Source organism: Rhipicephalus microplus, chromosome X (genome assembly GCF_043290135.1).
Source record: "Rhipicephalus microplus isolate Deutch F79 chromosome X, USDA_Rmic, whole genome shotgun sequence".
NCBI lineage: Eukaryota > Metazoa > Arthropoda > Arachnida > Ixodida > Ixodidae > Rhipicephalus > Rhipicephalus microplus.
In genome coordinates, this window is record NC_134710.1 from 184,937,577 (window position 1) to 185,225,934 (window position 288,358).

General features: G+C 44.7%; 5 protein-coding genes across 6 annotated transcripts; 2 read left to right on the forward strand and 3 right to left on the reverse strand.

Annotated features, from left to right (window-relative positions):
* Positions 1-36,521: 36,521 nt before the first annotated feature.
* Positions 36,522-80,428, reverse strand: LOC119175561 (uncharacterized). Its single transcript, XM_037426467.2, has 4 exons — positions 80,189-80,428; positions 47,314-47,481; positions 37,594-37,683; positions 36,522-36,694 (listed from the first exon to the last, which is right to left on the reverse strand). The coding sequence occupies exons 1-4, from the start codon at positions 80,360-80,362 to the stop codon at positions 36,608-36,610; spliced, it is 519 nt and encodes a 172-aa protein (XP_037282364.2). The 5' UTR covers positions 80,363-80,428; the 3' UTR covers positions 36,522-36,607.
* A 12,193-nt stretch (positions 80,429-92,621) lies between these two features.
* On the forward strand, positions 92,622-96,611 carry LOC119177246 (cellular tumor antigen p53-like). Its single transcript, XM_037428677.2, has 2 exons — positions 92,622-93,439; positions 93,502-96,611. Exons 1-2 carry the CDS (start codon positions 92,717-92,719, stop codon positions 93,772-93,774), a joined length of 996 nt encoding a protein of 331 aa, XP_037284574.2. The 5' UTR covers positions 92,622-92,716; the 3' UTR covers positions 93,775-96,611.
* A 7,665-nt stretch (positions 96,612-104,276) lies between these two features.
* Positions 104,277-113,450, reverse strand: AIMP1 (aaRS-interacting multifunctional protein 1). Its single transcript, XM_037428681.2, has 2 exons — positions 112,509-113,450; positions 104,277-111,754 (listed from the first exon to the last, which is right to left on the reverse strand). The coding sequence occupies exons 1-2, from the start codon at positions 113,316-113,318 to the stop codon at positions 111,632-111,634; spliced, it is 933 nt and encodes a 310-aa protein (XP_037284578.1). The 5' UTR covers positions 113,319-113,450; the 3' UTR covers positions 104,277-111,631.
* Positions 113,451-113,506: 56 nt separating this feature from the next.
* On the forward strand, positions 113,507-193,221 carry LysRS (Lysyl-tRNA synthetase). Of its 2 annotated transcripts, XM_037428678.2 has the most exons (14): positions 113,507-113,711; positions 124,065-124,198; positions 131,470-131,605; positions 132,719-132,978; positions 137,921-138,003; positions 139,719-139,822; positions 154,844-154,969; positions 157,060-157,179; positions 163,888-164,050; positions 172,512-172,685; positions 173,005-173,153; positions 174,845-174,994; positions 183,242-183,385; positions 192,654-193,221. In XM_037428678.2, the coding sequence occupies exons 1-14, from the start codon at positions 113,580-113,582 to the stop codon at positions 192,744-192,746; spliced, it is 1,968 nt and encodes a 655-aa protein (XP_037284575.2). In that variant the 5' UTR covers positions 113,507-113,579; the 3' UTR covers positions 192,747-193,221. The 2 variants fall into 2 exon arrangements, with proteins under 2 accessions (XP_037284575.2, XP_037284576.2); XM_037428679.2 differs by lacking the exon at positions 124,065-124,198 and having other exon boundaries at positions 113,538-113,711.
* Positions 193,222-232,450: 39,229 nt separating this feature from the next.
* Positions 232,451-259,987, reverse strand: LOC142775887 (uncharacterized). Its single transcript, XM_075878334.1, has 5 exons — positions 259,680-259,987; positions 248,170-248,244; positions 246,781-246,939; positions 246,002-246,298; positions 232,451-238,923 (listed from the first exon to the last, which is right to left on the reverse strand). Exons 1-5 carry the CDS (start codon positions 259,692-259,694, stop codon positions 234,973-234,975), a joined length of 4,497 nt encoding a protein of 1,498 aa, XP_075734449.1. The 5' UTR covers positions 259,695-259,987; the 3' UTR covers positions 232,451-234,972.
* Between the last annotated feature and the right edge of the window lie 28,371 nt (positions 259,988-288,358).

The following is a 288,358-nucleotide window of genomic DNA, read 5'->3' on the forward strand; positions in this document are numbered from 1 at the left end:
TGTCGTCCACTACAGTAAAAAGCACCGCAATCACTTCGGCGCTTCCTTCTGGATCCCACCCCATACGTTGAAATTGAAGGCAATGAAAAATATGATGCTTTTGCACGTGAAGCGTGAACTTGTGTTCCAAATATTGAAGCTCCTAAAGCTTATCAGAACAACAAGGATGTACTACGCAATCACTTCTGGGTGATCCACAAGTTTCCACATCAGTCGTGCTAAATCCTTGAACTTTCTAGAGAACAAGCGACTCTTCTTTACCAAATAAGGACTGACTCCACATACACGCCAGCTTGGCCATTTATGACTGGGCGAGGCGCGCCTCTTCGTTTCGTATGCGTTTTCTGGTGACATCGGTGACTTCGAACATTTCCTCTGGCTGTGACCGCGGTCTGCAAGCGAAATAGCAGCGATAGTACGCCGCTTGCTAGAAGGTTGTTGCAGGCACGAGATATTTGAAGATGTCATTTTTCTTGCAGGGCCCACGGCAACGAGGAGGAGCGTGCAATGGATCCCCATGGCTGACTTTCTAGTGATACACAGGGTTGTGTAACCTTTGCTGACAGACCCCTGTAATTCAGGAGATGCCCAGGAGGAACAAGTGCCCGCCATTTAAACCAGCTTAACCCCACCTGTTGCAACACCACTACCGCCAGCATTACCCTGAATTTTATGTTCACCATGTACGCCAAGACCAAGCCGAGCCCGTCGGACAGCGTCCATCGGCATAATGTGACGGATGGAACATTTTTTTTTTTTCGATCCGCTGCTTGCCCCTGTCTTTATGTTCACGACTTGTCTCACTGGAAGTCATGCCACCGCAGTCGCGGGGTGGCTATGTGCCATAGTTGGAGAAGCGACCCCTAAATGTGGTGCATTTACATGCATCACATGAAGCAATTTTCCTACGTAAAAGCTCCAGTTTCGTAGCGGCGATTTTTGACGACCATCTCACTTGCAGAGGCATGCGGATTTTATTAAATAGGTTACCTGCCACGGTGATGCTGATTAAGGTGTTCGACTGCTGACACGAAGGTAGTAGGATCAATTGCCGGTCACATCAGCCGCATTTCGGTGGAGGTTAAGTACTACAAGTCTGCGTGGTTAGATTCAGCTGCACGTTAAATATAAAGCCCAAGTGGCTGAAATTTACATTAAAATTTATCGTGGGAGAAAAATAAATTTATTTATTTATTTATTTATTTATTTATTTATTTATTTATTTATTTATTTATTTATTTATTGTACCCTCAGGGCCCGAGGGTATTACAGAGGAGAGTGTAGATATACATAACGGAAGCCATGTAAAACAGCAAGGAAAAAACTCACAGCAGATAAGTAAGTGAAATAAAGTAGGCATAAATGACAATTTGATAAGGAAAAACGTATACTAACAATAATAACCTTATATATACACACATACGTACTACATATATACCAACAAACACACACACACACACATATATATATATATATATATATATATATATATATATATATATATATATATATATATATATATATATATATATATATATATATATATATATATATATATATATATAGGGGAAAGAAGTGTATACCTAAGGGCTCGTTTTTCCGTGTTTAAACACAATATTATTAATGAGATCTAACAGACAGTAATGCCAAGGAATGTACAGGGGAAGTTATTAGAACCAATGGAATGTAAATAAGAACAAAGAAAAGTGGATGAAAAAATAACAAGCCGTGAGCAGAAATCGAACCTACGACCTTCGAATAACGCGTTCGATGCTCTAACTACTGAGCTACCACAGCGGCCTTCCCTCCATCCACTTTTTTGGGGTTTATATGTGAATTTAGAAGTAGGAGTGACAGTCAGCACCATCTATAAGCCAAACGACGAGTGTGAAAACACTCTTATACGCATGTTTGGCGTCACGTAGCACGTGAACTTATTATGAGCGGGCAGCTGATTAATTGTCCCTCTTATACAACCTAAACACACCAAGTCTGCCAGTACGAGACCCTCGTTCAATGAAATAAGGGAAAGAAGTGTATACCTAAGGGCTCGTTTTTCCGTGTTTTAACACAACATTAATGAGATCTAACAGACAGTAATGCCAAGGAATGTACAGGGGAAGTTATTAGAACCGATGGAACCTTGGCATTACTAACTGTTAGATCTCATTAATATTTTGTTAAAACACGGAAAAACGAGCCCTTAGGTATACACTTCTTTCCCTTATTTCATTGAACGAGGGTCTCGTACTGGCAGACTTGGTGTGTTTAGGTTGTATAAGAGGGACAATTAATCAGCTGCCCGCTCATAATAAGTTCACGTGCTACGTGACGCCAAACATGCGCATAAGAGTGTTTTCACACTCGTCGTTTGGCTTATAGATGGCGCTGACTGTCACTCCTGCTTCTAAATTCACATATAAACCCAAAAAAGTGGATGGAGGGAAGGCCGCTGTGGTAGCTCAGTGGTTAGAGCATCGAACGCGTTATTCGAAGGTCGTAGGTTCGATTCCTGCTCACGGCTCCTTATTTTTTCATCCACTTTTCTTTCTTCCTATTTACATTCCATTGGTTATAATAACTTCCCCTGTACATTCCTTGGCATTACTGTCTGTTCGATCTCATATATATATATATATATATATATATATATATATATATATATATATATATATATATATATATATATATATATACAAACATTTAGAGAAAATTATTAGTTTTACGAAACATATTTTTACAGTTATATAAGCGATATCATGGGGAAGGTCATTCCAACTGACACAAGTTCTGGGTATGAATGAGTCATGAAAACATTTGGTGTGACATGATGGAACTCCAACTTTATTGCGGTGATCAACTCGAGCTGATATGCATGATGGCCTTGTTAATAATTTCTGTTTCAGATAGCTGTTGTAATAAATTTTCTGAAAAAGACATAATGAAGCTACTGACCTGCGATGAGAAAGAGGAGGGAGGGACAAACTTAATTTCATGGCGGTTACGCTGCTTGTTCGGTGATAGTTGGAGAGTATAAAACGGCAGGCACGGTTCTGCACAGCTTCTAAATCGGAAATGAGTGATTCAATGACAGGGCTCCAGACAGGTGCAGAATACTCTAATTTTGAGCAAAACAGTGTTTTATAAAGTAATAGTTTTATTGAAATGAATGAATGAGGGAAGTTCCTGCGAATATACTCAAGCATGCGGTCGGCGTTATTTATGATATAATGAATATGAGTTTTTCAAGACAGGTTAGAAGAAATGTGAACGCCTAGGTACTTATAAGAGAGGACAGTTTCAAGAAATACATTGTTAATGTGGTAAGTAGAAGCTGGGCTAGAATTTCGAGAAATGTGCATGTGCTTACACTTATTAATGTTTAGTTTCATGTTCCAAGTGTCGCACCAGTCCATGACCTTGTTAATGTCGGATTGAAGGCAAGAGACATCGTTATTGTCGTTAATTTCGCGATAAATAACACAATCATCTGCAAAAAGATTAATTGAAGAAGAAATAGTAGTCGGTAAGTCATTTATATAGATCAGAAACAGAAGGGGCCCGAGAACGGACCCCTGAGGTACACCAGAACGGACAGGTAAAGGATGTGAGTCAAAGTTGTTTGCTGTTACGAATTGTGAGCGGTTTGAAAGAAAACAGATCAACCATGGAAGTACATTAGGGTCAATGTTAAGATTACGTAGTTTAAGAAATAAAAGTTCATGCGAGACTTTGTCAAAGGCTTTCGAAAAATCCAAATATATACAGTCTGCCTGAGATCCGTGATCGAGGATGCAATGAAGTTAATGCGTGAAACATATGAGTTGGGTTTCGCATAAAAAATACTTACGGAATCCGACGGATGCTGGGCTATAGTGAAAAAAGAATTAGATTCTAAGAAAGAGACGAGATGAGAGTATATGACGTTCTTCATGATTTTACAAGGTATACTAGTGAGAGAATTGGGACGAAAGTTGTCAGGGCAATGTGTATTTCCAGACTTGTACAGAGGAATCACCTTCCCAACTTTCCAATCATTAGGAATACAACCTGTTTCAAGGGATTGTTCAAACAGTTTATTAAGAATTATGGAACAATACAAGTTTGTATTAATCAAGAATTTGGAATTAATGTTGTCAATGCCACAAGAAGAAGAAATTTAAAGATTTCCTATAATCTTCTGAATGCCGGATACGACAAATATAACTGGGTCCATAGGAGGAACTTCAAAAACAGGGTAGTTAAAATCGCAAGAAACATCATTAGAAAAAGCCACCGCAAAAACATTGTTGACATTGTTGACAAAATGACTTGACTTAAGTCTCATTTTTGGCGTCTGTTATATCGTAATGCTGGGACGTAAAACCCCAAATATATTATTATAGAAGTGGCAGCGCGTGCGCGACATAAAATATGTGGATGTATCAATAAATTCGTGAATCTGTTTCTTATCTTGGGAATATATTCGTGCGATATTTGACGGATGTCTGCACACGTGGCTAATCAAAAATATCGAGCATTGACTCTTTTTTTTTCTTTTAAATTAGGCATGTTGCAAAAGCAAAGTATAGCGCGGCCGCGGAGGCTTCAGGTTTCATGCCACGGTCCGGCTGCTAAGGAAAAATACAAGTCCCAACAGGCTAGAAAAGTAGACTTTAGTGCAGTAATTACAAGTCAGGGATGTGATTTTAAAGCGAAATTGAGCACCCTGCTTCACACCTGAATATCTCTTATCACCGAATTCTGTATATTAAACTCCGAAGGTTCTTTCGACGCTTTTCTTGACGACAACAGACAAGAATTAGGACCAGGCCCGCTGTGCACTCAAGAGTGTTGGATCATTGGAAGGGACTATATCGGGGATAAACCAGCTCCATACGGGCAGAAATGACTAGCAGAGACCGTGGCCTGTTGAGCCAACTCTTCCAGTCTTCTCGGTGGTAATTTTCTCAGACATAGGACAGTAATTGAGTCTATATATCCTTTCACTGTTTACAGACACGGGCTCTTGATGACATCCTGTTCTGTCCACCTATGTCTACTAATGAAATTGCTGGACAAGAAAAGCTTTAGAAAAATAGCCCGCTGATTTGCTACAATTTTGATTCCTTATTTGGCAAAATATATTCAAATAAATGTGCTTTTTAGCTACATAAAAAATGGAAGAGATTTCTTTGAACTGTACGCACGTTCCTTTTATATGAAAAACTAGAGAAAGACTGTCCTTATCCTTGAAAAAAAAAGTCGAGAACATGCTGTCAGTTTCGTCGTTAGGAACTGGTAATGGTGGTGACCGGAAGTTTTTTTGGGTACAACTCTTGCGATCTTGAAACCGTCTCTAGAACTTTTTTAAAGGACAGAAAGACACCGGAAGGTGGGGCTGTGACACGAGAGAACAAAGGCTCACGTCGCAGCCTCGGCAGTTCATTTTTGGGGAGTCACGGCTTTTTATCCCAGCCCGGAAAGGACTATAGCGGCGCCCAGGGAGCTGCTTGTGAAAACGTTTATAAAGCATAGCAAAGCAGCACCATGACTGCCGCAGAAGCGTCATTGTTCAAAGGGAGTCACCCGAAAGAACTATAATTATGAGTATAGATTTCGCCGTATCGTTCCTCGTCGCTAAAGGCACACGCAGTGATCGTGTCAATGAAGGCACGAGCCGCATGCAAGCTTTGTAACGGCACATCCGCCGTCCACATGGCGTGAACAGCGGTCGGACACTTCGGCTACTTTCGGTATAGAATTAAATCATCACCGTGATTCTTATGCAAGAGAAAATTCAGCAACCATTGCATATGTGGATTTATCTTTTCAAACGAGTCCGCCACAGCGGGTCCGTGTCTACGGTGCTATAGGCAGCTGACCCGAAGTTTGCGGAGCCCATCTGGGCCGCAGCGGTCGCATTTCGGTGAAAGCGGTAGATGCCCGGGTAGTGTGCTATGTGGACGCACGCTAAAGAACACCAGGTGGTCGAAATTTCCGGAGCCTTTCACTACGCAGTATTTCTTAATCCCATCGTTGTTTTGGGACGTCAAACGCCAAACATTATTTTATTTTTAAATGACATAACAATAAAGTAAAGTGATGTAATTCTCTGCGAAAATTAAATGTGTTGCTATTATCATTTTTTACCCTACTACTCTATTTTCTTTATTTGTTGTGCCAATGGGTGGTGCTTTCGCTCTTATCGTTTCGCCTTCCAATCTCTTCTGCTGCTGCCTTACACGCGCTGCCACGCAAGTGTAGGCAGCACGTGCGCCTACAAGGTACGTGGTTTTTCCGGTTTGCTGTGGCGTTCAAAAGTGTTGTTTCTGTATCCTCGAACGTGTCAAAAATGTTGTAAAAACTTAGGAAAAGGGCATATAGCATGCTGAGTGATTCAACCATGTTGAGACCTTGCGTAGGAACAGCGAGAGAAAAATTTGCCGCTGTGCCCAGTGAACAACAGGTAAGCACAGTTCTTGGGTCGTCATGAAGCAGCAAGTGCTATTCTCAAGAGAACACTTGCAGGATGGAACGAAAAAGAAAGACCACCCACGCTTCCTTTCTAGTGAATATAACTTTACTGTGATAGGAATTACATGAACACTCTCGGCAGATTTTTCCCGTTCCGTTACGAGTATGTATGTATGTATATATATATATATATATATATATATATATATATATATATATATATATATATATATATATATATACATTCCAGAAGAAAATAGTCTGAACCACGCAACCGTGATTTCGGACCAGTGACCTCGCGCTCCACAGCCGGCTGCCTCAGACAACTCTACCACGCACCATGCTTGCGCCGGAATTATAACGGCGAGCTATTTATATACAGCAGGAGTCAGCAACCCTTCGAGGGGGAGGGCAAAGTTGCATGACGCCGGTATAGCAGGGGGGAGGGGGGGGGTCTTTTGTAAGCAAAGCATAAAAATACGGCGGATCGACACGGAGTTGCAAAACTGGATTATAAGTATTATTTATTTTAAGCATGCATGGCGCGAAGCTGATGTGACACAGAGCTTGCACGCGAAAATATCATTTGAGGCCAAGACTGGTATCTCTATCTTCAGATAGGTAGTTACCCTGTAAATGTGGTAGAGGATCTTGGCGCAATGCTTGGGGCCGCATTGCTCTCCGAGCCCTGATATACACCCTTTAGCGCTGACGGTATGCTCATCTAGAAGGAGTTTGGGCGTGTTCTCAATTAGGCAACGCTCCTACATTTTCTTTCAACTTGAAAACTGTCCTCCGAGCCACCCTGTGCCCCAACCGCCTACGATTAGACTATTCGCACAACATTCGAGCAATGCGAAGAAGGCACTACTTCCGGCCGCCATGGCTAGGGCCATGAACACATGTGTATGACTCTGCAAGATATTAAAGTTGAGCCGTTTGTTGCGCTCACCATCCGTTATCACGTTTGATTGTGCCCTGTTTGTGTGCAGCCATCGCAAAAATGGCAGGGTGACGAGCCTGAAAGCTCACAACCGGTTAAATTTTATTTCTTGACTAACGTTATTCGCGGTCATGTAGCCGTATACTGCAGCTTGCGGTGAAGCGTTGTGGTGAGTGATTCAGCCGTCGTCGCCAGGCTGATTTTAACAAGGCTGTGAGGTGACTACTTGAGAGTGGTTCACCTGCGAATGGAAACTCAGTTGAGCTTGGATTCTGACAGATTTGAGTAATTGAGATGCGAACGAAACATGACAATAAGAAAATCGCAATAACACAGTAAATGCAGTCAGTTTCAATGTTCTGACAGAGACGTCTTCGAAAAGCACAACACAGCGGAGTACTCAACGTTGGGCTATGCATATTAATACAAGCGTGGTACACTACGAGCTTGAATGAGAGGCACACGCTTTTGTTTTTCTCGCTAAAGTGACCTGGTTCAGTACACTTGCGTCAAAGCACAGGTGCTTGCACAGGTGCACATGCTCCTGATACTTTTCATTCGATTGATCAAAGCTTTGGGTGAGTCAACCACGTCAAAATTTCAGTCTCGTGTGCACTTTACCACAATCTAATCTGCCCCATGCAATGGTGATCTCACGTGCAAGTTCGTAAGCGCTGTTAAGCCCGCTGCTTCAACTAGATTCATAAAACATCGCACTAGAATCAAATTCATAGATGAACTCGACTTTGGCGCTTACAGATAGAATATAACTTCAGATTATCTTACCATTGCGTCCACAGCGACGCAGTCGCCATCACTTTTCAGCGAAGGTTCGTGGACCAACCCACTAGTCAGGTATCCAACAATTTCTTGGCTTTAAGTCGTTTGTACGTCACAAAACTTGTCGTATATGCACCAAACAGTCCTTTATGTCTCATAGTTGCACCTTCAAAACAATTCTGGTGTCAAATGCGGTCTCCTCGCGCGTCGGAATGAGTGGATCAACGCACACTGCTGAGAGCCACTTTGTCCGTGTATCACTGTTTAGCATTGCCGTCTAATTTCTTGGCATACACGCTCAAGTGAGCCTAGCACGCATCGCCCATGGCTGCAGTAGCTTCAAAAATGGTGAATATCGTATCTTCGAAATCCAAATAAAGTAAAACAAGAGCAACGTGCCCGCAGTAACTTGTGTGCACCTCTTGGAACCACCAGACTTGACTTCCGGTATGCTGGCGGCCGCCACTATGGTGGCCTTCAAAATGGTAACCACGCGGTTGCCAGCACAGCTGGCGCACTTTTCGCTGCCACGCCCAGCAGGTTGACGTCACGTGAAGAAAAAAATAAGAACGCCGGGCACAAGTAGTGTGCCTCTATGGGCGCGAGCGGACATCGAGGCACAAGTAGAGATACTGTATATGCCACCTTTAAGTAGCCCAGTTCTACATACCTTTTCCTTTCACCGATCGCGCCGCTATTTGGTGGGCGCTGTCACGTGTTGTAAGTTGACGTCAAATGTTTCTTTTCACGTGCCGAAGCCAGCTTTACGTGCACAATGGCACAGCTTATGCGCGTTGTCTGCGCGCACCGACTTCAGTCTCATCGTGACCGCCATTAGGGGCTCAACTTGTAGCTATACGATTTGCGTTACCATGTTACCGAACAGAATCTGCACATCGCGGGTCTTTACAGAACGTAAACCTTTGCGCAACGTAAACTATCCGCCAAGTAGGCTATACGTTCGGGGCGCTATTTCGCAAATCCACCTTCGTTCATAGAAATTCGCGATATCCGCATTGCAAAGACTCCAGACACTGTCTCAAAATAAGCCGAAGTGCAAGCGCCAATAGCGATTACATCGTTTAAACCAGATTACCGGCAAAGCTACAATGGCCAGAACATCGACGCCGCAAACGTGTAATCCCCTGACAGACTGAATAAGTGGCGCCATCTAGCCGGATCAAAAGGAACCAGGCAATCACATAATTATCACAAAATCATTGTGCATCATACGGCAGGTGTAAAAACCGAGCTGTGGCGTTATTACGAATGAGTTACTTTATTTAAAATTTTCAGGTCATTCAATTAATTGTTCAGTTTAACGTCTCGAAACCACCATATTATATGAGAGACGCCGTAGTGGAGGACTTCGGAAATTTCGGCCACCTGGGGTTCCTCAACATGCACCTAAATTTAAGCACACGGTCCTCTAGCACTTTCGCTGTCTACAGCAATATACCGCCTGACTGAAACAGTGCAATCTTGCTTAGCGCACGCGAATTCTTCTGCGGCACGCCGCCCGCGCCGGAACATCGCGCTGTAATTTTCTCCTGAGCGCGTGATGAGTAGCTTCACTGCATAGCCGTTGAACATAATGGCATACATATGCGCAACTCTGCTCCCGTAGGGAGCAAGTACACTAACTCTAGGCACAACCTCCGTCAGGCACCACCACGTGGCAGGAAACACCGAGGGGTCTCTCTGCTGCAGTTTAAAAGAAAAAAAATATCGTCTAAGCAGTCTTTTCAGATGGTCAAACGGTCACAGGCGGTTGCAGGCGGTTGCAGACGTCGCAGCCGAAGCCTAAGTACCTGCAACACCACTTCATCGGCTACCGTTGTCGCTATAGCCTCCATGACTCCTTGTATAGGGCTCAGAAGGCTGCCGGATCTTCGGTGCACAGTTGCTGTTTTCACTTCGCCACTTAGGCCGGTTCTAGTGTCTGCACTGCTGCATGGGCTTGGCCAAAACGAATTCTCTCTCAGATCAATTGTTGGCACCATTCTTGGAACGTTGTCTGCTGTTCGGGCGGTCGTACATTCTCTGCCCTTACCATGTGTAAGTTTCAATCAATCAATCAATCAAATCAAATTTTATTTTCGCTTCAGACAATACAGCGCATTGTCACTGCGAAAATAGGGGACCAGAGAAAAAAGCTGCGCTTGCGCAGCTTGAATAAGCTCTGGTCACCCGTACAGCAGTAGTGACAGGGCAAAACATCTAACAAGTCTATATAGCCACAGTATATACAATGCGATTACCAAAAGTGGTTATGCAGACTACGGTGTTCTAATGAAAAAAAAACATCAATGTATGTTTTAAATTACAATCGCTTTAGTAAAACCAGCTACTGTAAATATACAAACATGAGTATTTCTAATACATTTGCATAAACAGATCTAGTAAGGTTTTGTTAGTAAAGTTAAGAACGTCAACATTTCTTTGTTCTAGTTTATTTAGTGTGGTTGCGAGTACATAATCAAGTTTTTCTTTCCCATAATGGGTACGCGAGAAAGGAACGTGGTATGGTGGGTGATACCTGAAAGGATAGAAAATTGTACTTGCTCGAAGATTTGCAATTTCTTCGAATAGCTGTGTTCTTCCTAATGTGGCATTTTTGTATGTTCTCAGTAGTTTATGCTTGTATATGTTATGAATCTTCATAATTTTATGTTTGTGGAATAAAGGTTCTGTGTGTTCTAGAAACGAGACGTTTTCTATTGAACGAAGGGCTTTTTTCTGGACCAAGAATACTTGCTGTAAATTTGATAATGTTGTGTTTCCCCATATTAGCGTGCAATAATATATGTAAGAGTTGAAGAGCGCGAAATATAACATTCTTTTAATGCTAACAGGAAAAGTGTGACGGTTTCAGCTTAATACACCAGCTGCTCTGCTTAATTTTGGCAATAAAGTTCTCACATGTTCATTCCAGGACATATTTTCTGAAAAAAATTACACCAAGAATCTTAATATGTTTCTCGATTTTGATTTGAAATGGCCCAAGAGTTATATAATCGTCGATGCTTCTTAAAATTCCCGGGGCACAGAACAACACACATTTAGTTTTCGATTCGTTTAAAGTAAGCCTATTGAACTTGCACCAGATCTGTAAGTTATGACAGAATGTATCACCCTTTCGTGTTATGGTCTCCAAGTCTCTTCCCTCAAGAAGTACCGAGCAATCGTCGGCATATATAATATATTTACAATCCCCATAGATTCTTACAATATCATTAATATAAAAAAGAAAGAGAATCGGTCCTAGTATGCTACCCTGAGGAACACCATATTCAATAGGCCTAAGGTGTGATTTACATTTATTCAGTTCAACGTATTGGTAGCACGTTTTCAAATAAGATTTAATAAGTTGTAACACTGTCTCACGTAACCCATAATGTTCTAACTTTTCAAATAAAATTGAGTGGTTTACCCGATCGAAAGGTTTACTAAAATCTAGAAATATACCCAGTGTCATGACCTTATTTTCAAAGTTGTGTAATATTTCCTCTTTTTGAACAAGAAGTGCTGTCTCAGTGCAACGTCCCTTTCTGAAGCCAAATTGGTGATCTGTTAAGTTGTATTTCCCACACTCATGAGCCTGTCATGTAAAGTTAGTTTACATTCTTCCTTTGCCTGTCAACGTGCCTGATGGCTTTTCTTGGGCGGGAGGCGACGAGCGCGTGCGCGCGGACATAGCGGGGCAGAATTACCTCTTTGCCCATCCTCTCTCTTCTCTTCTACATTCTCTTCTCTCCTACTCCCCATGCCTGTGCAGCGCTGTTGAGGTGACCTCCACTGAAAGCAACAGTTGCGGCGCTGCACTTATTTCTATATTTCAGGGTTGAAGCACCTTAGGGCCTAATTTTGTCGTCGTTCGACACAAAACCGAAACCAAAACTGAACACCTGTACACCAAGAAACGCAATTATCTGTGCAAAAAAACGTCTTCATGTTTCCATAAATGAAATATAAGACAGCTCAATACATTATCACCTGCGTCATTCATCCGTGCATCTGTCCCTTCGTTCGTTCATTCGTCCACCTCAGTCCATTCGTCCGTGTGCCCTTCATACTAGTCGGTGACTTCAACGTAGACATCACGGACTATAGGACTCAGCTTCGCCCACTCGTCATCATCAATTTTGTGGGGATTCGTGGACTTTCTTTTTCCTCTTTCAAAGCCACTTCGTTGTAACTGCTGCATGTGGGCTCGGCGACACAGCTGTGAAGGTATGAACGACGTCATTGATGGCGCTCCCAATGGTGTACGCTTGGACATGACGTAGATAATGACGTAACTAATGGGGAAGTCGGAGACCATTATCGTTTCTCGTGGCGGATGGTTTTACGTTTCGTCTAGCCATATACAGCTTTTCCTGTAAAATAAACATCTAACAGCGTCGGCTAATGCATATTCAACACAATTGTAACACGCAGCTCAAACACGTAGACGTAGCAATTGGGACAGTTCGCGCTTCTCTTGTGTGTACCTGTGCATTATTTTTGAGCGTCGTTCTAGGCACTTCAGCGGTAGTGCTGTAAGTTTCGAGCTGCTTGTCATTCTTCATGTGGCATTCCGAATTTTTTTATCGCATTCGTCGCTTCTAATTAGCGAAACTGTGACTTTTTTTTGGTTTGGCGCAGCGCTTTTTTTCAGCGTTCTTCTAATAAACTAATTTTACTAGTTTACAGTTTCTCGCAAGCTAATGATGCTATAGCAGATTCGCAGACAGAAATTGTGCTTTGATAGTGGTTAGCACGTCGCTCTTCACTGTCACAGTGGAAACAAACCTGCACTTCATGTCTGTCAAATGCACTTACATGCTTACTCCACGAGCTGGTTAGGCTGGACAGTTTTCTGCTGAGCTGCAGTTGTTCTCACTTTGAGTATTTGAATGTTCATGGACAGGGCAGAAAAATACACTACGTTGCAGTCACCGTTTGCATTTTGAATCACACGTTCGAGCTAGCTGGGTGACGACCGATGTGCACTTCGCTTTTCAAGTGGTGCAATAGAAGAGCAGGATATTTAGGGGTGATAGGGGCTAGCCTTATCTGGTGATGTACTAGCATTCCACACTATTATAACACCTGCTACACAGCTATGAAAAAACCGCCTGCGCCATCTGGCTGATCGTCCACGCGTCTGTCCGTCCTTCATACTAGTCGCCGACTTCAACACATACATTATGAACCTTAGGATTCGCTTCGCCCACTCGTCATCTTTCACTTCCTGAAGATACATGAATATTTTTTAATCGTTCTGTATTCTCACCTTTGGAGTTCGGTTTTGTGAGCTATTTCTTTGTGTACGCTGTATTCATTTTACAGGTGCAGCATACCATGGAGCTCTAAAATAGGATATCTGGTGAACCCGACATGTGAGTGAATCTACATACCATGCCTACCACATCTGTTTCAATAAATTCACACAAAAGGCCTACGCCAATTCGACCGAGACAGGACTGTTATGGCCGGCTGTTTCGGCCATTAGAGTGGAAGAGTGGTCCCTAATCGATGAAGGTAAGGGAAACGAATGGTTAAGACACTCTGCGCTGTCGTGGTTCGATATTTTTCTGCAGCTGGTTGTCTCGTGCGAAATTCACGTGGGATATTGAAATCTGAATTCAAAGAATGCCATCGATGTTGGATATTGGCCCACCATCTCATTTCAATTGGTTTTCCCTGCTGTGTTCCTCAACATTATTTTAGTTATTTTGAATTCCTGTATTCTATTTTGAGCTACTTTCTTAGGAAGACGCCACTGCTGTTGCATCTCTCGACTACCTCGCCCAAAAAAGCCCTAAGGGAAGGAAACGCTGTGGAAGGGGCGGTCACAATGTTTTTTGGAAGACTGTTCCATTCGTGAATAGTTTTAGGAAAAAAAGTATTTGCATACGTTGATGTCCGGCACATATATTCACACACTTTCAAAGGATCGTCCCGTCGTGATGAGATGTATGTTGGTGGTCTGATGTATTTGTTTTTATCGATCCCAGTTTTGTCATTTATTAGGTTGTACAAAAGACATAGCCTGATGTATTTACGCCTTGAGGAGAGTAACGGCCAACCAAGTGAACTAAGAATTTCGCTAGACCTTCTGGTGAAGTCGTAATCACCCGTCACAAACGTGCTCACACATCACCAAAGCCATTTCCAGGGCAGAATCAGAGATTTTCTGTCGTTTTTTTTTTTGGCTTGGTAGTTTGGGCTATCAAGCACCAAAGCAGAATTTAGAGGAAGTGACGAAATTTCCACTGAACTGAAGAGTATACCAGCTGACATGGCTGTAGCTTAAAAGCTAGGTCATTGCTTGATCAGTGCTATCAATCAAACATCCTTGCTTCCGCCATCGGCTGTCTGCTAGGCACGCTCCCTTCAGCCACTGCAATAGCGACTATTAGGGGATCCATTTAGTACAGTGCACTATTGACACCGCGCAGGCACTTTCAGCGCGGTCAGCAGTATTGTTTTCCCAGGGAAAGCTGTTATGAGATCACTACTCGGGTCAAGCGCACTTTTCCACCGCCGCCGGGGTCCGTAGCCACATCACGCGAAATTATAAAAAAAATGGCAGCTTATCCACGGAGTGAATGATGGGGAGTGGGGCGAAGCATTCGTCCGTCCATTCGTTCTTGCTTCCGTTCGTTCCTGCGTACGTCTGTGTAACCGTCCATGCGTCCATCCACCTGTCCGTGCGTGCGTCTGTTCGTGCGTCCGTCCCTGCGTTCGTCCAGTCCATGCATCCGCGCCTGCGTCCGTTCATGCGTCCATCCATGCATCTGTCTGTGTGTCCGTTTGTCCATCTATTCAGCACTCCAAGTACCACCATCTCGCATCTTTTCATCATATATTCTCCATATAGAAGCACCGCCATCCAGCGGACATTTCAAGGACTAAACGGGAGGTGGCACATGCACACTTTCTTACGGCTTGCGCTTCGGGTTTACTTCCCACGTTTAACCACCTCGAGTTCATGGTATATACTAGTTCACTGTATTCATGGCTATGCGGCCCAACGCTCGCTAAACCTTTCTAAAACCAAGGAGGTTACACCCAGCGAGTATAACGTAGCAACCCTTTCTTGTCAGATCGTGCTCAATGTACATGCCAATAGCTGCTAATGGGGATCGCAGCGTGCGCGTTACCTAAAGGCCGAATGCTCCTGTCTCTCATTCCCCCTTAGCAGCCATTAACATGTGCATTGAGCACTATCTTTTATTGTTCAACAACGCACAGAAAAAATCTCTCACCGGAACCACCTTGGAGGTTAAAATCGTAAGGACCGCTATTTCGGGTATGTGCCACTGGTGGTTACGTACTACGATCGAGGGACGCACAAGCCACGCCATAAGGAGCTTCGCCCATAAAAACGTCGCACCGATGACACAGTGGGGCTCAAATCCGGGTCCACTGGGTGCGAGCCCGGTATACTACCAATGAGCCACCCCAGTTTTTTTTTTTTTTCATTACTTCACTGAGCTACCCCGGTGCTTGAGACTTGTTGGTAAACTCGCCTTACGCCACAGTGCTGGAATACTTTAGGTGAGCCAACGCCGGGACAATCCACTGCACGATAATGTTCTGCTTTGCTAGGAGCCTGAGAGATGACGCTAGAAACTTTGCCCCGGTAAAAAGGGGCTATTTCCCGGCTTCTCCTCCCCCCGTCTCGGTGTAGGAAAGCCCCGTGATGTAGGAAATTAGCGGTGCTCCTTTATCGTCGCCACAGCACCCTCGCCGCATCGTCAACCTCCTTCCTTATCACCCTCTCTTTGGTCCCTGGATATTCCTCAGTCCGGTGAGCCATCTATCGGCACGCCGCAAACGAGAACACAATTGGTCCCTCCCCGTCAAGCGTTCGCTTCGCGTCATTCACTCATCTAAAGTATTCTTGCACTGTGCCTTAGGTAGGCTGATGTCGGGAAAGCAATCACGTTAACACGACTGATAAAGCGTTTTAAAACAGCGAAAGAACAACCAGTCGTCGCCCAATGCTCCAACCCATTGCAGAAGCTTGTTCTAGTTCCCCCTTAAACTGAGGTGCCTACCCACTTCAGCCATAATTTCTCATCGTCGTCAGCCACTGCACGAACAATTGGCGCAAAATTCCTTGCAAATGTCAAGCGGATACAACGCTGCTCAGAAGAATGGCGAAAAATAGCATAGCAGTACCAGCCTACTATCCAAAAATATTATTATAAGTGCCCTAGCCGGTATCAACCGACTTTGCTTGCAGTAGATACACAATGAGTGTGTTGAAAGGCTCTGAAAAGCCGCTCTTCTATAGCATTCGCTGTGACTGTGCTGCGCCTTCCGCGCAGGCCTGGCGTTTTTCTTCCCATATTTTTTTTTATTAATTTCTGTAAATTTATACTGTGAAATCCCATTCAAGCGTCCTCCCTCCTATACGACGAAACGAAATCGGGCAAGATTTAGAAAAAGGGGTGGGGTGGCTTGCTCAGTTGAGGATAAAATTCAATATGACGGTAGATGAGGCACTAAGAATAAAGAATGCGTGCCCGTAATTCTAATTAATGCATTACTGAATGGGAATTCATTGAGTGTTTGTAAGACGGGACAATGCAAAAATGTTTTTTCCCATAAACATGACAAGAAGAACTTCGCATGTTACGAGAAGAAGGAAAAGTAACTCTTGAATTGTTCTGACGTTTAAATTTGTTGCAGCCCCGAGGAACCTCACTGTAAAAACCGCGTGCGTGTCTATAGGCTCTCTGAACTTGGTTTCTCAGGAGCCCCTGCTGCAGGATTCTGTATAAAAGAAAAGGCTTTTAAAAAACAACGGTAAGGGTGGGGATGGAGTGATTGCTCGTCATTGACGCGTATTTCAGGTCTCTCGAAATGGGGAAGCAGGTGCTTCCTGGGGATCTCACGGTAATTATTATTTCAATATTCATATACTATTTTGTAATGGTCGACAAATGAATATATTTCCTTGTTTTTTTATGTTTTTATCACAAAGAGTGAACCACTCGTGTTTTCTGGAATCACATTGATCACGTGCCAACTTTATTTCGTTCACGAGTTCAAGCCTCTGGGTGCCATTTCAATAAGCTATATCAGCGTTGCCTTTTAATATTTTCCTGGACGAATAATAATTCATCATCAGTCATATACTTGAGGGGTCCCTATACATTTAGCTTCATTATTATTATGGGCTCCTTCCAGGATAAGTATTCCGTGCCGTTAAGAGTAGCAGTCAATCAAATTATTTTTTAACGAACGCTACACTCCTCTTTTTTTTTTCTTTTTTGGTTCCGATGACAACGGCCCTCAGTAGCTGATCAAAGCTGTCGCTCACACTATGAGGTTATCACATCGGATCATGTCATCCTAGCGCTGATATTGTATAGTTCTGCTAACAAAATAAACACAAAATGGGATGAGGGCGGAAACTACATCCATGAAATCGCTATCAGTGGCTGTTCTTTTTTTCTATCTTCGAGATACATTCATGCTATCCTTTTCTATGAAGCGTCTGTTCTGCCATAGTTAGAGTGTCAGAAGGGGCCACACATGCAGAAGGCCACATTTTTTGGTGGCGTGTTGCAGGCGCCTCTGCGGATATTTCACATCTCCTCTCCTAGATGACAGCACCGACAAGGACTCTGGAAAGCGCACACAAACTTGCTTTTCCTTCAAACCGATGGCGCCACACGCTCGCTAAGAACGGGATCGTGCAGTTTTGTATTTTTAAACTATAACAATGTAGTATTATCAGAAGGGCCCGTAATATTCTGTGTTGGTTGATATGTGGGGTTTAACGTCCCAAAAGCACCATATGATTCTGAAAGACGCCGTAATGGAGGGCTCCGGAAATTTCGACCACCTGGGTTTTTTTAACGTGCATCCAAATCTGAGCACACGGGCCTACAACATTTCCGCCTCCATCGTGTTATCTGTACCTTTCCTTCCTCCGTGGTGTTATGTCAGCAATCGTGCTGTGTACTGTAGTTCTTTGTTAGAAAGACTCAGGGGTTTCAGATGGTACTGTTGTGTATGCTGTAGCGACATGTGAATATCAAATATACGCTCATTTGCATACGCGCATCAAACGTTAAATAATACATGTGTTGCACGTGATGTCACTCCCAGATGGCAAAGTGAGCGACCACCATGTTTGTCAACATTGAGTAATGCGGTGCCCGTGCAGTTTACCGCAGGTTGGGAGCTTGTCGGCGTCATTCGTGCGATATGGCGAAAGGAAACGTGCACGCGCATTTACAGTCGTACTTCGAAGAGCTTGTGGGACCGACTCGTGTACGTTACCGAGCGAAAATTGAAATGTGCGATGGCACCTCGACCCGTAGGAACTACGCATCGGTAAGTATGCTACACCGAACGTCGATCTGCTGCCTTGAGTGACGCACGGCGACATCGTGAACTAGTGGTGCTTTCGACAAGTCACCTCATGCTGCAACAAATGAAGGCCTACAAGTCTCTGGATGGCCACGTGAAACTACTTCACCAGCGGATGGGGGAAGAACAGAGCAGCAAAGCAGCTCTGTGCATCACAGTGTGTCGTCGTTCTAATTGAGGATAGTTACGACGCTCCTTCCCGGTTGAAGTAAAACCTGGGCTTCGACGGGACCTTGTAGTGAGGGATGCAAGCCCGTGTTGCATTGTGGTGGGAGAAATTTTGGTGTTGTCTGGGAGGCGCTAATGCCCCTTTCGCACACTCCTGTCTACGCCCTTATTCAGACGTCACCGCAGTTGTGTCCGCTTTAGAAGTGTTGCAATGCTTGGTTTATTTTCCTCTCGTGAGCTACAGTTTCGTGGGATCTACTGCTGATGGTTCATCACGTTCTGGTTCTGCGTCTACGGCAGGCAGTTCGAGCGATGTTCCCGATTCCGTGGACGGCGTGCGCGCTGCGACTGCATCCAGCGTCTTCGTCTCTCGCTTTTTAGAGCGGCGAAAACACGCTGATTCTGCGGCAGTAGTCGGGTCATAACGGCCGTAGCCCAGCAACTAGTAGACACGGTGCTCAGTCGTGGTTCGCATCGTCCATGAAATTCGCGGGTGAACAGAGGACACGTTCACATATGTTGCACTGTTAAACTCATGCACAAACACGAGGCGCGGCTATTCAAGTGGAAAAGGTCGGCTGTAAATCGCTGTGAATATAGGTGGCATTCCGCAGAAAGCGACGCGATCACGGAAGTAAATGTGGCAAACTTGGACATAACTCGAAAATACCCTTACCTTAGAAAAAGTGATGACTGCAGCCACGGATAAAGGTTTAACGTCCCAAACCACTATATGATTATGAGAGACGCCGTAATGGAGGGCTCCGGAAAGCTGATTATCTGGGGTTCTTTAACATACGCCCACATCTAAGCACACGGGTCTCAAGCATTTTCACCTACACAGATAATGCGGCCGGGGATTCGATTCCGCAACCTGCGGGTCAGCAGCCGAGTGCTTTAGCCACTAGACTACCGGGGCGCCGTATTATTCTGCATCCGAAAACGGCACAAATAGTCATGGCGAAGCCGGTAGCACGACCGAAGACAAGATTTCGCCGCTCGAAAGCTCCCGACTACGCTTCTAGGCAGCTGTTTATGTTGACAAACTCAGCGATTCTCGGTCCTCTCATTCTCGGATGTGACGGATGTGCAACCCATGTATACATGGTAAATATAGAAGACAATACCGGTAATGTACGCATAACTTTACTAGGAAAGACCCTGACCAGAATAAAGGCTTTAAAAATCATATTTTCAAGGCCACGCTCTTCTATGCATTCCTTTTATTTAAAGAAACAGTGCGATTGTCGCTACGTAGTACAAACTAAGTTAATTTCCTGTGAATTATGGGGTGAAATTCATTTTTGTGCTTGTGATAACAAGCAGCTGAAACTTGTTTCAAATCTGCGTGATCATATTTTGCCGCATGACGGTGATTAAGCAGTGTGTTTCTTGTGTGTTTAAAATCAGTGACGAAAGCCACGAAGTTTGCCAGGGACACTTCTTGGTTTTAAAAATTGTAACTGTTTAGCATTGTGTACATGTCTATATTCCCGTAGATACTGAGCAGATATTCTGTAGTCAAAATACGGAGGCAGTATTTCTTCCTCAGGGGACACACGCAACATATTGCGTTTTATTTAAGTAGTTGTTTTCGGGATGAAGGAATTAATTTCTTTATTTTGTTTTTTTTTATTGTTCACATTGCGGGCATAACCCAACAAGAAGGACATCACTTCGGTCCAACTATTTGGCGGATAAGTCTATCAGTGAGCAAAATAATGAAAAGAATGAAACGTACTTCGATCTACGCACGAAGGGTAGGCAGTAAAAAGCAATCTAAAGCTTTTTTATGCTGCTCCTTATGCACGCTGCATGATGATGGGCATGATGTTCACATTTAGGTTCAGTTAGCAAAGACTTAAACCGCCTGGAGCAAACAGACAAATATCTGGACTGCGCGTAGCGCCCGGACCTTTTCATCATAGGCTACAACTGAGTTAGTTCAGGAAGTTCGTGAATTGAATAACTCGAAAACTGTCTCGACCCATCCGCCCTTCTGTCACCTGTCACTGTTCTTTAAAAATGTATGAGTGCCGAGCACATAACAATACGTGATGTAAAATGCCAAACACCGCCAATCCTGTTCATTTTGGCAACAAAAGAGGACGAACAAGTCAATTTTACGGGTAAAAGGGAGCAGGGCATATGCATGGTGTCGTACGCTGTATCATTCCGTGTACATCTGCTGCACAAAAGTTTTCAAGAAAAGCTGTGGAAAGTTCCTGAATTCACCCCTTCCACCCCACCTTCCGTCATCACCATGCAACGCCACCCTTTTCTATACATCTCTGCCCTCACGACGTCTGCTAACTCCGTAGATATTGGCACAAAGGCACCTAATGCCCAAGTAGGTGACAAATGTCCCTATTCGAGTGTGTAACGAAGACTAACAAACACGACGAAGCCTGCTTGGCACGTGTGTTGCTGGCTGTAATCGAATCTTGATGTTTCACCTATTCGTGCAGCACGTGCGTTTAGTCCTAGCCAACAATTCCCGGGAAACAGTGCAGGTATAAGCCCGTGTTTCGTATACCAGTGATGACAAAGAGGTTAGTTTTTTTTTTCTTTTTTTCACAATGCCATGATTGCGCTTCGAAAGACTAGGTAGAAAAGAGCTTTCAGATTAGCTTCGAAGCCCATTGTAGTAGTTAACGCGCTCTTAAACCAACTCAAAGAAAACTCGGCATAGGGGTAACGGGAATAGAGCACGCGATCTTTTCACTGAACCACTGCAGCGTATGGTTCGGTATACAGTCGGGGCTCGGTGTAGCTGAACACTTTTTCGCAATCACAAAAAAAAAAAAAATCAGCGCCTATAGGAGGGAGCATGAGAATAGAAGGGCACAGTACAAGCGCTCTTACTGTTTCCTATTCCGAAGCTCCGTCGTATTCGCGCTGATTTTCTTTTTTCTTTTTTTACAAAACGCATTGAATCGACCTCGCCCACCTCTCTTCCTTACGTTTCACCCTATGCCGTTATATAGTATTTTAAAAAAGTTGTGTTTGATCCCTTTGGTATAGGAATTGGTATAAGACACGAAAGGAAACCGCAGTATTGGCACAATACTGCATGTGGAATATAGCACAGAGGTCGCCGGCTTACGCAGGCTTCCGTCGTGCTATGCACGATTTATTTTTTAAGAGCCCGCTCGTGCTTAGTTAAAAAAACAAACAAACGAAAGTACGTTAGATAGAATCAGCAAGGAGGAAACCGGGTTGGGAAATTGCTTGCAAATTATTCAAGGTTAGATCCGCCGGCTACCTACAACATCCTAATCCTAGAACGTGTCTTCACAGAAGTATCTCAATGTTTCTTACACATTGATATATAATCCCTATTGATGTTTAGTGGCTACCCTTAGGTGTTGATGCACTCATGTTGATACATGGTAGTGCACCTTCACCAAGACAACTGGTATAAACTTTCCGGAGACACTGCATGCTCCGGAGCATCGCGTAAATCGCACTTGAACCGCGGGTGCTTGCGAACCGTGCAAGCGAAACCGAATGGGTTTTCACTCAATAGGGGACCAGTAAAAGAGCAAGGGATTGTGGTATGCACCGTCTGCTACCGGCTTCCAGTTCGAGAAGAGTAGACGACGGAAAACCGCTTCGCCGCCTCACATTATTCGGGATTTGCGCGTTCGGTCACCCGTTTATCTTCGTCCTGATAAACCATGGTCTGTTGTTCAGCCGTTTGCTGCTGCAATTAGAGCTTGCAAGGCAAACGCGGGTATCAATTGTCATGTAATGAAGACAAAAACGAGGTGGGCCATGACTGTGAAGAGAGCCACAGCGACAGGTAGCCTTTGAATACGGAACTTTGAAGCCAGAGTGTGCGAAAACCATTTTATCACAGGTACGTGTGTATTCCACATTAAAAAAAAAGCTTACGTATGAATTTTCTGCGAATATTATATTGAGAAACAAATTGTCGCGCAGGCACGCCTAGCAAAGATATTATGGGAACGAGTGGGCAAAATCTACCTGCCAAAGGAGATTAGCGCCGGCCATTGCACCTACATATATAGAAAAAAACTCGAAAGCTTCACTCAAGAACAAGTTTACACGAAGCGCTGGAAGAGTTCATTTGCGTTTATTTTGGTCAAACTGTACGCCAGGACGGCAGCCAAAGGAAGAAGTGCGTTAAACAAGCGCAGGATTTCGATTATTCAGCGCCGTCTATGTCTGACTGTATTGTTTATGTGCCGCCGTACCGTGCAGCTTGACCAAGATCAACGTTCAACTAAGCATCTGACTTCGACTAAGACATGCATTTTGTAGCGCGCTGAAGGCTATAAAAAAAGTATCTCAACGCGCTCAATACGCAAGTGTTGCGCTACATGCCGATCGACTGACGATGTTCACCGAAGCATGCATCGACCCCGAAATGAACTCTTAGCACACTGTTACAGTCATCTCCATCTCCTGAGATCTTTAAAATGGTGACTTTTTAACCGTATCATACAAGGAAAACTGTTTTGTGTATTGACTGATCTGCTAGCCAAACTGACAACACCCCTGAGCACCATAAAAGCATTGCAGATAGTGCGACAAAAAAGTTTCCGGACCGTTCATGGCTTTCGCAGCTTGTCATTGTCAGTAACGGTTGAAAAAAAAATAAAGAAAGCACTGACATTGCACGGTGAGGTGCTTTTTTCAACGGAGCAGTACAAAAATGCGCGCGTGCCGCTGTTGACTCGTGTGGTGCGTCCAACCGGAAGCGTCGTATCCCACAGTTCCCTGCGATTGCCCATTTTACCGGTCATCTATTGTTTTTCAACTCGTGGTCTGCTGCGGCGAAGGAGCATGATTTATGGCGACTGAAAATAGCGCTAAAAAACGAGGACACAAGAAGAGGACACACAGCACAGGCGCTAATTGTGTCCTCGTTTTTTAGCGCTATTTTCACTCGTCACAATGCACCAACAAGCCCAAATTTCGACAGTGATGATTTATGGGTCGGCGATTGTCCTGCTGTCACAAACTAGCGCTCCTTGGGGCGCAAGCCTCCGATTTCTGGCGGCTGCGCTGGGGCAGACCTGTTCTGTACCACCGTGACATCAGCCTCCTTGACTGAGTGAGCGTGCACGGGAGGCTGTGAAGCCACTGCCGCTATCGTCTTCCGTGAAAAGATAACACGTTCGCGGCGAGTTTTACATGTGTACAACAGCCTATTCAACCCTTTGTGTCCAGATTGGCACTTGTTTAACGATTGTATTGCGCTTCGAATTCTTTAGTGATTTATTAAAGACGATAGTCTTTCTTGGTGGCCTTCGACGCAAAAATTTTGGTCTGTCTGTGTGTAACTTTGTCTGTTTGTCTAGCCTTAACGGTACCCTAAACGGCACCAAAATGACCAAACGATTCTCCGAACGGCCGACCGCATCCGCAGCGCCCACCAATATTGCCGAAGGTTCAGCGTTCATACTTGTGCGATTGTCCCTTAAAAAGCAATTATTGCGCATATATCTGTGGCACCATAACAACACGCAATATTATGTATGTGTATTTTTTACTAGAAAAGGCATACATAAGTAATTTTAAGGAGTGTAGCCTTTATAACGCTGCGCTGGCCCTGCAACGCTTGCACGAAACGGCAAGTGTTTCCAACGCTTTGCTAAGACGACATGCTAGTAGCACCTACCCGTCGCCTTGCCTTCTACACCTTATCACCTCAGAGACATAAGGGCGCGTACGATAGCGTCTACCATGAGGCCATTCTTGACGCACTTGAAGACATCGGCGTAGGTGGCCGACTACACGCATGGATAGGGAGCTATCTCAGAGGACGTACCATTTTTATGTCGACATCCGACGGTGACACGGCGAGGCACCTCGTAAGCCGTGGAGTTCCGCAAGGCGCCGTCCTGAGCTCCATGCTTTTTAACATAGCACTCATTGGCCTTGAAGCTGAGCTTCCCGAGGTTGTCAGAATCAGTGCGTATGCAGACGACATATGCATATGAGCATCTGGAGCAATGCGACCACAACTGCGAGCAAGGCTACAACAAGGCACATCAATAACATCTAAGTACTTACGTCGTCAGGGCCTGGAACTTTCAATAGCAAAATGTGCTGCATTGGAATTTACGAAGAAATCAATGTCGCGGTACCCAATCTTCGCTCACGGAGCAGTGATTCCCGTGGTCAAGCACCACCGCTATTTAGGGGTCATCATTGATCGCAACCTGTCCTGGTCAAAGCATGCGACTGTGCTGCGAAACAAACTAATCAGTTTTGTGTATGTTGTTCGTGTTATAGCAGGACTGAGATGGGGCCCTTCGGAGAAAAGTATTCTGCAGTTATTTATACAAGGCATTGTTTGTGGGCTATATAAGGTACAGCTCACCTGTGCTTTCCAGCATGCGGGCAACGTGCCTTCGTACTTTAGAGAGCCTTCAGGCACGAGCACTGAGAATATGCCTTGGCCTGCCACCGTGCACGTCCACCTCTGGCACTATAGAGGAGTCACGCACCTACCCTATACAGGTTTACACGTCCTGCGAGCCTCTTCGAGTGCACCTTCGTCTGCTGACCCGACATGCACAGCACTCGTTGTCTTCGCTACAAGTGGACCAACCAGGCTGTACCTATTCGCGATGCCTCGATACGCATAGGCACGTGATCCCTTCAGGCTTTGCACCTGCCGTAATCCCTGCAGTGCCTCCATGGACATTGACTAAACCGCTGGTGTGCCTTCACATACGTGGAATTTCGTATAAGTCACGTGTTCCTTATATTGCCCTCAAGCAACTCACCTTGGCACATTTAGATGACCGATACAGTGTCTCTGTGCACATTTACACCGATGGATCCGTAACTTCATCCGCCTCAGCTGCAGCCTTCGTGATCCCTCAACTCAGTATTTCCCGACAGTACAAATTAGATCATAGGTCATCTTAGACAGCTGCAGAACTTGTTGCTATACAAGAAGCCATAAAATTTGTAAACGACCAAGCACCGCGTAAATGGACGATTCTGTCTGATTCAAAATCAGCGCTTCAAGCTATCCATTCTTGCTCAAGAAGAGGCCAATTTTACGAGTTAACGTTAGGAATCGTCCAAGCATTTGACCTAACACACAGGAGCGGTCACTTGATTACACTCCAATGGATACCTGGACACTGCGGCCTAGTTGGCAATGAAACAGCCGATAGCGAAGCAAGAGCGGCAATATACAACGCTCCTATGTACGTCAAAGTACCGTACTCGCGAGGTGACGTCAACACATTGTTGAGATCACTCATGCGCGAATGCGCTGCCACTTACTGGTCGCTACCAGATCACCGGAACAAGCGCCTGCGGGAAACAGACCCTGGTATGACTTTTCGTCTTCCAGATAAAATCAGCCGAAGACATGCTAATATACTGCACCGAATTCGCCTGGGCGTCGCCTTCACTCGCCACTACACCAACCTAATCGGCCGTGCGGACAGCCCGAATTGTGAACGCTGCCAAGTGCGCGAAACGATAGCTCACATATTTTGTGACTGTGCATTATACGTGGCGCAAAGAAAAATGCTAACTGCAACGTTGGCAAGCATTGGACGAACACCATTAAGTGAAAGCCACATATTGTCAGCAATGAACGACCAAACAGTGTCAAAAACTGCTACAAAAGCTGTTCTATACTTTAAAAAAAAGCACTGGACTAGAAACTAGACTGTAGGGTACTATGCTAAGTGGCTACTGTACATACGCACCACCTCTTCTTGTCCCCATCATCACCCTTCATCCCTCTTTCCTTCCCCTTTCCCTTATCCCCTGTGTGGAGTAGCAGGCTAGAGCGAACTAGCTCAGGCCGACCTCTCTGCCTTCTAATTAATTCTCACTCACTCACACTCAACTCAGAGACGGGCACGCACGACGAGCGCCTCGTTTTCCAGGATAACTGCCAGATGGCGCTCGTGTCTCACGTGTGACGTGACTTAATGCAATCGTGCGCCTCCGCTGCACGCTCGAGGCACTCTAACGCAGCGCCTTCAGAATACCAATCACCAATTTTCTTGCGTAGAACATAAAATAAACATTTTGTTCACTCCCTTCAGACGCAATGCTATCGTCTTTCGACAACATATTTGCGGTGTAAGATGCAGATACGGGGCCAATTTTCGTAAGCAATTTTTATTTCATCTGGTTGTATAAAAATATTGTGCGCTATTGATCAAATACGCGACCGATTTATAGGAGTAAATTTTGGTGACCCAACAAAGAAGTGAAATAAGTAAGGTAAATCTTCATGATTAAGTTTTATTTTATTTACGCACACACACAGTCCAGAAGATGCACAGTGTGTTCCTACTATTGGCTAAGCTTCTGCAGTTTTCTCCTGTAAGTGAATGTGTTTGTTATGCTGTGCATGTTCGTGGACCGGTGTACTTGGTAGTCGTCCTCAACTATTTTGGCTTGAAATGAAGCTCACACACAAGAAAAAACACTTAGCAAAGCGCTTTATCACAAGCTCTCTGCTGCACATGCACCTTATTGAGAAGCCAGAAAACGGAAGAACATTGATGTATGCAAAGGAACCTGAATTCAGTTAAAGAGCAGCAGCGCATATTTCAAAAACAATAAATTAAGTGAACGTACTGAAGAGACTGGTGCATAAGTATCATATCGCCAAGAAATGACCGTAGCAGCGGTAACAAATACTACGTAGTATACGTAACAAACGCACGACACCACGCACTAGCCCTCCTTCCCTCATCTAAAGAAAGGAACCAGAGGTATTACAATAAGCTCGAGGTGCTATATGCAAATAGCGAAATATTTACCAACCCTGGATGAACAACGCCTGTTCTGAGAATAAATTGCTACGCGGCAATTATTGCTTTATTTTGATGTTTGCAGAACCTAAAACGCGGCTGATCGAGTGGAGCGCGAAGCTGCGTCTATACTTCATTTCGTCGTCATTTTCAGCCAAGCAGACCACGTCTCGGCAAATGCGCTTGTCAAAAGCGCAAAGTCTATGCAGTTCCTGGAACTATCACGGGACGATACGTTATCGCAGAGGAGCCCGCCAGCGCTACTCAGCTAAAAGGGTTCAAGGTCAAAGCTTTCCTAACAGTTCAAGCGTACACGACACCATTTCACAGAAAGCATTGAACGTGCTAAATGTGGTGCCTTTAAAACAACTCAAAATCAAGGTGTATAGACACACATACCTTCGAATAACGAAGAGAACGCTAATGAAAACTCTGGAACTTTCGGCACATTGTCAATATCGGTGGCAGCGGGGTCCGCGGCACTGCCCCATTGCGAGAGCTTGCAGGTGTACGCTACGCGAACGTTCAGTGGAAAAGCACTTCACACTTCCCCACATCACTTAAAATACGCAGAAAAACACGTTCATCTTCATGCATTCGCCAAAAGAAACGCCAGAACTCCACGAACAGGCTCCGTCAGGCTTAGCCATCCTGGTATCTCGAACAGCGGACGCGTGCATGCACACTCGGCAGGAGACGAGTGTCAAAACTGAGTGACGTCAGAGCCCAATCCCGGAGTAGTGAGCAGGCCTGAATTATTTTTCTCGGTGGCATTGGCTGGGGCCAGGCGCCGTTCGTACGCAGCGGGGGCGGGCGGTGTGAAGAAACAAGCATCAAAAAACGCCGCGAGGGTGCCTCCTTCGCCCCACCCCGTCGAAAGACCCACCGCTACGCTGACCAACTTCCTCGAATCTAACATGAGCCAACTCTAGAAATATCGAGAAGGAAGGAGTGAGTCACTCCCTGGTTGCGTCACGGGTCGCGGGGAGTTCGAAAAAGGTTTCGCCCATTCCCCAGCTTTGGCTGTGCGGCACGCCCGGAATCTTGGAGAATCCAGGTAAGCAGGAGATGGAGTGTGTTTTCCACCAGCGGGTGACCCTTGTCCTCAGTGACAAACGGAGGGTTTAAGTGTGATTTTCCGCCAGTGGGCGAAGACGTAACTTCCAGTAGCAGCGCGTTAGTGGCCGATATGTTTCAGCGAAGAAGCTTTGTTATTGAAGTGCGCTCAGATGACGACGTGAGAGTTTCCTGGAAGAGAAACTTCGGACGCAGCGGGACGACAGCCGGCGCTGGACTTTGAGTCAGTATTTTCTTGAAAAGAAGCATTAAGCTTCGCTCCAAGAACTTTAGACTGAATACGTTTGACGAACATTTTATAAGTGTCTTGGTTAGTTAATGAATGAAACTGCAATGCAACGCGTTTTGTTGTTCGAGCCCGTTGTTTTGAGTGTATTCGAGTATCTTGTGGTTGGTGTCGTATTGTACTAGATAACTGCCAAGTGAGTACATTTGTGTTTTGTTTGTTCTGCCTTATCTGCTAATATATTTTTGGTTTTGTTATCAATTCAGCTCTGCCTCGCTTTTTGAACCACAGCCGGCGTTTGCTGCACACCAAAAGGACCAACACTGAATTCTCCGCTCTTTCGTGGTGGAGTTTGGGGGGGCCGATACGTCAGCCCTTGGAATCAGCCAGGTGATTGCATCCCTATTAATGGGACTAGTGACACCCGTGGATATGTGCTTGGCATGTTGGTGAGCAGCGTCCGGCTGATAGGTCTCTTCGGTGAAGATACGATCATTTCAATCCTGCATCGGTGTCTGTATGGTGGCCAGTTTTTCGCGAGGCGCTCAGCTTCTCAAAACCGAGAGACAAAGTTCTCAACTTGAGTTTTCAATGCGTCAAGGCATCCCGCTTCTCCCTGGCATGTCCACTGCTGCACCGAACTGACTTGCGCAACATTCACCTGTCGACGCCGTTTTATTTCAGCGGTGCTTAATGTAACAGCTCTCGCAATCAATATCAACGCGCTCATATCAGTATATATACTGATATGAGCGCGTTGATACACCACTATTTGATATGGACACTACGCTATACTTCACACGCTAGCACAACGCGAAAGACGAAGTACTTAACTCACACCAATACAGCGCGAAAGACGAAGCACTTATAAATGCGTCGTCACCAATAGGCGCGTAGAGCGCATCACAGTTACAGACTGCGTTTGCGGCGTGCGAAATCAGCCCCAGAATCCTTGTCGGAGCTGAATGCGGAAGTAGCGCTCCACTTAGTTTCCAGTAGGGCCAGCGCCACCTAGGAGACGTTAATAGGCCGCTCTGATTAGGGGCTTTAGCTTTGGTGCCAGCGTCCATTCGAATGCTGGCCTCGAGGCGCCAAAGGGTGGAGATTACCGCAGCATTTTCTGCCGGTGTTCATAATGCAGAATTTCTATTATGCGCTCATAGGCGGCGGAATTGCCTCGACCGACAAAGAGCGCGGGTACAGAGCGAAGGACTGTGAGATATATATAAGGCGCGTCCAACGAGCGCTTCGGGAACGCACCGATGGCTTAATCAGCTAAGCCCGCACTTCCAATGAGTGCAGATCAAGGAGTCGTGGGTTCGAATCATGGGTCTCTAGAGCTATGAAACTTTTGCTTCTGATTAATTTCTTTATCATCACCATCATCATCATCAGCCTGACTACGTCCACTGAAGGACAAAGGCCTCTCCCATGTTCCGCCAAACAACTCGGTCCTGTGCTTGCTGCTGCCACTTTATACCCGCAAACTTCTTAACCTCATCTGCCCACCTAACTTTCTGTCTGCCTCTAACCCGCTTGCCTTCTCTGGGAATCCAGACAGTTACCCTTAATGACCAGCAGTTATCGTTACCTACGCGCTACATGCCCGGCCCATGTCCATTTCCTCTTCTTGATTTCAACTATGATATCCTCAATCCTGGTTTGTTCCCGGCTCCACTCTGCTCTATTCTTGTCTCTTAAGGTTACACTTATCATTTTCCTTTCCAATGCTCGCTGCGTCATCCTTAATTTAATCTGAACCCTCTTTGTAAGCCTCTAGGTTTCTGCTCCGTATGTAAGTACCGGCAAGATGCAGCTGTTATATACCTTCTTTTGAGGGATAGTGGCAATCTACCTGTCACGATTAGAGAGTGCTTGCCAAATGTGCTCCATCCCATTCTTATTCTTCTGGTTACTTTAAACTCGTAGTTCGGCTCCGCGGTTATTACCTGTCCTAAGTAGACGTAGTCGTTTACAACTTCAAGTGCACTATTGCCTCTTCCGAGGTTGTTATACATTACTTTCGTTTTCTGCAGATTAATTTTAAGACCTACCTTTATGCTCTTTATATGTTTGTGTAAATTTCATCAACGTAATATCCGTGACGGAAATACGCCAGTGAAGTCTTGGTGTACCCAAGCATGAAACACTTTTTTGCTAAAATTGTTGAAAAAGAACTTTTGTGTGACGACAATAAAGCACACTCCAACAATCGGGCAACCCAAGCAGGTTTTCAAGAACTCGGACGCCTGTGACGACACTGACAACTATAGACGCAGCGCAGCATGGGAGCTTCCCCCGCCCAACGTTCCCATCCACTTCTCAGTTCGTTAGTTACTGCGTTCAGAAGCTTGTGGACGAGATGAAAAAATAAAACAAAATTATTTAGGACAATTATTATTTGTGACCCTGGTCACGCAAATCAGAACATATATTTGAAGCACGCCTATCATTAATAAATCTGACAAGGCCTTTATTTCTTTTGTGATATCTTGTGCAAATTCTGCGAAATATTCTGCAAGCGAAAGTTCCACAACAGTAAGCACGTGAACTTTAATTCTGTTTCCTGATTAAGTTACATCAAAGTGGGCTCCCACACTATGTTTTTTTTTATCTGCCACGTACCGCTGGGTGTGTCCCGAACTTGTATATTTGATGGCCAAGATCAGGAATGAGTAAAAGGGCCCGCCTGTGTGCCGCCATCCAGCAGCAGTACTGATTTTATTCCCAGTAACGTAGTGTCTGTACCCGCTTACTCAACCTCCTTGCATGAGAGATAAGATGCACTTCATTAAAGGTACAACTACGCTGAAGACCGCAATAAAAATAAAATCAGCTTTTTTTTTTCATACAGCAGTCTAGATTTTTGTTTTCTGGGCAAATGCTCTTCGTTTTCCCAGCGACTTCTTATATATCAGACTTTAGTGGTAGCCAAAATTATTCCAGCCTTCACTAATGCGCTTGTCAGAGTTAGCCCAGTCATTACTATGTCCTCTGTAGTGACCCTCGCAACCTGATGAATTCCACAGCACGCGAACATGAATAGGGGGGGAGGGGGGGCTGCATAGCCTGTTGGCTAAGTAGTGCCAATTCAAGCTTAAATACGTTACATGGCTTTCTATATTTGCGGCGTCTGATATCTCGTACCACTCCACTTCAATATACACGCAGGGTAGTATACGCCACCTATCATTAAATTTCTTGATTTTATTCTTGATTTTGGACAGGTATTGTTGTACGATTTTTAAAGTGAAAGCTTAAATGCCTCATCAAGCGCAGAAATCGACCGTTGGTGGTGTCAACACGAGTGATGCGAAAAATCATAATCATGGGATGACGTGACCTCGATGGACACCCACTGACAAAAAAAAGATGGCTTTAGCCATTGAGTCGCCTCAAGCGAATGCATGAGTGGAACCGTATGAGTTTTATGGCTGTAGTTTTTTCATAATAGAAACTTATATTGCTATCGATTCGAAAAGCAGATGTAGTAAATGTATGTACTACTTCTCATCTCGGTGCTGCTACATATAATATTGTTACACGACATCGGCAACGAGAGAGCATCAGGTAGACGACGAAGATGATGAATGCGATTGCCCTCGTGTTGTCGTTGCTGTTGTACCTCATTCTTAGCTGCAGCTGCTTCTGGCTCTCTCTGTATATTTTGTAAATATTTTTATTTCATTCATTCTCTCACCCCCCCGACATTTGGTGAAGGTGGAGGACACGTGGCCCGCCATTGTAACACTTGGTGGTATTGGCATCAGGCATCCTATGGGTACACCCATCGCCCAAAGAGGGATCATGGACGCTTTCAACCTTACAGGGAATCACCTACTAGTGAAGACGTTTCTTCTATGCCGCCATATTGTCGTCGTTCTCCATCTCCGTATGCTCCCCAGTCCCGTTCACCGCTCTCCCGTCGCCCATCGTCTCGCTCGCCCCAATTGCGCCGACCAACGTCGCCGACTGACCACCTGCCGCGGGAAAACTAGATGATGCAGCTCCCGGAGGCAATGCTGCATCGACCACTTGCCCGCCAAATCCTCTGAACAAGCTGCCAACTCGACGCAACCTTATTAACGTTGAAGTACACGACACGCCCGTTGTTGCACTTGTGGACACAGGGGCTCACATGTCAGTGATGACTTCAGAACTTCGTTACCGCATTAGGAAAATTTTAACGCCACCCACAGTACCACTCATCCAGGTCGCCGACTGTGGCACATTTCCCGTGCTTGGAATGTGCTTGCGTGTATAAGTGTTGTCAATCGCTCCACTACAGTGCTATTCGCTGTGCTCGAGAAATGTTCCCATGAACTTATCTTCGGCATGGACTTTTTATCCGCCCACTCTGCCCTTATTGATTGTGGAACCAGCATGCTTCAACTTAATTTATCGTGTTACCATGACGACCCAACACCAGCTCAGCCACGTCTGTGTTCTGTAGATCGCGTTCGCCTAGCACATCAAGCCGTTACCTACGTGAACCTGAGATCTGTCCCTCCTGTTCCCGACGGTGCCTACATGTTGACACCTATTGCTGACGTTCTGCTGGCCAAAAATGTTGCCGTGCCTCACACACTTTGACAGTCACGGGAAAGGCAGCATCTCTTCCGATCTTAAACTAAACTTCAACTAGTGAACTCAAGTTATCCCAGATGGTATGACTTGGACAAAAGTTTCTTCTATAGATGCTGCCGTTTCGGCGTTCGTTGCCAAATATTCTTCGTCCTCTGCTCCATTCTCCTCCTCGAAGAGCGCAGCGTATGCCACCATCGACGAGATGATCGCCGCTGGCTTTCTTCCAGCACAGACAGCTGATATGCGGCACCTACTGAAATCATGCTGTGACATCTTTGATTTTGATGACCGCCCTTTGGGTCAAGCATCCTTAGTAACTCATAGGATTAACACTGGAGGCACCAGCCCCATCCGACGACGTCCTTATCGCGTGTCAAATGCTGAGCGACGAGCTATCAGCACGAAGTTCAGGAAATGCTCACAAAAGACGTCATCGAACCTTCCTGCAGTCCATGGGCATCGCCGGTCATGCTAGTCAAGAAGAAGGATGGCAGTAGGCGATTCTGCGTAGACTACCGTCACCTAAACAAAGTAACAAGTAAGGACGTGTATCCACTGCCGCTGATTGACGATGCTCTCGACTGCCTACATGGGTCTGCCTACTTTTCATCTATCGACTTACGATCAGGATACTGGTAGATTTCTGTCAATCATCAAGACCGTGAGAAAACCATATTCATTACACTAGATGGAGTTTTCCAGTTCAAGGTTATGCCATTCAGATTGTGTAATGCCCCAGCTACATTTGAAAGGATGATGGACTCTCTCCTGCGTAGATACAAATGGTCCACATGCTTGTGCTATCTCAATGACGTAGTCGTATTTTCACCTACATTTGAAAGCCACCTTAGCCGCCTATCGGCTGTTCTTAAGGTTTTCCAGACAGCAGGACTTCAGCTCAACTGTTCCAAATGTCGCTTAGCCGTCGGGAAATCACTGTGCTGGGCCACCTTGTCAGTGCTCGAGGCGTGCAACCTGATCCTGACAAAATTCGAGTTGTCAAAGATTTTCCCCTACCAAGTTCTGCAAAAGATGCACGCAGTTTTACCAGCCTCTGTTCTTACTTTAGGCGTTTTGTGAAGAATTTCGCTGACATTGACCGACCACTTACGGAACTACTGAAGAAGAACATGCCCTTTTATTGGGGTACTGACCTGGTACTGACCTGGGTACTGACCTGGAAGTAAGTAGTGTTGTAAACTTCCCCACCCATCTTGGCCCATTTCGACCCGTCAGCCCACACTGCAGTTCGTACCGATGCCAGCGGACATGGAATTGGTGCTGTTCTCGCCAAGTGGCAACGAGGACAGGATCGCGTCATCGCTTATGCCAGTCGCCGCCTTTCTCCTTCGAAGAGCAAGTTTTTCATCACAGAGCGCGAGTGCCTCGCACTAGTCTGCGCAGTCAGAAAATTTCGACCACACTTGTTTGGCCGCACCTTTTCGGTAATTACGGATCACCATGCCTTGTGCTAGATGTCGTCCCTTAAAGATCCAACTGCACGACTTGGCCGTTAGGCCTTAAAACTCCAAGAATACAGCTTTGACGTGGCATACAAATCTGACCTATTGCACCAGGATGCCGACTGTCTATCCCATCAATCAGTGGACCCACCCGACCTTTCAGCACATGATTCTGACCGTTGTGTCTTCGCCATGTCTGCTTTCACCGACATACGCAAGGAACAGCTCAGCGATGTCCACTTGCGGTCTATCATGCAGAGTCTACGTTTGCCCCACATAGACCCGTCGCTACACTTGTTCGTTCTACGCGATAGCATTCTTTACCGACGCAACACCAGCGCCGAGGGACCAGAGCTACTACCCGTAGTTCCTGCTACACTCAGTACCGCTGTTCTTGAACAGCTTCACGACGCTCCAACCGCTGGACATCTCGGGGTCACGCGCACGTATGATCGCATGTGGCGTAGATTCTACTGGCCATGTCTTTACCATTCTGTGCGCCGATACGTTGCTGCGAGTGAGTCCTGCCAGCGCTCCAAACATTCCCCCTTGCCACCAGCTGGTCCGCTCCAACCAATAGACATACCCACCGTCCCTTTCTACCGCGTCGGTCTTGATCTCGATGGACCATTTCCTACTTCCCTCACTGGAAACAAGTGGATAGCCATAGCCACTGACTACGCCACAAGATACACTATCACACGAGCGCTGCCGACAAGCTGTGCCACTGACGTCGCGGACTTCTTGCTTCATTGCGTAATTCTTCACCATGGCGCTCTTCAACAGCTGCTGACCGATTGTGGTCGCTCATTTCTTTTAAAGTAGTAAGCGACATCATTCGCTCGTGTTCGACGCGTCACAAGCTCACTACGGCCTACCACCCGCAAACAAATGGTCTTACCGAGTGCCTAAATCGAACCTTGACAACAATGCTCTCCATGTACGTTTCCAAAGATCACCTTGATTGGGAGAGTACCTTGCCTTATGTGACATTCGCATACAATTCGTCACGCCATGACACCGCTGGCTTATCCCCCTTCTATTTATTGTTCGGCCGCCATCCAGCGTTACTCTTCGAGACTCTTCTCCCATCAACTACGCAAACGGTTACAGAATACACCCGGGAGTCCACTGCTCGAGCTCAAGTGACCCACCAAATCGCACGCGAACGTCTTTTTGGCTCGCAGCTCTCTCAGAAGGCCCGCTACGATAGCCATCACAGAGAAGTTTCCTACTCTCCAGGTTCAATGGTCTCCTCTGGACCCCATACCGTCACGTTGGCCTCTCTTCGAAGCTCCTATCTCGCTACTCGAGGCCTTACAAGGTTTTACGCCGGCTTACTGAGGTCACATATGAGATCGCTCCGGTGGACAGTCAGTCGTCGTCGTCCGCACCCGCCACTGACGTCGTCCACGTGTCCCGTCTGAAACCATACATCTTCGCATATGATGCTACTTTCCTTTAGGCGCCGAGACGGTGCTATCGGCGGCGGGGGGTTATATGTTACACGACATCGGCAACGAGAGAGAACCAGGTAGACGACGAAGACGATGAATGCGATCGCGCTGGTGTTGTTGTTGCTGTTGTACCTCCCACTTGGCTGCAGCTGCCTCTGACTCTCCCTGTATATTTTGTAAATATATTTATTTCATTTATTCTCTCACCTTCTTGACAATATTATCCCTTTATTTTCACGAATACCAATAAAACAGTAGGTATTAAAGAACGGCGATGGCTTCCACTTTATATCAGGAAATCAGTTGTTTCCTTGCGTAATGTAGGTGTTGTAGGCGACAACAAAGAAATTCATTGAGTGAAGTCCTCCTGTGACCATTCCGACCACCTAAAAAGCAAACGATAAACGAGAAATCATGCAACACGTCAAGAAACGTTCAGTAACAGTGTCTACTTCGAACGTACGAATAACGTATAGCCATAATATTATAAATACTTATCCTAGTAGCACAGGGTGCAATGTCGTGACAGCCGGTGGAAACCAAGAGACACTGCACGCACGTTTTTTATGAGATGGTCAAAACATCGCAGTGCATTCTTGCATGAGCGTTTGTGTGCCTACGTGCATTGAAATTAAGCTGGCTTTCACGGAGCCAACCAAGGATCCGAATACGAGGAACCGCCATATGAAAAACTTTAAAAGAGAATACAAGGTATTCACATGGGGCTTCCTGAACCTTTCTGTATATTCATATTTCTTTCGGGACGTTTTAATAAAATTCAGTTTTGGCTTGCCATGGTGGCCTATATTGTTATGGTGCTCGACTACTGAATCGAAGGTCACGGGATCTAACCCGGCCGCGGTGGTGGTTACATTCTGATGGAGGCGAAGTGCTGTAGAGGCCCATGAACTTGAATATAGGTGCGCGTTAAAGAAACCCACGCGGTCTAAACTTCCGCAGCCCTCCACAGTGTCGTCCCTCATCCCGATATTGTGGTTTTGGAATGTGAAACTCCCACCATTATTATATTAAAATCTTGTGTCGCCGCTGTGTCCTGTGCTAAACAGCTTCGATGATCATCCACCTTCACAGAGTGCCCTTGATGAAAACCGAGGCCACCCCTTACTGTTTGGCTGGTCAACCACCTGCCGAGGCTGTAAGGGTGGCGACATTTTGCACGTGCATCTATGCCTACATATACAACACTAATGTTATTGCACAGTGCCCATCGAATGTACCTCTTCCATTTATCGGGAGAAGCTTATGATGAAGGCATGGAACTTACTGCGTGAACAGGCAGCTGAGGTGAATCCCGAACCAGCATCATTGAGGCTCCCGCGTACATCACTGCTGCCGTCATCTGATAGAACACGGTCTGCGCAACAGAGAACCACGACTGTGGCATAAATTCTCTCAGGCGAAGGAACATTTTCTCGTCCCCGCAGTTATCCAGCTGACTAAATTCATCAAGGTTAGTTCCTTTACTCGTGAAACCTGAAATGCATTGCAGATAAATAAAGATAGCTGCCTCAACTTATGCATCCGGCACATTTCCATGCCCATTCGATTCGTCTCTTGTGACCAAGACAACCACCAAGTGAATTCTGATATAGACTGCTTACGTGGCTCTGTTGCACAGTGGCGGTGAGATGTAGAACTGTAACTAGCGCGACTGAAAGGCCAATTCAAACTTCACAAAGCTATGCACGTTAGGCATCTCTCCCACAGCCATCATGTGCTCCGTCGCGTCACCGTCACGGCCCCGCTTTTCGTAACATGAAATGATTTCCTAGTCGTGATATCCTTAAAAAGAAAAAAAAACATTGACAGTGACGCAGAGCGGTGCTCTACGCTTTCGTCGCCGGCACGGTGACGGAGGCCCGCCCTACAGAATGGACCGGTCATGCAGGTGCCTTCAGTGAGTGTGATGCCTGCACGTTTCACAACCACATATTCGTTGTCGAGTTTCGGGCGGTCGTCACTCTTTCCGTTTCTAAGCAATAACAACTTCATAAAACCGCTCAATATCTCGAAATCAGAAATGTGGTTGTCATGACAGCCGATGTGATGAATATTCTACAATTCGGCGTGCTACCGTATATAAACGTTGTGGTCTTGTTTTATCTGTACTAAACTGTTTAGTCTTCGTTTAGGCAAACATTACAGAACAAAGAAGTCATTTATCTTATTTAATGGATAAGGCTGATTTCGTTTCTTTGGCTTTAGGTAACCATGGCACAAGTCACCCAACACTGCATAAAACGTGTTTCTGTCGACATTAGCGGAGCCGTCGCCTCTTTGACTTGAATGTAAACAGGGCGAGAACAAAGTTTCCGTCGAAGTGCGAGGCCACGAAAACCAAGTTTCAAGTTGGGAGATGATTTAGACTCCAACCAAAAGTTTTGAAGAAACCCGACGTTTCGAAACCGACTTGGTTCCTCCGTCAGGGGTGACTGCGGAGCTACGTAGCAGCGGCGTCTTCAAAGCACTCGTGGGGCGAATATGACCCCACCTCCCTCTCTCTCATTTTGCCGTGGAGCGCAGTCCATGTGTATACACTGAGGGAAGGGTTCCGAGAGAGCGGTTGATGTTATGGGCTGTCCTCTGTATGTGCCACGACTCGAGTAATAACCTTCTCCTCCAGTTCAGCTCGCTTTCAAGGATGGCTGTCGCTTCGAAATTTATTCGGTGATCCAACGTCTCAGCATGTTCGGCGACTGCGCTGCGCTCTTTGTAGAGCTTCCGCACATCGTTGGCGTGTTGCTTCAGTCATTCCGGTAGGTTTTTCATCTCGCCGATATACGAAGAGGGGCAGTCGGCGCACGGTTAATTGTAAACGACACCGGGGGTCCTGTCCATTTTTGGCCGGTCTTTCGGGCGGGGGAGGAGGCGGCCCAGCGTACACGAAAGCAGGTGCGCGATGCGAACCCCTTCCTTGACGTATGGGACCGGTAGGCGTTTCGGGGGGCTGCCAATTAGTGTTGATTGGGGTTTTCGTATCCCCTGTTGCTCTACGCGGCGGGTGGCGGCTCGAATGAAGTTTTTTGGGTATCCGTTTTTTCTGAGGTACACAATTACGCAGGCATATTTTTCCTTTCACTCCGTGTCATTGGATCCATCGAGCATGCTGTACGTTTTTTGGACGTGACGGTGACGTGACGAAGTGCTTGACGGCTGTATGAACGATGCCCTAAATCACGGCGTTGCAGGAACATCACAACACTGGTGCGAGTGTAGCGTATTGAGAGAAGATACGAGAAAGGTAGAGTGGTTAACAAGAATGCAGGACCAGATATGCTTTACCATTCACAGTGACTGGTAAACAGGGGGGGGGGGGTGGAAAAAAGAGAGAAAAAATACAAGAAAAAACGATAACAAACACACGCACCCATGTTTCTTCTTGATTTCAACTATATCATCATCATCATCATTATCATCATCATCATCATACTGACTACGTCAGCTGCAGGACAAAGGCCTCTCCATTGTTTCGCCCGTCAATTCGGTCCTGTGCTTTCTGCTGCCATTTCACACCCGCAACAACATATTATACATATATATGATATCAAATTTATATGATATCTTTAACCATGATTTGTTCCCTAGCCCACTCTGCTATCTTCGGGTCTCTTAAGGTTACACCTATCATTTTTCTTTCCATCGCTCACTTCGTCGTCCTCAATTTAAGCTGAACCCTCTTTGTAAGCATCCAGGTTTGTGCTCCGTAGGTAAGTATATACTGGCAAGATGCAGCGGTTATATACTTTTCTTTTGAGGGTTAGTGGTACATTATCATTCATGATTTGAGAATGATTGCCGAATTTTCTCCATTCCATTCTTCTCCATCTGTATTATTTTGCTTGCATGGTTCGGCTCCGCGGTTGCTATACGTGTCCTAAGTAAACATATTCTTTTACGACTTTCAGAGTCTCACCCTTTATAACGCAAGTCGCTCTTCTTTGCTAGTACTGTTGCTCGTTACTTTATTTTTATGCATATTGGTTTTCAGACCTATTCTAACGCTGTCCATTTCTTAATAACGAGCTTTAATTCGTGTCCTAAGTTACTCATCAAATCATTGTCATCAGCTGATCATAGGTTATCAAGATACACTTCATTAACTTTTTGTCCCTAACTCTTCCCAATCTAGGCCCTGAAAACAACCTGTAAATACGCGGTGAATAACATTAAACACATCGTGTTTCCCTACCTTACACCCTTATTTATCGCATTCTATTAGGATCTACAGCCACTATAGTCCTCCAACAAGCACCAAGCCTTCTTCAACTTGGAAGTTGGCGTACCAAGGACATTTTTTTACAGTTTCTATCTATCGCGTTACGACTTTACGCTGACGCGCCCATATTTTTTACTACGTATATATCAAAATGAGCATGTCAATCATTACTGTAACACGAACGCCATTTGCAGGTCATCCCACAAATAAAGTACGCCCTGAAACGTTTTCCTTCGGTCACATGAGGTCCACCTAACACGGCCCATGGAATGCGGGTATGCGCCATAGGTGTTTCACAGTCTCTATCGACTCAGGAACGGCGAGAATAGACTTGAACCGACTGATATCTACGAAAATTATTAGAATAGCTCAAAGCACTGGTATCAATTGACCGAATATTTAAATCGCACAGTGAAGTCACTACACCACTGCCAATCGCATCAGCACGCAGCGACGCTCGCCAGAACTACTGCGAGCGAAAATGACGGTGAAGTGCGCTGGCTTACGACTGGATAAGTGTAATGTTAGAAGATATCGTGACCTAGAATGGAAACTGATGTTATTATGGGGTTTTCGTTTCTTTTTTTCTGCGTCTCTCGTAATCATATGGCGGTTTTAGGACACTAAACACCAGCAATAACTTTCTCTCTTTTCTACGCTCTTTTTTTTTTAAAGCCGAATTAAACCGTCACACCGTAAATAGCTCATTACAGTGACAAAACCCCTCCGAGGTACTGTCTGCCATTTATCCTCTGGCTTTCTTGTTTGCATGGTTCGTATGTGCATACAAAAAGCCTCCATCACTTGCTTTCTCTGGCTTGAGCGCGTTTCGAGCTGTCTCGTTTTGCTCGTGCGGTTAGCTGTTGATTATTTTTGAAGCTGTGGAAGTGATCCCCGTCGTTGAACTGATGTCGATGCATCCTTGATTGATTGATATGTGGGGTTTAACGTCCCGAAACCACCATATGATTATGAGAGACGCCGTAGTGGAGGACTCCGGAAATTTCGACCACCTGGGGTTCTTTAACGTGCACCCAAATCTGAGCACACGGGCCTACAACATTTCCGCCTCCATCGGAAATGCAGCCGCCGAAGCCGGGATTCGATCCCATGACCTGTCGCTGCATTCTTGTTATCTTTGAGTGACTGTGTTGGTCAACCGAAAAAAAAAGTTCGCGCAGTCCAGGGATGCTTGACTGGTCGGGGCAAGTGCTCTTGTCGTTCCGCAAGTTCCCTTCTCGTAATGAGAAAAAGGTGCGTCTTGGAGTGTTTTGTAAGGAACGGTGGCCAGAGACTCGATTGGAAGCACCAGCTCTCGCTCAAGTTCTGACAAGTCAGGGAATCTCATTTTGAAGTCTCTCTGTGTAAATAAAATGGTATGGACCGGCGGGATGTTGTTTGTTACTATAACAACATCAGGTTACCGTAGTTTCTAAGCTTCCCTTGCGATGGAACTCTGAGCTCATTCCATTGGCGGCATCTTGCAATGTCTGGGCAAAGAAAAAGTGTTCATGCTACCTAGCGAAGGACAAGCTGAAAGTAAGCAACATGTTTTTCGTAATTGGAACTTTCTAGGCTAAATATAAATTCAGACTGCACACCCCAGTCGCAGCCACTGTTGCTGCGTTAACCTGTTCATTCTTCAGTCTACTGTCCTTCTAGCCCACCTCGTCGTTGACTAGCTAGTGTATCATCTTGAAACACAACGACATCAACACTGCAAGTCGGTATGAAGCACAGGGCTGTATGCAGCGGCTCGAAACAGTCGGCGTGGTGGCAGCCTAGAAGCTCCTTGTACTCCTGAAGCTTTACCTAGGTGTCCTTCAAGACATGGTGCTTGCCGATGATGAAGTGGACCGTCACGCCGGTCTGCCACAGGGCCCGGCATATCTAGGTCGCATGGCTGACCAAGAAGTATCGAATGGTAACCTTCTTTAGAGGTGTGCTGCAACTTGCACGTGAGTGTCTTAAACAGCGAGACGTAATTATCTGGGTCAATCCAGTCCTCGCACAAGGTCAACTCCTGATATCTCTTGTTCTCTGCGAGTGCCACTTTCCAGTGAGACTGCACGGAGGAGTCGTTCGTCAATGCAACAAGACTGGGTTCCACTGGGCGATCGTACTTGCACCCGTAGAAAGAGAAGCATTCGATGATGTGGAAGCTTGAGAGGGTCTTGTTCAGAACCAGCATATCAGTGACGAGCATAGGTCGGCAAGCTAAGGCTCACCAGACTCACATTGAGCCATGAATCTGAGTATAGATCCAGCTTAGGTATATTTTAGTGGTCCGCTTGAGGAAAAATTTGCTCAGTCTGATTCCCAGTGAGTCTGGGACAGGAAAATATTCATGGTTCTGAATCCGAGTGAGTCCACTTGAAGTTTTGGCGAGTGTGAGTACGAGTGAGTCGGCTTAGCGAAAATATTCGTAATTCTGAGTCCGAATGAGTACAGCTAAGCAAATTTTGGTGAGTCGGAGTTCGAGTGAGTCCTAAGCGAAAAACAGATTTCTTGGGTGAGTGAGCTCAGTTTATTTTTCCAACAATCAGTGGGCATGACATACGGGCTCACGGCAAACAACTTCCGTTTTCTTGCTTATAGCTCTTGCTCCCTTCTTTATACAAAGTAGTTGAACTAGTTCAGCAAGTTGCGGACTATTCATGCTGAACTTTAGAAGCTCAGGAAGGACAAAGTGAAAGAATGAAGGTAACAAACAGGCGCTAAGTTGCAGAAATTGTTTATTTTTTAAAACTGTGGACAAAATATCTAGCTGGTAAGTTACCAAGACAGAAACAGTGTGAAAATACTTGACAGAAAGTTTAAAAATATTTGTCACTGCAGATTAAAACAAATGGCTCACTAATACACATATCTGCGCGCTTTTTTAGTCCTGCATGTAAAGCCCCGGCTGCTTTTTGTGCTTATCTTTATCCGAAACAAAAACAAGGGGTCACAAAATACAGGTGTCCAATGACATTTTTTTAGTGTGGCTAGCTATGGGCGAATAATTTTATTTATTTAGAAACTTCAAGTGCTATTTATGGCGAGTATAAACATAGGGACCAGATTTTTTCTACGTGACCTTTACAACGACTTGAAGACAACACGTACGCTGCACTTGTTTGGCATGTTATGAAATTCGATGTTTTCTCGAAGAGCATTCCAAGTACGTACATTAAGTGTATTAGTCAACCACTTGTCCTAATCGACGACAGAGAATTTACTTTAACACCGTGCGATGAATTGTTATCTTGTTTATGTTTCTGTAACTTCCCGATTCTTCGTTCAGATAAACAATATCAATAGCGAGAGCTTACATTAGCTGTCTCGTGAAAAAAAGAAAAAAATGGTTGCGAGTCACTTGCTGTTCTTGTCTTCTTTGCATGCAGCAACTTCAATGTAGATGAAGTAGTTGCAAGCATTATTTTCTTTACCGGAATATTTACCCAAGTTCAAACAATATGCTCTCATTTGCACGAGAAGTTCATTTCAGATCGATAAGACCTTGACAAGCTGCGTGCCGCTGACAACAGTTAGACTGCTATACCTGTGCATTGTGCGACGACCCCATTTATTTACGCCAATTCGATGGGGCAGAGCAGCCGTTAAGTTCGCCGGCACTTCTGCCCAAACAACGAGTGTGCGCTTTCTTTACAGCAGGTCGTAATAGGGTGACTAAAAAAGCCCTTGATACTGAGGCAAATGAGTGAAGTTGCTCTCGTCAATGTCAGTTGTGCTGCTGTATGTCGCGCTGCACACGTCGCTTATACAGAATATTAAGACAAAGCATATGCACACACAACAGCGCCAACAACAAGTCGGAATAGTCGGGATAGCTTGTGCGTATACAGCTCAGTAAAGCAGATCATAAAAGTAATTTCTCTTACACTTCTACGTGTATACGTGGGCTGAAATTCACAGCCCATCACGCTGTCCATACAGAAAGGAAAAAAGTCCATGTTGAGGACGCCGCGAATCGCCAATCGAAATGAGCTGGTCTGATATCTCATGTGACAGAGTCTGAACTTTCGTACCCACCGTTTTGCGTGCTGATCTATAGATTTTAAAAGTATCGTTCAGCGAACGCTCTTGCAAGACAGCCTCTGCCTTCACATTTCATTTTTCATGCGAAGCTTGTATAACCCTCTCGTTGGGAGTGGCTTCGGCGACATAATATCAAGAGGAGTTGCTCAAAAAAAGAGCAAAAATTCAGTGCTTTACCACAGAACTGTATTATACGTGGCAAGACTCACCAGATTCTCGGCAGAAACGAGAGTTTCGTGATATTCGTCACAGGAATGGAAGATGAGCTGGTACGTCTTCCTCACGCTCAGACGAAGCAGTGACGTTGCCATTGTTTGGTCGTGGCCGATATGAAATATGTGGTGCGGCACGAACCGGCCATATTTCGGTTAATGCTCAAGTGCACCTGCTCTTTCCCATGCTCTTTCACACAGTGTAGGAACCTTAACTGATTGATCAGGTATCTACATTGTTCTGTCTCACCCAAAGAAGGAGCGTAGAAAGTAAGCAGACCACTCATTTATATACATAAATTCTCTGCACAGTCCTCCTTTTCTCTCTTTATCTTCCTTTCTTCGGTGATACTCATGTCTCGAGTCATCATGTTCAACCATTTTGATGAAATAGTACGTCCGGTACACGTTGGAGGACTCAAACGCATTCGTCGATCACTCATTTGCGACATAGCAATCTATACATACTGTATCCAGCATGTATAGATTCTAGAACATCCTGGAAAAAACCTATAGAGTATCAACTGCCACCATAATGCTCCATAATGAAAGCGACAGAATACCAATCAAGAAGGGTTTAAGACAAGGGGATACGATCTCCCCAATGCTATTTACCGCCTGTTTACAGGGAGTTTTCAGGGGCCTAGAATTGGAAAAGTTAGGAAGACGAGTACCTTAGTAACCTGCGCTTTGCAGATGACATTGCATTGCTGAGTAACTCAGGGGATTAATTGCACCTCATTATTACTGAGTTAGACAAGGAGAGCAGAAAAGTACGTCTGAAAGTTAATCTGCAGAAAACTAAAGGAATTACATCAACCTTGGAAGAGAACAGCGCGTCGAGATAGATAATAGTTTATTTGAAGCTGCAAAAAGCTACGTCTACTTAGGACTGGTAATAACCGCGGAGCCGAACTACGAGATTGAAGTAACTAGAAGGATGAGAATGAGGTGGAGCACATTTGGCAAGCACTCTCAAATCGTGACAGGTATATTGTCACTATCCCTCAAGAGGAAGGTATATAACAGCTGCATCTTGCGGTACTTAGCTATGGAGCAGAAACCTGGAGACTTACAAAGAGAGTTCAGCTTAAATTGAGGACGACGCAGCGAGAGATGAAAAGGAAAAAGATAGGAGTAACTTTGAGAGACAAGAAAAGAGCAGAGTAGATCAGGGAACCAATCGGGGTTAGGGATATCATAGGTGAAATCAAGAAGAAATAGATATGGGCGAGGCATGTAGCACGGAGGCAGGATAACTGCTGGTCATTATGGATAACTGACTGGATTCTAAGAAAAGTCCAGCGGGTTAGGGGGAGACAGAAGGTTAGGTGGGCAGATGATATTAAGAAGTTTGCGGGTATAAATTGGCAGCAGCAAGCACAGGACCGGATTAACTGCCGGAACATGGGAGAGGCCTTTGTCCTGCAGGGGACATAGGCTAATTATGATGATAATGATGATGATAATGATGACGGCGATGACGATGATGTTGATGATGATGAGTAGGAGGAGGAGGAGGAGGAGGTTACACAGGCTCAAACGTGCAGGGTGCATTGCATGCATGATCCAGAATATTAATGAAGCAACTTAGCTACAGCTGCAACACATGTGTACTTACACACTCAATGCGCTTATTAACTGTACAATGGAGCCGTAGCTCGTGGTGGCAAAACAGCGCAAATTACATAGACAGAAAAATTCGTGAAAGCACTGGTCAGCGCTCGTGTTATGTCTACTTCTTTCTCAGTCTCCGTTATTTTGCGCTGTTTTGCCTTCACCAGTTACGAAACGTTACCAACTTGCCCAGTTTTCATTCAAGTACAATTAGGTGTACAGGACTGAGGTTTTACAACATGTGCCACAGCATGTAAAGCAAATAAAGCAAGAAAACTTTATTGTATATGGAACAGGTTGGGATATAGCCAGGCGCGTATATTCAGAAATTTTTTTCAGGGGAGGGGTGCACCTTTTTTGATTTCGGGGAGGCCACCCCCTTGAAATGGTAACTTTTTTATCTCTATGCCATGGCAAAAAAAATTTTAGGCGGGGGGGGGGGGGGCGGACTCAGGCCCGGTGTGTCACACCCTCGCTACGCCCCTGAATGTCGCCTAAGGCCGCAGGATCGAATTACGGTCGGGTACGCCACATTTCTGTTGGAAGCGAAAATGCTCGAGGCGCGTGTACTTGGACTTAGATGCACGTTAGTTAAAACACCCTCGGAGGTCCAATTTTATGGAGCCTTCCACCACCGCGTCCCGCATAATGAATCGTGGTTTTGGGACGTTGAACACCTACAATTATTAAGGTTGGAATATTGGTTCGAGGAAGTTAGCAACTGCATGTTAATTCAACCAAAGGCTCTTTCCTTGATACTTTTACGTTGCCACCTATATGAGAGTATCACGATACGCCCCATATCTCAGAAAGCAGGCATAACAAAATTTGCTTGTTCCATTTTTGAGCAAGCAGCCACGATTTTGGAAGAAAGCCTGCATGGGCACAGACTACTTACATAGAAGACTTGGCTCATGATTTCCAAGGTGCGCCTCGAGAAGAAGCTGCAGAACATGATGTGGAGGCCGTTGAAAGAGAAAGCATAGCTGATGCTGAACAAGAATATGTTCAGGTGGGTACTTTCCTTCATGGTACACATGAGGCCGAAAAGCACCACACCCCCCACCTGCAAGGTCAACGGGATCGCAGTAAGGATACTCGGGAACGTTCGACTCTTCAGGAAAATAAAAAAGAAAGAAAATTTATATAATTGGCGATGAATAATGCCAATTCTTGAGCACACACGCACACACACACACACACCAGTGCGTAGTCAAAGGTGCAGGATTTTTGTGCTCTAATAACTCCGCAGTCTGAAATAACCACCTTCACTGAAAACAACCCAACATGACGTTCAAAATCTATTTGTTTCGAGCCCGACGAGCCAATGAAGTTTCAAAAGTTCTTGAAGGTGGCTTTTCTAAGGTATCTTACAATCATACAGTTTGTGAAACAGACTTTCTGTTACGGAATACCATTTTTTCGACCCATCGTCATGCGGATTAGTGCGCGCCGTTCTCACTATGCTGACCAGAGTACTGGCTTGAGCACGAACATACTTGTTTTTAGAACCCCGAAGAGTAGTGGAAGGGTATGTTATTCTTAAAATGTTGCTGTTAAAGTAGGTTAAATGTTCTGTACAGTGACACGGCGATTACAGCTTTTATTGCAAGGCCACCATGGAAGTTTTGACTGCAAAAAGCTCAGCTGAGAACCGAGGCAAAATACTTTACCCACGGAAGAAGCTTCACATGTGCGAGCGACCGACGTGGTCACCTTTAATAGGTTGTCTGTCTTAATTATTGGAGAAGTCTTCCGTAATTAAAAAGGGCACCGTCAGTACCTTTAGGGCGTAGTTTTTAAATGTGAAGCATTTCTTCAGGATGACTGCCTGTTGGGCATGGTATAATTTCATGATGAAACAAACGCCAAAAGGAACACCCATTAGAAAGGACACAGGCCGAGCGCTTACTAGCAACTGAAAATTTTTATTTGGAAACAAACACTTATATATACATAACAATCATGTAGTTCATCTCAAAGTACCCCTGTTACTATTAACAACGTGATATACCGAATAAACCACTCCCAACACTTCCATAATCGATGGCACACAACCGAAAAAAACACGTTAAGCTATCCAAAAACTAAGAAAAGAAAACGTAAAAAGAAAATGCACCGGGTTATGTTGCGACGAGAGCACTGGGTATGGACGAAAAGAGAAATAATGGAAGCGTTTCGAATCAATAAAGGAGGTGACAAGTGCGTCAGTCAAGCGCCTGTTCTATATACTCAAAGATGCGAATTCGCTTTTTTTGGACGTAACATAACCCAGTGCGTTTTCTTTTTACGTTTGCTTAGTTTTGGGGGGGGGGGGGGCTTAGCACGTGTTTTTTTTTTTTTTTTTGGTTGTGTGCCATCGATTATGAGAGTGGTTTTTTCGGTATATCATGTTGTGGATGATAACATGGGTGGTTTGAGATTACCTACATGTGTGTTATGCATATACAATTGTGTGTTTCGAATTAAAAATATGCACTTGCTAGTTAGCGCTTGTCCTGTCTGAGTGTTTGCACTCCTTCGCGCTCGCTTGTTTCATTAACCGTGAAGCATTCCTTAGCGAACTTTGCTTTGGCGACTTTAGGTATATATATATATATATAATATATATATATATATATATATATATATATATATATATATATATATATATATATATATATATATATATATATATATATATATATATATATATATATATATATATATATATATATATATATATATATATATATATATATATATATATATATAGAAATTGGCTTGAGCGGACAAACGTGCGAAAACTTTTATTGCTCCTACGTTTCGGCCGGGGTCCGGCCTTCGTCAGGGAATACATTGCAAATGTCAACGTGCTGCTTATATACATTGGGGGCCCCCAACACGTGTCTATTTAATATCAAATGTCACATATATGACAGTGGCACACAAATCAACATGCGGAAGAGCACGATGTGATAATGACAAGACTATATCACGAAATGATAACATACGGTGAAGTCTGCGCAGCAAAAAAAGGCGTTTTTCATAGTCACGGAAAGGATCAACATAACAAGGGTGATAATGTACCACGAATGCATTTAACAATATTGCGTTAAAACAACTTGATGAACTAACAAGAAACATAGGTAAACAACCAGCAACAATGCGCTAAAAGAATTAACAAAAAAACAGATGTAAAGCAACGAGAACAGCAATATGTGGCGATGGTGATTTGAAAAAAACTTTGGTAAAAGTGAGATACATGGCATTCATGAGAACGAAATATAACAGAATTGTATGTAACAGGCTGAAAACTGATGAAAGCTGCAGACATGTGATAGGGAATTTAGCCTTGTCCGTGACATAGTGATCCCGTTGCTGAACGTGCGCCCAGGAACGTGAGCTTTCCTGCGCTTTCGTTAATGCCGAATGACAGTGCTTTAAATTTGTAGATGAGAAATGATTCGCGTGCTTCCCGTTCATGGTGAGACTTAAAACCAGATTCTAATATGGTTGCTGTTAGGTTATCGAGTGAATGTCCTGTCGCATTCAGGTGCTTAGATAGGGGTAGGTTAGATAGGGGTGGTACAGTGGTGACATATGCTGTGCCGAACAGTTATCTTCGTCTCATTCACTGGAGCAAACCAAAAAGAACAAAAGAAAAAGAAAAAGGAAAAGGAAAAAAGAAACAGGGGGTAGGAAGAGAAAGGAAGAGGGGGATAGGGCGGCTTCCACGACGCGTCTTTGAAGGTCATGGAGGGACATTGTGGGTGAGCTTGGGGAGCCTGTAGCAAGACGAGGGACTCCGGCAGAGAGAGTGGCTGATTCGGCCTCTTCTGTGGTCAGTTAGAAAAAGGAGAGACACGTGTTTCGCTTTCGCTGAAAATCTACTGACACATTCCATATGTGGGTGGAGGGGCGGCGGGATCCGATTTTGGGGTGAAGATTGTGAAAGCACAAAAGGCCGTTTGGAAAGTAAAGCCGACATCTAGGGCTGGAAGGCACACGTTGTCAATATGACTGCGTGCGTGTCTACAGCCCTTTTGTACCACTCCCCGAAGCGCCTGTGGTTAAAATCGGCTAGTGCTGGTTGGGCTCTCCCACTTACAGATAATAAGGCAAACATAACTTAAACAGAATGGCAAAGAAAATATAAAGAAAGGTGAACAGTAAAAATGAAACAAATATAGACATAATGGAATAGGTGATATGGTGTGAGAGATGTGTGTACAAATCTGGAAACTCAGAGAAATGCAGACAGACAAGAAGTAACACAAAAATGCACTAATTATGATAATAATATTAATAAAGTGATAAAGAAATTAAAATCACACAACAAAGGTACATATACGAATAGTACATGAAAATTTTTTTCGGTTGGTCCATTCCCCCGATAACTATTGGGCACCTCTGTTGAGCATAGCATGGTATAATAGTAATAATATTATTTTTAAAAGTAACAGTTGCAGTTAAAAAAGGTTTTTTTGTAATTTAAAGTTATTAAAAACATTTAAGAAGATTAAAAAATTAAAAATGAAATTTACACCAGGCTCGATTCCTGTCCCATCTCTCCGCTGCACAACCTCAGGAACGATAGGTTGCCGATGCTTTCATTGATACCGTGTGTTAGTGACGATAGTTATAGCGCGAGAACAAAACGACGACACAGAGACAAGAAGGACACGAAAGACACGTCTCTGTGTCTCTGTGTCTCTCTGTGTCATGTCTCTTGTCTCTGTGTCGTCGTTTTGTTCTCGCGCTATAACTATCGTCATGCCATACCAACTATCCCAAGCTGCCACACTTCTAAGTTACGTGTGTTAGTGTTTGGAATTTGTGGATGAAGTATGACTCCCTTTGTGTCCATTCACAAGTCCCGCGGAAGCCTGACGGTAGGAGGGTGACTCATGTTTTCTCAAATGAGTGCCCTGGCAAGTTGAGATGCTTGAAAAAAGGCAGATTTGGCAGACTGCGTGCGTGGGCTCCGTGGCTATTGAACTGTAATCTGAATGTCGTACCAGTCTGACCGATATATTGCTGGCCACTGACATCACGATGCAGCATATATTTTACGTTCTAGCTGGCACAATACAGCGTGTCTTTAATTTTGAATGTGAAGTCTGAGAACGAAGCCTCGGCAACAGAGGTTGTAGTCGTGTGTTTGCAGACTTGGCAGCGTTGTTTCCCGCATGGATTACAACCCCATTCACTGCTTTCAGACTCGGTCGTCTTAGCTCTAACTAGGATGTCTTTTATGTTCTTTCCGCGGCGGCTCTGTGAAAATTGAGGATACACGCGCACTATGCTGTATAATGTTAAAATGTTTTGAAAGGATATTGTTGAGGTGTGGTAGTGTGGACGAGTATGTGATGACAAGGTTAGTTTGGTTTTTTGAATTGCGTGGTTTTGAGCCCGACAAAATTTCATTCCTCTCTAAACTACGTGCCCGGCTTATAGCATCATCGATGATTTTCTCTGGGTACTCTTTTGCCACAAGGGCCGTTTTAAGATCCTTGGCATGGCCTTCGATATCTAACATGTCCGAACAAACTCGGCGGTATCGGTGTGCTTGCGAGTATGGGATGGCTGTCTTGCAGTGATGTGGATGGCTACTCTTAAAATGTAGGTATTGATGACGATCCGTTGGGTTTTTTTATAGGTCCGTGCCAATTCGTTTCTCATTATTTTGAACAGTGACATCGAGAAAGTTTATAGTTGACTTAGAGTAGGTGTGTGTGAACGAGATTGATCAGTGAGTTGAATTAAAATCTATGAATGACAGCAGACTTTCCTCTCCGTGGTGCCAAATAATGAATATATCGACCAAAAATCTTTTGTAAACGACAGGCTTCAGTGTTCTGCTTGCAAGAAATGATTCTTCAACAGATGGCATAAAAATATTCGCGTAATTAGGAGCCATCTTTGTACCCATAGCTGCACTGTTTTTTCTGGAGAAAGTGCTTATTATCGAACTCAAAATTATTGCGGCTGAGTACAAACTTCCGTAAAGTCGACAGCGGGTCCTCATGTAAGCGCACCGGCACGCTGGTCTTCTTGAAAGCTGCGACTGTTGCGTCATTCCCGTCTGACTGTGGGATGTTCGTGTAAAGTGACACTACATTCATTGTAACAAGGGTGCTATCGTTGCGAACCTCGAGTCCGCTGATTTCACGGAGAAAGTGGTTAGTGTCCTTAATGCATGACGGGATAGTTGGAACAATATCCTCAATGATGAAATCTAGCGCACTTGACATTCTTTCTGTTACTGTGCCGTTGCTTGAAACAATAGGACGACCGGAATGGTTGGCTTTGTGTATTTTAGGGAGCAAGTAAAACCGGCCTGGAGCAGGCTGAATCGGTTGCATTGCCTTGGGCATATCAGCCGCGATTTTTCCATTCTTACGCAGTAAATTTAGTTAACGGATTATTTCTGATTCGAATAATTTAGCGGGGTCATCTTCGAGTTCTGGATAGAAGTTCTTGTCCTCCAGTTGCTGATAGCCTTCTCTCAGGTAATCAGTTCTATCTAATATTACTATCGTGCACCCTAATCCGCAGGCTTGATTACCAAATCCACTCGACGGCTTATATAGGAGCTCCAGTGACTTACGCTCTTCCGGGAAGAGATTGTTTCTATAGCGCCTTGTTTTTGAACAAGCCGCTATGATGTCTTTTTGTACTGCCGATATACACATGTGTAGGTGTCTGTCCCGCTGTTCAGGTGGTGTACAAGTTTTTCTGAAGAACCAGGCAATACTGTTCGGATCGGTTCATTGTCATGGAAGTACTCCTGCAGCATGTAGGCGCATATTTCTAGCAAATTTATCTAACTCCTGATACAATTGGAATTCACTGAATTTTCCACTCGCCGGACAGAATGTGGGGCCCTTTGAAAGCAGTCTGATTTCGGTCGCAGATAGCTGTGCTGAAGAAAGATTAATTACACTCGGAGGCGCCAATTCCACATCCCGGTCGATATTTATCGGTGTCGCCGGTATAGCTTCATGTGTAGTAATTGTCTCAATTACCCCATCCCGCTCTAGTTTGCGACGCCTCCGCTCTTTTGTCACAGCTGTTTTTTTTTTTAGTTTCATACTTCTCGAGATCAGTAATGTCCTTCTTGCTGAGATCAGATTGACGTCTAAGTGACAGTTCATTCTCCTTAAGTTCACGAGATTTTCGTTCGCTGTGCTGAATAATAGTCTACATGAGCTGCAGCGATGCTTCATGAAGTGTTTTCTCCCACTGTGCTTATTCTTCTCGATTTAATGTTGTCATTGCGGGATTAAGCTTGAGAGACAAGCCTTTCGGTACCAAATCACCGGTTAAGTATGACGTTACAGTCGAGTAGTGGAGGTCGTATTTTACACGTTTCTCGATTATCTCCCTGATCTGTTGAAAAGAGCGTGGTCGCGGTTTGAGGGAATGGACCATACCTGAACTCTTTGGCAGTCGGTTAGTGTTCGACCATGCGGGTCGTCGTGCGGCTTCGCTATAACTGCGGAGGTTGTAGGCCATCGTCTGTGAAGTTGGGCCAGTGACAGGCCTTGGAGCAGGTGGCACGGAATTTTGTGGCGAGGAAGAGTTCACGGACACCGTGTTTGCAGCAGGCGCTGGAGAGCCGGCACCAACGAGGGCAGCGTTCCTGGCTGGCTGCAAGTTCAGCGGGTGCCAGCAGCTTGTCCTGGTGGTGAGTAGCTCTCTGAAGTGTAGCGCCAGCATCGCTATACGCCCTCGACTTGGATGAAGGCCGAGCCATCTACGACTTTTAGCTCTCCTGGCTTTTTCGGTAATGATATCGCTACCAAAATTAGTATGCAATAACATGACTGTTTAACGAGCATAACTGATTAGTCATATAATGAAAATCATGACATGTATGCCATGAATATCATGAATTACATCCATTGTCTTGCTGCTCTTGCGGTGGTTTTGTTCACATGACATAGTGCGAAACTGGTATGGTATGACATGACTGCATGGCGAACATAAGTGACAGACCCTAACGTGGAAATCATGACACGCATGTCATGTAAATCATGACTTCACGCCACGCTCATGTGAGCTCGCCGTCGTTTCGCTAGCTTCACATATACCGAATTTGGTATTTCGAGACGTGAACGAACGACTTAGGTATATGACTGGGGCAAACATTATCATGAGATGCATGTCATGTAAGAAAATTTCAACATACCACGCTCATGATGCACTCACGGCCGTTTTGCTAGCTTCTCGTATACCAAATTTGGTATTACGTGAGGTGAATGGACGACAAATGTAAGTGACTCGTCAAAACATAATAATCATGACATGCGTGTCATGTAAACATGAGTACATGCTACGCTCATAGCGTGCTCGCGGCCGTTTTGGTAGCTCTACATATACCAAATTTGGTATCACGTGATGTGAATACACGACGAAAGCAAATAACAAGTCCGAACATGATAATCATGACATGCATGTCATGTAACAACATGACAACATACACCGCTCATGATGCACTTCTGGTCGTTTCGCTAGCTCCACAAATACCAAATTTATTATCACGTGACATGAATAGACTACGAAAGTAAACTACACGTCTAAACATGATAATCATGATATGCGTGTCATGTGAAACAGGACTACATATACTAACCTTATAGCGCGCTCGCGACCATTTCGCTAGCTCCACATATACCAAATTTGGTATCACGTGACGTCAACAGACGACGAAGGTAAATGACACGTCTAAACATGACAATGATGGCATGTGTGCAATGTAAACCTTGACTACACGCTACGCTCAGCGTGCTCGCGGCCTTTTTGCTAGCTTCACATATACCAAATTTAATATCACGTGACATGACTGGACGACAAACACAAATACCAGGCGCATACATGATAAGCTTGTCATACAAGAATGTACGGCATAATTTACGTCCACCTTGTAACCTTGTGCTGATTTGAAAGTGAAATATCAACCTTCCTCATTTGTGTTTTGCATATCATTGATTCTCACTGTACGTGGAATCTGCCTGTTTTTGTTTTTTTGTTTTTCCAGAAGAGAACGAGGGAACACGAACGGGATTTAAGCAGAGGATATGGCCCTGCCAATCAGTCTGGTTGCTTATACAACAAGATGTAGGAGCACTTCAAGAAGCTTTAGATATGGCCCTGCCAATCAGTCTGGTTGCTTATACAACAAGATGTAGGAGCACTTCAAGAAGCATTAGCGTGCGCTTTGTAACGGCCGGCCACCAAATTCGCGACGCGAAGCGATTAACGCTACAGTAATTGCGCCGTCCTGTCACGCCGGCACCAATGCGTCACCGGCACCAATGCGTTCAATTCGTGACTCCAAAGCCAACGAAGGTGAGCACAATAATACGCGTACATATTTTTATTGCACTGTAACTCCAATTTTTTACAACACGTAAACCTCTTCGATTTCCACACGTGGGCGCCTATAGAAGGTGTTTTTGTAAAAAGCAGATTTTTCCTAAAGATTTGTTATAGGCAGGCTGCTGTCGTCTGTGCACATTAATTCTGAGTTCAAGCAAAAATATCTAGCCGCGACTCAGGTATCGCCACGTGTTCGTGACATTGAAGAATGATTGATATGTGGGGTCTAACGTCTCAAAACCAACACATGATTATGAGAGACGCCGTAGTAGAGGGCTCCGGAAATTTCGACCACCTGGGGTTCTTTAACGTGCACCCAAGTCTGAGCACACGCGCCTACAAAATTTCCGCCTCCATCGGAAATGCAGCCGCCGCAGCCAGGATTCGATTCCGCGACCTGCGGGTCAGCAGCCGAGTACCTTAGCCACTAGACCACCATGGCAGAGCCGTGAAGAAAAGGGTTGTTTTCGATTACAAGAAACCTAGTGCACTCGTCACTGATAGGTATCGTCCAAAAATTATTATTGCAGATTCGTGACAGCTTCGTCTTGAAGTAGTCTGTATATGAAGACACTTAGTTTGTCGTTTGCTCAAGTTCTCTAGACTCAAGTGACCTGTTTTTAGCTTCTTGCAAAGCAGCGCTCTCCCTTCTTGTGATATTCCTCGCTAGAGACTCACGACGTGTCGGCTTTGAAGACAAGTATTTTGGACCGTTTGAAAAAATAGAAGGTACAACATTGGGCTTCAGCTTGTGTTTCTCCCGTTCTACTCCTATTACACTTCCTGTTCATTCATCTTGATGTGGCAGCGTCGTCATAAAATCCTCTGCTTGGAAGTTATTTTGCGCACAGATTTGTGCAGCTCACACATCTGCGAGTGCAAAAGAAAAAAAACGGCTGTTATAAACTCGCTACACATGAAACACACTACGCGTAGATATAACCCGCGAATAGCTGTTCTTCATAATTATTCACCTGTGGTATAAGAACGAAGTCATTCATAAAAATAAAACGGCACAGTGATACTCGTCGTATAGCAATCAAACATTTTTTTTTTGCGCGACACTATAAATATTGCTAGCTATGAACCGAACAAGTGCTGCACCTCCAAATCTTTATTAAAAATAAAAAAAGCAACAAAAGTAAAAATAAAACAACATTCTAAGTAAGGTTTCAACATCTCAACAAACACAATTTCTTAACTAGACATCAGCATGGATTTAGAAAAGGTTTTTCAACCTGCACTCAACTAGTTGAAACCGTACATGACTTTGCGAAAAGTATTAACCACGGAAAACAATTAGATGCAATTTTTATGGATTTCGCCAAAGCCTTCGATAAGGTTTCCCACAAAAAATTACTTTTTAAATTAGAGAAAATACTTAAAAACAAAAAGTTAATGGGCTGGCTCTCTTTCTACCTAACTAAACGACAACAATTTGTTTCTTTTCGCGGTTGCAACTCAAAATGTGTAATGGTTGGTTCTGGCGTTCCCCAGGGCTCAGTTCTAGGGCCTCTACTGTTTCTTTTGTTCATTAATGATATTGTAGAACAAATTCCTGTTAAAGTGAAACTTTACGCAGATGACTGTGTTTTGTACTCTGAGGTTCATAGCACATCCGACCAACTTCTGTTAAATCAGGCATTTCAAAAAGTAGCCTCCTGGTGCGAGGAATGGCAGATGGTCATTAACTTTGATAAAACTGTTTTTATGCGAATTACACACAAGAAAAAACCTTTGCATTTCAGATACAATGCTAACAACACCTTTTTGACTGAAGTCACTAATTATAAGTACTTGGGGCTTTTCATATCAAATGATCTCTGCTGGAACAAACACATTACACATGTAACGGCCAATGCAACTTACAAACTGTTTTTTCTATGTCGTGCTCTCAAACTATCCACTCCTTCTGTCCGCCTTTTAGCGTACAAATCAATTGTTTTACCAATATTAGATTACGCCGCTATTATATGGGATCCTTTTACTAAGACTAACATTAACAAATTAGAAAAAGTGCAAAAAAGAGCAGTTCGTTTTGTCTACAATAATTTTTCGAGGACTTCCGTTACTGACCTATTAAGCAGAGCTCAACTTTCACCTTTATCATTAAGATACCGTAACTTAAGGCTTAAGTTTCTGTACCAACTAATTAACGGCCAATATCAAGTAGACATAGCCGATATTTTTTTCTTTTTCTTCTGGCTACTCTACCAGGCAGAGACATGACCTCACCATAACCCCCTTTCCCACACACAATAATTGCTTTAAGTATTCATTTTTTCCTCGCACCATAGTCGAGTGGAACAAACTAACTAATGCAATTGTTTCAGCACCCTCATTGGCATTGTTTTCCTCGAAATTAGAAAGTGCACTAACCAGTTGAATTGTTGAATCGTATTACATACCACTGTACATGCTTGTATAATTGTAGTCTTCTATTTTTTATTGTATGATATTGCCAGTTGAAGTTTGTATTTGCCCTATAGACATTGTATAACCTGTATATATTATATGACATTGTACTTGCCATTTGTTCATGACTAACTTCATGTACCACCCTGCTAAAATCACCAAAGGTGATTGCAGTATCTGTAAATAAATAATAAATAAAATCTCCAATGAAAGAAAGTTACATTTTTTCCCTACCTTTGTTTTCTTTCTTGCATCGCACCATGACAATGCCATTTTTATTGTCGCAGTAACTTGCTACGTAACACGCTCGGCATCACAGGATAGTTGCACACATCAGCATGCAGAAAACAAAACACAGAGACCAAGCCAGGCGTAGTTTATAGCAGTAAAAGCGAAATAGCATATACTGTGGGAAGGATATCCTTCTCGGCACAGTTCATTTACAAATTCACCCCACTTATCAGTGAATATTCTCGAGAAATGCATGCTTCTTCATCGTTGTGTTGAAGAATTCTCATTATATGCGAAAAGAGTATTTCCTTTCATTAATTACGGCTGTTGCAGCTAAGATCGATGATTCACACTGGCACTCGATAAAGCAATGTTAGAATTCTTTACCTTCGAATGCACTGTTGGCGTGAAATCCTTCCGTGTGATAGCTTGAAGCCACGCCTCTTTCTGAGCGTCTTTACTTGGGAATGAATACAGGCACACTTTTGGTTCATTGTCATAGTTTCCGGCACTCAGGAACACAACACCAGCTCATGTCGCACGAATTTGTAGTCGTTAAAATTGGCGCCAAACATAACATCGGACAATAACACGAGTACGCCAAAAAAAGAACGCTCCCATGGACACGAAGAACACCTAATTGAGCGCAAACACACGCCTAGACGAACACAAATTGCACCGCAGCTTGGCGCACACGCACCGACTTGCCTGCGCAAGCGCGCCAAGAAACAGACGAGGAGCCAGACTACAGTGTCATCAGACGTTCTTTCAGTTGTTCTGCTGGTTCCTCTGCGTAACGTAGCACGTCGGGAAAGGAGGATGTGAAGAAGCATGAAGATTATTTAGAGTGTGTTGGATGACGCCACGGAGGAAGGAAAGGTAGGAGAGGCCCTGACGCCACTCGTTGTGAAGCCGCGATGAAGCCGGAAGTCAGCCATAGTGACTGGGCAAATTCTCCTCTCTTGTTTACATCCGAATGTAAAGCAGAAGGCACGACTCTCTCTCCGGCTCGGAAAGCACGTGAGCTGCGCAGCGCACGTGTCGTGACGATCCGAAACTAATCGAACGGGGCTCAACACTCTGGGCCAGCGCGACACCTTCGGCGAAATCATTTCCTCCCAGTATTAACAGTGGGTAACAGCTCACCGACAACGGAGCAAGTACAAAAGAATGCGCGCTAGATGCACTGACAACGGCAAGTGCTTTCACGTCATTAATTCAGCAACTGTACAGACAAGACGATCGGTCATGCGCCTTCTACGGTTGCATTCCGCCACGCGGCCGACGCAGCGCCCGGCCACTGTGTCCGTGTCAGCATTCTGTGACCGTGTTGACTTTGAGCACGGTGCAAGTGACGCTTGAGCGCGGTTGCTGTTACGTTGAGATTACATGGAATACTGGGGGAGAGTATGCGAAGAGGAACAGAAAAGGTGTTTTAATACGCACATGCAAGTTGTTCCTGTACACACACAACACGAAACTACGTATGTGCACATGGTCCTCATTGCGTCTTGCTGGGCACAACAGCGTCGTCCGTTATCACAAGCAGGAGCACTGCCCAACCGTCACTGACCTGCAAGGCGTTCGCCATCGTTCCGCTTCGTCATGGTACCGAACGCAATTTCGCTGAACACTAATTGCTTCATCCGCGGATGATGTGTGTGCGTGTGCGTGTGCGTGTGTGTGTGTGTGTGGGTGTGTGTGTGTGTGTGTGTGTGTGTGTGTGTGTGTGTGTGTGTGTGTGTGTGTGTGTGTGTGTGTGTGTGTGTGTGTGTGTGTGTGTGTGGTGTGTGTGTGTGTGTGTGTGTGTGTGAAACTTGCTCAGTATGTAAGCTGTACTCGACGCTGTCGTGTGTTCTCACAGACACGTACGCGTTATAAACCGTGAAGTTTGCGTACTACGTCCAAGAATAGAGCTGACGCCGGGTGCCTTGCCGACGTTGTCGACCGATGCTCCGTGCTACTTATCAAAGAAAGCGTTGCATACAAGATATCTGAGAAGACGGAAAACTTTCAGGCTGATTCTGCCATCTCGACGAAAATGGCAGCGTGCAGTGTTGATGGCGAAGCCAATGGTTCAGCGCCGTCAATAGGCATTCCTGTGGATCCTGAACCTGATGTGGCCAACACTACAAAGACAGCTTTACTGAAACACTTGCTCAAGCTTTGTATGCCCTCAATTTATTCGAGTACTCATCACATTCTAAACCACGAAAGAGTTGTTCACTACGAGCATAATATTCAGAAAAACGACAATCTTGTGTATACGAGACAGCAGTGATTGTCTCACGAGACTTCTTCTGGATCAAACGATCAAACGATCATGCGGATCAAACTATCATCTCACACCAACGAAATGTTTTATCAACTGCTGGTCATTTTAAAGCCTCGCAAAAGCAGTCATCTCGGGCCAGGGGCGTAGTTATGGGGTGGATCGTGCCCATCCATCCCCCCCCCCCCCCAGATTTTTTTTGCCATGACCGGGTGCCTTCCCTCAAATCAAAGCGGTGCTCCCCCCCCCCTCCCGAAATAAATTTCTGGCTATGCGCTTGGCTTTCGCAATGCAAAGCTTCGTCAAGTAATTAGCTCTCTTCTTGAACCATGTCATGTATCTACCCGAAAAGCAAGAGTTAACGATGATTTGAACAATGCTGTCGAAGCAGAAAACATGGGCTTAGTGGACCGCATACTCCAGAGGATTCCATATGATAATAAAGAATACGTGGTAAGTAAAAATGATGACCAGTTAGTACCGCGAAATTGCCTAAAACGAAATGACCACGCACAGTATCCTTCTTTTTCTCGCCAGAAATGAATGGACACAAAATTGAGTTTTATTTGTTACAGTGTTGGACCCTTCAGCCCTTCCAGCGGCCTATTTGATACAGTGATGAAACCAGAGGGAATATTTGCTGCCTTTTTCGGCAAGGTAGAGCTGCGCAGCAAAAAACGATATCCATGTGATGCTGCTCTCCAATAAACTCCCACTGTACCCTTGGCTGCAGCCAGCGCGCAGACCTATTGACGGCAGCAGTAGCAAAGTTGTATGCGCTAACAATACTTATAGGTAACTTTTTTGCTGAGGGTGTAAACTGTATCGAGCGGCAAACTGAAAAAAAAAAAAGATGCATCCAAAAATCAGTGGGCGTTTAAAAACGTGCCACCATGACCAATTCATCAAGAAATTAGAACTCTTTGGAATGGTGACAAGTTTGACCAGTGCTTTTACTGACCACGGTATGTACACGCAAGTGCAAATAAACAGCATATTCCTACAGCCCGGCTGTTATGCCTAGTGACGTTTCATTTGACTGTAGAATGCAAAGTCCTATCCAAGGCACGGCCGCATTTCAGCTGGCGCGAAATGCAAAACACCCACGTGATATTAAATTTGGGAACATTTTAAAGGACCTAAGGTAGCCTTAAATATCCCCAAGTGTTCTACTAGGCAATGTCTGACAGTAAAATGTTTGGTTATGGTACTTAAGTCGCATAATTAGTAAGGAAACTATCGACGAGAACAGTGCTGAACGCGTAAAAAGTCAAAGCTGTCGCGGAGTGCAGGCTACGACTAATAACAATAGTATTGAAAAACACCTTCGGGGTTCATATTTCTTCCGTTGATTTATCGATCTCCCCTCCCCCTTTCTTTTTACTTCATCCACTGAGTTGTATAATAAAAAATGCCCCCGACTCCCCGGAGAGAATCATGAATGCATTTCTTGCACCGAGAGAAGGTTCCGTTGCCGGCAGACATTGCCTTCATCGATTTCTGACATCGCCTTGAGAGGCGCCCAGCCAGCGAATGGTCGAGAGCGAAGAGCGAGTGGACAAGAGAGGGGAGCGCCAGCGTTCTCGGCTCAGCGTTGACGTTTCACAGCGGGGTCGCGAGCACACATTTCCAGATGTTCTTGAGAGACGCCCAGCCAGCGAACAGTCGAGAGTGGTGGTGGTAGTGGTTAGAACTAGATGAGAAAAGGCACCTAATTTCTGCAACCCGGTCGGGAGCACGGCGCAGTGCCTGGAGAGTGAGGCGCAAGCCGACAGGAGAGTGGGCGCAGGGACGAGAGAGAGCGAACGGCGAGAGAAGGAGCGGCGAAGCACTGCACCTACCCTCTCGTACACTCTCTCCAACCACATGCTCTGGTTGCTATGGGTGACAATAAGCGCGTGCGCGCGCAGCTGTTGCTATAGGAGAGGGAGTGAGAGTGGAGAGATTACACCCGCCGGCGCGCGGACACCACCGCGGACAACGATGGATGTCTGACATAACCCAACTAAGAAATGACTCGCATTTAAAACTACATGGAATTTTGTTTCCCGAGCTTTGACGGCTTCGCAGTAATGTGCTAGTTCCCGCTTTTTAATTCAAACCATGCGTAGTAGCTTTATTACATTTGATTTTGTTTATGCGATGTGCGACCGTTTGTCGCTATGTTAGTAATTGAAAACATATTATTAAAAATGGCGACTATCAAATCTCCCAAGTATCCGAAGCGCATTCTGACCGCTGTGCTATACGACAGCCGATGCTGTGGTGGCGCCATCTCGCGGCTTTCGATACCAAATGCAGCAGTCTCGGCTCCTCCCTCAAAACACTACCCCATATTCTAGTACACTATAGCAGTGGCGACAGGCAAGCCCCAGCTTTCTATGTGTGACTGTCCGATGGTAAAGGTCTTCGACGACCACCAAAGGCAAAATGAGATCGCGTTCATTTCGTGAGAGAAGGTTGGGCAGTGTTATGCATTTCTATTTGTATTTGTACCTGTACTACGTTTTTTCGGAAAAGTAAAATCGACCCTGTGTTTGCCGGTATGGACACCATGAGACAGCACTACAACAAAGGCAAATGGAAGAAAAGGGGTGAGAGGCCACTTCTGCCTTCGGCAGTGACATTACAGCACAACAGCGCGTCGCAATAGTGTTGTGCTTGCGCTTGCATCGTGAAGAGTAGTGTGGGGTCACGTCAGCATCAGGGAGCTTCGGTGGAAACATGCTCCAAAGAGACTGTAGAGGGTATAAGTGCGTACATTCATTGAAATGTTTCTTTGTTTTCTTTAGCCAAAATACAACATTTTTCAACTTTAACACGAAAATATTTTATGCCATGATGCACCACGGCTTGGCTGACGTATTTCCGTCACGGATATTACACTCACAGACTGCTCAGCAAAAAAAAAACAAGAATAAATGGTGCAGTCATGGCCGCCGAACCACCAACCTCTCGCTGCGTAGCGGAGGTTGCTAATCACTACGCCATGGAGCTTTTTTTTTTATTACCTGTTTTTCACGTCGTGCAAACCTCAATATAGGTCGCTATGAACAATTATATACACAACTGAAGCGAAGAAAAGACAGTCGTGGAACTATTAGTGGTTACAGTGCTAAATTCTTTTAAGGTCACCAAGGGTTCACACATAGAAAGCCATTCCGGAACAAAGTCTTGTTCTTTCCGTATATCAACGTATTGAGCAATGTTTTCGCAGAAAAGTACGCGAGCAGGACACCTGTCAGGGTCGCAGTAGTAACCGGCCATTCTAGACCACCAAAAACAATGGAGGCCAAACAGCATTATAAGATCGAAAACCGTTAAGAAACGGTTAAGGTCGAAACTATTAAAAATCTGATACCCAGTGAATATAAGGGAAGTTCTTTTTTGATTGTTCCCTGAAAAACATCCCAGAAGTAGACCCCTTCTCAACAATGCGAAAAAACGTTATCTATTGTCTCCGGCTTTCGGAGACAATAGATAACGATAAGAGTAGATAAGAATAGATCGGCAGATCATATAGTTCGAACCCCATGGCATATGAAATCCTTTATCTTCTTCAAAAAGCCTTAACCGGTAACTTTCCCGAATGTAACTTACAGAAAAAAAAAACTTTTTGACTTGGCTGAATTTGCATTTTCTTAACACGCTTAACAACATCATTGCCCTCTCCCCCGTTATTCATTGCCCTATACATAGGAACCAGAAAAATTATGTTGCAACTGTCTTTATGCAGTTTATTTCACCCTATCAAAACAAGGTATTCATTAGAAAACCGAACTGACAAGAAGCGGACACTGACCGCAGCTTCTTTAAAGAAATCTCGCGTGGTTCCGGGCATGGTTGCGGTGCTATAACCACAAAGTTAGGCGAAACACGACAAAGGCGTAACTGGCATACCGTTCCCAAAGGGATGTCGAACATCTGGAAAGAAAATAAAACAATTAACTAGTTGTGACACGAGCGGATGCGACAGGCTTTGTCTAACCCCCCTGTTTTACTCTTCGGAACAGATTCGTCCTACTACATGTTGCCCAAGTGTACCCCCATACAAACACAGCAAATATCCTATGCAGCTTTTGAACGTGCATTCGTGGGCAACACACAAAAACTTGCATCACATACGATAATATGCTCATTAAAAATATGTTACATACAGTGGCTCTGGCAAAAATTGAGAGACAGTTGCCGTTCCACAGCGCTCTCCTTTCGCGCGTTTCCTTTATTAGGTCAGTCCAGTAGTCATTAGTGCTGGAAAGGCATGCTTAGGTATTTTACAGGAGTTTTAAACCAGCGAACGTTAGCATAAATATTTGAAGTTGATGTCCAATACTCATGTCGCAGCCCTAGACACTTTCCCCAATGCACCCGACTTTCTGTAATTTCACCAAAATGTTTAACAACGGCAACTGTCTCTTCTACACTTTCTTTGGTGGTACAACACACAACTACATCACCAGCGTCTGCCAAAACTTTTACCTTGGCGGTAACCGTGGATGGTCTCGTTTTCTATTATGGCCAAGCACAAACTCTTATGTACAACGCAAACAAGAGTGGACTTGCCGGACAGCACGTTGCCGGACAGCACGTACAGAACGTTCCAGCCTATAATGGGATACACCGGGATCTTGTAAATAATTAGTCGCTTAGTACAGTTCTTATATGCCAAAACTAATCCCGGCTGCGGCGGCTGCATTTCCGATGGAGGCGGAAATGTTGTAGGCCCGTGTGCTCAGACTTGGGTGCACGTTAAAGAACCCCAGATGGTCGAAACTTCCGGAGCCCTCCACTACGACGCTTCTCATAATCATATGGTGGTTTTGGGACGTTCAACCCCACATATCAATCAATCAATTATATGCCAAAACTATGCCCTCTATAATCACTGGTTCAACATTGACATGTTCAAGTATGGAGAATAGCACATCATGCGGGATGCAGTTCAAAGCCTTCTCTAAATCGAGCTGGAGGATCGCAACATGGGAATGAAAAGCATCGCAACTCTCAAGGACACAGTGCATTGTGTGTGTGTTCATCAATATTTAGCGCCCCTTGATGACAGGTGGATTGCAGTCCGTAATCACCGAAATAGTTGGGGAGCACCACTAAGCCATGGCGCGTACATTGTCACGACTGCTAACTGCAAGCCGTACACAAATGATATTGGGAACGAGAGCGACCACTGTAGAGACTGGCACTGCTATCGCTGTGCTGTAGTAAGCGACATCACGTGACTCGCCTATGCCGTCGTCAGTGCAGCACGCTTGCTTTTGACCCTGACTCAGTTTATTTTCACACTTACAGGTTCGTTTATACGTTCGTTGCCGCAGTACCGGGCGCATTCAAGTGGACCTTATTATGAATGAACCCCTCCACAACGTCGTGGCACTGAGGATACACTTCACTGATAAAACCGAAATTGGCGAAACAACTCAGCGTTCATCCTCAGGTGTGCAGCTCACTCAGCGCTCACTTTTTTTTTGGGGGGGGGGGGGGGGGGGGCGTCCGTGAATCCGCAAACATTTTGCGTCTGGAAAGAACGATTCTCGAAGTACGGAATCACAGCAGCCACTCGCTCGGCCCTTGTATGGGTAAAGGAACGCGTGATGCGGTATCTATTTGTCACCCTGATGTGAGTTTATGTGCACACGCTAAAATAAGAAGCAGCGGGATGCATGTTCGATAAAGCTGAGATTAGTAAAAAACGCAGCATTGATTATCGCGTGTGCGGCAAGAAATTTCGCGAAAATATTATGTGTACTGCGTTGGGGTTGATAACTGGTGAGCACGACCTGGGACTTTCCGGGAATGTACACATAGGAATTTTCGATGCTTACTCTCGCCAGGGCCTTTTCCAGCTGTCAGCTGCTCAAGGCGGCGAGAATGATTTCCTCCTGATGCTGTCATTTTGCGTTGCATATTCGTACGTTTCTTCTGTCAACAGCCGTGATGTGCCGAGCTGCTGGTAAACAAATTGATTTATGCCAGAGACCAGCAGAGTCTCTGAAAACTATATAGGTAATTGTAATTAATAGTTGGACAAACGATGCGAGCATGTATTATTGCAACGTTCGCGCATAATATCACATCAATCAATACACCCTGCACAGAGAAGCTCACGTAGTGAAGGCGAGGATTATGGAGACAAAATATAGGTGGGTAAAGTTGCACTTATTCAAATTTGTGCCTTATAAATAATCGTGCAATACAAATTCTGGTGAAACTAGCAGGCCGCACAATCCACAGTTGTTTTGAAGAGTAATGTTATTGCGGCAAAAGAGCTCTAGGCGTATTCATATGAAAGGTGAAGCGAACTCAAAGGGCCAGTCAACAAGCTCCGGCTTTTTTTTTTTTACACCCTCCAAACAAGCTCGCGCATCTTTCGCACACCTGACAAACCTCCTTCCGCGCGCAGTAACGTCAATTCGGCGATTGGCGACGCGTGCCCATAAAGGATCGTTCCCCTTCGGCCACTTGATATTGCTATGAAAACTAGGGCGAGGTTCTTGTTGCCGTGAATCCTGCGCGGCAGTCCATACTTATCAGAACGTTACCTGTCGGCAGCGCACCGCGCAAAAGAAGAAACAGGTGCGCGCAATTGCACTTGCCTCAGTAAACCTAAATATTCACACAATGTGAGAATGCTTCGCTTTACCGATTACTTTATTTATTTATTTATTTATTATTTTATTTATTTACAGATACTGTGGGCCTTTTTCGGGACCATGCAGGAGTTGAATAAGAGAATACAATCAGACCATATAAAGTTATACACTGAACAACTTGTCATAACTGATATAATATAGAAGTAATAACTACAGACCTGTAAATTTATATCAATGTTTGGTACATATAGAATAATGGTAAACAACAGATCGGCATAAAGATATATTTTCAATATACACAAGTCACTTAAACTGCACACAAATCAAGGTATCTCATACTTTCGATATGTTTCATAAATGAAGCCGTCGAGGCAGCATTCACTGCTTCTGCAGATAACGCATTCGGGTGAAAAATATCGCGAGGAAAGGGGGCGAACTTGTGGAATGTGGCTAAGTGGCTACCGAAAAGTTTTCTCATGAGTCATACCCGATGATTTTCATAACAACTCACATTTACCAGAGCGCCTCTTCACGTTGTGCGTCCATGGCGCCATGTGCACGCGCTCCGTCGAAAGTGCATGGCGCAGCAATAACCGTACGTTGGCTCACTAAAAATCTTTGTTGTAAAACACTCTAAATTGTTTCGCAGCTCATACAAACACTACCGACGCTTGCGAAGTGAGAACAGCCACGGCAGAACAGCCTGAATCACAGGAGTTGTGGAACACTTCGCGCAGCCAGTAGTACCACGTGATGTCGTTTTACACGTCAGAGAAGGATTCTGGCAGATGGCGCCATGGTATCTCCCCTCCCCCGATAGCGTTTGGCGGTCCTCAAAGCTCTAGAACTTCAGCGCCTTTTCGTCACGAGTAGTGAGATAGCATGAAAGGGTCACGCTGGGCATGCTCTAAAAAGGTCGTCGACCCTCCCGTTTCGGTAGACGCGGGCCTCCACGCAACATGGTCTCTCCTGCGCGTGCTTATCAGACTGATTCAAGGAGAACACGCAGGTCACTTCGCTCGCTGCCGCGGCCGCGTTCACGAAAGGAGCACGCTGCTCGAACACGAAGAAGTAGGAATTGTGACAGTTGTTCGTGCTTGTCCTGTGTACACTCGTGCCATGGCCTCTGAGATGGCGGGCATGCGGCATGTTTCACACCGGCTGTGCCAATGAAGGAGGTTAAAGTAATATTTGCTGGAGTGGAGGAGGCAGCCCTCTCGTGAAGCCACGCACCGCCATCTTGCCATAGGCAGAAAGCGCGCCCTCCGCAACTCAAGTGGCTGCGATCGCACAGATGTTCCAAATATTCGCCGTGTTGTAGCGTCTGGACCTTGTAATGGATACATCGTGTCTTCCTCAAGGCTACATAGGTCAAGTGAGAAGGTGTTCTGGAATAATGGTTCAGTTGTGAGTATCATATTTCGAGCTTGATGAAAACTGTATGCCGGAACACATGCATGTTCATATCTCTCAACCGGTCTTCACATATCACAGGGTCAATACTTTTTTTTCCTAACAGGTTTCTTAAGGACCCAAATGCTCGAAGCACTTCAGGACGTGCTGTTGAACACTTGTGTCATTTGGTGACGGGATGACTGGTAGCGAAAATACAGCGATCACATATGTATAGGCACATGTCTAATTGTTACAACCGGACTGGACTGTGACCCGCAAGTTGTCCGGCTGCGCTAGACGCATTTCTAAAACACTTGCAATGTCCACTGATGCACATCCTTGTGCTTCTTGATACCACTAGAGTGGTAAGCGACTGGGAAAAATAACACACCATTAACTATTCGTTGAAATTAAATAGGTGTCTCCGACAGTTCGTTTTTGATTAGTGCCAGGGGCGTAGACAGAATACATCACAGTGCACGACACGGACGAAGTGAGTGCGCCTGAGCTATTATGGATCTTCACCAACTAGCCCGGTCATAAACCTCTCTATGCCATGGCGAAAAAAATCTCGGGGGGACGGAGGGAGGGGGGAAGGGGCACAGTTCCGGTCTACCCATTCCTGGCTACATCCCTGCTTCTTAGTTGTGTTAATTAGAAGCTTACCTCGCTACCACGAGGGTAGTTAACATGGTTTGGGCAACGCACAGGGGCCAGTCTTTTTTTTTACATTCGTACCTTTTATTTTGTAATTCGAAGTGCACCGAGCAAAAACTGGTGTCTTAACTGTGCAATGTTTGTGGTGCAACTAAGAGCGAAGAAAGCGACCATAATTGAGGAATACTCGTGCTGTTATATGTATTCAACTTGAAGATATGAGAGTTCCATCGGCTACACGGCAGCTCTTAAAAAATGGTTCGTGTTTCCTAAGTGGAGCTAAAAGAGCTCTAGAAGAAAATTCTACCGCAGAGAAATTGTAGTGAACCAAAAGAGCTAAGCTTTGACCTCAAGCTATAATAAAAGGGATCAAGAATCAAAAGCCCATTTTTGACAGTTGGGTGGGGAGGAGGGGGAGGGGGGATTACTGCAGCTCAGCTTTCCCTCATACACACTTTTTTTTTTTACGATGAGGATATCCTTTTGTACATGTGAAGCTTGGGACACCCACGTTCATATTCCATGCAAAGAAAGTGGTCGAAATCTACTTATGCATAAAATACCGTTAAATGAAGAATAAAATAAACAAGAAAATGAATGCCGAGAAAGTGAGCTCTGGTCTGGCGAGTATGCTTCTTTTTAAAAACCAGCGCTACATACCCTTCGTCGGTGCGGATGCTTGCAAGGAAAACGCTTAAAGAAACAGAATAAGGTCGACTGTATTCTTCTTTGCCTTTTGACTTGGCAATTTCTTATTCTTGACAATTTACCTTTTAATGTCCTCCATAACCGTTAAAAGCCGCGGCGGAAAGAGGCGGTGGGCGTGCTTTGGCTACCATATCTTGCCTATGACAAGAAGGCCGCCAAGGCTTCACTGCACCCCATTGGTATGTATAGGCGGCCTTCACTCCGGCAAGATTTATTTAAACTTCATTGGTGCCAATCGCACGGAGGGAGCGGGTTTTTAGAGGTGGGCGTGGTCCACTCTTTTTTCCTCACTACGGGGCTCCCACAGAGGATCGAAAGAGATTGTGGTTATAAGAGGGAAAAGAAGAGAAAAGTGAGCCCCATAACTGTCTGCATCAGCGTGCGACACCTCAACAGTAGCTCACAAGGGATGGGGGTAAGGAGGGATTAAGATGATAGTATTGAAGCTAGAAAGAAAGAGACAGAGAGAGAGAGATGCGCAAAGACAGCGAGTGACGACATGAGAGAGATAGGAAAGATGAAACACGGTCGCAGAAATCCGAGGAGCGGGTACCACTTGCGAGAGTTCTTGTCGGCGACAGGAAATGGCGTAAGGCTAATCCTGTCGGCCAGAGCTGCGCTGACGTCGTCGTATAGGGGACCAGCGGCAGAAGGTGGCGTAGGACCAACCCAGTCGGTTAGAGCTGTGCTGTCGTCGGAGATCGCGAGGGCACAACAGGTCGGCACGGAATCCAGCGAGCGAGTCCAGAGCATCGAAAATACTGCCACGCTGTTGGCGCAACATGCGTCGGGCGAGAAAAAAAATTATTCTGCACTTTTAAATAACTTCGCGCCGATTGGGGGAAATGTCGGGCCAGGGTGTACGAGAGATAAAGTGAATGCAGGGGCGTATATATTCTCAAACGAGCTTTTTTTTCTGTAGATTTGCGCTGTCCGTATCAGATCACATAATTGCGATGTCTCTGTAAGAGATCGGCATGTTCTGGAAATATACCGGTGTCACACGGGTATTTTTAATTACGATCAAGGTAACCAGGACTGGTTTTCTCGATCACCGACCACTTTATGGCTGTTTCTACACGGTCCAAGCTCTGGTTCGAGCTTGGGTCATATAAAGTGTACCACGTCACGTTAGCACCCAAAGTCTTGCAGAATACACGTAACACAATTCACAAGTTGTTTATTAAACTCGTTTTCTTTTTACGTTGTATTTGTTTACAAGAGCCTCCTTTATGAAACGTTATGCGCTTGTACTACTGCTGGGGATGTCAGGCATCATCGACACTTGGCGACGCAGGCAGTCACGTCTTCTGCCGTCTGCTGTTTGCGCCAGGCACCGCAAATTTTTGTCTGAGCCAGCCAAGTGGGTGCCCTAGAAAAGCGCACTATATTGCGTCTCTTCTAATAACATCAGATCACTGTTGAGCTAAATTATAGAGAGGGGGGGCGTACGTAGTGCACATACTGTAGCACTCAATTTAGTAATGAACATTTACGTGTCACTGAAAAAATCAGCGTACGATACTCCTATATATAGGCCCTTATCAGCAACTTCATTCGTGATAGAAACACACTAGCATCGAAAACTTTGCGTGGCTCTACAAAAGTAGTTTCATAAATTCATCATTCAGTGGAGTAATTTTTTTATCTTGCCTGTTGCTATGTGAAACTCTTAATCGTAACTTTTTTTCTTATGGCACCCCTTCAGTCAACCGGTTAAAGTGAAGTGGTAAACTCGTTATACACGCCAGACTTTCTCTTGAGGTGCCTCAAGTTCCCCAGCCGCTCCTGCCAGCGGTCAACTTATGTGCTCTTCATACGCTCCGACGTAGTTGAAAAGCTTCCAACACTAGTAAACAATTGGCTTCCATGAGCTCCAACATCTCAGATGGTGCCGCAATTGGACTTAGCGCTGAAGACAATGGTCGTCTGCTTATCATCTGCTTCTCGCATAATACATGATGTCCATACGATTTTGAAAATATGCGAAATTTTATATTGTTTCTAAGAAAGTTGCTTAAAATTTATCTGTTATAGACAGCTGACTTTTCAAGTGTGTTTATATTGAATCATGCTCAATTTTCTGGTTTATTGTGCTTTCAACAAGCTCGGGCATGGAGTGCATAAGCCAGTGAAATCGCGATCTGTGAGCTACATCTCGATCGCGCTAATAGCGATACTCTCTATTTCGATCTGACCTAATTGTGATTAAAAGTGACCATGTAGGAGTAACTAATGTAGATCGTGTTTAATCCGGATTAGCACTGATCGCGAATAAAAATGCCCGTGTGACACCGGTATTACTATACCTTGAAGTTTGCAGGCTGTGTAATATAGGAGGGGGAGGGGGCAAGGCGCAGAGAAGACAGCCCGATCTACAAGTGAAGTCCGAGGAGTGCCGCATTCTACGCTCACGAGTTACACTCGATTCAAAGTTGTTTTCTTTCGTTCACTCGAACTAGGGTTGATTTTCATTGTAATGCTGTTTCAAGGATTCTTGCAGGCTGTTACGTTTGGCCCGGCAATTCGTCTGGGCAGACGCCATTGTGCGTAAAGCCGGTCCGCTAGGATGCTTTCGACCCCATCGGCCCCCAGTCGGCTAGACGCTGTCCTGGAGAGGTTCCAGCTAGTGGTCGGGTCACAACGATAGCTTCGCGAGACAACCCTTTTGTTGAACGGATTTGAACAGCGTGGGACGGCGCCACTGTGGAAGTCAACTTCTCGACCCGGCTGTCGTCGCCGATGCGAAATCGCCCCAAAAGCACCGTCAGTCCGGAAGCGTGGGAAGACGTAGAAGAAGCCGTTCTCACGGATCGAGCGTTTGGGCGGCCATGCTCGAAAGAGTTCTGGAAGCCTGTAGCTGAAAGCAGCCATGGACCACTGCTGATATTCGTGTCAGCAGCCATCTCCCCGTAGGAGCTCAACTTTCCCTCTCCGGATTCTACCTCCTCGCCCTGCGGTGCTTTCAAGGCGTGGGCCGGGTACGTCATTGTGTGGTACACTCGTGCTACCGTTCGACCTTTTCGCCCAGCCGAGTGGTGCAATATCCGCACCCTTTCTGGTGGGTGGACCACTGGGACATGACGTCACCTGGTTTGGGGCAAGAGTGGTCCCCGCCTTCTTCGGACCTCCATGTAAGGGGACGACGGGCTATGATAGCCGAAGGCATTTTGTAAATAAGCGCTGATTTATGACCTAAACCTCTGTACATAGCATAATCTTCTGTATCTCTTTACAGTTCCCATCTTTTATCTTTCATGTAAATAACCATTTCGTTCAGTCTCTTACGAACGCGCCTCCTCCCTGGCGAAGATCGGCTATGCGGACCATAGAGTTTCCCACAATACTTACTAGAGGGAACTCTGGCGCTAGTGTCTATGGGAGCTGCAACGCACGGCGCTTCAGCGAGCATGAGAATGATGGGTAGTACACACATTTGTCCAATTTTCGTACTTCTGGCCTGCTTCTGGCTCCGTGTGTCTTCGTGTGGCTTGGAGCTGTTTTTTCACGACAACATAAATTAGCAAATGTTCACCGTTTGTGCTTCACAACCTTATTCTTTTAAGCTCACTATTTCGAATCAAGTCCCTAAGTTCAAAAGGGTTTGTTCTTTCTTTCAAAACAAAACCGAAACACAGCAATAAACAAAGCCGCAAGTACGAAGACTAGGCAAATGTGTGTACTACCCATCATTCCCATGGTCGCTGAACGATCGCAGCGCCAGAGTGCCCTCTAGTTCATTTTGAGAAACTCATTGATGCGAACGACGGCGGGAGCCAGCTACCTTGAAGAAGCCCGCCGTACCTGCCATCGACCTCGAGCCCTTAACAACTGGTGGACGCGGTAGAATGCCATCATCAACCTCCTACCCTTTACAAGGCGCGCTGATGTAATCACAGCTGGCGCAAGAGCCGCGATCGCATAGCGCACAACGCTTCGCACTCGCCCGCGAGGCTTCCCCAGTTTCACTTTCCAACTGCCGCCGGTCGCGTCGCACAACCATGTAGGAGACAGAGAGGAGGCCGCAGGCGGTCGCCGTGCGTCTAGCATACGTCGCCGGTTCTGCGACGACCACATTAGAGGCGCGTTTGGTCACTTATGGTCGCCCATTCGCACTGCGAGCTTTATGGTGTTCAGTGGATACGTTGGGCAATCTAAAAACGAACATCGAAATCTTTTACTTGTTCAAGAAGAGCGCAACACGTATTCAGAGTTTGGTGTACCTGGGATAAAACATTGCGCGTTACAGCAGTGACAATTGGCAGTTTTTCTTTCTTCAGTAGTCGACCTCAACGAATACTTAGTTTTCTTCACAAAAGCGCGGTTCTGCTGCATGTGCGACCTTTTGATTTAGATGCAGTTTAGAGTGCAGTACATGAATACGATAGTGATATTGCCATTGTGCTACCAAAACATAAGCAAAATACAGATGACAAAAAAGCAGATGATTACAACTCAGGCACTTTCACTGTGAAAGACGTGGGCAGTATATGTAGCTCGCCTTATCGAAGCTTTCTGCAATATTCCTGCAAAATTACCTATTACCTAACTTCAGTGACATGACCAGCGCACCCAGTTCTCTAAAGCATATCTGTGCTTTGGTTGATCACCTCAAAAACATCCGTACGTAATTAAAATAGTTAAACGATGAGTCACGATAGGACGACAATATGATTCAAAGACAATAATTAACCAAGTTTTTGCCCATACACGTCTCCAAAAAAGAGCAATATATTTCTCAAATAGAAGATTGTAGCACCGAGACCTAACGTACCGTAATAAAACAAAAGTAATACTCTCACAGAGGAATCGGTACCTTCTTACAGTGATCTACATTAGGAAAATTCTGCAGTTACCAGAACTCTCTTCGTAAATTGAACCAAAATAATTGTAGCAACAGAAAAAAATGCATGCCTTACGAGCAGCCAGATGATTGTGGCGCAGAAATTCTCGCTCGTACGCGAAAAAAAGAACTTGCGCATGCTAGAATCCAGTTTGCTCTGCTTTGTACTGCGGTCTCCGCCACCGCCGGATAAATGGATGGATGTATCCAGCTGTGCCCTTCAGGTCGGGCGGCGGCTCACACCAACTAGCCATAAAGTTAAGTACTATGACTATGTGTCGAAGGATTGAATTTCACTCGCGCCATGATTGTAGCCATCAATCAGTTCACCTCCTCCTGCTTGTTTCTACTCGTTTAAAGTCTATTTTGCCTTCACTGTCCCTAAGCCCTAAGGCTTTGAAAAATTCTGCGCCATTATCTTTGACATTATATAGGGTGGAGTCCTTTGCAGAACATTATAAAATGTGTAGCCGTTTCCTTCTCCTCTGCACACGCACTACATACCGTGTCTGTGCTTTCGTATTTGGCTCGGTACGTCTTCGTCCGCAATACTCCCGTTCTGGCCTCGAATAGCAGAGAACGAAAAATCGTAGATCTTTTATTTTGCAATTTCCTGCTTGAAAGTTCGGTAGGTTTCCGGTGATGATTTCGTAAATATTCCAATCCTCCACATGTCCCTCTCTGTTTCCTTCACCATCTTCTTAACTGATGTTTTCTTTTGTCTTGGTATTCTGCTGTTGTCTAAATATTTGCTTGACAAATTTCAAGTTCACTTCTTCCATTTAGTATCGACATTCTTCATGTACAAGTAACTGAAAACCTTCCTTGCCCAACGCTCCTCCTCCATTTCTCTCAATCGCTTCTCAAATTTTATCTTGCTGCTAGCTTCCCTGCCCTCAAATGATGTCCATCCCATATCAGCTTGTACTCCCTGATTTGGTGTATTCCCGTGAGCTCCTAAAGCAAGCCTACCTATTCCACGTTGCCTAATTTCTAATCTTGCTTGAACTTCTGATCTCATGCACAAGACTGCATTGCCGAACGCCAGACCAGGAACCATGACCCCTTTCCATATTCCTCTCACAACATCATACCTATAGTAATTCCACAGTGCCCTGTTTTTCATTACCGCTGCATTCCTGTTACCTTTAGTCGTCAGGTATGTTTCGTGTTCCCTTAGGTACTCGGCCCCATTGCTTATCCATACGCTCAGATATTCGTATTTATCTGTTATCTCTAGCGTGACCTCCTGTATTCTAAGCTCACTACCTTCATTGTCATTAAAAATCATGACTGCTGATTTTTTCTTACTGAATCTGAAATCTAACCTATCTCCTTCATTACCGCATATGTCCACCAATCTCTGCAAATCTTCCTTGTTGTCGGCCATTAGCACTATATCATCTGCGTAAATCAATGCTGGTAGTACCTGATCAATAAGTTTTCCTTGTTTGACTAAAGAGATGTTGAAGCCCAGTCCACTTCCCTCTAATTTGGCCTCTAATCCTTGTAGGTACATCATGAATAATAAGAGGGAAAGGGAACATCCCTGCCTAAGCCCCCGTTTTTCCTCTGCAGTCTTAGATACCTGTTTTTCCCACTTTATAACTACTTTGTTACCTTTATAGATATCCTTTAAAAGATTAGTGACTACATCTTCCACGCCTACTGTGGCCAGTATTCCCCATAATTCCTCTTAAACCACGCTATTGTACGCTCCCTTGATATCCAAAAAAATGCTAGCCACAGGGGCCTGTGTTCTTTTTCTGCTATTTCGATGCACTGCGTCAGTGAGAACAGATTGTCTTCCAACCTCCTGTTTCCTAAACCCATTCTGCAGTTCCCCCAGCACCCTCTCATCCTCTATCCATGCCTGCAATCTTTCCTTTATAATCTGCATCACCAGCCTGTAGACCACTGATGTCACTGTTATAGGACGGTAGTTGTTTATATCGGCTTTGAACCCCTTTCCTTTATAGATCATGCTCATCCAGCTTAGTTTCCACCCATTGGGAGCCTCACTATCAAATACTGCTTTGCTCGCTGCCTCTCTTAATGTTTGCTTAAAGTTTGGTCCTACTTTCTTTATTAGCATGATTGGGATACCATCAGGGCCTGTTGATGTGCTATTAGGAACTCTTTCTCTGCCCTTTCCCACTCTCATTGTCCCAGTAGAGCCACTGAACTAATTGGTCCATCCTCATCTGGTACGGTGCATGCAGTGCTTTCTTGGTGTATAAATTTTTCTGTCATCATTGTTTTTATATATTCCATTGCCTCATCTCCTTCTAGTCTGACCCCTTCAACAGTAGTTATAAACCTCTATTTCATGCTTGTCTTATTACTTGGAGAATCGAGATGGGTCCGAAATTTCGCAGCTGCCTTTTTATCTTTTTTGTGTACTTTTGCCAGCCACTGAGCCCCCTTTATTCTAATGTTTTCATTGATCAGAAGGGATGCTTCCCTTCTACAGCTCAGAAAGATTTCCCATTTTCTTTTAACATCATCTGTCGGTTCACCCCGCTGCTTAGCATGTCTGTGTTCCCTATAGAGGCTTCTTGACGTCTTACTATGGCTCTCTTAACTTCCTCATCCCACCAGCTCTTGGGTTTGTGTCTGCTTTTCCCGGTTGATTTAACTCGTTCCTTAGCAAGCTCCAACTCAAACAATCTAGTTAGATTTGTGTACGTCCACTCTGTTTTAGTATCTTCAATGATTATTTTCTCAATCTCTTTAGTTGCTCTTTCTATTTGCCTTTCTGAATAAATATTACCGTGTGGTTTCTCGTAATGCCACCTTTCCAATTTCATTTCTCTTCCAAAACTCAGCTTGATACGTTTGTGATCAGTACCTAAGCTTCCTGACCCATATTCATTTATGTTCATCACCCTTAGTCTATCATATATCCTATGTGACATTATTGCGTATTATGTCGTCGACTGCAGCCTTCCCACCTCCCATGTTGTCTGCCCTTCGCATTTCTCCCTGCTGTTGCAAATGATTAAATCATGTCTTTCACACATATCCATTAGCATTCTGCCTGTTGGGTCAGTATATCCATCCATATCTTCTATTTGTGCATTCATATCTCCTAATGTAATTACCTCACACTCTTCTCCTAGTTCGTGAATGTCATTTCCTATGCAATGCGCCATTTGTTGATTTTCCTCTCTGGTTTTAGCCCCTGTTCACAAGTATACAAAACCCAGGAGCGTCATTTGCCCTGCCACTTTCCCTTTTAGCCATAAATGTTCCTTACAATCCTGCTTGACCCTTTGCCAGTTTGTACTTTTATGAATGAATGCCCCCATACCAGCCCCCTTTCTGCTGCATTCTGTTCTACTACAATATGCCCACTCGTAGTCCGGATTCTTAGGAGGTTGTTCCATGTCCCTAAGATGTGTTTCTACAAACCCATATACCATCGGCCTCTCCTCCCTTAGCTGCTCTTCTATCTTTTCCCACTTCAGCCTATTCCCGCCACCCTGTATGTTAATATACCCCACGTCTGAATTGGCTCGGCCCTCGGGGCTACGTCGATTTCTGCCTCGTACTATACGTGTCTTAGATATTGGTGCCACTTTTGAATCATATCTATCTATACCACCTGTCAAAGAGTCCCCCTGGTTGTTTTCCTCGTTACTAGCTATCCTGCACCACAAAGGGCCCGCGTGTCCCCCCAAAAAGCTACTGCGCGTCCTGCAAGTCACCAACCTCCCTCATGACCTGGCCTGCCATCGAAGTGAATTCTGTCTCGTTGAAAATTACCCCACCTATGCACCTCTCTGTTTATTCCCACAACCTCAAAGCCTTTCTCTCGAGCCACCCGCCATATCTCTTGGTTTGCGTTCACAACCACTCTTTGCCGGTCGCCGTCACGCACCGGCACCTCCGGTATCGTGCATATCACTACCTGTACCCGAGGGGGAATGGCGCGCATGTCATCGTCCCCTTTCGCTAGCGTGGTCGCTTGTCCTGCCATATCATAATTTAAGACATCATTTAAACCGCCTGCAATTATAACGAGGTTTCGTCCATCAGCTGTAGTTTTAAGTTTTGCGCTCGCTTGCCTCATGACTGCTTCCAGCTTGCGTCCTGGGAACGCCCCAACTTCAACCCTCTTGTCCCCTCTTACCCTCTCTTTGATTGATTCTGCGCATCGATTTAAATTCGAGTCCCCTACGATTATCACGTGCTACGACTTTTCAGCTGGAGTGTCCTGCACTTGGGGGTTACTTGCACCTGTGGTGCTGGGTGCTTTGTCCCCTCCCAGTACCACCACTACTTCGCTGAAGCTGGGTCTTGCGACCATTGAACCGGCTGAACATGTTTTTTCCTAACTTGCTTGCTCTTTCTTCTCCGCCGTTCTGGTTGCCGGTGCCCGACCATTCTCTCCGTCGGCCACTCCTTTGTTCACTTTCGCTAGTGCCTCCTCGGAGGACTTGAGCCTCTCTCTCATAGCCCTCGTTTTCTCTTGCTCTGTCGTCAACGCAGTCTCCAGCTCGGTGATTCTGATCAGCAGTTCACTCTGGGCAACCCTCATTTTCTCCATTTTTTTTTCTCGACCTCACATTGCCTACACTTGGCGTCAGCCTCCTCTCCATTTGCGCCTGCACTTGGGTTCATTTTCAAACCCACCCCGCATCCTGAACATTTTACAGCCTTTTTAATCATGTCTTTGTGACACCGATTGCCCTTATGAATTGTTCCACTCGATAATTGCGAAACACGGCGTACGACGAACCCTGCCCTATACGAAAAAAAAATTCTAAGCTCTGCTACAAAAATTTGCGTGTTCAGTGTACGAGCACCTTCCCCCACGGGTGGCAAGAGAAAACACACACACACATACACACACAACACAGAGAGAGAGAGAGAGAGACTAGTAAATATCTGGTGACTGACCCCCGGAAAAGCCGTACAATGTAATAAGTACTACGAAGGTTTAAACTGCTGCCTTATTAATTATAAGCGCAAGCATGAAACTTGCAAAACCATTTATGCTTACTGCAACATATATGTAGGCGATAAAACGTTGCACGTTACTTCGTGTGTAGTTGTTCAATGCATTGATATTGCAGTCATTCTGTGCTTTGCATTTAAGGCAAAAGTGCTATTTTTTTCTTTTCAGTTCTCCCTTTTTTTCAGCGGAAGAATGTTCCTTCATGGAATCAAGTTATTCTATTTATTCAGCTCTTCTATTTAATACGGCAAGGCTCCACGAGTGGGATTGACAAACTACAAACGTTACCCGAGATATTTTTAAACAATTGGTACTTACCACTTCCAGAAAGTTGAAGAGACCCGTTGTGGTCCCGAGATATTCCGCGAATGTGACTTCAAATATTCCCATGGACAAAGCTTGAGGTTTCCTGAAACCAGGACTTGAGAAGTTGGGAGATGTTGCCAACATGAGTACAGTGACACACGCCGCAAGCAGTGTCGCTGTGCTCATGTTTCAAGAATAACGACTGCACTCAAGAATAACATTTATGGTTGACTAGTTAATATTATTTCGCATGTAGCGTGGTGCGTTTACTTATATCTCAGCACACTGCCTCCCGACCCACTTTTCGCCCCCCCCCCCAATCTACACTTGCACACACACGCACGCACACACACACATCGTCATAGGCCATGTAAAACTTTATAAGAAATAGCCTATATGGGACGAGACGGTAAACACGAGGTATACATGCGCACCCACACCCGTGGCTTATAATTGTAGTATACTGCTGAAAAAGCGAAGATTATTCATTTAATTTCCAGCAGCAGATACCGCTTTCTGACATAGTAAGAAGGCACAAAATAAAAACACTCATGCTACCTATTTTTCGTGCACGTGAAAAACAGCTGGTCGAAATGAGCGTGGTACCTTCTACGACGGCGTCTAGCTCATGTCATGGTAGCTATGCTGAGTTAAAGAGCTTAAGTAGGTCAATGAGCGAAATGCAATCGTTCTAAGTCTAACGTGTTTGGTACCTGGTTTAATAGTAATGTGTCCCATATTTATTTTTTACGGGGTCACTTACTTTAACATATGACAATAGTTGCACTCCCTAAAGCAATAATAGACGCTTACTCCGCCTGCCAGAATGAACAATTGTGTTGCTCTCAGGCTTGAAACTATATGCAGGATATTGGCTCCCTTGAAAAGCGTTTCCCGTTGTCTCCTTGTTCACATTAAGTTTTGCTGCCCCCACTCGAGCAAGTGAGTGCGAGGACTCCATAGTTCACAGAAAGTCAAACAATTCGGTACTTTTGTAAAAGACATTGCTAACACTTTCTATGCATTTTAACAAACGCAGGGCAGTTCACATCAAGGCCTATTCGCCACCAGCGTGACAAGGCCGTTGCCATTTGCACTGCACGCGAAAATCGCTTTGCGCACACCATGCAATTCAACTGTGAGCTTTAGTGATTCTAGACGAACAGATGTATTCCGTGAATTTAGACTCAAGGGCCTAACCAATAACAGAGAACTATAGCATGTGCATAGTCCGTAATCCCAGCATAAATTGTAGAGCATTAAAGCTATGTATGGCGTCGCGTTTTGAAGTGATAGGCAGTCCGCGTTCACTGTTGCGACGTACCTGCTATGGTCGACCAAATGTCTCCATCTATGGACGAAGTTTCGTCATGAAGAGGGATGGTTGGTTCTTGTTCGTGTTCACCTATTGTCTGTGGCGCATATCCACTGTGGGGGATTGACTAGGAATAGGGTGGTTTTAACAATTTTGTGCACATTTAGAATAATGGAGATATAACAGAAAGATTACCGATGACCTAGGACACCGTGGTGCTTGATCTAATGCCTATAATTATCTAAATGAAAAAAAAAACAAATTTATTCCTAAAATACAGCAATACTCTTATTTTTATATGCATATATTCTTGTAGACACGTTAGTACAATAATACAGATTAATTATTCAACCTATTACTTTAATTATTATAGTCCCGGACGGCCGCGCAAACGGTCACATTAGAATACCCAGAAACGGAAGCTCCAAAAGACAAAATGACTGACACAGATAAGTTTATACCAATACCACGTAAAGGTATTTCTAAAAGGGATTTCCATGTTGTGTTAAACCGCCTGTAGGTTAAAAAGAAATTGTCTATTGTTTCAAGTTTACCACAGAACGCGCATAGTGGCGAAGGTTGTTTGTTGGGTTAATTTGTCTCTTACATGGATCATACCCGCTATAGGTGAAATTAACAAGGACTCAAATGTCTCTGAAAGAGAGGTAGTTTTAATTATATTACAATAATTCCACTATTGTGGGAAACTCCTATATCAGGTTAATTTCAGGGGATTGGTGGTGGCTTCGGTATACCTCCCTCGTCATCTTCTTTTATTGCGAACAGAAGCAGCAAGTGCATTCTGTAAGAATTAAGCTGAGAGGCAGGTGTTTCGCCTATATCGCCAGCTGGTTATGGACGATATGTGTCAGCGTCGTGAAGCTTTTAGTTTGGTGGCATGCCTTCCTTAATGCTTCTCTATAGCTCAGTAATGCACATATGGGGAAGACAATAATAGTCAAGATACATCTGATTATCACATATTGTTCTTGGTAACGAGAGTGAAATTTACTTGTGGCCTCCAAAATGTGCAATCAGCAGCCTTAAGTAATAAAATGCTATTAGAAGTTCGCGCTACATTGGTCGGCTGGGCCAACCGATATACGACGGGACGCGCATGCGCCCCGGAGAAGGCGTCTCGTCGCTAGATAGGGCGTCTGCCTTCGGCCACACGACCCGTGGTCTGCGCACTTTTGCTCCCACCTGCACCTTCATTTGATTGATTTGTGGGGTTTAACGTCCCAAAACCAGCATATGATTATGAGAGACGCCGTAGTAGAGGGCTCCAGAAATTTCGACCACCCTAGGGTTCTATAACGTGCACCCAAATGAGCACACGAGCCTACAACATTTCCGCCTCCATCGTAAGTGCAGCCACCGCAGCAAGGATTCGATCCCGCGACCTGCGGGTCAGCAGCCGAGTATACCTTAGCCACTAGACCACTGCGGCGGGGCCCCGCCTGCACCTTGGATAGCGTCGCGTTTACGGGGCATCGAAATGAAAGTGTGCGATTCAAGTAGCAGGACATCAAGCAGGATTTGAGCAAGCTGGTTCTTACAAATACCAAGGGCTAGCGCAAAAGGAGCTTGTTGCCTTATTCTTTAACGTGGTGGTATAGCGCTCGTACGGCGTTAGTATAATGAATGTGAATGAACAATATTTAGTAGATTTATGGCTTCCTGGTGTTTCGAAGAGGCAATTAGTGTTATTTGATATAGTAATATGAAAAGCTGGGCGAGTTGGTTTGAGGAAATCATATTAGGCACGCAAAAGACGAAGTGTAGTTCTGTGTAAATCGCTTTCTGATAAAAAAAAACCTGCAATTAATATTGAGCTGTTCAACGCTCATCCTACAACGCTTATTTTTTGTCGCTGCGCTGTTTTTTTCTCCCGTGAGCAGGAAATAATCTCGTAGTAGAAGCGCAGGCGACTGCATAGAGCCAGGGCCGATTCAGCCCTCAAGGAACAGCACTTTCCCTATACTTACCCGATGTTTTCGAAACGGGTGCTCTCAGTGTCAACTCACTCGCTCGTTTACTCTGTATGCAACACCAACGAATCACACTGCAGGGCTACCATTGGTGGCTACTTTGCGATAAATTGGCTACTTTAAGAACCATCTGGCTACGAAAATGTGAGACTGGCGTCATGGCTAATTGATGGCTACATTTAACTCTTGTTTAAGCACATTTAGTAGCCAATTTTTTTTATTATTTGCAGCTGAAATAACAATAAAACCTAAAAATAATACCATTTTCAACATTGCCTGTCACGTAAGGTAATGTAAGTACCAGTCTTTGCCCCAGCAACAGGCTAATGCGCATGAAAGCACCCACACGCAGAACAAATATCAGCACCAAAATGAAGCTGCATGGTCTGTCATTGTGGTAAATCTAGCATTCTATTGCAGCCTGAGGCTTCAAGGAAAAACTGCTTCAACGCTTAACGTTCCCCTTGACTTGTTGGGAAAATACTCTAAAATTTCCCTGTCTAGGGGAAGAACTTTATTCTGCATAAATATGTACAGAAGCACGGAAGTTATACCAACTAACCCGAATAGTTGCTGCGCCAACGGATGCAAAATACGATTTATGGTAGAAAATGCAAGGTTATTCAACTCCGGAAAAACTAACATTCTGCCTATTTACCGCATGAATGGCGTTGCATAATATATAACCCGTGACTCCTACAAATATCTCTATAAGTTCATATACCAGTTGTTTCAAGAAATTTGTACAACATTATTGAAAAATTACAGAAAGGGGGTGTCAGCATGCTACTTTCGGCGTTACCTTTACTATGGCAGAGAGCATATTAAGATGTGCAGGAACAAGCAACTTTTTAAGTTGTAAAAATAAGCAGTCGAGTCAAATGGGTCCATAGCAACTTTGATATTTCTGAAAGCTGGCCACTGGTAATCACCGCGGAGAGATGAAATCTGGCCAATTTACCTGGTGATACCGAAACCATATAACGCACCAAACAGCGCATCTATCATTCACTTCGAAAACGCCTCATCCCTTTGGCTATATCGCTCTGAGGTTATTCTGTTTTGTATAAACCGAAGCTTAGTACAAAGTGTCTTGGAAGTCTGTTAACCGTTCCTTTTACTCACTATATTCTGTTGCTTTTTTTTACTTGTTTGTCTGTCATCCACTCTCCTCAGTATTGTTCTGGGCCTTGCGGTATAAAACAATATATTTCTGCAACTCACTTGGGGCTTAAAGAGCCAAATTATTATGGTCTTATTTTTAAGTTCAAACATACGCAAATCACGTTTATTCTCTCAAAATTGTGTAATTGTAATGCAAGTTTACTTCTATTTGGCTGAAAAATTGGCGATAAAGTTAGAGGGATGGCTGTTCTGGCTACTTCTACGCCTTTTCAAGTCTACCTAATGACAACGTTAAATGTATGAATAGAAAACTTTTAATAAGACTGGCAGAGCGCTTCTAACTGCGTAGTGGGTCACTCCCTCGCCGTGACCGAAAGGCCAAACATCTCAGCAGCTTCCAAACATTGAGCTGTAATACAGGAATGTGGCTGCAACACGGGACAAAGATACAGACAAGGGAACATGTACAAAGGCACACTACCAACTGACTGATTCTCGAAATAACATTCAACATATCTAACAATACGCACTTGCGCAGAGAGTCAAGATCGAAAGCTTTGTATCTTTTGGAAAACAAATTCGCTGTTGTGTAATACGATCACTGGTGCTTTTCTTAACACTACATATATGTTGACAATATGTGTGTGTCTAATTCTCAAATAAAATTCAGTTACAAGTGAGAGTTTGTCTGTGTCAGCTCTCTCTTCATCCGTTCGTGTTTTTTCCCACGCTGTTGAAATTTTTGTGATGATGATTGAACTACCAACTCTCCCAAACACTCACGTTGATCGATGGTTGATTGATGATTTATTTGTGGCGTTTAACGTCCCAAAACCACCATATGATTATGAGAGACGCCGTAGTGGAGGGCTCCGGAAATTTTCACCACCTGGGGTTCTTTAACGTGCACCCAAACTTGAGAACACGGGCCTACATTTCCGCCTCCATCGGAAATGCAGCTGCCGCAGCCAGGATTCGATCCCACGACCTGCGGGTCAGCAGCTGTGTACCTTAGCCACTAGACCACCGCGGCGGGGCATCAAACTTTGTGGTAACGGTACAAACTCGCCGTGCTCGTCACACAGAGTGCCGATAAATTGTTAAGGAAGGAAAAAGCAGATTTTCGGAGATTTTGGGTATCCCAGCAACAATCTTGTGTTTAGCCCAGCAACAAGTTTTATTGTGCAAACATCTCAGCTTTGCACTTTCTTTTTTAAGGAAGAACATAATTCTTAAAGTTCTTCATTGACGGCTATCTTCCAAGTTTGGTCATACGGCTGCTTTAATTGTCATTGAAGCCCCCCTTTGACGTCAATGCGTCATGCACCCCCCATGATTCAGTCGTGACGCACTTATCGCGTGCGTGATGGTTATCCCGTTCTCGCATGTAGCGTATACCTGCGCTTGCATGTGCATTCTGGGTTTTCTTATATCAATTCATTTTTAGTTTTCAAATAAGAAACTGGTCATGAGTATAGCGACCACATGCGTGTGTTCCCTCTTTCTTCGTGATACGTTTTCTTGCGCTACAGTTGGAAATGCTCCACAAACGCCAACTCGCCCAATATTCTATTTTGCTGGTTTAAGAAACTGTCTTAAATTATCTGTGGCAGCATTGTAATGATATTACTAAAATACATTACTTACGTGCGTACGTGTGATGAGAAAGGGTGCACGGGGGATCCTACCCTGCTCTGAGCCCCACACCTTTTTTTTTCTGAAAGACGGAGATGTGGCGGCGAGACTCGACAAATCAAAATTTATAGCCCCGACGTCAAAAAGAGAATAGCTGCGAGCTGCGCGCACGAGGCACTCGTTAAACTCGAAGAACTTTTGTTGGAGCTGGTTGGAATATCTTATTGGAATAAGCAACCCTGCAAAGTTTGAAAAGTGACGGGAGTTCACTTCGCAGGTGATATTCTTGTCTCTGGTCTTCTTGTAAGCTTTGCAGCACTGCTCATTCCACTTATTAAATTACTTAGACGTTCTCAGCTGATTCCGCTGTTGCTTTCTTTTTTATTTTTTACTTTGGTCACCTAGACATTACCCGCAGTGAGTCAAACGTGTTGCTTCATAAATGACTCGCCTTCAAGCTCAACTTCGATTCTCTTTCATTCATGTTAAATCACAGTTCATTCACCTTGCGCCCTAGTTAAGTAAATTTTTTCACGGAGGTACCACCTGCTTGATTTTTTGGAGGGGGGGGGGGCGGTGCACCTTTTTGAAATGGTCATTTTTTGCTCTGTATGCCATGGCAAAAAAATTTGGGGGGGGGGGGGGGGCGCACGGGTACGGTTAGCGCTTCCTCTTTTTTTTTTTTTTTTTTTGTCAGTGCCTGGGCCTAGGAGCGGAGTACAATGGGAACTGGCCGTCGGCGTTAAAGCGGCTTTCAGCCGCCATGCGCCGCCACCAAAGTAGAGTCACCGCCGAGCTAAGGTGGCTAGAATGGGGAGGTGTGATGAGCGGGGCGGTTTTCGCTTGTCGGAGAGGGTCACTCGGCGCGCCGATGCCGCCAGGGGCGCTGATGGCAGCGGCGCGGGTAGGGAGCGGCGCACTTCCCTGTGTTTGCTGAAGGTGCGCTGGTATTTTCTTGTACTTGTACTACGAAATTCTTGTACTGCCAAGTCGTGCTTGTCTTCAAAAATACATCAATGTATGTGACTGTATATGGTGTGCAATAGAGATTGTTCCTAATGTTATTTTGTTCACAGGGATTCACTGCTGCTTATGGGTTTAATACTAAACTCCTCAGCTGTCTGAAGGCCAAAGTTAAAAACCTGGACGAGAAGAGGCATGGAGGCATAGTAGTGGACGAGATGAAGCTCTCTGCGCATCTGGACAATAATTCGTCCACTTATATGGAAGGTTTCGTAGACCTTGGCAAGTTCACCAATGCCGCTGAAAGACAGAAAAAGGCTGACCATGGGCTGGTCATAATGTTCCAGCCATTTGTGGGGAAATGGACCCAGATCATTAGAAATAACTTCTAGTACTGCCGAAGCACATTTGTCAAAACATCTTGTAATGTTCTGTTTCTCTTCAGGTGTATTTTTGTCCAGCGGGAACGTGAAAGCCAGGCTACTGACAAAAATTTTAATAGAGGCAACAATTCTATGCGAGCAAGTCGGCCTCTACTTGGATTACATTTGCTGTGACGGTGCACCCTGGAAGAGATCCATGTGGAACATCCTTGGAATACGCGCCAATGACATTCAGTGCAGAGTCGTTCATCCGCGCGACAAACACAGATTTTTGTACTTTATTTCGGATTTCCCTCACCTGATAAAATGTGTGAGAAACACAATGATGAAGCACGGCTTCAACACCCACAACCGATGGGTAGGCTTGCTCTGATAATTCTGTGGAATTTGCGTACGTGATACGTACTGCTCACTGCTAATGTTAATGCTTAACAGTTCCTGATGCAACGTGCAAATTTTACAGGCTCACTGGGAGCATCTGTCAGCCATGTGGAAGCTTGACAACAGTGCCATAACCTTGAAAGCGACACCAAAGCTGACTCGATCGCATATCTTCCAAAATGGATTCGAGAAAATGCGAGTGGAATGGACATTTCATGTTTTCAGTCCGCAAGTTACTCGATGTATGGATTTCTACAAAGATCAAATCGAGGCTCGATACGCAAATGTTGGGCCAACAAGACTCGTCATTGGTCTCATGGCGAAAATGATCGAGGTTATGACGTCCAGGTTCCCAGGAGAAGCTTTACGGCAAAAATGAAATATTCCCCTGTCAATAATTTGGCCAGGCATCAATTTTTCTACGCTTCATCCACCCTGTTTCAGACTTCATAGCCGAAAGGAAGCTGTGCTAGACCAGACACTCAAGTTCCTTGATTTGTTTGAAGCTCATGCAAAAGGGCTTGGCAATTTCTAAGCAAAAGTACCGCGGCAAAAAGTACCGCGGCCACCCTAGCCGAGCCGTCGCTCACTGAAACCCACGCAGGGTCTGCGCAGCTATTATATGGTCAAGTTTTCGGCTTCTTCGCGCTGTTTGAAGTATAAGCACAACTTTTGCAAACGTAAACAGTGAAGCACTTGTCGCACTTGGCAACAAGTCTTTCTCAAAGTCAAGTGTTTTTCGTGGCTATTGCTCTCGAGGACGCGCTCATCCGTCATCTGCTGCGCAGATATATGAAAGCCCGGTCAAGTGACGCTCGTAAAATTGTTCTTGTACCATTATGTTCGCTAGTCTGATAGTGTGTTTTCAACTGTCCATCAGTCATTTATTTAAAAGACGCGTTTTGTGAGTAGCTAATACGTAAAGCATTGATTGATTGATTTGTGGTGTTTAACGTCCCAAAACCACCATATGATTATGAGAGACGCCGTAGTAAAGGGCTCCGGAAATTTTGACCACCTGGGGTTCTAACGTGCACCCAAATCTGACCACACGGGCCTCGACATTTCCGCCTCCATCGGAAATGCAGCCGCCGCAGCCGGGATTCGATCCCGTGACCTGCGGGTCAGCAGCCGAGTACCTTAGCCACTAGACCACCGCGGCGGGGCAATACGTAAAGCATGAGCGCTTAAAGAGGCGTGCGCTCACGTCTATTGGCGTAGTGGACTACATGCAAGCATAAATTGCATGCGCTAAATAGCATAAAATGTCGCTAGACTGCTCCAATTAAGGCACGTGATCTCGTATTCTCTGCGCAAATCTTTGGCATGTACATTTGTTGCCACTCAGAGGAAGCAAGAAGTGGTGCGTCAGAAAACCAGGCACTTTGCTGAGTGATTGCATCGTATCGTTGCCTGAAACAGCTTTATTGTGATGGTACGGAAAACAAAGAAAAACAGCTTCTTTTTCCGCGCGCTTCTTGTAAGACTGCCCGATGTATGTGAATAGATGCTGTTCAGCTTGTCGCACTGTTGACCTTGAGCTAATGTTACACACGTGAAAAATGCGGCCTGCCGTCAGCGCTATCACTTAGAAACGAGATATTTTGCGAACATGCACGGAGATATCAATGCGAAAAATATAGGGGTCACTAAGGCGAAAGCTTTAGATGCCTAAGACGTGGCCGTTTGGCATTGCCGCCATCATCTGTGGGAAGATAACGGAGGAGCGACACCACGTAAGGTTTAAAAAAAAACTTTTGGAGGGAACGGAGAGAAACGGTACGCGTACATCGAATGAAGAAGGAAAAGAAAACATAGTTTTTTGCGTTCAATTCGTTTTAGGTAAATGCATGAGTTACCTGTGAGCTTTTGTTTTCAAGAGCGGTTTTAGAGCACTGTGAGTCACGGCTTACATTCATTGCCCCAGTTGGACGGCGCAAAAGGAAAACATTTATTCGGGAGGCAAACACCACGTGTTATTCAAGCGCATGCAACTCTCACAATTTCGCGTACTTTCGCGAATAACTTTTATGCCAAATATTTACCAGTGTCGTGCTTGTTGGTAACGTTGAATGCGTAGTTCTTATTCTTCGTTCAGTCGTTAGCTTCGGCTGCAAATGTGAAGGGCTTTCTGCAAATACTGACGGTGCTTCATCGTCCTTGAGTCGCCGTTTTTTCCCCTTTATATGAACTCCTCTGGTCACAAATGGCAGCTACATACTCGTGTATAGTTCGAAGTTGTATTAGGCGACCAAATGTCCCACCTGATCGCAGCAAGCAACCTCTCCCGCATACCAGCGGCAGCTGGTATTTTATGAAACGAAAGCCTGTCAATTTTTTTCGCTTGATTAGCACAGCGGTACGTAACATTAGGACATACCAGGGCACTCGGAGCTTGTGGTTGCGAATGGCTGAAATAGAAAATAAATCACGAATATTATCAAATTCAAGTGCATTTTTCGCACCGGCATCGCGGTCCGATAGATGGAATTCGGTATATGTACCCATTCAAGCCTTCGATAAGCACGAATGCACTTCACTTCTGATGTGAACGCGAATTCATGAGCTTAGCAATACGTGCGGACGTTGAGGGCCAGCTTCCCGTAGTCTGCTCGCACAGCGCCGCCACACGGCAATGGCAAGCGACAGCGGAGCGCGCGCTCGACGGGCGCAGGAGAGCGTTCGCCCTGGCACTGAAAAAAAATATATATATATATATATATAGGAGGCGCTGGCCCGGTTTGCCACCTCCTGGCAATGCCACTGCCCTCATTCTAAATACTGCCTAATAAATCGCAGTACATTCTTACACACCTAAAAGCACGTTATTCTTATTGAATGACTAATAAATGTACAGTGGAAGCTAAGTGCCTTCAAGCCGCCCATTCCATCAGGAACACTTCTCAACGCTATTGATTCGTCTCCTGTGGTACTCCACTGATATATCGAAAGGTAACGATACTAAATTATAATTGATTGAATTCAGGGGTGTAACTGCCAAAATCACAATATCATCATGGGTCACTCCGAAGTGGGGAGCTAACGTTCTTTAACGTTCATCTAAGCACATGGGTGTTTAAGGGGCGAAGCTCCTGAAGTCATGGGTTTGTCCATGCATATCTGCGACCGGTCTCAGCTCCGGGACTTATTGTGTACCGGAGGAACTGATTGGAGGACCTTTCGCAGTGAGAGAAAGCGGGGGGAGAGGTAGTAAACTAAGACAGCGTGCAGCGTGAATTAGGCGTCTTTTATTTTCACATGTCAAAGAATGGTCAAACTGAAGTTCTATCTTGTCAATAAACTGTGAGGTCTGCAGTCACATTCAACCCGTTTCTAGCTATTGGCTTTTCATACTATCAAGCCTGGAAAAAGCAAGCTCGCATGCTTATGTGACATGTCCTCAAACCTGCAACAAAAACTTGAAAACTAACTCATGAAGGATAAACATAATTCGTCTCCTCCGCATTGCAAGCGTGTTATGTAACGAAGCATTAAAAAAAATCCGAAGGGGCCGCTTTCTGGTTTGTAGAGTGCCTTCAAAAAAGCAAGTTTTGTGTGGTGTGTGTGTGTGTGTGGGGGGGGGGGTTGAATTCCCCAAAAACGACCTCAAAAACGTGCCTCAGAAAAACATTTGACAACTTGAGGTAAGCGACGTTTGATGCGCATCGAGTATCATTAAATTCGACTCCAAATACTATTAGATACGGTTCATTTCTAATGACACCATGATTATAGAAATGCACATAAAAGTAGCTGTCATGGACGGTTCCCTGTGGTATGAAGAAGCAAACAGCTAGCGCATGCACAAGATGCACGTGCCCTGACGTAGTAGTTAGTGAAAGAGGACGACGATGTTGACAGAGAGACTCTCGTGCCGTTTCGCCTGTGTGGCGTTTGTAGCCTGAGTGGCTTGTGCGTTTCTTAAGAGTTAATTAACTTATTATTCTTCTACAACGCCTCGTGTGCATCAAGGACGCCGCGAAGACAACTCGTGACCCCATTTTCTGTTTCCTTGTTTAAGGACTCCCTCAGAAGATGTGCGCACCATCTGTAGTGAGAAGACCAGTTTAATGTTTAAGCTTCGGGCACATGTTTATCAAGGCTCTGTATAAAGGCAAAAAGAAAGGAGTTCTTAAGAGGAACAGTGCGCGAGAAACACGCGCCTTCAAATTTTGCCGCGCGAATACAGCGCAGCGGCCGCCGCTTTGATAGGGCTTCACGCGAGTCTGATTGGTGGTATGTTCACTCCTTTCCCCAGAGTTAATCAATCATATGAGTTCCGGAACTCCCCATAGGCTCCATTTATCAAAATCTACAAGCGTCATTGGCTCACCTTGTCGAGAGCAAACTGATTGTCGCGCCTCCTGTTAATAAAAATACCCACTATTTAACGCACTATTTGTGTTCTATATTGTTGTTCTCAGGTAGCGCAAACGTCAGCTAACTTCCGAAAATTTGGGCCAACTGCGTGTCCGCATTTAGAACGCACTTTATCTTGTATAACTAAAGAACTTATTAACTTTTCCTTTCCTTTCTTTTTTTTTTATAATGCCACGTAACTTACGTCACTGGTTTATGAAAATATACGTCACGGTTTGTGCGTGGTGGGGAAGGTCTGTCGGCATTTCCGGTTTGGTGCGATTGGTGGTCCGCTGCGCGGGCATGCCCGAACACGTTCGAGTGCCGGCCGGCGTTTGTCGGCTGCATCGGGGTTTCGGCTGTTTCGCGTCGCTGATGCAACGGCGCGATGACTCACGTCGAGGCGTGGGGAGCCGAATACGGTGCACTAGATGAATATATTTTTGAGCTTCCAGGCCCAGGTGACGTTTGGCAGGAACAACAGAACGCTATCTTGTGGTCCACGAATTCGCGCGAAGAGTCGCCCCATGGAGATATCGCAATGCAACTGTTCAATAACAACCTCCTGCCGGGGACCACGGCTCCAAATACATCGAGCGTTAACCAGTGTGTGAATGAGTGGCCCGGTGACTTCGGATTCAGCGCCGTAATCGCGAGTACACCGAAAGCCGGAAAAAACGTAAACTGGACGTATTCCGAGAAGCTTCGCAAGCTTTACGCTGTCGTTAACGCAGCATGCCCCATTAAGTTTGTCACCGACCGAGCGCCGCCTGAAGGTTCGTTCGTCTGTGCTGTCGCTGTTTTTCGAGAATCCGAGTCCAGGCGAGAAAATGTATTGCGGTGCCCAGCGCACCGCACGCCTGAAGACGCGCTCGACGCCGGCGCGCGCGTGGACCAGTGGTTCCACTGTGACCACCCGCAAGCTCAAAACTGCTGCGACGATGCCAACGGTGGGCGTTACTGCGTACGCCTGCCGTTAGGGACGGAACCTTTCAGCCTGACCTTTGGCTGCCGAAACAGCTGTCCCGGAGGACTTCGACGAAGGGCTACCGAAATGGTATTCCTGCTGCAATCACCCGAGGGCCTGGACTTGGCACGCAGCGTTGTTCAGGTGAGGCACACATATGCGCGCAGCGTCTGCATGTGTCGTTAATTTTAATGCTTGTGGAGCAGGTGAAGGTTTGCGCCTGTCCAGGGCGCGACCGAAGACACGATGAGCAGCAGGGCGAAGAACGAGAGCGCGCAGAGCAGGCAGCCCGCGCCGCTTTGCCGTCAACGAGCATGCATCGAGACACCGACGGGTCAAGCTCGGACAGCGGAGGAGAAGGCCGCGGCGGTGCCCTCTTACTACGCGTCAAAGGTCGAGAAATGTACAAATTTTTGTATAAGCTTCACAAGTCTCTCGAGATCTCGCATGCAACGAATACATCAGAATCAGATGATTAACCAGACGAGTTAATTGCGTCATGTGCGCTAGAAACATAGCGAGTCAAACAAGTATGAGTCACTTTATGCACTCGTAACTACCGAGTGACGAACATATCCTCAACTAAATTCCGTATCTGATGTAATCGGTGCACTCATGAGTGATAGTTGGATGAAGAGGTCAGCTGGCCATGTGCCAAGATTGCGTATTTCAATTTGAATGCGTGCAGTGCATGTATGCTTGACCAGGTGAATCAGTGGAGCTTAAATGCGCGTTTTTTTACGCTCACATTTTACACTAGGGTCAATCCATGCCAAACGTCCCAACCATTTTGGCGACCATCTCAAATGTAATTGAAAAAGAAATTGTGCCGATTTATTGCATTGTAAACAGTGAAACGGTAGAATATTTCCGAGAGAAAACAATTTTTTTGGTCACGTGGCTGTCTTCTGAACTTCCTGGAATATCGTTTTGGTGTTGTTTGTGGAAAAAATTATTTTAAAGATACCGCTTTTTCTTTCTGTGCCAAATTTGGTCTACATGTTAAATGACGGTTCTTGTGTAAGTTTTGTGAATCTCAGTAGTTGCGGAATTTTTGTGGCACAATCGCCTCCAAAAATGTACCCAAAATGTGTCATACTTGCATTTTTACTATTACAATACTGCACTTGGTATGAATATGTGAGTAGAAAATACTTTCTTCACAGAAGGTATATTTTGAGGAAAAAATATTTTTCGACATCTCAAGCTGCTAAACTTTATGGCAAAAATTCACAAAATTGGTCATATTTTTCTGGTGATACAATTAAAAGTCAATTTATACTTAAACTGAAAGCAAATAAACAGCTTTTTTCGTATAGCAATTCTCATCATTACATTTTTTTGTTTTAAGGAAGAAAATAATTTTTGAACTTCCCCATTGATGGCAATAGGAAATTTCAAGGTGGCACATTTCGTACGACCAAATGAGAAGATGGGTACCAATGGGAAAGTTCAAAAATTATTTTCTTCCTTAAAACAAAAAAATGAGATTTGCCATATAAAAACTGGTTATTTCCTTTTGATTTAGCTATAAAGGTGATTTTTAATTATACCACCACATGGCGAAAATTGCATCTCAATGTAGACAAAAATGATGAATTTGTGAATTTTTCTTGTAAAGTTTAACAGCTTAAGAGGTCTAAAAATAGTTTTCTCCCAAACTATACCTTCTGTGAAATAAGTATTCACTACTCACATATTAACACAAAGAGCAGTATTGTAATAGAAGAAATACAAAGATAAGACATTATGGCTAAATTTTTGGATGCATATGTGCCAGAAAAATTCCACTAATTATACTGAGCTTCACACAACTTACAAAGCACCTTTACTTAACATGTAGACCGAATTCGGTACAGAAAAAAGTAGCAGTACCTTTGAAATGAATTTTTCCATAAAAAATAACCAAACGATATTCCAGAAAGTTCAGAAGGCAGCCACGTGACCAAAAATTTTTTTCTCTCCAAAATATTCTAGCAGTTCACTGTTTTCAGTGCAGTAAATCAGCCCAACTTTTTTTTTTTAGAAGGTCGCCAAAATGGCTGGGACGTTTGGCATAGAAGGACCCGCAAGCATTTTTACAGCAGTGAAATACAGCCTTTGACTGAGTCGTGAACTGTGCAGTTGTGTGTATGCACTGTCACAGGCACCACTCAGTTGTGGGCTGCACAGCAAGGCCTCAAGCTTGTTGCTTTTATAAAACACATCTTCTGCAAGCTGCACGAGTTATTGTAATATATGACTTTATTTTTAATCAGGCTGCCACGATTTTGTGCCATCCTGCGAGGTGACCACTTTGAGCATTTACTTGTCGCTCATATGTTCAATTTTCGCATCAAGTTCACTTTTTCTCCTAAGAACATTTCTCAACCAATGGTGCCTTTAAGTGTAAGTGCAGGTGTGAATTTAGTCACCTAATGTTGACCTAATAGAGTATAACTTTTAAAGTGGTCTTTGCCAAATGACATTTCATTAATGAAGTCACGTTCATGCTATGTCTTGATCGGCTGTTATAGCTGCGGGAACACACCTACGTCTGTAGGGGGGTGTTACAATTCATAGTATGTTCACGTGTCTATAAGAATGAATGGAAGTGAGTGATGTGTGCCTGTATGTGTGAGCTGTTAGTACCTTGGTTTTTATAGTTAAATCAATTGCTATGAATATAAAATTTACTATTTGTATTTAAAGTTGAATGTTTTAGCATGAACACATATTTGAATTGAGAGCAGTGTGTTGCTTAGAAAAAAAAGTTGCGTTTGGATGCAATGTGTTTTTATGCACTAGAATTTTCACCAATGCCTTTTTTTCTGACAAATTTTGCATGCCTGTTCTGGCTAGGACTGTAGTGCCTTATTTAGAATTGTGTACATGCTGCAATTTTATATTTAATAGCTTGATGCAACCTTATGCATGAACAATGTGGTATTATAATTTTATATAAGCTTTTCCATTGCCATTTTACGATATCAGTATCTGTGATACAGTGTTGATAAGCTCATGACATCGTTATCTCAGTGCAATATTGCACGTCATTGATTTAAATGTTGTCTTGTGAGCGTTCTTATTTTTTCTGTACTTTGTTATTCATCTCTTCTCAACTTCCTTGCACAACTTGGTACTTAGTTCCCATTTTGTGATGTTTGATAAGTTATTGTGACTAGCCTCACCCCTATTTACTTTTTTGCTCACTTGCTATATTGTAGTGCTTGGCAAGATGTTTTGTCACATTCCTATGTATCCATGGCATTTGGTTTGATCCTGTGAAAGTAATAGCAATAATAAAAAGGAATGACCAAGTCGAAACCCTGACAAAGACCTTTTGCACTTTTTTTAGCTTAACCATGATGCTGCAAAGCCCCTTATCTGATATGTGGGTGAGCATGTAAACATTAATTTATTGGTAAGTAGTGAAATATTAAAATTTAATACACTATATTGCATGGAACACGTGATACTATTTTTTGTTTTCTTGTTATTTGCTTAAGTAGGCATTTTTATTACACTTTTTCGAAGAATCGAAGCTGGGCAAAAAAGATCCCATGAGCATAGTCGGCAAAACTCGTGGAGCTCACTCAGACTCATTCATGAAATATAATTTGAGCCTTGGACTCACTCGGACTCGCAAAAATTTTCCTGAGCCGGACTCACTCAGACTCTAACTCACCAAAACGTTGCTCGCCCTGACTCACTCAGACTTAGACTCATGGTTTGATCTGAGTCTGAGTGAGTCCCAGTAAGTAGACTCATGAGTCTGGCAGCCTAGAATTAGCTTCTTTGACCGGGGTATAAACGCCCTTTAACACCAATATCTCTCTTAATCGTCGCTATTCTTGGTGCCGTTTCACAAAATATCTTTAGAAACGAGTTCCGAGTGCTTCCAGTCCAGTACAGTCATTTTTCTTGTAAGAGATGACAGCATAAGATATAATCATCAAGAAATTTTCTGGAAAAGCTGGTGAGGGAGGTCAAGGCACCACCCTACGTAACGCACTCCTCTAATTAATAGATATTGGAACATTGTATGAAGGACACTGCTTTGGAATACCTGTGAGTAGAGGTGAGTACAACGTAAGGCTGATAGTAATGCTGAAGATAACTAGATAGGACCTTAGATCGGCAAAATAAAGTGGAACTCACTCAGACCAACTCAAGATATATATTTTGCGCTTTGGGCTCACTCGAACCGACAAAAATTTTCCTGAGCCGAACTCACTCGGACTCACACTCATAAGAACTTTCTTCAACCGGACTCGCTCAGACTCATGGCTCGATCTGAGTCTGAGTGAGTCGACTCATGAGTGAGTTCACCGACCTATGCCCGTCAGTACTAAAGAACATTTGCTTCAAGTGTCATATAGAACACCAAATATTCTGTCTAAAAAGTATATTAAGAGTACGAAAATAGAGGAATCCTAAAGGCATATTTACAATAATACTTTCAGAAGCAATGAGTAGCACCTCAGTTTGAGCAATCAAATCAATGGCAGTAATATAGCAGAAAGCAGCTAAACATTCTAAAGGTAATCATGCACCGAGTGGCAGCCAAGTATACCAGAATCCATGGGCAAGCACGGCACAGTGGTTTTTTTGTTATCTCTGCTTCAATTGACGCACTTGTGCTCACGTGCCACTGTTAGCCAAGAAAAACAGCCTTTCTTTTTGTTGCAGTATAATTGTTTTCTTTGAATCTCTCGTTCATTTCTAGCCTATTTCATTTGCAAAAATAAGCCCAGTGGTTTTATATGTTGAAACAAGAATGATTATGAGGCACACCGTAGTGGAGGACTGTGAACTATGACAGCGTAAAATTTTTTTCAATGTGAGATACCGACTGTGACGCCAAAGCTGCTATGACATCATGCTGCTAAAGTTGACACTCCTTCAATTTCCAGCCACAAGAGCAAAATGCAACAATACTTGTTTACTTAGACTGATGCGCACATCAACCCCAGGTGTTCAAAATTAATTTGGCCCTCCACTATAGCATGTCTTATAGTTGTATCATTTTGGCAAGCAAAGCCCTTGCATTTTCTGAATTTGATTTTTTTTAGTTGACGAAGGCTTGAAGTAGACAGAACAAAGCCACCAACATGGGTGTTAGCTTGATACTGTTTTTTTAGCAATCATAGTTCACGTGTGCACATGGCCAGAAACGAATATGCATAAAAATCGGTGATCAAGTCTGGTATGTATTGAATCACAGTAACGGAGATCGTCAAGTAAAACCGAGCATTTGTACTTTATCAGAACATATTCTTGCAATTCCACATTCTTCATATCAAGACAGGGGTTAGCAAACAGTGCCCATATGTCCTGCAACATATATCACTCATTTTCCTATGTGTCCAGCAATGCAATGTACTATAAGGTTCATATGTTCATATAAAAAAAAAACACTTTTTCTTTTTTTGCTAAAACTGATCGAAGTGGTTGGGTTTTGAGAAACACCATATAAGGTCTGCGAATAGATTTGCACCAGTTTGAATACTTTCTCGCACACCTCAGTCATATTTAGCTTTGGATTCTGCCTCCATGGCCAATTATTACATGCATGACATGCAATAAAGTAGCAGACTGCGGTAGCTACTATTTTTCTGATCTTGGAACTTCCACTTGCATGCTACATTTGTGTGCATGAGGCCACTACATAATGCAGCTTTTAAAGCATGAGCACCTGGGATGCTAAAGCAACCATTCTTCATGGCTCCCTTATTGTGCAAACTTTTCCCGTAGACTCCTTCTTACGAACTTGTTTCTCATTACAGCAGGTCAGAAGAGTTAAGCTCATCCTGATCGGTCGCCGTTCGTGTGCTTCTTCGGGCTACTGTTTCAAATTATGCGCTACCAACTAGCCCATCAGTCTATCCTTTTGAACTAAATTTTGTTCTAGACATGCAGTATCCTGCTGGAATAAACATTGAGCCTTTAAATTACCACATTTCGGTTGCATGATTATTGCATTTATATTGTGTGCCACCTCAAATACAAAGTTAAGAGGCATCCAGCATCCCTAGAGTCTACACCCGCTTTACGGTTGTGGCTTTCATAATCATTTCTCTCTAAATGGGTAATCGATAATAATAATTAATAGGGTATAACGTCCCAAAACCATGATATGATTGTGAACCACGCCATAGTGCAGGACTCCAAAAATTTTGGCCACCTAGGGTTGTTTAACATGCATCTATATCTAAGTACAGGGGCCTCAAACATTTTTGCCTTCATTGAAAATGCAGTCGCCGCATGAGGTTTGATCCTGTGGCCTGCGGCTCCAGTGGAGCACCGTAACCACTAGACCACCGTGGCGAGTATAGTAGACAATCATTTTGTCAAGGAGAGATACTGGTCTATTTGCTTTATAAGCTAGCAAAAAATATGCTAGCCAATCATAATTCCTTGCTTTTCATACGAGGTACTGTACCCCCAATTTTCTGCCCTCATACTCACCTGTATGTATTATACAACAATTACATGCTTCACTTGCCCAATTACTTTGACTCTAGGTGCCCTTCACTCTTATCACCCGAGTGAAACTTCGACATGAACCCATATCACGAAAAAGTTTCAACTTGCTTATCCCAGTGCTGAGCTATGTACAGCTGAACCACATAAAACCCTTATGAGTTACAGCCAAAAACTCCATCCAGGATGTCAAAAATGCATGGGCTCTGTATCGAAGGAATTGACAACCACTTTCTATACCAGTTTTCTTTGTGCCACAAAAAGCTTACCGATTAGAGTCTAATCATGGAGAGGTAACATGCAAAATGCCGTGAAACGTTTATCAGAAGTTTTCTATATGCAGTGCCAACGAAGTCATACACACAACAAATGCTTCAAACAATCGTAGGTCAGTGCAATAGCGGTTTGTCTGTGTGCTGCATATGCGTGCACCTTACGTGCATGTGCAGTGGTTCAACATTTTCTACTACTAGTTCATACAAAAGGGAGCACTGCTTTTCAGCATCAACTCCTTTTAGTTTATAAGTAGAGAAGACCAGACTATAGGCAAGTGCCTATTTTGTGTTTTGCACTCCTATCACCCCCCCCCCCCCCTTTAATATATGAGCATGAATCAGAAGTTACGGAGTTCTATTTAATTTTATAGTGCCCATAAATGCTTAGAAATGCCTATTTTCAATATGCATCTATATGAACACTATTTAACCTAAATTTTTGCATTGAGGTGCAGTTTGAAACAGTTATTCATGTTACCGGGTACCGCCAGCTATTCAAAACTCTATGGATTCAGCCTACCGTAAAATGCTGAGCAATTGCCCTCATTATGGTGAAGGATAATCGGACTAGATTTGGGAGAGGGGCGCTTGCTCGGTGCCGGACCAAAATTCAAAATGGCTGCAGGAGAGCCGCTGAAGATTTTACAGAATGACCATCCATGTTTCTAATGATGTGCTTTACTTAGAAAGCATTTCATTATCTTTAGATACGCATTAAGTTTACTCATTTTTGCGGTACTTTTACACTACACAAGTGATGCTCGCCGTGAAAAAAAAACGTGGCTGCTGGGGAGGACGGATAGTGGGGGAGGGGTGCTTGCTCGACATTTTGCGGTACTCCTCTAGTTCAACCAAGTGCAGCAGTGAAGTGGAACACACTGGACAGCATACGCGGCCGTACTGACATGGCGTGAGCCACAGTTGGTGAATGTGAACTGCAGTTAGTCATCATGGAACAGGATCGGGAAGAGAAAGGGTAAGAAGGAAAATGTGGTCTGCACAAGGCTTTTGTTTTGTTTATAATTTACGTTTTAAAGTATTCACACCAATAGAAGGCATTCCTCCCTTCTGGTCTTAGCAGTTGGGCTATCTGCTCCTAGCCTGCCCTTGACAGTCATGCCAAAAATAAAGGAGCTCAGAAGCATCTAGAACCAAAAGTGGACACTTAACTTGCCATGCTATACAATAAACGCAGAGACAGTGCTCTGCGAACCATGTGGGCCAAAGGACACCTCCACGGCTATGTTCCAACTGTTGGTGCCTTTGTCATTAAAAACGATAACATTTCTTGCTTTCTTGTTGTAGATACAAGTTGCACACGTCCTTGTTTAAAGTTATTTGCATATATGTAAAATTGATGGTGCCAATATTTATGATGTTTGAGGCCAAAAATGTTGTTCGGCCTACCCATTTTCAGCACCTTAAATGCACTTTTTTAATGCCCAAATATCCCATAGTAGTAAGAAGCATACTTTAAAACAGAGATGCCTTATAATATATGGACAGTAAATTTAAGCATAATTGTTGTGGAATATAAACAGCAGACTTCATACAACAATTTGAACAACTCATTCACTACTAAAGTTTGTTTGCCAGGTGACACATCCAGCTACCGTTTCATTCATCAAACGCAATTTAAAAACATAGATTGTTTTCAAATCATGAAAAGAATGTTCAGTTCTAAAACTAATTCTCAGTTTTTGTACTTCCACCAGTGTTTTCTGACACATTCTGGCTGGTTGAAGGACCTTTGAAGTTTCCATCACTTCAGCCAGAATTTTGAGGTATTAAATTCACTGCATAAAGAAATTGTATTTCATGTTTTTTGTAATTAAAAAGCGATTTGAGCAACATCTGAAGTCTCCATATGCTGACTTGACACTTTTGTTAAATTGCTGTCAATATAGCTATTGACTGAAATTGCCCACACAGGCCATACCATGGAAGTTTAGCGACTGCAACGTTCTGTTGCCGAGCAGAAGGGTGGTAAATTTTATTCGCATCTGTTGTAGCAGCATACTCACAGGGTCAGGCTGCAAAAACGATAGTGCTGAATTAATCCACAACCTATCACCGAGTTGCCTCACATCACTATTGAGATTTGGTATGCTAAAGCTCGATATATGTATTAACCGTATCAGGTTACCAGGCATAGTGATTTTTGTTGAGAGGCAAGATGACTTAAGGGTTTCATTGAAATGTTATGAAAGGCTCAAAAATGATGCATGTAAAATGAAAGAAGCTTAGTTGAGTTAAATGTGAAGGTGCTTATGAGTTAGATGGCTAGGGCTCTATGTCAAGGGCTCAACCAACTTGTGCCACCAGCTGGACATGCATTAGAAGTGCTAGTACAGTAAAACTTTATATGAATGAACTTCAAGAGACCCCAGAAAAAAGTTTGTTGAAGTGGAAGTTAAAATGGAAGAAACTTGAACCCTTTTGATAGCAGTACAGATGATTCGAATGTGAATATCTGCTTATTTAGCATGTTATGAAGAATGTAGTAATATTCTGCTGCAGTTGCACACTTAAAACTGCGGTGGTCATGAATTGTTGCTGTGTCCAAGCTCTCATGAACACTCTGCCCGGCAGCTAAGCACTTCACTATTTCGGTGTACATCAATGCATGTACATCTTCAGCTGAAGTTCGGGGTGCATCCTCTACAATGGTTCCTTCTTCCTCCCCTTCTTATTTCCGAGGGAGGACGAAAGCTACAATCTCTTCTCAAGGCTGAATGGCACATGTCTCAATGCTAGAGTGACAAGGTAGCATAGTCTTCATAACAGAAAGTGCAGTTTGTACCCATTCCTTAAGATAATATCTGATCATTATAATGCGAGAGCCATTGGATATCACAAAATGGGTTTGTAGAACAAAAATGTGTGTCTCACCGAGTTCGTTAAACTGAAACACTTTAGCATTGCATCTTAATGGCACTTTAGCAGGAGATTTAAAAGTTTGTACAACAGAGTAGTTCATTTAGCCAATGTACATTCAAACTTTATCAACATAACAATGGCACCAACAAAAAAATTCCAGCTGTGCTAATACCAAAGTTTGCGTGTATGAAAACAACTGCGCAAGGGCTAATAACCTACTAAATGTTGAGAGCCCCACTAATATCAACAAGGTTGTAAGAATAAAGTTAGGCGAGCTGGTTACAATTTAGGCTAAAGCGCATTCCAACAAGAAAAGGTCATGACTAATCTGCAATGGTGGCTGTAGAAAAACAAGATAACAGTAGATGAATTCACAAAGCCTTTACCTTGTTCTCTTCTTAGAAAGTATTAGCAGAGTATTGCTTAGTTTGCATAACGAGCTTGATGCCTGTGTCGATCTTGCATTTTTTATCAAGTGCGACTACCACGGCCAGCGTTGAGCTTGCCCCTGCTGGCATGAGGATTATGTAGCAATTGCATGTATAAAAATCCTATAAGTGCCGCAGTCAAAGCAATGAAGATTAATTTGTAAACGATTAGTAACAGCTCTCTGTGCCCCACCAGACGAAAAAACACCAGCGAGACTGGTAGCATCTCTTGAGTTTCCTTGTGCACATGAACATGCTTTGAGATGTCCATATTTCAAGAGGTGGCCCATCAATAAACCATTTACTTACAGTACCTTTGTTCCACAATACTTTGGTTGGTGCAGAGGGGATCTCTAGCCCTTTGCACACTCTGTACCTATGTCCCATGCTCATTTTTGCACTTATTTACCCAAGTTACTTTCTAGGATTAAGCATGCACAGTAGCTCACACCAGTCTCTCACTTTACCAGAGGCAGCTAATTATAGCACCGCAAACCTTTGTCAACCCTGGCCAGGATACTACATTTATATTCTTTTATATTGCATTGCATCAGTTTTGTCAAGTGCTAACCAGTCTGACTGCACCATCCTTTGGAGCAGTTACGTCGGCAAGATAAGCAAGACTAGCAATATTAGTACATAAAAATTGGGTACCCAAGTTGCGAGTTTCTTGGATATGCACACACTTTTAAAAAAAGCACATGCTTGTCCAAGAGTGGCTTGCCTTTGGCACAAGTTCACTGGTGTAAACCAGAAGGTACAGTACAGACAAAGCTTTGCATACCCCCTTTTAAAACTCGAATTTTAGTATTCCCAAGATTCTGCCTCTGGCTACTTTTCAAAAACATTGTCTTGAACTTAGTCTGTATAACAGCAATAAGATTAACAAAATATGCACTAGCAGGTAATCACACCAGAATATGATCACAAAAGTTTGTTTGGCAAGGTTTATTGCAAGGGTCAAGAAACTGCTCCAACTAACTGAAAAGCAATCATGTTTTGTATAACCTATGACTGATTGATATGTGGGGTTTAACGTCCCAAAACCACCATACAATTATGAGAGACGCCGTAGTGGAGGGCTCCAGAAATTTCGACCACCTGGGGTTCTTTAAGTGCACCCAAATCTGAGCACACGGGTCTACATTTCAGTCTCCATTGGAAATGGTAGAACCTATGACAATGGTACATTTATGTAATTCCAAGTACACAGTATTTTTGCATTTAAAAGGGTACTGACAAAAAAGTTTTGGCCTCATGTTTTTTAGTGCAATACAGCTAATAGTGTTACAGTTTAGTGTTACAGTTTAGTGTTACAGTTTAGTGTTACAGTTTAGTGTTACAGCTAATAGGCCCCCAGCAACAGCTGGGGGCCTATTAGCTGTAACACGACACATGTTTGCTGCAGTGCATGACAGATCATTAGTTACAGGCTCTTCATTACTGACCAGTCTCAGTTTTGGTTTGAGAGAGCTCCAAGAAAGAGAAGCAAGTGGGTGCAACTATTACCGCGTAGCATGTGAAACACCCGACCACGTCAGCATACAGTAACTGTGACGCACTTTCGCACGGTCCGCATCAAGAAGTCTTCTCAAACAGGAAACGGGACAGCAGGGTCGCCAGACACAAAACATTTAACGCATGCACCACGAACTCAAGAGGAGCCGCCGAGTAGTAGTATGCTGGAGCGAATGCAGCTCAGAAGAAAATGTATCTATGACATCATCATAACTTGTATTGACTGCTGCGTGGTAATGTTAGGCAAGTACGGGGAGACACTACGGAGTCACTTTTGAGGATGTAGATTATGCATGCAAACTTCATGTAAAATACCATACAAAACATATTTCCTGTTGATATTGTGACGGAGATGAGATTGAGGTTTATTGAAACAGCTGATCGTCCGCCAGACGACATGGCGGATGAGTACCACGCACCAGCTCTACGTTTTCTCGTCGTCTTTATCTTCGGCGACCACCACCCTCGTTCATGTCTATGTTGCACCGTAACATCACCATCCCGCGGCGGAAGCGCCATCGCGGCGCTTTCTAAGGCAATGAAGAGCTAGCAGGGCAATATAATTTCAGTCTAGAGACGTGTTTAATGTCTGTCTGGGGTGACGTGGTCGAATAAGCCGAGTGCACAGGTGCGATCTTATAATTGACGTCGCTAAGTCAGTGGAGTACACTCTGTAGGGGCCGTTGTAATGGGAGAGAAGCTTCTCGGATGAGCAGACTTGGCGGCAGGGTGACTAAAGGAGTACCAGAGATCTTGGTGTGAAGTTGACGCTTCGATGTCGACTATCGTAACTATCTTTTTGCTGTGCTTGGGACAATGATAGTCGGTCGTGGGTGATTTGTTAAGCAGTATGTGCTCGAACAATGACGTCGCTGGCGTATGAAGTAGACAAGGGTCTGGTCGAAGGAAGGAGGGTCCCAAATGGTAAGACTAGATGCCGATCAAATAGCAAATAGAATGGTGAATAACCCGTTGTATCATGTCACGAAGAAGTATAAGCAACAGTGACAAATGGCAGTGCACTGTCCCAGTCACGGCGATCGGACGAAACGTACACTGACAGCATCTAAGTAAGTGTTCCATTGAGATGCTCGGTCAATCCATTCGTCTGGAGATGATAGTCTGTGGTAAACTTGTGCTGAGTGGAGCAGGTACGGAGAATGTCGTCCACAATACATGAAAGGAAGTACCTTCCTCGATCGGTAAGCAGCTGTTGAGGGGTGCCATGATGTAGAATGACGTCGTACAAGAGAAAGTCAGCGACGTCAATGGCACAACTCGTTGGCAGTGCTCGAATGATGGCAAAGCGTTTGCTATAATCCGCGGCGACAACAACCCATTTATTACCCGAGGTGGACGCAGGAAAAGGGCCTAGCAGGTCAAGTCCTACACAGAAGAATGGCTCCACGGGTATGTTGATGGGGTGTAAGAGGCTAGAAGGCAGTACCAAGGGGCGCTTTCGTCGTTGGCAGTGGTCACATGACGCGACGTAATGAACCACAGTACGGTACATGCCAGGCAGAAACAACGACGTCGCACTTGATCATATGTACGAGAGACACCAAGATGACCGACAGTGGGTGCATCATGAAGTTGTTCCAGGACACTGTTGCGTAAATGGTGGGGTGGCACAAAAAGTAGTTCCAGGCCATCAGCATTGAAGCTGCGACGATACAGGATGTTGTCATGCAGCTCGAACAGACGGGTCGGGTGAGGGGGATGTTAGACGGTCGATAATAGCCACTAACGATGGGTCCTGTCGCTCTTCACTGACGATGTCAAGCAAAGCGGAGATGGGCAGCATGCAGGGGTCCGAGTCAAGGTCTTCTAGGTTGTGCTCTTCAACTGGATGACGTGACAAACAGTCTGCGTCTTTGTGAAGTCGCCCCGACTTGTAATGTACCTGAAACGAATATTCCTGAAGATGTAGTGCCCAGCGACCAAGACGTCCAGACGGGTTCTTTAGTGATGAGAGCCAGCAGAGAGCGTGATCGTCTGTGACTACGGAAAACGTTCGGCCATATAGGTAGGGCCTGAATTTGGTCACAGCCCACACTAGCGCTAGGCATTCACGCTCAGTGATGGAGAATTTCTGCTCGGCGGGCGAAAGGAGACGACTGGCATAAGCAATTACTTGATCCTTGCCGTGCTGTCGTTGACCGAGAACCGCCCCAATTTCGTGGCCACTGGCATGGGTCCGAAGCTCTGTATGCGAAGCAAGGTCGAAATGGGCCAGTATTGGCGGCGTAGTCAGCAGATGGATAAGGGTAGAAAAGCTGTTAGCTTACTCGCCACGCCAAGTGAAAGGAGTGTCCTTTTTTACGAGATCAGTAAGAGGTCGGGTAATGTGAGCGAAGTTGCGGACGAAGCGACGAAAATAGGAACATAATCCTATAAAACTGCGGACGTCCTTGGTTGAGCACGGTACAGGGAATTCTCGCACTGCCCGCACCTTATCGAGGTCCGGTTGAACGCCGGCAGCACTTACAAGGTGACCGAAAATAGTTATTTTGCGCCGTCCAAAACAGCACTTTGCCGAATTCAGTTGAAGAGTGGCTCAGCGAAAAACATCCAGAACGGCAGACAGACATGTGAGATGGCTGTCAAACGTAGGGGAACAGATGATGACATTGTCTAGGTAATATAAACAGATGGACCACTTATATCCACGGAGGAGGGAGTCCATTATACGTTCGAAAGTTTCCGGGGCATCGCAAAGTCCAAACGGCATGACCTTGAATTGGTAGAGACCATCAGGCGTCACAAAGGCAGTTTTTTAGCGGTCCATGGGGTCAACTAAAATTTGCTAATAACCGTACCGAAGGTCGATCGATGAAAAGTATTGTGCACTATGAAGGCAGTCGAAAGCGTCATCATCGATCCGTGGCAAAGAGTAGACGTCTTTAGGAGTTACTTTGTTTAAGTGGCGATAGTCAACACAAAAGCGCCAGCTTCCATACTTTTTTTTTTCACGAGCACGACGGGGGAGGCCCACAGGCTGGATGACGGCTCTATAACGTCCTTAAGATCATTTTGTTGATTCGTGCTGAATTACTTGGCATTCCTAATGAGATACTCGATATGGACGCTGGCGTATAGGAGTGGCATCACCAGTGTTGATCCGGTGAGTAACCACAGATGTTTGACTCGGAGGGTGCTCGTCAAAGTAAAAAATGTCGCGACAGGACACAAGTAGATGATGGAGATCTGTAGCTTGCGCCGGGGTTAAATCGGGAGCGATCATTTTCGCGATGGCGTCAAGAGGCAGGGTAGAACTAGCATCACGACATGGTGACGAAACATCCGCGTCCAAAGCGGCAATCATGCAATTGTCTAACGAAGAGATGGTGGCCAATGACATGTCTTGAAGAATCACTTGAGTCGATAGACTGGCGTCGAGAAGTGGAATGACCACTGTATTATCGACTACAGAAACAATGGTATGAGCAAGGGCCATCAGTACGTCAACAATAGGAGACACGAGGTAGTCACTGTTGGGCATATCACGTGAACAAGACAAAACGACGTAGGTAGCAGCTTGTGGTGGTAAGTGGGCGTGATGGTCAGAGCGCAAGCGGGGAGGCAGGTTGGCCGGAAAATCGGCAAGCTGCGACAACTCAAGCTGAAGAGCGCCTGTCGCACAATCAGTGCGGAGTGACTGGACAGAAAATCCAAGCCAAGGATTAGGTCGTGGGTACACTGGTCAATGACGGCGAATTGAACGGGGGTAGAATGACCGGCTATACAAATACGGGCAGTGCACATTCTGTGAACGACGGCAGTTTCTCCATCGGCAACTTGGAGTGTGCGGGAAGCGGCAGGTGTGAGGACTTTATGCAGGCAGTGGCGAAGATTTGCGCTCATTACTGAAATGTGTGCTCCTATGTGAATAAGCGCCGAAATAGGTACACCATCAAACTTCATCTTGTCACAAGAGGATTTTGGCAGGAAGTCGACAATGCAGCGTCACCTCTGGGCGCTGCACTGTTTAGTTTTCCTGGTAGGAAGGAGCAGGGTTAAACGCGGAGGACGGCCGGTGAGTCTGCGGTGAGCGAGACTGGCGACGACCTGGAGGCGAGCGTGACTCATGACCACGGGGCAACGAGGAGCGGCTGTTGAACCTTGTGCATACATTGGGGGAAGAGAGCTAGGTCGGCGGCGCATAGCGGGTGTCACGCTGTCGGCGGTATGGGGCAGACGACGTCTGAGGTGGCGAGGAACAGCGGGCATTGCAGTAACGGACTACATGGCCGATGCAATGGCAGTGGAAACAAATCAGCCGGTTGCCGGCAGTCTTCCAAGCTGCAGGGTCGTGAGAGCAGGCAGCAGGAAAGCGCTGCTCGGGACAGGACGAGGCTGGACACCATGAGGTTGGCTGTGGACTCGTCATAGTGCACACAGAGTGGATGCTGATACTGGGGAGTTCCTGACGAACGATGGCCTGAACCATAAGAGCAGTAACTGGTGTCGTATCAGCAGTACCGGTGTAAGCTGGAGCAGGAGCCATGGCTTCAATCTCACACCTTACGATTCTAGTCACCTGGTCGGCCGAAACGGGTGCTGATGATTGCGTTCTCGCGCGATCTTCGCACGAGAAACGTGCCGGCTCTTAGCTTGCTCAAAGCACGCCTGCACTCCTTTATAATGGCGTCCACGGTTGAATGATTCTTACATATTAGGAGACTGAAGGCGTCTTCAGCAACCCCTTTAAGAATATGCCCACCTTTGTCGGCCTCCGGCATCTCGGCATTGACTCTCCGACACAAAGAAATTACATCTTCGATGTACGATTCTGTGGACGTTTGTGCCCGAGACGCAAGCATTTTGTTTGCAGACATCTTTCGTCCAATCGGCTTCTCGAACAAGTCCAACATTTTTTGCCTGCACGTTTCCCAGCTCCCAAGTTCTGCTTCATGGTGTCATACCGCACCATGGCAGTTCCCTTAAGGTAGAACAACAAGTTCTCCAGCATAAGAGTCAGACCCGATCGGTATCGAGTACTCACACGTTCGTACTCCGCCAGCCAATTCTCAACGTCCACTTCATCTGGATCGCCAGAACTGCTAATCCTGCCAGGATCCCGTGGGGATTCAAGCACGAAGGTTGTAGTCGCCAGAGCAGATGCAGTCGCCGCATCATCTCCAGCCACACGAACACCGGGGGCAGATGCAGACGCCGTATCTTCCGTCATAGTTGCAGAGTGTCCCTTCAAACGACGTCCGCTGCAAAGTTCCGTTGGAAGGCGGTTACCCAGCACCTCCACCAAGTGTGACGGAGGTGAGATCGATGTTTATTGAAACAGCTGATCGTCAGCCAGATGATATGGCGGATGAGTACCACGCGGCAGCTCTACGTTTTCTCGTCTTCATCTTCGGCGACCACCACCCTGGTTTATGTCTATGTTACACCGTAACAATAATTTGCAGATGACATCTGCATTTTCATGGCATTCGATCCCACATTTTGGCCAATAAATTTTGTCAGCATCTATTTAAATGTTTTTAGCATATCTTGCACTTTAACATTTCTTTATTGCCATAGCAAATATGCAAGATGCTTTTGAACTATAATCTGTTCCAGAAGTTCCATGCAGCAGAGCCAAGGCTACACGACCCTCGAACGCAGGTTGTTGGGAAGAGAGATGTATTGCCCCGTATACTTAGCCCATTGTTTGTCCTCGCAAATTTTGCAACCGGTAACGTCGGAGGATTTTTACTTGAAGGCTTCTCTGCATGTTGTAGCTGTGATTTGTTTGACAATTTTGTCGTATTTTTTGTAGAAAATTTTTGCGACTCCACGATACTGAAGAAAAAGTCCTTGCATGTACGTGTTATAACATGCAAATGACAGAAATAACGCTGTTGTGGCTTATATGTATTATGCTTTTACTTATAAAGTACGAAGGAATGGTACGACACTGTCTAAACTTTTATGAGTAGTCCGCACAGCCCGAGCGTCCGCAGCACTGAGGAGGAACCAGTCTTTGGTGGTGATTAGTCCGTGGTGGCAGATTTGGTCACTCCTGCCAAAATGGCGACGCCTGGTTCATCTATGCGATATCGTTCCCAGATCAACTTTTACGACAAGGGAGTGAAGCAGTTGGCTCTAAATGTGTTCGGAACACTGCGTAAGGAGGGCGGGAGAAATGCAAGCATGAATTCTCTCATTAAGAGAACGGCTGCGGTCACCAACGTCAGCGAGCGTGCACTGTACAAGTGGGTAGCGGAGCACGATAAGCACAGCGAGGCACCAGGAAATAGAGCCATCATTTCGTATCGAACGCGAGCGGCACTTCGCATGCCCATAGGCATGCGTATTCGAAATCTGATGAAGCTTGGTGCTTTTATATTCAATTGGGCTAGTGCGGCGCTTTCCACCGAAACATGAGCCACTGAACCCTATCCCTCAAATGTCTATGTGCAAGTATCTCAAAGATGCGCGCTTTTACAGTGCCGTGGAGAATATTTAACCGCTTTCACAATTACAGCTCATCTCACTGCGCAGTTACACAGTGTCCCGAGACGCTCTTGCCGCTTTCACTGCAGCGCACGTCGCTAGCAGGCGACAGGGCGTGGAAGGATACACTTGAATGTGCTTGCCCTCCTGATTGGTTGAGAAGACATGTAGCTTCCACAGTGCTGCACGGAACTTCTGAAACAGTGTATAGTTGATTCGTTTTCTAGCTTTTAGTAGAGGGGAGTTGCGACTTTTTTCACTCATTTTCATTATGTTTATAGACTGTGTTGTGGCTTGTAAATGTAAATGTAAAATTACTTAATCTGGACATTGCATAGCGTCTCTGCAGTCACATGACCCTGATGGCCCGTAACAATCCATGGCTGGTCTCTGTACGTAGCCCTTTTTTCACTGTCAGTCTTGAGGTCGGGAGCCACCTGCAAAACAAAATGAATTTTCACAGGTTTAACTTAGGCAAGGCTTATTAATAGAAGAGTTAATGGCAGGTGAATAATACTAAAATGGTGCCTTGGATTGCAACATGCACCACTGTCTTCTCAAATGCACGCCGTTAGGCTGATTGCCTGAAAACAGCTGAAAGCATATTATTCACCAGTTCCTGTTCATAAGTCCATCACATTATGCATGTAAATGGCATTAAATCTGGCCTAGAACACATCATCTTTACAAATAATACAGATATACTAACGCTTTAGCAGAAGCAACATGCTCGTCTCTCGTCTGTACAACTGATGCTTTCATTCAGTGTATGCAAGATTCATGACACAAATAAGTTCATGAAAACTAACAGATAATGATGTTATTAGGTAATGTAAATGTGATGAAAAAAAAAAGTGAATGAAAAGATAGCTTGCCGCCGGCAGGAACCAGACCTGCAACCTTCGATTAACGCGTCCGATGCTCTACCAACTGAGCTACGGCGGCGGTCATCCGACTGTCCACTTTATAGGGTATATATGTGCATTTAAACGTGGGAGTGTAAGTGCGCGCCACCAGTAGCCATCACGGCGACTCTGGAACACCCCCCCCCCCCCCTTTTTTTTTTTTTTGCCTTTTGGCGTCAAGTGACCTTATTACGAGCAGGGCAGCTGACCAATAATCCCTCGCATGGCATCGAGTCGGCAAGAACAAGTTGAAGCATCGAACGCAAGCCTGGGCTGGATGCAATACCTGCTCAAAGATTTTCTTCTTGGGGTTAAGCTGCGCATCTGGCTGGCCTGGATAACCGTCGCAGACAACGCGATCCCCTGGCTGAGCACCTGGTGGAGGAGCCAAAATTTCAACTTTCTCCGGAGTGCTCGCGCACATGACCATGGCTTCCGACGTGACACCGCGCATCTTGGCAGGCTTCAGATTGCAGAGAAGCACAGCCATGCGGTTCTGCATCTTGTCGAGCGGCACAAACTTCACCAATCCCGAGACGACCGTGCGAGGCTTTTCCTCTCCTACGTCTACCTGTTCAACGTAGAGAGAGTCTGCATCGGGGTGCTTGACAGCGCTCACAATCCGTCCCACGCGCAAGTCAAGCCGGCTCACATCTACGGGCTTCGAGTCATCGTTGTCTTCGACCTTTTTCTTGGCATCCGCCTTCTTCGCCGGGGGTGCTTTTGAGTCCACAGCGGGTCCAGCGCGTTTCTTGGGCTGATCGCCGGCACCAGCGTCACCAAGTTTCTGCGGAGCGGCTTGTGGCTTAGCGCTCTTTGCTTGAGCTGCCGGCTGCTCAGGTTTCGCTCGTTGTGCGGAAACTCCCACTGGCGCGATCCCGCAGCCAGCTTCGGCAGCCTCGAGGCGTTTTTTCCAAGTTTCGACGTCTCGCCTGAGCTGTTCGTTTTCGCTTCGTAAGCGGGCGCATTCGGCTTGAACATATCGCTCTGTTCTGGCAGCACGCAAAGATTGCAGCTGAGCAGTAAGCGCCGCAAGCAACTCGTCCGCTTGCTTGGCCCTACACATTACCCGCGCTAGAGCGTTATCAACCACCATCTTGAAGACCTGCAGGCACGAGCAATGAACAAGCGACAGTCCGCCACGAAGTAAGCTCGTACAGACTCAACTCGCAGCAAAAAGCACCGGCACTACACCACGCCAGACCACGCTCAGCCGCGCCTTTTTTAGACTGCTAGCGTGGAAGCGGAAGGAACCGGCACACACACGATCTGATTAGGCCAGTAGTAGTAGTGCTCGTGTAATAGAGTTGAATCTTTACAACTTTGCTCGGTATTTTAATCAAAATATTTAAAACTGATGTTTTTGGTTATTGATAATTTTAAAACACAAGGAAAACAAAATAATCACCGCAGCATTGGACAAATCGTTATCGTAAGCAGCACACTCGATCCCAAAAATGGCAGACGCCGGCGAAAAGTTGAGCAAAAAGTGAGTAACTTTTGAAAGCTTTTCAAGTTTTTCGGGCAGTTATTAGGCGGCTTTTTGTCGCCACAATAAATGAATTGACTATGCCCGCCATTTTCTAACTGTGTTGTTCAGCTTGCCTTGAATACCGGTGGTGGTAGTTAGAGCAATCTTTCCACGTGCACGATGTGATCGCCACGCTCCCTTTTTCTTGCAAATAGACAAAGTGCTGATGATGGCGCTACCCTTGAGAGAGGATTGCATTACTGTAGCGACTACACCAACCCTGCTAAGCTGTAATCGTGGCAGTCCACTATTATCGAGGTTTTGTTGAATGAAGCGGCCGATGTCATTTCATTTTTTATTGCGTGTTACCTCCGACAAGCGATCGGAAGCTCTGCTGACAAAGCAGCATGCCGAAACGCGCGGCTGGGAAAATGTATGTGTGATATTGCTCGTGGTTCACCGCTTGTTTGCTGGTATTAGGCGATATTGTGTCGTTGGAAAGGCCAAGCTATCGTTTTGCGCGCCTGGGGTGTTTTGCTTTACCGTATGATGGGCTGGTCCACACAGCCTGTTCACTGAGGCAGAGGTAGCAGCTGTTTACTTTGATACTTCATTATCTTGTTTGCTTTGATTACTTGAACGAATTGGTGCAAACTAATATATATATATGAAAAAAGTGTATACTTAAGGGCTCGTTTTTTCGTGTTTTTGACACAATAATAATGAGATCTAATAGATAATAATGCCAAGCAAAGCGTAGGGGAAGTTATTTGACCGCATTGTATTGTAAATGTGAAAAAAAGAAAAGTGGGTGAAAAGATAACAAATTATCTTTTCACCCACTTTCTTCACAGTTAATATTGTGTCAAAAACGCGAACAAATAAGCCCTTAAGTATACACTTCTTTTCCTTATATATATATATATATATATATATATATATATAATGTTACACACATGTGATGTGTACCTAACAATGTGATCAGAAAAAGAAAGTGCCGTGGTCCTTCAATAGCTGAAGACATGCCACACGTTATAATCGTGGGTCTGGATCCCACTGGTGGCATGTTCTTTAGTGCAGCCGGGGCTATGCAGGGAAGGAAGCAAGGCAGCACGCTTTCTCGGTTCATCTTGGTCGCGCTAAAAATTGTTAAATTATGAATGTACGCCATCAATCCTAGCATCTCATTCATTAAGTTATTTTTCAGTTTCCCTTCGGTATTTCGATGTGTCGGTTGAATAAAAGAAGTATATCACCCTGCTCATTTGATGTTCTGTGTTAATGTATGCGGACTGAAAAGTCTAGCATGCCTTTAGGGTCTGATGTCATTCAACTGATGATTTCTAAAGTTAAAATTAGCAAGTTTGTGTTTTATCTCGTTTGTCGTGGTCACGCGAGTTTAACCACAAATTATGGCAGCTTCATTGTAGAGGGCAATACCACCAGCATTGTAAATGTGATTGTGTAGTTCATCATTGAACTGTCATGTCACACTTTGTGTTTGGTCAGATACCGATGATCAAATTCTTGTGTTTGAGGTGTTCCGTGCTTTCTGAAATGCAGAAGGTTTCGTTATGGGTGCCAATATCTAAGCAGCTAATGTGTTGCAGCTCTATCCTGTTTTTATGATTTGTTATCTGCACAGAGGTATCAGTAAAGTATACTGAAGTCAAGAAGTGCATTTCACTAGCCTGTGAAGAATAGCCTTGAGAGGCCCATATTATAATTTTCAGCAGCCAAAAAAGATGGATTCAACTACCACACAGCTATGACTAAACAAAACATTACAGAGGAAAATCATATAAATTAAAATCTTCAAATATATAACCATAGTCTTGAAGGCGAGTAGAAAAAGAGTGTAGCGGCCAGAGCATGGCACTGTGTATATGTCCGTGCATGTTGGTGCAATAGAGTACCAATATTATATGGACGAAAACAACCAAACAAGTGGAGAGTCATTGTAAAATCGTGAAGAAATATGGAACTTTTGAGACCAAGCATTAGTTCCTGTTTTCTGAAGGTGAAGCACTTGCTCTGGGCATCATGGCAATCAACTGCCATTGCTCCTCCCAGTTGAGAAAGCAAGCATAATCGAGGGTTAAACTAAGTTGATAAGATTAGGACATCAGCACTAGTGTGTCTAGTGAGCAGATGCTTTCATTGTCTAATACCCATGCCACACAGGCAGAGAAAATGGCATTTACCCACGAATGCCTTCAGATTTATTGCCATTCACGCAGTGCCACACGGGCAACCGAAATGGCATTCGTCCGAATGCCATTCGCCACCAAATGCCTTCGCGAGAACTCGGTTGACTGAGAAATGCCTACTCTCGACGACACAGCTCGCGAAGTGCGATTTCCCCTAAAGTAAATAAAACAAACCATATTCAGATAAAAATAAAACTTCCCGTCTTTGCACTAAACTTTTAAAAAAGTGCTTTGACCGTTATACGAAGATCAGGTTGAAATGGTTTAAAATTAATTCAAGTTCAATGTACTGAAGCTCACGCATACTAACTCGTCTTTGCTCCAGAATTATTCACTCTTATGCGCGATGCTTTGCACGTAAACACACAAGTGCTGCCGTGAAAAAATGAACTCTGCGAACATCTTCTGAGAGATGCGACAGGCACCATTTTCTAATTACGCTGTGGATCTGACTAGTGTTGGCTTAGGTTGCTACGATCGGCTGCAACGTCGTAAAACAAAGCAAGAAACTACAACTTAGGGCAGCGTAATATGCTTATTTTTATTTTTAATGATTATATGATGTGTATGAAGCTTGTAAACACTTGTTTATTTTTTTATTGCTATTCCCCCAATGCTCACTTGGAAGGTGCTGCGATCGACATCATCAAGTCAAAAGTCATTCGCTTTGGACGTGTAGCAGCGCCGGCGAAACAAATGTCATTCGGGAACTGAAGGCCTTCGCCACCAAATGCCATTTTCTATGCCCGTGTGGCACGGGTATAATAATAATTTTGGGGGTTCTTCACAAAACCATCGTATAATCATGAAAGACGTCGTAGTGGAGAAGTTTGGAAATTTCAACCACTGGGGGTTTTCTGACGTGCACCTAAATTTAAGCACACGGGCCTCAAGCATTTTTGCCTGCATTTCTTTCATTGTCTGAAAGAACGGTTGCATCCAAAGCAGTGTCACTGCTTCCAGAACATGATAAGCAACTATTCTTTAAAGGCACACTCACCAGGTTTCACAATTTTGAGCTGAGAAGCGCAATGCAGACGTTCATGATCACGTCTGCCAAAATTGGCAATGCTATGGGCCGCGGAAATGGGTCAAATTTCAAGATGAACGCTGGTCCCCCTTCCTTTTGCAGGCACGCGTCCAGAGAATGAGGGCATGACGTGTGCGTATGAATGGCCCTACCTACATGGCAATGCAGTGACGTTGGTCCTCTAAATATACGACTATGCTCTGATGTTGCCAGCAGTGGCACGTGACATGGCAAAAATTATTTAGCACGACATGCATAGTTTATGTATTTGCTGCTTGAAGAGATTAATGAATCTCTAGATAAATAATGAGACGCAGTAAGACAATGTGAGTGTCCTTTTTTTTTCCCCGCAACTTGCACTTGCAACGAGATGCGGGGCTAATGTGCCGGCGTGTCACATGTGTTCGTGTTTTGGGGGTCAGCGCATCGAGCAGACCACAGCCCTGAAACGCTTCTACGCGTTTGCGCACTCATTGTGCTCATCTATTTCAGCGCCTCCTCTCTCTATTCAACCGCGTCTAAGCCAGCGTTTCCAGTAACATGCAGTAGACCTCAAAACAGCACTTATCAAAAAAAAAAAAAAAAACGCCACTCAAGTGCGCGAGGGTTGGGCTTGTTCGGGCACGTTATGAACACGCGACCTCTTCTTGGTTGGATGCCAGAGAGGGTAGGGAAGAGATTTGGCTTGCGAAGGCTACGCAGAGGAGCAGCAAGGGTTTTGAGCTCGCCTCCTCTCATCCTCGTTTTGTGCCGATTCAAAAACTTTTAGGAGCAAAATGTTCCTCATTGGACACCCAACCACTTTTACGGTCTAACTAAAATTTTCTATGGGGCCTGGTGAGTGGCCCTCTAATGACGACATAAAACAGCTATATGTGCAATACTGTCTAGTAATAGTATTCAACAGTACATAAATTTCCTGCATGATGTTTGCTGTACAAGAAGCTTACTTTTTCATATCTGATTGATGGAAAAAAAATTTACCTGAAGTTGGTGCTTGTGCTATATGCATTCAAAAAATATTCACCATTTGCCGTTAGCTTTCATTACTTGAATTCACTTTGCAGTTGAAAATTTGATATCTAAATGTTATAAAACTAGTTTTCATAATTTACTCAATGCTGTGCATTATTAAATAATGTTGGCCTCTTTGTAAGACCACTCTTCAAATTATGGTTGTGAGTGTTCACTCAGTGTGAGATTCGAGCTGCCTGGAAGAGCTATTTGATGTATATTTATAAGCAGTAAGAGCGTAGGGCTGATGGTGTCTAAATTATGAATCAAATAATTATTTTTATAAAGTAAAATGAAAGCATCAAACCTTCAATAAAATCCGAAGTAGAAGTTGAACCTTGCCGACAGTTTTAAGTGGTGGAGGTGAGGAGCCGACACAAATCCTATCACAATACTGTTCACCAATACCTGTTATTTATGTGTGTTAAAAGAAGTTATAGGTAAAAAAATTAAAGTTGTTTTAAATAATCTGTGTATATTGTCCTTATTGATAAAATGGAACACGCGAGCCTGCGCTGTGCGACAGCTGCATGCAGTACCATCAATCAACAGCTAAAAAAACCAAGTCCACTTTTGGTTTAATTTGCTAGCAAATAAAATAACAAGTCATGGCCGTTGGACAAGCAATTGCTAGATTACGCTTGTGCTCCGGTCTTGCAATGAGTGATACAGCCAAAAGCAGACGTGCTTTCCTTAGCTGTGGGTTTACGGCACTGTAGGCAACCGTGGCAGAGTGTAGGCAAGGTGCTCACATATTCACTTTCATGAAAATGAACAGTGTATACATATATGCTTGCTCAATGCTTTACACCTGAGCAATGTTTTACAAGTGCACTGCAAAGTCGTGTGTAATGTGAAAAGTCGATTGCATTAAAAACTTTCACAATAACTATTTTAAAGCATGTGTTTACCCTTCGTTCTGAGTGCATTGTCCTATATACAGTTTGCATATCAGTGAAAGTGGCATAGCCACTTACATGAATGTCCCTAGTATGTTCCTGTATACTGGTGCTCAATATAACGAGTGTGTAACGAATAATGTGACTGAAATGCTGCTTAGCAGTCTTGACAAAAGCGATTCCTTCTTCAATGCTTATGTGTAGTAAGCTTTTATTTTTAAGTAGTCATTATTTATCAACATTTATACTATTGTTGATTTTGTATAAGGTTCTTTTTTTCCCTCTTTTTTTAAGTTGATAAAAGTATTCCAAAAGAAAAGTGCCCTAGTTGTCTGTTTTATAGATAGCTTGCACATGACGTCATGGTCTCATTCATAACATAGTGGTTCAACATGAAGGGCTCGATAACGTAGAAGCAACATAATCATATCGCACTTGACCTGCTTCAATATGGCAACAGTGGGGCCAGAGTTTTATTGGCCTGTGTCCGTCAATAACAAAAGAACATACTAGTGATATAATGAGAACATCAACATGTGCCGTGCAGTGCATCAAAGTGTTATTCAGTGACGTCAGTGCAAGCCATCTGGAGCTATTTTTGCACCTTCAGTGGATATTCCTGCTCTGCATTTTGATATATTGTTATAATACTTTTACCCTGTTTTTGTTAAAGGCACATTGTATATTAATGTGCTTATATATTTTCTGCCTTTAGGCAGACATGCAGTCATTTATATAATAATCTACAATGCAGCACTGGTCTTACTTTAATTCATTGTACTTAGCTTTTATTTTGGTACATTTTGCCCTTTATGATAATTTTGTAGACAAAAAGGGTAAACTTTATGGCAGTCTACGCTCATGCTCATCTCTTGTATTTGCTGCCTGAAATTTTTGTGCTGAAAAGTTTAACAATAATCTGATCATGTTGTGATCAACTCCTATCTTTCTTTTCATGTCCTGCTTTTTGGTTCGCACGTTTTTCATGAGAGGTGTGCTAGTTGCTCATGCACAGTTGTCAAAGTTATTCTTCATGCCTAATGAAACTTAGTTTCACATTGAGCGTCCTTCATGTCGGTGCTTTGCCCCGTTTGTCGTTGTGGTGATCCATTGGGTCCGCTTTTAATCCTAGAAATCTGACATCATTTCAGGCTTCTATTAGGTTTCACAAGACTTACACTTAAAAAAATTATGTAGGCTTTCTTGCACTGGTTATGCACATTTGAGAACGATTTTTGTTCACTGGTGATTGTGGCTCAATAGTTCTGGCATTGTGCTGGAGGTTATATCTGCACCAGTTATATTGCAACAACGGCAGAGTGCAAGAGCGATCACATACCATGCATTCTCACTTGTCTGTGTTTGTTTCCATTTCTTGTCTGAAAGATTTGGTTGTTACTGTGGGGTATTGAAGACCAACTAGCTCAAACACTTACGTTGTCAAACTCCTCAATGACACCAGCATGGTCACCCAGAGGCCTCCTGTACTGTGAATCTCATAATTAAATTGTGCTTTCATAACTCAAAACCCCAAAATTCAGTTCCTTCGCTGATATGGTGTAACAAAACTCACTGATACACCTAGTAAAATGTTGTGTTTATATCCTTACAGAAACCTTGCTGTGATGAGTGCTGATGTGCTGAACTGCATGAAATCAGTGTATGAAACCTGGTCCACCTTGCAGATTTGGACAGAATTAAATATCGTTTGACAGAACTTGCTGTATCATTGGTTCTGAAATGTTGAAAGCAAAGAAGAAGAAAGCACTGAAATTACGTATGTAATTACAGATAAAAATAAAAAGGCCAAAAGAGGTATACCCTGTGGAAAAGCAGCCAGAGAAAGCAGCATAGCTGTCAATTTAATTAAAGGTGCAAGGTAATATATACTGCAGAAACTAGCGACACTCTGCACTCATTCCCTCAACACTCGCATGGAGATAAAAAAGCCAGCATTACATAAATCCTCGAGAAAGGAGATGTTAAAGATTTGAGGAGTGCAGAACCATCAGCTTACTTTCTATGTGATCTTAGATATTTGTGAACGTAATTTCAACCAGGATTAGAGGAGCATTACACTTCAATTAACTTAGAGAGCAAGCCAGCTTTAAAAAGGGGTACTTCACAGTGGATCACCGCCATGTTATCAATCAGGAAATAGAAAAGTCTGCTGAGTACAGCAAACCTTCTTATATTGCTTTTATAGGCTATGGAAAAGTATTCGACTCAGTGTAGATATGCTGTTATGTAACAAAGGAGTATTTGAAGCTTATAATAAACTAGCCTGCATCTACAAACACTCCACAGCTACCTTGCATCTTTAAAAAAAAGCAGTACAATCATGATCAAGGAAGTCATCATAAAAGGACATGAAATTTCTACAATGCTGTTGACTGCATGCCAGAAAGAGTGGCAAAAAAGAGGAATAAAGGTTAATAGAGAGTAGCTCTGCAGCTTAGGTTTGCAGATTACATTGTACTCTTCAGCAAGTATAGCCAGGAACTATAAGAAATAATTAGTGGTATAAGCAGATAGGGAATTGAACTAGAGCTAATAATGGATATGCACACTAGAAAAGTAATTAATAATAGCCTGGCAGCAGGCAAAAAAAAACTCAACAGGGAGCCAACCCATGGTGTCTTTGGAGGATTATGTATACCTCAGTCAACTATCAGGGGATCCTAACCACATAAAAGAAGATCCAACAAAGGATAAAGGTGTGTTAGACCACATATGACAAATAATACCAAAGCCTGGCCAACCTACTGTCACTTTTCCTAAACTGAAACTTTACAATCGTCACTTAGTTGAATTTCTGACAGATGGTGATGAGACATAGAGGACGTAAAAAAAAACTAAAGGAAAAGGTAGAAGGGTACTGTCAAAACTTCACTGCTGAGATAGCCTGTGGTATTGATGCTCGTGAACATGCACTTATCACCTACCCAATCAGAACAGCACATACAGCTTGGAAGGGAATTCTTATGAATCTTGAAATTTGCGTGCCCAATCCAGCTGCACTCCCTACCTCGTGACATATACATCATACTAAGTAGCTCAAACTCATGCGATTTCACCACTGCAGCAGAGCTCTGGCATGCTCAACTAAATTATGACGTCATAATCACCATTGAACATTTGCTGCGCTCGAGCCAGCAGCCTACTATTTAGCGACTACACGCAAGTCTGTGTCTTTAGAGAATGTGTGGAAGCCCGAAGAAAATCTTTGCCATGATGATGATGGCAGCAATGTGATCACCCTGTACATGTCGCATGCAAAAAAAAAGAGAAAACACAAACTGACCATCCAAGCAGCGCAAAAGTGTATCACAGTTGGGTGTGCCTTTCGCACATTTCTTGGCATTAGTTGCACATGGTGGCCTGTCGTTCTCAGCTCTGCCAAACGGAAACTGGGACTGGTCACTAATAAACGAACTGTAAATATCTGTCTGCAGCAAGTGATGTGCTGCCATAGACTGATAGGCCTTCAGAAACATGTTTCCGCAAAAGAGCACCATACCAAAGTTTTTCTTTCATTACCAGCCTAAGGACCACTCAGGATGCTGGTCGATGTAGCATTAAAAGATTGGGACAGTAAAAAGGGTCAAACAACAAACAGGTTCAGCTGATATTCTCCTCAATATTAAATAGAAAAAGTGGACCTGGGCCGGCTATATAGGGCATAGAAGAGACAATCAGTGGCAAGTTAAAAGCAACAGAATGGATGCTAAGAGAAGGGGAAAAAAAGCCAAGGACTGCTGCAAGTTAGATGAAGCGGTAAAGTTAAGGGAAAAGGCAAGTTGAAAAGGGCAGGTTTTTTTTTTTTTTTTTTCAAAAATACATATCTTTAGTTTTTATTTAGTTTCACAGGTCTAGTTTTTTAACTTTCACATTCAAAAACTGAAGATTTTAATTAAAATCGAAGTAGGTTAAAATTGCTTGTAAAGAGCACAAGGTGGCTACCAAAAACTAAAAATAGCTCATTGTCTAGAGTCCCCTGGAAAGTGTCACACAAGGTGGCTACCAAAAACTAAAAATAGCTCAATGTCTAGAGTCCCCTGGAAAGTGTCACCTGGCTGCTTCTTGAGATTAGACATAATGTTTTTGGTACTTCTGATAGCCCAATTGCCATAAAATTTCCCTCACAAATTCCTTAACACGTGAAGAGTACAAGTATCTCCATTAAAACTTTATATGGCCTGTACAATTACGAAGCAAAAGCAAGCAATTAGTATGAGCTGATTCTGTCACATTACAATTTTTTTTGTCCATTAAAATGTTTTACACAGTCTCTTAATAGTTATTTGCATTTTTTAGTTAATGAAGAGCAATATGGGTTATTGATGACTAAGAAGCATAAAAGTTTAATGGCATAAAAATTTTGTCCAAAACAAACTAACACATTGTCATGGCACAAAAGGAAATGTGTGCAACTGACTACAAAACTAATGACATAATTAAAATCAGCATAAAAGCCAATATATAAAGCAAAAAAAAACCATTGCTCTATTCTACAAAGTCACAAAGGAAGCAATGGAGGAAAATAACTTTTTGTCCTGTGGAACGCGACTGGGTCGCAGACCCGGCTCAGTTCCTTGTACTGAGTCACAAAGCTTCTTTTTTGAATCCCATCTCCTCTTAAATTCTCAAGGATAAAGTGGGATGAGCTCGCACAAGACAAGGCGAATTGGAGATGATGGGGAGAGACCTCTGTCCTGCAGTGGACATAAAATAGGCTGAGAATGGTGATGAGGACTGTTTTTGAAGCTCAACTTATAAATTCGGCCTTGCACTACCATGTGCCAACCTCCTGGTTAGCTCAGATTAATTCGGCCTTCCACTACCATGTGCCAACCTCTTGGTTAGCTCAGATGGTAGGGTAATGAACTCGAAATGATGTTGGCCATAAATAAGCTTCTTCCCAATAATTTCTTTAACTAAGCTCTCCACATGGACCGCTAATGAGGAGCCCTTATCAGCCTCTGCAGCTTCATGCTACTTTCTGGTTGATGAGAGTTTTTTCTTAAAAACTAGCCCTGTGCAGCTACAGTGATGACATACCACGCACTGCAACCACAAATTGAGACTGCATGCTCAGACCTTGGGCAAGCAACCTTGTATGCTGTTATGTGTTCACCAAGGTGCGTCAACAGTTCTAGTGTAGGGGCATAGTTGTAGCCAGCCTTTTATTCTGTTCTGGCATGCCCCCCCCCCCCAGGTGACGATGATGGCCTTGAGAGCACTTTGCCAGACACTAGGACGACACAGTTCCTTGGTGCTGCCAATGGTTCCTTCTGCTAGCACATGTCACATATGTAAACCCAGGACATTGGCGGCCTCTGCCCGTGCGAGGTTGGTGACTGGCTCGCAGCTTCAGCTGCAAATGTTAATTATAGTGGGTAGAAAAAAAATATCACAATCCTTTGTTCTACAGGGAAAAAAAAGTTGAATGAGTTCTATTCTTTGCATGGATCTGCTTCTGTAGTTGTCTTTTCTTTTCTCTTAAAGGGGCCCTGCAACACTTTTTGAGCATGGTCAGAAAACGCTGCTGATAGGTAGTAGGGGCTCCCAACAACATACAAGTCAAATATTATAGCGCAGCATGCAGCCTAGAATTCACGATAAATGATCAAAGTCGGCTAAAAATTGCTTTCTCTTCTCTACAAATAATGAAAGACGCTAAAAAATCACTCCTAGAAAGCCCATTTATCAGCCATTGACTGATTTGAACATGGCATGCTCGGTCAGTACAGAGATCTCCATTGGAAGCCTTGACTTGTCCACACACGCGCACGCATTCACACTGAAAAAGCCGCGCATTAGAAGAAAAGAAAAAAAAAAGTGCTTAAGGTCACGAGCCGCGCGTGACGTTTTTCTTTGCCCCTGCCATCCCTCCCTGCTAAAGTTCCAGCGCTTTTGTCGGGACGAGAGAAGAGAGAATGCAATTGCAGAATGCTACAAATCTTTGTAACTCCACTCGCACTGGACCGATTCTTAAAGTTTTTGCGGTGCTGAATTTGTGAGGCAATAAGCTCTTCCAGTGAATTTATTCCATAGTTACTTGAAAAAGTGTTTCAGCGCCCTTTTAATTATGTTGTAGATTTGGTTCAGTGTCAGTGTGTGCAATATTCTGGTATTATATGAAGTGCTGTAGTTGTGTATAATAATACCTAATAGAATGGCTGCTCGTGTTTAACAGAGGTTCAGAATATTTTCAAGGGTAACAAAGCATTTCTGTATGTTCTTGTGCAGTGAATTAAGTTACCTATGTTTTCTCCATCTTAAATTTTGTGATTCAGGTACTGTTACAGACTGCATCGCATTTATTTGTAAGCGATATTTTATAGCAATGGCTCACTTTGTGCTATTGTGATTGTGGAGTTCACCGTGAATAGACAGTAATAGTAAAAGCAGTATTGCGCCAGCATGTTATCATGCATTACTTCTTCGATCAGGTATATGTGTACCACACACATTTTTATTTCTTCCTGTGATATTTTTGGTAACATTGTAGTTTGGCTCTTAACTGTTTTTATGATCATCAGGTGTAACAGAATTTATAAACACTGTCTGTGACACTTAGCACAAATGTGTAATTTATTTCTTGTTATCTTACTCAGCATTTTAAATGCAAAGCATTATTTTGTGTACTGCAAGCACTTTTGGAATCTGTCTGCGTGTCTATCTATCTATTTAGCCGCCTAAGTCTGAATGCTCTTATGATCATCCTCTTAACTGGGTGGACACAAAAATTAGTATGGAAGGATAAGATGTTCTTGACAAATACGACTCGATGGTCATGACATGAATAATGTCACAATCTCATTCCATACGTTGTCAAACAATTTCCAAAAAAACAGTGGCACATACCCGGGGGCGGGTATGTGCCACTGGTATGTGGGTATGTGCCACAGGGGATAGACATTTTGTATCTACCCAGGAACGACGAGAATACACGTGGGTAACTTTAACACTGGAGTGTTGAGAAAAAGCTGCCATGCAGCATTAACCAGACGTATGCAAACAATAAATGTCAGTGTCCCAGCAGGAATCAACCCCTAGCATTCTACATGGCAATAAAGTATTCTACCACACAGCCACGCCAGGCCTCACATATGCTTTTCAAATAGACCCTAATGTTCATGTAATGTGAATTGTGGTTGTACTGGCTGTCCAGCTTTATAAACATTACATATGTACTGTATGATAGTCGTCATGTCAGGTGAACATAAATGGTAGTTAGCCGCTGAAGTTGATTTGTGTAGCAGTGTTGAGGGCTACCATCCTCTAGCACACCAGCACTTCATATCAGCTTACTACTTCTAGTGTTGCTAATATCCATGTTGCTGTTGGCATCGTTATGCAACTGTAAACAACTGCTAATATGAAACTGTTTAAGGTATGTGTGCACATGGATTTGTACATTTATATTGGGCCACCTCATAACAATCGACTCAATAAAAAATAAAACACATTCACCTTCCTTCTGCATACTTCGCATAACATCGATTCTCAAGGTACGCGGGATATTCCAAATTTTTGTCTAATTACTTCAGTGCAGATATTGCAATGCATGAGTTGCAAGGCTTCACAAAGCACGTCAACCTAGAATGAAGTTTGAAACAAACTTCAATTTTGACATAAGTGCTCTGCACTGTTGTTCTAGTGGTCTGTATTTGTGCTATTGGATAAACCTCCTGATGGATTGATGCTCAAAAAATTGAGTTTGTGCAAATAGTAAATTTTAGGTTTGAAAGGCATGATCGAGTAACCAATCTTGAATATCGCTTAGAAGTGTGGCGGCTTGGGCTAGTTGGTATGGCATGACGATAGTTATAACATGAGAAGAAAATGACGACACAGAGACAAGAAGGAGACGAAGGACACGAGCGCTGACTTCCAACTGAGTTTATTGCGCAGAGCGCGAAAATATATAGAGGAGACAGTAACTATGTGACAAAAACCATATGGCACAAAGAGCAAAACATCAGGAAGAGAAAAAACAAAAGAGAAAAAGCACAGAAAAAGGCAAAGAAAAGTCTAAGGAAACGAAACAGAAACGTAAGGGTAATATAACTACTTGCGCGCACCAAAACCTTTGAGCAACCTTAGTTCCTTCTCGGACAGAGACACGGAGGGCTTGCTAATGCATGACACCTCTTCGCGTGCCATCTTCGCGGCCTCGACGATGACTTGGGTGCGCTGATCCTTTTGCTTGTACAGCGTCGCTGTATCCTCAAAAAGGGGCACACAGTTGCACTCAGTGCAGTGCTGAGCAACAAAACCATCTTTCCCGTTTCTAACATTGTTAGCGTGTTCTCTCAGTCGATCGTTCAGACACCTTCCGGTCGTTCTGACATAACAAGCACCACATGAATGGGGGGTCCTATAGACAATTTTCCGGGAGCATGCCGCATACCTGTTTCTATGCTGCACTCTACATTCCATCGATGACCGCGTTTTCAGGGGGTTTGTAGATTTGGTGAGGCTGATTAATTTGAACAGTGCAGAGAGCAGGACACGAAATCCAACACGTTTTCCGATTTTCTTGAGCCTGTGTGATATCTGGCGTTTGTATGGAATCACGGCTATTTTTTCACGCTCTGTGTCAGTGTTGCTCGGATTCTGTCGCTGCCTCTGCTCTGCCTTACTAGTCCGCAGGATAGTCTCAGCAACGGAAGCAATAAACGCCTCCCGAAAACCTGAAGCATTAAGCCGGGAAACTTGAGCTTTGAAGCTCAGAGAGATGTTGTGGACGCACAACCTATTTAAGGCATTCTCAAGACAGGTTCGTGCTATGCCTCGCTTAACTAACTTGCTGTAAGCGGAAGGAAAAGAAGTAAAGGTTTCTGTGCACGGTGTTCATAACACCAACAGATGTGCTGTGAGCTAAAAAACAGTCTTAAATCCAACAAGCGTAAGTTGTCATTCTCGGGCATTTCATGTGTCAAAACAAGAGGCTTTAAACAATCTTCAAACACACCTATCGTTTGAGCCGCAATCAAGTGGAACATAGAAAAGTTACAAGTTAGAAGAACCAAGGCATCATCCACGTATCTGAATACTTTGACGACATGCGAGCCCTCTAACTTCTTCTGCAGTTTATTGCCCATTTTTGCCTATAGAAGATCACTGAGTAGAGGTGCTATGCATGAGCCGATTGAAACACCTTTTTTCTGCAGATAAATGCATTCTATTGAACGAAAGTAGAGGTAAGGTACAGCTAAACCAGGTCAAGACAATCTCACGTACTGATGCCAGTTTTTAATTGGAAGTTCAATTCTCCGAAGACTTCTATGTTATCCTTTATACATTTTAATACCTCATCGTGAGGCAGTGAGTAGTATAGGTCCTTTATGTCAATTGAAAAACCAAATACATTAGATTGATTTGACTGAAAAATTCTATCGGTGCCTGCGCGTTTTTGATCAGAAATGGGTCATTAATCTTTAGACACTTTAGATGTGTCTGAATAAACAAGCCGAGTTACTTTTGCCATGTTCCACTTTCTGTCACAATGACACGGAAGGGCATGTCGACTTTATGTGTTTTGGTAGAAAAAAACATGCTGAGCCCATTTTTGTCACTTTTGCTAATATGCTGCGCTAACTGTTTCAACTCTAGTTTACGACACATTTCCTTGGCTTGTGTTTTTACTCTATCTAGCGAATGTTGGTACAACATTTGAAAACAGAGCTAATAGCTGTGACCGCTTTTTCTAGTCACAAGCAATTAGGAAGAACTGCGAAACCACCCTCCTTATCTGACGGCACGACACTAAGTTCATTGTCTCTCAAAAACTTGGTCGTCTTCTGCAACGGAAGGCTGGTGCTGGTAGGCTTACCCCGTAGGAGCACGTCGACGCCTTCTGAGATGCATTTGTCCGAATCCTCTGGTGAGGCATGGCCAGCAAGAGGATTCGGACAGATGCATCTCGGAAGGCATCGACCTGCTCCTACAGGGTAAGCCTACCAGCACCAGCATTCAGTTGAGGAAGACAGAAGATGTTTGAACAGAAAATGTTTGAAGATGTTTGACATATGAAATGCCCGAGAATGACAAGTAATGCTTTTTGGATTTAGGACTGTTTTTTAGCTCACAGCACATCTGTTGGCGTTATGAACACCGTGCACAGAAACCTTTACTTCTTTTCCTTCCGCTCACAGCAAGTTAGTTAAGTGAGGCATAGCACGAAGATGTCTTGAGAATGCCTTAAATAGGTCGTGCGTCCACAACATTTCTCCGAGCTTCAAAGCTCAAGTTTGCCGGCTTAAGGCTTCGGGTTTCCCGGAGGCGTTTATCGCTTCGGTTGCTGATACTATCCTACGGACTAGTAAGGCAGAGTAGAGGCAGCGACAGAATCTGAGCAACACCGATACAGAGCGTGAAAGGATAGCCGTGATTCCATACAAACACTAGATATCACACAGGCTCTAAAAAATCGGAAAACATTTTGGAGTTCATGTCCTGTTCTCTGCACCGTTCAAATTAATCAGCCTCACCAAATCTACAAACCCCCTGAAAACGCAGTCATCGACGGAATGCAGAGTGCAGCATAGAAACAGGTATGTGGCATGCTCCCAGGAAGTTGTCTATAGGACCCTTCATTCATGTGGTGCTTGTTATGTCGGAACGACCGGAAGGTGTCTGAACGATCGACTGAGAGAACACGCTAACAATGTTAGAAACGGAAAAGATGGTTTTCTTGCTCAGCACTGCACTGAGTGCAACTGTGTGCCCCCTTTTTGAGGACACAACGACGCTGTACAAGCACAAGGATGAGCGCACCCGAGTCATCGTCGAGGCCGCGAAGATGGCACGTGAACAGGTGTCATACATTAGCAAGCCCTCCGTGTCTCTGTCCGGGAAGGAACTAAGGTTGCTCGAAGGTTTTGGTGCGTGCAAGTAGTTCACTTACCTTTACGTTTCTGTTTCGTTTCCTTAGAGACTTTTCTTTGCCCTTTTCTGTGCTTTTGTGTTTTTTTGTTTTTTGTGTTTTTTTTCTTTTTACTCATGTTTTGTTCTTTGTGCTATATAGTTTTTGTCACATGGTTACTGTCTCCTTTATATATTTTCGCGTTCTTCGAATAAACTCAGTTGGAAGTTAGCGCTAGTGTCCTTCGTCTCCTTCTTGTCTCTGTGTCGTCGTTCATCTTGAATATCATACTTGAATAGTGTATATCACTTAAAAAGGGCATATTCTCTATGACTCGATCATCCTGCACAATATATATATATATATATATATATATATATATATATATATATATATATATATATATATATATATATATAGAGAAACAAAGCATGGAGAAATATCAGTCTTTTTGGTTCAAAGTGGAAACAACTTTCAATATAGCAGAATTCCAGTTTATGTAGAATGCAAGTGATGACCTGTAAAATTGACTACACTTAGAGCACATAAGCTATAATGCAAGCTTTTAAGCTTATAAAATGTTGAATCCATGTGAGTGTATGATGTTTGTTTAACCTTGGCAGTTGCGCTTTGCAACAGTGCTGATGTCCCCTGAATAGATGTTCTCATGGCTTAGCATGCCTTTATTGCAGTGAAGTTGCTTTTACAGGTGGTGTGACTAATATTCAATAGCCTCACAGTGTTCTCATTTGTTTGTTTTGAATTCTTCAAATTTTCCTGTTATTTAAATTTATTCGAAGCGAGTTTGATTACTGTAGTATATGTTCAGCTATTGAAGTGCTCGAGTATTCGCACAAGCCCATATAACTGCAAAATAAGTAATTAACTACAAGAGTTTGGAATGTTTTTACAGAAATTCATGTAATCTTATGTATTTTTCTGTGTGCATAAAACTTTCTAAGCCACAGGCGGGAATTTTAAATTGTAGTATATGCTATGAAGTAATTTGTTCAAAAGTTTTTGGTGCAGTTTTGTTGATGAGGCATATATTCATTTTTATATATTTTGTGAGCAGTATCCACCTCTGTGAGTAATCTAGCACAATAAGTAGATTTGTGCTACATGCCACTGGTGATTTTAATTAAAACAGTAATGGTGATAATGAAAGACATTGTTTCACTTGTCCATAAAAAGCTATGCATATGATCAGAATTTGATGTGTTTTTTTTACCTTTCTCTTTCTTTCTTTCTTTCTTTTCTCTTTTTTGGGGCTGAAAAGGAAAGTCGGGTTTACCAAATTTTGGGACAACTACAAAGAAGTTTTATGTTACACCTAAAGGCAACTACTGTGTAATGCAATGTGCTGTACCTTCATGAAATGAGGTGAAAACTCACTGCACTATCATATAGCCACCAATAGTAACTAGGATTGGCAAACAAAATGTCTTTATTTTTCACTAGCTTATTAGGACAGAGTGCATACTCAATTTTGTGTTGATGTCTGCTTCTAAAAGGGTCACAAGCTAAAGTATGTGCACTGATGTGGTAATCTCTGTGAAGGGCAGATTAATATTCACTGGTGTTAGACTGTGCCATTTGCGAAGCCAAGCGACATTGTTATTACACTACTGCGTCTCACATTCATTTATTCACATTTTATTTGGTTGTAACTTGTTTTATGCACAGCTCCTTGCAATAGGTGTTGAATGCATTTTTATTGATACTTGGTTGCTCGTTTTATGTGCAGTGAGCTGAAGCGAAGGCTAAAGGCAGAGCAGAAAGCCAAGGAGAAAGCAGAAAAGGCTGAGGCTGTGAAGGCTTCTGCTTCAACGGCCAACAATGTTGAATGTGATGCTAAAGATGAGGAGACCATGGATCCTAATGTGAGTGCTTTAAAGCTGTGTCACAAAGGCAACACCCATTAGTCATACCCCCTGCCAAACAATGCAAACTAGGAGTCATACTGTAAAATACATTATTAAGTTGAATGAGAATAGTTTACATCATCAAGTTGAATTAGAACAGCTTCTAACTTTTTCGGAGTTAGAGACAGACATAAACTAATATTTGGCGAAGTTACATGTTTTAATAGAGCAATCATAATTATGGCTGATCACATCTGTTAATGCACAGAACTCTTTTAATAGGCAGCAAAAAAGCTGTAGGGGGTGCAGGGGATAACATTTCTACTGCTTTGCTATTTTCATTTTTTTCTTCTTTCTCTCAACCCAAAAATCCCTATAGTAATTATCGTGCTTCATAGATAGCTTTGGACTTTAGCATCAGCATTTAGGAGCTGCTATGGCAGGCACATTATTATGGCAACACCATTTTTCTCAAGAAAGAAAATTAATGCTAAGGCATGGTATGCTTGCATCATCCCTGCCGTATGGCAAAATATATATATATATATATATTATTCACCGAGTTCCTAGAAATAAAACTTGTTCCAGGGCAAGTTGGTTGATACCCGAGGAAGCCATTGTAGTGCTAAAGCAGTATAGGCAAAATGTAGAGAACACTGCATCATAGACACCTGTGGTGTCTTGTCCTGTCTCGGTTTGACTGGTTGATCTGTGGGGTTTAGCGTCCCAAAACCAACATATGATTATGAGAGACGCCATAGTGGAGGGCTTCGGAAATTGCGACCACTTAGGGTTCTTCAACGTGCACCCAAATATGAGCACACGGGCCTACAGCATTTTTGCCTCTATCGAAAATGCAGCCGCTGCAGCCGGGATTCGATCCCGCCACCTGCAGGTCAGTAGCCAAGTACCACCGTGGCGGGCTGTCTTATTTGACCATGTTTTTGTGCCAACTGTGCCTCACAGTGTTCCTAGGAGCTCTAAAACACATGTAGAAGACTGTAAATTTCCCTTAAAATGACTGTCAAGTCTCTCAAAATGCACATCAGAATTATGCATTACTTGTCTTGCTTTTATACTGTTGCTTGTTTTGTGGGAAATTGAGTGTATGTGCTTAAACTCCCTGTGCAGGAGTTCTTCCGAATACGGTCAGCAATGGTGGCGCAGTTGCGTGAGGCTGGTGAAGACCCATACCCGCACAAGTTTACTGTGTCCATCTCCCTGGTCGAGTTTGTGGAGCGGTACAGTGGCCTGCAGGCTGGTCAGGTGTTGACAGAGGAGCGGCTCTCAGTGGCAGGCCGAGTGCATGCAAAGCGCCAGTCAGGCAACAAACTCATATTTTACGATCTGCGTGGTGAAGGCACCAAAATCCAAGTCATGGCCAATGCTTCGTAAGCTCCACCTATTCTCTTTCTTTGCCAGCCTTAACTGGTTGCTACTCTTGTCTTGTGCTGTGTTCTAGTGTGCACATTGACATGTGTCAGCCTACCTTAATACACATATTTAGGGACATGTCTTTGTGCACATACTATATTTAACTAAAATACGTGGTACGTAGCTTAACTTAGATTGTTAAAAAAATCTTTTTGGCATATGAAAAAGTGTGCTTAGTAGTTTAATATGCAGCATTTGTGCGGAAAGTAGTAAAACTAGATGTTTTATAAAAATTTATTTACAGTTCAGGCATATTGACTTGATATTTTTCAGAATGTGCTCATTCTGCTTCAACATAGCATTTCCAACGACTATCAGTCGATGAAAGCTCCCTGCAAAGGAGAAACTGTAATGCTCTTCAGCTCTCTCACTGCAATTTCTTGAATGGCCTGGGTTGAGCCATGGTATCGTCCTTTGTTGACCCCTTTTCAATTGGTGAAAGAGGAAAAAGTTTAAACTAGTGACTTCAGGGCTGTATGTAGGGCGGTTGGGAAAAATGTGTGATGCCATGTTTCATACCTGCCAAGTCTCCTGGAATAAGAAATGTTTGAAATCCGCAAGTCTCCTAGAATATTAAGGAGACTTGCGGATTTCAAACATTTCTTATGTTTGCATGGTTGGCTGGATAATATCCTGTAAATCGAAATTTCTGTGTGTGATCTGGTGCATTAACAAAAATCCAACCCAATCTGATTCAGGTTTTTTATGAAACAATTGGACTATCACATACTAATTTAAACAAATTGGGACGCGTTTATGTAAACATACTGTAGAGTCAATGATACAAATTCACTAAATTACCGAGCCGAATTCCACTGTGTACAGTGGGCAGATATTCGGATGTTCCGGACAATTTGGGGCATTGGCACATCACAATGAGTGATACAAACTTCACTACCAAACCATCGAGTATTGGCCAAGAGCAACATGATCTAAGCTTCGGAAAGATGCGCACGGCCAATGAAACCTTGGTTATATATGGCGCTGATAAACTGACAAAACCAAAGTGCACACGCGTGTCCAACACTCACCCAGTCAAAGTGACGCCTCTTTCCACAAACGCGAACGACAAAACCAACTGCAACAGATAAAAAAAAATTGCACGAAGTGTTTTGGTGTTCATGTCAACCTTTGCGTATGACTACTGTGGAGCGGACCTAAGCACTTTTCAGTTGGCCTCAAGCAAAGCTTTGATGGGCACTTTCGTGGCAGCCAGCTGTGCCGTCCCTTATTAGTCCATTCGCGTCTGTCGCAGAAGGCGAGTTCCTTTGACAGAAAGAAATGTTTTCTGCATATACACTCAAACCTCGTTATAACGAAGTTGAAGGGAGCCACAATTATTTTGTTATATCCATTATTTCGTTATATTGATTATGACAGTTTGTGGCAATGTACGCTAAGATGTGCACACACCTATAAGCATGCAAAGAAGGAAACCGCCTCGCGGCCCGATGTACCGCTGCGCGACCACACGTGCGACGGAAGGTAAACACAGTCGAACTTCAATAATTCGAACACGCTTAATTCGAACTTCCGGTTAATTCGAACTCACGCTGAGGTCCCGTCCCAGCTATGTGTATTCCAATGGGCGAAAACGCCTTGTAATTCGAACGCGCAAGCACTTGTGACGGTTAATTCGAACATACCGCGCTCCGAAAACGCTCTCAGCACCATGCCCAATCCCGCGGCGGCACTTCTCTATGCTGCGTGCGGAGAAGGAAAAAAAAAAAAAAGGAAAGAAAAGTCTGTGGCAGATTGTTTGCTCTCTCTCAAATGCCGATCTGCGACGCGCCTGTGCCAGGCTTTTCCCTTTTTCGTCTCTATATGTAGAGACCCTTCCCTTTCATGTCCGCGCGCGGAGAGAGAGGAAAAAAAAAGAAAGCTGTCGCGGAGAGCCCTCCTTTCTCGGTGCAGAGGCTAGCCGCAGAGACGCAGTCGTTGCCGTCGTCTTTAAAGGGACACCAAAGTCAAATGACAATGTACGTCAGAGTGAAAGCTCAATGTACAACAACATCTAAAACTACAACATTATTAACAACAGTGCCCTACTTATCGAGAAATTAAGGTAAATGCACAAGAACACAAGCGCTGCAGTACATTTTCAAAATTATCTCGATTACATCAGACGCAGTTCTACAATTAATAACTAGTAATCGATCTGAGTGCTCTAAATAAAGAACCTTCCGAGCAGCAAGAGACGCAATAGAATGCTGCTTGTTCCTTTCTGTTTGATTCATGGTAATTCATGAAAAAAGAACCGCTGGACCGTACTATGGGGAAAGGCGCGAATGGTTCAAAATTCAATTTTCCCGTGGTTACATAGGACAGGTTTGCCATCTAGCGGGGTGCAATTCAAACAAAAGCGTGTGCAAGCTCGAAGTCAATGGCGGGAAATTGATCAAAGGCCATTGTTGCTGCTGTGGCTCCCGCTGCTTTCGGTCTGCTGCTACTGGCGCAGTAAAGCTGGGCAATGTTGTGCACAGCAACAGTGACGTGAGACGGTCAGGTCGGTCCTCTTCTTAATGCGGGTAGTTTGAAGTTCGCTAACCCGATGGGGAGCACTAAAACATGATTTTATTTCAAAATAGGCCCTTCCTTGGCACGAAAGTAACACTACGAGGTTTCTGGACCTCCATTTCAACAATCCACATCGACTTAATAGTTGGCTTTAGTGTTCCTTTAAGGTGCGTAATATCTTGGCATGGGAAATCGCTTTGCACTGCGGCGCTGCTTCTCGGTCATGTGGCCCGCTGAGTGCTTCCTCAATCCTCTCGGCTGGCTGTGTGAGAAGGATGGCTCTATCGGCCGCACGTGATGTGGCTGCAAAGTTGGCGCGGTAGTTTTGAAAGAGCGATGCCGAACGAGCGTCAAACTCCGCAGAAAATGATATACTTAACACACTACGTTTTTTTTTATAGACTAATTTAGGTATATCCATTTACCAGTCAATTTCACTTCGTTACAACAAAGTTTAAAATGCATGGTTTTCAATGGAGCTTTCAAGGGAAATTTCACTTACTTCGTTATTCTATTATTTTGCTATATCCCATTACATTATAACGAGGTGTGAGTGCAGCATGGTTTTGAAACCAATTTTGCTTGTTTTCTTTTTATTATACAATGTTTTGGGTGATAAAGATATTTTTGCTCCCACTTGAAATTCGCATGCATCAACAAGATTCTACTGTTGTAGGGACTCCCCGCCTACATTGTTTGTAAGACAACAGCGCTAATGTTTACCTTTACAAAACTGTTTAGGACCCCCCCCCCCCCCCCCCCCCTGGTTCAGTAATATCTCGGATTCAGAATCCTTGAACTTGGCAGGTATGATGTTCGGTCAGGAAGTCCATGACAGTAAAGGTGTTGTGGCTGATCTTATTGTCATGAATGTTTGCCATTGAAGGACGTCCTGACCGTTACTTATTTTGAGCTTGCTCTCTTTCATCCTGAAACAATTTGTTCAAGTTGGAAACACTTGATTGACTCATGGCATGTCTGCCATAGGCAATCTTGATCATGTCATGGCTTTTACTGGAAGTTTTACTTAGTATGATGCAAAACTTCAGTGCCCAGTCATAAACAAACATTGTTGAGATGACTAGGCACCATGAAAAGGGTTCACATTAGAAGTATTTGCACTCCAGGACATGACTGGTAACTCGAGTGTTGGTAGCTAAGACCCTCTCAACCAGCAAAGTAACATACCCCTGCTTCATCATGTTTTTGCAGGAAAATTCAATCCTACTGCTTTCCAGACAAACCCTGGAATACCTTAAATGACAGCGATGGCCGATTGCTGCAATGAAGTGTATCGATGTCACATCATTTGTAAGGGAAGAAATTAATAAGACAGTGACTCCTAACACTTCATTGACAGAAATAAGTGCTGACCAAGGTAGAATCCAACTACAGTCAAGCCCCTTTATAAGAGACACTGATGTAAGAGACAAATGAGTATAAGAGTTATGAAGCGTGGAAACTTGGGCAAGTTGGCAGGACATAACTGAATGTAGGAACAGCGCAACCTAGAAGTAGTTACTTCATAACTACGGAAGCGAAAAAGCTTCCATAGTTACTAAGTAACTACATCTAGGTTGCGTTGTTCCTACATTCGGGTATAAGAGACACCAGTGTGCTTACAGTAAAATACGGGTTGATAAGAAAATGCATACAGGGTGCCCTGCCTATAAAATACATCTCATATAAAAGACAGAAATTGCTGCCCAATGCATTTCTCTTATATAGAGGTCCAACTGTAGTAATGTCTGTACGACCTGTCAAGATACTGAAAAAGACATGGCCATTGTGCTTAAAAAAATCTGATTCTTTGCCATGTTGTTTTTATATAGAATAGGCACCTTGGGGTGCCTATTCTATATATACATTTCATTGTTCTGTGCTCTTTTGCCATGGTACAATTGTTATATAATTAGGAGTGCAGATTCTAGCCTAGGGAAAATTTGTTGAAGAGAAATATTTTTTGGGACCCACAGCACTTTAAGGATCTTGTTGCAGGGAGGGTAGGAAATTTAAAAGACGATGAATACATGTGGACTTGCTATATATTTTCTTCCAAGAAGTTGAGAACACCTGGGCACACTACTGCTGATCTATTCGTTCGTTTGCACTGTTCTCATAGATTAGATAATAAGTTGGTAACATTACATCAAGAGGAAAAACTACTGGTTGCTTCATTGCCTGTCAACGGCGTTCATCCCATGTGCTGAATTCATCCTGCATTGTCATTCATCTTGCATGTATAGTATTCTGTCTTTGCTGTGTGAACTGTGCTCTGTTAAGGCTACAACTGGTCAGAGATCTACATTGTTTTATGCACATACATTTGCCAGCGTGTATGTTACAAGATAAGTTATTCTTTTATTTATGCCTCCTTTGTAGGTATTACAGTTCAGAAGAAGCATTTGCTAAAGTTAATGCCAAACTCAGGAGAGGTGACATCTTAGGTTGTATTGGCCACCCAGGTAAGAAGCCACTTTCTAGACAAGTGACTTGCATGTAGCTCACTGTAGTGAACCAACAAGGGATAGCTTAAATCATTCCATTTGCACCACACATGAAAACACTTATATTTCAGTAGGCAAAGTCAGCATAATCATTAATATAAATACCTGCATTTATTTTGGCTTTCTGTGTGCCTAATGGCTGCTTGATGAGAACTTTGTTGATTCAGCATGAAACTGTAGATTCGGTAGCCAGCTGTCAGGTTCAACATTTTTCTTTTTCAAGTACTGTTCTATTACTTGGACATTTCTTGCAGCACGTCCTGTGTTGATAAATATAATCTACCACTGCTGTTTTTAATATACATATGTATAAAAGATTGAATTTGGATACATATAGTAAACTGCTAACTTTACTGACTTCATTACTTTGAAGCTTGAGGGGGGGGGCTGAATTTACTTTTTGTGCAATATTGATTCTTATCTTTTTAAGTTTCTATGCAGGCCCAGACATTCAAAAGCATGATGCAAAGTGAATTATTTCTGTATCACCCCTAGTTTGGGAGCTACAGCATGTGTTCCAACTCATGATACCCTGGAATTGCTAAACAAAAACCAGATTGCATTGGTTCCCTAAACAAGTGTTTATTCTTGCATGTAAATACTATTCAACATGTTTTTATATGTTATGTTGACTAGCAGGTATGTTGTACTTAGTTGTACACTTGTAATCCCAAAATCTCTCACAACTGCGACAAGGGTAACAGCCTTTGCTTGAAGAATATTTGTTATATTTCTTTGAAAGATCTTGCTCCACCTCATTTTTATAAAGAAGGCTGTTATTTGTGTGTTTCTAATGTTTATTTGGAAATGAAAGTTCGCATGCTCAATTAACATATATAGTATATCTGTGAAATGAATTAGTATTAAAGACATTGATGCACTGCCTTAAAAATTACTTCATAATATTTAGTTTTACTACATTTATCCTAGTTCAGTGCACATCTCCCATGGTTACCCAATATAAATCTCATAGCTTTGCTCAACATATTAGTTGCTCATCATTGCTGATGTGAATGGCACTTTGAACACATTCTATGATAAAAAGTACTTGCCAAAAAATGAAATACTTTTTTTTTACTTTAGTAGAGTTCGGAAAATCTAATAAAACATGCTTACTGAGGTGAAAAATACTGTTTCAGTCCTGTCGTCTGATTTTTAGAAAATCTTTGTGGCCAATCACATTAACTGAAGTCACACTAACTAGGCAAAGTATGTCAACCAATGCATTTGGTCAATTACTCTCAAGGTGTTGCAATAGTACGTTCACCGTTGCCACTTTGTTTATCTTGGTGTAGGGCAGGTTTGGATACATATCTATTTAGCTAATATTGCCAGAATGCATTAGGTAAAAAAGATGTGTAACGCAAGTTGAGTTTAATTGGAGCGTATTTTTCCTAATGCTGCTATACAGTTCAGCGGGGTATGTGTGTGGCTTGTCATAGCTGTAAGTCTCCTGAACTTAATACTATAACGTTTTCAAATTCCGAAGACTAGTAGTGACATGCAGAGCACACCGGCAATAGACGTTTGGTCAAGTTGCCTGCCTCTCTTCAACATGAATTTATTTTAAGCATTTTGGTGCACTGTTTTGAAGGCTATGTTTGTGTGAGCTTAGGTGGGTGTGCCAAATTCTGAGCTAGTATAGGATATGCTTGTTTTGTTTTCCTTTTTAGGAAAGACAAAGAAAGGTGAACTGAGCATCGTGCCAGTAGAAATGGTACTTCTTGCCCCTTGCTTACACATGCTGCCCCATCTGCATTTTGGACTCAAGGACAAGGTATGCTAGCTTGGCATTTCACGTTTTTTAGCTGTCTACTATTGAGCCTCAGCTTTACTTATGCAAGTACAGTAGAATCTCATTAATTCTAACACGCCTGATTCGAACTTCTGGTTAATTCGAACTCACGATGAAGTCCTGTCAAGAGTATGTGTATTCCAATGTGCGAAAACGCCCTGTAATTCAAACTCGCAAGCACTTGCGACGGTCAATTCGAACATACCGCGCTCCGAAAATGCTCTCAGCCCCCCACCTAATCTCGCGGCGGCACCAGGAAAACTTCAAGGCTGCGAGCGAAGAAAATGTAAAGGAAAGAAAACGCTGAGGTGGAATGTTTTTGCTCTCTCTGAAATGCCGATCTGCGACGCGTCCGTGTCAGGCTTCTCTCTTTTCTGTCCCTGCCACGTTAAGACCCTCCTCCTTCCAACGCCGCGCGCGCGAAGAGAGAGAGGAAAAAAAAAAAGCTGTCGCTGGGTTGAATGAATGTGTGGTTGAAGGAAAGGAAAAAGGCACTATCTTCTGCAGCCCTTGCCCTTTGCGGGAGCACGGCTCTGCGCCTTCAGGGTGGTTGTGGTGGTAGTGATTAGAAGAGGAGAAAGGCACTTAATTTCTGCAGCCTAGTCGGGAGCGGGGGGAGTTTCTCATGCGCTGGTGCCACGCTTCCCCCTTTCCCATCCCTGCCATGTAACCCTTCTCCTTTCAACGACGCGCACAAGGAGAGCAAAAAAGAAAGAAAAAGTTGCCGGGGAGTGTTGGTTTTCTCTCACATGCGATCTGCTTCTCTCTGCGTGTAGACGTTCCTCCTTTCCAGTTACGTGCTGGCCATGTTGCGGCTGCGTAGTGGCAACTCCGTTACGCAGTCGTTGTGGTCGTCGTGTTTAGAAAGTGTCGGCACTGGGCATTTCCACATTTCCATGCGCAACTTCTCTTGCCAGGAGAATGCTGAAGCCGAAGTAGAAATGCTTTGCAAGGTGCGTGCGAAATTGATTGACTCGCTGCAAGGCAAACGTGTGGAGATGCGCATCACCGATTACTTCAATTAATAACGGATGTCCTCTGATTTGTGAATAAATGTAAGTCTTCTGAAACTTCCCCCACGTGTGTTTGCTCAATGCACATGTGCCACTGCATGGAGAGCCCTCCGTTTATTCAGCTTTCATTAATTAGAACTTCTTTTAATTTAAACAAATTTTCGGGCCCATTCGAATTATCGAGATTTGGCTGTAGTTTGTAGCTTTTTTGTTAAAGGGGTGCTGCAACATTTTTTTTAGCATGTTGAGAAAACGCTGCCAGTCTGTAGTAGCGGCTCTCTAGAACACGCAAGCCAGACCTTGTAGTGTGACACACAGCCTACAATTCACAATTAATGCTCAAGGTCATATAAAAATCGCTCCTTCTTCTGTCTACAAACAATGCCATATGCCCAAATTTTTGCTTCATATACCCACATTCATGGTGGTTGGCTGATTCGAGCATCCCGAGGTGCATAGTTCCAGTGACCATGAGATGGCAAGACACGCCTGCACGCGCTTGCGATCACACTGAAAGTGAGTCACTGATTCGAAGAAAATTAAGAAAAGAGAGGGCTCAAGGTCAAGACGTGCACCAACAAAGAAATGCATTTTGTCTTGCCCCCTTGTCGTCATCCTCCCTACATAGCTTTCATTGTGCTCACTGGCATGAAGGAAGAGAGAAAGCACTTGAAGCATGCGACAAATACCTGGAACTCCGTTCGTATACGTAACGAATCGTATTCTAAAAATTTTTGGGACATGTGATTTACGAAGCGTTATGCGCTAATCGTGAGACGATTCATCGCAACTGTACACTCCGTGCACTGCGACTGGCATGCCCCCTCACGGCTATCAGAGCAGACAGTCATTAAGAGCCTGAGCAGAACCAAACGCTCTCCCAATGCCCACTAGCCCGTTGTTTATCGAAATCATGAACTGCTGCTTGGTCAATTGTACCAACAAGTACACGTCGTGTCCTGCGGGAATGACGTTTTACAATTTCTCGACTCGTCCCTACTTTATTTGGCAGTGAAATAAGTGATCACGGCAGTGCACGTAAAAAGTGTTTGGTTCCCACTCCCTCTGCCGTTTTTAGTTCTGCCGCTGCATGCTTGAATTGGTCTGAGACGCAACCTCTGCACGTGCAATAATCTTGTGTGGCGTTCCTGCTGCCATAGAGCTGACAAAAAAAGAAATGTATGCCAGGCATTTCAATTCGCCTCAATACTGATGGAATGTTTTAATGAACTTTTAATAATTATCTACTCACCGTCTACCCTTCGTTGTTTTGGGGAATGCAATGTGAGGTCCATTAGTGCTTTGCTGGGTTGGCAGGACCATTAGTTGAGGGGGGAAATGAGTTACATAGCATATTACCGCAAACACAACTGGCCGCTTGACAGTGCTATGCGCGCTTGGGAGGATCAAGCTAAGACATTGGTTGGTCGGTTGACCCTTATTAAGCTGGCCCAAATCACCATGGAGGATTGACCATGAAACGGGCGGGGCCTTGTTACATCAATGGATTCGTTTATAATCTCAAGATGTTTAGCAATAGATAATTTTCAAAATGACTGATTAGCTTAATTCACAAAAAAAAAGAGACTAATGTTCTTGAAACATAAGCTTGATTTAGATAAACTTAGCATTCAATTTGTTGCGTTTTGCGTAGTAAATCGCATACGGCATCAAAACGTCCCTGTGGCTAAAACCCAGTGCTGTAGCCCCAAATAAATGTACCCCCAGAAGTGATAATTCAATCACATTCTTCGAATTGGTACGTCCGAAAGTCTTTTACTTTAATTGGTGAAAAATCCGCATGTTAGGAAGAAGTAATGCAGGGCGTGAGTAGCAGAACTACAAGTAAAAAGGGATGCTTTCCGAATGCTGTAGTAATGGATATACATTTCAGTGTTGGTTTCAGAAAACAACATAAACACAAGAGGTTGTAGTGAATGAGATAAACGTGAAGGTGGTCGAAGTGACCATTCCGTCATCTTAACCACTCTACAAGGTGAAACGAAAAACAAAACAGGGCTGCGGCATCCTCTCTGGCTGAAATATTAGTGCATTCTCTTTCTCGCCCGCTCCTCAATCTCTTAGCATGAGCTGGGCGAACGGTTAAGTAAAAACTACTATATACAGTTGAAGGACCTCTGAAACACTTTTTTAGTAACCATTGAATGGAGTCACTAAAAGAGCTTATCGCCTCACGAATTCAACACCGCAAATATTTTAAGAATCCGTCTAGTATGGGCGGAGTTACAAAGATTTGTCGCGCGCTGCAAACGCATTCTCTCTTTTCTCGTCCCGACGAAAGCGCTGGAAGCTAAGCAGAGAGGGATGGCAGGGGCAAACAAAATAAGTCACACATGCCTCGTGGCCTTGAGCACTTTTTTTTTTTTCTTCGAATACGCGGCGATCTCTGTAACGACCGAGCGTGCCATGTTCAAATTAGCCAGTGGCTGATAGATGGCCTTCTACGAGTGATTTTTGATCGTCTTCTGTCATTTGTCAATAGAAGAGGCAGTAATATTTAGCTGACTTTAATAATTTATCGTGAATTCCAGGCCATGTGCTATGCTATATTTGGCTCGCGTGTTCTTGGGAGCCTTCAGTACCGATCAGCAATGTTTTCTAACCATACTCAAAAAGTGTTGCAGGGCCCCTTCAAACGTGGATATAATGAAATTGACAAATGTATGAAAGAGGATTTCGATATATGTAGGTTCGGTACGAAAAATAAGTGCTCAAGTTAAACAAAAGGGGAACTGAAGGCAGAGCTAACCTAAAACGCTTATTTGGCTGTAAAAAAACTGCGTTGTTATTCCGATAGTCATTATATAGGCACTCTCGGCAAGTTTTCGCCATCACCATCATGTTCTGTAACAAGTCAAAATTCATAACATGCCCTCACGCATCGTAACTTTTAAGAGTGGATAAAAAGCGTGCGAGGGCTGCTGAAGCAGAGATCTAATAAGCCGGCCCATCTCTATTGCCTGTAGGCTGTATGCGATGACATGTCTTTGCATGTTAGAACTACTGTCAAATGCCCAAACAGAAAGGAAACCACCTGTCTTGAACGGGCTTGAAAAAATGCGGGCAGTGAGGGAAAGGGGTCGCTCAGGTAGGAAAGGTGAACTTTGATTTTAAGGGCATAGTTGCAATTGTTGACACGTGCTATCTGGGCAAACATCAGTGCGCTTTCAATGTGAAGACACTGTGTGAGAAGAGCACTTCTCCCTGGAGCGGTTGTATTTAGCGTTTTGCAGGAGTTCCACGATATCATATCCAGAAGAGTCTGCTGCCCGCCTTACTTCATATAACATTACAATTTGTTGCTATCACATTCATTTCATTGTATTCAACACGCCGTCGTGATGTTGCCAGAGCTAGTCTGCTAATCGCGAAGGGTACAATACCGCGAACTTGCAGCGCAAGACTGAAACGCATGACAAGCCGACCTCCGAAGATCTATCGTTGTCACTGTGGTCTCGGAGAGTTTCCGCCAGCACTTAATCTGACACCCCTCTGTAGTGCCGACACAGTTGTCTGCATCTTTAAGAAAGTCAGTTTCGGCACAAGGCCGAAGCAATGAATGCGATAGCGACCCATCGAACTGTTATACAAAGTAAGGCTAAGGTATTTAGGAACCATATGAACAGGGTCGAAAGTGTGTTGCACTGCAGCAGCTAGTTCTTCCTGTGTCTGGGCACATACGCGAGCCCACCTTGCTTGAGCGCAACTAGCACTCTGATGGAGCTGTTCCGCAGGTGTTTATATGACACGGGATGGCATCACAAAGGCCAACCTACATACAGCGTTTTCGTCAGCGTTTGTCCAGCATTTTCTTTTCTGCATCAGGACTCCGTAGATGTCGACGATACCGGTGATAGTAGTGAAAAGTACTTTTCCAGTGCACTTCACTAAAACTTCCACCTTGAAGTCCATTGACAGTAAGCCAGTGGTAAATGTTATGTGTGTATATGTATATATAGCTGACCGTTAGTGATTTTGATAGCATGGGTGGCATGGCCTACTTGGTTAACGCCGCGCACTGAATACAGCGAGTTGCTGGTTCGAATATCTGGTGGGTGCCTTGGAATTTTTTCTCCTGATTTATCTTTCTTTGTGCCTTATATAGTCATGAGGTCATGACATCGGCGAAGGGAGCAGACTGTAGTTCGAAGATCAAACTGTTTATTTGGTTGAACTTGTGGCCGATCAACGAAAATTTCGATTTTAGCAATACACACTGGCACTGAGAGTGGCGAACTGGGCGTCGTCTGTCGAAATACTGACAAGCGGCGAAGCAAATCGACGTTTATACATGTGCCGTCAAATATTCTAGTGTTATCGCTGGCGGACACGTAAGTTCCAGATTAATCTGTAATGTTCGCGTTACGCATATAATCTTAGCAAAATGATCTACTAAATTTCCAAAGCTTCTCGAACACTGCAGGCAATTGTTTGTGCTGAATATTACTTAAAGTGTAATGGCGCGATAACAAAACGTAAGGAAGTAATGTGGCAATATATACATACATCTACAGCATGAGACACTGTTATACCCGTGCCACACGGGCAGAAAAAATGGCATTTACCCCCGAATGCCTTCAGATTTATTGCCATTCGCGCGGTGCCACACGGGCGAACAAAATGGCATTCATCCGAATGCCATTCGAATGCCATTCGAATGCCATTCGCCACCAACTGCCTTCGCCAGAACTCAGTTGGCTGAGAACTGTTTACTCTCGACGACACAGCTCGCGAAGTGCGATTTACTTGAAAGTATATAAAACAAATCATATTGAGCTAAAAATGAAATTTCCCGTTTTTTATTTGCACTAAAGTCTTAAAAAGATGCTTTGAACGTTATACGAAGAAAATAAAGTATTGATAATGAAACGTTTGTCAATTTTAGCGAAACTTTGGCAAACAAGCATGCAACACTGGTATTTTCATCACCATCGAGTTCACTTTCTCCGTGACTTTCTCTGCTTTTTTCATCAGTTCCCACATTGACGATTTAACGTTTTCCCACACACAAGTGCTGCCGTGAAAAAACGAACTCTGCGAACATCTTCTTCTGAGATATGCGACAGGTGCGATGCGACAGGCGCCATTTTCTATTTACGCTGTGGATCTGACTAGTGTTGGCTTAGGTTGCTACGGTTGGCTGCAGCGTTGTAAAACAAAGCAAGAAACTAAAACTTAGGACAGCGTAATACGCTTATTTCTACATTTGATGATTATCTGATGTGTATGAAGCTTGTAAATGCTTCTTAATTTTTTTATTGCTATTCACTCAATGCTCACTTGGAAGGTGCTGTGATCGACATCATCAAGTCAAATGTCATTCGCTTTGGACGTGTAGTAGTGCCGGCGAAACAAATGTCATTTTCTATGCCCGTGTGGCACGGGTATTAAAGGGAACAGTCGAATGCCCACCATCAATATTCCTGGCCCTCTAAGAGCAAGTAAATGACGAGAAACGATCTTCATGCAAGAGGAGCCAGGACTTCCAACCACCAGTAGCCTTAAGCATATCCAAGTTACTCTGCTTCCATAACATAACGAAATCTAAACATGCTGCTCATGCAGGTGTTACCTTTAACAGTGGACCCATCTGTTCATATCCGGGACACGACGGCAAAAATCAGCCGGAAGTGTTCATATAATTGCCATCACAATTAAAAACAAACACTAGGCTGAACGTTATTAGGGGGCCACACCGCGCAGTGAAACTATGCACGCGCGCACGCTGTCAAAATGAGGAGCGAACGACACAGACACCACAGAAAACTATTCGGTAAAGCGCCCTCCATATTGCCACCTAGAGTTGTGAGCCGGCAAGCCCTAGCGAGCCGAAAAGGGCAAAGATAACGAAGAAAAAGTGTGGTTAGCGCCTCGTTTTGTTGATACACGCTCGTGTCTTTCTGCCCCGCTGTTCCTGTCCCTTCTCTACGGCTCTTGGTACGTGACAAACTGGTGGAAGTGCTGGGTGATCTATGCACCGTACCCCTCCACATAGCAGGAACACAAGCGTCGTACCGGTGGTCACTCCTGTGCACCGCGCCAGCAGAAGGATCCGAGGGCAATCCCCTGAGTTTGGACTGCTCGCAAACAACATGGCAGCTCCGACCAGCCATGCCGACACCAACCCAACCGGTACGAACGCCACAACGCCGCTCCATTGCACCTTACTCACACCGCGAACGCCAAATCCTTTTCATGGCACTGCACTTGAGGATGTGGAAGATTGGCTTGTTCATTACGAGTTCATACAACTACCAAACGAAGAGGTTGCGATGTACGTCGAGGAAATGACGCGCCTCTTCCACCGAGCTGACCCCGGCATGCCAGAAGAAAAGAAGGTACGGTACCTCATGCGCGGGGTGAAAGAGCAACTTTTCGGTGGGCTTGTACGCAGTCCACCCAAGACTGTGTCAGAATTTCTCACGGAAGCTGTCACCATTGAAAGCACCTTTAGGCACCGGGCCCCGTCATACGAGCGGCACATCAATGCTTCAACTACGGACTACTTTGGAGCTTTCGGTGGCCAAATGGATTTTTTCCGAGAGCTCATACGTTCAGTCATCCGCGAAGAACTCCAGAAGCTGTCATTGCCCTCGCAGCCCCCTACCTCTTCGTTGTCCAGCGTTGTCCGAGATGAAGTCCAGCATGCCTTAAGAGAACCATCTTGCATGCGGGATTATCAACCACCCGGTGACTTCCCCGCATGTGGTATGCTCAAGCTTTGCGGCAACCTGTAACACCTGCAATTCCGCATCCCACCGTGACCCCAGCCATGCTGCAGACGGTCCAAGCGGCGCCATATACAGCGCACCTCGCCTGATCTCGCGGAAATCAGACGTCTGGCGTGCGCCTGATCGACGTCTTCTCTGCTTCCACTGTGGTGAAGCTGGGCACCTGTACCGACAGTGTCCTTACCGACAACTTGGACTACGCGGATTTTCGACGAACTCACCACCACCCAGGTTCGGTCAGTGGCCCCCTGATATTGAAGAGTATGTGGCTCAACAGCGCGGAACTTCGTCATCCTTGCACCAGTCACGCTCCCCGTCGCCGCGGCGATTTTCTCCTAATCGCCGCACCTGTTCGAGCATGGCGCAGGGTCGGTCCCCCAGTCCGCGCCGGGAAAACTAACCACAGCGACCTTCAGGGGCGAGGCCGCTCATACTGGACAAGCTCAAGGCCTCCTACCGACGCTTCCGCAAACTGACGATTCCCCGACGACGACAACACCAGCTGGTTCCGAAAAGGTTTCATTAGATATTCCAGTGCTGCTCGACGGTCGCAAAGTCAGTGCTTTAGTTGACACGGGTGCGGATTTTTCTATAATAAGTGAAAAACAGGCTGCTCTCCTAAAGAAAGTGACGATGCCTTGGAACCTCAAGCCAATTCGTACTGCTGGCGGGCACATCGTCATGCCACTCGGCGTTTGCGCAGCACGAATACAGATTCGTAGTTCAACCTTTGTTATCAGCTTGAGCGTTTTCCTTCAGTGTTCTCGAGACCTGATCATTGGCATGGACTTCCTGAGGGAGCACGGTGCTATCATCGACATTCGACAACGCCTCGTCACGTTCTCAACAAAAAGCGCCACACCAGAGCATAATCCCGGACACGATCGAGTATGTCTGCGGGTAATTGACGATGCTGTGACGATACCACCGCGCTCAAGTGTTATGGTTCAAGTGGCTGGTAACAAATCAGCACACGGTGAAATGGTGGCGGAGAGCAATCGATCCCTACTCTTTTCCCAAAGTGTCTGCGTAGCACGAAGCCTAGTAGACCTACAGGATGGCCATTGCGAGGTACTTGTTACGAACTTCAGCTACGAGCGCCGACACCTTTTCCCTGGTACTGTCATCGCCTATGCCTACCCAGTAACTAATGTGACTGAGTGTTTTGCTTCCGAGGCAACCAATAATACCGAAGCACCTCTCCGGGGCGTCTACATAAATCCAACGCTTTCTGACGAAAACAAACGAAGGCTTAACGACCTGTTGATAGAATTCCACGCCTCTTTTGCACGTTCATCGAGAATCCGCCAAACATCGATTACCAAACACCGTATTATCACCTACGGCGACGCGCACCCTATACGGCAACAGCCTTACCGCGTTTCACCAACCGAACGAAGCACGATTCAAAAGCAAGTGAAGGAAATGCTTCAAGACGGTGTAATACAGCCATCAAGTAGCCCTTGGTCATCGCCAGTGGTCCTTGTAAAGAAGAAGGATGGTACACTTCGCTTTTGTGTCGATTATAGGAAGCTGAATAACGTCACAAAGAAAGACGTGTACCCATTGCCTCGAGTGGACGATTCTCTTGACAGGCTGAGGCGAGCAAAGTACTTTTCCTCAATCGACCTCAAAAGTGGTTATTGGCAAATTGGAGTCGATGAACGTGACCGCGAAAAAACGGCTTTTGTAACTCCTGACGGCCTGTATGAGTTCCGAGTGCTCCCATTCGGCCTCTGTTCCGCTCCGGCCACATTCAAACGAATGATGGATACCGTTCTCGCTGACCTTAAGTGGAAAAGTTGCCTCGTCTATCTAGATGATGTCGTTGTCTTTTCAAAAACGTTTGACGAGCACCTTCGTCGCATTCGGAGTGTTTTTGAAGCCATCCGATCCGCTGACCTTACCCTCAAGCCAGAGAAGTGCCATTTCGGCTACAATGAACTGAAGTTCCTGGGTCACATTGTGAGCGCTGCAGGCGTTCGGCCCGATCCCGAGAAGACTGCCGCTGTGGCCTCTTTTCCAGCTCCGACAGACAAAAAAAGTCTTCGGCGATTTCTGGGGCTCTGCGCATACTATCGCCGCTTTATTGAAAACTTCTCTAAGGTTGCGGAGCCTCTCATTAGACTTACGCGTGACGACACCCCATTTCAATGGACTGACGAATAAGCGACTGCCTTTGCGGAACTGCAACATCAATTGTCTTCCCCTCCTGTACTCGGTCATTTCGATGAGGACGCTGACACAGAGGTGCGCACTGACGCAAGCAACATTGGTCTCGGAGCTATCCTGCTGCAAACACAAGATGAGATTGAACGTGTGATTGCCTACGCGAGCCGCACTCTATCACGTGCCGAAACCAACTATTCAACGTCAGAGAAGGAATGTCTCGCGGTAATGGTAATATGGGCGATTACAAAGTTCAGGCCTTATCTATATGGGCGCCCATTCAAAGTTGTGAGTGATCAGCACGCTTTATGTTGCTTGGCTAACCTCCGAGACCCCTCTGGGCGATTAGCACGATGGAGTCTGCGACCTCAGGAGTTCGATATCACCATTGTATACAAGTCGGGTAGAAAGCATGAAGACGCCGACACGCTATCATGAGCACCTCTGGAGTCCGACCATACAGCTGTAGAAGACGACAGCACCTTCCTGGGGACTCTCAGTGGGGCGGACCTCCTCAGTAAGCAACGAGCGGACCCCGAGTTAAGACCCATCATCGATCATTTAGAAGGCAGCACCGCGTCTGTTCCTCGTCCCCTTTCCCGTACGTTGCCGTCATTTTGCTTACGACACGACATATTATACAAGAAAAACACTGGTGTTGGCAGCAGATCTTATCTTCTAGTCGTCCCTCAAGACCTTCGTGATGACATCCTATTAGCCTGCCACGATGAGCCGACATCCGGCCACCTGGGATACTCACGGACACTCGACCGGGTTCGAAAGCTATATTTCTGGCCAAAACTCGCAGCTTGTGTCAAACGCTACGTGAAAGGATGCCGCGAATGTCAGCGTCGCAAGTCACCACCTGTGAAGCCTACAGGCCTCTTACAACCCATCGATCCACCGCGTACGCCGTTTGACCAAGTTGGGATGGACCTTCTTGGACCGTTTCCTTTGTCTCACTCCGGAAACAAGTGGATCATCGTCACAACTGATTACTTGACGCGTTACGCTGAAACGAAGCCATTGCCACGCGGTACAGCATCTGAAGTCGCCCAGTTTTTCATGCACCACATTGTGCTTCGTCACGGTGCCCCGTCATTCATCATCACTGACCGAGGGACAGCGTTTACGGCAAAACTATTGGACGACATCTTCAAGCTCAGTTACACGAACCACCGCAAGACAACTGCATACCACCCCCAGAGTAACGGCTTAACAGAAAGGCTGAACAAAACGCTGGCGGAGATGATTTCTATGTACGTGGATGTGCAGCATAAAACGTGGGACGAAATCCTGCCATACGTAACGTTTGCGTACAACACCGCAACCCAGGAAACGACAAGGTTCGCACCCTTCCGCCTCGTTTACGGTAGAGACGTGCAAACCATGCTAGACGCTATGATTCCTTGTGACATCGACCAGCACGAGCTACTAGCTCCCGATGTCGACGATTACATTCAGCGTGCAGAGGAAGCACGTCAATTAGCTCGCGTGCACATAAGATCGCAGCAATGTGAAGACGCCCGAAGGTACAATATCCACCACCGACAAGTCTCCTACCAACCTGGCGACCAAGTGTGGGTTTGGACTCCTGTTAGACGGCGAGGTCTGAGCGAAAAACTCCTGAGCAAGTACTTCGGACCCTACAAAGTATTACGGCGGTTGAACGAGGTCAACTACGAAGTTATTCCAGACGGAGGCTCGGCAACGACACAGCGCAACTCGCCACGAACAGAGATTGTGCATGTCGTCCGCCTAAAACCTTATATTACGCGGTGATACTCGTCTTATGCCCGGGCAGCAAACATTTTCGTTTTTTTTTTTTTTTTTTTTACATTGCCCGTTGGGTCTCGAACGAACTGTGAACTCTGTTAATGGTTTTTTTTCTCTTATGACCAACCTCAGACAATTTTTTTTTGCACCTGCATATGCCCTGTGCACTATAGCTACCGTTTCTTTTTTTTTTTTTTTTTTCCCTTATCGACCCTGCTGTCCCCTTGTGTATGAGCATCGGGTCGATGCTCTAATGGGAGGAGAAATAATGCCACCTAGAGTTGTGAGCCGGCAAGCCCTAGCGAGCCGAAAAGGGCAAGGATAATGAAGAAGTGTGGTTAGCGCCTCAATTTGATGATACACGCTCGTGTCTTTCTGCCCCGCTGTTCCTGTCCCTTCTCTACGGCTGTTGGTACGTGACAATATGCAGCGCGGCCCCACATACAATAGGCTCTCATCGCGTATTCGGTTGGCCGCTCTGGTCCTCTGGCTCAAAGTCGCCAGCCAGATGCAGAGGCGGCTCACAATCGGAGCGGGAGAGGCAGCGTACCAACCGAATGCATCGGTGATCTCAGAGCAGCGCGCTTGTAGCGCTGCCGTGCAGCCAGCGCGAGGAACTGCCAGGTAAACAGTGCATTTGCACCGTGGCAACAAATGGTGCCAATCAGCTTAGTGATTATCTCTGATATGTCTGACCTCTCATATTTTTTCTCTCTCACACGCACATGTCTAGTGTAGCGAAAGATCTCTGAGCTCAGCACACTAATCTGCCGATCGCCCTCGTCTGAGCTGCTATCCTCAAGGCAAATCGCGACGCTGCCTGCGAGCTGCTGTAGCGACAGCATTGATTTTTCCTCCGCCTTCGCGCTAGCCGCCTCGTTATTGACATGGTGCATATATGGCTTCGTAGATGCGAACTCGCCCCACACACACTCCTAAACACCACCAACAACGCATGTGCACGAAGAATTACGAGCCCGGCGATGCCCCCTTCCAAAATGCATGCTCGCACTCCTCACCTGCATGGTTCGCCTTCCGGCAGCTACGTCATTGGCCAGCTTGTGTGGCGTGATCCGTCCTCCCGGTCAGATCGTGCCACGCTCTCACTTCGAAGTCGGAGTGGTCGGGAGCGCTCTGAGTCAGAGGCTGATGCTCTGAAAAAATTAACCGAAGGTAGTCCGAGCTCTAATTTTACCAACCGAAGGCATAGCCCTTTTTCAGAGCACTCTAGAGCGCTCAAGCTCACCTAACCGAATACGCCATTAGTAAATGAAAATCTGTCAAACCAACAGAACTGCTGCTTATATAGAACAACTGCCTCCAGCACGATTGGTTTCATACTTGGGCTCTCCACTCTTTTTCATCTGCCAGTAAACGAAACTCCTGTCATGAAACACATTTCCCTGGTCCCTTCAGGTTTCGTTTAACAAGAGTCTACTGCATGTGACGCTAACTAAAAGCATGGCACTGCTAACCCAAAAGTAGTTTCTTTTTTGTTTGTTTCTGGTTTGAATGGAGAAGGAGGGCATATCTGCACATGCGCCCGCAGCACCAAGGACGGTGGAAACGCCGGCTCGAGGGGTGCAGGCCTGCCTCGTCCACACGTGCGCGCAATAACGAGCGCTCGCTCTTGCGTGGGAGTCGCAGGGGCCACGAGCGCGCCAGCCACTTTGCGCTTCGTCAGCGGTGGGGCAACTGCGGAAGATGCATGCTCTTACCAAAGTGACCAAATCCCGGGCATAGTTCCTAGATTGTCCGGGGCGTAAATTCGTTATATCGAGGATCTCTCCCGCTGTTATTTTGTTACAGAGACGTTTCAAATACATCTGCTTTTTTGGAGTAGCAGCGGAGAATAGAAAAATTTCGTTATATAGAGGTTCGTAATAAGTAGGTTTAACTGTAATCATGATGAGCAATTATGATTCCATGACAATTTTGTAAGACTCTATGGCTGAAAATTGCCGTCGCAGGAAGCCACAACAAACGAGCATATCGCTTGGTCTAGGACCGTCACTAGAGCGGGATTGAGGGGGTTATGACACCTCCCAAAATTTTGTAATGCTTGAACTTTTTGGGTGATATTAAAGTATTTACATGCCTTCACATTGACCATTGATTGCCAAAGTTAGCTGTTCTACACAAAAACACCCCCCCTCCCCCAAGAAAAATTCCTGGGTAAGGTCCTGGCCCGGCCACTCACCATGATGTCCACAGCGTGTGGCCAGGAAGCCATCGATATTTCTAAATGCTCTGAGCACAAGTACAGGGGTAGTTGGCACGCATCAATAATATTTTAAGTGTGAAAGAATGACAGCTCACTGTGACTGTTATGAAATGAGCATTTTGCATTACGTACACCTCACACATTCATTTAGCCGCCAGTACGGACAACAGGCAATCAAGGCGCTCACTAACGTGCAAAACGTCGCCACTTTTCTTCAGGTTTTACCCTTTATTCATGATGGCATCGCAAAATACTGTCCCTCTACAATATTTTTAAACCCTGTTCAAAGCACTAACGTGCTGGCCACAAGCACTTGTGCCAAGATAGCTATCAAAGCAGTGAAGCACGGCTGTCTGCCAAGACTCACAGCGTTGTGTGCCTGCTGCACCCCAAGTGACACTGTGCACAGCTTTCAAGACGCTTTCCTAAAGGTCCCAAACAGAGTGTATAACTCCGAACAGTGTTACAGGGCCCTCTCAAGGGCACATTTTATTCATCCAAGTCACAGTTTTATTCACTTGCTTTCCATGCTGCTTTCTTGGTCAGAAAAGGGGTAAGAAGTAGAGTTGTGAATGAATCAAACTGTATTGATTGTAACTTTTAAAATGATTAACTTATTGAATAATGAAAATAATTTATATGTGCACCAAAGCTAGAAAAGTCAACAATTGTAATTTGTGTGCGCAGAAATTAAAGCTGGCAGAAATTTGAAGTTGCCTGTGACACTCGGCAGAGCATTGATATATGTCAAGTTTCAGTCTTCAGGAAACGTACAGTATCTTACTGCAGCAACTGTGATATTCAAACTAGATCTGGTTATGAAATATAGTTGATGTGCAAACGATTAACATTGTAAAGTTGTAATGACCTGCATATTCTTACATCATTATGTTGGGAACCTCATAGGAATGCATCTGTTTTTTAAGTTTCAAGTGTGGGGCTGAGCTATTTTCTGCAGTATGTTCTGTAATATGAATTGTCTCAGCACGTAGTAGTAGTAGTAGTAGTAGTAGTAGTAGTAGTAGTAGTAGTAGTAGTAATGGCTGTTCTTTTCTTGCTATAAATGCAGGAAACTCGTTTTCGGCAACGGTACCTGGACCTCATTCTTAATGAGAGCACACGGCAAAAATTCATTACACGCTCCAAAGTGGTGAACTACATACGCAAGTTTTTTGACAGCATGGGATTCCTTGAGGTGGGTTGAATGTCATTCTTTTTACATACTGTGATTATTCTGAACATTTATTGGATTCTTGTTATGTGTGCTTAGAATGAGACTTGTTCCTGTGTGTGCATATAATGTGCTATACTGGGTGTTTGAAGAATCGTGTGTTCAATCCGGTCAAGCGTTCGCATTTCAGTGGAGGCAAAATGGTAGGGGCCCATGTACTGTGCATTGTCAATGTACGTTAAAGAGCACCAGATGGTCTTTCATGATCATATTGTAGTTTTGGGACATGAAACATCAGAATATCGATACAAGTTTGAAGAGAGCACGCAAAATATTCGTAGCACCCTGAATTCATATGAACCAAAAACAAGTTAAATCTGATCATGAATATGAACAAGAACTTTATTGGGGTCAAGTACTTCTTGCTGAAAATTGGTCTCAGACCAATCTTTTTGCGTCGGTTTCGTTTCATGGTTTTCTGGTCACTTAAAAGCGAGGAAAATTCTAGTGAGTTTTGCCACATTCACTCCCTTCGGGGCTAAGTGTGAACGTGTCTTTCGAGACCAAGTGTGAACGGGCTTTCCTCCTACAGACAAGCCACGTTGTGCCACTCCGAACGTCAATCACACGTTGAAATCATTCACGGTGGCTGGGGAAACCGTTTGTATGACACCGAATCACGGCGTATAACATATAATGTAGTTCATCTGAATGAATCATAAAATTTGTATCATCGCGAAATTTGCATCAACCGTGATCGTATCATCGAGACTCTACTGTATTGTTGTATCAAGAAATGTGTCCAAAAACTTCAGCAATTAAGCGGAATGAGATATTTGTTTGATGTCTTGAGAATTATTTTTGTAGTCGCAGGCATCTTATTATTGTTAAAGACATCATCCGAAATGGTAATTAAGATAGGTAAATTATTTTTTTTAATTACTGAAGTTGATAAGTTACCCCATATAGGAGATATGAAGTCCTTCATGCGAAGCTTAAGTTGCAGCTCCGAGATTTCGGAAAAGTGGCCTAATAGTTGAAATTTATAGAAATCAATAGTTTCAATTTTTCAATCAATAAATTTTTGACATTGTGGCCTCATTTGCTGAGAGGAGATAGCAATTTTTATCTGACTTTTAGAATTTATTGTAGATTCCAGGTCACGTGCTGCGCTATAATATTTAGCTCACGTGTTCTCGGTAGCCTCGACTACCGATCGGCAGCGTTTGCTGACTGTGCTCAAAAAGTGTTGCAGGGCCCCTTTAAATTTGAAGTAGGCCTTTGCGGCAGAGCAAGTTTCTTTTGAGTAGATGGTTTCACGGCTCAGCATCGCTATACTGCAGTGAAACCATCTTCACAGTAGGTTACGTGCAGTTTAGTATACACTTATTCGTTCATGTCAAGTACTTCAAAATATTCGATAATTTAAATTAGAATTGAAGCGTATTCGGATACTCTACTATTCGTTCGAATATTTGAAGCATTCGAATATTCGCACAAGCCTAGTATCTCATTATCAGTGAAACATTGTGTATGTGCATTGTGTATGTGCACATGGAGGCAGTCCCAGTTTTCAAACTTCGCTGTTTATTGCTTTTATGAAAGTGTGATGTCATCTGAGCACAGGATGACTAGCCCGGACATTTGATCTTTTTAAAGAAATTATGCTGTGATAAGCTTATTGATGATCCTGTATCTTGATTATGCATTCTGGAATTGATGGAATTAAAGAGAATTTTAGATTGACACTTCTCATGGAAGAGCGAACTGCGCGTATCAGTCATGCATTGAATGCTAGAACAAAGGATGCTTGTATGCAAGCACCTATGTTCTATATTCTTCATCCTGTTCAAAGTGCATCAGCTCTTCTCTTGAGTAACAAGCAAGGGTTGATATTCTAGTGGAATGTTCAGAAAGGTTGCTGTTCAAGTTGATGTTTCAAAACTGCAGCATGAATTAACATAGCATATGAACAGCAAACATTATTGTGACGTATAAAAAAGTGTGTGACAGGCTTTCTTTTATGTTTCACACTAATTCATGTTGCACTTTCATGTGTAATATTGTAAAGCGGCAGTACCTGGCTCTCGTAAATTAGATGTTTTTCTGTGCAGGTTGAGACACCTATGATGAACATGATTGCAGGTGGTGCAACTGCCAAGCCTTTTATTACGCACCACAATGAGCTGAATATGGACCTATACATGCGTGTGGCTCCAGAACTCTATCTGAAGGTTTGTTGATGCAGGCATGGGAGTGCTTCCTAAAGAAAATAGCATGATAGTGTCATGATGTGATGATGTCTGCATTTTTTTCTCAAGTTTAATACTTCACTTTTTATTTTCAAGAATTATTAATGTTTTCATTGTTGGCTGACACTGATGGGCAGTTTACCAATATAGAACACTACCAACAAATGACTGTCAAAAATTTTTTATGTCGCTTTGTATCTGATATTTCGCATACTTGCTAAGTTTCTGTTTCCAAAGGCACGGAGAGAATTTTGAAAGAACAGTATTTGCTTAATTTTCCAAGAGCCACGGGCAAGAAAACTGTATCTAATTTTCTCACACCCTACCTCCTGTATATCAATGTTAATTTATACATGACTAGTTTTTCTAATAAAAACTGAATAGTACTTCTGTTATGCATGAAGGTATTCTGTCAAAAAGAAAATCAAAAGGGTGCTTTTTCGAATATTTTTTAAATAATGTTTGCTATTCCATTTAATTTGCACTGGAATTTCACTATTCGAACTTTTTGAAAACAAATGCAGTTGACTCATATGTAGTAGAACCTCAAGCGAACCTCAAGGGACCATAAAATGTGTTCCATTTAACAGGACTTCCGTTTACTGTGAGATCATACAGTCAACGTCCAATTGGCAGTGGCCTGTTCAGATTTTTTATGTGCTTCACCCCACCACACACTCGGATTGTGGCAAAACTTTGTTTCAGAGTTCGCTCTGGTCGTCAATGTATTGACTCAAGAAAATTCTGGTTCCAACGGGTAGATGCACTGTGCCATTACAACGGCCCCTTCATAGTTTTTAATATGCGTCACTTCATTATATTGTCGTGATGCGGCAAAGCTATCTTTAGGTTTCCACTGCAGCCATGAACGATCGACTCGCGAAAGTGCTGGTGTGAACCTAGGCGGCAGAAGTAGAGGCTTTTATTATTGCTCTTTCATGCCAAAAAGTTCGAAAAAACTGGTTAAAGGTTTTCAGCATCCTACATTTCAAATGTCTTTGTACATTGACATCTACAAGGCAGATTATGAATTCCAAGTTTGAAGGGAGCACGCTCTTGCCAGCCAAATCAGTTGGGCCTTCACAGACATTGAAGAAGAGTTGAGCTGGAAGAAGTAGCGTCTTTTCCTTTCACATGTAAAGTGTTGCGACATCACATTGAATGCACTAAATTATGTAAATACTAAATACAGTTTGGCCTCTGCATTGCCTCATTCTGATGAAACCAACTACAGGGAACACCATCCTTCCAGCACTTCACCAACCTAACCGAAAGAAACACTTCCAGGTTCCTATCTCATAAGAGTGTGTCTAGGCATCCTCTTCAACCTTTTTTCTGTGATTTCACTTTGGAGTATTCTAAAAGTATTAAATATTTGACGACTATTCGAAAATATTGAATCTGATTTGCACTCACACTTTAATATTTAAATTCACTTCTCGACCAAAGTATTGCTATTCGTGCAGCTCTAGAATTCAACATTGTATTGTGCTTCTATTATGCTTTCAGGAAAGCAAGGTATTAAATACTGTTTGGCTTAAAATTTATGTTCCTTATTTTTTATTAACTCACCTGCCTATTTTTCCTACCTCGTAATTATTATGGCTTATAATTGAGAAGTCCTTAAAAGGACTTGTCAATTAAAGTCCTTAAACATTTTTTAAGCATGGTCACAAAATGTTGCTAATTGGTAGTCGAAGCTCCTGAGAACACGCAAGCCAAATACACTCAAATCTCGATAACAAATTCGGATATAACGAATTATTGGTTATAAGTGACCAATAGCTTTGCCATAGATACAGTGTTACAATTAATCATTTATAACGAGTTTTTGGATATAACAAAGCACTTTTGTGGCTTTGTTATAATGAGGTTTAAGCCATAGACTGTTTAAGCCTTAGTATTCGGCTTTTGCCTACCGGTTCGTGCGTACCAACTGCGTACCGCACTAACATTTTGCACCAGAAAATTTTACTGTGTGGCTAAACTTGCATATGCCACAATGTGCCGCAAATGGTTTTCTGTCGTGTTGATAAATGCGGAGATCAGCCGATCAGTTATTCTGAAATTCATGCAATTCATAATCATAGGAAAGAATGAAGGCGATGTGGCAACCACCAATAAATGTGCCGGTATGACCAACAAAAAGCCTTATCACAGTAAGCATCCCCGGCTATCTGCTCAAGCATGCGTGTGGCGTAGCGCCACTTTAACCGTACTGCACGCTTTGAGTAGGCGACTACCTGAACAAACTAGGTCACCCATTGCTGCCGCTTCGCTATGGAGGACCATGTTTAAGCGCGCACCACTTTACAGAAGCGCAAGCAGCTTGCGGTTGCGAAGTGATAGCGTTGTGGGCCACGAGGACTGAGAAACTTTGTTGTATTATGGGAACACGCACACTGTTCAGAAAACGTAGCGCTGTTGTAGCCATACTGCGCACTTTGATTGAGTGACAGCCCAAACACGCCTTTGTCTACTCTAGGACAGCTAGAGCATCGCAAATAGTGCATCGCTTGCGAAAAGCTCGTTGTCGCCGCGTTAACCCAGCAGGCTACTCGCCGCATCTGTTTATGGCCTGAAGCGGAGTGCGCTTACCCTACAGCAAGTAGATTGCCAGTCATGGTGTGCGCAGAGTAGGTGTAGCGCTGCACGCATCTAGCCATGCTGTAAACGATTAGACTCTCTGCGACCATATCGCATTTTAAAAAAACTGCGTCAGTTTTCGCTTAGAAGCAGACCACAAGCAACTGTATCACGGACAGCCAAATATGTCCGTTTTGTCGCTGTACCACGCTGTGTGTCTCAGCCCCACCAGTAGATTCGAAATGCTCCTTGGCTTTGCCTCCGCATGCTATCGAACGGTGATGTGAGTGGCAGAATCTTTTCTGCACTTCGGCAGAAAGGAAAGACCGGCTTTCCAGTAAACACTTTAGGCAATATTTCCTGTGGCACTGAATTTAATCCTTTGTTGGTGGTGATGGGACATGTCAGGAGATGCAAATTGGTTGGTGGTGGTTAATGCATAGTATGTTTAAAGGGCCACTCACCAGGTTTGGCAATTTTGAGCTGACAAGCGCAATGCGTAGACGAGGCGTTCATGATCACGTCTGCCGAAATTTGCAACGCTACGCGCCGCGGAAATGGGTCAAATTTCAAGTTGAACGCTGCTCCCCCTCCCCTCTGCCGGCGCACGCCTAGAGAATGAGGGCATGACGTGGGCGTATCGATGGCCCTACATACACGGAAATGCGATGACGTTGGTCCTCTACGTAGACGACTCTGCTCTGACGTTGTCAACAGTATACCACATGACATGGCCAAAATTATTTAACACAACATGCGTAGTTTATGTATTTGTTACTTTAAAAGAGTAATAAAACTTGAAATGAATAATGAAACACAATAAAAAATTGTGCGCGTTTTTCTTTCATTTTTTCCCGTGAAATGCTACGAGATGCGCGGCTAAAGTGCCAGCCTTTCGCATGCATTGGTCTTCTAGCGGTCAGCGCATCGAGCAGACGACAGCCGTAGAAGCTAATGGAACGCTCTTACGCGATCGCGCACTCATTGTGCTCATCTATTTTACTGCGTCTAAGCCAGCGTTTCCAAACCATCCCGCAGAAACAGGCAGAAGACCACAAAATAACGCCGGTCAACAAAGCAACGCCACTCGCATGCTCGGGGGTTGGGCTTGTTTGGGCAGATCATGCGCACCTGACCTCTTGGTCGGATGCCTGAGAGAGTGGTAAAGAGATTTGGCTTGTGAAGGCTACGCGGAGGAGCGGCAAGGGTTTCGAGCTCGCCTCCTCTCATCCTCGTATCGCGCCGCTTCAAAAAACCTGTTTTCTCTGCTCGTGATGAACCGTTTGAAACATTTTTGTGGCAAAATGTTCCATATCGGACACCCAGCAACTTCCACTGTCTAACTAAAATTCGGTATGGGGCCTGGTGAGTGGCTCTTTAATCCGTAGTTATGCCGCTGTCCCTGGCAGATACGTATTAATGGGTTTTCACTGTTTTATAGCAGAGCATGTGGCCTGCAACATACAATAAATTCTTAAAGTCAGCTAAGTATCTCTTTCTCTTCTCTCAAAAAATGATGTTACAGACTCAAAAATCAGTGTATCGCAGGCCAACTAACAGCCATTGGCTGATTTGAGCATGGCGGGCTCGGTAGTTACAGAGGCCACTGCGGGAGGCCGTGACTTGTTCACATGTGCACGCGTGATCACACTGAGCACATTTGAAGAAAAAAAGAAAAATGTGCTCAAGGTCATGAAGTGCGCATGACGAATTTTCTCCCCCGTGCCATCCCTCCCTGCTTAGCTTCCAGCGCTTTCGTCAACGCGAGTGAAGCGAGAATATAATTGCAACATGCAACAAATCTTTATAACTCCTCTCATACTCAACCTATTCTAAACGTTCTTGTGTCAGTGAAATCATGAGGCAATAAGCTCCTTTAGTGAATCGAATGCATGGCTACTTGGAAAAGTGTTGTCAGGCCCCTTTAAAAATGAACTGCAGTAGTAAAATTATCTTGTTGCTTTTCCAAGTGCCAGTGCTATGTAAAATTTGCTTAAATAATTTTTCTCTACGTGTTTCATGAAAGTAACATATCTACTTGAAATATACTGTGATAATTGAGACTGCAGGATAATTTTACATTCGCTCATCAGGCAGCCCAACATGCATTGTCGCAAAGTACCGACTGCATCAGTGCTGCCAGTTATATGTTGGGTTCCACAAATCTAGTTTGTCAACACAGCTAGCTAGGCAAGTTTGTGAAGCATTACAAACATGGTGCTGTACACTTATCAGATGTGGATGAAGAATCAGACATTAAAACACAGATACTATGCACATGTCCCATTCAGTTTTTTATCCGCATCTGTTCTGCGGCACAATCACACACTTTCGGTAATTGCTGGTGCTTTGCCCATGGATGCAATCTCTATGTCTGAGGCTGCATTGTTTAAGATGTCTGCAAGCACAGTGTAACTTCGATTATACGTGCCCCGGTTTCGCAATGACCCGCTTTTTACGACGGATTGGTTTGGTCCCAGCAAAATCCCCATAGAGATATTGTATTAAAAACCTTGTTTATACGATGCAGTTTTACGCTGACCTCGCATCTTATGATCCAAAGTTCTATGCAAAGTAAAAAAACCACTTTTACTCGCATCGAACGTTGACGAGATACTCACAAGTGCAAAATATGAACTTGCGTGCCCCAGGGTTGATGCTCAGAAAACTAGATGCCTTTTTAGAATAGAAAATTTATTCTCCTGGCAGTTCATGTACTTCTGCATACCCCACGATCACGTGTGTACACAGGGTCATTACCTAGAGGGAGTGCCCTGCGTAGCTTCAGCTGGCCAAAAAGCTCATTTCTGTGATTCTGATATTTTCATGTTTTCGGTCTGTTGAAACTTTTCCTGGTCGACATACAGCTGATTTCCTAACTTGGTTTGTGGCACTCGCAGTCACAAGCTTAAGCATGCTAAAGGGTGCGGTTCAGCTATTTTCACAGTGCAACATAACATTCACTTGACGTCAACGTTCATTATAACAGCGGGACATCAATAGTTGCAGAAGAGAAAGGGTTTGAAGCCCGAAGCCACTAGGAAATTTCATAGATTTTCTTGTGGCTTCATGCTACATAACCAGTTGCAGAAGAGAGAGAGAAAGAAGACAACCACCGGTTTGCAGCACGAAGTCACTAGGAAATTCGTATGGATTTCCTTGTGGCTTTGTGCTACAAATGGGCGATTGTGTTTTTTTTTTTTTTTTTTTCATTTCTTAACCCTTCCCCCACCTTCCAGTTTTCCGCAGAACTTATTTGCATCACTAGTTGCACTTCACGGGGCAACAAATTACAATGCGCACAGCTTAGTCGATCACGAAGGCATTTTTACGCAATCCATGCTACGCAACCTCGTAAGCGTGCGACCTGTCGCCATTATGTGATAGCAATGACACTGTGTCTAACTCTTCTGACGGGCCCCGCCGCGGTGGTCTAGTGGCTAAGGTACTCGGCTGCTGACCCGCAGGGCGCGGGTTCGAATCCCGGCTGCGGCGGCTGCATTTCCGATGGAGGCGGAAATGTTGTAGGCCCGTGTGCTCAGATTTGGGTGCACGGTAAAGAACCCCAGGTGGTCTAAATTTCCGGAGCCCTCCACTACGGCGTCTCTCATAATCATATAGTGGTTTTGGGACGTTAAACCCCACATATCAATCAATCAATCAACTCTTCTGACGGGAGGCTGTTGGCAACGCGGTGTTCGTCTCATTTTCACGTGCAAGGTACTTTCAGACTCAATTTATCGGTGGAAATGTGTGCATTGGATTTGATTTTGTAAAGTTTAGAATATACATTCGCTCACACCTGGCTCAACTAAGCAATGCTGCTATTGGCAAGAATAATTTAATCTACCTTCCTTGGAGAAGCACGAGGTCGTGTTGTGGGCTTATTCAGGCAGTCTGTACCCATTTTTTGTGCAAGGCTGAGTGTCACTGCCTATATTCTTAGTTTTTCAATTATACGACAGTGTTGTGTGGTCCTCTGAACGTCGTATAATCTATGTTCCACTGTATGTAGTTTGTAACGTTTTGGTTTGATAACAAGGGTTTGGTCCCTTGTATGTTCTAGTTGCCTAAGTATAAATCTTGATGTTTTGCCAATTTCAGATGCTCGTTGTTGGTGGTCTTGATCGTGTGTATGAGATAGGCCGGCAATTCCGTAATGAGGGCATTGACCTAACACACAACCCTGAGTTCACCACGTGCGAGTTCTACATGGCATATGCAGATTACAATGATGTCATGACCATTACAGAGTCCTTAGTATCAGGTGAGTGTTTTTTGTCCCCTCTTACTTGTGTGAGTACCAATTCTCATCATTGTGTGAAGGATCAGAATGGCTGTTTCTGTCCTGATCATTTACTGATTTGGAATAAAAATCCAACTCTCATAGAGTTAAGCTGTCATGGCTTGATACGCCTACCACTTCCAAATGCATCCCGCAACTCAGGATGTGGCCAATGCCACACTGTACTGCAAGTTGTTTTGCCATATAGCACTAAGCATCTTCAATTATCTACTAAGCAGTACGTGTGGTAAAACAGAATACGTACTACATGCTTCTCATTGGCAACAACCCAAACTCGTCACTTCCAGAAGAGAAAGTACATATTGCCATCACTGTGTTGGCCCTATGAGATATGCATTTGGGTGCACGTTAAAGAACCCCAGGTGGTCGAAATTTTCGGAGTTCTCCACTACGGCATCTCTCATAATCATATGGTGGTTTTGGGACGTTAAACCCCACATATAAATCAATCTATGAGATATGCACTGCACCTGTGTGCAGTTGTGAGTGAGCGGGAACGTTAGAAATCTTCACACACACAACATGCACATGCAAGTGACCACGTGCAGTTAGAGCATAGCATTGAAGGCCTTGCACTGCACACAAATCACTGTATTATCTGTGCATGCAGCAGCCGGTACCAATTTACAGTGAAGCTGCTCCAGCTTTTCACTGAGAAGCAAGCTTTGTACAACGTATAAGCACACCAGGAAAAGCTGGACTAGGCATCCACTCTAATGCTGTGTCGCCAGTAATAGTTTCAAAATGCTGCTTTGCATTTTTATTATGTACTCTCAAACAATCATGTGAGAGAGTCAGAACTTTGTGCACGTTCTGACTCTCTTGACTCTTCTGACACAAAGAGAAAGCGTTCGATTAGCCATCTTGTGCAATGTTTACTGTAGTATGTCATAGTTATTTTTTTGTTGGTCGCAGCAATGTGCATCAGCAGGTGCTAGGCTTGTGTGAATACAGGCATTTCTGTATATTCAAAATGGTAAATACGAATAGAATAGAGTAGACTCTCAGTAGATGGAATTATTGCCTAAATGGAACAAGTGCTTCTGGCAAGATTGGTTTCATTCTTGCATTCTGCACCCCTGTTCATTTCTCAGTAAACAGAACTCCAGTTAAACGGAATATACTACTCTATTGGTCCCTTCACATTTCGTTTAATGAGAGTCTAGTGTATTTTCCTTATTTGAAGTGTATGCAAATAGAAAAATGCATAATTTACTTTTTCTTAATAATCTGCTTCGGGCAAATATTTGTTTAGAAAGACTGATGTTTGTTTAAATTTGAATATTCAGCCGTTATAAATATTTGTGTGAATATAAGTGCCTGAAAAAAAATGAATGGATGTAGTTTATCAGATTTACTCGAATCTAGGCTGACCACGATTCTCACCCAACCCTCCAAAGTCCATATCATTGAAGAAAAAAAAAAAAATGCCCCCACCAGATACTATCTAGGTGGCGCTAGTTGTGCACCACTTTTCTCAATGAAAAATGGCAGTTTTTCAAAATCCTCGGAGTTTGATAAAAAAAAAACTTGAAAAAAAAAAGGCTATCGGCCTAAATTCGAATACAGTGAAACCTCGTTAAACCGTACCCGCGTAAGCAGTAGTTTCGTTTTAAAAGTAGTGAAGTCAAATCCCCGACTCGGTGGCCATTGAACATAATGCATTTTGTATCTGCATAAGCCGTACCAGCTTATCGCGTATGTATCGGTTAATAAGTAGTTTTTCCAATTTTCGTTGCGCACTCGCCGCGGCATGTCCTCCCCCACTGGGCGTCCCGACAGAACAGCAAGCCCCAGAGATCGAAAGACGCCTCGCTTGTTTGTTTGATGATGATGGCGGCTGTGTTGGTGAGCGCCATCTCTTGGATTTTTCTTCAACAAGAAGCACTCGACCGGCTAGGCTTCTGGTGTTGTCCACGCGATGGCGCTTTGCACAAACACGCAAACACGGTGTATGCTTGCTTTGCTTTCTTTGTTCCTTTGGCGCCGTGCATAAGTGTTCTCTGGTTGATCCGTGCCGTACAGCTCTCGCATCGTTTTTCACGTGTTGTGTATGTGTGCTTGTGCTGCTTCGTACTTGCGTCATGCCGAAGCTGGGACAAAAGCATCGAGTGCTGAAAATAGAGGAGAAATTGGACATAATTCGTGCTATTGAAAGTGGTACGAAAAAATCGGCGCTGGCACGCGTAAAGGACCTGCGGTTAACCACTGGGTGTGGAATTTGGAATTCCAGACAGAAAATACTTGGCACTGCTGCTGCAACTACGAATAGGTGCCGACTGCGCGGTTCGGCGTTTTCGGATGTAGAGGAGGTGCTGGTGAAGTGGCTAAAAGCTGCACGGTCAAAAAATCTGCCTATCAGCGGACCCCTGCTAGTGGAGAAGGCCCTGGTTTTTGCCTCCCAGCTCAATCATGACGACTTCGTGTGCAGCAATGGCTGGCTGGCCAAAGTTAAGGCGAGGCACGGTATTACCACGAGGACTGTTTCGGGAGAAGGTGCTGCTGCTGATGTGGATGGCGCGGAGCAGTGGCCAAATGGTCAGCTGAAGAACATCTTGGAAGACTATGCACCTAATGACATCTTTAATATGGATGAATCGGCGCTATTCTTTAAGCTGCTACCAGACAAAACGCTCGCGTTCAAAGGCGAGACGTGCACCGGTGGCAAGCATGCAAAAGACAGAATATCAGTGGCGTTTTGCGTAAACATGACTAGCGTTTTGCGTAAACAGACATCTCCGGACATGTCCGATGAAGCCATTGTTGCCTCGGTTGTCGAAGTGTCGCCAAATGATAGTGATGAGGACGACATGGAAAGCGACAACACGGGTGATCCAGGTCCGACGGTAGCTGAAGCTGCACATTGCGCCAGCGTCATGCGGGTATTTGCCAAGAAGAGGGGGCTGGCGGAAAAGCTGGCTCACAGCATAAGTGAGTTTGAGGCCGCTGTCGTTGCTGCTAGGCCGCCGCGTCGTCAAATGAAGATTACAGACTTTGTCACGCGAAGTTAATAAATTACTGCACGTTTTTTGTTCTTTCATCGCACTCCCTGGAGGTTTCTTTTTTTGACAGGTAAGTGAGCGACCTGACGCTATTTCGGTTAAGCAGTACTACCGTTTAGTACATACTTTTTCCGAGCTCCTGCCAACTACGGTTTAACAAGGTTTCACTGTAAATACAGTAGCAGTAACCCACCTGAAAAGTAGGCTTCACTAAAACATGGCGCCACAAGGCCATGAAACGCCTATCCAGGGAAAAACCGCACTGCCTCGTAGGCTCACTTTTAAGGTTAAATGTACATACCATATATACTCATGTAATGAATGCACTTTGTTTCCCAAAAAATCAAAGTAGGGGGTGCGTTTATTATGTGGGGCAAATTTTATGAAATCTTTTTCAGTATGAGTGAAAAATGCGGTAGTGTAAAAAGGAATGTTGGGTCACTTAGCCTTTCGCACTTGACATGTGCATACACTGTTTGGTAGCAGCTTCTTTGTTTCACTTCATTCATTTTCGCTAATTGATGGCGTTGACTTCTGCAAGCTGTCCTCGCGCAATCTGTAAAAGAGTTTCATGGCTTTCTTTTCTCACAATCGTTTAACCACAACAGTGGTATCTACTGTGATCTCAAGGAGTGCCCAGGAGCGTGTGCTACGACGTTACGACGCACTTTCACATCGCAGCAAGTTACCAACATTGCAGCAAGCCACCACTGAAGCATCAAAATAAACCATCAATAACAATTTTAACAACAAAATACCGCCGCTGCCTTGCTGTCCACATGGGAGAAGTGACTGCATAAGAGGTAGCCATATTTTGTGTTCTTTGAAGAACGCACAGATAACAAGCATGAATAGCTAATTGCAACCAAAGCGAGAATCAGGGGTGCTTCATAATGCGGAAATCGTCACGCTCTTTTCTGGACGACAAGTGATCTTTTTTTGGTTTTCCAGAAAACTTTTCTTCTGTAGTTATGTCATAACTACTCATAGTCTTGCACTGTGCGAATATGTTGATTCCCAATCACCAACTAGCCCAAGCATCTGTCTTATCAAGCTTTTTTATCCAGCATATCTTGCACTTTCACATTCTATAATCAGATATAATAAAGTAACTGTTAAGAATGATACGTAAATATTGTTTAGATGCTTGGAAAAGTAAAAGTCAGTGTGTGAGTATCGAATTGCATAGGGGGGAGGGTATTTTTTGCCTTCAGACGCTTTGTTACAGCGCATAAAGAGTGTTCACCCCATGATCATATAAACTACTTAATTTTTCTGTCCAGTAATTTGTAATTAGTGTATTGCTAAACTTAGTTTATAAAGGCATGCAGCTTAATGACATGCAGTTTGATTACTACACTTACACGATTGTAGGTCGACTTGAATGTAGGTCGACCTCACAAATTCTAGGAAAAAAAAGACATGTGAGCACATTCATAAAGGAAATTTATTTACGTAGTCGCTGGGTTGACTGACTCCATAGTTCTAGTGAGCACCTGACCTATCTCGCGCTTCTCAGTCTTGTCCTAATAAAATGTAGTGCTTGAATATTTTAAGTAAGAATGCATTGCCAACTAGCTCCATAACATGTTTTGTGAAGTCTAGACAAAAAACGGAAATTACGGTGGGCAAAAGTGGCTTCACGGCAGTGCTTTGCATCTCTGCAGGGAAGCTAGCTTTGTGGCAAGACATGGGGATAATGTTTTGTTTTAATTTCACAAATCGTTGCTCAGAGTGTGTGCTATATGTGCAAAAATATGGCATATGTTACAGGTAGAGCCGGAATGCAAACAATGTCTTGACCATGCCACAGTGTCCTTAATCCCTCGTTTGTCCAGCCGTAATGAGTGGTACGAACTTCGGATTTGAAATTTTGATAAAATGGGTTTGGGGACCTACAATCATTTAAATACAATAAGTTACCTTATAACAGTAATGAAAAGGTATTAGTTCTCTTTTGATGGACATGATGGACATGCGTCTCTTAACTCTTAATGATGGACATGTGTCTAAGGATAGCAAAGAGTTGGGAGGACAAATGAAATTGAGACATTTGCATGCGTTAGATGGAACCAGCTAGCACAGGACAGGGCAAGTTGGATATCGCTGGAAAAGCGATCCTGCAGGGGCCATAAAATAGGCTAATGATGAAGATCCTGACATATTCTATATTTGAACCATATCCAAAATTTTCAGTAGTGCCGTATTTACGTGCATAATTTGTGCTCTAGCATAATTTGCGCACCCCTAGTATTTTGCCAGCTTTTTGCAAAAAAAAAATAATTACTCGCACATTTCATGTTTCCTGACCCGCCTGAGCCAGCTCGCCGGCGTGCGCACTGTTGGACCTTTCGATGCTTCGGCCGGGTGCGCACCTCGCCGAGAAGACGAGCGCAGTCAAACAGGCTGCGAGTGCGAAGTCCCTTCTTCCAAAGACTTCCCCTGATCCTTAGAATATTGCACCCGAACACAAACCTGCTGACCGGTCGCTGGAACTGCTCGAGCCTTTGCCTCCTCCTATCTCTTAATCTTTACCACCGCTATAATGAGGATAATGCACGCACGCGTCATGGCATGGACGACTTTCTGCATCAGAGGCTTGCGAGGGCCTTTCGTGCCAACAGTTCTCCTCGTTCTCTGCGTCTGCACTGCAACGCACGTTTAATAGGCGATGCGCTGTACTCCCTACTGGGGCTGCAGAAATTAGGCGCCTTCTTCCTTTTGTAACCACTACCACCACCACACACGCTTAGTCGATTTGGAAAGTTTAGGTTTCGCCATCCGGCTGACCTGTTTTGACGTTTTTCTTGCGATGTGCTAAAGTAATTATATAAATGGCGAAATTGAAGCTTGTTGTTGTAAATTTCACCAAAGAAAACGGGAAGCATGCTTCCGCAAAGCACTTCAAGGGGACGTACTTCAAGGGGACGTACTTCAACGTGACGACCGGCGTGATCAGTACATGAGAAAGCAGAAGAGTGCACGCTTGCAGATGCTAAGTTCTTGTATCGTCGTGTCGTGGGACCTAGTTTCTCCCAGCATGGTTGAAAGAGCTTCAAGAAAATGAGGTGCTCGAACGCGCTCGACAGAACCGAGGACGACGAGCTTCAGGAGTGCGGTGGCAGGGGCCGTGATGACTTCCAATCGGACTTCGCGATCAGAGATTCCCGCTAGATCACGCGTCACTGGATTTGACTGGTTAAAGTACGTGCTAATTCTTTGAAAATTACCAAGTACACTTCGGTTGTGCTCCAATATATTTCTTCTTTTTTAATGTATATACTGTGCTTGTTAGGACTGTGACACAATATTTCGTATGCGCTCGCGAAATCCCCTCATAATTTGTGCACCCCCTTCTCGGGGCCCCAAAATTCCGAAAAAAAGTTTTCAAATTATGCGAGTAAACACGGTACTATTCGCACAACCGTATTCAAACTCGTACACCGATACACTTAGTGAGCAGGTGCGTTGTGTTTCTGGAAGTTAAGTGCTTTTCTGGTTTTACTGTAGCATGGTGAATAATACTAATAGCAGGGGTAATAAACTGATGTGCAGTGAAGCGTGCTACATGTGGCGTTCACTATTGGAAACTTACCTGCCTCACTAACTGTTACAAGAATGCAAAGTGCTTCTCAGTCTGATACAGATGTTCCACAAAAAAGTGGTGATGAAGAACGAATTATAAATCTTTACTCATTTGAGAAACCCTAAAGAAGCAAGTTGGTTCGCTTTTGACTATTTTGAAGCTTGGCTGCATTCCAGTGTGCCCGTTCCGCTGCGACCGCCAACAACTACACTTTAAGTAATATAGCCAACATGGATCAGACGATGGTATGAATAGACAACCCCGCCAACAAGATGAACATTGTGGTCGGTGAAAGCACCATACGGATTGCCAATGCTGGATGTGCCCATCAAGACTTCATGGTTTGCCTAGCCGCTTGCACCACCGGCCACAAGCTCCCGGCCTTCACTATCTTCAAAGAGCAAAGCGTAAAATTCTAGCCAGGGCCTCTGAGAGCCTTCACATACCAGCTGAGACTTTTATTTTTTTTTTATTGGGGTGAGGGGTCACATTGCTGCCTAGTTCGTTTTATCACAACGCTGACTTTTTTTGCCATTCTTAGCAAATGTTAATCTCATTGCTACGAAAAACAGTTGGATGACATCGGAGAAAATGCAAGAATGGCTGTCGAGAGTCTTGGGCCCAAACGTCAACGATGTGCAACGCTTACTACTGTTTGACTAGGCGCCCATTCATAAAACACAAGCCGCCACAAATGTCTTCAAGGAGTGCGACACTGACGTGTTTTACGTGCCTGCGGGATGCACAAGTATCCTGCAGCCTGCTGATGTGTATTGGAATAAGCCATTCAAGTCCACCTTGTGGTGTTTGTGGGAGCAGTATGTGTGGAAGAAGCAGGAACACTGAAAGGAAATTTGAAGATGTCACGGCAACATGTGCTCGATTTTGTTGCCCAAGGGCTGCTATATAAGAAAACAGTGGCATTGTCCTTCAAGGGATGCGGCATTAGTAACGTGCTCAATAGCTTACAGGACGGCGACGAGCTGTGGTGCCAGAAGACCGCAGCAAACTTCCAAAGAAATGCTGTGACCTGTTTTTTGCAACTGACTCGGAGGAGTCTTTTCATGGTTTTGAAAGTGATTAAAAGCTACAACGAATCCGGGCCTAAGTAAATTTCACTGTAATAAAATTTTTATTCGTGCACCCTGGTGTGAAAATTTTTCCGCCATCTTCAATTTTGGTGCCACTCTGAAGTAGCCCCCCCCCCCCCCTTACTTTTCCGGCAATTTCGACTTCGATGGGGGGAGGGGGGCGCTTGCTCGGAATTTACAGTATTTGCTAGTAGCTTTTACGTCTGCAAATAAATCTTGCCTTGTGTTGAATTTATGGTTTTATCATTAAGGCTAATTTTAATTAGTATTTCTCTAAAGTTAGTTGCTGCCTGGTAAATCCTGATTTGCAGCACCTTTGTTCGCCCCCCCCCCCCCTTACCGTGCATTTGTATGATTTTACAAAAAGAATTTCTATGTTATTCTCGCACCCCCCCAGCTTTTCATCTGTTTTTTTGCTGCAGAAACAAGAGCGAAGATTTGGTATATGGCAGTCATTTTGATATATGACGTCATTTGTAGAAAGAAAGAACGATTTCTAGCTAACTTGAACAAATAATTGTAAATTGCAGACCACTTGCTGCACTATAATGTTAGGCTCACGTGTTCAGGAGCCTGGGCTACCAATTGGCAGTCTTTTGCTGACCGTGCTCAAAGAGTGTTGCAGGGCCCCTTTAGCAACATGGTTTTATGTGATGTCAGCATAATAAAAATTCAGAGCCATTTATAGTACTTCTAGCTTTTGAATGACAAAAGGAGTGTGCATGTGTTTCACCTGACTGCAGGCATGGTGAAGTTTTTGACTGGCTCATACAAGATCGCCTACCACCCAGAGGGAACCGATGGGCCTGCCTTAGAGATTGACTTTACACCACCATTCAAAAGGGTTCGCATGATTCCAGACCTGGAGAAGGCTTTGGGCACCAAACTTCCTGATCCAGAGAAGCTAGCTACACCTGGTGTGTTTTCCTTTTCTCTTCATTTCAATATCCCAATGTAAGCACAAAAGGGGCAATGAGTTGCACAAAATAGATGTGTTGGGATGTACCTAATGAGCACAAATTTTTGTATAAAATATATGCTTGTGTAAGAAATAGGTGCTTTGAATTTTAGTTATAATCTGATAAAAGCTTGCTTCTATATAAATATTACGTATTCACAATTGTAGGCATTGGATTTCTAAGGGATTAGAGCTTCTTTACTTTGTATAGTTTTGCCCAGCACCATCACCCGCGCATAGGTTGAGTATGGCTCTGACACATCTATCTGCGTGTGCAGAGTCTGTGGCCCTATTGTCTGACTTGTGTATCAAGCACGACGTGGAGTGCCCGGCACCCAGGACAGCGGCTCGGCTTTTGGACAAGCTAGTTGGCCACTTCTTGGAGGAGCAGTTTATCAATCCTACTTTTCTTTGCGATCATCCAGAGGTCAGTGTTTTTCATACCTACATCTAGTAAAGTGCTAGTGTATCAAAAAGCATCATGAAAATAATATTTAGTGATGGAAGACAAGTGACGCGTGGGCATTTTTTTTTAATTTGCGTTATCAAGGTTTTAATGGAAAGTCTATTCATCAAGGGAAGTCATAGCAGAATAAGGCAGATGCAGTAAAAACAAGGTTATTTGAATTGGTGTGCTTTCTTCGACAGTTTCTTTCTGCTATTGTGTGAAATGTGTTAAAAAGTAGTTATGTATTTTGCATCAGAAGGAGCAGAGTTTTCACTGCCATGATGTACTTTTTGAAAATTAAAAAAAAAATATTTTCAAAGTAACGCTGCATCTTTATAATTTTTGGCTTAAAAGCAAGCAATATCTTTCCTCAGCAGGTTGACCTAAAATAATTCTTAGTTACATTGCATTAAACTACCATCCATATTTAAAATTCACGAATAAAAAGCTGGACAGCAATTTCACAGATATATTCAAGATGTTATTCTACAGTTCTTTATATACAGTGTGTAGCACCCTTTCTAAGCAACCATGTCTGTGGCTTTAATGTAAAAGGTGATCTTAAGAGAACACTAATGGGAAGCATTAAGTTGAGCTAGTTTGAAAGATTGGGATAGTTTTGCAATCAAGTAATTATTCCAGGTAAAAACAGAACATTTTAAGCAAAGAAAAAAAAAAGAAAATTGATCAATCAGGGTGGCACAATGCGTGATGTTCTATAGGTACCTGAAATTTGGAAATAGTATCAGGTGTATTTACCACGAATGAAAGCTTTTTTTTTTTTTTTTTTTTTTCAGTGAGGGAACTGTTGCAGCAAGTTTTGACCTGTTAAGCAATATGTTTTGGAGCCTCTTGCAGTTACCATCTGCACTGCTGTCACTTCTATAATGTTACGTGGAAGATCTGAGATGAAGCACTTCTAAGTGAAGCCAATGCATAGAAGTGACCAAAATTTATGATACAGGTCTTCCTTTTTCTTGATTCAGTGTGCAATGTTCCAAACAAAAAAGTGTGGCTGCCGTGAGCACAAGTACCTCAGCAGCTGTGGTTTTCATGGCAGGCCATGGCGGCAGAGCTTTACTCAACTCGTATTACCACTGTGCATTGGATTTGCGCTTCTGTTGGCTTTACACATGACATTTGGGCACTGAAAAGAGGACTTTGTTGGAATTAATGAAAATATGGTCACTGGATTTCATGTTACACAAAATTATTGTCGTATGTTATTTAGAATACTTTTTTTGTACTGCCGTAATATCCTAACATTCTTGTGGCACTTTTATGTAAAAATGGGTTCTTTGGTGGCTGTACTTGTATAAAAATTCACATTCAGATTGAACAAAGTTCTGATAAATTATCACGATGAAGGCGAAAATGCTGTAGGCCCGTATGCTCAGATTTGGGTGCACGTTAAAGAACCCCCAGATGGTCGAAATTTCTGGAGCGCTGCACTAAGGCATTTCTCATAATTATATCGTGGTTTTGGTATGTTAAACCGCACATATCAATCATCATTTGATAAGTTATCAGTTTTACTGACGACATTGTATTGACAAGCAACTGTATCGGAATCATTGAAATGCTAGTCATCAATATATAGCAGAGATCATGGCTCTAAGAAATGTGAAGCGTGCTTGCTGCAGTAGCGATTTTTTTTTTTTTTAATGCAGATTATGAGCCCTCTGTCAAAGTGGCATCGCAGTGTCCGTGGTTTGACGGAGCGCTTTGAGCTGTTCATAGCTCGCAAAGAAGTTGTCAATGCATACACAGAGTTGAATGATCCACTGATCCAGAGGCAGCGTTTTGAGCAACAAGCCAAGGTAAGGCTCCCTGCAACAAAACATTTTGCAAAGTCTACCAATCTCTTTTTGCAGGGTTCGTACAGGTCCTTGAAATCTTCGAAAACACTTGAATTTGAAAAATGCAGTTTCAAGGCCCTTGATATTTCTGGAATTTTTTACCATACTTGAAAATTCTTAAATTACCTGAGCAGTGCACTGTCATATTGTCACGTAAGAGTGAGGGTAGCCCGAAGACAGGAGACCGGGAGGCTCGTAGAAATAGAAGGAGATCCGTTTATTTGGTGGACTTGCGGCCACTAAAGGAAAGCAGACACATCGGCTTAGCGAGTGACGAACAGCGTGTTCGACGGCCGTCGGGGAACAGAATGTCCTACTGGATTGCAAGGCACGTTCACCATCCGAGATACAGTCGCCGTAGCATCTGGCGCTATCTCGTTATCAACGAATGGTCGACATGCGGGCCACGATCTTCGCAGATGAATCGCAGTGCATCCTGGACCATGATAAGGCCGCGTGCCGGCGGTATCGGCATGCGCAACACTATCCGCAATACGCTTTGCGGCATTGCTCCCCTCCTCAACGTAAGCATCGACCCGATGCTTTGTTTAAAATAAAACCAAAACAAAAGGACAGCCTGTGCGAAGGTAAATGGCAAATAAGCACGAATCATGCACACATAAACAAAACAAGAGATGCAAACAGGGAGCGTCTTTTAGCGCGCATGATAAGGCTTCAAACGGGCGATGTGTACCACTTCTTGTCGTGCGCGGCGTCGTTGGGATGAGCTAGCCCCATCAGGGACCACTTCATAGTCCACTTCACCCACTTGACGGATGACTTTATATGGGCCGAAATAACGGCGCATGAGTTTTTCGCTTAATCCGCGGCGGCGAACGGGCGTCCAAACCCAGACTCTGTCACCTGGCCTGTATGTTAAATCGCGTCTCCGCAGGTTGTAGCGTCTTGCGTCGTTTCGCTGTTGGTCTTTTATGCGCAGACGAGCAAGCTGCCGAGCTTCTTCTGCGCGCTGAAAGTAGGCGGCCACGTCTAGGTTGTTTTCATCGGTGACATTAGGCAGCATGGCGTCCAGGGTAGTAACGGCATCCCTCCCGTGGACGAGATTAAATGGTGTCATTTTAGTGGTCACCTGCACCGCGGTGTTGTAGGCGAAGACCACGTAAAACACAATTAAGTCCCAGGTCTTGTGTTCTGTGGCCACGTACATAGCGAGCATATCGGCAATGGTCTTGTTCAAGCGTTCCGTGAGACCGTTTGTCTGCGGATGATACGCAGTTGTTCTTTGGTGATCTGTATGACTGTAATGTAAGATTGCCTGAGTAAGATCAGCCGTAAACGCAGTTTCCCTGTCTGTTATTAGTACATCAGGTGCGCCATGACGGAGGAGAATGGATTCGACAAAAAATTTGGCAACTTCTACGGCTGTGCCGTTCGGAAGGGCCTTAGCTTAAGCGTATCGGGTAAGGTAATCAGTGGCCTCTACGATCCACTTGTTACCGGATGTTGACGAGGGGAAAGGTCCAAGCAGGTTCATACCAATCTGTTGGAATGGTCTCGACGGGGGTTCAATTGGCTTGAGAAATCCAGCTGGTTTTGTTGGAGGTCTCTTCCGGCGCTGACATTCACGGCAACTCTTGACGTACCGCGCAACATCTGAGGAGAGGCGGGGCCAGTAGTATCGCTCTTGAATTTTGTGGAGTGTGCGTGTAAAACCGGGGTGGCCTGCAGTGGGTTCGTCATGTAACGCTTGTAAAATTTTTTCTCTGAGGCTGCTTGGGACGACAAGAAGGTAAGCTGCCTTATTCGGTGTGAAGTTCTTTTTAACGACCACCCCGTTTTGCACACAGAAGGAGGATATCCCATGCTTGAACAGTGCAGGCGGTATGGAGGCCTTTCCTTCGATGTAATTGATCAACTGTTGCAGGATCGCGTCTGAGTGCTGCTGTAATGCAAAGGTGCTGCTGCTGATAGGCCCAAGAAAGGTATCGTCGTCTTCATGGCTTGGTGGTGTGCTGACAGGGGCTCTTGAGAGGCAGTCTGCATCGGAGTGCTTACGACCAGACATGTAGACCACCTTCACGTCAAACTCCTGAAGCCGTAGGCTCCATCGAGCGAGGCGGCCAGAAGGGTCTTTCAAACTGGCCAACCAGCACAGCGCATGATGGTCCGCCACAACCTTGAAGGGTCTGCCATACAAGTATGGGTGGAATTTCAAGGTGGCCCATACTATCGCAAGACACTCCTTCTCAGACGTGGAATAGTTCACTTCCGCTTTTGACAGTGAGCGGCTTGCATACGCGATGACGCGCTCGCAGCCCTTGTGCTTCTGAACGAGAATGGCACCTAAGCCGATGCTGCTGGCGTCTGTATGTATCTCAGTTTCGGCATTTTCATCAAAGTGACCCAGCACCGGCGGTGATTGTAAACGTTGTTGAAGTTCTTTGAATGCCTCACGTTGCGCAGCTTTCCATTTGAAAGGGGCGTCCGACTTGGTGAGCTGCGTCAAAGGGTCAGCAATGTGTGAGAAGTTCTTGACGAACCGCCGGTAATAGGTGCACAGTCCTAAGAATCGGCGCACTGCTCTCTTATCTTGCGGCTGAGGAAACTGTGCGATAGAGGCTGTCTTCTCGGGATCTGGTCTTACGCCATCTTTGCTTATAATGTGGCCAAGAAACTAGTTCTTCATAGGCAAAATGGCATTTTTCTTGCTTCAGTGCCAGCCCTGATGACTTAATTGCGTCCAGTACCGTCCGGAGCCTTTTCAGGTGGTCGCTAAAGTTGGAGGCGAAGACGACCACATCGTCCAGGTATACGAGACATATTTGCCACTTGAGGCCTGCCAGTACTGTGTCCATTAGACGTTGGAAGGTTGCTGGAGCGGAACAAAGTCCAAATGGCATCACTTTGAACTCATACAATCCATCCGGCGGGATGAAGGCGGTCTTTTCTCGGTCTCTTTCATCAACCTGAATTTGCCAATACCCTGTCTTCAGATCAATGGACGAGAAGTACCTTGCATCACTAAGACGATCTAGGATATCGTCGATCCTTGGTAAAGGGTACACGTCCTTCTTGGTTACACTATTCAACCGTCGTTAATCGACGCAAAACCGAAGACTTCCGTCTTTCTTTTTGACAAGGACGACTGGTGCTGCCCATGGGCTTTTCGATGGCTGAATTACATTGTCGTGTAACATTTCCTCAACTTGCTCTCAGATGGCCTGACGTTCACGTGCCGACACACGATAAGGGCTTTGATGGAGAGGGCGGATGTCTTCTTGTGTTATGATTCGATGCTTTGCCAGAGAAGTTGGTCGGACCTGTGAAGAAGTGGCGAAACAGTCGTCATAACGTCGAAGAAGGTTCTGGAGCAGTTGCTGCTTGCATTGAGGCAAGGAAGGGTTAATGTTGAATGAGAGCTGCGAGTTGTGGGTCTGTGGGGTGATGGTCGCTGGATTCGAAAGGGCGAGGGTGTCGCTGACTTCTGCGATTTCATCGAGAAAGGCAATGGTCGTGCCTTTGGCCAGGTGACGGTGTTCTTGGCTGAAATTTGTTAGCAGCACTGGGCCCTGTCCATTCCGGAAGTCTGCAATGTCTCTTGCGATTGCGATATCACAGCCAAGCAAAAGCTGTATGCTACCTTCGACGACGCCATGGGCATTTTTGGCAGTGCCAGTGGTTACGGGGATTAGGGTCGTTGATCAGGGTGGGACGCTCACGTCATTCTCGAGCACACGGAGGGCTGCGCGATTATGTGGTGCCGAGTATGAATTTATGGCTTCATCCAAGGAAAGTTTGATGGATCTGGACGCCAGGTCAATAACCGCGTGATGTTGAGTCAAGAAGTCCATGCCGAGAATGACGTCACGGGAGCACTGTGGGAGCACCAAGAAAGTCGCAAGGTATGTGTGACCATCGGATGTCACCCTTGCAGTACATCGCCCCGATGGGGTGAGGAGGTGGCCTCCCGCTGTGCGGATCTGCGGGCCGTCCCAAGCCATCTTAACCTTCTTCAGTTGTGCTGTCAATGGCCCGCTGATCACCGAGTAGTCAGCCCCGGTGTCAATCAAGGCAGTTACCGGGTGGCCGTCGATAGATACTTCAAAATCGGTGGCACGTGGGCTAGAGTTGCCCGTTGGTTTTGGGTTCGAGTCACGGCTTCGTCTTGTTGCTTCGTTTTGCTTCGTCTCGCGGCTTGGGTTGTTGTGCGTTGTCGTCGTCGTAGATGATGTGCTGTCGTCATATATGGTCGTCGGTGGAGGGTCTTCAGCTTTTCCTCTTGAAGCAACCTCATCTCCAAAGGTTGCTGGTTTTAGTTTTCCCTACGGGGGCTTGGGGACCTTCTTCGTTCGTTGTTGTTGCGGTTCGGTGACGTGAAGCGTGGGGATGGCGGTGATGGAGAACGGCTGGACAATCACTCTGTATGGCGCAAGTAGTCTTCGATTGCCGGAGGTCGTTGTCCAGGGCGTGGCCGTGGTGCCCGATATGAGAAGCCATGCAGTCCCATCCGCCTGTAGGGGCAGTGTCGAAGAATGTGGCCGGCCTCACCGCAGTGAAGGCATAGGGGACGGTCGTCGGGAGTTCTCCAGGTGTCGCATTTTCTTTGGCTCGGGCGTCTCTCATATGTAAGTTGGGCGGGGAAGGGCGGACGGCTACTTGGGGCTGCAGCCTACCGTCGAGGACTGGGTTCGTTTCGTCGGGGTGGCCTAGTGTTCACTGCAGCGGCGTAAGTCATTGCTTCGGCCTCTGTTCCAGTCGTCGCTGATGAAGAGTGTCGCTGATGATGATGAGTAGGTGACTGCAGGGTGCTCATGGTGGCTGTGGAAGCGTCCTTTCGTGGTCGCGTGAGGTCTGGTAGCGGTCCCAGCTCAGGTGGCAGGTTTCGGAGGCGGCGACTGCTTCGAGTATCTGTGTCTTCAGCGTCCTCATTCTCTGCAGTGGCTGTTTTAAGGTCGTTCTTGTGCATACCCCGCACCTCCACCAGATGTCACATAAGAGTGAGGGTAGCCCGAAGACAGGAGACCGGGAGGCTCGTAGAAATAGAAGGAGATCCGTTTATTTGGCGGACTTTCGCCCACTAAAGGAAAGCAGACACATCGGCTTGGCGGGTGGCGAACAGTGTGTTCGACGGCCGTCGGGGAACAGAATGTCCCACTGGATTGCAAGGCACGTTCACCATCCGAGATACAGTAGCTGTAGCATCTGGCGCTATCTCGTTATCAACAAATGGTCGACGTGCAGGCCACGATCTTCACAGATGAATAGCGGTGCATCCTGGACCACGATAAGGCCGCGTGCCGGCGGTATCGGCATGCGCAACACTATCCGCAATACGCTTCGCGGCAATATCGACATTGGGACCTCCTAAATGTGGTACATCAATGTGTGAACCTGATATCCCCATTTCTGAAGCAGGAATGCAACCTGGGTGCACATGATCCCATTTTGGAAAAGTGCATGTGAAAAAAAAAAGTTTGTGGCAAGGGTGAAGCAGTGAATTTGATAGCAAGAAATTTGAATGTCACGCAAAGAAGTCCAAGCAACTCCATACATGCAACGCATCGCTCAAACATAAAGGACACACGAAAATAAAGTGCACAGGACGAGTGCTGATGAACGAATGTAATAGCTCGTAACGGGCAGCGTGCTGCTAAAACAAACCAAGAACGGTGCTTGAAAGGAACACACATGTATCCACAGTATGAGTGTAAATTAACCACTGTCACAGTTTTTACTTCTTGATTGTCAATGTGCTGCGAGTGTCAACTGAGCACAAGCCAGCACTCTTGATGGGTGGTGCCATTAAATTTCAAGGCTATAGCAAGCACCTTGTGAGTTCAAGAATATATCTTAAGTCACTTCCCAAGTGTACCTAACTGCTCATTCTCCTAATCGAGGCCCATCACAAGCACGTTCAACACTGCCATAACTCTATTGGAAAAGGCAACAAAAGTTCTAGTGACGTCACACCAGATCTGTAGTCAGCTGAATGACTTACGAACTTCTGCCTCATACATACCGGCAAAGCATCGCGTCTGCTGCAGGTAGCGGCGAGTTTGTTTTGTAGGTGCTTGTTCGGCACATGTGTGCGAGAGCTGACAATACTCAGCATGACGCGTGCAAAGCTTTGTGATCACGTGACTAAATCATCTACACTGCTATGTACCTGCACAATTTGGTCCCCACAAACAGCAACTTGAAATTGTTCATATTAAAAAGGCGACAAATCTTATAGTGAAAATAAATGAATCTTGGTGTGTGTATCGTAATTATTAGAGTTATAATTAAAGCTTGCAGCAAAGAGCATGCAAGCCACAAATATTGTGGCATGACCTGACTACACATGCGCGTAGAAGCCCATCACCGCGTAACTTTCTGACATGACATCGTGCCCTCCCTATGGAGAGGGTGCGAGAAGTTATTAAGACTACGCTTTCTTTAAAGACGATAGTCTTTCTTGGGGACCTTCGACACAAGAATTTTGGTCTGTCTGTCCATCTGTACATTTGTCTGTTTGTCCACCCTTAACAGTACCCTAAACGGCACCAAAGTGACCAAACGATACTCCAAACGGCCGACCCCATCCGCAGCGCCCGCCAATATTGCTCAAGGTTCAGCGTTCATACTTGTGCGATTGTCAATTAAAAAGTAATTATTGCACATATCTGAGGCACCATAACAACACGTCAATATTATGTACGTGTATTTTTTACTAGAAAAGGCATACATAAGTAATTTTAAGCATCGCAGCCTTTATAACGCTGCGCTGGCCATGCAATGCTTGAACGAAATGGCAAGTGTTTCCAACGCTTTGCTAAGATGACACGGTGGTGGCACCTACCCGTCGCCTTGCGTTCTACACCTTATCACCTCAGAGACGGGCGCCCATGGTGCGCATCCCATTTTCCAGGATAACTGCCAGATAGCGCTCATGTCTCACTGGTGACGTGACTTGATGCGCTCGTTCGCTTCTGCCGCACGCTCGAGGCACTCTAACGCAGCGTCTCCAGAATACCATTCACTGGTTTTTTTGCGCAGAACATCAAATAAATGTTTTGTTCACTCTCTCCAGACGCAGGACTATCATCTTTCGACGACATTTGCAGTGTAACATGCAGATACGAGGCCAATTTTTTTCATAATTGCGATATCCATATATTATAAGTGAAAATTTTAGAGTGAAGAATTCCGACTCGGCATGACGCTTTGAGTCCTTTGAGTCCTAATAGGTCCTGAAAAGTCCTTGAATATCCTTGAATTTTTCTTTGGAAACCTGTATGAGCCCTGTTCTTGTTTTTCTGCTCTGCTGTCTACTTGATTGTGTTTTCAAAGTGAAATTTTTAATAGCTAGAATGTCTACAATGCACCTAAAATAATTTTTCAGAAATGTTTATAAATTTTCACAACTTCAGTAATCATTTCTGTATGATGTTCACAATATGGCACACATTTTGTCTTTCCTATGTGTAGCCAGGGGATATTTAATTAAAAATATAGTTATTAGTGTTATGTCTTTCTTTACTACGTTCCATTGCTGAATTTGTTCCATTTCATCTGTTTGAAATTTTTTTTTGTACAGGGATGATTGGGTTATTTATTTGCCACACATAAATAAATGTAATGTTTTTTCTCTTCCTTTTTTGTGTTTGTGCATTCTATTTTATGTGGCTGACTCCTTTCTTATATGGAGTGTTCCTAAAAAAAGTGTTACTTCTCTATAAAGGAAAGTGTAGAAAAGAAAATGATGTGTGCTGTCTCAAATAAGTGTTTAAAGCCATATGGTTTACTAACCTGCATAATTTAAAGAGGCCCTCACCTGGTCTTATGGTGTGCCGCATGAGAAGTGCTTAAGCTAAAATAATTTTTATATTGGTTCTTTATTGAAGAAATTGTAAGTTGAATTGTCTCAATTTTGGAAAGGGGCCCTTTAAGGCGACTCATACTTTCTGCAGATGGAAAAAGGGCAAGTTCTGTTTTTGAGCCACACAGAGGGTCAGTTCATGGTGAATCTGACAGTTTAGTGCCCAGCAGCAAACAAACGCAATATCAGAAATTTGAGTTTCACAAAGTGGACCATATTGAAGTTTGCTGTTTTTTGCTTGCACATGCAGCTCACGACTAAGAAACGCAGAACATGTTGCCAACTGTGCATGTTTTTACATTGAGAAGGGTGAACATATGTTTGCACCGAAATGATCTTGAAGTGCTCGGAAAAAAAAACATTGGGATGGATTTTACGCTGTGCAGGATAAAGCAGCTGGAGACGACGAAGCCCAATTAGTGGATGAGAACTTCTGCACTGCCTTGGAGCATGGGCTGCCACCCACGGGAGGCTGGGGCATGGGCATTGACCGAATGGTCATGTTTCTCACTGATTCAAATAACATCAAGGCATGTACCCTTCACTTCTTGTAGCCTTTATTAAAGCATGGACCAGCAGAACAAATGTTGATGTAATTATCATAAATGAGCTATGCGCCTGTTCATCATAAATACAGCTGAACCCCTTTATAAGAGACATTCACTAGCGAGCTATTCTTGTCTTATACGTGAGCTGTCTCCTATAAACAGGGTACCACGTGTGCAGTTACGTATCCACCCCGATTTTAATGTAAGCAGTCTGGTGTCTCTTATACCCACTTTTCTGTTACATCAGTGTCTCTTATAAAGGGGTGCGATGGTATATAGTAATAAGTGCTCCTTTACTTAACTTTCTAGCGTACGTCTATGAAAAGTGGCTAGGTTTGTATGTCAGCAAGTTAAGATGTAGACAAATTTTTTCAATGCACGTGTCATTCTGAGTTTTTGTATGCATCAGTGATTTCCATGCAATGGTACTTTTCATATATAGTATAGATCTATGTTTTCTGAAAGCCCTAGGCTATATCTGGGGCTCTGTATTTTTGAATTATTCTGGCAAACACCTGCAGGTAAAGCTTTTGACAATTCAGATTTATCTGGAAAACTCTGATTTTAAAACAGCATTCTCAACCTTGAAAGAGCATTTTCGAAGCTGAGATTCATCATTTGAATGGAGCGAACATCCATCAGCGGCAGAAACCTCGTAAAGTATGTTTGCATCTATTAAAACAAGCTTTAAGATTGTAACATCAGCAAATGTGGCTGTTTTGTATTCAAGTAGTATTTGTGCATTTTTGCATATGTGTTTGTGTGCTCAAATATTTGAGACGTCTGAAATATATTAAGTGTGTTTGCATATTTTCTTGTTAATATACATTTCCTTCTAAGGTTTCTCCGTATTGAGAATAATACTATTAATGGGTCCTTTATCTTTCATCAAGAAGATGAGAGAGAGGACAAGCAGCTTGCCTAGCTCCTGCCCCCAGAAAGTTTATTTTTGCAAAATCACAGCAGTGCAGTGTATTATTAACAAAATAAGTAAAAAGAAAGGGGAGAAAGGTAATGATGGAAGAACAGGATTACCAGCAACAATGAAATGAATCTTCATTGGAAATAAAATTAATAAGAGCACATTGGGCAACTTGTAATGTAAAATTAAACATGGGATTTCCAAGAATTGGGTATTTATACCAAATAAACTCCGATAAACATCGAATTTTCTCCCAAAAACTAATCTCCAAAAAACACCGTCTGAATGCACAAGAAGTAAACTTTGAAAACACAGAGCTCTAGCTATATCGCTTTTTGTGCATGTGTGTGTGCATGCACATCAAGTGAATGACATTTCAGAGCACCTGCCTGTAAGGGTTGGCTTCAATTTAGAGACTGGGAATACATTGCAAATTACTTCATAAGGTGTTCATGCTTGCCTTATCACTTGCTATTGTGAGCCATGCAAATTGTGTTAGCCAGTATGAGCAAAGTCATTAGCATTTATGAAGGGTAGTCTGGTTTTGAATGAATTGTTACCTAGCTTTTTATGGCTTGATCAGGGGTGGAACTGTTGCGCCAAGCTGTGCCTAAATGGTAATTTAAGGGCACAATGCCAAATTTAGTTGAGTTATCATCGACCGAACAACACGCGTGGGCTACACAAAAGACGCAACTGCGTTCATATCAAATTAGTTTAATCACATTGTATTTCGGTTCATGCATGAATTTTGGAGTTTGTGGAGTGGAGTTTGTGTGCATACTTCATTATGCGACTGTATATGTTATAACAGCAAAGCTGTTAGCCGAACCATATAAACGGAAAAAAATAAAAATCAGTTTCACCGGCGGAGCGATGACTGCAATTTTGTAATCTTCTAATGGTAACGCCGCACTCGCTCCTTTCTTTCTATTTTTGCTACCACACTTTACATGTGTAACGCTGCCTTACACAAACCACGCCCGAATGACTGAGAACAATCTAGATAACCTTCGAACCTTCCAATGAGATTACGCACACAATGGGCACATTAGAGTTTGCTCTGAAACTTGCGCAGCCACTAGCAATAACTCTGGAATCTTCGATGGCACATGTATGAATGCTGACACACTTTGCTGCTTGGCAGATTATTGAAGACTGGCACTTTGGTTTGTTGCTATCAACCTACAGCATGTATTGCGTGTGATGTTTCGTTTGCCGGGCACAGGTCCGCCCCAATAAAGTTCACTCATGAAAACACTGGCTGCTAGCTTCGTCAACATCACGACCCCGTGGCAATACGAAGGCTGAAAGCTAACTTTTTTGGAACCGACATTGCGACACTCTGCAAAGTGCTGGTGTAAGAAAATAAGTACGGCCGCTCCAGGGCCAAATGCTCTTATCGCATAATCTCTTCCCATTAAGAGTGTACCACGTAGAACGGTTTACGAGTCGCGCGCTGATGCTTGCCGATTGGCCGCGAGATTGAGCAGAGTCGCCGCCTGGCGGCAACTGGCCGAAACGCCGAAATGTGGATTGCTCCCTGCGTCGTCCGCTAGACATCGTGTTTATATGTAAGAGTAGTCCGTTTTTGATGTTCACAAAGGGTGGCTTGTTTGGATATGTTAGCGCAAGTTTAAGTGCCTGTACGTATGCCTGAAACGTCATGTGCAAGCATTTGGTCTTGCTCGGCTAGTAATGCACTGCAATAAGATCAGTGATGTGCAACATGCAACATTCCAGAGTGTTGTATATTGTCGTCGTACCTTCCATTTACGATAATGATTTCAGTGTGGGTCCCGCTTTCTGCTTTAAGCACATCGTAAAATGCACTTGGCATCGAATCAAACATAAAAACTATTAAATGGTGAGTGAAGGCAGTGTTTCAGCGACTTGCTTGTTAACAAAAATGAGGCTCTAGGCCACGCACTTGTACCTTGTTATTAGGTGTGTAACTACAGCACTCTATATAGTTCATCGACTATGCAATGAGCTCTAGTTATGTTTATCTGGCCACGGTACTACTCTGAAAAGGTACAGTCGAACCCGGGTATATCGAACTCGCCAAAAAACGTTTATTAGTTCGATATATGGCATAATTCGATATAGGCCCGGTATAGGTTTTGACACAAAGGCACATAACAAACTTGAAGAAAAGTACTTTATTAATATGGTGGCTTACTTGAGTGCCCTACTGTGGAACAAAATAGTCCCGAATTTTTTTCTGTGTCAACGACTTCGCTGCCTGTGACAGTATGCACGCCTCCACGTTGTCCAACGAGTCGGAGCTGCTGAGGCCGCAACCTTCCACATTCAAGCAATAGCGCCGGACCAACGCAAGTACACTAATCACTGCGGAGGATGTAGGCAATGGGCTGTCGTCGATTTTTATATTGCTGTCGCTTTGGCTCGTGGTCGACGTCTGCAATGTAATCTTCATCCTGTAATTGGCCCATGATAGGGACATCATCGTCCGCACTGACGAACTTGTCGAATGTCGATCCGTCGATAGCACCCGAGAACTCTGCCAGCTCGTTCCAAACTTCGGCGGAAACACCTGCGGTGTCTTCAGTGCTGTCAGAATTTGGGGTGTCATCACCAGGCATGCGGAAGCCGGCATGCCTAAAGCAGTTCTGGATCGTCTCCTTCTTGACATCTGCCCACGATCTACTCAACATAGAAATAGCTCCGAGCAAGTCGATCTTAAGCTCCCTGCTGACACGAAGGTTCTGCAGCGGGCTCTCCACCAGGCGCTTCCGATAGCCGGCTTTCATTGCGCGTATAATAACTTGATCTAGTGGTTGCAGTACAGACCTAGTGTTCGGGGGCAAAAAACGCAGCGTGATGTTGCTGAAGGTCGTACTGCAGTGGTGCAATGAACAATTGTCCACGAGCAGGCACACCTTGCGATTTTCGCCTACCAAATCATCATTTCACGACTATAGCCATCTGCTGAAAAGCTCCCCGGTCATCCACGCTTTTGAGTTTGCTCGGTAGGTAACTGGAAGCGACAGAGCATTTCGAAAACACCGCGGTGCCGTGCTTTTCCCGATAACCAGAGGTCGAAGCTTTTTCGATCTGTCTAAGTTAGCTGCCAGCAGCACGAACACACGAGCTTTGTTTGCCTTGCCGCCGCTTGTCTTGTCGCCACGACACGCAAGTGTCTTGTTTGGCAACATTTGCCAAAATAGAGCGGTTTCATCCGCATTGAAGATATCTTGGGCTCTATATCTTGCTGCAATATCTCGCCAGTTTTTCTCGAGCCATTTTTCTATGCTGTCCAGGTCTGCCGCTCTTCTTTTACCTGTAACAGCTTTGCCAACGATGTCGTGCCGTTCTTTGAACCGCTGAAGCCTGCCTGAACAGCCTTGGAAATCATTCCTGACAAGCAGAAAAGCAAGGTCCTTGACTTTCTGCTCGATCATAGGGCTGGACATCGGGATGTTTCGCTACCGAACGTCCATAAACCACTTGTAAATGGCCGCTTCAACATCTTTATACACAGCAGCGCGCACGCGTCGGGTGCCATGGGCGCCTGGCCTTTTGTCCGACTTGGCCCTGATGTCTGCCTTGTTCTTCAGGATAGTACTCAAGGTGCTCCTTGGAATTTTGTACACGGCGGCGACGTCGGATTTCTTTTCACCGCGCTCAACCCGATTGATGATTTCGAGTTTTGCGGCGAACGGCAAATTTTGCCTCTTTGCGCAAGCCATGATGACAGCGCGCCAATACAGTTCACAGAGCACCAACAGGCAACACCACAGACCACGCCGAATCGGCAGCAGCAGGCACACAAGCATAAAGAAAGAAAAAATGGCGCTCACTTCTAACGCCTCCGCGCTTTGGAGAAAGCACGACGGCATCTGATTGGCTGTAAGCGCTGCGAGCGGGCCAGGTTCATTTTTTGGAGGGGGGTGTTCACCCGCGCACAACCGGGTCTAACCAACTTTTACTAGGGTGGCGCCGGCAGTTTTTCCCGCCACCACGAGGGAAAGCCAACTTGCTGGGGCACTTTTGAGGCACATGGAGTTTGATATATCAGTTGTCGTTGCTATTTTTGTTCGATAAAACAGTAACTTTTGCTTTATATTCTCATTGTAAACTTACCATGTTTAGGAATAGTTCGATGTACGGGATAATTTGATATAAACGGGTTCGATATAGCCGGGCTCGCCAGTAATTCTATCAAGTAAAGTCTGACACATCGGTACTTAAACTCATTTTTTTTTTAAATGGAGTTGCCGAGTGCCATTTTTGAATTTGGGCTGAAATTTACGCTTGAACACCTGTGTGCTTAGATTTAAAAATGCTTTAAAAAACCCAGACGTTCAAAATTAAGTCAGACGGCGTGCCTTACATTACTGTTATATAACTTTATAGAAAATGTTATCTTTTTTTTTCACTGTCTTGAGCGTTTGTGTGGCCTTGTTATTGACTGATGAAAAGCAGCAGTCTTTTTCAATTAAAAAAATGAGAAAGAAGACATGTTCTTCCCATGAAATAAGCAGACCTTGGTTATATAACATTCATATGCACGTAATCCTTAAATGAAAGCTTTCTGCAGAACTTTTTTGGGGTTTTGATAGTTCTACTGGTGCAGGAACATGTGCATACGTCTTAAACGTCAATGTAGTGCAAAGAACTATCAGGCACGAAGCTTTTTTGGCTACTTATCGACTGTCCTACATTTCATGGGAAACAGAATGAGGCAAAAAATAAGCATGCGTATTTGGTGCGAACAGTAGCATCGAACACGTCACTCTGATATGAGGGATATCTTTCTTTCTCTTTCTTTTGTAGTATTCAGATGAGCAAGATGTTAATGAGTAGTTCAGTCATGCAAGAGGAGTGCATAGTAGGTGGAACATAAGCGAAATGCGTACAAACAACACAGCACAAGCGTGATTTAGTGCGAAAGCGCGCAGTCAGCCAGCCTGGGTGAGCTTGACTCGATAGTAATATCAACGTTACACGGGCTTCAAGCGTTGATTCGGCAGAGAGGACCGTAAATATTACCAGTAAATTGCAGTAAACACTTCTCATTCGCCGACATCGGCTCAAACCACACGCAGCAAAGCGCTGCTGCGTGTATTTGTATGCGCGCCGCCGACCGCCTATCCACACTTTTGCAGGGACGGTGCTGCCACCTATAGCCTGATCTCATCAAGAATAGCGCGCGCTCCAGCTTATCGCAACCATGTCCTTAGAATCAAAGTTCACCACTGCTGCTCTAGCGACCCGTTTCCCCCTCTTTCCCCCACATCTTTTTTCATGCTTGTTCAAGATGGGCGGCGTGTTCCATCTCTGCTTCAGCATTCCACGGCAGGTCTCATACGTGGTGGGATGCTATCGCATGTTCCCTCCGAGCGATGCAGATCGGCCGCCTCGTTTAATCTCTACTTGAGCAGCGGTCACCACCCCAGCTTACGCAATTTTACACGTGGATAAAATGTACAATGCATGGGGAATGTAACCAACTTGTAGTTTATGCGAAACACAGCGGAAGCGGCGAAAACCTGTCAAGTGTCCATATAGTTCTTATCGTAATAAAAAGAATTACTTAATTGCCCCGCAACGGCACAGCGAGCACATCTAAATTCCTTCGTGGCCCTCATGGCAGCTGTGGCACTTCAATGACCGGAACACAAGTTTTTAAAATTTCTTTTATAGAGCCCTATTGATTTAGTATGAAGACAACTTTTAATATATTAGTACATCTCTTGTCTTAAGTTGCTGTTCATGTTGGATTCAGCATTTTAATCACATTTTGAACATTGTTACATTTTAACATTACATTTTTTCATTCATCTGAGGTTTAGTAGCTGTCCAGTGCACCGCTTATGCTTTTTATTTGAGCTGCTGTACTTTCAGTTTTGATGTTGTACGGTTTAATATATCAATTTGGGGTAAGTCTGATCACTTGATCAGCGTTGAATGCTTAGTAAAAACCACTGAAATTTTTCTGTGTTTATGAGAACGCAAAGAGAAAGCAAAAATTCTAATTAACAGTGATGTGTGACTCGAGAAATTGGCTCCGAAACAAAATTTTGATGATCCAAAGCATGCCTTTTGGTGCTCCAGAGCTGCTCCAAAACCATATTATTTCTGCTCCCAAAGCTGCTCCAAACGACTGAAGCCCACTTCCACCCCTGCTTGATGCAACTTTTTGGAAAAGGTTCCTAAATATATTGTATATTTTGTTGTTTTAGATAAAGCTCAGGAAACGAAAGCTAACACTGCAGACTACACATGTCGCTTTCATGTCATCACAGTTGCCACAGAAAAGTTGCATCTACTACAAATATGGCTTTTCAGACTCATGTGTACCTAAGTGACGTGCCTTCTCTTGAAAGCAACTGCTAGCACAGTATTAGTGATCAGCTTGGTAGGATGCAGCAAATCGAGAGCATGCAGTGCAATTACTGATATAGCCCAGTTGTCATCACTATCACAGATCATCACACAGAGCTAGAAAAAAAAAATGATCTGGTCAGTGGCCCAGCCTTAGACCTCCGTGAGTAGCACACCTATGCAACCAAGGCATTAAGGTAAGCTTTTGTTTGAACTTAGAATACAAAAAGAAAGCTGCAAAATGAAGATGTGCTCTGTTGATCAATCACATTGTACGCAATATTTTAAAAATGTATCTGGTCTTTTGCCTTGAAACGTTTACTGTGAAAACAGTAATTATAGCAGTTAATAAAGTATTTAAAATGAAAAATACTAAGCAACGTGTATATGTGGCCGGTACCAACTCATAGTTGTTTATGTCCGTGTATATACCTGCCCAGTGGTTCAGTGGCTATGGTGTATTGCAATGCATAAAGTCACTTGTTTAGTTCCCAGCTAAAGCTGTCATACTTTGATGGGTGAGAAATGCGAAAATTAAAATGCATGTCAGGTGCACATTGAAAAACCACTTGTAGTTTAAGTAAAATAGAACCCACTTTTCTTTACATCTGTCATTGGCACATCATCACTCTGGGAAATTAAACATTTTAATTTAACCACTTAATCATGTGCATAGAGTGCCTGTTTATGTATTAAGTAGGGGTGCGCAAATATTCGAAATTTCGAATATTTTTCTAATAGTGCTTGCTATTTAATTTGATTCGCACTGGAGTTTATTATTTAAACTATTCGAACTTCCCGGGGACAAATGCAGGCAACATCAGATTAAATGTGACCCCTTGAAATCTTCGATATGCTTCAACTTATTAGTTCTACATTCTCGTATTGAGGAAAAGCTGCCCTTCAGGCTCCGATATGGTTGAATTTTTCAAATACTGTGCATGTGTGATTGAAAGTAACCCCTTCACATTTTCAAGTGCTTAACTCCATAACACTCTCATATTGCAACAAAGCTGCCTTTTATGCTCTGCTACGGTCCTAAATGTATTGACTCGAGAAAATGCTGGCTGCAACATGGAGATGATAGATGTTGCTGGCTCAATTAATGCTGTTTTGGATTTCAAATTTGGGCAGGAAGTGAGAGAAATTGGATGCTGAAGGTTTTTAGGATACAAAATTTCAAATGTTCCTGTTTGTTGATGGCTACGAGGGAGATTTGGATTTCTAACTCGAAGGGAGCACAATCTTGTCAGCCTCATCATTTGGGCTTCCACAGAAGTTGGTATAGGAGAAAAGGCTGAGGGAATAGCATCTTTGCCTTGATAGTGTAAAGTGTTGTTGGCAATACTTTGGTTGTATCAAATGATGTGCTAATACAATTCGGCCTCTGCACTGTCTCATTCTTGATAAGACATCTATAAAATACCACACTGCCAGTGCTTCATCAACCTAGCGAAAATAAACACTTTCACAGTGCTATATCTTATAAAAATATGATTAAGAATTCACTCCAACTTTTTTTCTGCAATTTCGATTTGAACTATTCTAGAAATATTTTGTTCGATTTGCACTTAAATATTCAAATTCACTTCGCACCCAAAATTTTGTGATTCACATTGCTCTAGATTTAAGTGTGATGAATAGTACATTAGATTCAGTAAACGGAAATCTGATAAGTGGAACTGCTGCTTAAGTGGAACAACTGCTTCCCATATGATTGGTTTCATCCCTGCATACTGCACCCCTGTTTATCTCTCACTAAACTGAACTTTTGTTATATCCAACACATTTTCCCATTCCCTTCAGGTTCCATTCTATGAGAGTCTACTGTGTATTATTTAGAAGAGCTTTTAGCAAGGATAATTGGTTATTGATGTTGTTGTCAAAAAGGGGGCAGGTTATTCTCTTTTTAGTTGTGAAAAGATTGCAAAGACAAATTACGGCTAAATGAGAAACACTGGGCTGCCTACCTTGCAGGAGGTACTGCTGTTTCCGGCTATGAGACCAGATGACCCTAACAAGCACCGCCATGAGGAAGGGGCTGAAGCTGCCAGTACACCCGGAAAATAGGCCCAATCTGACCCGTCATGCTGCTGCTGCTGACGATGAAGTGTTATTACAACAGCTGGTTTTCACACTTGCAAGCCCTCACTGCTCAGGATATTTGTGCCTGCACATATGAGTGGAACTCAGCTCAAAGCTTTCCTCAACTTTTCTCAGAAGACAGAACCCTTCATCAACTAAAATAGACATTGCTCTTGAATGATGCTTCTTGGCACTTCCTGCAGCAAGGAATTAACTTCTGTTCCATTTCTGTCAGCATATAAGTGGATGCTGACTGCGCATAGTTACGAAACTTAACATTAAAATTGCGGGGGAGGATTATCATGGTGGCAATGACTACTTCTTGGGGGGTTGGCACTGCCATCTACTTTACGGAACTGATAGGAAGTGCTGAGTACAGGGACACTTTCTTGGGAATGTAGAAATGAAGTTGCTTCAAATGTTTTAGGGGAGTGTGAAAATATAACTTGTCTGAGAATTCCTGGCGGTGTTGTTCTTTTGTGTCACCTTAAGTATGCACTTTATGCTCACTCACACAACTTTAGTTCTCGTGAGCAGCTGCTGAATGGAGGGTAGAGCAGCTAAGTAGAAGAACAGCAATTAATGGGAAGACAAAAATGTGTGGTGCCTGCATCAGGACATGGATGTGCAGTGACAGCGATGCATGTGCACAAGACATCGCTTTTCAACTGGCGCAGAATGGCGTGGGTCCTAGAAGACTGTACAAAATATAGCTGCGGCCAGAAGGCATTTGCCCTAAGAATCTCGCTTTAAAACTGTTATTTTCCACTGTTAACTAGGAGATGGTGCTTTGGAGGATCTATAGGCTAACATTATACGTAAATGTCATAGTTCTGCTAGCATAGTTTACAAAGACTTACAGAGGGCATGCAGGCCTTACAAGAGCTTTCAGTTAAGTACAAGTGGCAATGAATCGGGGCTAACATAAATGTTATTTATGTTAGCCCCGATTCCATAAATTTATGTTATGCCCCATAACATAAATTTATGTTAGCACTTCGGGGCTAACATAAATATGAAGTGGTGCAAGCAAAACCAAAAGGTGCAGTACACTGTACACACTTCCTGACCTTGAGCACTTTTTCTCTTGTTTTTGTTTTTTCTTCGGGCATGCGATTTTTCAGTGCAATCGCACAAACATTTCCTGGTTTCTTGCGATGGCCCTAGTAACTCCTGAGTGCGCTATACTCAAATCAGCCAACAGTGTGATAGTTAAGCTTACGATGCAAGGACTTTTTAGTATGCAGCATAATTTGTCAAGAAAAAGAGAATATCGATTTTTAGCTGACTTTGAGAATTCATTGTAAACTAAAGTCCACATTCTGTGTTATAATATTTGGTTCATGTGTTCTCGGGAGCCCCGACTACCAGTTGGCAGCGTTTATGTTCAATAAGCATTGCAGGACCCTTTTAAATTAAACAGATCCCAAAACAGTTTTGATCACAAACCCTTAGCTATCGAAATCCTTTAGATAGCTAACCGGACGATATAAGTACTGTGCATAAAATGTCTACTTCATTTCAATAAGGTTTCAAATATGCACAATGCTGCAGATCACAGTGGCGCTACCACAAAAAGTTTTAACCACTCCTCCATTTGGGAGATTCTGTTTTGCGGCACCACTCATGTGACCTATCTGCTTGGCGGCCGCTATGATGTGCATAGGTTTTCCAACTTTATTGTAAACAAATGTCTTTAAGAGTCAAAACACTTTCTAATTTGTCATGTTTACAGTACAGTGGAACAAATAAAAGAAATAGGCTCCTTTTACCGCTGCACTTGGGAGCTTCTGGCAGAAGTTGCACAAGCAGTGTAGATTTCAAGCTAAAACTGTCCACAGTAAGAAGGATGAGGACTTGGAAATGTGCCACACATTGCAGTTACTTTACCGTCAATGCTACTGCACTGTCAGTTTTTGTATGTTTTTTATGGCTAAGTAGTAACATGCTTACTACTATGCCCTCATGCTGCAATATATGTTAAAGCAATGAAGTCTGACTGCTGAGCGCCCATGTCGAACGCGAAATCGTTTAAAGGAATGAAGAGAAATTAGAGCCGCGGCACACCCCTGCCACCCAAACGGCCGGGGCATGCAAAAATTGCACAGTAGCTATGGTAGCAGCATTACCACGCGACGCAGACTAATGGGGAGAGCGATCGCGTTTCATGATGCAAGGGCTTGCGTAGCTTCTTTCCACTTTGGTCATCTCTTCCCGTGCAGCTTCCGGTACGGTGGCGTACTTCCAGCGCACTCCTCTGCATCGAAGAAGGAAGAAAGCATCTAAAGCGGTGTTCACATGGGGGATAAATCCTTCTAGGTGAAGCGGTGATTGCAGATCGCGTCAGATAAGTAATTACTTTACTGAGCGGCAATGACGTTATCACTGCGATGTCGTATTCTATGGAGAAAGGAATAAACTAAGGAGAGGCTGTTAAGACACATTTTGTGAAGCCAGAAGTAGGGCAGAGTAGAAGACTCCTCGCAGTTGTGGTCACGCTACGGCGGTTTGCGCATGCGCAACCTGTGCCAGCGAGAGGGAGGCGAACCCATAGTGTATGCATAAAGTAGCCGATTTCGAACGCGCCGGGCGTCACCGCCGTTCCCATATGATAGACGAGCTGGGAAATCGAAACTTTTGTGCTGATTACGAGCAAACATGCTGTGATACTCGCTTGTATAGCGCCTGTGTCCTATTCACAGCTTCATTACGGCTCATTGTGAATCTACAATACACTTACAGCTTTTCACTTCGTGTTTTTTCCCCTGAATGCAAGAGAGCAATGGCGCGAATCGGCGGGATAATCTGCACAACAGGCTGTTGTTTTCTGCACATACGGTAAGTTCGGCGTACATAACATGATGTAAGAGTGAAATCGTATTCAATTTGTCTTGCTATTTAGCCATATGAAGCATTTTTCGAATCATTCTTTGCCATGTGTGTCACGATACACGCGCACGAGTATTGTTTGCAGCAGCGTGGCTCAGCCGACTGCGACCACGTCGAAAAAAACTTGGCCAAAGATGAGGTTACCGTGCTCAAACCTTAACAGCAAGCTGTAATTCAAAAACAATAAATCATCTTACTGTGACAGGCACGTATAATTCTCAACTTCGCAAGCTCCGGTGAGAACAGTAGGTCACATACTGCTTTCTGATAGTTGTGATCATCGTACATAAAAACGGCTCACTGCCGCCTCTCGTACTGAGAGCCGTAAACGCTGCCGTTCTCACCTAGGAACTTTAGGCTGCCTTCGCTGAGGCATGCAACAGCACAGTGCCGAAGAAAAACAATGAAGCTGCGGCGCCAACCATTTTTGGAAAAGTTGGTTCGAGCTTCAAAAACGACCGCTTTCGACCTCAAGCAATATAGACTAAACTCGTAATTGTGAAGACCAACGTTCACTGTAGGGTTCTAACACATTGCATGCTTTTTGAAGTGCAACAGCTTGATAAAAATGCGCATTCAGAACTCCAGCCCGCCATGAACAACGTTGTCATATGAGTGGTGACGCTGACACGAGACGCCGGTGTGCCCACCTTGTCCCACTAACCCCTGCAAAAGCACGTGACTTCTCAGTCACTTTTCATTCTGCAGCTCGCATCGCCTTAGCTTTCCTTCCTCCATGTCGTATTCGTAGAGTTAGTGAGTTAGTACTGTTACTACTGTAATGGCTCCTTTGGAAGGTATCATGTACAGTAACTAAGGAATGGATGCTAGAGCATCCCCCTTTTTAACAGGGCAGTTATACGTAATAAGTGTGCCACCAGGCTCGACAAGAAATTTTTCCTTTTTATTAAGTTGGCGTAATATCTAACTGCGCATTCCAGAAAACGTGTGTGCTGACAACACTGGTGGAAAAAACAGATGGGTATGCCCAACAGGGTCAACACGGCACTTTTGCTATGGTCCCTAGAATATTCTAGGGACCATATTTTCGCTTGGCGCTGGGCTGAAGTTTCTTGATTGTGGCATCGGATCACATTGCTTCGTCGAAGGCAAAAGGGTGCTGGCCGCAGAACGCCTCATTCTGATCGGCATAAAGGATTTACCTGGAGAAACAGTGGAAATAGTTGTGCTGTGTGCGCAAACATCGAGCCTCTTCAGCGAACCGCATCAAATTAACTTCAACTTGAAGAGCTTGTCTAGCGAGCCCGAGATTGAAGAATGCAAATGCTGATGTGTAGCGGGCCTCTCCGAAGGGTGCTAGCACTTTGGCGTTGCATTGCCACACTGCTACAGGCGAGGCCTTAACAGTTTTCGAGTTAACTAGGCTGTGACTCGTGCTGCCGATTGCATGTATCCCAAGTCCTGTTGTCCCGTAAAAAGCTGAATACACATGTCGTTCATTTGATTGCAAAATGGATCTATGCCTGGGCCAGTGTATCTTGAGATAAGGCAAGTCGTAGTTTTGATAATATGAGTGCTCCTTTCTTTTCGTCCACCGGTCAATGTTATTAGGTTTCTAATGAACAAGGTTGTGTCCTTCTGAACACTCCCTTGTTCATTTTGACAGTAGTTAATGCACAAAGCACATATATGCACGCACGCTACGAATGCACGGACATGATATATATACGCATGGGCAACCTTCGTGCGTGCATGTGTGTGCATGTATATACATGCATGTGAAATCAGAAATGTTCGGGAGAAAGGATTACTGTAGCTTAATTTGACAATGGGTAGCACTACAACCTGCGCAAAAAACATAGCCACGCACGTAACGCAGGAAGTCGCCTAATGTACTTGCTTATATAAACTAAACTGTATACTCCATGCTCAGAGACGCCCGGATATTGATAAGAATGCACACACGCTAATATTGTAATCACCGAGGAGAATTAAATCGTCTCGAGCAAATTGATTGGAATTACCGCAGTTTTGGTCAGCTTCTTTTCAATGCGCAAGTTTATTATTTGCGCCGTTCTCTGTCGCGCATCGTCTGCATACTTCGGGAAGTTATGAAACGATATGTTAATTTTTGTCTTACCACCGTGATGCCATGCATTGCAGCACACTGCAATTGTCTTTGGACATCACTTTCTTTTTCAGGCACGTGCGTGTGGCATGGTGAAAATAAAGGAACTAGGTGGCCCCTTGCCAATGCGTGCAACATGGTAACTTATCTCTTTTCAAGGTTGACCCTGTCAGGGCTGTTTCCAGGTGCGGCCTCTAGGAGGCGAGCGCTCTCTTGGAGTCACGAATAGGGATAAGAATGGAAATTCACAGCCTATTTTACAGCCCATTACGGCAGAATGTTCTTATTTTCTCCACTATTTGTCTTTGTTCTTTCTCTCTCGTTTTCTGCTACAAATACTCTGACTGCCTCCGACTTACTTCTGTCGCGAGCTTGCCATTGTTGTCCCTAAAACCTAAGGTCAAGTGTAGTCTGGTAACCAAGCATACACTTGTGTGTATATCTGCGCATTCAATGTGAACATGCTGTGCCTTTCCCTTATCTTGCCCACAGCATGTGCATTGTTCTTAAAAGCGCTTCCCTTTTAATTCAGTAAATACCGAATTCAAGGAGAATTCTATACAGTGAATACTATCTGCCTCTTTCACTTTTCTCTGAACGCTCTTTGTTGCCGTATCGCTTCTACTGCCCTGAGCTCAGTGTTGCTGCGACACATAAAAATATGGTAGCAGATTTTTCCTTGGAATATCGGCAGAAATCAGTATATTTTAAATTTTAGTCTTTGCGCATAGTGTCTGCATCGCAAGTTCAGCGCTGATATTAGTAATCTACTGTAGAGTACTAGAGCTTTCATGAAGAAGTAAAAATGACTCGGAGATTACTGGCGTCCCAAAATGTCAGCCTAGCATGATTCAAGACTGATCAAATATACAAATGTTACATGGTGGGGCTCAGAACGTTGATGCTTTATTTTTTCAGGTGTGAAAGCAAACACAATGAGCCACCTTCTGAAAAAGACGGGCAGAATAAGAGTTTGGGGCGCGTACAGGATTTTTCTGAGAGAGGATCAGCTCATGGGAAGTGCATGGTGAGTAATAGGAGGCCCTAACAGATCCTCTTCTTGGAAGAGGATCTAGGAAGTACACAATAAAAAAAATTTGCGGGGACCAGGTGGTTCTGCACATCTTCACCCACTACCTAGATCTGCATACACAAGTGTGCTTTACATCGCCGGTGCTTCGATTTAATGCACATTAAAGAACCCCCAGTGGTCGAAAGTTCTGAAGTCCCCCACTATGGTGTGTCTCTTATGTCATGGTTGTTGGGACGTTAGCAGCCAAGAATTATTACGTTAGAATATGCCCATCGTCGATTCTTTGTCCTACTTATTTGCGCGCTATTTCTCTCGGAAGCATATACCACGTAGCCCATGGCCCCATTGTGTTGCAATGTTTACCCGTTGACTTTCATGCATAGAATGATTTTCTGCCTCTACGTGCACTCACCCCTCCACATTTCAGGGAAAATGCTTCAGAGCCATAAAGGCTTTTCAAAAAGCACTGCCTGATCGTCATACCTGTGGGCAAGCTCTGTTAATTTTGTAGACTCAGAAAAAGAAAGAAAGTGGCAGAAGGGATAAGCAGGAATGTGTTGCATGTAAAAAAATTTGTTCGGTAGTCTAGCTGTGGCGTAAGGTTGCTAGTTTGCAAATTTCATTTGCTCACACATGCGCAGTGAAATTATTGTGCAATGTCAATGCGATTCCAAAAATCCGTGAGTGGCTTTCCTGCAAGTATACTTCACACCTGCAAACACAGGCCAACAGGCCCGTTTACCGCTCTAAGCTTGTTGACTGCTTGTTCACCCCTACACATTCCAGCGGCGGTAGCGCACTACGTGTAGTCTGATGTAGTCGGGGATCTGCCCATAGTACCGGAGCCAGCCAAAGTCTCAAATGAGGAGCCCGAAGCTGTTACCAGTAACTTTTATTTACATTATTTACAAGCAGCGTGTTACTACATCATGGGGGTAGAGCTCTCGATGGAAGCTTCTAGGTGCTTGATGGGAGTGTCTCGGCGCTCACGTCTTATGCCCTAGTTTTCCCGGAATCTCCTGCAGGAAAAACAAGGTCAGAGCATCCGTTGAAAGTGTAAACTTCAGCTGCGCCCCCAAATGGCAAGGTGAAACACCGCCCCCTTCCAACCCAAGAAAGAGTGAAGAAGCACGCCCGGGTCGTCCCATGGCGAGGGAGAAAACACCGCACGAACACAATGCACATGTTACAGCACCGCGCGAAGATGTTATGCAGATCAACTTGTGGGTTCACGTGCAGCAATGTCTCATCGTTGTGGTCAGCGGCGCGGGGCAGGCCACGGCTAGGCACCCTCCCTCGGCTTGTGGAAACCTGTCACAATGATGGCATTACGGAGTACGTGGGAATGTCCCCGCAGAGGGACTCAGACGCTTGGCTCATTGTTCGGGACACCTTGACGAACAAAGCAAACAGACTCGACGGCGAACAGCTCTTCCTGATGTGTTAGTTGGTCAGGCGTTTTCAAAAGGTCTTTGAACACACCTGACCATATCTGAGCACGGATTTGGTCAGGCGTGCGCCCAAATCTGAGCACAGATTTGGGCGCACATTAAAGAACCCTAGGTGGTCGAAATTTCCGGAGTCCTCCACTATGGCGTCTCTCATAATCATATGGTGGTTTTGGGACGTTAAACCCCACATATCAATGAATGAAAGGGTCTTACGAGAGGCACCGACGGCTTTGGCGAATTCGAAGAACGACTTTCGTGTTGTCGCCGCTCTTGGTGCATCTCTGGGAGCGCTGACTCTGAAAAAATCAGGGTAGGCTCAGCCGCAATGTCTCACGCGTTCAAGCGGCGCCAATCCAGCGAGGCCGATCATAACAAGATGTGGCAACACTGCCTGAGCTTCCCTCACCTCACGAGTTGTCCAACCCATATCGCCTTTTACAGCCTCGTATGTCGTCTTCTCGTGTGCCCCAATGCAAGGCGTCCCCCGGTCCTTTGATTTACATTCGTTCCTGATTTCACTTCTAACCTGATGCGCACCACCAAGTTCCTTTGGAAGCATTCCACCTTTCCACAGACATCGAAGCACCTCGTACATATATGGTACCCCACAACGCTCTATACTTAATTATGCAGCACTCCTCTGTCCCCATGCTGCCGAGGCTTTTTCCTGTATCTCTATGTACGTACAGGCTGTTTCATATTTAGGGGAAATCTTGGAGCGCATAGTATCGCGATGCCACTAGCGCTGCGATTGCGCGCCGGCAGCAGCTCACGCATGCGCGGACGCTTCAAGGGTGTTGAGTTGAACCGTGTCGTCTGCTACAGCAGGGCGCGTACCGCATTGTCGGCCAGTGCACGGATATCGTTGTTAATGCGAAAATGAACTGGGCTGATACTTAGCCCTATTTATTTTCAGAAAAATCTGCACCGGAAGATAGGATACGAAGAAACAAGGAACGACAATCTCGCGCATGCTTTCTTCATGTTCCCTCCTGCCGCGCAGTGTGTTTATTTTTTGTTTTGTTTTTCCAGATGTTCTCGTACCAATTTTCCCAACATACAACGCTTGTCTGCATTAAACGTTGTGTAATGCCAACTTCTCAGCTCTTAATCGTGGTAATGGGGCAGTAGAAACAGTATTTGACAGCATACCTTGTCTGCTCTATCAAAACATCGTGGCACTGTGTATGTTCACGAATGTTGCTTCATTGTGTGTGCGCCGCACTAGACACGATAATGAGCATGCACCGTGCATGTTCTCTATTTCACTTTAAATAAAACAAATCACTCATTTGTGACTGCTGAGCAGTTGAGCGGGTTTAACACATCAAAACAAATGGGAATGAATTCAAGTATAATTTAGGATAGAACCACCTGAGCGTGCTTATTCTGGATGATAATTTATCTTGACAGAAAAGACTCACTCCTGGCGCCAAAATGCCCTTGTGACGCCAGCGGTAGCGATGAGAGCGCTCATTCTAGACGGCAGTGAATGCATGGTGTCAGCCATGTGTTACGCCGCAGCATGACCCATTCATTAATGATATGGGCGTGGCATTACAAGTTCCAGATTGAGCTGAATAAAACAGGGGCTCGTATGCCTTACGTTTTTTTTTTCTTGTTTGAAAAAAGCAGTATAGTGTTATTTGACTGGTTTACCATGTCTCGTGTACCTGAAAAGATTTACTTATGATTATTGAACTATGTTGTAAAAACTACACTACATTTATGAGCCGGCTAGTGAGTCTTGTGGTAATGAAATGTCATAAAGAGACACGTTCAGGCTTCGTCTTCACCTAAACCATTCCTGAATTTGTTCCCATTTGTTTTATCGTTTTAAGCTAGTGCAGCTGTACGACTCTTACTGTTGAGCGCTTTTTTTATTCATAGTCAAACCAAGACAACGCATATTGCGTGCTAATTATCGTGTCTCCCTTTAAGTGTACTGCCGTTCTACGCAGTGAAGCCCCGCCGTGTAGGTCTAGTGGCTAAGGTACTCGGCTGCTGACCCGCAGGTCGCGGGATCGAATCGCGGCTGCATTTTCGATGGAGGCGAAAACGCTGTAGGCCCGTGGGCTCAGATTTGGGTGCACGTTAAAGAATCCCAGGTGGTCAAAATTTCCGGAGCCCTCCACTACGGCATCTCTCATAATCATAAGGTGGTTTTCGGACGTTAAACCCCACATATCAATCAATCAATCATGTAATGAAGAAATATTCATAAACGCACACAGCACCACAGCGTTTCGAGAGAGTAAACAAGGTATGCTGTCAAATTCTGCTTGTAGCACCCAATTATCACAAATAAAGGCTGAGAGGTTGGCGTCGCACAACGTTTAATGCATATTATCGGCCCAGTTTCTGCACTAACAATGATATCCACGCGCTGGCCAGCAATGCAGCAAGCAAGAATCGCCGTAGCAGTCGACGTGGTTCCAAACTAACACTCCTAAATCATCTGCTCACGCGCGAGCGTGGTTGCAGCGCTGGCCACATCACAATGCACGCGCTTTGAAATTTCCCCTAAGTGTGAAACAATCTGTACCTATAGCCCTTATTTACCCATACTCCGAGGTACTTGTATTCACTTACCCTGTGTATTTCTTGGCCCTATATTGGCACCGCCTGATCATTGGGGATCACGGAATACCATCAAACCACTCTTTGTTACTCAAAATCTTAGTTGAAGAGTTTCACCTTCCCTTTTGCATATATCCGCCTGCCGTTATATATCATATTGACTGCATGTGGGCGAATAAGACAATATCGTCCGCATAAAATAAACCTGTAAGCTCAACCATCACGCCGCCCTATTTTTGTGGCAAGCTAAAACAAGTGTTTCTACCTCCTAGCACTTTTTCTATCTTCACCAGGGTCAGCATGAATAACAGCTGGGACAAATGGCATCCAGGGTAGGGGCATCCCCGCATCAGCCTCTTGGTGATATCAATTTACTCTCCTGCGGCGGCTGCATTTGCGATGGAGGCGAAAATGTTGTAGGTCCGTGTGCTCAGATTTGGGTGCACGTTAAAGAACCCAAGGTAGTCGAAATTTCCGGAGCCCCCCCTCCCCCACTACGGCGTTTCTCATGATCATACGGTTGTTTTGGGATGCTAAACTCCACATATCAATTAATGCTCTCTTTGTTACATAATCCTTCCCAGTCTGTACAAACTGCACTCAGTATATCTGCCTCAAAACCTCTATTGGGCGCTAGGACATATCGTGGCACCCATGCGGACGCATCCCATGGCATCTCTGTGACGTGCGAAATCCCTCTATCGTGCATCCCACAGGTGCTTTCGCGTCTTATTTTTTTTTATTAATACTGCTATAGCAATTATATGGACAGTCTCAGCTGGTTTTTACCGTTGCGAAAGCTGCCGTCGTCCTGTCGCGGTGGTCTAGTGGCTAAGGTACCCGGCTGCATTTCGGATGGAGGCGGAAATGTTGTAGGCCTGTGTGCTCAGATTTGGGTGCACGTTAAAGAACCCCAGGTGGTCTAAATTTCCGGAGGCCTCCGCTACAGCGTCTCTCATAATCATATGGTGGTTTTGGGATGTTAAACCCCACATATCAATCTAAGCTGCCGTCATGCCCCGTAAATGTATACGTATCTACATATAGCAAAACACAAGAAAAAAAAAGTCGCAGCTTCACCGCAGAGGCGAAGCAATGAACGCGATAGCAAAAAATTGGAAGGGCACCCTTTGAATGGCAATCAGATCGAAACGTGCCCCGCGTTTCTCACGCACAGTTAATCGACGCACGAAACGTTGCCGTAAATGTTAACTTCAGGATTGCACACGCGTGCACTGTCAGCACGGAACACCCACAAACGGAAGCGACTGTGCTTGCCGACCACTTCTGCGAGGCATTTCTTGGCGACTACTCACAATCCGCACTTCGTAACTGCGCGCGGGGACGCATTTCCTTCAATCCGATCAGATTCTACGGAAAGCTGGTCAACAGCTTTTCAGTTAGGCACAACGACATCACCAAGCACTGTTATAGGCAGGTGGATATTTACCCCACCTCACCCGAAGCTGAAGCGACGCCAGGGACTCGGGCAGTCGTCTGGCGACAGTTGCACACACAGGTGTTCCCCAGTCCATTGCGATTGCGGCACACTTTCGCGCGCAATCGGGGGTTCTTTAATACCAGCAAATTACGTCACACTAGAGCCACACTTTCGCACATGCTGTGGGACTGCGTGGTCGTGTCCTTTTATAGCAGCTGAAATGGCACTAGCACCGGAGGCTCTTGCGTCAAAGTGGGCCGCTGCTCAGCAATGCTCTAACGTCAAGACACTAGTATCCAGCGGGTCCGAGAGGCGTTTACGAGGCAAGGCCTCGAAGTCCCCTCTAGAGAGGTCTGAGCCTGGATGTTAAGTATCAGCGTATTTTTAACAAACATGTTTTCATCCATCCAACCTCGGTTCTTATTTCACCGTGCAATTTAGATGTATTCCCTGGAGTATCGGCTAACTTGCCAAACAAAAATTCCGATTTGTACTTTTCTAATCTATGCAATGAATGATAATCTGGCGAGTATCATTACGGAGTGTGCAGTGGAAGTTGGAGGTACGGTACTTAGACAGGACACTGGGAAGCTGTCCCAGGAGTCGAAGAACCTGATTAAAAAGTGTCAAAGCATGAAAGTCTCAAGTACAATAAACAAAATAGAACTTATAGAGCTTTCAAAGTTGATTAATAAGCGTTAGGTATTCGATGTAAGAAGGTATAACATGGAGAGAATTGAACACGCTCTGAAAAATGGAGGAAGCGTCAAAGCAGTGAAGAGAAAACTTGGGATAGGCAGAAATCGGATGTATGCGCTAAGGAACAAAGAAGGCAAAATAACTACCAATATGGCAGGGATAGTAAAATAGTGGAGGAGTTTTACAAATACCTGTACGGTAGCCCCGCCGCGGTGGTCTAGTGGCTAAGGTACCCAGCTGCTGCCCCGCAGGTCATGGGATCGAATCCCGGCTGCGGCCGCTGCATTTCCAATAGATGCGGAAATGTTGTAGGCCCGTGTGCTCAGATTTGGGTGCACGTTAAAGAACCCCAGGCGGTTGAAATTTCCGGAGCCCTCCACTGTGGCATCTCATAATCATATGGTGGTTTTGGGACGTTACACCCCACATATCAATCAATCAATCAAGACCTGTACAGTAGCCGGGACAACCCCGACCTTAATACTATAAGAACTAGCAGTAACCCAGACGACACCCCACCATTAATGATAGAAGTCAAAAAAGCCTTGGGGAGTACGCTAAGAGGTAAAGCTGCTGGTGAGGACCAGGTAACATGACATCCGCTGAAAGATGGAGGATAGATTGTGTTATAAAAACTAGCCACCCTGTTTACGAGGTGCCTCCTGACGGAAAGAGTTCCAGAGTCTTGGAAGAATGCTAACATCATCTTAATACATAAGAAAGGAGATGACAAGGACTTGAAGAATTGCAGGCCAATCAGCTTGCTCTCCGTAGTATAGAAGCTATTTACAAATGTAAAGTGCTAACAGAGTTAAGAAAAGATTAGAATTCAATCAACGAAAGGAACAAGCAGGATTTCGAACAGGCTACTCAACAATCGACCACATTCATACTATCAATCAGGTATTAGAGAAATGCTCAGAATATAGCCAACCACTATACATAGCCTTCATAGATTACGAGAAGGCGTTTGATTCAGTACAAATATCAGCAATCATGCAGACACTGCGGAATCAGGGCATCGACGAAGCATATATAAACATCCCGGAAGAAATCTACAGGGGATCAACTGCTACCATATTTCTTCATAAAGAAAGCAACAGAATACCAATGAAGAAGGGTGTAAGGCAGGGGGATACAATCTCCCCAATGCTATTTACCGAGAACTTACAGGATATTTTCAAGGCCCTAGAATGGGAACAGTTAGGGATAAGAGTGAATGGAGAATACCTTAGTAACCTGCGCTTCGCCGATGACATTGCATTGCTGAGTAACTCGGGGGACGAATTGCAACTCATGATTACGGAGTTAGACAAGGAGAGCAGAAAGGTGGGTTTCAAATTTACAACAACCTCGGAAGAGAGCAGCGCTTTGATATAGGTAATAGTGCACTTCAAGTTGTAAAAGACTATGTCTACTTAGGGCAGGTAATAACCGCGGAGCTGAGCCACGAGATTGAAGTAACTAGAAGAATAAGAATGAGGTAGAGCACATTTGGCAAGCACTCGATCTCAAATCATGACAGGTCGATTGCCACTATCCCTCAAGAGGAAGGCATATAACAGCTGCATCTTGCCGGTACTTAGCTATAGAGCATAAACCTGGAGACTTGCAAAGAGGGTTCAGCTTAAATTGAGGACGACGCAGCAAGCAATGGAAGGAAAAATGGTAGGTGCAACCTTAAAAGACAAGAAGAGAGCAGAGTGGATTAGAGAACAAACGGGGATTAAGGATATTATAGTTGAAATCAAGAAGAGGAAATGGACATGGGCCGGGCATGTAGCGCGTAGACAGGATAACCGCTGGTCGTTAAGGGTAACTAACTGGATTCCCAGAGAAGGCAAGCGGGTTAGGGGGAGACAGAAGGTTAGGTGGGCAGATGAGATTAAGAAGTTTGCGGGTATAAATTGGCTGCAGCAAGCACAGGACTGAGATCACTAGCGAAAAATGGGAGAGGCCTTTGTCCTGCAGTGGACGTAGTCAGGCTGATGATAATGATCAACCGATGGAAGTCGCTCACGTACGAGCGGGAAAGCATGATCGAATCAACATTTGCTTGCCGATGTTGCATGTCGACGAAAACAAGGGCGGTAGAAGCAGGGGACATGGAAAGCCCCCCCCCCCCCCCCCTATTTCCCACTTTTGGCTGCTTCCCTATGGCCGAAGGAACTTGCACGTAACCTGCTTGGCTAATTCTAGGCATTTCCCTGGCGTAAACAAAGTAGAGTCGAACCACAGCCTGTCAAAGAGCATGCGCGAATATACAAACGCGATCAACAGGCAACGTTGCGGAGGGTTTCTTGCGGACGTCCAACGTTTTACCTCAAGTTTTGATAGTGTCGCCCTTAAAAACCTAGCGCTGCCTCAGCCAATTTGATGACTCGCTAGTGAATCACAAATTAATGTATCTCGCATTCGTGTAAACGCGATTAGAAATGAGCGCACTGATATGCCAGAAAATATAGCATGATTGAAATCCGTTCAGATATACCCCGAACGGTAGACACGACATGCGCTGGCGTGTTGCTGTTTACTTCCACTAGTGATAAAAACTGAACATGAAAGAAACAAGAACGAAGGCCAAGAGCTGGGTTGCATCCGTGCTGTTGCTCCAAGATTAAACGGAATAATCAAGCTCGCGATCCGGGTTGATGGGAATCCCAAATTTCCCGGTGATGTCACCACCGAACATGGTGGCTACGATGCTGCATGTTGACGTTTTGTCGGAGTTCGTTACGCGACTGGCGTCTGGGAACACAACTTCGTTTCCCGTCCTTGCCCACGATGTTGTCACATGCGTTCCGTGGTGACATCACTTTTGCCGTTTACGCATGTTCTGTTCGTGTTACTGCGGCCGCGAGGACTGCTGTACACGTTGCGAAACGTCTCTTTTCGCAAGGCGAAGGATCAGGGGGCCACTTAGCAGAGGAATTGAACGTTGAAAACAAAGAAGGTTCGATAATAACACCTCAGAAAAACGTGTAATAACACCGAGTGCATCCCAGCGATGTCGCTTGTCTTCGTTAGAGTTACATTATAGCATATGATGATGATGACGATGCTCCTTCAAATATGGCTCTTACCCACTAAGGGGGATCTTCCAAGAATTGACTACGTGAGTTGATAACACGTTTTTATGAGAAAAATAACGAACGTAAAACGAGCAGCACAACACTTGTTTTCCTCCCGTTCAGACCTGGCAGTATATATAGTCTAACTTGACTAAAAAGTAACGTGATTAAAAAATAATAGGAGGAGGAGGAAGAAATGTTTATTTTCGAAACGGTGTAGCGGTGAAGGTTCCGTGTTCACTTTAGGTGGGAGGTCTCCTCATTCGATGAACCCTCTGGCCTTCGCTTCCTCCTTGCCTCTGGCGACGAGACGTCGTTGTTGGTCCAGGTCCTCCAAGGCGAGCTTGGCCTCCCACGTTTCGAGAAGGTGTTCGTTTTCTTTACCAACGTCGCAGGTGTTTGGCGGAGGCAATTGATCTGTATTTGTATTGCATGTACACTCGAGGATCAGGTGGGCCAACGTGTCAGGTACGGCGCAAATCGGGCAAACATATTCATGTAATGTTGGATACAATTGGTGCATTACTATGCCGTGTGTGTATGTGTTGCTCTGCAGTCTTCTCAGTATGGTGCTGTCCTTTTTGTTGAGCTTCGAGTTTGGTGGTGACTACTCTCTGCGTGACAGCCGATGGTGTTGCAGTGTTGCAAAGTAAGTCTTAGGCACAGACTCAGTCTCTGTGGACACAGTCCTAGCGTCTAGAAAGCGGAAAGGGGTGGCCCGGTAGGCGTGATCGCGGGCCGCGGCATGAGCCGCCTCGTTTCTCTCCAGCCCTTCGTGCCCTGAAACCCATGTCACACAGGTGAACGGCATCGGAGTGCTTCGGCGCTTCAATACCTGAATTGCTTGGGCAGACGCACGACCTTTGCTGTAGTTTCGCATGGCTGCTTGAAAGTCTGTAAATACCACAGCTGCATCCAAGCACGTTATGGTAGCTAGGGCAATTGCCGCCTCCTCTGCAGTTTCTGGGCTTCGGCTGCGTACTGTGGCAGATGCGAGCTCTACGCCCCGAGTATCAACGGCGCTCAAAGCGTAGGCGTCTCTACCAGGATATTTGGCTGCATCTGTATATCTGGCATCCGGATCTTGGCTGGGATTTTGTCGTAGAGCATTCACTAGTGCCGGCCTTCTTTGCTTGTGATGTGTGGGGTGCATATTGTGGGGGATTCGTGCAATACAGAAAGATTCGCGGATGTTTGGCGGAATCCATTCTTTTCGGTCCGCGTCTGTGTCGCCTATAAAGGTTTTGCTATATAGTTCAGCCGTTGTAGCACTGATCTTCCAGTGGGCGAGAGCTTTAGTCGTTCTAGCTGGCTAGCCCTGTGGGCTTCGGCTAGTTCCTGCCAGGTATTGCGCATGCCCATTTTCAGTAGTTTCGCAGTGGAAGCCGTGAATGGGAGCCCTAAAGCGATTTTGGTGGCCTTACGAATTATGTTCAGCTTCTCTACCTCTGCGTTCTTCAGGGCGAAGTAGGGAGTGCCATAGGTTATTCGACTGCTGAGGAGAGCTTGCACAACACGCAGTACGTCTTGCTTTTAAAGGCCGCTTCTACGGTTCGTGAATCGCCTCACGAGATGCTTCAGTTGATATAGCGTGCGCTGTAGTCGAGGGAGTGTGGCCGCACTTGACCCATCTTTGTAGATGAGGAGCCCCAGTACTCGTAATGTTTCCACTTTCTTGATGGGCTTTCCGTTGAGAATGACGCTCGGATCAGGTTCAATGTAGGCGGCAGGCCGCCCTCTCGTTCTGCACTTCAGGATGAGGTGTACCGACTTTTCGGGAGCACATTCGAGACCACATTTTTTCAAGTACCTCTCGATGATATCTACTGCTTCTTGTAAGCGCATTTCTTGCATTCTGGTATTTGAGGCCCTTGTCCATAACGTAATGTCGTCCGCATAAAAGGCATGTCGCAGGTCTTGTATAGCATCGAGGAGGCTGGGTAACCTGATCAATGCAACGTTGAAAAGCAACGGCGAAATGACCGAACTAAAACTAGTAGGTGTTCTGTGACCGAACCCTGTGGAGTACCTCTGTTCGGTAGTCGGAAAGTGCCGCTGCGAAGGTTGTAAATTCCCACTGTGGCCGTGCGATGCTTGAGGAAATTTCTCACGTAGTTGTATAACCGAGGCCCGCAGTCCAGATGTTCAAGATTGCAGAGGATAGCGTCGTGGCTGACGTGGTGGAAAGCTCCTTTTATATCAATGGCTACGATTGAACATTTGCTTCTGGTGCTCAGGTGATTGATGAGGTCTTCCTTGAGCAAAAGGAAGATGTCTTGTGTTGATAGGTGTAACCTGAATCCGAACAATGTGTTCGGAAAATATCCCTTGTCTTCGAGGTACGGTGTTAGCCTGTTGTGTACCATGTGCTCGAATAGTTTCCCTACACACGAGGTAAGGGAAATGGGACGCAGGTTCTCCATGCTAAGGAGCTTGTTGGGTTTCTGGATCATAGTAATCTCTGAATGTTTTCAGGTAGCCGGTATCTCACCACTCTCCCAGCAAGCATTGAGATACTGGAGTATACGGCATCGGTGGCCTGCTGCGGAAGGTTGTGGAGATGCTTGTTCATAATGCGATCCTTCCCTAGGATGGTGTTTTTGGTGAGTGTAACTAGTGCTGCACCTACTTCTGTCGGCGTAAATGGTTCATCAAGTTCAGGGTGTGTTTTTTCGTTGTAGGCTTTGTCGTGTGCCATCGTGGTTATGGTTGCGTCTCCAGACAGCTTCTTCTGGAGCTCTCGAAGGAGGTCCTCCTCTGATGCGGCATAGTTGTGTATGAGCCTGCAAATATTTTGTCGCTGCTTCGTCCTTGTAGGGCTGTTGTCGAGAAGAGCGCGCAGAATGTGCCACGTTTTTTTTGTGCCTAAAGTTCTCTGTAGTGCGTCGCAAAATGCAGACCAGTTCTGTCTTCCTAACCGCTCAGCATACTCGTGTGCTTGTTCAGTGAGCAGGGCGATTCTCTTCTTGATTTTCTTATTTAGCTTCTGCCTCTTCCATCTCTTGAGAAGAGATCTTCTTGCTTCCCAGAGATGAAGGAGGTGCGTGTCAACAGCTGGTGCGTCCTCATTCAGCTGTATTCTTTTGGTGTGTTGGTCCGCAATGTCGAGGACCTTCCTCGCCCTATTATCTACGTCATCGATGGTAGTCTCAACATTTAGAGCACCTCGGAATAAACCCCACTCTGTTATTTGGGCCGTACTAATCCTCCTGGGCTTGCGAGTGTGAGCTATATGGTTAATTGGATGATGAGGTGGTCACTTCCCAGGGTTCCTGGGAGACAGCTCCACTCTGCTGAACGCACATTTAACGTGAACGTGAGATCGGGGTTTGTGTCTCTGGCGACACTATTCCCTTCTCTTGTTGTCTGGAGTGGATCGTTCCACAAAGGCAGTCTGTGCTGCTGAGCCGTGTCTTGTACTCGGGCCCTTTTTTTGTTGTGGTATGGTAGCCCTAAGCCGTGTGAGGGGCGTTAAAGTCTCCCATTATAACAACTTGATGGCCATCAGCGCGTTTCTTCAGTTCTCGAACCAGAAGGTCAAATTCTGGCAGTTGGTCTTTTGGGGGCTATACATGCTCGCAACAATGAGTCTGTTTTGCGATTTCCTTTGTGGTATTACTTTTATCACGGTGTGCTCGATAAGTGTGTTGACTGGTTCTAATTCTTGTACCTTGAGAGTCTTTCGTGTAAGGATCGCTGTACGCTTGGTTTGGACATTGGCGTTGTATCCTTGTTGCCGCGCATTATGTGTATTTGTTTCTTGCAGTGCTATGAGGTCGGGTGGGTCTTTCTTGACAAATTCTTGCAGAGTAGCAAAGCGTGGATGGTAGGAACGATAGTACCACTGCCAGGTGCGGAAAGTTGACAGCGTGTTCGTTGACTTCTTGTTAGAAACCGCCATCTTCAATTTGTTCAGGTCCCCGCTGGCGCTCGCGGGTAGGTGAAACTCAATGAGAAGCACTTCGGCATTTTGCTCGGGCCCGCTTTCTGTCAGGATGAACGTCATTTAGTGAAGCATGGAGGTGCTCTTTGGTGGTGTAGGTCATCTTCGCGTGTGCTATGAAGTTGTTCAGCTGCGCTGCAAGTCCGTCCACTTTGGCGTCAAACGTGGCGATCTTGTTGTTTATGCTTACGGTGAAATTACCTATTGCTCTCTGTACAATATTCTCTACGGTAGTGTGGATGCTTCTCATTAAAGTTTCTTGTAAGGTCTGGAATCGGGCGTCGACACTAGGTTCCACTTTGCTGAGGGAAGGAGGGTGCCTGGTTGTCCATCATGCTTTTGCATGATAGTGCATTTCTGGTGAAGCTTGTCTATCAGGTCCTTTAGCCCCTCACATTTTTAAGAAGCTTGTTCATACTGTCTTGCTGTTTCTGGTGGCTATGTATCAGCTTGTGGATAATGGCTTGTTGACGACTGGCTTGATGCTGTAATGCACTTTCTTGATTGTGCACCCTATCTTGGAGCGATCGTAAGGCTTCGTTGTCAAGTGACGAAGACACGCACTAGCTTGTTGCTCCGGAGCTACTCGAACCACTTGCTGCGGTAGCATAGCTCATTCTTTTGCGCGAGTGCGAGCGTGAGCGTGATCGGGATGGGGATCGTGAGCTTCGTCAGAGTATGGGCCGTGATTGACCTTGTGCAGGGGTGATGCTATAGCGCTGCTGCTCAAATTGGTCGTTTGGCTTCCTAGGTCAGGGAAGTCTTCAATCCCTAGACTATTGCGGCAGTCTCGTGCTTTTAGCCAGTCCATTCGTAGCTGTCGTATGCGGAATGGTGGCGGATTGGGTTTGAGCCTTTTCTTGCAATCCTTGCTTGCAGTTTCACGCCCCTCTCCGCATATTTTACAGACGGGTTTGCACGCATGCATGGTCTGATGGTTGGTTGGCCTTGCCGCATTTAGAGCAGAAATCTTGAAGTGGTCGGGGGCAGATATCCTGACGGGGTCCCGTGTTGCCGCAGGTCTTGCAATATTTCACCAATTTTCGATACGGTCTGCATCGAAAATCGAGACTGTAGAAACGGACGTAATAAGGAACATACGGCCCTTGGGAAAAGATCACTGCAGCTGACGATTGCCCAAGCATACGGGCGTGGAGAATGGTGTACCGCGCTGGTGCACGATGGCCGGCCTTGAGTTCGGTTTCCGTCGTGCCGGGCAGAAGTCCGCTTATGACACCGCGAGAGACGTCGTCCGGCGTTCTCGTGTTGCTGTTCATGGTGAAGAAAGTGCCGCGAAGTTGTATGCTGGTGATGCCTTCAAGTTTTTTCGCGAAATCCCATTCCGCCGTGCTTGCTATAATCAGGTTTTCTTGGCGTTGCACTTGCACGCACATTTTCTAGCCGAAATATTGCTGTGACAGACCGCTGGTCCTTCCGACGGCTTGCATGATGGCGATATTGTTCCGCTTTGCTAGCTTGAGGCCTGCTTGCGGGCAGTAGACGACCTTGTAGTCGTCAAACGGTAGGGGTGGCATCGTAGGCTTGCGACGGTGCGATTGGTGTTGCTGCGTTGTCGTTTCTTTCTTGCGAAGTTTCTCTTCTAGCGTCGTATTTTCCCCCGCGTCCTTCTTGCCTTTTCTTGCTCTCGAGATCCAAACGCTTTCACGTTCAATTGTTCTGCCACTGCTCTCGTCATACCGCCAGGAAGTCTCTGCGTTCCGCATTTCGGTCGCGTTCAAATGCATGGCGTTCGTATCTTCGTCCAGCTGATCACTGTGCGTTTCGGTTGTTTTTTCTTGTTCTTGGCTCATCTTGCAAACTGGACTCCGCGTGAGCTGGCGCCGGTGCAATGCTTCCAGAAGCGCTCGAGCGTCGCCAGCACGCGCTGCGCGCTAACGGCACGTCTCTCGATGGGCTTGCGTTGTGTGTTAGGCTTAGCCGGGCGGGTGTGTGGCCTCGCGAAAATAAAGAAATCAGAAACTACTTGCCGGTGGCTAGTGTGCGCCGATCGCTCACATCTTGCCTGTAATGTGGATGCCAAAATGAGGGTGGTCGTGAGCCGTGACGCAAGTTTAAAAGCCAGGAAAGCAGGAGCCCATGTGAAGCCAGTCAGCACTTCACAGCCCCTTAGCGGCGATCCTAAAAAAATAACAAAAAACTTTTTATGTGAAACTGTTACTGCACTAATGAGCCACAAATAGCAAACTAAATCTGATTCGTTTCGTGAAGGTAAACACAAACGGCACCAAAAGCGTCCTTGTGGCTGGAGCCCAAAGCCGAAGCACCGAAGGAAAGTATGTTCGCAATTGTGGTACTTGTTTATTTATTTATTTTGTTTTATTTTATTATACTGTCAGTCCTATTTGGGCTATAACAGGGTTGGCAAAAACACACATACACAAAAATTAAGCACTCCTTATATAAACACCCAAAACATATATTAGTCATTCAGCCCCAGTGACATAATAAAAAATAATATTCTATTGTCTCGGTTACTAAACAAAAGATGAATGAAGGAGATATCACAAGACAAGCCCTGTGTGAGTACAAATTTAATGGGTGTACACGACACAGTAATCTAGTTAATAAGATACCACTGCAGTTTCCACTAAAATTTTAAATGCCTAAATTCGGTCCATGATGTTATTGATTCCATGGTATCTGCACGAAACAAAAATTTTCTATATCATAACGCAGCTATTGCGGCCATTTCAGGAAGGACTGAAATTATTGGACCATTCAATGGTGCTCGTGCCAGATAGTCAACCATTTCATTTGATTCTAATCCACAATGACCCGGTATCAATACTAATTTTAGTAGCCTCAGTTGTGTGGGGACTAGCATAAAAATGTCGTTAAGGCCATTAATTTTGATGACGTGGTGAGTGACGCACATACAGTAACTCTAGTCTTCGTCTTCATCGAGAGCCACCTTGCGGTTTTCTTTCGAATGCATGTGCAGCTCTACGCGATATTATTTTTTTTCTTGTTATTCCTTTGTTTTCTACTTTTAAAGGCGAAATATAGTGTGACGTGCATGGTTTTCCACGTGTATAACGACGCCAATTTTAGCCCATATGTCCAACGGTCATACATATCCAGCGGGTGCTCCGCATGGCGTGGCCTCATGGTGTAACGGTGAGCACTATGGACTCTGAATCCTGCAATCCGAGTTCAAATCTCAGTGAGACCTGCTGCTTTTTTTTCTTATTATCACAGGCGAGTGAATGTGCAGTACGAATAAGAATGAAGTTTAACGTTGTTTTTCAATTAACAATGGACTCAAGTGTTCGATTGCTTTTTCATTTTTTTATTTTAATGGGTAATGCTAAGTCGCCTAGCCAGGGGGGGTTCAACCTCTCCCCCTCCCCCCGAATTTTTTGCGCACCCCCCTCCGCCACTTATATACCTTTTGACATGATCTAGAAACTAAGCGATGCTGCTATCACAATATCATTCCTGGGCGCTTTTACAATGAATAATGTCTGCATACGGAAAAACGTGTCGCGGTGATTGTCAAAGTGTTAGCACTCTGTGAGATTTTGAGTAGGAATCTCTACCGCGAGCATTTCAAGTTGGCTCGGCGACTCAAAAAATGCTGCAGCGGTGGTCATACTTGCCCATTGGAACAGATCTCACCGGAGTCGATCACTACGATAATTTTCACTAGGCAGAGGTTCGTTTTAATGGTAAAAGCCAGACACATTTTCGAGGTACGATAGGCCACGTTCAAGCATATTATGGTGTGACTCTTCGAACGTGTGCTAAAATATACTCAAGCCAGAGAGTAACATTTATAGTGGTCTGCTAACGTCTAAATACGCAAACACACACACGCACAGGCACACACACACGCGCGCGCGCGTGAGAGAATAATTGGTTTATCTATACCGGACTTTGCTTGCATGAGAGTGTACAATGTATTGATACATATTTTTATTATGCCCTAATGGCTAAATGCACTCCGAAATGTTGTATAGTGATGATAGTGCAACACGGGCAAACGTACAGGTCACTCGCAACCTTAGAAATCCCTACTGAAGTATTCATCGTGTAACTCAAGCAATAAATAAAAAAAGATTGTGGTCATAAGCTAAAAGCAATGTAATGAGAAATGCAGTGTGGTCAGCTGTAGCGAGCACAAGTTTTATTGTTCAGCAATGAGGCAAACAGCGAAATAGTAAGGAGCCTAAAGCCGAATAGAATATACGACAAATTAAAAATATGCATCTTCATTCGTTTTATCTGTTCGTCCTTTTACGTTGACATGACTAGGGCACATTGAGCGATTTCTGCAACTAGCGACATAACGTATAGTTGGTTGATATGTGGGTTTTAACGTTCCAAAACCGCCATATGATTGTCAAAGACGCCGTAGTAGAGGACTCCGGAAATTTCGACCACCTGGGGTTCTTTAACGTCCACTCACATCTGAGCACAGGGGCGTACAGCAGTTTTGGCTCGATCGAAAATGCAGCCGCCGCATCCGGGAGTCGATCCATCGACCTGCGGGTCAGCAGCCGAGTATCTTACCCATTGGGCCACCGTGGCGGGGCATAACGCACAATAAATGCACAGAATGAAGAAACATGGGTGGACATGTTACCATGTAACATTAGGAACAATATACATAGTAACACAAAATAAACGAGAACATTGCGCGTTTTCGCGCGTATTTAGGTTTTCTAGCGCATGTACGCAGCAGACTAGCTGTTTCTATGTGTGTATGTATAGTCAAGTGCATTTTTTTGATTGAGGCGAAGTGAACATTTCTCAACAATGATTACCTTGCCCTCGAAAATTGCACGATAAAACCTCCACAATTGGAGCACTCCAGTGCTATCAAAAGTCACAGTGCAACTGTAATGTTAACCAAGGTTGTGAGAAAGTCTGTCTGAAAAATAACGCGTGCGAAATCATGTTCCCACATGCCGCATAACTTACAAAAAAGTTACTTATTGAGTATCGCATGCATGCCTTGATGCGCGCAGTAAAGTAAAAGATGTTGACTAAAAGCACTGCGTCATGACGACTTGACATATAGAGCCTAACATAAAAATCATTCCCCATGACACGCAGTCACAAGCATCTACAGTAAGCAATTCGCTGAGCAAAGTAAGCAAAACCGAAATGTAATTATGAATGTACAAAAAACATGCTGCGTATACATCTCATGCCACGTTGTAAGCGGAGCCGTCCTTGACTTGGGAAACGCACTTCGTCCTGACGAGCACTAGGTTGACAGTGATTAAAGATTAACCATGTCTTCTCAGGTCGAGCAGGTCGTCGCATTGATGCGTTTTCTAAGACTAGTCCATTCAATGGTGCGACCAGAGGCCGTTGCTACGAACCGCTAATGTATACCTGTCGTTTACTCTAGAATTTTACTGCGATTACTTTACTTTTACTTAGTCTCTTTTTAAGCATACACATGGGGAGGGGGGGAGGGAGTCTCGTGACTCTAATTACATGTACTCAATCCGCTCAAACTACCGCCGATATACACGTCACAGAAGAAAACTGATGCTTTGCCCCCCCCCCCCTCCCCCCGCCCAGTCGGGTCGGTGTGAACCCAACCCCCCGAAAAAAATTTCTGGCTGCGCCCCTGGTAATGCTCGTTGCACATCTAAGTTATTCGGGGTGATAACTGAGAGAAGCGGGAACGGGAAGTTAAAGAGCGTCGGAAAGGGATCGACGACGTCACGTACAATTAAGCAACTCGAAATATTAGTGCACACACCACTTCAGTCATTGAACGAATGAAACTTTCTGCTTAGTGAACATTGAAAGAATCGTGGACATATCTTTTGAAAACAAGAGGAGATGCTTCCTTCTTGTGATGTCAAGTGGTGGTTGGACATGCGTCACTCGGGGCCGAATGCAGAGAGCAACACTCCGTCCTCGTGCTCTCCTCTTCCCCATCCGGAACCTCTTTGTACCAAATAGAATTGAAGTATAAGGCATAAGCTTTACTTTAAAAGGCAAAAAGAGAGAGTTGCCGACAGGGTCGTCCGAGGTGGGTGACGCCCTTATGAAATACGCTGAGCATTCTGCGCTGAGTGTCGAAGAAAGCGTTCGCATTTTGTGTCCCGAAAGCTGCGTGATTAACAGCTGCTCAGCCGCTGCGCGGCCTCTTCTTACGGGGGCGCCAGAAGAAAATTCCACAACTGCGTCCACCACAATATGGAGAATGCGCTTAGCGTTGCCGGAGCATCAAAATTATTGGGAATATCTGTTATCCCTTTGCTTTCTGGTGCAATTAATTGGACTAAACCTTAAAAAAACACCGAATGTGACTCTGCTTTCGCGGGCTGAGAGCACGCACCAAACGCTTTTGGATACTGCGCTGAGAAGGAAGGGTGTTTAACTTGCGATTCTGTCCTCCATGCAGCGCGGCGCTCCAGTGCAGCCTCACGAAAGAGCATGGAAGGCTACAGATAAGTTCAGCGATAGGCACCGATGCTTCCGTAACTGATGATAAGGTAGGAGTGGGCATTTATTTAACCGCATTAAACTGGTCCTTTTCACTTGGACTCTTCCACTTCACGGCAATATGTCAGAGAGCATCAAAGGCAATGATTGTGCCATTCCGCAAACTCTCGTCATTTATTTGTCTAGAAGTTTTTTCTCGCAGGCGGGCGCACGGAGGGGGGGGGGGCGAAGCTAGAGCCATACTTTGACATAATATGGATGGGGTAGGGTGCAAAGTCAGCCTCATACATTGAGACATGATAGGGAAAGAAGGCGCTGCGAATAACCTTTTGCGCCCCCCCCCCTGAAGGCGAACCGTGCGCACGCTTATAGTTATTTTGACCGACTCTTTTGGTTCTTTGCGCTGCTTTGACAATACCAAAGCCATCGAGCTTCCCATCAGAACTCCATACATGCATGCCTAAACATGCAGTACGTATTGTCCGTTGAGCTTGCGTCTCAGGTCACACTGTGTTAGCATTAACTGACGCTACGGTCATATTCGCGGCAGGATCAATTCAGAGCCCGGTCCTGAAGTGAAGACCCTCCTTTCAAAATACTACCGCATGATTTCGAAATTTTTGTATTTGAGAGGAGCATACCAAATCTGTTCTAGACAGTAAAAATTTTACACCCAAAAGGGTGTAAAAAGGGTGCTTTTGCGAGAAAGCACCCTTTGCAACACCCTTTAACACCCATAAATGGTCGATTGAAAAAAAGCACCCATTTGTTTGGGTGCTTGCCTCGATAGCACCCTAAAATAGGCTCTAAGGGTGCTTTTGTGTCTGAGAAGGGTGTAGGTGACGATTCATCAGATGGAATATGCAGCATAAGAAGAACACAAAATTATAATATTTGGTATTTTACGTCTCAAAAACCTCGATATGATTATGAGGGTCGTCGTAGTGGAAAGCTCTAGAGATTTTGACCATTTGGTGTTCTTTAATGGGCGCTGATATCGCACAGTGCACAGGCTTCTACCTTTTCGCCTCCATCTGAATTCGACTGCCACGGCCGGCATCGAACCCGTGACCTTCGGATTGGCGGCCGAGCAGCGTAGCTACTGCACGAATATGGGGACCTTGCGTTAAATGACGGCCTAGACTTAGAATGTGCGAAGGTGCTCTCCGAATACAGCAGAATGCCAGCAGAATAAGCAAATCGCGTTTCATCTATAATGGCAATTAACTGCAATCTACGTTACGAAAGCTCACCTTAGCGTTGGTTATAAGCTACATGTTTGCTGTGGATTATATACAGGAACATAATGTTCGCCCGAGTATGGGTGTGTGTGCGTGAGCCTGCGCATGTGTTCGCGTGTAAGCGCGATTGTGTGTACACCCGTGCATGTGTGCGTGCGCGTGTATGTGCGAGTCCGTGCTTGTGTTAAGCGTGCCTGTGCACATGTGTACGCCCATGCATGCGTGCGTTTACGGTCGCGTGTGTGTGTTGCCGTATGTGTGTATACGTGTATGTGTGTGCGCCTGTGAATAAGTATGCGTGTGTATCAGCCCGTGCGCCCTCAAATTTCGTGTGCGTGTGCGGGGGGGGGGGGCACTGCTTCTTAGTGTTTAAGGTCTCACACCTGTTCAGACTGGGAGTCTATATGGGAGGTGGCTTAAGAAATGGCGGTGGTCAAGGCACTGTACACTAACTATTCAGTACATAGAAAACAGCTGCACATTTTCGTACCTCATCATTGCTTACGAACTTGCTGTGGTAACTGATTAGCTCCGTTGAGGCGCTTCTACGCTCGAAAACGTGGGTTATGACCAATTCACACGGAAAGCTGTCACTGCACTTATGCACAACCATTGTTTATATTAACAACGTTTAACAAGAACGTGCACTGCCTTTGCTACAGGTGCTTAGCTAGCTCATTGGGCAACCATATGGAATTATGTGCTGATCATGTGGTCAGCAAAAAGTTTGTTATAACAACCTCGGCACGTTTCGTGGTGCATGGCAAGCCTTCTAAACATCCGCTACTGTGGATTAATTTGTTCCAGCTTCGACTACGCATTCAGTGTTTGCGGCACCATACGCGGAATCGCCTGACACAGACAATGCAAAAAGAAATTTCTCTGGAAAAAGGTGTAGCGATGCTCTCCCGCTAATGCCACCGAGGACGAAATAATTATTGTTTCTGGCCATTCCATGGTGCGCTTTGTTTTCCGCAAGTTTTGCTTCACTATTTTTCGCCCACTGCAATGGCATTCCGTCAAAATACTCAAAGAACCCGAGGCTGGTAAAGAACCTGCGTCGCTGTGCGACTGGCTGGAAGGAGAGTGGCCGTTTACAAGGAGTCATTCCGCGTTGAACGGCCGTCCGCCGTATGCGCCATAGCGTTTGCCTTTCGGCGCCGTCTTGGCGGGTTTGCCGCTCCCCCCCGTTCACCCCGGCCAGCGTTGCTCCCACAACGGCGGCGTAGATAAGCGAAGAGTTGCGTCACCGAACACCTGCGTCGACAGCTGCGGCGCCGCCACGCCGCCGCCAGTGCTTCCTCCTTTTCTCTCTCTCAATGTTGCCATCTCTGTCTCATCAGTCTTTCAAATGCTTTGCGCTGGTCGGGGGTCTTGGTCGCTGTGTGTGTTCTAGCAAACAGGCGCATATTCAATGGTGGTCACGCATGACACCGTGTTCGAAGTGACGCTCGGATTAAGGAATATTCATGGAGTGGCGGACACGGACAACGTGGGCCTGTTAACGGTGAGTGTACTGTTTTCGTAGGTAGTAATCATACAGCGCTAGCTGGGCGCCTGCAGCAGCTCTGCCGAAGTAGGCTGCCAGCCATTTACAACAGCATGCGTTCGCGGGCCTGTTGCAGATGCCCGATTAAACGTGAGACTTAACGAGTTCACACTGCTATGCGCGATGTTGTGTAAGTGCCTGCATCACTCATACAGTGAGTGATGTGATCACTTAACAAGGGCGGGATTATTTGCTGATCGCACATTGTCTCTACACTGCACAAAGTGATTGATATTGTTTTAAGATGTGCTTTGGGCTACATCGTAATAACATTTCTCTTAATACTCAAATGTGCAACGTGCTTCTGTAGGTGTAAGCGTAAAAAAGAAAGAAAAAGAAAAAATTATGTACAGAGGCGCACTGTACGAAATGGCTTTTTTTTTTGCTTAAAGATTGTGTAGTTGGAGGTTCTGATATGCCGCGATGCTCCCAGCATGTGCGCCTCGGTCTTTTAAGCTATTTAGGACAAGTGTCACCAGCAACAGGGAAAGATCTAGCAGACTTCCAAAGGCGCGTTGTTGTGGCCATCGCCGTGCGTTGTTTCCCCTCGTTTCTGTTTGCTGTTTTCGTGCTTTGCCTTCATCTGCGATAACGTTCGGCGTTATAACAGAATCGAGAGAGTAAACGTGACTGTGGGAGCTATGTGCGGTAGCTTTAGCATAAGCCATGGCTGCGGCAACGTAGTCGGCGTCCGCGCGCGTTGGTGTCGTTCGAGCGCTCCTACTTGCTTGATTGTGTTTAACTGAGTATTTAGGCACGGGTTACGTTTGTAAATCCCGTGGTCAATAATCGCTAATAGCGTGCCCTTGATTGCCGTCAGAGGATGGGCTTGGTTGTCGAAATATGCCAGACGCTTTTTCTGAAAGCAAGCTTTGAAAATTTTTTTAATACTTACATACGTGCTAGGCAGTGCCTATTGCAGGCCCGCAACTCTTTAAAAACTGGACGAGCTATCACATCTTTTATGAAATTACATTGAATTAAGATGATTGAATTATAGATGACGAATTTCTGTGCTAGATCAGGTGCACAAAACACATGTTCGCAGCCCTACGTCTAGAAAGCAGGCAAATAGGAAGCACAGCGTCAAATTTGGATTACATTCCATTGACGGAGCGTCTTGTGAGGGTAGAAAGAACGAGAAAATTGTTCATTTTTGATGCCCTTATAGAGGCAGTCAGAATCGCACTGATTGGTGACTTGTAACAATTCCTCAGATTGTTAGAGGCGTGATTAAAGTCAGTAAATCTTTCACTTTTTTTCTCGCAGACCTCTTCGCTAGTGCCACGCCCAAGATCATTTGTTCTCATGTAAAAGAGAAAGCAGAGATGTCTTCACTGTTTGTACATGAAGAGGTAAGTTTCTTGTGCGTTTTGATTAAAGCTACATGTTCTGAACGTTGTACTTTAGGAATTGTTTTCACACTGGCTCACTACCCTAGAAGGAATTTGATTCTTAAGTGAGTTCAGGCTTTCGTAAGTGCCATTTTTGAGCTGTAGTCTTACACTTCACCTCATTTCGGGAATTCACTGTATGCTGGAAAACTCTTATCTTTATCATACGAAATTATTGGAATGTATGGGTTGTATGCTTCGAGTTCATTGTAATGTCAATTACACGCCATTTCGAAGGATACACACTACACATTCTTTATATATGGTGCTGCCAGAACAGCACGAAAATCCTTTTATGAGAAGTCATATTTGCCCTAATTACAGGATGAGAGGGTGCCGCTGACGTCCTGCGTAGTCTACCCCGGACCCAGCCTAGAGCAAGCCTACTTCCTGAACCTCCACATGGATAACCGAAAAATCTTCCGTGTCTGTAATGACGAAGAAGGAAGGAGTTACAGCACTGATGAGTTGTTTTTTTTTTAATTTTCAACATTGTCTACGGCCGCAAGGCCTTTAACAACAACCGTGATTGAGCGGCTTTTTCTCGGCGTGAGTTTGGAGTTCACCAAAGAAGTTGTTCAGGCAGTACGACGCTGAAAATTTTAGTGTCACAATGCCTGAACAAATTTTTCTAGTGTGGTCATGGTAGATGAACAAATATTGTTATTTGTGTAAGTTATTTTGCCTAAATATAGCTGGACCATTCCATGCCAAACGTCCCAGCCACTTTGGCAACCATCTGAATTGTATTTGAAAAAAAAAATGTGCTGACTTACTGCGTTGAAAACAGTGAACTGCTAGAATACTTCAGCGAGAAAAAAAGTTTTGTTCATGTGGCTGGCTTATAACTTCCTGGCATAATGCCGTCTGTGTGCTGTTTGTGGAAAATTTTGTTTTAAAACTACCCCTTATTTTTTCTAAAGCAAATTCGGTCAACCTGTTAAGTAAATGTGCTTCTGAAAGGTATTTGAAGCTCAATAATAATAGTGCAATTTTTTTGCCACATTCGCTTCCAAGAATAAAGCCAAAATGTGTTATGTTTGCATTTTTATTGCAATATTGCACTTTGTATGAATATCTGAGCAGTGAATACTTACTCCACAGAAGGTATATTCTGAGGAAAAAATATCTTCATACCTCTTAAGTTGCTGAAATATACGAGAAAATATCACGAATTTCACAAAATCGTGATTTTTGTCCGTATTGAGATGCAATTCGCTCCATGTTGTGATACAATAAAAACTCATCATTATACCTAAACTGTAAGGAAATGAAATTCTTTTCTGTGATAAAAATCTTATCGCAAAAAGGACAGGAAAGAGCGCTGTCAACTGAATTTTATTGAAGGTGCTACGAGCGTTTTTATACTGAGCACAAGACCAGGGCTCATCTGCAACAACACATGTGTGACCATGACAAAATACTTTTAACCGAGAAAAGAATACTCTTTTTCGGAAAAGATAAGTGAAGGTGTACTGATGCATTGATCCTTGGCCTTCCTGATAAAGAGTTCTAAAATCTCTCATTTTTCTGCTTCCTTTTTTTTTCAAAAACCGTGTTTTATGAAACCTAGGACTACACTTACATTCTTTACGGTGTCCGGCCATGAGTATACTATAGCCCTTCTTAACATTTGAAGCATGCTGTCTTGCTTGATCATTGAAGCATTGCCCAGTTTGTCCTATGTTTACTTTTCCACGTGTTAGCGGTATCTCATACACATTAGATTGGCATTCAGTAAACCTATTCTAGTGACGAATGGTGCAAGATTGACTATTCCTGTTGCTGTAAGTACATGCACTTTTGAAAGCTTGCAAGGGGTGGAAAACAACAATGTCATATCTGCTGGCTCTTTTCCTAAAATTGTGAGACACCTTATGTACGTAGTACCATGTGACATGCAAAGGTGATTGGTCATTCTCTTTTTCTTTTGGTCCTGTTTCCTTTAACTTTACTTTCTGCAGGAGGGTTTCGCAAACAAGTGTGATGATGCCGTTGGGGTATTGGCTGGTGCTATCAGCCCAGGAGTGCTAAGAATGTTCTGCCTTTTGATAGTGGGCATTCAAAATTAATAGAAAGAGGAATTGATACCACATGTATTCAGGCCACCCTTCAGAAGTCATGTTAGCACAAGGGTGAGGTCAGGCTTAAAAACCAGATTAAAAGACTAAAAGATGCTGGGTATCCCAACAGAATCTTCACACCTGTTTGCAAAACCCTCCTGCAGAAAGTAAAGTTAAAGAAGACAGGACCAACAAAAAACAATGACCAAAACCTTTGCATGTTATACCACATCACGTGTCTCACAACTAGAAAAATAGCCAGCAGATATAATATTAGCGTGTTGTTTTCCACCCCTTGCAAGCTTTCAAAAGTGTGTGTACTAAACAGCAACAGGAATAGTCAATCTTGCCCCATTCGTCACGAGAATAGGTTTACTTAATGCCAATTTAACGTTTGTAGAAGTATTTTTTATCAGACAAACCAATAATCAGTGCGTCACTACACGTTCACTTATCCTTTCCGAGAGGGAGTATTCTTTTCACAGTTAAAATTATTTTGTAGTGCTCACACGTGTCGTCGCGCATGAACACGGTTCTTGTACTCCGTATAAAAGCGCTCGTAGCACATTCATTAAATTCAATTGACAGTCTGTGCTCTTTCCTGTCCTTTCTGTCTCTTCCTAAAGTTGTCGCGCTGTGACTAGCACACAACCACGATGAACCAACTCTCCCAAATTAAGCTCTTGTTACGTAACACGTAGACCGAGTTTCGTATGGAAAGAAGGAGCGGTGCTTCTAAAATAAAATTTTTCACACACAACACCTAGACGGCATTCCAGAAAGTTCAGAAGGCAGCCATGTGACCAAATATTTTTCCTCTCCTAAATATTCCATAAGTTCACTATTCTCAATGCAGCACGAGTTTTTCGAATACATTTGAGATGGTTGCCAAAATGGCTGGGACATTTGGCATAAAGTGACCCAGCTGTGTCATTAGCCATACTTATGCATTACCTCTTTTGTTTTTTGTGTGTCCTGACTCAGTTTTGTGTTCGTTTTAAGCATATTGTGTTTCTGATCATTGTATTGGTTTCTCAAGTATTCGCTAAAGTTATATGTGCGAAAACCCGTATATGTTTGCATGTACATCATTTCTCATAACCAATTGTTATACATCCAGGAATACAAAGCTTAAACCACTGTGATTGTATACATTTGAAAACACTATCCATATATATTTTTGTGTGCATCACTTCTTGGGAACGATTGTGTACATGAAGGCGTATATAGTGAAATCATGGTGATTGTATATATTTGAAAGAATCATAAGTATATATTTGCCTGTATTTCATTCCTATTAACCGATTGTGTACACGAAGAAGTATTAAACTGGAAACCACTGGGATTGTAGATACTTGAAAGAATTATAGGGATATATTAGCGTGTATTTCATTTGTAGTCTCTATGTACTTGAAGCAGTATACTAAACTGAAACCAGTGTAATTGTATGTTGCAAAGAATTGTCAATAAAGTGAAACTGAAAAAATTTAATAAACATTTGAGGTGTTGCATGTGTAGTGTACGTAAATATGAACGTATATCTGGTGAAAAAGTTGTGTGGCAAAAGAAAAGTTTATGTTTTATTTGCCTATTAAATAAATGCAATATGCAAGGGCAGCAAGGCTTCATTTTCTGTAACGCGCATTATGAATATACACTGAAGTATATATAGATCCAGCAAAGTTCATACACGATTGTACGCCTTTATATTTTTGCCCACACGCAATGAATGGAGCTCGACAGGTGGCGCACCATCGATAATCAGGACCACTTTCTTCAAGTAGTGTTTAATCAGTGCATGCTGATATCTATTGGTGGCAGTATTTGCCACACCTGCCATGGGCACTCAACACCCTTGTGCACCCTTCTCGCACCCTCCTCAGAGGGTGCTAAAAAAGTGATGGACATCGAAGGCACCCTTTCTTACGGGTGTTTTTTTAACACCCTACAGTTTTTTTACATGTACACCCTATTCTAAGGGTGCATGGTAAAGCACCCTTTTTGGAAGGTGCTGAATTAACACCCTTAGGGTGTCGTCCACGGGACAAGCTCATTTACACCTTTCTGGGTGTAAAAATTTTTACTGTGATAAACGTTTGGTGGATATTTTCAATACACTGAGCATCCGTGACATAGCTCATGATGTATCACAAAACCATTGGAGGTCACATAACTAAGTTGTGATGCCGAATTCTATCTCTAAATTTTTGTTTGCACCAGCCTGGCTTTATTCTTTTCATTCAATGCTTCTACTGTAAACAAGAAGAAACAACAGAACACTTCAAAGAATGTTGCAACTATCACAGTTTAAAACAAACATTTCTCAAACCACATCTACGAAAAGTTGGGCTTGCGCTTCCCAGAACTTGGGCGGAGTACAAGGGGGCTACGGGAAAGCAGAGCGACAGCCAAGGGCCTTTTCTGGAAGCCGCATAATGGCGTTGAGGAATGACTCGGGAATCGGCACCCAAGAATGAGTCGCTGAAACGGCTGGAGTGCTGTTAAGCAGCTCTAGAACGTGATGTTTGTTCTCGCCAAGACTGCGCTTCTCTGGTTGCACATCCATTACAGCGCTGTGACATCATGGGAAACTTTCACTGACGAACTCAATGTGTTGGACACTCGACTCAGATTAAGCAAGCGAAGCAGAAGCTTTCAAGCAGAACTCAGTTACCTGGTGAGACATGTACCACGCACATTGAGGTTTTGAAACTTCGCTGAATCATGAGTACGACTACGTCTGACAAAGGTAAGCCACTCGCATGCCTTAAAACAGTGCCCTCTAAATGACGAATTGAGAGTCGGTAAGCGTTGCCAGGTATATTTTTGTTAGTTTTCTCCCGGTGACTACGTTTGGCTGTGAACTCCTGTTCGTGAAAAAAAAGGGTTCCTAGAGCTTCTCGCCAAGCTTCTAGACCATTCGTTATAGTCACTCATCTAAGTCATGTACTTACACTACGTTGTTGCCCAAGTGCTGTCTAGACCATTCGTTAGAGTCACTCATCTAAGTCATGTACTTACACTACGTTGTTGCCCAAGTGCTGTCGCTTGAACGGTGTGCGTGTGATGCACAAGTTCATGTGGCTCGCCTCAAGCAGTACCATCACATGCATCTTTAGCTCGCTCGCATGCTCCGTTTCCGTTTGCCCCCGGCGAAAATGTAACGGAAACCCAAGGGTGTTCAAAACGTAGAAGAGGTAAGGTAGTGGAGCCTGCGTTTGTACTGTGGTTGGGTGAGCCGGGATAATGTGATTTCATCTGAAGTGTGATTGAACCGATCCCTTCGCAGAAATAAAATGTTGTGGTTATGGAACGTGTTTGTGTGAGAGAGATAGATAGATGGCGAAGTCAGGAGTATTTATTTTCATCAACAGTCTTCGAACAGTTACGTAGTAGGCAAGGGCCGTTTGGTCTTGGGGGCGAGAAGTTACGGCTCTAGCATCCAGCATATCATTCCCGCCGCACATTTACCGCACCCTTCCGAAGATTGCTTCGATAGAGTCACTGTTCAATTCCTTTGTCAGGACATAACTGACGCCTTGCTCCAAGAGGAATTCTAATGTTTCCACCGTCGACCTTGTTGAAAAAAGCAAGCCTTCGTACGTCTCGTTGGTGAAGCCAGCACTCACTGATCCGATGGAACTCTTCTGTATTTTCTCCACATATGAGATAAACTCATCCTTCAGCCACAGTAGGCGATTGTCATCGCTCCTAACAATGGGAGCTTTTTGGCCGCTTTCATTGAATGAAGTGTCATGGATGTCAAACCATTTTTTCACGGACTTCATGAAGAAAACGGTTGAATTTGCTCCCTTGAAATCTTTGGCAGCACCCATGGAATTTTGCTGAAGATGCTCTACGGTTGCAGGCACTTGAGAGACTAAAACTTGAACTGCTCACAGCATATTCATTTTTTTCCCAATTGGAAGGGTAGACATGCTTCCTAGTCGAATTTCGGGTCAGCTTCACAGTCTTGTGTTTTTGATGCTCCTATAATTTCTTCACAAACGCACCACTGATCACTCCTGTGCCATCTGTAAGTTCACGTTCGAGTAACTGGTTTCTAACGTTTTTGAGCGCGTGGCACGCATCAAAACTCAGAAAGATAACGCGACTTCCGTCGTGTGGATGACGTACAACTATGTGGAGGTTTCCGTTACCAATGTGCTTAAACGTCGTCACGTTTGCTGAATAATTGTCCGTCACAATGCGAATCATGATAAAGCCACATGATTCCACAGCAGCAATGACCTCCTTCGTCCATACAAAGAGGTCTCTACCGCTCAGCTGCATCGTGAAGTAGTACGAGCATGGAATCTTGTACCGACTATAGTGGTACCATGCAGCACAAAGCAGAGGACTGTGTTCGCAACGGCTTCTTTCGCTGTATTCCCCATGCTACTGGCTGGCTTGTCCTTGAGGCCAAGGTCTGCATCATCCTTCCTATCACAGATGCACTATTGTTTTATGCTAGCTTCATCTATTACTAATGAGGTCATATGTTGCTTGCTGCTGAGTAGTGATGCCTCGTGAACCAGATGGTCCTTCATAGCATTGCTCATACACGATGATGTTGGGCTTGGACCTATATATCTCTGAAGAGTGCACTTTGCTGGCAGTGTCGGAATTCCCGAAATGCGAGCGTGATCGTAGGTTTTTGGGGACAGGGGCGCCATATCACACACTCTTTAACAACTTCTTCTGGGTACGCTGAATGCTTATCTCCGTAACATTCTATTTGAGGCAAAAGAAACACGCCCTTTTTCTCTCCTTTCCGTGCATCTGTTGCGATTTTCTTAACACACGCGGGGTGCTTGCTTTCGCTATATATGCGAATGCCTTTTCCTCTTCTTTCAACAACTGCTGCACCTTCTCGCATTTTGAACGATGGTACGACACTTGGGAGCGTAATCTTCTTATCATAGCCAAGTATCGACCCGCACGATAAGCATTGCTGTTCATTTTTTGCGTACAAACACTTACTGCTTCTTGTTCAGTGAAAGCATCTGGTGAAGTCGCAACATTCACGTCTGGTTCGTTGGTCTCCGCTTTTCGCTTCCTTGATGTTTGGCATAGGGGCGAAGCTCGTGAAGCAAGATCTTTGCGGGGCTTCTTTGCACTTGGTCTAATGTAGGAAGAATAATCCTCGAATAGAGTGGGCGCAGAGTCGGGAAGAAGTTTTCTGATGTGGCACGCAGGCACATAGTCTACATCAGGGAAGTGTCCGCTGCATACGACAGTCGATGCAGACTTGTCGTTGATGATGAGGTTCTCTCTCGCAATATTGTTTTGCCATTTAGCGCACAGTTCAGCATTGCTTGGGAATTGGTGAAAAGAAACACAGGGTGTTTTCCTCGAACAGGACTTGCAATACGGAACTTAACAATACACCATCGCACATCTAATATATATTCATACGTACTGCTCGTACTGAAGGTTGTACGACCGTCTTCCCAAGTCGAAAAAATAACTGCAGACTGAACACTGAGAAAGCTCTGAACAAAATGCAGCCACGGTGGGCAAATACCAGAATAAAGCAAGTCTCACAAGAGGGACAGGAAAATCGGCAGCAACCTGTTTGTAGAGCCACAAGAGAATTTAAAAAAAAACTGTTTAGTTGCCGAAAAGTTGGGACTTCATTTTCTCTTCCTAAACACGTTCTTCCACGAACTCGAAGCATAGCGCAGAAATGATTTGCACTAGAGATTTTAGTTGGAAAGTAAGCGGCTTGCCAGCGTAAGCAGCTGCATTCTTTGCATTATTCATGGATGTGGCTTGCAGTACGAAGGAACGCAAAAAAACTCGGGGTCTCCGGAAATAATGTTAACGGGTGGTGTTAACCCCAAAATAGTGTTAACGGGTGGTGTTAACCTCTTGAAAATGCACGCCACTCCTCCAGGGCATGCCGTCCGACTCCCATTCTTTTCTCCTCCTTCTTTCACTCTCCCTCCCCCATCCCTTGCGTGGAACCGTAAAGGTGCTTTCGTATTGAAAGACAGTAACACTTCCGCGCTTTTTTCTTCATTTATTTCCTTCAAGAACCTCTATGAAGGGGTTATTCAGCAGCAAAAATCCACTCTTTTTTTTACTTATACTTTTAACCGTTAGAGATACAAGCCACGTACGTGTTTCAAAGAGCTATCAAGCAGCAGACTGCAGCTTTTAGCCCTGAAAACCACTGCAGATGTATTTGTAAAAATGAAGAAATAGTGAATAGCTAGCAAAGGGAAGGTGTGCTCGTCATTTCTGTAAGCGACCTTTAATTGCGGCCTCGTTGTGCAACGAGAGCAAGTGCCAAAGATGTTTGGTGCTCACCGCTTGCAGGACAGATGCAGTGTTGTTTATCTCTGAATCTCTCTCTGATTGTTTCCAATGCTTTATGTTTCATGCATTAGGCCTCGTTAGCCAATTTTCCGCACTTTTACTGAGCTTCAACTAGTATTATCAATGAGCACATGCGCCCCTAAATTATGCGTCGAGCTGTCTGATAACATTATCATATAGTGGTTTTGGGACGTTAAACCCCACATATCAATCAATCAATCAGTCTGATAACATTAGTTTTTTTTAAGGAGATATGATCCCTTTGTCCTCCACTTCTTCAGTAATCCACCTTCCTTTCGTCGTCTAGAAGCCTTATTCCACGGTTTCACATCGACAATCTCTCTTGTGCCGTGTGCGCGGTGCAGAAGATGCAATGGCAGGGTCGCTGCGCCCCTACTGCCGACGGGTGGCAAAACATACTCAGATACTCTTTCATTGTATTCGCGATGGTTGAGAAGGCCGTAAGGAATCAAGCGCGGCCACGCAAGTGCAGTGTAGCCCGGCTGTGTGCTAATTGCCCGGCTGTGTCTAGCCCGTGCAGTCTATAGCCTGGTATGGGAGCTGATTGTAGGTGGCAGCACCGTGTCATTTTTAGCTAAGCTAGCTCACTTTAGCTATAATCCCTAGAATATACAGTATATTCTAGGGACCATACTTTACCTAAGCTAAGCGTAGGAAAAACCTGATTTTTTGTTAATAGCGTCTCATTGTTAACGCACCGTAATAAATACTGCCGTTGTAAGAATAAAGTATCTGTGTATTAAAAAGACACATTGCCTAATATTTACGTATTGATGTTGCACCTCAAATGGGCATAATATTCGCTTTTTGATTGACAATGTTCACAAGTATGAACGCAGCTACCAGATCAAAGTGGGTGAGCATTCAGTAAGGGCTTAAATTTTCGCCGGGTGGTTGAATCTTTCGATCCGCAGTCCAACAGACAGACCAAAATTTCTGCGTTGAAGTATCTCAAGAAAGATTATCGTCTTTAAAAATATGCAGACATTAGGAAGGACATGATGGCAGACGCCGGCGGTGTGTGTGGGGCAGACTGGAGAGGAGGCAGATGTAGGGAGGAGAGACTTCAGCTCAACCAGCGCCAGGCGCCCTGGCTCAACCAAACCCAAGGCGCATGGCACAAAGTGAGTCTTGTGCTTAATGAAACATATAGCCATGGTTGCATTATGCCTACGGTTATCCTACCTTAACGGCTGGTCATCAAGGGTAACTGACTGGATTCCCAGATAAGGCAAGAGCATGAGGAGGAGAGAAAGTTAGGTGGGCCAATGAGATTAAAAAGTTTGCAGGTATAACATAGCAACGGAAAGCACAAGACCGGGTTGATTAAAGGATCATGGGATAAGCCTTTGCCCTGCAGTGAGCTTGTCTGGCAGATCATCATGATAATGATGCATTATGCGAATTTACGGCCTTTACATAGCTCTTGTTGCTTCTCACCTCATGAAAAAAAAAGAAGCACCGTCAGATTGAATCGTTGTCCAGGCTTTATCTTTTTTTATTTTTTTTGGCCAGTGCAATGCATTGTGAACGCATGGAAGTAGTGCAGGTCGTTCTCAAGATGTGGTGGTGCAGAGTAACTCCGATCGTTTACCATTCCAGTCGTTATCCAAGGGATCCAGAAAAATTTGATACACCAAAACAATAATGCAAAATAACGTAATAATGAGTTCGAAAAGACAGATCCACACTTCCCTCAGAGCAGTTCGTTGCTCCTGCTTTATTTATACAGAAGGTCTGCGATAGAGAATAATGGTGTGTTCGCTTCGAGGGCAAGGTCCACCACTTGACAGAGCCGTTTTTTTTTCTCCTTCAGCATCCCGGTTTCCTGCGCTCCTCTGACGCACGCTTTGCTCACACAACGAAACAGAAAACCCCACACATGAAGCACACAAGCAGTCGTTCACATCAAAGAATACGATTCTGTGATGAGCGCTCCTTTAGACTTCACAATAAATATAAGCCACCAGTCACAGCTGTCATGTTCTCGCTCTTAAATGCGGGCGTGTATTTACATGATACTCCTTCTCCCGCACCCAACATTCACGCGTGCCACAAAGACTATAAATGCAACCACAATTACTAAACCATAACCTTTCCCCAGTTCTTTGCGGACTATATCGGTATATATAAGCTGGGGTAAATATTAGATCCACCAGATAAACACTGAGATACCGATGCAGGAACACACACTCTTGCTAGAAAGTAATGGTTCCCGATTAACGCATATACTATAAAAACACATCGTATCTAGATTTCGATAAGTTTTCAAGCTGGAGAATCTCTTTTACGTGGCGAATATATGGCTCACGTTCTTCATTCAGTGCAATTTGCTTTACACGAGCGATTAAAATTTCTTGTCATAAGATGGGTTCTTCTCGTTTTCGACGCTTTCGAGGCGTGCGAATGGTAATGGTAGCACTAACGGTACTGCGAGTAGAAATTTAGGGAATGGACCCTGAAGGAACACTCTCCCCGGCTCACGTTCTTATAGTAGTTACAAACGAGGGCACTGCAATCGTGTGCTTCACGTTACGCGTAGAAATTTACGAGTAACTACGAAACGGACTGTCGTGGTGCTTCCAGCGTGAAACGGTGTTATGCGCGAGTGGTGCAGTCACTATGCCACTGATTCCCTCTGATCCGCGGGGAAGTGTAGATAGCATTGAACTTCTCTTATTTTGCTGTCGAACCGAGGTGTCAGCAGCAAATGACGAAGAGGTGGCCAACGGCCACCTCTTCGATATCTTCAATTGATGCGAACGTTGCATCATGGAAGCTCTTCTACAAAAACGTAGCAGTGTAAGCATCGCATGTTCATGTGACATCGTCGTAATATCACTTGATGAGCTAGCAAGAACAGCTGTAGAGTTCTAGCAGCTGCCTCAGTGTGTGTTCATTTTTGGCAAACAGTTAAGACTGGCGTCCTGTGTGCGCACCCAAAAGAGGTTAATCAGATTTGAGGAATGTATACAATGATAATATTTAATATTGCAGTACCTGACGATTAAGTTACTGACCACGAGCACGCATCAAATTGCCTTTGTATATCTAGCAGGGGATAGAGAAAAAGTGGGGGGGGGGGGGCTTTAAGCACAAAAAATGTAACTTCATTTATGCATCAGAGAAGGCTACCCGTCCTGGTATTGACGTTTAGCATCCGCTGCGATAGGTGCGCAGCAGTTTTCTGAGATTGGGTATAACAACGACAATTGCATTTTCTTACTTTGCAATTTCCTTACGTCACGTGTTACCATTGAGTATATGACTGTGCCTTTGTTTTTTTCGCTTGGTGTTCACCATAATGGCAGAGTTGATACAGTTGCCCACTCATAAAACATGGAAACATTTTTTACAGAAATAACATTCTAAAAATTGCTTAACCTTGGGCGTTGAAAACGGCAAAGGTAAAAGCACGTGAAAGTTTTATGATGCTCAACACATGCCTGAGTTCCTGGCTTTTTTACAGTTTGTATGAACGCTTACGTTGCCCGTATGATGAAAAGCTTGTTGAATGAAGAGTCACTAAAAGCATGTACTGCAGCAAGCGTAACTCTATTGCCAAGGAAGGAGGTGTTTACTGTTCAGGTTTTCTAGTCTATAGCGTCGTGCGAATCAGAACAACTTGCTTCATGTTGACAGCACAGCTTCTGCACATGTAGTGACAACAAGAAGATCGGGCACACTGCATGGTTTGCCCTCGCGGAAGCTTGACGGGAGTGACGTGAATAAATCGTACAAAATATTTTCGAAAATATTGTAGACGTAAAACAGTGTGTCATTGAAGCGTAATCAATCGTGAATAACAATAAAGCCAAACGAGCTTCATTTCCCAGCTTGTCATTTGTGTCAAAATCACTCTGCTGAGGTCTTATCACTATGTTTTGTGTCCCATATGGTAACTTACTCTTCGACTCAGCAATACAAGCTCTTCGTTCTTATGAAATCTCAGTAACACACTCAACGTGAGTTAATTATCTACAGGTACGTTTCAACTCCTTCGCGACATTCTGACTTTTGACTTGAGCGATGTCGGAACTCTCACAGGAATCACGTACGACGAAGATATTCGGTCCTGCTTGTAGCCGATGGGCCTTCTCCTCTGACCATAGTACGTCTCAAACCCTCCACGAGTGTTGTGGAGAGCGGACTTTTCTAAACCGCCTCCTGAGGTTTTTGGGGGCGGATCTTTTTCTTCTGACTCGACAACTTCTTCGGACGAGCTGCTATCAGGTTTCGTCCGCAACGGTTCAACCAAAGCAGCCGGTGCACCGATACTGGCATCGGAAATTAACAGTTTTTTAGCAGACAAGCTAGAATCTGCGCTTCCAATAGGCTCAGGGGCTGGCGACGAATCCTTATTCTCGTCCGCCTCTTCAGAACTTTCTTCTGTCGGCGCTTTTGCTTCGACAGATTCAGGTACCACAACTTTCTTTAGATCGCTCAAGCTTTCCGTCTTGACCTCCTTTGCAAGAAGACCTTCACTCACTGTTTTGACTATCTCTGGCTGTCCTACGTCGACAGGGCTGAATTTTTGAATTGGTGCCTTAACTGTTTCGCTGAAGGAAACGTCACGATAACCGTGCCCTCGAAGACTTCTTAGATCAACAGGGAAACGTTCTTGGCCATCGCTTTTATAAGTGGCGAGCAACTGCGCAAGACTTGGCTGCTTTTCAGTCGTGACCATTTGTGAAGGACTTATAGAAGTGTCAATATTTATTAAAACACGAATCGGCGTTTCTAATTTATTGCTCCTGTTCAGAGAGGCGACGTGACCGGAGAAAATCACGCTCTTAGGCACTTTTATCACTTGCCTATCGGGAGGACGAAAGTAAACTTTCTTAATTTCCTCTCTCTTAAAACTTTCCTCGCCAGGTAGCTCCTCGCCCTCGTAAAATGTTGACCCCCCAGAAAAAGCTACTCCTTGCGGCCTACCTTTTAGAAATTGCCGCGGCGCTTCAAATGCTTTGGTGGCGCCAAAACCTTGTCCACTGCTATGTCCTACACCTCGATGTCCGCCAATGCTTGGTTCGCTAAGCAGCCCAAGTGAACCTTGACCAGTGTATTTATAAGATTGCCCATTGCCAAGAGCAGCATTGACATTCCTGTTGACAATTTCAGCCTGCATACCTGACGTTCCTACATCACCAAATTGACCCATTGCTGCCCGGAAATAACTACCACTGTCGCCGCCATTTTCTCTAAGGTCCTGTCTTTGACGAACCTCACCGTTTCCTTGAAGCCCATTAAAACCTCTGTTGTAGCGACCACGCATAACATCATCTCCATTTTGTTCTTGCACTGGAACTTCAAAACCATTTGGCCGGCGGAGACCATTGCCTTTTTTTCCTTTTATAATAATCGGCCTCCACCCGCCTTTTGGACAGAACTTCGGAGGTGTGGGTCCGCCACCATTTTTCGTGCCTCTGAGCCATTCACTGGGAAGTGTCTGTCCGAAATTTCGGCCATTATCATTCCCTTGAAAACTTCCCCGTTGTGATATCTCGGAAGATGGTGCCCCCGAACCACCATTGCGCAGGCTGACTTCGCTCTGTTCGAAACCATTCTGCTCTGTTCCTATGCCCCCACCATTCCTAAAATATTTTAATCTTCCATTACCTTCTCCTCCATTGTATTGCTTGGTGCGGCCATTTGCGAGAAATTCGCTGTTTCCATCACTGCTAAAATAGCTGTTTCCGGCCCCATTGCCATTTTCATTAACACGTGGAGAAAAATAACTTTCCCCGGAACCTTCCGACTTCCCACCTCCCCCATTTTCTTGAAATCTACTCTTTTCAAAGGATCCCTGATTTGTATACCGATATTTAGGATATTGAACGTGAGAGCCTTTTACTTGGAGGTCACCGTTCACCAAACCATCTGTAGCTCCGTTGTAAGATGAACGGCTATTTGTATGTACACCACCATAAGCATTTTTCAATACGCGGTCCCCCTGAGGTGCACGTTGTAAACGGCTGCCAAATTCACCTACGCGAATTGAACCGCTTTTGAACTTTGCGTTATATCTAGGGTCAATGATAGGCTTCCACCCATTACCGTTTCGGCGATTTCCGCTTCCTCGAGGACTAGATACTCCCTGAGTGTTCTTGTCGATCTGCCCTCGCGCAATGCTTTCTTCTGGGTTCGGGATGTCTGGATATTGTTCAATCTGCGTTTGCAGGCTGCCTTCCTGCACTCCCCCGTACACCAATTCTACATTCTGTGGTTCGTTATATCCGTGTTTCTGAATGATGCCTCCGGGTAATGGAGTTAGTAACTGAACGTCTTTGAATTCAGTAACTGCTTGAGGAAAAGCATGTTGCTGTGGGCTCTGCAAACCGCCATTGGTGTATACAGAGCCGGCTCCGCTAGAAAAGTCATTGCCTCCTTGATAGCCACCGTTTGCGTAGCCTGGCTGGGTACCTGTTCCTGCGCTGCCGTAGGTGTTCCGTACTTGACCTTCACCATTGTCGCCTCTATGGTGCGCAAGCCCGGGAGGAAAGCCGTGCGTGCCACCTCCGTTTTCGTAGCCTCTTCCTCCACTAGGGACCCTGTTGCCGTACCCTTCCTGAGATCCTGCTCCATTGTTTCCGAGTCCTTGTGCAAATATGCTTCCGCCGCCGTATTTGCTACCGCCTCCGCTACTAGAGTGGCCTTTTTGTACTGCACCGTTACCAAAACCAGCCGCAGCGCCATTGCCTTGCCCGTAATCCTCGCCACTACCGCCGCCACCACCACCGCTGCCTCCGTTGAATTCGCCATGGTAAAAACCTCCTCCTCCGCCATTTCCATTACCGTATTTACCTGCTCCACCGCCGTTAAATTCGTCACTTTCAGAGCCTCCTGCTGCGCCGTTCCCGTGGCCGTAATTTCTGCCATTAGCCCCGCTTCCGCCACCGCCGTTGTATCCACCATTACTAAAACTGCCACTGGCGCCGTTTCCATAGCCGTATTTTCCTCCGCCACCACCGTTAAATTCGCCGCTGTCAAAGCCTCCTGCTGCACCGTTTCCTTGGCCATAATATCCACCACTATGGCTGCTGCCGCCGCCACCACCACCACCATTGAATTCGCCATTGTTAAAGCCTCCTCCGGCGCCGTTCCCTTGGCCGTATTTCCCGCGACCACCACCGTTAAATCCGCCACTGTCAAAGCCTCCTTCTGCGCTGTTTCCTTGGCCGTAATTTCCACCATTACCACCACTGCCACCGTTAAATCCGCCGTTACTAAAACCGCCACTGGCGCCGTTTCCATGACCGTATATTCCTCCGCCAGCACCGTTAAATCCGCGACTGCTAGAGGCTCCTGCTCCACCATGTCCTCCGCCGTAATTTTTACCACCACCGCCGCCGCCGTTGAATTGACCCCTTTGAGAGGCACCGCCATTTCCGTAAGCGCCACCACCATGGCCGTTAGACTGGCCCTCTTGAGATTCTCCGCCCTGTGCACCTGCAGCATTCCCGTTTCCAGCCCCGTCTTGCGCACCACCTGCCTCCTCATCTTGATACCCGCTGCCGCCGACGTCTATAGGGTAAAGCTCTCCAGCCCCGGTGGCCGCATATATCGGCGTCCTTATTACCGTCACCGGCTTTACAGTGTGCATCACGTAGTGCGACTGCGGGACATGGACAGCGAGTTTAGAGACAGGCACTTTTTGTACTACCACCGGATGGAAACCATACGCTGTACCAGGGACTTGCTGCTGCGCATCCGTAATTTTTTTTGGAAACGCACTTAGCGGCACCTTGTGTACAATGCGTGCAGCAGGTACTTTGGCGTGTCCACCGATGGCCTTTGCGGCAGGAAAGCTCTGCACGAGAGTGGGCGTTTGCACAACAGTCGCTTGGTCGTAGACGCCAGAAACTGCGGGCAGCATGGTTGGTCCAGAGTCTACTAGTTTGATCACTGGAATCTTCGGAACCGTAGTCACATAACCAGGCACCTGGGCATATTAAACAAAATAAAAACACAAATATGGTGAGATAATAGTTAGCACTGAGTGTAGAAAGACATTTTCATCATCAGCTATTAGCATAAAAGGAACGAGTGTCGCAAAAGTCACCTGATTCACAAAGGTCATCGTAAGTGCGGCGTGCACGCATAATAATAATAATAATAATAATAATAATAATAATAATAATAGCTTTACAAATAGCATATGCACGGCGGATAGTTCTGATTCTTAATCTGCACATAAATCGTCCTATTCATTGTGCAATGCTTTATCCACATTTACTTTTTAGCTTTCATTCAATCAGAAGCTCATCAGTCGAAAGTTATGCTTATGTAATACTACTCAATTGCATTGTGTAATGCTTTTATCTGCTGTTTTCCTTGTGTGTGTACAACCAAATTTTGCGTATTTACGAGCATAATATTTTTTCTGATTTTTTATTCCTGTCATCACTTTCTCTGAAACGATAAAAAAGAAACAGTGCCACCACTAAATGTTACCAGAGAGAACCCACGATTTGGGTACTTGTACAAATATATAAATAATTAAATAAATAAATAAATGAGTTTTTTCTATAGTATAGGTTTTTATGTCCTTTTTTATTCCGAAAGCTTTCACTATTTTATTCGGCTGTCAATAAAAAAGGTATGCATCAATGCTTTTGACATTCTTCGTCTGCCTCATTCATTTTGTGCCTATATGTAGGTTTCTGTTGAACAAAAAATTATTTTCATGCGGTTATCGGCGTACTTGAAGCTACGTCACACAGGTTCCTCGAGAGAAACAGCCCGATTCTTTTGCGCATCGTCTCAAGTTTTCTAGGACCAACAGGTAATACCGATGTTTACACAACCTCAATATTCTGTAGTCGGATACAACTTTACAAGTATGCGGCGTTTCCTTCTCAAAGGCGTAAGCACGCAAGGTGCTCTCCATAGACCGGCCTCATAAGCCGGGAGGCCAGTGACTCCCCTTTCGGACACGGCCATGCTTCGGAGAACATTGCCGAGCTGATAAGCGGTACTATCTCTCCATTCCTGAACGGGGTTACTGTGAGTGTGCGTAGTCGTGAATGCGAGCGGCTGTCGCACTTTGGTCGTGTCCGGGACGACGCGCCTCAGGACTTTTAAGTTACATCCGTCTATATAGTTCCTACAGTAGATCTCGACTATATCGAACCCGGGGTAAATCAAACTACACTTTATATCGAACTATGTTCATCAAACATCACAATGCGTAGGAAAATGCACGGCTATATATATATAAAAAAATGCCGAAGCACTTCATACATCGAAGATTGGGCAGCGCAGAACGCCCTTATAAGAAGGTGCATTGGGAAGGCACATTACTTGGCTTTTTCTCACAATAACATAGCTTTTTTCTCGCCGAACGGGGCTTTTCTGCATGCATTTAGAGAGCGAGCGGTGTGATTATAGGAGGGCCCCGCGTGGAGCGAACAGTAAACACCGCTTGACATCACGTGCTTTCTCCCATGATTCCTTGTCGGTGTATTGCGTGTGGTCGCCATTTCTTTCGAAAAAAAAAATGACGATTGGTGACTTTTTCCGCACTGGCATATGTTCATGGGGCATGCATTTAGAAGGTGAAAAGCGGACTCTTGCAAGACGCACTGTTCACATTTCACACCGTATTTCCTCGCGTATAACCCGCCTATGCATATTAACTGCCCTCTAACTACATACAGCGTGAAAATAAAAACGAGGGAAAAAAGAAAAGTCCCTGCCTGCTGTCGTGAAGGCGCCTTCCTCGCAATCATCGTAAAGCAGTGCAGTAAAGCCCACTTTTGCATCGAAGATACGGGAGGTTCACTATCAAATTGTACGATGTGTTGGAGTTATAATTTTTTTTGCGGGTTAGATATATGCGGATTTGACTATACAACCTCGCAGGAGAAACGAAATAGGAACTTCGTGTGCATACCACTATATGGCCCAGCAGGAACAGTATGCTACCTTTAGGTAGCTTATACAGTATACATTTGGGAGCCTGCCCCGCCACGGTGGTCTAGTGGCTAAGGTACTCGGCTGCTGACCCGCAGGTCGCGGGTTCAAATCCCGGCTGTGGCGGCTGCATTTCCGATGGAGGCGGAAATGTTGTAGGCCCGTGTACTCAGATTTGGGTGCACGTTAAAGAACCCCAGGTGGTCAAAATTTCCGGAGCCCTCCACTACGGCGTCTCTCATAATCAAATAGTGGTTTTGGGACGTTAAACCCCACAAATCAATCAATCAAATCATTTGGGAGCCTTAAAATTGCTGAAACTAGAAAAGCAAAGTACCACGACCTTATGACTCATCGCCATGTTTGGTTCAGCGCGGCTGAAGAGCGTTGAAGATTTTTGTGAGATAACGCATGATTTATAAATTGTGAGTGCTTTTACGGTCCGAATAAAGTATGCCACTGTTCTCTTGCTAATTACGCGAAAATAGCTGCAGTTGGTAGTCGACTATGCATGCATGTGTAAATTTAAAAAAAAAACTAACAGCAAGGCTTCTACACGCTCCGCTGACAGCATGGGAGTGGTTATACTGGTACACCGCGTTGTTGACGATGACAGGGGGAGGTTCGGAATGACTTATAAGCGTGTTGTGCATTTATTAGTCTTCGCTTCCAAATAAAATTTTCAGTTGCTAGTAAGTGCTCGTCTGTGTCCTCTCTGGGTGTGTGTATTTTTTAGCGCTTGTTTCACCATCAGCACTTCTAATTAAGCGCTTCTAACATGACTCGTGATAAGAAAGCATAGGAGTCTTTCATGATATAATCAAGGATGACTTCAGCGTTTCTTCGTTAAAAAAATGTTAATCGCGATGAGGACAAATGACAAAACCGGAACACAGAGGCACCGCACTGCTCGCATTCGTTCTAATCCTCCAGGTTAATGCTAAAATGCATAATTTGCAGGCGTGCGAAAAGACACAGAACTAAACTGATATACCAATGGTGAGGAGTGGGTAAGTATCAATTAATGTGTACTCGTTCCTAATCATTTTTAGATTGTAAACAAAATGTTAACTGCATTCAACAAGGCCGGGACAATTAAAGTTTTTTGACACGAGAAACTGCCAGCATTAAACAAACGTTCTAATTGGTAGGAAAAACAATTTCGCCTAAGGTAGCGTATCATAAACAAGTTCCCTTTAAATAAAGCATAACATAATAAAGCATAACAGGAATCATTCATAACTTAAAGAATGAACGAGTGCAATAAAAAAAACACTCTCGAAAAGAGCAACGTACCGAGAAAAAGCGAACGCTAGGAGTATGATGATGATTTGTGGAGTTCAACGTCCCAAAAGCACGATATGATTATTAGAGACGCCATAGTGGTGGGCTCCGGAAATGTCGACCACCTGGGGTTCTCTAACGTGCACCCAAATATGAACACACGGGTCTACAGCATTTCCGCCTCCATCGGAAATGCAGCCGCCGCAGCCGGGATCCGATCCCGCGTCCTGCGGGTCAGCAGCCCAGTACCGTAACAACCAGACCACCGCGGTGGGGCTCCAAGGCCTCTTAAAAATACCAGGAACACCAGGACACAAGTTGCGCAGTATATACCTGGGGCAATTGCTCCTATTAAATTTGCACAGCGTGCACGTCCGCTACGGAAGGTACCGGGTTCGATTCGCAGTGCCAGCCGGCCACCCACCAGTTACAAAAAGGGTGACGCGGCGCCCCGTGGTGAAGGTTTCTCTGCCTAAAGGACTCCCACTCATTGCGCGGGACCCAGTACCCGGTACAGCATGTGAGCCGAGCCGCTGTTATTTTTGTTCGATTCCTAAACGTATTGAGTTCGCCGCATTGGCGTTTCTACACGGTCATTGGTTCTGAACTCGTTCACGAGGTAATTTTTGTCAACACGGCGTCATCAAGTGTGAGGCCAACGGGATGGCTTTATGCTCTCCCAATAGTAGAGGACCAAGTACTCTAAATCATTAACCACTTTTTCTAAACACATTGTAATTGGTGTAAGATGACGGCGTTCTGGCTTCACTTTACGAACGTAATTTTCACTGCAGCAGTTTCTTTTAAATCACCTTGGTAACAGCGTGGTTGCTACGATGCTGCAAGAAGTTGCTGCAGTAACTTGGTTTTAGTAGGATGAAGCCTGAACTTACTGCGATGAAAGCGTGAAATTAAACTACACGAGGAGTGAGCGAGTCAACTAGGAAACCAAACAAGGCAGCTGCGGTGGTGTTTTCGGCCAAGTGCACTGGAGATTCTTCGCGAGCCTCGATATTGCATTGGCCTTTGCAACGAACGGTGCGTAGATGTTGGCATGCACAGGCGAAAAATAAACAAACAAAAAAAGAACTGTCCGTGGACAGATAGGCCCATGTGTCCGATACAAATAAGTCTTGGCGAAGCACTCGTGAAGAAAGCAACCTCTTAATGTAAAGATGCTGTCTTACGTGTGAAAACTACGACTTGAAACAGAATACCCTGTTGTATAATTTTGACCACTTGCGCATGTTCGTGCTCCTCACTCCCATCGTAATGCGGCTGCCGCAGCCGAGAATCAAGTCATTCCCGAGTTTAGCAGCACGACAACAAACCTGATCAAAGTAAGTATCGCGGAGCGCGGTAACCGTCGACGATTGTACTGAACAAGAGTGTTTCGTCGTTTTACTAAGAGCATTATTGATGATATTTTCGCCATTCATCTTAAACTAGAGCCAAGCGAAAAGCAATGGCAAATAGCGGCACAGCGTACGGTGCGAGCGCCTGTTATGTATAGGCCAACACCTCACTATATAAGCACGCAACGGCGGGTGTCGAAGAGTCCTAGCCGTGACGTCACCCAAGCCACCCACCAGGTGGCGCCGCTCCACCCCAAATATAAATCTCACGAAGAAAAAATAATATCTGAACTCTTGGTGTTTGCTCTCTACTTGAAACAATGCCATATCAAAATGATCATGAAGGAAATAAATTGCTGTGGTGGTTAAAACCTTAAATTACCAAACCCTCCAAGCTAACGTGGTGAGATATAAATTAACAGAGTGAGGCACCCGTAAACGATTACTCCATCAGAGTTGTTTTTTCATGAAGCTAATAAAAATAAAGGCGAGACCTGAAACCATATAAAAGTCGCTTGTCACTGAATAAATCTTATCGCAATCAGCTTTCAGGAGCTCCAAGCAATGGTATGCATGACTTATCTTGTTAAGTGTTAAAAACAAACGAGCGTGAAACATTCAGAGAGTATTCGCATCTCGGTGCATGGCATGTCGCAAAGCTATTAAAGAACTAAAATATTGGGGAGGGGGGGGGGATTGACCGAACGAGTGGAGTTCTCAGCACAGATTTTCAGTAACAGTCAATATTTGATTGATTGATTGATTGATTGATTGATTTGTGGTGTTTAACGTCCCAAAACCACCATATGATTATGAGAGACGCCGTAGTGGAGGGCTCCGGAAATTTTGACCACTTGGGGTTCTTTAACGTGCACCCAAATCTGAGCACACGGGCCTCGACATTTCCGCCTCCATCGGAAATGCAGCCGCCGCAGCCGGGATTTGAACCCGCGACCTGCGGGTCAGCAGCCGAGTACCTTAGCTACTAGACCACCGCGGCGGGGCAGTAACAGTCAATATCCCCGGTGTGCTCATCACCATTTCTTAGTGAAAAGAGATCATTTTAATGGCAGAATAAAATAACAGTTGACCGGAACTCTTATTGTACACACGCTTGCTTAGACAACCATGCTAAACGCTTTGCTCCATAGCTATTGGTGAAACGTAAATAATCACAAAAATATTTGCGAATGTTTAGAATTTGTGGGTTCGTTAAAGCAGAAGCGTCAAAATACGAGCGTAAGGTTGTGCTCCGATTTATCAAGCCACAAATCCAATCGCTACGCAAGGCACCATATGATGCGGCTGTTATGAGAAACAAGGTGAGAGGGCCGCACAATTGATGGCCTCAAAGGACCACGTGACTGCGGAAAGCGAATCGCTGAGGGCCGCATCGGCGAAGACAAAACGAATGCGACACTTTTCCCGTTCCAGTGACTTTGTAGGCAGCCTTAAAGTTGCTGCACAGAGAACTACTAGAATTACAGGAGTCAAATTTGCTGGAATCAAAATTGCTAGAATTACTGGAATCAAACGTTCAAATGTTGTGCGGTAAATTTTTTTCGTCCGCCTATAGAAGCCACGCTCGTGTGACACGTACTGCGAGTATGATTTTGTTTCTGCTATTTATGTTGCGAGTAACACTCGACTGCTGAACTCACGTTTAAGAACCTCGATTTCACGCTTATGTTCCTAGTATGTAATCATTATTTAAAATACACCGTGTGACCACACACCAGTGCAATATTTCTAAGAGCACTTACGGTCTGCGCGTTCCTCGGTCGCGATTGCAGCGTTCCGTCGCAGTCTCGGTAGCGTTTGGTTCCTTTGCGCTAAGTGTGGAAGGCAGTCAACTAATAAAATTCGAAAGTGTTTTTGCACGACATCGCGCTGTCCGTTTGGTCAGAAGCCGATCGCATCAGGACTGGCCGAACCACGGTCTGTAGCACAACTTGAAACACCGCGACACCTACACGGCTCGCCGTCTACGGTTGCGTCATTCACGGTGCAGGCTGGTGAACGGCCTCCCAAAAACAAGGTCAGTCTGCCACTACACTATGACGTTAATTGCAGTCCCCATCTTTTCAGAGTCGTTATCGGTCTAACTACAGTCCATGTAATGTACTTTAAACAGGTATAAGTCAGACATTCGCAGCCAGTCCAAGAAAAAAGCTGCAACACTTCAGAAAACTTGGTCATCAACATAGAATCTATAGCCATAGAGTTACATCGTTCACGCCAATCTTGACAACTTACGCGCCACTTTTTGATAAAAACGTGAGTTGAGATATACAAGCCCTTAGGCGGAATTCAAAGATAACGTCTCTTTCGGACCTCGGTGGCGCACAGTGCACCGTATATAGGGGGTGCTAATGGTTGTGTTCAGTTTTATAATCACTGAATACGTATGGAAAGGGGCGCGAAAAACAGTGGTGCAAGTCGCTTTCATATTAGCACGCAACCAACCTGGTAGCCAGAAAAGGGGTGTCCAAAGGAGGCAGCGTCCTTGTAGTTGTATGATTGTAGCCCTTCAGAGTACAGTGACGATTCATGGCCGAGAGACAGGCCATGGGCGTCGCGGAACATGCTCTGGTAGTTCTGGCTGCCAAAGGAGCTGTAGGGTCCTGATGAGTAGCTACCGTATGGCAGGTTGCTTGAGTCAAAGGCGCCCCAACTCTTTTTGTTATACCCAGGTCCATCCCAGTCTCCCTTGCTGGGCTCTTGGCCGACTTTCAGGTGGTAGCCGGGCTTGTGGCCGTGCTTCTGCGTAGTGGAGGGGAATGTGCGAGCATGTGAGCAATCTGGAACACCTACAACAACTCTCAGACACCCTTGCACTTTTTCATTTCGTCAAATTTGCAACTTTGTAGCCAATCAATAACTAGAAGAGGAAAAAAACGATTTCGCGACACAGCCGTGGGCGGCTATGGATGATGAGATGGGGAAGAGGTGGTTTAGGACATTCGTACCAGCCCTCTGGATTCATCCGTGTGAACATGCCGACATATGACACTACATTATGTAACGTGGGCTTTACACTACAACCCTGAGTTTCGTTACAGCATCACTGTCGTCAAATTAACACATGCAACGTGATGTAACCAAAAACCCTCGCCGAACGAGCCGCATTCGTTCGGCTAATCTGACCTGGGCCAAGCATGTCACGATTGTTAGTAGATGTGCAGTCCCTGCCTCACGCGTGAGCTCTTTTATTGTGTTTAAGCTGCCTACAGGCATTCCGTTACCATTCTGAAGCTGAGTCCAACCAGGTGGCCATCGTTTGCGGTCACTTGCGCAGAGAGGAAGCCTCGCTTCACCTGGAGCAGCCGATGTGCCAGTCCTTTTAGCTTCGGCTGCGGAAGCTCGATGCGAGCCAGTCCAAGCCGCCGCTGCAGTTGCGGCGTCTGCAAAGACAACAATCGATCAGCGTATGGGCTTGGACCACACAATTGTCATCGGGATCGACGGAGTAACGAGCGACCAGAAAAAAGAAATCACTCGAAACGGAACCAGATTATGTGTGGTTAAGAGCGAGGAGGGAAACAAATCAGACAAGCGTGGCTCTCATTACGCAGGAGAGAGTGTGAAAGGATGAACAGAAAAAAAGGAGAGAGAGAGAGAGAGAGAGAGAGAGTCGCGTGTAGACAGCGCACGGGAGGCTGTCTATCGCTTCTGCGACCGGTCACAGCAGCCAATCAATTTCAGAAACGGAGTTGTATCAGAGACACGATTATACATATCCTGAGAGACCTACACCAATCGCATTTTCGCCGTCGCCGTGAGGTACCGTATAAAGTTTAAGGGCATATAAGAGCATATAAGACGCGCATTACCCGCGCGTCTTATATGCTCATGTTAAAGCGCGCGAGAACTGCTGGTTGTCGCCGCTGCGCGAAAGGAGTGCAAGGGGGTATGGAGAGGTGTCGACGCGGTGGCGGTCCAAGTGCGATAAGATGCTATCGGGCCTGGCGTGCAGTACGCTGTGGCGCTGTGGAGTCGAGACAAAGCATGCTAGAAAGCGAGCCATTATCGCGCGCGGAAGGTGTGACGTGTACAGTGAGGGGGTGAGAAAACATAAGCGGAGGAGGCGGAGACGAGCGCGTCATGCGGAATGAATTGCAGGTAAAACATGTGATTTCTCCATATGGAGAGCCCAGCCCTGAGCAGGCGGCACGCGTGTCTTATCTTGCGAGGTTTCTAATAAAACTGTCTCACAGGCTGCCTTTACCGCGTTTAAGCATACTAGGGTGGTTCTAAAGGTTGAGTCAGTGGAGATTACGGTCACCTCGTCTACTGCCGCCGCCGGTGTTCACGGATCCTCGCGCATCCAATGCTGCAGCGCGCGCTTTCTAAGGGAAGCGAGAGGCGACGCCGTGCGTCATTAGCTGACTTCTTTTTGCGCGGTCACTCAAGACACCGTGGTTAATGCCAGTGTACGCAGCCATCGAGTGAGGTGTGTGTTAGTGCTAGTTTGTTTGGTACATACCCTCCTAACTTATTTGACACTCACGTATACGCACAACCAATGTCATACACAGCTAATAAAACTATAAACATATTGATAGCTGTAACATTTATAGCATCGCTATGAATACTTCGTTTTCGGCTTGAATTTACCTTTTTTAGCAGCTTACCTTCTCACTCTTTTTTGTCTTGGGCGAACTTGGAGCCGCCAGCACAGCCGCCGCAATCGCAGCAAGGATGAAGACCTGCAAAGCAAGATTTTATAGCTAGATTACAATGTGATCAGTGGCTTTCCCACCTATTAGCGACAACGATGCAGATACAGATTTCTTACTAACCAATGTACGTAAAAAACTTATTGTCAGTATCATAGCTTCTTCCTGAACCAAACAATTTGGTCAGAAATTAATAGCAACTGTATTGGAGGACAGTCAAAGAAGACAAGTACTTGAAAAAATACACTTTTTAGACGAGCTTATCCTTTTGTACACGAACTGCACCCATATACATAAGACCAATATAAAAGCCATGAAACCTGTAGTGACGCATATTGAATCTGTGTAATTGTCGGAAAGACATGACGAACATAAGCGTATTTAGAAAATACAGGTTTTGAAAAATAAAAATGACAGTGAGCACGATAGTAAGCACCTGTCAATCGTCTTTGCAGACGAACTTGAAGTCGAGGCAGAAATGCTTTGCCGTTGAAAGGGCAAAATACTAATGGAAACAGAATTTTAGTTAAATTTTATTAATAAAACTGAGTTGCGGGCACTTGCTTATGAGGAGACGTTGTAGTCCACTACAATTATTGGCACACGTACTTTTTCTTAGACGTCCATGAGACCCAAATAGTTTGAGACCTTCTCAAAGCAAATTTCAAAGCACCAGTCAATGTGATATTGAAACCCGCCACGGTGTTCTAGTTGTAATGGTGCTCGGCTTCTGATCCGTAAGTGGAAAGATCGAGTTCAGGAGTGGCGAACCGACCACATTTTCGACAGCTGCGAAAATGCTTGAGGCTCGTGTACTCAAAATTTAGGTGCACGTTAAAGAACCCCATGCGGTCGAAATTCGCAGAGCCCTCCAGTACAGCGTTGCTCACAATTATATTGTGAGTTAGGAACGCAAACTCCCAACAATTATTATTATGGCGATATAGAAACCAAGTGCGCCGGGAGCGTTAATTGAGGTCGCCGTTGTGTTACGTCCCACCGGAACGCCGCGTAGTAATTATTCACGATCAAATGACGAAATGACGAAAGGAGTCTCTTTGCACATGCAAGGGGCGATCAAGCCCTATATGCTGAATTCGTCCACTCATCGCGGGAAGGGGGCACCATTCCTCGACTTGCATAGCTTATCAGCTCTCTTATAGCTGTGTTTCGTTCTAGAGATGCGCTATAATACTGGAATGAACATTGCACAAACTTTCATATCTTGATCACAATTACAGATATATTTTGTGCACACCTCACTCTCAACTGATGGCTGGAACCTTGACGAACTGTTTGACGTGCGACGTTCCACGCAAAGCGTTTGCTTATCTCTTCTGGGACCTCGCACACTTCCTCCGTGGGGTTTCCAGCGTCGTGCCAGGAACACGGACGTCGAGCTCATCAGTTGACATAGGCACAATTTACGGACAAACTGGGAAGCTAGTTTGCACTCTCGTATGTAGCATCCTTCTTTGTACTTTTTCTGTCAGTGCAGGGTAGCAAACCTAGCGTGCGTTCAATCGTGAAGTTTGCGATTATATTGAAGTACCATTCAAAAAGCCACAGCTTTGCCGCAAAGGCGAAGCGACGAATGCGATAGCAATAAATTGCAATGTCGCGCGAATAATGGCAAGCATATCGAAACGTTCTCCGCGTCGCTCATGAACAAATGACGCACGAAACGTGCTCACCTAGGTGAGTGCAGATGAACGCGAATAAGTGTCTGAGTAGTTACTTCGCTGTAACTTCGCCCTTTGTTTCTTCACCTTTTTCGCAAAAGGAGACTGTGCAGCGAGTGCAGTGATCTTTGCGCGCCCGGTAACTACAACAGAATTGTTCCGGTGCCAAAGCCCAAGGCCTGCGATTCTCCCCTGCAAGATAAGCGCGCACACGCGTGAGTGTCCACCCTCCCCCTCTCTCCACGGCGAAAAGTGCGCGTGGAAGATCGCCGCCGCGTCGTGACAGTCTGGCAGCGCATGCACATTGCGCCATCTCGCTGGTAATGCTGCAAAGACGATAGTTCCTCCAATATGGGCATTGCCAGTGGTAAGTGGTAGATATAGATAGCTTGCCGTTTATACGTTCAAGTAGATCCTCCTTCGTCGCTCGGTGGCTAACGACTTGCACTCACAAGCAAGAGGTCGGACGTTTGATTCCGCGTGCCAGCGTCTTTTAAAGACGATAGTCTTTCTTGGGGACCTTCGACGCAAAAATTTTTTGTCCATCTGTACATTTATCTGCTTGTCCATCCGTTACGGTACCGAGTACTCTAAACGGCACCAGACAATACCCAAAACGGTCGACCCTATCCGTAGCGCCCACCAATGCTGCTCAAGATTCAGCGTTCATACTTATGCGATTGTCAACTAAAAAAGCAGTTATTGCACATACTTTAGCCACCATAACAACACGTATATAATCTGTATGTGCACCTTTTACTAGAAAAAGCATACATAAGTAATTTTAATGATCGTAGCCTTTATAACGCTGCGCTGGTCATGCAATGCTTGCACGAAACGGCAAGTGTTTCGAACGCTTTGCTGAAACGACACGGTGGTGGCACCTACCCGCCGCCTTGCGCTCTACACCTTATCACCTCAGAGACGGGCGCGCAAGACAGGCGCGCTTCGTTTTTCAAGATAACTGCCAGAGAGCGCTCATGTCTCACGTGTGACGCGACTTGATGCACTCGTTCGCCTCCGCTGCAAGCTCGAGGCACTCTAAAGCAGCGCCTCCAGAATACCATTCACCAATTTTCTTGCGCAGAACATCAAATAAACGTTTTGTTCACTCTCTCCAGACGCCGGACTATCGTCTTTTGACGACATTTGCAGATTAACATGCAGATACGGGGCCAATTTTTTTCCGGAATATTTTTCTCCCTTGCATTTTCATTTGGCGCTCTTTGTCAAGTGAACATTCTAATATCCCCCTGATTACGTCATGCCATCAATTTATCACTGAGGCCAATACCAATAAATTGAACATTTTCTTTTCCTTCCGTCTTCACGCATGGGTCGTCTGGAGGAACATTATCATCTTATTTTTTATTTGAACCTATGTCAGAAATAAATATAAATCTAGAATGTGTTCACTGCTAACTACGAAAACTTGATGTCAAGAAGTCCGCAGGCCCAGATAACATCCCAAACACTTTTCTTAAAGATATGCTGACTGGGTGATTTAATATCTCAATAAAAGATTAGCTCTCTATCTACACGCGTGATCCCTTATTATTGCTGCACGGCTAAGGTCCTCATACATAAATTCTGATCTGAAGATGAATCTAGCAATTACTGCCCGGTCTCTTTAACAATCAGAATCTGCAAAATGTTTAGGAATATAATTTTAAAAGCATTAAAACTCTCCTAGAGGCTAAAAACCTGCTCGACTCTCTACAACTCGGATGTAGATCTGGCCGGTCAACAGTTACAACAGTTACATAGCTAGCCGAGATGACCACCGACATTGCAAATACACTCAACACAACAGGACAAATAGATGCCGTTTTTCTGGACTTTGTGAAAGTCTTTGATGTCATTCCCCACCATGATCTCATTATAAAAATGCAAGCAATCGGATTTGAACATATGGGTAATGTCATACCTGAAAAATCGTAAACACTTCGTTTCCGTGAACAACAATATCTCAAGCAGCCTAGACATCTTGTCAGACGTACCACAAGGACCCATATTAGCGCCCATTTCATTTCTGTCTACATTAATGACATTTCTTTTTGTGTCGACCCATCTATTCAACTAAGGCTTTTCGCAGATGACTTCGTCGTGTACACGATGGTAAGTCGAACAGAGGACCAGGTTCATCTTAATCACTCGATACAAAAAAAAAAAAATCAGGCATGGTGCTCTGAATTGGGAATGACACTGAACGCAAGGAAAATGGTATTACAAACAAGAAAAAGCCTGTTAATTTCCATACAAATTAGAACATTCGGAAATCACCAGAAGTAGCCATTTAAAATCCTTGGGAGTTACACTAACATCAAACCCAAGTTGGGAACCACACATAGCGACTATATGTTTAATAGCACCAAAAAAGCTCTCGTTTGTCAAGTGAAGACTAAAGAACGTCCCTCATTATGTTATACTAACCGTGTATAGGACACTAATTGGACCGGTATTGGAATATTCCAACTTAATGTGGAGTCCCCAACACAAATTTCTCATTAAAAAATTTAGCGAGTCTAAAATTTAGCAATCCTATTTGTGTTTTAAAGTCATTCTATGGGCATACCATGCATTGTTACAGCTCTGCGTAAAAAAAGCAGTACTGCGTCGGCTTGATCAGCGCAAAATAATTTCCAAACTCAAATTTCTGCATCATTTGTATTATAAGCATTATGTAATATCCGGAACAGAACATCTCCTTGAACCCCTCAGACACTCCTCAATAACTAACCACAACAAGATAATACGGCTGCCTAAAGGTCAGAACGACATTCATCAAAACTCTGTTTTTCCGTCATCAATAGCGTACTGAAGTAGTCTACCATTATCTGCGCTGAACTTTGAAATGGTAGAATCTTTTTCTCAAGAAATCACCAATATTTTGTTTTAGTTATTGTATTACATATTTTTATTATGCTCGCATGTGGTATAAACACTGTATCTTTGAAACTGTTAACAACCATCTACCATCGAAGTGATTTTTTTATTGTGTTCGTCACTTTCAACAGAATTGTAATAATTTTATGCACTGCCACTTCTTCTTAGACCGAGGTCTGCAGCATATTGAAATAATTTAATAAAATAAATAAAAATGTATAGATACGCATACATATACGGTGAATGAGGGCCGACGTCGGCGGCAGCATCCAGCCGAGAGTGTACATATAATTGCTATCGCGATAAAATGCCCGCGCAATGGGTGTCATTTTCGTGCAACTTTTCGCAGTGCTGCCGCCACAGCGGCGTCCCTGCCGTGGAACAAACTAGCGAGCGCACGACCAGAGTCGCGGCAGTCGGAAAAGTGCGGTCGCACCCAGCAGCCGCAGCTGCCGAGGCGTTAGTTCCTGCATGGCTGGACGATCGGCGGCTGGACGCGTCTCTATGGCCGTTGCCTAAATGTGGTACATCGCGATGCCGGCTTCTGGCATTACTTAAAGAGCACGCGTGCGACGTTCAGAGGGACGCGACGTTGACGGCGTCCACTTTTCACTGCCTGGGAAATCGTGCATGAGCAGGCCTTTCAAGACATTTCCTCCAGCCATTTTCCCTACGCGGACGGCGGGCGCTGATAAGCGTCGCTCGGCGGCCACACCGGTATTTTAAGTCCCGTGCCACTTTCACTCCGTGATTCATGGCCGGGCGTGGGAAAAGCACGTGCTCTCGATGCAAAGCTACGGCATCCGTCGTCCGGGCGCGTTTCCAGCAACTTGCCGCGTGCTTTAGAAGCTATTCTCGTTTTACGGAAATGCTGGTATACCTTTTGGCGTAGCGGGGGGGGTGGGGGGGTACAATTTAGTATCAGTAATCGTTAGGGTCTTACGTCCGAAAACCAAAATATAATTCTGAGATACGCTGGAGGGGAGGGCTCGGAAAACTTTGACAATCTGGTGTATTTTAACACGCACCTAAATCTGGGGAAGCGTTGCCTCAGTAGAAAATGTGGCTGCTGCAGTCGACATTCGACCCCACGACCTTCGGGTCACCAGTCGAGCAACGTATGGGTTGGCGGATTGTCGGCAAACAGAAACGGCACATATGTTCTGTGCATGTTTAAATTGATTGACTTCGCTTTAACCAGTCCGCCCCACCTACACTGTACTTGTAGGAGCTTAAGAAAGTAATCGCGATATACGGTAATCAAATTACGCAAAATAATCGATCTGGATGTATTACCTGAAGCAGGTGGAACTGAACACAAGCCATGTAAACGCATTTTAGTGCGCAGTGAGCTTTCGTGAATACATTAATTTGGTCCCCACGAAAGTATAGTCACGGACGACAAAAAGTTCCAGTGCAGCGCTGTTAAAATACCACTGTTAACAAGAAAATCCAGGATGCAGCTCAACACGCACAATCTCCTCATCTTCAACTATCTGTTTTCTCTAATAAGAGAGGTCATTAAAAACAATTTTTACGACGAAGACTTTCTCAAATTTCGAAAACATGGTGTCTTTTGCATGTGGCTGTCACATTTATTCAATATAGCGCAGGTTGAATTCAAGGCTGAAGAATGCAGTCGAAGGCTGTATAATAGTCACGCATGCACAGGTTGACTATAAACTAATTGGCATTCTCTCGAAAAGTAATGCCTCAACTGCAAGGCGAAACCTCACTGTGAGTTATCGTGAAAGTTTTCATCTACTCGTCTTCCCCCCTAATCTCGCTATTCTGCACTACATACTTTGTACTATTTCGTACTTTGTTAATTATTTCCACGCTGTTTCTTTTTTCTTTCTGTCACGCCCTGCCGCAGTGGTCTGGTGGCTAAGGTACTCGGCTGCTGACCCGCAGGTCACGGGATCGAATACCGGCTGAAGCGGCTACATTTCCGATGGAGGTGGAAATGTTGTAGGCCCGTGTGCTCGGATTTGGGTACACGTTACAGAACCCCAGGTGGTCGAAATGTCTGGAGCTACGGCGTCTCTCATAATCGTAGCGTGGTTTTGGGACGTTAAACCCCACAAATGTTTTTTTTTTCTCACGTGACCTTCATTTTTCGTGTCGTGCTTACGTCTTTTGAAACCTCTTTCGTGTGCCTTCATGACCCACGAAAAACAAGACATTGTTGCTATTGGACTAGCGGAGTTTCCAAACGTGAAAGCAACACATATGCATCAAAAAAAGAAAGAAAACAACATGTCGTGTTTCGAAATTCGTATACAGAATACGCCATATAGACCTCGTGCTCAATGGCAATGAAACAACTTTTTATGCTCTATTAGCCTGGATAATCTCACTGCTTACGACAAATTAATCGGCTAGCCACTTGCGAGTGGTCTGTCAGTGTTTGAAAGTGGTGTTTCAGCAGCTTTAAGGCACTACAACGAGAACAAGAAGGTGTGCACGTCATGCTTCTCCTTTTTTTATGTGTTTGTCTGATTATTTTAGTGGCAGTGCATATAGTTGCTATTTTACGTGCATTTTTTAGAGCCTCCAGAGCGCCCGAAAACGACCAGTCGAATGTACCATTAGAAAACGAGGAATACCTCGCGATCCAAAACTTTCGACTGAGAATTACATTATTGCCACTTCCCGTAACGTTGAGCTTGCGGCTTACTTCGCCGCCGTACAACGCAGATAACGCAGCACGAACAAACAGAAATCACTAGCAGTGCCTCATGTCCGCTCTGCCCACTTGTCCTGTCTAAACAAGCGCACCTGTAAACACTGACAAGTCACGTTGTCGGTTTGCTGGCAGCAGCGAATATAAATGGGCTCGTTTTGTTGTATTTTGCCACAATATCGACTGGTCAAGCACGATTCCTTGTAAACGCTGTCTAGTCGGGCTATCTGGACCCGACTTCTCACAAATCAATGTGGTTCAAACGCGTAAACTTATCCACTGATTGGACAAATTCCATGCGTTAACTGTTCTAATGGACGAAGTGCAATTAATACACCCTAATTATGGCCGAAATACGGACTCTTATTTTCGCTCTAGACAGTAAGCACATGGTACACGCTCTCACTGGCAACGCATGAGTGGTTATCGAGCAGAGCTAAGGCACACGGACATCGGACGATGCGACACTGATATCGCACCGGTTGCCACTGCCGCATCACAACTGGCGATGGTCTGCTCGCAAGAACAACCTCAGAAGCAAGTTGTGCCCAACGCGGAACTTCAAGCGAAAATCTGCAATAACGTTCCGCGCAACTAACCCCAGCAGCGTTACAGACAAACATACGTCGTCGCAAGGCTGTCCAGCTGAGACACTCCAGCTGTGCATTCACATAACGTTGCACGTGTCACAGGGGACGGGGACATACGGTGCTGTCGGGAATGTTGAACCACTGGTACGTTGCACACAACACTGGTTTCACATTGAATTGAGCTTGTAACCGCCTAACCCCAAGGCTACCCACATTAATACGTTGTTCTCACTCACTTGCGCACTCACTCGAAAATATACGGTCCTCATGCACAATGGGAACTTGCGTTATTTTCTCTCTTTCCCTCTCTCTCTCTTTCTATGCCCGTGTGTGTGTGTGTGTGTGTGTGTGTGTGTGTGTGTGTGTGTGTGTGTGTGTGTGTGTGTGTGTGTGTGTGTGTGTGTGTGTGTGTGTGTGTGTGTGTGTGTGTGTGTGTGTGTTAGAGAGAGATTCCTGTGGGTGTTACACAGTTATCATCAATCACATGATGTAGAGAGGGCGTCAATGTATTGGCCTGGCTGTCCACGCCGTGGTGTAGCTGTGGTTAAAACACCCAGCTGCTGACCCGAAGGTCACGTGTTCGATCCCGGCCGCGGCGGATGCACTTCGATGGAGGCGAAACGGCAGAGGCCCGTGCGATGTCAGCGCACGTTAACGAACAGCAGATAGTCGAAATTTTCGGAGCCCTCCACTACGGCGTCTTTCATAATCATATGGTGGTTTTGGGACATTAAACCCCTGATATTATTAATATTGTTATATTGGCCTGGCTAACAAGCTTATCGCCAACGCTAACATGTCTGTCTGGTGTCAACATCATGCGCGACCAAACTGGGCAGTCACGTGCAGACATGCGTATAATGTGTACGTATACACCTTATTGATGATCGCATACAAGTGTGGAAGCTGACCTTAAATTAAACGAATAAAAGTAGGTGAAAACATGTGCTAAATGACATATCTAACAGCAAAATAACCCAAGATCTAACAGGATCAATGCCCAAGGCTGGAAGACTTGTCAATTCTGTATCAACCTACTTCAGCTGCGACAGCATTTCGTCCTTGAGACTATCCCGTAATGGCAAAGTCAAGCCACATGGCTTCAGGTATTTGCAAGCATCGCTTAAACATGTGCTCAAAACAGTTCTTTTTTTTAATGTGCACAATTTCTGATGGATATGTGGGGTTTAACGTCCCAAAACCACCATTTGAATATGAGAGACGCCGTAGTGGAGGGCTCCGGAAATTTCGACCACTTGGGGTTCTTTAACGTGCAGCCAAATCTGAGCACACGGGCCTACAACATTTCCGCCTCCATCAGAAATGCAGCCGCCGCAGCCGGCATTCGATCCCGCGACCTGCGGATCAGCAGCCGAGTACCTTAGCCACTAGACCGCCATGTCGGGGCAATGTGCACGAAAGAAAGGGAATTTTTATACGCGGGACTCGTTGATATGTTGTAAACAATCAAATAATTCAGACAATGATAGCTTTCTAGCGTACCCGAAAATTCCAGTAATAGGAAGGAAAACTCTGAATAGCATTCATGATAAAACGTCCTAGCCTAAGCCCGTTGACTCGTGCGAGGCGCATAACTACTATTCATGCAAACCGAGCATCCTAGCCAACGTCAAAGTTCTGACGCCAATGCACACAGATAACAGCGTTGGCGGATGTAGACAAACGACAACACATTTTATAGGTCTAATGCCTGCATATTGCGCGAATCTTTGCTCGTCTTTGCATATTGCGCGAATCTTTGCTCGTCTTTGCGTATCATACACTACAAAAATGCGGCTATTTCATGTATTTAAGCCAGGCAGGTGACCATATAGGTAATATACTCGAATCAACAAAGAGTAATAAAACACCTTCACCATATCTGCAAAGAAGGCGAAGAGCCTCACAGCGATCGCCTTCAAATAACGTCCGACCAGAAAGACATCTATTCGGCCCTGGCCGCAGCTGTCGCATTTCGGGGGCGGTCAAATGCTATGGGCTCGTATACACTTAGGTTTAGGTTCGCGTTAAGGAACCCCAGATGCTCCAAATTAATACGCAGTCTCCTACTATGGTGTGCTTCTTAATAATGTCGGGGTTTTCGCAGGTGCAACCCCAAGAACTAATATTAAAATAACGTTGCACAAGTAGATCTTGCACTGACTCCACTCGAGTAGCGGGGATCCCGATGGATCAATTTTTACAACGTAAGGGTTAGCTACATTAGGTTTTTTGCCACGAAAGCGACGCAGCATATGATGCGCCAATAAGAGCTGGCATGAGCACCAGATCTCAGTGAAACAAAAATATATTCCTCGTGAATCCTGCAGCGTTCGCCGACTACTTGAAAATATAGAATAAGAAGAAAAAAAACATTAGAAAGACTTGCCTTCGCTGAGGCCTGACGAAGAAAAGTCTTCAGACAGAAAATTAGGTTTCCAATCCGCTTTTTGTTTTTTATTTGTAAGCTAAAGAGGGAAGGAAACGCATTTTTAGCGAAAAAGTAGGTTTTCCCACCTCTTAAGTATGAAGTTATCTATTCAAATATCTTAAGGTAATTGAATGCCCAATGTTATGCTGCTTGGTAAAGGTTAACAATCTTTTGTGCTGATAGAAATTTTTTCGCTGTTTACATTTCTTGATTCACAATGAAACAAGACCGAAAATATGAAAAGGTGGTAGTTGGAGGGTAAGGTGCGGGGTACAAACAATAGCGGGTGAACTCTTCATAACCTCGTATGCAACGCTGCGTAAAACTACAAAATACAAGTCGTTATTACAATAACGTAATAAAATTTTAAAAAAGCAAATGATAAGCGAGAGAAAATTCAACAGCGGCTGTGTCACTAAAGCACACATCACATTGTTGCAGTGCTTAGGAAAAATTGAAGTCTACAGCCCAAACACTTCCTCGAAACATTCGGTTAGTGCAATCAACGCTATAGGCTCTAGCCACATATTGGTGGAAGCGGCGATTAGCGGAGTCGTGCGCACTCAAATCCTGTCTCCCCCCCCCCCCCCCGCTCCACATTTTTTTTTTTTTTTTTGCTGCTGATGGAATTTTATATTACCTGGCATAACGAGTTCACAGTTCTGCGCAATTCATATGGAGCCCACCAATGTTCGCTCTCGCGTGCGAATGCGATGTTGGTCGCCCAAGTATATGGGTGCGCATGTACTGAATAAGTTGCATCTTATTATTATTTTTTTTGAGGCGTTGAAGTAAGTGTTAATTTTGGTCCTGAAAGGTATATAGGCATTCCACCGCACAAGTAAACTTTTTGTCTGCTTTTTTTTTGTAGTGAGCTCGTATCCTTCAATTAATGTAGGATTCGAACTCGCTTCTCTTTGTTCAATGTTTACAAGAGGAAAGGCGCCCCAGGGGGCGTCAAAAAGTGGGACTCGTCCGCACCGATTTCGTGCCTTCTTGGATGCTCTTTCAAGCAGTGCTCAACACTGACGTTATCGCTTCCGTCCCTTAAACCCAGCCGTCGCCCACCCCACCGATTGCTCCTCTGCCTTCAATAAGCAAGCTGGCTCGCTGGTACAAGAGGAACCGGCACGTACACCACGCACAGAAACGCATATCCGGGGGCAGCAACACATGCTGTGGTCACTCACACGTAGCGCTTGCATCCTGCCAGTAAACAGAGACGGGAACAAGCTGTGGTCGAGTGAGAACCCGGCTAGCGGGTTACGGCCTCAGGTGGCGGCGTACTCCAGTCGGGTGCGGGCGGTGGATGCGCGGCACGTGCCGCCTCGGTGACGACTAACGGACGTCCACAACGCACGCGCGCGAAGGTAGCTAAGTCTTGCGGTTCTGAAGGCACCAGCGCTTTATACCGGGCCAACGCCCTTCGCCGCAGCCGCCTGGTGCAAATGCAAACCGCCGGGCTTATTAGGGCTGAAAGCGAGAGAGAAACGAGGCGGGAACAAAAAGAAAACACCCGGTTTGCCTGCCGGGCCTCGCGCGACTCGGCACAACGAGGAGCCCGCAGCCGAGATGAGGAAGGGCGCTCGTGTCCAGCCACGAGGAAAGGGCGGCGGTCCTCGAGTTTCTCCTCCCGGAAGCCTGACACCCTTCATTTGCTTGTTTCTCTCTCGTCACCCCGCAGTACAGATCGGCTCCCGATTAGTTGTCGCGACGACGAGGGCCGTTATCAACGAATCCTCCGCATCACCGAGCGAAGCGATGTGCCTGCTTTGGATTTCCGACGGCCTGGACCACTATACAGGTTGCTTTAAGTAGGCTCGCGTACAAGCGCGAAATAATCCATGCGCACTCGTGAGACGGTTCCGTTTTGCCGCGTTTCCGTAACGTGTTTCCGTAGCTTGCTAAAAACCTCTAATACTCGGCCATCAGACAGTGCGTGGTTTGGCAGCTTGGGACAGCGGGCGTTGTTTACCAGCAGCGACAGCGTGGGAAGCCCGCTGACTCAATATACCTACGAAATGATAAAACAATAACGATTAGGAGAAAAAAATTGAAGCAATAAAAACCTATTTCAATCATACACAAGATCACACAAGATAATATTTATTTATTAACTTATTTATTTATTTACTTACTTACTTACTTACCAACTTACTTACATATTCTAAATTTTACGGGAGGTCCCATTACGAAGGTAGCAAGCATAAAATAGATTCAGAATGCGCAAACTAGGGTGTCGTTGGAAAGGCCTGCACCTTGCAGTAGGCGCAGATTATTATTATTATTATTATTATTAATATTATTATTATTATTATTATTATTATTATTATTATTATTATTATTATTATTATTATTATTATTATTAATATTATTATTATTATTATTATTATTATTATTATTATTATTATTATTATTATTATTATTATTATTATTATTATTATTATTATTATTATTATTATTATTTAACAGGGTTTGTACAGGTTTCCAAGGCGAAAATTCAAGGATATTTAAGGACTTTCCAGGAGCTGTTGCAAGTTTTTCAAGCACTCAAAGCGACTTGCTAAATTGAAATCTTTCTTTTCAAAATTTTCAAAAATGACCAATTTTAGCCCTTACAATCAATATATGGATATCACAAGTACGTATAAAAAAAAGAGCATAGTCTCGATAACTAGTCGCACCCTCTCCCACACTCTCCATAGGGAGAAGGCACGATGCCATGTCGGAAAGTTGCGCGCTGATGGGCTTCAACGCACATGTGTAGTCAGGCTTTAAAGGGGTCATGCCACAATAATTGTGGCTTGTGTGCTCTTTGCTGCAAGCTTTAAATATAGCTCCAATAAGCACAATACACGCACCAAGATTCATTTATTCGCGCTATATAATTTGTTGCCTTTTTGATATGGACAATTTTTAGCTCCTGTTTGTGGGGACCGAGTTGGGCACGTAGCAGTGTAGCTGACTTAGTCACGTGATCACATAGCTGTGCACGCGTCATTCTGAGTGTGGTCAGCTCTCACACACATGTGGCACACAAGCACCTGCAAAACAAACTCGATCTGCAGCAGCCGCCATGCTTTGCCGGTATGTATGGAGCGGAAGTCCGGAGGTCACTCAACTGACTACAGATTTGGTGTTGGAAGGGCAACTCTATAGGCAACTCTATAGGCGCGTCCAACACTGACGTAGCGATGTAAAAAAGGCAACTTTCGTTGCCCTTTCTATAAAGCTACGTCTGTGTTGGACGCGCTCGCGATGGGCCTCGATAAGGAGAATGAGAATTTAGGTACACTTGGGAAGTGACTTAAAATATATTCTTAAAACCACATGGTGCTCGCTATAGCCTTGAAATTTGATGGCACCACCATATCAAGAGTGTCAGCTTGTGCACAGTTGACACTCGCAGCACGTTGCTCAACAACCGAGAAGTAACAACTGTGACAGTGGTTAATTTACACTCATCCTGTGGATCAATTTGTGTTGTTTTCTAGCCCCCTTCTTGATTTGTTTAAGCAGCCCGCTTCCAGTGTCGAGCTTTGACAGTCGTTCAACAGCACTCGTCCTGTGCGCTTTTTGTTTTGTGCGTCCTTCATGCTTGAGTGGCGCAGTGCATAAATGAGGTTGCTTGCCCTTCTTCGTGTGGCATTCTAATTTCTTGCTATCATATTCACTGCTTCACTCTCACCACAAACTAACTTTTTTCTCACAAACACTTTGCAAAATGGGATCATGTGCACCCACGCTGCATTACTGCTTCAGAAATCGACAGGTTGACACACCAATTTACCACATTTAAGAGGTACCAATGTACCACATTTAAGAAGTCGCGATGTCGATATGAGAGTGTACTGCTCAGGGAATTCAAGGATTTTCAAGGATTTCAAGGACCTGCACGAACACTGTTATTATTATTATTATTATTATTATTATTATTATTATTATTATTATTATTATTATTATTATTATTATTATTATTATTATTATTATTATTATTATTATTATTATTATTATTATTATTATTATTATTATATAATGCGAAAATTTTCTTTACGTACTGCCTTTTCAGCTTCTATATACCTATCTATCTGTCTATCCATTTATCTAGCCGCCTACTTCTGGGTGCTCTCGTCATTACCTCTTTAACTTTGGGGTAAACCAAAATTAGAAGGGGAACCCCGCCACGCTGGTCTATTGTGGCTAAGGTACTTGCTTGCTGACCCGCAGGTCTCGGGATTAAATCTCGGCTGAGGCGGCTGCATTTTCGATGGAGGCAAAAATGTTGTAGGCCCGTGTGCTCTGATTTGGGTGCACGCTAAAGAATCCCAGGTGGTGAAACTTTCTGGAGCCCTCCACTATACGGCATCTCTCATATGGTGGTTTTTGGACGTTAAACCCCACATATCGATAAATTAATCAAACTTAGAAAGGGATGGTAAGATAGTTGGATCAATATCATTCGCTAGTCATGACATGCAGAATGTGAAGATTCCGTCGCGTAGTCGTCGAGCCCCTTCCGCCAGGCAGGTGTGTCATATACCCGCATACCACAGGCGGGTATGCGTCACAGGCATGCGGGTATGTGCCACATCCGCACAGCTGATTGGCAATTTCTGTCTATCCAGGAACGGCGAGAACATACATTTGTAATTTTAACGTGCGAGTATTAAAAAAAAGACATCTCGACAGCGTTTTGCTGACGAATGCAAAGAATAAAATCGGGGTCCCAGCAAGAATCGAACCGATGCATTCGGCGTGGCAATCACGTATTCTTCAAATGAGCCACGCCAGGACTCAAAACTGCTTTGGAAAAAGACACTATTCAGGCGTAATGCTGGAGAAACATCAACTGCGGTTGCAATGCTGAAAGTACTACTTTATTAAAATAACATAAGTGGTCCTTTATTACAGCCGTCACGTCGGGTTAACGTCAATCGTAGGTAAGCGCCATCCATTGAGGTTAATTTATGTAGCAGTTTCCAGGGCTACCATCCTCGTTGTCACAAGCGTTACATATTAGCTTACCGCTTATGATGTTGCTAACAGTGGTGTTGCTGTCGGCATCGTTACGCAAGGGTAAACATTTGGTCATATTATACATGACTGTTCAACATATGTACGTACATACGTATCTTTAGCGTCATTTCGTAACGTTTCGTTAATTACTACAGTCACCTTCCCTCCTCATGCTTCGCATAACTGCTGAACTATTATTATTACAATACAGCGGCTATCTACAATATATATATATATATATATATATATATATATATATATATATATATATATATATATATATATATATATATATATATATATATATATATATATATATATATATATATATATATATATATATATATATATATGATGGAGTGGTGATGACATATACAACAGATGAACACGTTATGAAGTTAGGCGCCATGGCTAGTATACCTAAATATATTTGAATAGACAGAAAAATGTTCTTTCCGTCTATCCGCTGTATCATTCAGGCGAAGAATATAAAATCAACAAGAACCATTTTATCCGTAGGGCTTCTGAATGTGCTGAATATGATGGTGAGTGAGAACACAGAAATGTTTATTGCTGCAAGGGCCGGTGCATTGTCTTCATCTTCAAGCGGCATTAGCTTTTGCCTCGGTCTCGTTTACCAGCTTCCGCTCGTCCTTCAGTTAGTCGGCAACGAGGTACGGTCTTGCACGACTATTTACGTCACTGTTCCTCCTTCTTTTATTAAGGCGAAGGCCTTAGTTGCCTCATCAAACGCGAAGTTTGGTCGACGATCTCGGCGTCAACAGGAGTGATGCAGAAAATGTTCACTCCCCTAGCAGGAAATCCCAGCCGGTGTGTTCTCTGGCCCCGACGTTTACCACTTCTTTTCCTTTCAGCGGTTCGTCGCCGAGGGTCACGACGGCGTAACTCGGGCATCTGCTTTTTGCCACAGTGTCCGCTTCGTATTGTCATGGCGAAGAAGGATACCCGGTATTTATAGAAGTTTATTCAGAATGCCAATTGTGAATTGCTATATGTAAAGGAGTTTTGATGTGGACATATCCAGGCGTATCGACACGTTTGCTGTGTATGGGTTTCAGAACGGCAGTCCTGTTGAAGTCATGACGCGTGGAAACATGGGAAAGCTGGTCATAACTGACAACGCTCTTTTCTATCTTTGTTTTTTTTTAGCTTCGGCAGTGATGCAGTACCTACTTCTAAGTTGCACTGTTCCTATGTATGTTGAAGTTGTTTTGCCCCAACTTACATTTATCACGCTTGTCTATGTATATTCTGCGGAAATCTTCTGGGTATTATGAAATGATCTTGTCCTTCCCTGTTACCTTTCTTTATCTAATATTGGGTGCATGTTTCTCGGTACCGTAGCAACTTTTCGGCTGTTTCCAACGCTAACCTACCGCGGTTGTTATTGTGCTTGACTGCTGACCAAAATGTCACGGGATCGAATTCCACCATGGCGCTTGCATTTTCGATGCAGGCAGAAATGCTAAAGGCCCGTGTACTTAGATTTGGGTGCACGTTAAAGAACTCCAGGTGGTCGAATTTTCTGCAGCCCTCCACGACGGCGTCTCTCATAATCGTGCTTTAGTTTTGAGACGCAAAACCTCGACAATTATTATATTCTTTCTGATGTAGTGCAGAATATGTGACTTGATACGATATCTAAAGTTACGCTCACGTCATAACCTAGTTTTAGCAGAAAAATGAAGTCAGTGACCTAATTTTCAGTCTCTCTATTTGGCTGGCTTAGTGTGTTTCAACCATATCCTGCCACATGTTTGAAAGTCAAATATCAACACTCTTTACCTTGATGCATTCTCGAGGCAATCTCGATCGCTTGCCTGCAACCATAATGATTTCTGGGTTTACGGATCCACACTTCTCGTAGCGAACTTCGAACTTCGCCCGTTATACATTAAAGTCTCATCTGATGGAGCAGGGCACCATTTTAAGATTTTTTTATTCTTCACTCCTCACACCTTGAACAAAAGATTCATGACAGCCTGACTAGTAGATCCCATTCTCAAGAAATTAGCCAGTTGTCTGGGGTTGTGACCACAAGAAATATGATTCTCGGTTTATATTTTTTTTTTGCGTTGCGAGGTTCAAGACACTAGCTGATTTGATGCATTCTGGGAGCATATATGTCTGCTGCCTGCTCCTTACCTTGACGCACTGCATGACGCCAGCAGTTAAACGGACTGTCAGATCTCCCTCGCACCAGCTGCGCTAGCTAACGCTGCACAAGCACAAATACCATATAATGTGGACGTGAGAATAACCGCCACCATAGCTCGGTTAAGTAATGAGCGCGCGAGAACGCGGAGGTATGACTCAAACTCTCCGCAAGTTTTTTTTGGCCCATATTTTATTTAGATATATACCTTATCATTTAAATAAGCCAATTAACGACATAACAAATCATTTTCGCTATGGTTTCTTTAGCTTCGTTACCCCTTGGCTTCAAATGGTTGTGAAAAAAGAAGTAGAAATTGGGCCACTCTTTTTATTATCTTCTACTTCATTTTCTGAACCAAGGAGTGTAGCCAGCCAGGATTTAATTTCGGATGGGGTGGATGGGGGAGGGAAGGGATCCAACGCTTTTATTTATATATGCGTGCGTGTGTGCTCGTGTGAGCGGGTGTACATATACAAATACAAAATAACAACCGAATGGGAACCTGAACCAAGATTTTGTAAGCTCAAGAATCTAGAGTTACGCGGAAGTCAGGAAATGCCAAATTAGGCTATCAAGGCAACCCTTTCCTCAACAGCAACGCTTCACTCCGGTTTGTTTGCATGGGTGATTCGGGTCAAGTAGTGCATATATGCCGAAAAGTGAACTAGTACGAGCACCTCGGCAGACTCAAGTGCAGCTATGAGGCCAATTAACCCAACTTGTAGTTCTTAAGTGATTTTTACTGTTTGGTGGTCCGCCTTCGCTACGTCCAACGTGGTGACTGTCCGGCCTCTGCTCTACCGAACGGCTCTAGTGTAACAACATTTTTGTGAATTACTCTTTTTTTTATGAATTTTAAGACCTCCTTCTGCATCTGTATTGATCATACGCAATGTATTTTTTTTCTTTCACTGAACAACGGCGCAAATGCCACTCATTTTTCGGTACCGAGAACACCACGTCGACATTGTACATTTCAGACGTGCTTTTTACGCCATGCAAAATACGGCATACGCATGTTTAATTTAACCAACTTTCCCGAATTTTTGATCCAATGAACACTGTCCGCGATGTCCTATCATTATCTTTTTATTTCGTTCATGTCTACACACATAAGTAGAGGCATTTCAAGTTACAGTTAGTCGCATGATTCACTCCTTGCGCACGCGAGCGAAGCGATAAAGTATGCCAGCATTACATATTCCGTTCAGTACTTGAGAGAAAAATAAAAATGAATTGGGGGTGGTCATTTTTTGTGGACGTTTCTTACTGAAAAAGTACGCACTTCAGCACAAAGTGTTTCAGGTTGGCGTGGGCGTGGTTAAACCGTTATTTACATTTGCCGCCCCAGTCAAGACAGGCGGCTATTCCTGTGCAAGCCGTTCATTCCCGTCTCCTCGTCGTACGGCACCGTTATACGCTGCCGTCTCTGCATGCGCTGCCAACGTTGTTCTGGGCGAGTCACGCTTTTAGGAGCGCTCTAAGTTAAGAGGCTCGTAGAAAAGAAACAGAAAAAAAAAGTGTGAACCTGTCCCCGCAACCAATGAGCCAAAGCTCAGTGCGCAGTCCTATGCCTAAACAACATTAACTGAGATACCGAAATTTTGTAACGGCCACGCCCACGTATACATTTATCACTTACTTTTTTATGCTGTTATAAGGCACAATGGTCATCGGCAACATGATCGGTAACGTAATTATATGTGACATAGATTTCACTGTCCAGACAAATCATCCGCATCGTATAGTGCTCTTTGATATAGCACACAGCGAAATTCGGTCTCTTAAGTACGCATGTGTGAAAAGGTTGCCTTCACTACCACTAAAAATACGAGACGGCCAAGATGGAATTCATTACGACTCACTAATTCATAATCAACTGTTTACTTTGGCATGCTTACTGAAGTTAAAAAGTTGCATTTCAGAGCTCCAAAAATTGAAATAATGGCACCACGTTCTTTCAGATAACTAAAAATTTCGCACGCGCACCAGTTAAGAACATCCATAAATGCTTGAGGCACGCTTTAAAAGAACTGTTACCCGGGAACCAGTCCTACTCAAATGATTTGTGATAAAGAAACACGAGTTCAGTACAGCACACGAATCCAATTTTGCACTTCTTGTGACGGCTGCCGCACTCTGTCATATTTAAAAATAAACAAATTCTAGTGAAATTATAAGCACTTGAGTCCCAATTCACCAAATCCTCTTACATTAGAATTATTCGCTTAAGATGAATGGGTGGATTGGAAGGATTGATATGGCTGTACCCTTTAGATCGGGCGGTGGCTAACGCCACCAAGCCGTAATACTTAGTGAGCCAAAAACTTGATTTATTTTTCTCCCTTTAAATAGGTTGAGGACTGGTACTTTTCAGTGAAGGGTTTAGTTTTCACTCGTGCCTTGACTTTAGCCACCAATCACATAACCTCCTTCTAGTTAATTCTACCCGCTTAAAGTCTATTTTGCCCTCCCCGTCCCTAAACCCCAGTGCTTTGAAAAACTCTGCGCCATCATCCTGAACTATAGGGTGAAGCCCTTTACAGAACATTATCAAGTGTTCGGCAGTTTCCTCCTCCTCTCCAAACACACTGCATACCGTGTCTACCCCCTTCGTATTTAGACCGATATGTCTTGGTTCGCAATACTCCCGTCCTCGCCTCAAACAGTAGAGAACTACCCCGAGTATTATCATAGATCCTTTCCTTGGCAATTTCCTGCTTAAAAGTGCGATAGATCTCTAGTGTGGACTTCTTAATCATGCCAATTCTCCACATATCGGTCTCAGCTTCCTTCACCTTCTTCTTAACCGATAAAATCTTTTTAATTTGGCCCCCTGCTGTTTTACAAGTATTTACACGTCAATTTTTTGGTTCGCTTCCTCCAGTTTGTATCAACATTCTTCAAGTACAAGTAGCTGAAAACCGTCCTAGCCCAACGCTTTTCCCCCATTTCTCTCAATCGCTTCTCAAATTTCATCTTGCTGCTAGCTTTCCTACCCTCAAATGATTTCTACCCCATATCACTTTGTACTCCCTGATTTGGTGTGTTCCCGTGAGCTCCTAAGACGAGCCTACCTATTCCACGTTGCTTAATTTATAATGTTCCTTGAACTTCTGATCTCATGCACAAGACTGCATTGCTGAACGTCAGACTAGGAACCATGACTCCTTTCCATATCCTCTCACAACATCATACCTATTGTAATTCCACAGTGCTATGTTTTATCACTGCTGCATTCCTGTTACATTTAGTCGTCCCGTATATTTCGTGTTCCCTTAGGTACTCGGTCCCATTGCTTATCCATACGCCCAGATACTTGTATTTATCTGTTATCTCTAGCGTGACCTCCTGTATTCTAAGCTCTCTACCTCTATTATCATTACAAATCATGACTGCTGATTTTGTCTTACTGAATCTTAAATCTAACATATCTCCCTCATTACCGCAGATGTCCACTTATCTCTGCAAATCTTCCTTGTTGTCGGCCATTAGCACTATATCATCTGCGTACATCAATGCTGGTAGTGCCTGTTCAATGAGTTTTCCTTATTTGATGAAAGAGAGGTTGAAGCCAAGTCCACTTCCTTCTAATTTTGCCTCTAATCCTTGAATAACAAGGGTGACAGAGGACACCCCTGCCTAAGCCCCAGTTTTACCTCTGTAAGCTTGGATACCTGTTTTTCCTCACTTTATAACTACATTGTAACCTTTATAGATATCCTTTAAAATATTAGTGACTCCATCTTCAACACCTAGTGTGTCCAGTGTTTCCTACAAGTACTCTTGAATCATGCTATCATACGCTCCCTTGATATCCAAAAATTCTAGCCACATGGGCCTGTGTTCTTTTTCTGCTATTTCGATGCACTGCGTCAGTGAGAACAGATTGTCTTCCAACCTCCTGTGTTTTCGAAACCCATTCAGCAGTTCCCCCAGCATCCCCTCATACTCTATTCATGCCTGCAGTCTTTCCTTTATAATCTGCATCGCCAGCCTGTAGACCACTGATGTCACTGTTATAGGACGGCAGTTATTTATGTTGACTTTTCCCCCCTTTCCTTTTTAGATCATGCTCATTCTGCCAAATTTCTATCCATCGGGGACTTCACCATTGATTATTATTTTGCTCATTGCCTCTCTCAAAGTCTGCCTAGACTTCGGACCTAATATCTTTATCAGCATAATTGGAATGCCATCTGGGTCTGTTGATGTACCACTAGGAACCCTCTTCTCAGCCCTTTCTCACTCTCGTTGTGAAAATGGAGCCATTGCGCCACTTGATTCATCCGTGTCTATTGTGGTGCATAAAGTAGTTTTTTGTTGAAATGTTTTTGTTACCCTTGTTCCTATATATTCAATAGCTTCGACCCCCTCTAGCCTAGCACACTGAGCTGTAGTTATAAACCTCTGCTCTAGGATCGTCTCAGTTCTTAGGGAATTTAGATGGTTCCGAAATTTCGCAGCTGCCTTTCTATCCTTTTTATGTAATTCTGTCAGCCAATGAACCCCCTTCTAATCTTTTCATTGATCAGAAGGGATGCTTACTTTCTACAGCTTAGAAATATGTCCCATTTTCTTTCAACATCACCTGTCTGTTCACCCCACTGCTTAGCATGTCTGTGTTGCCTAGAGGCTTCCTGTTTTGCTATGGCTCTCTTAACTTCCTCATCCCAACAACTCTTGGGTTTATGTCTTCTTTTTCGGGGTGACTTGTCACGTGCCTCAGTATGCTCTAGCTCAAACATTCTAATTAGATTCGTGTATGTCCACACTGTTTTATTATCCTCAGTGAATAGTTTCTCAATTTGTTTAGTAGCTATTTCTATTTGCCTTTCTGAATAAACATTTTCTTGTAGTTGCTCATCTTGTCTCCTTCCCACTTTCACCGCTCATCCAAAACTTAGCTTGATACGTTTGCGATCACTACCCACACTTCTGGAGCCACATTCAACTATGTGCATTCCCCTGACCCTATCATACATCCTATGTGACATCAGTGCGTAATCTATCGATGACTGCAGCCTTCCTACCTACCATGTTATTTGTCCTTAATATTTTTCAGTACTGTTGCAAATGATCAAATCATGCCTTTCACACAAATACATGATTATTTTGCCTGTTGAGTCAGTATACCCATCTCTATCTTCTATGTGTGCACTCATATTTCCTAGTATAATTATCTCGCACTCTCCTCCTAACTCCTGAATGTCAATTAATATTGTCACGATGAGTCACAAGTACTGGGGGATTTATTAAACCACCAGGTAGCTAGCACTAGGACGATGCGTCAATCGTGGCTGGCTCTCGAGCGGAGAAGAACCACGCGATCTTCTTTTTTCCTCCAGATTGAGAGCCGCTCTTGCTGTCAACCCACTACGTGCTGGTGGCATTATCCCCCCTTCCGAAAAGAAAAAAAAACAAGTACCAAAAAGAGGAAAGGAAAGTACATAGCAGCACCGCGATGCTACTACATAGGCACGTGAAAAAAAAAAGGAAATTCGGATAAAGTGAAAGTAAAAATTGAAGAGCGTGCCAATATAGGAAACGTCAATGAACGAGAAAGCAAGTTCACAAAATAAACAAAAAACACAAAGAATGCTGTACGGTAAAGGAAAAGTTACGAACAACGCGCAATAAATGGTTTCATGCGCAACACATGAACGACGTCCGGCCTCAGCCGTGTCCTGCTTCGTGCATGTGGTGTTGAGTCCGGAGCCACTTCGTAGTTCACGTCACTGACGCGGCGTAACACTTTATATGGGTCAAAGTACCGGCTCAGCAACTTTTCACTAAGGCCACGGCGGCGGACGGGCGTCCACACCCAAACTTGATCTCCGGGGCTGTAAAACACTTCTCTGTGGCGGGTATTATAGTGTCCTGCGTCTTCCTGCTGTTGCTGGCCGATGTGCAGTCGCGCGAGCTGCCGAGCTTCCTCAGCACGCTCTGCGAATTCTTCGGTGTCTCTTGCCAATTCGTCTTCGTCCTGACACGGTAGCATTGAGTCTAGCATGGTCTGCACTTCGCGGCCGTAGAGAAGCCAAAATGGCGTGAATCACGTGGTCTCTTTCACGGCGGTATTATACGCGAAGGTCACGTAAGGTAAGATCCAGTTCCATGTTTTGTGCTGTACGTCCATGTACATTGAGATCATGTCTGCGAGGGTCTTATTACGTCGTTCGGTAAGTCCGTTGGTTTGCGGGTGGTACGCAGTTGTCCTTCGGTGTCTGGTGTTGCTCAGTTTGAAAACTTCGTCCGTAAGCTGTGCCGTGAATGCCGTCCCTCTGTCCGTTATTATACTGGAAGGAGCACCGTGTCGTAACACGATGTGGCGCATGAAAAATTGTGCTACCTCAGAAGCCGTGGCTCGTGGGATCGCCTGGGTTTCAGCGTAGCGTGTCAAATAGTCGGTCGCAACGATCACCCATTTGTTGCTGTCCGCATACATAGGAAATGGCCCGAGAATGTCCATGCCGACTTGGTCGAACGGCGTGCAGGGTGCTTCAATGGGCTGAAGCAAACCAGCTGGCTTAACAGATGGTTGCTTTCGGCGCTGACATTCCCGACAGCTCTTGACGTACTTCTTTACGCTTGCTGAAAGTCCTGGCTAATAGTACCTCTCGCTCACTCTGGCAAGTGTCCTTGAGTAGCCCAGATGACCGGATGTGGGTTCGTCATGGCAAGCGAAGAGGACGTCGTCTCGCATGTCTCGAGGAACCACCAGGAGGTAAGCACGATTGTTCGAACGAGCGTTCTTCTTGTACAGCACACCGTCTCGCAGGCAGAACGATGTCAACGAGCGGGATAAATGACGTGGTATGATTGCGCCCTGGCCCTCTAAATGATCAATGATTGGACGAATCTCTGCATCATCTCGCTGTCGTTTGCTCAAGTCTGATGCACTAACGGCACCCAGAAAGCCTTCGTCTTCCTCTGCTTCCTGACTGACGACATGAAGGGGTGTGCGTGACAGTGTGTCAGCGTCTTCATGCTTACAGCCGGACTTATGGACGATGGTGACATCAAATTCCTGCAGCCGCAAGCTCCACCGTGCTAGCCGACCTGAAGGGTCGCGCAGGCTTGCCAACCAACAGAGCGCGTGATGGTCCGTCACTATCTTGAAGGGACGACCATAAAGGTACGGGCGGAACTTGGTGATTGCCCACACGACTGCGAGGCACTCTTTCTCCGTAGTGGAATAATTCGCCTCGGCACGGGATAGAGAGCGGCTAGCGTAGGCTATCACTCTTTCGATGTCCTCTTGACGCTGAACGAGCACTGCACCGAGCCCAATGTTACTAGCGTCGGTATGGACCTCCGTGTCAGCATCATCGTCGAAATGAGCGAGAACGGGGGCTGATTGCATGCGCTGTCGCAGCTCATCAAAAGCTGCTTGTTGCTCGTTTTCCCAGACAAACGGTGTGTCGTCCCTTGTGAGACGAGTCAGAGGTTCTGCTATCTGTGAAAAGCCATGAATGAATCGGCGATAGTAGGCGCACAAACCAAGGAAGCGCCGGACGGCTTTCTTATCGACAGGAGCTGGTAATTCGGCAACAGCGGCAAGCTTGTCCGGATCGGGACGGATTCCTTCGGCGCTAACTACATGTCCAAGAAACTTTAGTTCTTTATAGCCGAAGTGGCACTTCTGTGGCTTTAGTGTGAGGTCCGCCGATCGGATAGCCTCCAGCACGCTGCGCAGGCGCTGAAGGTGCTGCTCGAACGTGGCAGAGAAGACCACCACATCGTCAAGGTAGACAAGACAAGTCTGCCACTTCAGCCCTGTGAGGACAGTGTCCATCATTCGCTGGAAAGTCGCCGGCGCTGAACACAAGCCGAAAGGGAGCACTCGAAATTGGTATAGGCCGTCTGGAGTCACCAAGGCTGTCTTTTCGCGGTCCCGCTGATCTACCTCGATTTGCCAGTACCCGCTTTTGAGATCGAGAGAAGTGAAATAATGGGCATGACGAAGTCTATCTAGCGAATCGTCGATACGCGGTAGCGGGTACACATCCTTTTTGGTCACGTTGTTAAGCTTTCGGTAATCGACGCAGAAGCGTAGCGACCCGTCCTTCTTTTTGACAAGCACGACTGGAGATGACCACGGGCTGTTGGATGGTTCGATAACGCCATCGTCAAGCATCTCGCGAACTTGCGTACGTATCGCTTCACGTTCTTTAGCCGACACGCGGTAGGGGTGCTGGTGTATTGGGCGTGCGTCCTCGTACGTGATGATCCTGTGTTGAGTGATGGACGTCTGGCGGATCTTCGAGCAAGTTGCGAAGCAAGACCTGAACTCGAACAAGAGCGCTCGTAGCGCAGTCTGGTTAACGGTGGACAGATCAGGATTGATGTCAATATTACTCATTGACGTGCCGGCGGTATCCACTATTTCCGACGTGAGACAGTTGGCGACGTTTGCTACTTCGTGGGCAAACGCTATCGAAGTGCCACGGAAAACATGTCGATGCTCGTTGCTAAAGTTGGTTACGAGCAATTCAGATCGGCCATCACGAAGGTGTATTACACTTCTAGCTACACAAATGCCTTGCTGCAGGAGGTGTTCAAAATTTGTCTCAGCCACCACATCGCCATCGCCCAAACCACAGCGTGTTACGTCGACTAGAACACTTGTTCGTGGAGGAAGCGTCACACTCTGTTCAGAAATACGAAGTACGTCGACACGCCTTCCACTATCCTGCACGTTGATTGCTCGCTGGGCTGAGAACGTGACGCGGCGCTGTTGCAGATCAATGATAGCTCCATTTTCTTGTAGAAAGTCAACTCCCAGAATGACGTCACGGGAACATTCGCGTAGAACAAGGCAGCTTGCTACGAATGTGTACCCTTGAATCTGTACTCTAGTTGTGCAGGCACCCAGTGGAGTAACGACGTGGTCACCAGCTGTCCGAATCTGCGAGTTATGCCACGGCGTGATGACTTTCTTCAGCTGCGTTGTCAGTTTCCCGCTCAGTATGGAATAGTCTGCACCGGTGTCCACTAACGCATTAACTGCACAACCATCAATTGTCACTGCTATGTCGAGTGAAAGTCGGCCATCCTTTGCAGCAGTATGTGATGTCGGACCGGTTTCTGTACAGTTCTGCGTCAATAGGAGGTCTTCAGCGCTTCGACGTTCAGCGACCCCGCCCCCAGAGGTCGCTTGGGCTAGTTTTCCTGGCAGGGGCTGGGAGACCGTGTGGTAGAATACCGCTGGGGCGTTGATGAAAATCGCCTCGGTGATGGCGAGCGCGACTGGCGCCCGGCAGATGGTGGTTCATGCTGCTGGGAGAAGTAGTTTTCGATGTCGCGCGGCATCTGGCCGTAACGGGGTGGCGGTGAGTACGCAGAGAAGCCGCGAAGCCCACGACGGCGATATGGGCACTGGCGGTACAAGTGATCAGCTTCTCCAAAGTGAAAGCACAGAGGCCGGTGATCAGGTGTGCGCCAAACATCAGACTTTCGAGGAGACGTGCGCTGATCGTCGATGTACAGAACTGGTTGCACTGAACGATGGGCGACAGAACCACCAGGGACAAAGGCCAACGGTGGTGGCGTGTACGTGCCTTCATAGTACGGTATGTGCTGCGCTGACTGTAGTGAAACAGCAGGAACAGGATGGACGAATAATGGCGGCGATGCAGCAGGGCGTTTCAAGGCTTCCGCGTAGGTTGTCTCACGGCGGTATTCAGCAGGAGCTGGCACAGCTGTATCATGAGGCAAGGTGTCCCGGAGGGCCTGGTGCAGCTCATCCTTGATCGCAGTTGCAATAGAGTTAACTGTAGGATGAGGTGTTACACCAGCCTTTTGTAACTCTTCACGTACTATATCACGGATGAGTTCACATAGACAGTCGTTGTTGGTTCTAGTGGCGGTGAAAATGTCGGCAGTAGACATGCCACTGACTTGCCTGTCGTATTGGTTGGATTGCTGCTGCAGCATTTTTTTCCATTGTCACGGCCTCAGACAAGAACTCCGCGACCGTCTTCGGAGGACTTCGCACGAGGCCGGTCTTCGAGATAGAAGTAGACACGACCCAGTTTCGCCGCGTCGTCCAACTGATTCAAGGTGACGACGCGCTCGAAATCCGCCAACCAGTCCTCAACGTCCTCGTGCTCCGAACCATGGAACGTCGCCGGTGCGCGTGGGCTTTCCAACGTGTAGCGGTTCGACGTCGTGCTTCCCGTGCCGGTTGCCGAGGTTTGCACCGAAGTGCTGGTCATACTTGTCGACGTGGTGGGAGCAGTATTGTCGGCTTCCGAAGGCAATCCCCTGATTCGGCGGCTGGCCCGATGTACGGGAGTATTGAATGGCACTGGACTCGTATCACGGCTTCCTGGGGGGGTCTGCAGCATCCGTGAGACTACCCAGCACTTCCACCAGTTTGTCACGATGAGTCACAAGTACTGGGGGATTTATTAAACCACCAGGTAGCTAGCACTAGGACGATGCGTCAGTCGTGGCTGGCTCTCGAGCAGAGAAGAACCAAGCGATCTTCTTTTTTCCTCCAGATTGAGAGCCGCTCTTGCTGTCAACCCACTACGTGCTGGTGGCAATATACACTCTACCATTGCCTGGTTTTCCTCTCTGGCCTTCGCTCCCGTCCACAAGTACACGAAACCAAGGAGTGTCATTGGCCCTGCCACTTTCCCTTTTAGCCATAAATGTTCCTGGCACTCCTGCTTGACCCGTTGCCAGTCTGTATTTTATGAATGAATGCCCCAATACCACCCCCCTTTCTGGTGCCTTCTGTTCTATTACGATATTCCCACGCGTCGTCCGGATCTTTAGGAGGTTGTTCCATGTCCCCCAAGATGTGCTTCTACAAAACCGTATACAATCCGCCTTTCCTCCCTTAGTTGTTCTTCTATCTTTCCCACTTCAGCCTGTTCCTGCGACCCTGCATGCTAATTTACCCTATGTCTGAATTGGCTCGGCCCTCGTGGCTACGTCTATTTCTGCCCCGGACTCTACCTGTCTTGTATATTGGTGCCACTTTGGAATCGTATCTGTCCATACCACCTGTCAAAGAGTCTCCCTGGTTGTTTTTCCCGTTACTAGCTATCGTGCAACCCGAAGAGCCCACGTGCCCCCCCCCCTCAAAAAAAATAGCTACTGAGCGCCCTGCAAGTCGCCAACCCACCTCATGATCTAGCCGCCCATCGAAGTGAATTCTGTCTCGTTGAAAAACACCCCACCTATGCACCTCTCTGTTTATTTCCACCACCTCGAAGCCTTTGTCTCGACTCATCCGCCATATCTCTTGGTTTGCGTTGGCAACCGCTCTTTGCTGGTTACCGTCACGCACCGGTACCTCATCTATCGTGCATATCACTACCTGTACCTGAGGAGAAGTGGCGCGCATGTCATCAACCCCTTTCGCCAGTGTGGTTGCTAGTCCTGCCGTATCTTCATTTAGGACATCGTTTAAACCGGCTGAAATTATCACGAGGTTTCGTCCATCAGCTGTAGTTTTGAGTTTTACGCTCGCTTGACTCACGACTGCTTCCAGCTTGCGTCCTGGGAACGTCCCTACTGCAACCCTCTTGTCACCTCTTACCCTCTATTTGATTGCTTCTGCGCATCGATTTAAATTCGAGTCACCTGCTATTATCACATGCTGTGACTTTTTAGCTGGAGCGTCCTGCAACTGGGGGTTACTTGAACTGTGACGCCGGCTGCTTTGTCCGCTCCCAGCCCCACCATTACTTCGCTGAAGCTGGGTCTTGCGACCATTGAACTGGCTGAACCTGTTTCTTCCAAACTTGCTTGCTCTTTCTTCTCCACCGTTCGGGTTACCGGTGCCTTACTGTTCTCTCCTTCGGCCGCTCCTTTGTTCACCTTCGCTAGTGCCCCCTCGGCGGACTTCAGCCTTTCTTCCATAACCCTCGTTTTCTCTTGCTCTGTCGCCAATGCAGTTTCCAGCTCGGTGATGCTCATCAGCAGTTCACTCTGGGCAACTATCATTTTCTCAATTTTTTCCTCGACCTCACATTGCCTACACTTGGCGTCAGCCTCCTCTACTATTCACTTCTGCACTTGGGTCTATTTTCAAACCCATCCAACATCCTTAACACTTTACAGCCTTTTTAATCATGTCTTTCTGACACCAATCGTCCTTATAAATTGTCTCACTGAATAATTAGAAAACACAAACCCTGCCCTACGAAAAGGAGAAAGTCTAAGCTCTACTACAAAAATTTGCGTGTTCAATGTACGTGCACCTGCCCCACGGGGTGGCAAGAGAAAAACAAAAAGAAACAAACACACACGCAAACTATTAAATACTTGGGGACGGACCCCCGAAAAAGCCGTACATTGTTATAAGTGCTACAAAAGTTTTAACTGCTGCCTTATGAATTATAAAGGCAAGCTCGAAACATGCAAAACCACTTATCTGCGCAGTCGATCGGGAGCACTCAAAAAACATGTCCATCCGCTGTGCCAGTCTGAACTCCGGTTCAGACTGGCAGAGAAAATACCGTCAGCGCCACCAGTAGCCATGACGGCGAGTGGCGCTGGCGAGTGGCACTGGCCATAGCGGCAGTAACCATGGCCACTGGTGGCGCTGACTGACACTCCCACGTCTAAATTCGCATATATACTCAATAAAGTGACTGATGGTATAGCCGCCATGGAAGCTCAGTGGTAGAGCATGGAAGGCGTTATTCGAAGGTCGCAAATTCGGTTCCTGCCCACGGCAAGTTATCTTTTCACCCAGTTTTCTTTCTTCACATTAACTATGTAATTCCAGCTAGTAACTTCCCCATATGTATATATATATATATATATATATATATATATATATATATATATATATATATATATATATATATATATATATATATATATATATATATATATATATATATATATATATATATATATATATATATATATATATATATATATATATATATATATATTAAGCATGCCACCACAGCGAGCTTGGTCGGAGGTGGGTGTTGAGATTAACCTTCCAACTGAATAATAGACAGTGCGCTGACCTTGCTTCCTTCATGTGAAGGATGCATACACTTAATCAATTCCTATTCACTAGTGACAGCCCTTTTTTGCAATGTGCACATATACATCATCAAACACTGTCGAACAACCACATGTGGCGTACTGGGTAGCAGGGTGTCTATTTGTTCTTGCTTTTAATAATATGGCATGCTTGCGCATTTCGTTATCGATATACACCTTGACGTTTGTACGATAAGTCAGGTTTCCCGCCTTTCAACGAAAGGTCATGCTTCATCATTATTGTAGGCGGCGTTTCTGCGCACTCTGATTTTTTTTTCTTCGCAGGCAGGGTTTAGCCTACCTAGCTCATAAATCTTGAGCCAAAGGTAAGTTACGTTTTGATTTAAATTTTCTTTACATAGTTGAAACGTTCGAAACGTTTAAGTTCACGTCAACGCAGTACGCGTTTTGACATCTGAATGGTTCATTCAGCCCTCTGGTTGGGTAATCTAGCGAGGTCATCCCGCGCCTCGAGGGCCACTAGAGGCGTTGTACTGTTCCCATAAATGAGCAACACACAACGCTCCAGGCAAAGCGCAAGCGCACTGTAAAACTCACAACTGCTTTGAGAGATGCCTATTGGACGCCTATATGTTTATCTCTCCACAGCGCCTTCCTATCTTCGTCACCATATACATGTATTATGTGCCTATGTATGTATGTGCGTGCGCCTCGTTTCCTTGCAGCCACTAGAACCCGCAACGCAGTCGCCGCAGAATCCATCTCACAAGTCTTGATCGCCGTGCTCACAATCTGATAGGTACGTAATTGCATACCACACACTTCCGCACGGTCTTCGCTCCAGGTCGTTGCCAATAGGTGCCGTGATTGCTCTTAGCTCCATTTTAATAAGCGTACATAACTCTTCTCGAAAGCCAACACGTTCGCTTGCAAGCGGCATAGCGACCCCCACGGAAAACGCGAACAAATCTTATGATGGATATTGTTGTGTAGCACTACTACTCCCCAAATACTTCATTGTTCTTGGAGTGTAACCTAAAAGCCTCAATGAAGGCATATATGCGCCTTCTGTCGATTCGATCACTAGATCATTTCCAATTATAAATGCTAATACGATCCCATTAAAATGGAAGTGTCGTGAATGCGAGTTAGCGCAGTGTCCGTCCCTGCGGAAATCCTATGTGATTTCCGAAGTTCATATCATAATATTTACCTTTAGTTAAATTTGATGGACTACCCACTGGGACGAATCAGAAGCTATGCCGGTTCACTGTTGAGCGCAAGGGCATGGGTTCTTCCTGGCCTCGGTGGCCGCATTTTTATAAAAAAACACATGCGAATAAGCTTGCGGGCGAAGGTTTGGGTACACGTTAAAGAACCTCAGGTAATTAAAATTACTCAGGATAGCTCCAGAACTTCATGGCTCGTAGCAAGTAAACAGACTTAAGTGTTTTTCTATTATTACTGCAACGATATTTGTCCTCGATGTAGATAAAACCTGACGCCAGCATGGCCGTGATCCGCAATGAAGTAGTGCCAATGAGCATACAATATATAATGGGGTGTTAAGCTTCCCCATCGCACTCTAACTTAACAAAGAAATAATTCGATACACGGCAAATTCTTTTTTTCTATCGCTTCCAAGCGTTCGGCCCACACTAAGAACCAGTCAAAACTAATTTGAGAAATCTGTTGATGCGCGAGTAAACTTCCGCTGTACCTTTTCTGCCGAAGTATTAGTCGTGTGCAAGTTTTTATTGCTCTGTTAGAAATTATAGTAAACAAAATGTAAAAACACGCGCTAAATATTGGTCCTCCCTCATTGTTATCTCTTCCCCTGCTGCTGTACACTCCGAATTCAAATATTTAGGAAATGTGTTTGGTGTTCTATGCTTAAAACACATCGGTGAGAACTTGTCTGCTTTGTTTATGATTATAGTGCTATTTTGTGTCGATCTTTCAAATAGCTTCACGTACCCCTCCAGGGGTCGCACGCATGCATCGCAAAACATCGGGTCCGTCACATACGAGGGTAAAATTATCTGTGCTGTTTACGAGGCAGCAAAATAATATCGACGTCAAAGGCACTAGCTCTCATTTCGGTAAGGCTATGTGGTGGTCCCGTCTACCTCGCGTGAGAGTAATTAAACCATCCATGTTATCGCACCGTTTCTAGAGACGATGTCTTTATTTCTGTTTACCTTCGGGCGGAAGCTGCATTAACTTAGAAGATCTGATTGTTCGCCGCTATTTGAATCAGCCTGTAAATGGCTGTTCTCCTTCTCCAGTATCTCTCACTGAAGCACATGTCTTTCTGCGTTCAGCCAGTCGGATAGTGGCCCTGCAGCGTGATCCCGTTCAGCCACACTAATGGCATGTTGTCTCAGCGGTATAGCAGGCACGCCGGTCAGCGCGTGCATGGCCTCCGGGGAGCAGCGGCCTTTTCCAGGTCGGGCCGTCGACCGCCGTCAATGGGCGCACGAAAGCTATACTGGGTGCTTACCTATCCACCTTCGCGTGCGGACAGGAACTCGTGGCATTGGCCCTGCTATTGCGGGCAGCTTTCACTTGCCCCAGGGCGTTGTAAGCCTCATCAGTGTGCATATGGGCGCGCGTTTGTTTACAGCTCTTTTCATTGCAACACCCACCCACTGCGGCAGCGCCATAGCCAGCCAGGATTTTATTTTGTTTGGATGGGGGGGGGGGGGGTGCAAACTTCCTACATGGATATGCCTGTGTGTGTGTGTGTGTGTGTGTGTGTGTGTGTGTGTGTCTAAACATGATGATTATGGCATGCGTGTCATGTAGGAACATGACTACATGTCACGATCAAGAAGCGCTCACGGCCATTTTGCTAGTTTCACGCATACCAAAATCGGTATTACGTGACGTGACTGGACGACGAACAGAAATGCCAGATGAAAACATGATAATCACGACAAGAAGGTCATGTACGACATAATTTACGTCCGCTTCGCAACATTGTGCTGATTTTAAAGTAACATATCAACGCTCCTCATTCGTGCTTCGCATATCATCAATACTCACTGTACGTTGGATCTGCCCTTTTTTTTTTTTAATGTCGACCTCACGAGTTATTGTAGCTAAGGCCGTCGAATGCACTTTCGCAATTGAATGGAGAACGGAGAACAATAAGCGGCTGTAATCAAAATCGACGCTGTCATAAATAAGCGATAGCGTGCAGTTACAAACACCGGCGCGGCAGTAATGACAGACTGCGACCGTGCATCTGTGCTCTCTTATATTCACTCACTCTCTCAGTATGCAATCATCGCCTATCACGACATACATTGTGAGAGGTGAATAGGATTGAGGGTGTCTCTTCACTGTAATCCCGTTTATCCGGCTGCGAATATAGGTGGTAACACTTCGGCACTACATTCTGAATCTCTATTCTTTCTTCCTCTTGGAAGAAGACAACGCAACAGCCCCTCAGGCAGCATGCACTGCGTCGAGCGCCGACCATGCAAATTTTCCCACAAAATCGCCAAACTTCTTTAAGAACCATTCTTTCAATTACCCCGGTGCAGGCTCCGTTATACTGCTCGACTGCAGGAAGTGCCTGCCTATAGTGTGCATGTGCCTTCAATGCTTTTTTTTATTTCGTTATACTTCAATCACTTTTTTTCTTTTTCGTCCTGCAATTAGACACCAGCGCATTTCCTGATGAGTGCTTTTTTTATCATTTTTTCCCTCTTCTTCATGTTAGCCATGCCAAACTCAAATCGAACCCCCAGCTCCTTTACGTAGAACCGGCGAGTCTTCAATAGGAACTAAATTAAATGAACGATTCAGTCATTGTGCGTCATTTGCTGAAGCTTTCGGTATCACACTTTCCTTACGCTTTTTCAACGCGTATACACCACCAATCAAAAAGCCATTTTTTGAATATGAGTTGAGTTCATCAAAGCCTGCCATTCCTAAGCGCTGTTATCCGCTGGCCTACCGCTTTCGCTAAGATTGCAGCACGGAGACATGCTTTTATGAACAGCTTCCAGCCTGATTCATTCTTGCGAATACAGGCGGTGATGTCTATTGTGCTGCGTAATTTATACGTTTTATATTTGCGCACATTCAAAGCCTACGAGCTATTCGAAATAACTCTTGAAGATCTGGAGCAAATGGACGGATCGCGTTGAGTGTATACGTTTACAAAGCGTTCAGCAGGAATAGAAAAAAAAAGAAAAACGATACGACTTTTCCTTATTTTGGCCCGGTGAATCTGCTACAAATGTGTCGTCTACAATCTCAACTCTACCTTCCGTTTACATGACAATGCGAGTGAACGAGACAGCCAGAAACGTGGACTATTCAATCACCGCACGGCAATTAATTATGACGTGAACTTGAGAGCACTCTTCAGACTGTGCAAACAAACGTTGTCTTCGCATTTACACTGCGCATTTAACTACCAGTTTCAGAAAAGCCCTACCAATCTGTAAGAAATAGAACAACGACTGCGAGTCTCTTCGTCGTAAAACTCTCCCCTTGTAATTTTGCTACGTGATAACAATCATCTTAAGCTTCCTTTTTCGCATGCATATCATGTTGCGTCTCTTCGCGATTAGTGTGTTCCTTTACCTGATTGTTCTCGTCTGTGTGTCTAAGCCTCAATCACTAAAACTAGTTTTCTCCAGCAGCTCACGTCCGTCAGTTTGTTTGAACAACCATAACAAAAACACTTCATTACGGGTGTTCCAACTGCACGGGGTGCAGATGCGTAATTTCGTAGGCTGAGCGGCCGACAACTTTGTAGTAGCGCTATGCATTCGCATCTCAGAATGCACGAGCATACGATATGGTGGACATTGGTTGCGTGGCAAACAGTTTTTGCTTGCGTCGTACATGGTTGTCATGTACACGCTTTCACGTACAATATTGCCTCTCGTTGAAAAAACAACAAAAAAGGCAGCTGTTTTTAACTCCTTCATATCTGTTTTCATTTCGGTTTTTTTTCTGCTCCGTTCTGTCATATATACTACATAGACTTGAGTGCGACATGATTGTTTGTCAAAACGAGCTTTTTCAGAGTTTTGTGGGTGTGTGTGCGTTTGTGTGTGCGTGTGTGCGTGCGTATGTATGTGTGTGTATGTGCGTATGTATGTGTGTGTGTGCATGTGTGTGTGTGTGAGTGGTGGGGGGAGGGGACTTCTTGAGGAACACGCAGTCGGCCTGCGTGCAATATCTAGAGGCATCAAAGCTACCGAGGAGCAGATACCCTTGCTATGCAATGAACGAGAAGGGAAAGCAAACCGGGGCCTAAGCTTTGTGGAGAAACATGGACAGTTCGGGTTATGCGCGCTTATTAGGTTTTCAATAGGCTGATTGTATTCTCTGTGCACATTTTTCATCATGTTCTTATAGATTGGGATGTCCTTCGTCCTCTCAAAGTAGTACTGATTGAATAAAGCGGAATGCTGGGACAGAGCTTGTGCGCTCAAATATTTCCACATTATTACTGATTGGTTCACGCGCGCCTTCTCAACCCACACCCGCAACATGAATGCGATGTATTTATGGGTCCTGAACTAGCGTAAGTAGTCTGGTGGCTATTACCGTGCAACGGACTCTCTCGTTCTGCTAACACAAAAACCTGGTTGACTTGACCGCGTATAGAAACTACATTCGCGTGCCGTATATTAGAACGAAAGAGTTGTGGGGCCGTGAACGCTTAGCTCATTCCTGCGTTTGGAAATACGCTGCTTTAAGTAAGGTGGCAAGTTACGGAATTCAGTCAGTAAAGCTCAGTGCAGTCAGCGTCGATGCTTGGCAGCTGACACCAATTCTGTGGAGCCACGCATGTCGCAGAGTTGTCGAAGTGCCTCATGGTGCTCGAATAAGTCAACTGGCACTCAGCATATATCTTTGTTGACTATTTATTGCGACGTAGTACTGGAAACCCAAACGTCATGGCAGAATGCCAATAGCCGAGCTTTCAAAGAAATACTGTATCAGTTACCGAGGGTGGCCCATTTACAGCGGCTATTTCTAATAAAGCTTGGAACAGAACAGCCTCACTTCGTTCGGTTTCGACCAATCTTTTCTCGTCTCGATCAACAGCCTTTCCTTATAACTATATATATCATCTCTTGTATTCGCAGCTTTCCAAAAGGCCTTCGGCACAAAACATTGCCGTATCGCGGCAGATACGCGATGTTTTATGCCTTTTTAGAGTTCGTCTATATGCACGCACCCATCGTTTCTGTTCCGCCTCACCACCGAGAAGGGGGGCTTCGATTTTGTTGTTTGCGTCGTTATCGTCATTGTCGCCGTCTTCCACGGTGTCGTTAAGGGCCGTATATATACACAGTGAATGTGAATCGAGCCGAGGAAGACAGGCGCGGCAATTACTGTGGCACGCTTAAAGCAAAAGGCACAACTCCGCCGACGCGGGGTCCGGAAGCTAAATCCTTCCTTTCCGGAAGTGCCAGCGGCACAGCTGAATTTGGTTAGGAGGGAACGAGGCGGTCCTCACACGCATTGAACGCCCAGCCGATTGTGCGCGAGTTGGCTCGGCACCGTTAGTGCTGCCAGCCGAGATTTGTATCGAGCCTGTTTGGTCATAGCACGCGTGTATAATGCAGATGCCGTCGAAAGCGGGCCACTGCTTGGCTACGTGCGAGTCGGCGTTAAGCGCCGGCCACGTGCGCAGCGCGCCAGTGCTTTTCTCTCGAGCGGCTGTTTCAGCGCTGCGACTGGCGATGCGTGTATACACCCAGGACATTTCTTGAGCTTTTGTTTTACCTCCTCTCGTAGCGCGAATTCAAAGATTACGAGGAAATTTGAACGTGACAGTCTTGTTTCAACCGCTGTGTTACCAATTGTTGCCGGAACGGCGGGAAACGTAGAACCACGGCAGCAGTGGCCTAATTAATGAGCAGCGTGTTTCCTTTTTTTGTTGTTGTCTTTTTTCGGGTGATGTGTAACTGTTTAGCCAGCTTCACTCAACGGCGCACATTCCGATATAGCTGAAGCAAATGAATGCTAGTTTCCTAGGAGCTCGGAAGCTTGGAGATTGGCTGAGATAATTATTATTATCTTGCTTAGTGCCATTTCCGGCTTCCTCTGCACTTACCCATTCGCAACGTTCTTCGAACGAGATGAAAACTGAACAAAGCTTCGGTGCCACCAACTTCGTTAGAGGCGTGCGTGTGCGTTCTTTTTTTTTAGTACAGAAATTTCAAATGTCCCTTCTGGGTAAAAACCGCAGCGTGGTACGCAGGATGTGTACCTTTTCAGCGCGTGCACTACGTCCACATAGGTGAAAAGTTATGTACCTGTTCGACATGAATGAGCCGGCTACACCAATTTGTCAGATGGGCACGTTACAAGACATCACGTTGAACGGCAGCATATCGTTTGTCATATGGAAGCTCGCAATTTAGCGGCGCATGATCGATGAAATAATGTCAGAGTATGCATCGGTCTCTCCGAAAGGGATAATCCACATTTTGAAAGTGCTGCAAGAAAGTTGATCGCATAAAGAGCATGAGAAATCGCTGTTTAAATTGTACACGGAAGATGAATAATGCCGAACTGTTTAGTGCATCAACTTTCTCTCTGTACATACATACATACATACATACATACATACATACATACATACATACATACATACATACATACATACATACATACATACATACATACATACATACATACATACATATACATTAGCTGATGTATATAACGCAAACTGAGATGCATTATTTGGTGAGTAACGCACCTCCGATTGATTGATTGATATGTGGGGTTTAACGTCCCAAAACTACCATTTCATTATCAGAGATGCCGTAGTGGAGGGCTCTGGAAATTTCGACCGCCTGGGGTTCTTTAACGTGCACCCGAATCTGAGCACACGGGCCTACAACATTTCCGCCTCCATCGGAAATGCAGCCGCCGCAGCCGAGATTCGATCCCGCGACCTGCGGGTCAGCAGCCGAGTACCTTAACCACTAGACCACTGGAGTAACGCACCTCTGTAGCACTGTTTTATAAGTTACTAATTATCTGCATTGAAGTAACCAGTTACTTCAGCACCCATATTCCAACGTACGCATTGAAGCCACTCCTTTTACAAAGCGCAACCACTGCGAATGAACTCAAACGCTATCACGTAGTTTTATACATGGTGTCCCACGTAACTTTAGCCAGAGTTTAAAAATATGCTGGAACACATAGTCACGATGCGACCAAATTTATGTTTCTCACCGTTGCCTGTAGTTGGTCAGACTATTTTTTTTTCTGTTTTCAATTATTGTTTAAGTAGATATGTTTAATTAACTAACTTCAAGAAACGAAGATAGATGAAAAAAAATTTCAATGAGAAAGTCGTAGATAGGTTTGCAAAACGTCCGATTAGACAATTTCGAACTTTATATCTGTTAGGTATTAGTGTTTTTTCTGCTAATTACAAACGCCACGAAATACAAAAAAAAACCGCCCCGCCATGGTGGTCTAGTGGCTAAGGTACTCGGCTGCTGACCCGCAGGTCGCGAGATCAAATCCCGCCTGTGGCGGCTGCATTTTTGATGGAAGCGAAAATGCTGTAGGCCCGTGTGCTCAAATTTGGGTGCACGTTTAACAACCCCAGGTGGTCAAAATTTTCGGAGCCCTCCACTACGGCGTCTCTCATAATCATATAGTGGTTTTGGGACGCTAAACCCCACAACTAAATCAATCAATCAATCAACAAAAAAATACCACGTGACAAACCCGCTTGTGCGCCAGTGCGCGCAATGATTCTAGTGCTCCCTAATGTTTTGCGTACGAACGACCATAGATAGAATTTGCCCCACTGTGCTGTCTCGGCAGGCTCGCAACGATGGTGGTGGCTTTGCGATGAACATGTTTTGCTGTCAGCCACAAAAACGATTATCAAGGTGACTGCTTATCGCTGTCATGAACTGTTGCGAGGGAAGCGTATCATTTGTACGCGTATCCTAGGCGTGCCGCCCCCAAATCGCCCATCTAACGGTCGTTTTGCTCTTTGTCGCATGACCACCATAGTCTATGTGCATGCAGCGCTGCTGAGGCTAAACGGCCATGCAGGGGACGAAAACTGGCCACGTACACGTCAGTTACTTTTTTTTCTCTGTCTCATCGATATTGTTCTGCGATCTTCGTTCTGGGTAAAAAACGGACAGTTCATAATCTGTGAGCCCGATTGCGTGCGAGTTCGACAAACCGGAAGCGGTTGTCTCTAAAGGACAAGCTCGAGATTGTATTCAGAGTCTGAACAGCGGCCAAAGGCAAGTCGACGTTGCGTATGGCTACCGTTGACATTGTCAACGAAACAAAAACGGAAGCTTGAAGGAAAAACTTCGCTCAACCCGACCAAGAAACGACTCTGCACGAGGCATCTCATGCCAGTGCAACTTGCAACTTCGTTTGCCATCCGGGCTTGTGCACGGTGCGCTGAAACTTTACTGTGTCGCATGAGGTTAAGCGTGGCATTTGCGAATGCGCATTCTCGTCTCCTTGGAATGGCGAGCACTTCGGCATGCAACATCTGCGCCTGCGAGGAAACGCTCGAGCACATTCTATGCCATTGCCCAGCATACCAGCCTGAACGACGCATTATGGATGCCAAGCTCTGCCAGCTGGATTCACGGCCGCTTACAGAAGAGAAGATCCTGGGACCTTGGCCGACGGTTTCCCATACGCGCA

Coding starts and splice junctions, on each gene's coding strand:
- LOC142775887 (XM_075878334.1), bottom strand. Junction 246,940..248,169: donor AGACAAAAAAGAGTGAGAAG/GTAAGCTGCTAA, acceptor TTGTCTTTGCAG/ACGCCGCAACTGCAGCGGCG. Junction 238,924..246,001: donor ACCCCTTTTCTGGCTACCAG/GTTGGTTGCGTG, acceptor TAATATGCCCAG/GTGCCTGGTTATGTGACTAC.
- LOC119175561 (XM_037426467.2), bottom strand. CDS start 80,362: ATGAGCACAGCGACACTGCTTGCGGCGTGTGTCACTGTACTCATGTTG. Junction 37,684..47,313: donor TCATGAGCCAAGTCTTCTAT/GTAAGTAGTCTG, acceptor TCTGTTGCGCAG/ACCGTGTTCTATCAGATGAC. Junction 36,695..37,593: donor CTCAGCTGCCTGTTCACGCA/GTAAGTTCCATG, acceptor TTTGCTTTTTAG/GTGGTCGGAATGGTCACAGG.
- AIMP1 (XM_037428681.2), bottom strand. CDS start 113,318: ATGGTGGTTGATAACGCTCTAGCGCGGGTAATGTGTAGGGCCAAGCAA. Junction 111,755..112,508: donor AGAAGAAAATCTTTGAGCAG/GTATTGCATCCA, acceptor TTTGTTTTGCAG/GTGGCTCCCGACCTCAAGAC.
- LOC119177246 (XM_037428677.2), top strand. CDS start 92,717: ATGACTCACGTCGAGGCGTGGGGAGCCGAATACGGTGCACTAGATGAA. Junction 93,440..93,501: donor TGGCACGCAGCGTTGTTCAG/GTGAGGCACACA, acceptor CTTGTGGAGCAG/GTGAAGGTTTGCGCCTGTCC.
- LysRS (XM_037428678.2), top strand. CDS start 113,580: ATGTTTTTGGTTATTGATAATTTTAAAACACAAGGAAAACAAAATAAT. Junction 131,606..132,718: donor AGGAGACCATGGATCCTAAT/GTGAGTGCTTTA, acceptor CTCCCTGTGCAG/GAGTTCTTCCGAATACGGTC. Junction 138,004..139,718: donor AGGTTGTATTGGCCACCCAG/GTAAGAAGCCAC, acceptor TTTCCTTTTTAG/GAAAGACAAAGAAAGGTGAA.